The 288,358-nt window shown below is 39.5% G+C and overlaps 1 protein-coding gene across 50 annotated transcripts; it reads left to right on the top strand.

Moving 5' to 3' along the window:
- Positions 1-114,828: 114,828 nt before the first annotated feature.
- MEF2C (myocyte enhancer factor 2C) lies at positions 114,829-271,334 on the top strand. Of its 50 annotated transcripts, none has more exons than XM_065599168.1 (14): positions 114,829-115,036; positions 129,138-129,236; positions 132,285-132,322; positions 187,919-188,112; positions 200,566-200,769; positions 229,268-229,405; positions 236,401-236,587; positions 237,837-237,884; positions 253,978-254,150; positions 255,356-255,379; positions 256,265-256,394; positions 257,173-257,308; positions 261,808-261,840; positions 266,647-271,334. In XM_065599168.1, the coding sequence occupies exons 4-14, from the start codon at positions 188,059-188,061 to the stop codon at positions 266,966-266,968; spliced, it is 1,449 nt and encodes a 482-aa protein (XP_065455240.1). In that variant the 5' UTR covers positions 114,829-115,036; positions 129,138-129,236; positions 132,285-132,322; positions 187,919-188,058; the 3' UTR covers positions 266,969-271,334. The 50 variants fall into 50 exon arrangements, with proteins under 50 accessions (XP_065455240.1, XP_065455228.1, XP_065455239.1 ...); XM_065599156.1 differs by lacking the exon at positions 229,268-229,405 and adding an exon at positions 229,062-229,205; XM_065599167.1 differs by having other exon boundaries at positions 187,916-188,112.
- Positions 271,335-288,358: the final 17,024 nt, after the last annotated feature.

The following is a 288,358-nucleotide window of genomic DNA, read 5'->3' as shown; positions in this document are numbered from 1 at the left end:
AGTTCTGCATGATGATTATGGACCAAAATACGTTCTCAAATGGGATTCATCGATCCGAGGTTTATTTGATAGTCTAAGACATCATAATAAGTTTGTTAGCAAGCTCCAATAGTGGCATCTGCATGATGCTGAATTATAGTATTGCTATAATGCCTATAAAAGTTGGTAAATTTTAGGAGTGAATGAGAGTTGTTCTGAGCAGAGCACTAGTTGATTCAAAAATCATTCCAAAAAGTCTGTACAACACTGCACTATCACATCATATGGAAAACGGATGCTTCTCCTTGCCCATACTTTGCACATAGGTTTTGCTATTATTTTTTAACAAATGATATCATACACCCATTGCAAAAAGAATTTTTTGTATGACAAACAGCTGCATATGTGCTATTCCATCTCATCTTTATGAACCTATTTCCTGTTGTTTCAAACCCATTTCTCTTTTTTAAAAACCTTTTTCTGAAGCTCAGTTTTCATGAACTTAGATTTCTAATATTTTATAATTTTGTGCACATCGCTCATGGCTTTATACAAATTACAGAGGAACCTCTTGGTTCAATTTCAACCTCCCCTGCGCAAACCTTGGGTCTTGGTGCACGGAATCGTTGGGGTTTGTAGTGAATAGAATTCGTCTCCACCCTCAACTTGCAGGGAGCAACAGTTTCATCCTCAAGAGGGTAGTGGGCTATATAATTTTGTCTACCAAAGTTCAGGTTTTCAAAGGAATCTTAGGCACACAAATCCCACTGAAATTCACTCATAGGTAGTGCTTTTTCCTCAGTAAATCTCAAAGCACTTTACAAAGGAGGTATCATTCTCATTTTACAGAATGGAAACTGAGGTACATAGGTGAAGTGACTTACCCAGGGTTACCCAGGAGGCTAATAGCAAGCCAGGTATAAAACCCAGGTCTTCAGAATCCCAGTCCAGTGCTTCATCCACTAGGCAAATACTGTCCCATTTACAATGTATTAATTTCTTGCATGAGACTCATGCTGGGTATGAGGCCTCTGATTTGGAGAAATTAAAATCATCTAACGTCCTTAACTCTATTTATTATATTTTAGCCAGGAGAATTGTTGAAGATGAGCAAGTCCCCCACAGCCCCTGGTTCTGACACTGATAGCTATGTCTGCATGAAGGACATACTTTTCAATTGATTTAAAATATAGCATATATATTTTAAAGTTTGTGAATGTCAATCAGGGATAACAACTGATCAGTTAGAAAAGCAGCCTGAGCCTTCATCAAAAGTTCCATCTAACCGCAAACCTTTTCAGGGATTTGAAAGGGATATATCCCCCCACCATTTTTTCACTTTGTGTGCATTGGCATGTTGGCACCCATTCTGAAATGCTCTAATGCAGGAGTTCTCAGAGTACTTCTAGCATGACCAGAAGCAGAATGTACCAAAAATGTAGCCAGAAAGCTTGTTCTTATTTCGAGAGATTCACAATCAAATTTTCAGACCTAAAGAGGTTCTGAGAATTTGAGTAAGCAGAACAAATTGTGCAGGCTTATCCAAATGAAGCCTTTTGAGTTTCAATCATCACTAATGAGAAGAAGGAATGAACGCATGTTTATATTTTCCTGCAATAGTTAATGACCCTGTTTTGGTCAGTATCACTGTTCTTTAAAAAACGACTTGCTGACTCTCTTCCATGCAACTAATGTTAATTGGGAAAATTTTCAGTTTCAAATGTTGAGTACCACTGGGTCAAAACTTAGATTTTCTTTTAAATGGACTGGTTGCAAGATGGAATTTGTATCCATTGGGCACTTAAAGCAAATGTACAGTCTAAGGATATAATACTGTGAATGACTCAGTCGCTCATCCATGATCACAAGCCTTTCTCAAAGCAAAGTCTATGAACTTGATCCATAATCATAGTACCAAGCACACTGCTAGTTCTCCATAAACAAGAATTGAAATAATCATAAATCAATGTCCTCTATATTGCAAAATTCATAAGTATTAGGGTGCATCTAAAATACACAATCATTTAACCTTCTTATAAGGTCATATAATTGATTAAGTTATAATAAGAACCAACCCAAACCTTATTTAAGGTTCACTAGAGTATAGATAATCTACTCCCCCACTTCTCCCTGGTGCTAAAGTGAATAACTTTACCAAAGCTTTTCCCAAAAGTGATCAGGTAAATTAAATTGTCTTTTCCCATGCCCGTGGAAAACACTCATTTTTAGGTGGCACTGAAGTAATACAACTGCTGAATAACAGTGACATACATTTTGCTGATGAGCTGTGACAATGCATTAAACCCAAAAGGAACTCCACTCTGTTGTTGTTCTCTTTTTATAAGCTCTACTATGTTGCCATTTAGAAGTTGGAGGATCATCCAGAGATGGAGAGCAAAATATTTGATTTGGCTGATGACTAGGATGACATCTCACCATAGTTATAATGCCTGAATTGCCAGTTTCCTCCTTTGTTTTTCAGTGAGTACATAAGGTATGGTATAGATCAGGGCTCTCACTAATGAGGAATAATATGTACTAGAGAAGATGTTGACTTTTTGTGGCACTGCTAGTAGGATCAGTATTATGAGAAGTTTAAGATAGTGAAGGGATTCAACTAAGGAAGAGAAAACAAGTAATCTGATCTAAAACTTGGGTAAGAGGTAGGGTTGCCAGGCGTCCGGTTTTCAATTGGAACGCCTAGTCAAAAAGGGACCCTCATGGCTCGCGTCAGCACCACTGACCGAGCCACTAAAAGTCCAGTCAGCGGTGCAGTGGGACTAAGGCAGGCTCCCTGCCTGCCCTGACTCCACGCAGCTCCCGGAAGCAGCCAGCTCCTAGGCATCCTAGGCACAGGGGCGGCCACAGAGACTCCACATGCTAACCCCACCCTGAGGGCCAGCTCCAGAGCTCCCATTGGCCGGGAACAATGGCTAATGGGAGTTGTGGGGGTGGTGCCTGTAGGCATTGGCAGTGCACAGAGACCCCTGGCCCCTCTGCCTAGGAGCTGGACATGCTGGTTGCTTCCGGGAGCCACCTGAGGTAAGCGCCCCCACAGACCCCACACCACCTCCTGCATCCCAACCTGCTGCCCCAGCCCTGAGCCCCCTTCTGCACTCTGAACACCTTGGCCACCGCTCAGAGTCCCCTCCCACACCCTTAACCCCTCATTTATGGCCCCACCCTGCAGCCTGCACCTCCAGACAGAGCCCTCAACCCTTCCTGCACCCCAACCCCCTGACCCAGCCTGGTGAAAGTGAGTGAGGGTGGGGGAGAGTGAGCGACAGAGGGAGGGGGGATGGAGTTAGTGGGGGGCAAGGTAGGGGCAGGGCCTCAGGGAATGGGGTCAGGCAAGGGTGTTCAGTTTTGTGCAATTAGAACGTTGGCAACCGTAGTAAGAGGTACGTTTGCTGCAATCTGGTTATATTGGAGAGAAGTGATACAATTTATAAGAGAGGTTAGAAGAAGAGCTTTCAGTAATCAATGCAGAAGATGATCAGAGCAGAACAAGTGACTTAGCCACTGGGATAGACTGGAAAGGCCATACTTTCAACATTTTGTGGAGGAAGAAGACCTAGGATTTGTTCAAGGCTTGGATATGAGAGGAGGAGAGAGAGGAGTCAAATGTGAGCCTGGATGATGGAGGGATGGTGGTATTATCAACAGAAATGGAATAAGGCAGAAGTGGAGAGAAGTTAGCTTAAGCATAAGATGAGTTTTAGTTGTTGGTGAGCCAGAAACAGGTGTGACAGAGAGGAGAATCAGGCCTTATGAAAACTGGCTAGAATCTTCACCAGTACTTTACCAGTGAAACATTATATAAATAAACAGTAGATAGATGATAGAAACATAGTTAATATTTTTTCTTACATGTGTAGGAAAATATTCTAAGAATTCTGGTACTTGTTTTCCTCCCTCATTTTATCTGTATGTAGAGGAAATGAAGAGACAATTCAGCATCAGGATCAATATCTGCAGAAGCTTTCAACTGCAGTAGCCATAATCACCCTAGTTCAATATATTTAATCAAGATCGCCTTTGCTCTACCTTGGTGGCTACACCAAGTAGACACTGACTTCTAGAGCTAAATCTCGTCTGTGTTTGAATTCATTGCTGTTAAAAGCAAAGTCAACTAACTCTTTAATCACTTAAACCATGCATTCCCAGTGACCTTTTCTATCAGAGATCCTTTAAGATTTCATGGCCCTAATGTGATCACTGCACTCTATTAATGCTGGCTAATGAGTTTATTTGACAGTCAATTAAAATTAATTTGGCAAACATTGATTTCCCCTCCTCCCCTGTGTTTTCAATGGAACTAAAATTAATATGCTCATTTTTGTTTAACAGCTCCCATTTGCCAGTAGAAAGCACTTTATCATTATCAAAACAGTTTTATTTTTACATTTGAATTTATGATGATGTCATTGCAGCTGTGGGATTGTTCATAAATTGGTTATTCCTGCAAAGACAGCAGAAGGAGCACCAATTGTTGTTTCTTGTAGGTAGATATTTACACTACACAGGACTTTCTGCATCTGGTAATAAAAATAGTACGTCAATTTTTGGGCCTAAACATTGACTAATTTTTTTAGGATTCTCAATGTTGCAGCGCATTGCAATGTAATAATAATAAAAAAAACCACTGAAATACCTTGTTGGTTTCCCAAGTCTGAAAATGGAACACATCGTTCCCAAAGACCAGCATTTGAACTCTGAACTATTTGACTCACATAAATCTTTAAAATATTAAATCCAAAGAGAAAAAAAGTGTTTTGTTCTGTCTCTTCGGTAATTTCCAACTATAGAATTATTTCATCTAGTACTCACCAACTTTTAGCCAAAGATCTAAATTCCTGTCCCAGGCACCACATTCTTTGAGAATGGCATCTTGGCATGTTATGTCAACTCCTTCTCACATTCTTCTCTCTAAGAGCATGTCTGTGGTGCAATCGGTGGTGTAACTGCAGCACGTGTAGACATACCTGAGCTAGTTTAGATCTAGCTAACTTGAATAACTATAACAATGAAGCCATAACAGCATGGACATTGGTGTGGGCTAGTTGACCATGTAAGTACTCTGGGTCCCAGAAGGACTTGTACAGCCCATGCTGAAGCCTATGCTGCCATGGCTTTACTGCTACTGGCACCTGTGCTACTAGATAAAGCTAGCTCAAGTACATTTACACATGCTGCTGTCATACTTTTGATTGCAGCATAGATATACTCTAAGTTACCACACATACACCACAGTTTGCTTGAGTCATTACTTTCTTGTAGGTAGGCCCAAACATATCCCACCGGGGGAAAGGTTTTGAAAACACACGCTTTTTGGTGCAGTCTAATGCACCACTAAACATGTTTGCTCTTTACAACCAGGCCCAAGATTTTCTAAAGTGACTAGTCATCTTGATTGCCTCCGTTTTTGGATGTCCAACTAGAGGCACCTTAAAGGTGAGCCTTTAAAGTGTCTCAAATCAAACATCCAAAAAATGAGGCATCTGAAATCATAAGTCCCTTTAAAAAAAATTGTTCTAAGTTATACGCGAGCAGGGAAGTATTAGTTGTCTTCTACAAGGCAGAAACAGGAGAATAATCCTCCCTCTAGCCTTGATCACCTGTAACCTCCAGTTGGAAAACTGCTTTGCTCCCTTTTCCTCCCCCTACTCTGCCTCTTTTTCTCTCTACCCTGACAGGAGCTAGAAGCATTTTTGCCTGTATCCCCCTGAGACACTAAAAGGGTTTCTTCTCCCTAGTCCAGTTGCTGGGAGGGAGGTGGGAATTTGGAATGCTGGGAATATGGAGCTCTTCCACCATCCCTGCAGGGTGCTAGGAGGAGCTCTTCACTCCTGCCCCATCTCTCTCCCTGTACTGGGAAAATGTGGGGGTTCTTCCATCTTCCAGCCACACAAAGAAGCATCGTAGGGGAAGGCAACACATGGCTTATTTTATTGCATTTGTCAAAATGGAAAATGACTATAGTAATTGGAATCAAATTGAAAGAGAAAGCTGCCTCTGGGATGAGTCCTGGTAGTCTAAGTTTTTTTAGTAGGATATGAAGTAAATGATTGACTTTTCCCTGAAAAATGGCATTAGTAGTATAAAGGAATATATATGTCAACAGATCCTTAACTGTAGCAACACTAAAAAAACATCATTATACTAACACCAGAGGTACAGCTCAAATACTTGTTAAAAACTATTTTTGTTCTTTCCAATACTATTTGAAATACTGAAAAAGTTGAAATAATTTAATAAATGAATTTAGACAATTCTCCCTCACCGCCAAAATAAAACACCTGTCTTGATTCTCATATCCTTAATCTGGTTTAATAGCGTCTCACTAACCAAGCAGCTGCAATTACTTCAGTGGTACAACTCATGATGTAAAGTACTGTTCAGCATCTGGCCCAGTGATATTTGCATTCCAAATAATTCTGGCACTTCTATGTTACTGGCAACAATCCTGGCTAGTATGGTGCTTAACAGTTTAGGGCTGCTGATACTGAGCACCGGAGTTTGATCTCAGTGCTATAGGCTGAGTGGGAAGAGCACATTTCATGAATGTCAAGTTTCTTGACCTCAATGCATTTGGCCTGAAGGTTGTTCTTTTTAATACTCAAGCCTGGAAAGGAAAAGAAAATCCAGAGAGAAGGTATTGGAGCTGCTTTGCTTTGTTAGCTGGCATGAAAGTTGGCAAGGACTGAAAAGATTCTAGTGTGAAGAGAAAATAAGGGAAGTTATAAATACATTTTTTTAAAATAAGGAAGAAAATCTTAAGCATGGAAATGAAAGGTCTGAATTTTGAAGGCTGCACACTGAGTTCAAACAATTATTTTTTTTTCCAGAGATGTAGTTACTGTACTTTGATACTCTAGGCAAGGACCAAAGGGTCTTTCTATAAAATAGAAAAGCTGAAGTTACTTTTGTATTGAAGATTTAATGAGTCAAGATCTTTCCATAACAAACAAGTGTCTATTTGCAGTACCTGCTGGAATCCAAAGGACTAATGCAGGTGATGTCTTTGAAACTGAAATGTGCTTATTAACATGGCTGCAAAAAGCCACTGAATGTTGTTAGTATGAAATGACAGTATATGGCTCAAGTGTACATATTCCATTGCTGTCAATTACCCAGGATAAATATATCAGGTAAAATAGGCATTCTTCTAAGGAAATTCTTTGCAACATATTCTCATTGTTGTGGTTATAGTCTTACAGCGTGATCCAAAACCCATTAACATCAATGAAAACACTCTCTTGATTTGGATTAAGCCCTATCAGCCAATGGAAATTGAAAGGACCCAGCATCTCTCAGGATTGGGCCCTTAGTATAGTATACTGTAATACCCTATTTGGATTTCACAGCCTTTGAATTCTCCTACTTAATATGGTATTATTGGATTATTTTCCCTCTAAAAGAGGCAGATGATTTGATGACTCATGTACTTACAAGGTGAATCTTCAATACAGCTGGTCGGGCATTTTGTTAACAAAATGTTTTTTGTCAGAAAATGCCAATATGTAAAAACCAAAACTTTTCAAGGAAAATACATTGGTTTCAATGAAAATTTCTTCAGGAAAGCTTCTCTGATAAAGAATAGGATTCCTGGCCAGAACTAAAATAGCCTGTGTTTCGGACACTCACATGGGATATAGAAGACCCAAGTTCAAGTCCCTGATCCAAATTAGGCACAGCAGGGCTCTCCCACATTTCTGGTAAGTGCCCTAATCACTTGGTTATTCTTATGGGGGACAGAGGTGGCGGGGGAAATCTCTTTTATTCAATTTTTTTGAAAGCTCTAGTGTTTGTTCCAATGCAGAATGAAAGCAAATATTAAAACCTCAAATTTAGTGAAATTGTATTCACCAGCCCTAATTGCCATCACTGGATCCAGTCCTACTCCCACTAATTAGTTTTGCCACTGACTAATGAGAGCAGGAATACAGCCATTTTTGGGAAGGGGCTACTGAATCATTTTATTGACTTTAAGAACTTTTGCTACTACTACAATGGCTACCATTCAGCTGAATTACAGAGCAGAAAAAGCTTGAAAGAACAATAAAAGAACAATTTGTAAGTGTTGTTTTGAAACATGTAAATAGTGCTGCCAGTCGGTGGTTTTGGGGTTTATTTGTTTTTTCAATTTTGTAAATTTACATTTTCTGACTGCAGTTTAAGAACATTTCACTGCATGCTACTATCAATCATCCTTAACCTAGAAATGTACTGTACATTAGTAACGCTTAATTGGCATATTTAAAGTAAATAGCTACTTAGTTTTGCTGTAAATTCTTTGAGAACAAGTCTATGATACCACATGGCATTGTTTGTTCCAAGAGCAAGTATTCAAGTCTGGAATACTATCTCTGATAGGAGGCAATTAGAGGTGTATTAAAATACCTGGCTTGCCATGATAGCGTCAAAATAAATATACAGTTCATCAGGCGATTACATGGCAACTGAAAAAATAAAGTGTCTGGTGTCCTATACCTAAAAAAATGATCTGGAAAATGACATCAAATGGAAAATGGATCAAAAATTGTTTTGTCAGTCTTCAACATGACCACCACAGCATAAGAGATAAAATCAGAAAAGACAAGAAAAGTAAAAGAGACAAAAAGGAAGGCGTGAGAATAACATGCTGAAGGGAGGAGGAGAAACATGCCATGAGGCCAGACCCTGTGTTCAGTTCCACCTAAGCAGCCTCACAGACAGGGATTGCATAGAAATAACTGAGAGCAGGATTTGGCTCATGGCCTGCTGCATGTTAATACCAACTTTCTTCCAGAGATCTATTTTCGCATTAGGTGTCAGCATTGATCTATGCAGATATACTTTCAGTATTTCTGCATATCTTTTGTGCAGACACTGGTGAGTGAGTTTATGATAAACAAGTACGGTGGAATGTATTTTTAGGGTGCACAGTCAGCCCACCATTTTCTACTAGAGAGATATTGGCCTCCTTCTCCAAAAAGATGTTTTGGAACTGAGTTATGGACTTTCTGTCTCTAACAGATTTTCCCACAACGTTCTGCACCCATTCTAAAATATGGAAGCAGACATAAAGCACATGCTACAGTGTGCACTGGCAGTCACACCACTGTACAAGTGGTGCAATGTGGACTGGCACTTACAGTACTGTGTAAGTGGTACATGGTGTTTCATTTATTTTTTGCCAGCTGGCTAATAGTAGCCAAAATGTTTGTTGCAAAGAGAGAGTGAGAAAGGAAAATGGCCATATCCTTTGGCACACTTAATAATAATAATCCTCCTCCAGAACAGGCTGGTGGTGCTCGAGCCAGAGCCACTGTTCCTTCTATCTTTTCGACTTTGAGGCATTATTAGCTTCTCCACCCTTTTTCTCAAAATTCTGTAGCAGATTGTTTGGGCTAGAGATAGATGGAGACAAGAGGTCCCATCTGGTGCCAGTTCTTTATAGCTTTGTAGCTCTATAGTAGTTCTAGGTCTTTTTGCAGCTCATTCAGTGAAGTGAAAGTGGGCCTGGGGACAGTGTCCCGTCATGCTGTTCAGCCCCATCATCTCTTTTTTAATTTTACAGATTGACAGCCACTAACAGACAGCTGCTCTGCTTGCCTGCATGGTTCTTTAATGCCGATCTGTCAGTAGTTTCTAGGCTTGTTGAGGTTAGTTTATTGCAGACACTAAATGGTGCTGGAGATAGCTAGCATGATAAAATAAATCCACAGGTTGATGCAAACTTTTAAGTAATTTTCCATGATGAAATGCAAACGATTTTTTTTCCCATAAGACCAAGCACAAACTTTACTATTCTGATACCATTTTAAAGTCTCATTTTTCAACTGCTTTCTTCCACAAAGGGCTAAGCAACATTTTTCTAGCATCTCATTTTCAGACTCAGGTTCTTGGACATGTTATGTGGATTTGCACTGTGACAAAGGACTTCGGCCTCTCTACTGCATGAAATACACTTTCCATTCTTTGGCAATGGTGATGCAGTAGATCCCATAAGATGCTGATTTAAATAAGACTAAGGTAAGTTTGGGTAAGTTTACTTAACCATAAACAAGCCCTTTGGATCCTTGTCTGTTCTACCATTGAAAATTGGAGCCTCTCTTGTTCTTGAGCTATGGAGTGTCAATAACATGGAAGTTCCAGAGTGACAACTGCCCCACATACCAACCAGGTGCCACTAAAGGAAGAGAATCTTCCCAAAGAGGACCCTACATAAATGGAATAAGGCTATAAGCTTCCAGCCTCTCCTTGAAGGAGATGCTTACCAAATCAAAAAGGTATGAGAGCCAACACCTGTTGGGGAAGTGGTGACAGGAAGAATGAAATGAGGAGCTTGTTGTGGAAGACATGGGGTTGTCTTTGAAAGCTGGCAACTTTCATTAACATCTTGGACAAACTTTTGCCCTCTGGTAAACATTTTTCCAGATTTTGCAATGTGTCAGCACTGCCCTGTAGACCACATGGGTCACCACACAGCAATGCAAATCATTCCCTCCCAGGAGGAGCTGAGCACCTGACAATTGCACAGTCCCAGCTAGGTCAGAGAGTGAGCAATTGAACTCAGCCATACAAGGGGGGAATAGCTCAGTGGTTTGAGCATTGACCTGCTAAACCCAGGGTTGTGAGTTTAATCCTTGAGGGGGCTATTTAGGGATCTGGGGCAAAAATCTATCTGGGGATTGGTCCTGCTTTGAGCAGGGGGTTGGGCTAGATGACCTCCTGAGGTCCCTTCCAACCCTAATATTCTATAGTGTATTACCTTGACTACAGGGCCACAATGTCCAGATGAGAAGGGGAAATGCTTGAAAGAAGTTTTATTTAAAAACAAAATATAAAGAAGCCATGAGGATTCCTTCTTAGAGAATCCAGAATGGCAGCTCTCATATGACTGATCAAGTGGTAGCAGCAAAATGCTGTAGTTGATCATTTGCATCCATTATACTTTTAAACATACAGCACTATATACAAAAGTAAATCACCAGCTCAGTGACAGAGAAGGAAGGAAAGGCAGAGGAGGCAGTAAGCTTCCAGAGCTGCTATTGGCACAGTTTAATATGGTATTACTATGTTTCTCTGACTATGTGCCAGAACTGGCATTATGCAGTTGTTAATGGTCTCCTGATCAGGGATGGACATAGGACAATATCAGGGCAGAGGCGGCAGTGAAACCTCTCTATTTCAGGTTTAGTGTCTGAACCTGACAAACCTTTTATTTATACACCCATAACTGTGCCAAACTTTCTCTTGTCTTTTCCATGATTTCTGACAGTCTGGAGACTGAGGTTAGACTATTGACCTATAGGCATGAGCAGGGAAATCAGACTCACTGAGATACAGGGCACACATGCACACCTCACAAAATATTTGAAAAATAGAAGTGATATAAGCTAGGATCATCTCTCTGTGATCCAGGCATGGAAGGGACCATCTGTGGGTGAAACTCAACCTTCCCACTCAGAAGTGTGTGTGGGAGGAGTGGTCATCTGTCTCTGTGCCACCATTTTCCCCATTCCCCCCCACTCCCAACTGCCAGGAAGACACTACGCAGATCCTAGGAGAGCAGGTAGATACTGGGCAGGCCAGAGGCAGTAGGCAAGGTTGGGAAAGGTGGGGGTGGGGGGTAAGGTATGAACAAGGCAGCCCAAAATCTGGTTTAACTGACCAGCAGAGGATCCATTTCCCCCATGTAAAGAAATCGCTGGGTGGAGTAGAGTCATTGTAGCAGATCTTATGCCACCCCACTTTGGCCCCTGGAGCAGTGGGTGTGGATAGATAAAAAGGATGAAGGGTTGCAGTGCCCCTATGCTCTGGCTCTCCCCAGATGCTGGAGCAGAAAGAAATACTAGCAAACCTGGTTTGCCCAGTATAAAAGTCTAGTCAGAGCCTATTTAGTGGTACAGCCACTGTTGAAGTTTTTAGCTTCATTTAATTACAGCAAAGTAAAGTTTCATCCGTAGTTCCTTTGTCAATTAACTACAGTGCACTAATTATTCATAAAAGGCCTAAGACATCATTTACACATAAAGATGAAAGACTGAAGACATGAAACTTGAACATGCAACTTGAACATGACATCTAAAACTTTATTTTTTCTCTTGCAACTTTATCCTTTAGAACACAGCAGGCGCAATTCTTTACAGCATATATACCCAACTGTTTGAAAACTACAGCCGTTGCTGCAGTCAGAAAGGAAGCAAAGTAAACTGAATATGATTATAAATCTCAGTTACAGCTGGAAGGACTATTCCTAATAGGTGCTCTGTGCATCCTGACAAAGGCTGAGTTCCCTAAACGTTCACTGGTTTCAGTGGGATGCAAGGTTGTTCAGCACGTTGAAAGATTGTTACATTTTTGGAGCCCAAGTACTGAATTTTCCTGATCCTGACTTGGCAAAGGTTATTCATAAAACCCACAACAGCTTCCTTTAGTCAAGTGTCCGACCACATTTGTGATTTATATAAGATTACCTGGAAGGGGAAACAAAGTGGGGATGGCTCAAAATTCTAATATGTTTTCCATTTCCATGCATTACTGTTTTCTTGGACACTAATGATGTGTGAGAAATGAGCCTTTTATTGTGCTGTTAAATTGCAACATGCAGGGGATTATGCCTTATCAAAACCTCAGTGGGAAAAATAATGAATCTACTGACAAATTTGGGACAATTTTTATGCCTTTTGATTCACAGCTAGACTCTTTGCTTGGTGATTAACATTGACTTGTCGGTGGAGTAAGTGTAAATTTAATTCTGAATTTTAGCTTCAATTTAAATATCACTGCCAATCTTCTGGGGATATTTTGATCATTAAAGTGAAAAAACAAGATAAATACTGAAAAGTCAGACTGCGTGTGGAATGTGTAAACCAAAAAGAGGAATGAAATTCAATTTGTCTCCTACAATTTAAAATCCAAAGCAATTCCTTTCTGATTTTTAGACACTTTTTCAATATGCCTAATATTCCATCAAACAACCCAATATATCACAGGAGATTTTAGAAGTGAGAAAGCTAGCTATTGATTATTATGCTGCTGTAACCCATTGAGACAAAACATTGATGGGAAGAAATAAGACCTGGAGGGCATCTAGTTTTTGAAAGAAGAGGCAAGCACGGTGAAGCAGTGTGATTTCAGTTGACCGTTTAAAAGCCATATTTTGCAGTTGTTTTATTGGGAGGGACGTGTACAAGAGCTCCCAGGAAAATCAGTAAGGCCCAGAAAGAGAAATATGTCTTGCAGTGTCCAGAGGGAGTAATAAGAGAATGAGATTAATCAAAAGTGTGTTCACATAAATGGTACTACAAAAAGATTCTTTGGCTAACAATTACCAATTGGAACACTGTTATTCAAATAGCTTAAAGAATTTGGACACCACTTTTTGGAAAAGAAATCCTTCATGTAATGGTATGTTCAATGGACTGTTTCATTGTCCTTGTTGGGAGGAGCTCCTTTTCTATATATTTAAAAATATATATATTTATATAAATATATAAATATACATATGTTTTATAATATATATTCAGATTCCAGGGCTTTGTCTTTCTGGTGTTATAGAGTGTTTCCACTCAGTGAGTCATGTGCTCCTCTGTGTGGGGGGAGGAGGCGAACAAATCTTGCTATAGGGACCACTGAGATGTATACTTGGTTTCCTCCAAATCCTTTAATCCAGGAGTTCACTGACATAGGGTCAACACCCTAGACCAATGTGTCCATTGGAATATTCACCCCTGTGTTGAACTGACATGGATCTTGGACCACCCACCATCAGAGAGCAGGAGACTTGGCAAAACTCCTCCAGCTTTTCCCTTTCCAATAGTAGCATTATTCCTCCCAGGAAGCAAGTGGTCCTAGCTCTGAGTCTGCATTTGGGGTGAGATGTTGTAGCCACAGAAAGGGAGTTACAGATAGATTAACTAATATTAAATTGGATGCAAATTTCCGGTAAGAAATCTGTCCAGACTCGAGTGGAAGATGACTCAGACAGTAGCTACTCCCTAGTTTCTTATCCCTCTATGGCTTTATCAGCCCCTCAAGTCACATGGAAAGGCTTCCAGTGTTTAGAGGAAGAAGGCAACAGAACCTTTGTCCTACCACAATACCCCACTGGTTTCAGGCCTCTTAGCAGAGGTTACTGTGTGATCCAGTATTTACAAGATACCAAGAAATGCTTAACTCTGGATTATCAGGTAGAGTCCATACAATTCTCAAGGTACCGGCAAGAGACATAAGAACATAGTGAGTCAGACCAAAGGTCCATCTAGCCCAGTATCCTGTCTTCTGACAGTGGCCAATGCCAGGTGCTTCAGTAGGAATGAACAGAAAAGGTAATCACCAAGTGATCCATCCCCTGTCACCCATTCCCAGCTTCTGGCAAACAGAGGCTAGGGACACCATCCCTGCCCATCCAGGCTAATAGCCATTGATGGACCTATCCTCCATGAATCTATCCTTTTTATAACCCTGTTATAGTTATAAACAAGTTAGAGTACTCCTCTAACTATGTAATATAGCTCTTCTAAATATAGAACATATTTCTCCAGAAAAAATTACTGTGGAACCAAATACTGCATAATTAAAACATATTTGGACAAGAATCATGTATAAAATGTATATAAAAAATCATAATAAAATAGATTCAACTGGGGCTTCAGGAGTAAACACATATCTCAAAAATATGGAGAAAAGATTAGAAAATATTTGATATTACTTGTTTTCTTTATGCAACACTTTTTCTATTCCACATTACACATCTTATATTCTGGACTCAAGTGTTCATTTTTGGTGTATATATACACACACACACACGTAATCTAAAGATAACAAAACACTTCCACAATCTCTGAAATGAAACATTTTGAAGTGGCTGTTTAAAGTTTTCTAGAACTATTAGCTTAGTACAAGTGGCGGGATGTTCAGCTGAAAAAGCAGTATATATAACACTGGTTCTACCATCAGAGCCATGTTGTCATGGAGCAGCTGCTGTAAACAATACTGGAAACTGCAATCATTACTGCATTTTTTTTCGCCTTCTCATACAGGTCCCAGAAACACAAGGCACTGAGTAGGCTCAACTCCCACTGAAGTCATTGAGAAAAATCCCATTGATTAAACTGTGCAGGATCAGGCCAAATAGAAGCAGAGAGCACTCACAGGAGGTACAGAACACCCCAATACATTTTTAAACTACATGTATTCTTAATTATTCAGCAGATAGGTGGAAACTATCTTTATGCATATGCAAAAATTTTAGCTCTGAAGAATCTGATTTCTTCATGCCTCCAGCCTCTGTCAGGAAGGCTTGCTAACTATACCCCATGGGAAAAGTCACATGGTTTGATAGCCTCCAGCACTGACAATTGGGAATCTCTGCAATCACAATTGCTGTACAGTCCAGCGCTGGAGCCCTGTGTTCTCCTCTGGAAAAATTCACATCTTGCAGAAGACATATGAAATGTGCTGACTGATTAGGTCTGAACCTTAAATGGTATCAGGAGAGCCTGTTAGCAATGCAAAGTGAGTGATAATGCATACATCAAATGCACCTGCATTTGCCCTATTGTATGAGACCCATGCCTAATAATAGAGCAGGTTCAAAGCTATTCAACAATTAAGAGCCAATACCCATGGATCATAATTACCTTTTCTGAACATTATTCAATACATTTATTTATTTTGAAATATAAAATGTGCATATTGACAATTTCCTGTCAAGTTACATTAGAGGTAAATGTGGCTTTTTGTCAGGAGGTGATGCACTGTTAAATGAAAACATAATACTATTTGAAGTGTTGTTATTTAGCTGTGACCTTCTGGTCCTTTACCAGACCTGAAGAAGAACTGTGTGAAGCTTGAAAGCTTGTCTTTTCCATCAAAAGAGGCTGGTCCAATAAAAGGTATTACCCACCTTGTCTCTAACATACTATGTGATTTTACCCAGATACACAAAGGTATTAAGGGGGCTGTGACTCTAGGCACCCTTGTATTCACACCCTAGACACGACTGCAATAATATTTGTAGAATATGCCTTGTGAAGTATAATATGAATGCTAACAACACTGGTTATTAATACCACTATTAAATGCATGAGTTAACATTATAAGTGAAGTTATGAATTCCCTCTGTAGGATATTACTAGAAGACGTTTAAGACCAGACAGCCTAGCCCAGGTAAAGATCTGTCCTAATCAAAAGCATGTGTTTACCACAATTTACATATTAGCAGTAAAAAATGCCATTGAACTAAACTGGCGGGGGTTATCCTGCGCCTGAACTTAAGAGACAGAATTAACACTGCTCCCATGCCCCAGAGGGATACAGGAGACTGAATCCCAGTAAGCCTTGTTACCAGATTTGCCCATTACTTTGGGGTACACTTATGTATTAGGGTTACTCTTCTGGGTGGGGGGGTTCTGAAATTCTATCAAAGTACTGCTTGTGTCACTTATGTTTTCATATGGAGCTCTACTTCTCCCTTCTGCAAGTTCCCTCCCAGTGGCACTATCCTGCAGGACCTAGGTTCTCTAGCGCTGGGTTCCTCCAGCCCCAGAATCTGATGAACACACACACACACATTAACAGAGCATGTCTGAATAGACGGGGTCAATCAGCACTCCCAAGCCGATCCCTTATATGCCCCTGGACTCAGCAAGTTGGGTCAAGCAGCACTTTCAAGCTGCCACCCTCCTATGCCACAGGTTCAGCACCTCCCTATCCCCAATTTCACATTACAGTTATTTGGGTAGTAACCCACTGGATGAGCAAACCCCACAGGATTTTTGGGTACTACTGGGATCTTTAGCTTAGGTAAGAGGAGTGTTGCTGCAGAGCAAATGGGTAAGCCAAAAACACAAAAGAGAGAGAAAGAGGGAGGGAAGCAACCAACTTAACCATAAAAGTTAATTATGGCCAGGTAATAACCATGTAAGGAGAGCCAAACAAAACAAAACAGTTACAATATTAAATCTAGCTTAAATTTGATTACAAAAGTCAGGTTTAGAAAACTATACCTGATCACACAAGTCAGGGTTAGAAACTATACCTAGAAAAGAAATTAAAAAACAGAGAGAGAGAGGAAGTTGGGTTCTCACCACTCCATGAAGGTTGAACCAGGCAGGGTTCCCAGGTGGTGGTGGTAGCTGCGGGTCTGGAGTGCTGGAGACAGGCAGAGCCCCCAGATCAGTCAGGAGAACATGAAGTCCTGATGCAACTGATGCAGATTTTGGATCCCGGCATCAGAACACTTACTTGAGCGTAGATAGGGGTTTTTGTATGGAAACAACAATGGTTCAAGGGAGAACACTAGATTTGTTTATGGGTAAACTGATGGCTCTAGGGAGTATACCAAAGTTGTTTTGTTCAGGCTAGACAATAGGATCTGATCATTCCTGGCTCTGGGTGGTGTTCCTTTGAGGAAGCTCACAATGCAATTAGGCAGCTTCAGTATTTTGGATGCCAATAAAGGATTTATTACTAGAATTGGTCTGATAACTACTGAGCTAGGTATGTGCAGCCCTGGGTTTATTAACATCTGGAGCAGAGATCCCCCGTCATGCAGTGCTTCCCTGCTTTTCTGGTCCAAGAGTTCAGTGTGGTTTTTGCCTTGTAATCTCTGTTCTCCATTCCGTATTCTAATGGAGATGCCTCCTTGTCCCATCTTTGATGCAAATGAGGCTCGGGGAGTTGCCTTAATCCTGTCACCCTTGGCCGGAGGGGTTTAGGTGTGCCTCCCACTGCCTTTTCTTGCTTTTTGTAAGTCTTTCTTCTGATCAGTTTTGGTTCAATCAGAGGCTGGGGTGGGGGTCCTTCGTGAGTCAGACAGGCTGGATTCTGCACCCTGGTTCCCCAAGAACACAGAGCTGACAGGTAACAGCTTTCCTGACTAGTAAGACAAAGACATCCTGGTGGGGAACAAAGAGAGACTCCATCTTTAGCCTTTAAATTAGGAATCAAAGGAACCAAGGGATTTGATCCCTGTGATGGGTCCTGACCAGCTCTACTTTCTATCTTTTACTTAGTATCAGTTAATCCATGTTCTTTTGTTAATAAGCTTGTCTTGCTTTCATTATAAATCATCAGTGCTGTGTAAATTCAGGGAAGTGTGTGCTTATAGAAAGCTAACAAGTTGGAGTGTTTTACGGTCTCTGTAAAGGTAGCAAACCTAACACTATTTCTTGGAGAGTCCAGTGAGAGGGACTGCTCCCTGCGGTAGGATGATTTGGGGGTGAATTTGGGACTGGAAGGTACTAAGGTCAGCCTGCAAGGGGTAACCGACCTGGGCAAAACAAGGCTGAGGCTTGTGGACTGGTGGCAAACTGTTGGGGTCAGAGCTCTGGACCTAAGCTGCACAGCCACAAGATACCCAGGGTTACAAGGCAAACAGTGATTAAACCTCTTACTGGCCAGGGTGAACCCCAAAACATCACAGTGCCTAAACCCCAGATTTAGGCACCACTACACTCCACAATACTGCCACTCGGCATCTGCCTAACCCTCCAGATGCTTAACATTTCAAAGTAAACGTTCCCTACTTGCCTACGGTTCTGCCTCTGGCCACTCCCACTGCTACCTCACTCTAAGCATCCAGATGCCTATGTCCCATCTAAGCCCCAGGGAAATCCACAAACCAAGGGAAGACACATTCTTCCATCTAACTCATCTTTGAGGCCTCATCAGGTAAGTGTGCTTGGAGGCTACCTACTGAATCAGAGCCCAGGAAAGGTAGTTTCCAGCTGGGTCAGGAGTTGTGGTTTCTTTTATTTCAAGTCTCTTCAACAAACAAGATTAAAACTTGCCCAGGTCTGTCCCTCGCCTTCCATAAATTCCTCAATGCAAAGTTCCTGGCTCTTACCTCAGAGCCTTTTGATATAGGACTTCCCCACAGCCTCCCTTCCATCCATTTTTGTTTCTGGGAGCAACACCTCCCACCTGTAGCTGCAGCCTCTGGCAGATATTGAAACTCCTCCCCTCCATGTTATGAGGATCAGCCAGTTAAGTTGCAGGTCTTTCCCCAGGTGCAACAGTCAGGGCTAATCAGCCAGCCAGCTGCTAAACTCTGACGTCAGTCAAATGGTATCCCTTAGACCTTCACAGGAAGATACAGGTTCAATTCCTTCCTCTGCCTTAGGGGCAAAAAGATTTGAACAAGGGTCTCCTACTGCTCTAACCTCTGACCTATGGGATATTCTGATACAGGGCTCCCTGTTCCACTTTAAATAAATACTTAAAAGTCATTGGAATAGAGAAAGAAAATGAGAATGACTCAATAGCCTGGCGGTTAGGGTACTGATGTGGGAGACCCAGAATCCAGTTAGGTGCCTAATTTACGCTTCTTGGATCCCTGTATTGTTCCAGTGACTTTCTAGGCATTTAAAAGCTAGGTGTTGTGACACTGAGTGCTGCAACAGCTCAGTTCCTTTGTAGATCTGTGTCTTTGTTCTTTTGGGGTGAAATTAACTTCACTTGTAGAAATCCAGAGGCTTTGGGCTTTAGGCAGGTAGTGGAGAGGTGAAATCCATCCTGGGATCAGAGAGCATGGCTGTAATCCAGCACTCATGTGGCCCCTATTGCAGATCTTGGGATAGTATAGCAGCCCTCCACAGCTCTTGTACAGTCTCCTGGCCCCTTTGCAGGCCTACTCCCATGATTGCCCTTTATGCTGCCCTACGTGGAGCTGGCACAGAGACCTGTGTGGCACAAAAGGGGGTGCAGAAGCAGTCTATTGATGGCCTTCCTTGGCAGCCTTGGACTGAGCTTAAGTGATACAGAAAGCTTTGTTCTGACCTTCATAGGAGGGTGAATTTCATCCCCTGCATTTCTCTCTTCCTCTCAGACTGCCATAAGTTGCCTTGTAATTTCATATTTTCATTGCTTGTTCTAATAATCTTTTTGTAAAATAAATAGCACTTTTTTAGTTCCTTCAAATGCACCTTTCATTGTATACATTTTTTTTTACTTAACTAAACTAAACTACAGAGCTTCTGCAAGAGTATAATAGTTGGTATTATACTTTCCTTGGCTAAAACTCGACCCTTCCATTTCTACAGTGCTTCAACTCCTGATCTTGTTTTATACATAGTCTTTTCAATCATTTGTGGCTGTGCAGCATCACTCCAAAAGTGACACCATTGTAGTGCATCTGAAGCAGCTGCTAGGATGATTGGGATTTCAAATATCCTGCCATATTAAGGTGTGTGTGTTGGCTGGGGGAGGTTTAGAAAAAAAAAACTGGCCTAATTAAGAAGAGTGAACTAAATTTAATGATGAGCAATTTATTGGCAGTTAATAGAGCTCATACACGGTAGCCAGGAGCTAGAAAATTTATCATTGAAAAGAATCTCTATTACATGCAAAATCCCTTTTCTCTTGATATGGTTAGCAACTGCACTTCACAATTACCATTTTTATAAGCTTGATTTACTGGCAAAGGGAGCTGTATTTTATAGAGTCTCAATGCAACTTGTAGAGGCAGTAACTATTTAAATATGCAGAATGTAAGTTCTTTCTCAAAGTTTGTATACTCGTCTACATTTGATCTTACTGTGTAATCATGACTTTGATTCTACTTAGCTTCAAGCTTGATTCAGCATTAGCCTCCAGTAACTTTTAGATCCACCTGAAAAATCTTCTTAAAATGCTTTTGGTTAACACTGTCAATAGAGCTCACACTAGGAAAGAGCCAAGTGGCCACATAAGTGTACCAAAACTGTTCCAATGTGAGTTGTTTGCACAAGAGGCCAAATTCTGCTCCCATAAACACAGAAGAATTGTCTTTGAAGGTAGTGGGAATTGTGTATATAATATCAAGGGCAGGTTTGGCCAGAATTATTTTACTTTTGTAAGAAATAATTTTAGGGGCCTGTTCCTAGCAAGTTGAATGCTATCAAAGTGTACAAACAACTCTGCCAATGCACCTAAATCCCATCCTGGAAGTGAGTCTGTAACAACTTTGCATATCCAGATGTGAGGCTTACTTTTGGCAGCCAAGACTTGGGGTTGTGATTTCAGTCCACTACAGAAAACTGAGGGTGTTGCATGAATAGGGTGACCAGATGAGAGATGTGAAATATCAGGGGGGGAGGGGGAAACTGCTGGCAGAGCAAAAAAATAAAAACCCCAAAAGCCAGCAGTGGAGGGGGGGAAAAAAACCCAAGAGCCAGCAGCGGAGGGGGAAATAAAGAAAAGAAAGAAAAGCTGGAGCATAGGAAAAATTGGTGGGGGCTGAGCACCCACCGGCAGCTCCACGCCCCGCCCCCCCCAGCTCACCTCCGCTCCATCTCCTGACCTGGCTGCCGCATCCTGCTTCTCCCCCCTCCTCCAGAGCTTGCGCCGCCATACAGCTGATTAGCGCAAGCCTGGGAGGGAGGGGTGAGGAGGAGGAATGCGGCGTGCTTGGGGAAGAGGCGGGGCCAGGGCAGGGATTTGGGGAGGGATCCAATGGGGCAGTGAGGGGGCGGGGCTGGGGCAGGGCAAGGGCGGGAATTTGGGGAGGGTTCCAATGAGGGAGAGAGGGGGTGGAGTTGGGGCGGAGGGGTGCGAGGCCCCTCTGCCTGTGCACTGGAGCATTGGTCGGGATGGGGGACAAACAAGTAAATATTGGGACAGTCCCGATAAAATCGGGACGTCTGGTCACCCTATGCATGAAGTTGTTTTGGTGATTCATCAGATGGCACTCTTCCCAATGAATCAGTACTGAGCTAATGCCTGAGCAGGGTATTCCACGTAGTATACTTAAATTCGGCATGCGGTTCAGCCTTCACTTTGTTATTATGCAATGCTGTTTGCTGAATTTAACAGCTGCTCTGTTCCACATCAGAGGTGGCTGCATTGCAATGGTTTTTGAAAGAATTCTTGTTTTTTGTGTAAGGTTTATGAAGAGTGTTGGGATCTTTCAACTCCTCTTGAGGTCTGGAAAAGGTAATCAGAGTTTCATAGCTAAATACAAGGTGGAACCGATTGTCTCACATAAGGAATTAACACATGTTGCAAGAAACCATTCAAAATGAAGTGGGCAATTAACACCTCATCAGTCATAGGACAAAGGAGAGTTAGTGGGCTAACAGTTGTTGTAATTAGACACAAAACTAGTTATTTTATTTTTTAAAACTATCAGTTGTGTTGATTTTTGACAAGCTGTATGGTAGTTTTGTGATGGTGGGAGTAGGACAGGTCCTTAGTCTGTGATTACCAAACTCCTTTTCATTTCTGACTTAAGAGGATTGCAGGCCTAGTTCAGAACGGCATTAATTCAGTTGTCCCATTTATCACCCCATGAATGGTAGTAAAAAACATGAAGGGCAATTTTCCTCCAAGGAAAGGAAGGGGCAGTTTTCCTCTAAGGAAAACAGGATGAAAACAATTCCTGCTACTGAAGAAAGTAGTTCGCTTTCCTCCTTGGACAAGAGGAGCCAAGTGAAGCTATTCATTGGGTCCCTGTATATTGTCCCTGTCAAACAGTGACAATTGGAGGGATAAGGAATAATGGACAAGTCATCCCTTATCTAGGAAACACCTCACAGGGGACAAGAACTGACATGAGTTCCAATTTAGAGAGTTTCTGATACTTTATTCTGTTGGGCGATGGACCAGGGTGAGTCCCCGCACAGAAATAACATGAGACTTAACTTCCTAAACCTGCAAGATCAGGTGAGATCAGATGAGGCCAGAGAAACCCACATGAAATCCCGATACCGCCACTCTGCTTCCCAACAGGGCTTCTCCAGCTGCCCGTTCTCCATGCCACAACCCCTCCCCTACATTGGGAAGAGAACAGGGAGTTTGCATTGTGTGGGACAATGCTGAGGAAAGCAGCTGACCCCCATGACCCCACTTCCTCCCTACCTATGGAATTTTGCCCTACTCAGGGAAGGGCTTCTATGGGGTTGGGAGAAGGTGGGGAAGATGATGTGTTCCTTCCAGATCTGCCTATATTAATAACACAAAATAATAAAAACTGCTCACAAAATAACTTCTGCTGGCCTTTCTTCAGAGATGTATTTCTATAACTTCTTGAGAGGTCCTTTCACCATGCTCTCTCCATGAAAGTTTGACCATAGATTTCACGCTCTAGTAAGCAGCAGTATGTAGGCCATTCTAGGGCAGTGAACTGCAAGAAATGACACCTTGGGGTCTATTGACCACCTCTGCACTGACTTGTTGTGTTATTCTGAGCAAGTCACTTTGCTACGCTGTGCCTCAGTTTCCCCATTTTATGTCTATAATGATATTTGCACACCTATGTAAAGCTCTTTGAGACCTTAGAATGAAAACGCCCCATTTGGCATGATTACCCCATGCGGTGAGGGATATCAAAAGACCTTACATTATAAAATCTAGAATCATATCTTAGTAGCAGATTATGTGACTAATTTGAAGAGAAGAAATAAAACTTTAAAGGGTCCAGAAAAACATTTAAAATCCCTTTGCTGCCAGAAGCCTTTCTGTTTGACCAGAGAGGACTGCATCCAGTAGCTCCAGTCAGGAAGGAACTTCCTTTGACAAAGTCAACATTTAGTAAAACAATGGCATATGGCAACTTGCAAAGCATTACATCAAGAAGTCTTCCAGATGATAGAAAAAAAGTGTCCTGTACAGAGAGAAAGAGCTAGCTAAAGGTGACTTTAGCAAATCCCTTTCAGTCCCTGTGGAAGAAAGAGTGAAACACCCTCTCAGGGCAGCTTTCTGAGCCCAGATATAACTGGAGAGGCAAAGGATCAGACATGTCCTCTTTGTGTGGTTCTCATGGTTAGGAATGTCTGCACTGTTCTCTCTTTCCAGAGAACAAGATACAAGAAGATTTAACAATCCTATGGATTTCCCTCACAAAATAAAATGGGCCACGTTAGCATATCGAGAAACTCACTAAATGACATTCTCTTGACTTGTTTTCTAACCCAGGTTTGCTGTTTACAAAATGAACACTGTTACTGGCAGAGGTCTGTGGGACCCACACTCTCAGATGGAATATCTCTGATCCAAGTAAAATCACACTATCACCTTAGGAATGTACTCCCTCCAGTTACGATATTTCTTTATGCTCATAGACATAATTTGTGCTATTTGCTACTTCAGCTATATCAGTATGCTAAACTTCTATACCACTAGTAGTTTACCAATAGTAATAATAATTACCAGCACTTATATCGTACTATTACTAGTACATCTTCAATCAACTTTCAGATCCACTAACTCCTCCTTCTCACATCCCATGAATTATTATCATTCTTATTTCACAAAAGAGGTAATGAAGGCATATAGGTAAAAATTATTTGCTCTTGGATGAGAAGTTGTTGTGAGACCATAGGAGTTCCAGGCTCCATGTCCTGTGCTCAGCCTTGTAAATCACACATTTCTGTCAACTCTGACAATTGTAAATGATTAAAAATGTGTTTCTAATTGTGACAAATGCTGTATGGAGACAAATGCTGTTGTAGTAAAAGGAGGCCCTGAAACATAAACTCTTGTGTCAGAGGCCTAGTCTGAGGCCTGAAGCCTGAACCAAAGTACTTCCAGGCATTGCTAAGCAAAAGCTGGACTGTGAGCCAGAGGCAGGCCCTGCTCACAGAAGTTGGCAAGAAGAGGGCTGCTAGAAGCAGGTGCATCTTAAAGACAGGGTCAAAAGGACAGCATGATGGATAGAAACAACATGATCAAAGGGGAGACAGCACCCTAATGAGCCAAGAGGCTGTACCTCAATACGTCAGTAGGGATGAGTAATCTGTCCTGTAACTGTATAAAAGTAGGTCCCGGAGTGCGCATCTTTGTCTGGCCTAGGGGGCAGTGGAAAGTCCCGCCACTGACTGAGTCCATTGCCAAGGGGCACAAATTCGTAGTATGTCTTGTAGAGTCTACGGGAAACTATTACTGTGCTTCGTTTGACAATAAACCTGGCTCAGGTTCCTTCGTACCTTACTAGAGTCTGTGATCATTGGGGGTTCTCTCTGGGTCTGCTGTGTCAGCTATCTGCGCAGAGCTGGAGCAGCACACAGAGGGAACACGCACGCAGCCAACTGTTATCATCATCGAACAAGAGCAAAGCACCACACCGGTAGCTACTGACAACAGCTGTCATTTTTCAATTACAAACTTAGCTGTTCTTCATCATACAATGGTTACTTTTAAAAGTCAATGTTTGACAACACTTCCCAAGGTTCATTCTTTAAATGGCAATCATTATGCTCTCTACTTCTTATAATTCCCCTTTGTCATTCTACAGTGGTGGGGAAACAGCAAGTTTTTACTACACAGTGATGAGCAAAAATTAATCTTATCATGGAAATAATGAGACAAGTGGTTCTATTGATCCAATGGAGAGACAACTGATGCAATTAACTAGGTGATCATTGGTTCACCACAAAAAATGTTCATTGAGAGCTCTTCAGTAGACTGTTAAAATCCAGCTCCAATTACTGGAAACCTTAACTGAATCCAAACTTCCAAACCAACTGTATTTTCCATTCCCCCTGCATTTAAGGATCTTTGTCTTAGTATATGACTTTACAAGCTTTTATGACAATAAAAAACAATGCAAAGCGCAATCATTCATACTTCTGAATGGAAACCTAGAAATAGCAATGATGTTCTGCTACTCCCTGAAGAACTGCAGCCACCATTGTGTTTGTCCCGCCATCCTGATGAACTTTTTGCCTCATTAGCAATGAAAATGAGCTTTTTATCATAATATCTTTAATTGCAGGTTTCACCCGTGATAGAAGGACAAATATATTATCTGTAAATACTGTATGTAAGTTATCAGAGGGGTAGCCGTGTTAGTCTGAATCTGTAAAAAGCAACAGAGGGTCCTGTGGCATCTTTAAGGCTAACAGAAGTACTGGAGAATAAGCTTTCGTGGGTGAATGCCCACTTCATCAGACGCTTGTGCTCCAATACTTCTGTTAGTCTTAAAGGTGCCACAGGACCCTCTGTTGCTGTATGTAAGTTATTTTTTCCCCTTTTGTGATAATGAGACATGGCACTACCTGGTCACCATCAAGTAATGGGTTAACTTCAGCTCAGCACTCCACTCCCTCAGCCCCAGGGGCAGATAAGAGGGCAGGACTGAAGGCAGAAAACCAATCAAATTCCATAGGAGGAAAGCCAGAAACTCCATTAAAGTATTTAGGCCAGAAGAAAGGGTTGAAGAGAATCCTTCATTTGCAGGGAGAGATTCAACCATGGGAATGATGACCTTGGGAAATGTCAAGACCATGTTAATGGAGAAGGAACGTGTCAACACTGAAAGCAGCCCGTATTGTTTAACTGGTGATTGTATGGGATGATATGGAAGAGACACAGCTAACAAATTAAGCTTTGCCTCTAAAACTGAGCAGATCAGATTCTGGCCCTTTCATTGGTGTGCAATGTAGAGGAGCGTAAGAGCAGAGTCACAGTCTGTGTGACTTGAGGTATACAGGGGCTGTTGCCTCTTTACTTTCCTGCAGTTGCATGATATCTCAAAGGGGTCAGGGATAGGTGGAGACGAGGCAGGACCATGGCTTTTCTCCTTATGCATCACCTATGGGGCAGGATAACTCCTATAAAGGGATGTAGGTGCTGGATGTGCCCAGGAGCTGTGGGAGCGAAGTGGCTCTGTACTGTCTCTTATTATGTGCCGTGGGCCTGATCCAAAGCCCATTGAAGCCAGTGGAAAGACTGTAATGGATTTTGGATCAGGACCTGTATGTAAAAGGCAAAATTAAGCCCTTAGTTGTTACAAAGGAAAAAGCACTCTGTCTAAATAGCAGTGCATTACCATTTTGAGAAATGCTTTAAATTCTTGTCAAATTTACTGAGATTCAATCTAATACATTTCACTTTCGAAAACCTACAGTCAGATAAATGGCAAGATTTTAAGACATGGTTTTTGTTTTCTATCCCTCCATATTGCTATTGATCCTTTTCATTCATAATTTTCAAATCTTTTTTTTCCAAGTAGATTGCTTTGAACAGACTAAATTTTCTGATATTTCTTTTATTCTACAGAGATTTGTCAGATCAATTCTTCATAAGAATGGTATCTTGCCCTAACTGATTTCTACCTCTCTATTAAATTAGTGAATGCCTAAAAAGAAACATTCACAAAGCCATGTTTTGTTGATGGTCCCGGTTTAGAAGGTGAATGGGATGAAGTGGATGTAATGTAGACTCCAATCTGCCCAATATATCAAAGTAAGGAATCACATCAATGCTTTTTGTGAATGTTACGATGGTGATATAGTCAGACAATGTGATTACTTTGCCACAGTCATTACATAGTTTCTTGCCTTGTTAGTGAATGGGGAAAAATTAATGTTGTGTGAATGCAAATACTGTAAATATTAGCCCACAGTTACCTCACAGTGGTATATGAGATACCAAGTGTAGGGATATTACTAGAAGTGGCTGAAAATTTTCCATTAAAACTTTTTTCTTTGGAAATTAGGTCTTCAACAAATTGAACGGTTTTACAAAAAGGGTCTGCTTTCCTCTACAATTTTCAAGTTTTCATGAGAAAAACAAAAACCTCCAAAATGAAAAATCTCATCAAAAACTAAATTATTTTACAATTTTTAGCAGTTTTGTCCAAAAAGCTTTGGATTTTTATCAGTTTTTTTCTAATTTTTTTTTTTTTTTTTAGTTTTCAGTTAAAATTTTGAGTTTTCAGTTTTATGGCAAGTTAAAATTTTCCACAACAACAATTATCAGCTATTTATTGAACAGTGACTACCACTGTTCACAAAAGAAAACCCAAATTTTATATAAAAAAGAGGAACATTTTTGTGATATTTTGGGGGGGGGAGTGTCCCTTTTATTTTGTCGAATAATTTCAGGATTCAACATTTTCAACCAACTTTATTCAGGTCCTTTGCTCATGGGCCAGAGAAGATGTCTTTAGCCCCTGTTCTTAGCCATGTGTTGCTCTTTAGCAGCCCCCTTAAACATACACACTAATTGGCTCTAGGGCAAGAGGCATTTTGGAATGATCATCATGCTGACTTTGAGAAGGTGATGGTGTAAAATGGCACAGGATAAAGAGTGTATTCTGAGGATCTAAGTGAGGCTTGGAGGCCCTTTCCCTCCCCCCCCCCCCCACAAGATTTGATGTGATAGCTTACTGCATGAGGATATAGTCCACTTCCTTGTAGCCATTTGTGAAAGCAATGAACTCCAACATGTTTCAGAGACAATGCAAACCACCTATTCTCTGAGCTAGTCCATGGAGAGCTGAAATCTTTCAGCAAATGTAAGAATAATGGACAGAGCAAAGACTGAACTGCTGGACAAATGATTCAAATACTTGATGCACATCACACAAATGAAGTTTCATTATATGCATTTTCATTTTACTTCACTACTGCTGATCTTTGGTCTACTGCATAGCAAGAGTTATAGAAAAAGCTTCTGATCTGAATCATTTATTCTTTTTAGAAGTTTGTCTAAACAGCCATTTGCTACTTTAAAAGGGATTTACCAAGATGCTAGTGCCTTTAGATGAGTAAAGTGAATTGACATTAATGATAAATTACAAAGCTATCAGATGCAACATCTATTGTTGTAGTGTTTAAAACATATGCAATATTATTCAGGTGTACTGAAAGTCATATTGACTTTTTATTCAGCAACAGCTAGTTTTTTATAGAAGGAAAATGTTTTAATAAATGTACATACTGTGATCAATTTTGATGACAACATTTATCAGATTGTTTGTGTTCAGCACATTTTTTTATTTGTAAAGGGTTAAAATAAACTGGGAGTTGAAGCTATTAAAAACTGCACACTTGAGGTGTGCAAAATCTGAGGTTTGATCCAGGTTGGGATGTGGGCATTTCCACTAGGAAACAAAGCTTTACAGGAGGAAGATAAAAAACATTTTTCTAAATGAGAAAAAATCTTAGATTTCCACAGGCAACAAAGTCAAATTTTTTTTTAAAGTTGCAATTTTCACAGCTGAGTGGTTTGTTGATGTGGGAAGTCACCAGTCTGAGGCAAACCCTGAAATGTTTCACTTTTTTGAGACACCACAAAATAAAGGTTTCTTCCAATAGGGAGAATTTTTTTTGACAGTTTTAGAAAATATTTCTCATTATCAGTCATTATGGCATCCCATAACAAAGCTTCTTTTCACAATGCACCAAGGGCAGATTTTTTAGAGAAGGAAAATGGTGATAGACTTGGTACTTCTACTAGCATGTTTCAAGGTGAATTGCTAGCACATTGTTATTGACTTGACAGTGAAGCATTGTACACATCTACACCTTTAAGTTTTGTACAAATCCACTTTCCAACACCAGGAAAAATAAATGACCCCGACCTTGCAAATGATCCAATTCCCTTGCAATCACATAGCAAACATTTAAAAAGAACACCACCCAAAACAAAACCTTCTAAAACAAAACACTACAGTGCACCCAGTGCTTCCGTTGGGGAGAGGAGGAAGAAAATGAACCACTGTAACAGGCATTAGTCACGTAACTTAATGAACTGTTGGAAGGTGCTCAGATACTACAGTGATGAGGGCAATATAAGGACCTATACAGAAAGGAAAGGAGCCTTCAAAAGAGCTTAAGAACACTAAGGCTTTTTGAGATAACATTTTAGATCTCCTTTATAGGTTGTTCTTCATTGTACTTTATTATTAAGTACTGTAGACAAATGTACTAAATATGGAAAAGACTGATGAGTTGATTAACCCATGCATTATGTTCTAGCTAAGTCACAGAAAAAATGTACATTTACTGTATTTTGTATTTTATGGGTGAAGTTCTTTCAACAGGAGGTTTTCACAACTGTATATGTTCACTGATGTTTGCACATATTTTAATTGCATGTGTAAAGCAGTTGATTGTGAGCATAAATGTTTAGTGAATTGCCTAATTAACTATTTGTGTGAATAATTATAATAACTGTGCATTCAAATGCAAGTGCACAATTACATACAAAATCTTGTGTAGGCAAGATGGCTTCCCTTTTAAAATAATTTGGTCCTATATTTTCAAAATGTATAGACATTAACAGATTACTTACAACACTCCTGTGACATCTAGAAGCATAAATATCCTCATTTAAAAGATTTGACCGCTAAGGGAGAAAACACAAATTATTTGCCCAAGGCCTCAGACTGAGTCAGAGAGGGAATTAGATAGAATGGAGATATAGAACTGAGTGACTACAAGCATACAGAAAACTCTGCAACCCATCCTGACTCTCTCAAGGGTATCATATACAGCCTGAACAGGAAGAATGACAGTAGGGACCCATGTGGAACTCCACACTGGAGCCCCCATGGCCAAATAACCAACTGTCCCACACTACTTTCTGGAATGGTGCCATTCAACTCAAGATAATCCTGCAAGGATCTGCAGATTTGTCAACGGTATCAAAGACAGATCTAAAAGAATCTTCATGAATGCTATATCATTATCCATCACCAGAATGAGGTGATCAACAAATAAAACCAGTGCAATCACTGTCCCACACCCAGGCCTATGCTAAAATAGCTGAGGTGGGGCAGAGGGGTCTCAAAAAGTCCTGAGGAACATGGCTGTTACTGAAGCTGCCTTGCCACAAGCTCCTTAGTAATCTTTCTTAAATAACAGTAATTCAAAACAATAACTGGAGGATTTTTCAGTGTCAAGAGATAATTTCTAGAGCAAGGTACCAATAATTGCTTCCTTAAGGAAAGCCAACCTCAAGCTCTCCCTAGGGAAGGCATTAACAGTCAATTCCAATAATGGCCTCAGCAATCCCCTGTTGGATGTAACTCATTAGTGGTAAATCACAGCTCCACCAGCATCTCTACAACCTCAGCAGGCAACACCGCGTAGAATTCAAGCTGAGAAATCTGTATTTGTCACAAGCAGACAGTTCCCAAGGACATGGAGCTCAGTCTGAATTTTGACTCCTGGATCCAAATTTGAGAGAGCTTGTCCTCAAAGTATTTCAACAACTCACAGAGACCATTATTAACTTTTGTTTACCAATTTGACAAGCTGGTCACTTTATAATATGTTTACAACAATATTTTCTCAGAATTGTGGTCACTTTATTTTTATCCTTCCAGTTAGAGGAGAATGCTCTGGAGTAATACCCTCCCTTTATGAAGCAGTCCATTTTTATGGGCCATTTGTCACCATCAGACTCCATTCCAACTTAATCTAGTCCTTTTAGTGTTTGACTCTCATATTGTTAGTTGTGAGTCAACCCCATGATTGGAGAAGCCTATCTTTCAGTATTTGTACAGTACAAGTTCAGCATTTCACCATCTCTTTATGTGAACACTGTCAATTTCCTGCAGATCCCAAGAAAATGTTCATACTTCTCATTCATTATAAGTGCCAGATAACCAACACAGATTACATGGGTTTTGTCTTCCTTTCAATCTTGCAGAAACTGTAACTCTTCAGAACAAGGCTGAAGCATCTAATATTCTTTCAATACAATTCAGTAAGCCCCAGTTCCCACAGAGATGAAAGCTATGTCACATAGCTATGACTTTTCTGTTCAGCCTGATAGCCATTTAACAGTATTCTGATTGTCATTTTAATACACCTACTGTATCAGAAGACTGTGGAGAGACAATGCAGACAATTCCTGAACTAGTCTGTCATTTGGTTTGCAGTTTAGATCTCTAACTACTGTCTGTTTCACTGTATCTGAAATTATACATATAAGCATGCAAAACAACCCTAACTCTGACACTATATTTCACATCTGCTTCTGTTAGAATAAAAATCTCTCTAGGAATCTAAGAAGTTCATGTAGAGGGTCTAATTAAATCCCTATGCCATTTCCTTTAAAACTGCCAAACTGCAATTGTTATGTTGCATTCATTCACCCCCAGTGGTGGTGTGGTAATTTTAGAAGTGGGTGTAGTTAAGCAATAAGACAGGACAGCATGCTGGGATCATGCCACACCTTGGGTTGTGAGGTTGGAAACTGAAGGCCAAGTACCACGGTCACTCAAGAAGATGTTGTAAATGTTTGAGATACACTGAGATGTCTTACTGAGATTTTAAAATGCCCTGCTGCTATATTATTGAGGGGGAGAATAACACTGAATAACCTGTGGGTTAACATATTTTACATCAATAAAATACTTGGAAATTAAAGTGATGTAAACAAAAGTGTAGTGAAATATTTTAGGTTTATTAACAGTAATTACTTTAATTTGTTTTCTCTACTTTTCCAAGTTCCCTCCTATATGACTTCTTCATACCCTTCCCAAGCTTCTCCTTTTCCATCACCTACCAGTTCCTATCCTCCACTGCCTTCTCTCAGTTGTCTTCCCCTCCTTCCTGGGAAACTTTTTGGTCTCAAATCCATTCTGCATCCCATCGATCTAACACGTATGACCCTAAACATTTCCTCAGAGCGTAAAAAAAAAGCAAATCCAAAATTGTAAGATAATTCAGAATTTTTTTTAACTTAGAAAAGGAGCAGAGCATTTCTTTACTCCAATCGAACACTATTGGGAGCTGCTCTGAGCGACTGAGAATCACTATGCTGAGTGTCATTCACTGCATTTCCTGCTACAATAAAAAAATCTTGTTCCACTACCATGTCATTTTTTTAAACAAGGCTACAGCTAGTCTTGGTAATATTTTGGTTTTTTTCCCCCCTTTTCAGTAGATTAGCATCTTCACTAGCTAGCTGAAGATCCAGAATATGTCTCTACTTGTATTTTACAAGAGCATGCATTAGTTCCAGAAGCAGAGAATATGGAGCTGACTAGTTTTTTGCAGCATTAGGAGCATCAGCCATGAGCCCATTGTGCTGAGGCAGTTTTTCTCTCATGAATCCAGGCAGTTCTTATGCATTCTACACTAGTGGTAGCTGCCTCATTGGTGGAGGGAAAGGGGAACTCACCTCTGCAAAATAAATAATATACATAACACTGTGAACTATTTCTTTATCTGATCAAAATAAGGGGAATGCCAATGAACTGTATATACCAGTTAACCAAACCTCATTTTGAATGCTCTTTGAGTAGCATATTATAAACCCAATAACCTATCCAATCATATATGTAGTCTGTAAATAAAATAAAGTAGAAGAGGGAACTGTACATTTTATTTTGACAATGAAAACTTGGTTGTTATCTAGATTTTAGAGTTAACACATTCTACAGATTAATCATGGAACAGGGAGTAAGGAATCTTAATTCTATTGCTTGTTTGCTATGTGGCCTTGTGTTGATCACTTAACTTTTAGAACTTCAGTTTTCCCATCCGTAAAATACAGATAACATTATTTTACCAACCTGATAGGAATGTTGTATGGATTTTTTTTAATATATATATACCTGCTTTGAAATGTGAAGTGCTATATACAGTTAAACAAATATTTATTTGCTTTAATGCAATTTTGGTGGAAAATATGAATAGACATGAGTGCAAATGCTGCCATAACCCAGGAAACTCTCTCATGAATTCTAATAGCAAGATGTCCTATGTATTACCTTGAAAAACATTTTACACATGCAGGGTGGGATTTTCAAACATGCTTCGTGTTGCTTCTATTCTACTTCTACTGAAGTTAATGGCTGATTTTATTAACAGCCGGTAGGCCAATGGTGTGTACTTTTGAAAATTCTATCTAAAGAGGAATCTAATGGAAACCCATGCTTGTAGGAAATAATACTGTACAGTTGTACAATAATCCTGCATAGGAATCCACCACTGTGGTTCGCTGTGCCATGTGGACTCCCACTGAAGTTAATGGGACTCCAACATAGCTGCAGAGGACTTTATAAATAGATTCCAATGTAGGATTGGGCATATGTGATTTAGTTTTTCTTACATATATTTTCATATTAGAGAAGATTCATTTATAAATGCAGCAACAGACAAACTGGTACACTTGGACTGCTTTGAACCACTCCAGTGATAGCAAAGATCCAGATTGCATCAGTTTCTCTGGCCAACAGTATTATTAACATCTTAAAAACAAATGAGCCAGCTACAGTGTTAGGAGGTTAATTATGAAAAATAATTAGTTACGCAATTAGTCTCTGTCCAGATGAGATGCATGAAGACTAAATGCAAGTCTAGGCATTTTAGATTAGGGAACACCTAACTTACCTAAAGAGAGAAAAATAATGCAAATGTGTTAAGAGCTCTGTTCTTTTAATTAGAGTCCTGTGCAGTACTGAGAGATTCTTGGTTTGTTATTTTACTTCTGGTTGAAAATCACATGGTTCTTACTGATTTCTTGGCCTGCTAAATTCCCAAATACTAGATTAGCAAACACTTCACATTAATATCATTGTGTGTGACTGAATCCAATTTCAGCAAAATATAAAACAATTCAGTGATAATTATTTTCAGATTTGGAATATTAACAAAGTAATAGCATTCCTGGGTATATATCAGAGCATACTTCTAGAAGCTGTGAGAGTATCTATATTTATAGAAATCTGAACCCTAGATCAATAATATTCAAAACTGATGAAATGCCAGTTTCAATAAATAATTTTAGTAATTGTCAATTGAACTACTTGGCACAATTTCAGAACCCCAATTATTATATGTGCACAGCTCCCTCTGACTCTAGTGTGAGCTGTGAGACTCTGAACGAAGATTTTTATCTAAAGGATAATGATAAGAATTCCAGATAGTCATTCAGTTAAACATAAATAAAATAAATAATTTTAAAAAGAAAGATAACCCACTGTAAGTTTGATTAGCTTCTCCCAATTTAAACCTCACCCCTAACAAAATATCTCCCCATCCCTTAATTTTGAGTAATTGTATTAAGCAGTAAAAAGCCCTGTTGTTATTTCAGACATTTTGCGAAGTACCATGTTCAAAAAAAGGTAAGGCCATGCCAGGTAGGAACCCTGAGTTTGGTTCCAAATACAGGAGATATCAATCTCTGCTCTTCCCAGCCCCATTCTCAGGGCTGGCCTTACCATGAGGTGAACTGAGGCGGCCGCCTCAGGTGCCAGACTGGAGGTGGGGGGGAGGAGGGGGGGCGCGCTACTAGGACCCAGAGTGTAGAAAATTGTGTCTGCTGCTGGTGTATATGTATTCTTTCTGCTATAGATGCACAGAGATGGTGGAGTGCTGTGCTGGGCACACGAGACATAACAGGCAGGCAGGAGAAAAGGTGAGAGGGAATATCAGAAAGCAGCAGGAGCTGCAGGGAGAGAGAGGAGGAGGAGCCTCTTATGTACCTCTCTAGTACCTCCAGGAGCCTGGACTGATTAACACCAGCTTCTCAGGGAGCTTCCTGTTTCCTGCTGCTTCCCTGAACCCACTTGAGGAGAACAGGCAGTCAACTGAAGTTGTAGGAGCCAGTTAGGCCCTTAAGATGCTGATATCTTCCCTCACTCAGGCCCTGCTACCAGCCTGCTTATTTGTCCCCTACAATTGAGTGTTGAGAGCCACTATAGCTGGCACAGAACAGCAGTCATGAGTGAAAGAAGAAAACACTCCTCTGGGGCAGCATTCAGAAAAAGAAAGAAAGCAAAGGAAGCTTTTCTATCTAAGCAGGAAGGAGCTCTCCTGAGATACAGAGACACAAATGTTCACGGTGAGCCTTCCGGCCCCAGTGAGGATGTGAGTGGTGAGGAGATGCCTAATCTTCCAGTTAGTCAGAGTGCAGGTGACCTAGCAGCTACTGCCGCATCCATATCGCCATCTCAAATGGATGTAACCATGCACATTCCTGAAGAAAAGTGTAGATCAGAGAAGAGTGTGGTGGAGGCGCAAGAAACAGCTGCTGCTGAGTTTAGTTCCTTAAGTCTAGATGATCCCGGACTGTGGAACCACTTGAACAGTAGCCTGATGGACTTCCTTGTACTGCATGGGTCACAGCAAGTGAAAAACTGCCATGAGAAAGCAGCAAATCACCAGAGAGCATTCCATAGGTGGAAAGAGCTTGAGATGAGACTAAGATTAAGATTGCATCCGAAGAAGTGGGCTGTAGTCCACGAAAGCTTATGCTCTAATAAATTTGTTAATTTGTTAAATGTGGCTAAGGTGCCACAAGTACTCCTGTTCTTCTTTTTGCGGATACAGACTAACACGGCTGCTACTCTGAAAACTAAGATTAAAGGCCACCATAAATGATCAGCATCAAGAGAAGATTGCATCAGAGTCTCTTTACTGGCAAAATGTTCTGAAAAGGCTCATTGCCATTGTGAGAATGCTTGCTACCCAAAACCTAGCACTGCAAGGCACCTCAGATCAGCTGTATGTGCCAAACAATGGAAACTGTCTTAAAATTGTGGTGCTGATGGCTGAGTTTGATGCTGTACTCCAGGAGCATCTAAGAGGAGTAACCACCCAAGAAATGTTCACACACCACTACCTTGGAAAAGCAATTCAAAATGAGATCATACAGTTATCTACAACAAAAGTCAAAGAGAAGATTGTGGTAGATCTGAAGTCAGCAAGATATTACTCTGTTATTCTGGACTGCACACCTGACATCAGCCTTACGGAACAAATGACTTTAATGGTGTGTTTTGTAACAACAACAGAACCTAGTGAAAATGTCCCTGCAATGGTGACTGTCAGAGAGCATTTTCTAGAATTTATTGACATTGATGATATTACAGGAGCTGGTATGACAAATGTGCTTTTAAAAAAGCTGGAAGATACGGGAATTACGATAGCTGACATAAGAGGTCAGGGCTACAATAATGGTGCCAACATGAGAGGAAAGAACAGAGGAGTGCAGACACGGATCTGAGAGTTAAACCCTTGAGCTTTTTTTGTCCCATTAAGTTCTCATTCATTGAACTTGGTGGTCAGTGATGCAGCATCAGCTTCTAGTGAGGCTGCTGAATATTTTAATGTAATTCAAAGCATCTATGTATTTTTCTCTGCATCAACTCATCAATGGCAAATTTTGAACATCTGGGAACATCTGGGAACATCCTGACACTGAAACCACGGCGTGACACATGATGGGAAAGTCGAGTGGAGGTGATAAAGCCTATCAAACACCAAATTGGGAAGATAAATGATGACATAATTGCCATTATGGAGGATAATGCTATGACAGGAACTGTTCGTGGGAGAACAGTGGCAGAGGGAAATGGAATCACCAGAAACATACATAGCTTCCAATTTCTGTGTGGCTTAGTGTTGTGGCATGACATGCTGTTTGAAATAAATGTTGTAAGCAAGAGACTCCAAGGTGTTGACCTTGATATATCTGGAGCAATGGAACAACTGGGACAAAGCAAAGTCATACTTACAATCTTACCGGTCAGATGAAGGATCTCAAAATGTTCTGAAGAGTGCACAGAAGTTGTCAGAAGAATTTCACACTGAAGCTGTTTCCCCACCCATTCAAGAATACAAGAGTCACCGAAGAAGAAGACATTTTGATTACGAGGCACAGGATAATCCCATAAGGGACTCCAAACAACAATTCAAAGTTGAATTCTTTAACTAGGTGCTAGATTGTACAATACAGTCAGTCGAAGAACGTTTCGTGCAGCTCAAGGAACACAGCAGTATATTTTGGATGTTGTATGATATTCCAAACTCCTCACTATACCTGAAGAACACCTACACCAGCAATGCAGGGCACTAGAGACAGTGTTGACACATGATGACATTCTTGATTTTGATGCGAGTGATTTAGGAGATGAACTGAAAGCCCTTTCAAGATACATGTCAGCAGGATCAACTCCAAAGGCTGTTCTGAAATATATGTGCACAAATAAGATGACCACCCTCTTTCTAAATGCTTTTGTTGCTCTGCGCATACTTCTAACACTTCCTGTAACAGTTGCCAGTGGAGAACGCAGCTTCTCCAAACTGAAGTTAATAAAAACACATCTACACTCCACAATGACACAGAAGAGGCTGAGTCTTGCAACCATCTCAATAGACCATGAACTTGTCCAGACTGTGGACCTTCAGGAAGCAGTTCAAATCTTTGCAACCAAGAAGGCACGGAAAGCACCACTTTGATTATTCAAGCACATAAAAATGCCAGTGCTTACTATGCAGACAAGAAAAGTTACATTTGCTATTCAGGCATTTGAAAGTTAAGTGTTACTTAAAATTTTTGAACAAGGCATTTTAAGTTGTTAGTTCTCCTTTATTGGGGTAGGTAGCAGAGCAGTACCATGAGAGGAGTAGAACAGGAAGAAGGCACAATTGAGATCTTTCAAAGTTTTGGCCCAAGCGAGGGGGCATGGGGGCTTCATTTGAGCTCCCCGCCTCAGGTGCCAAATGTTGTGGGCTGGCCCTGCCCATTCTGGTGTCATACGGAGAAGCTGGGACTGCTGTGAAGGCAGGCTGCTCAAGACCTGGAAGTTAGGAAGTACTTTATGACATTCAACAGCAACCTCTTGGGACAAATAAGCAATATTTTTTAAATGTCCCTTTATTGGAAGGACTGTCATAGTGAGGTAGGACCATGAAGACAGTTGGGTAAAAGTGAGGACAAATGTTGAGTGGGATCCTTTAGGATCCATCAGGAATATGGGCAACCTGGATTGGATAGATGTGTGAAATAGTTTCTCAGATTACTAGCCATCAAGTTTTTTAATGCAAGACTTCACATTGAAATCAATGGTGAGTCAGACTTAAAAACCGATGGCACAATATGGACATATTTGCGTACCGACTTTTGTAGGGAACTTTAGTACTTCAGTATGGGTTAGCTCCTACAAGACAAACAACTCCCATTGATGACAGTGGGAAATGAAAGTGTTCATCACCTCAAAACAGTACCCAGAACCCTAAGCCCTATCTTTTCATGGCAATTGTATGCTGGATCACTGTAAACTATTCAAACCTCTGTGAGCTGTGAATCGTAAACATATATACGCAGGAAAGAATACTTTCCAAGATTTTACTCAACAACAACACAGAGAACATGGGAGTGGCTCTGCTTTTTGTTACACTGATTTTACACTTTAGTAACTCTGCTGACTTTACCCTGGGTTAAATGACATCAGAGGCAATATATTCAATATGTGGCTGTGAGTATTCAAACTATCGATACCTTTCCCCTCATAGGACAACAACTATTTTTCCTAGTTATATTACACAAGAAACACACCTCTCTGTTATTTTATGAAATCAATATGAAATAATACCTTTCAAACCAAAGCAATTTCTAAGTCCTGTAGCTGTCTTTAGTGAGTTACAATTCTAACCTCATGTCCCAACATTCTACACACACACTCTCATTTTCACTTCAAATAGCAACAGCTCTAAAGAATTAGTACATGCTCTGTTCATAAGACATGTGTATATATATGCCTTTCTAAGGTGGGATATTTATCTTAATTTTCAAAGCGTTGAGTAACTGCTTCACTCACTCTGTCATTTGTCAATAATGCTATAATGCTATAATTTGGGGAAAGAAAGCATGCACTTTCTTCAAATATATATATGTTTATTTGATTAATAAGACTATAAATGAAGTGTAGGTAACCAGACTTGATGACCTGGAGTCCATGGCAAATGATGAACATCTACCCCATGTCATGTAATCCAATTGTCCAAATGTAAAGTTTGACTTTTACTGCTTCATATACCTTTTCACCCTAATGCAGAATGATCTTTGTACATTTTCCTTTGCTTCAAAAACAGATTGAATGAACAATGGTGCTGGATTTTAGATGTCTGGAGTAAATATTGCATGCATGGCATCTGTTCCCTCTGGGGATTTGACACATACATTTGCATAACTGTTAATGGAATGTTCCTCATTACCTTAGACGCTACACACTGAAAGCAAGAACATGTTCCAACTTTCAGGGAAAACATAAAACTTACATCTCCACAGAATATTATCAATTTAAGAGATTAACTTTAAGGGAGGAAAAAACAACCCAAATGGTAGAATTGTTAAGGAGGCAAACATACTCTAGTGAAAACAGATTTTGTTACATATCCTCCATACACAGAAGCACAGAGAGCCACAACTGAAAAAAAAATAAGACTTACACCTTTGTAAAACAACATAAGAAAGAAAGAACGTAAACAAACAACACTGCATTTTTTCCCCCTAGAAATGTTCAAACTGTCACTCTGAAATTTTTGAGGTGTTTATCCATTGGAGAAAAAAAACAACTTATATTTCGAACAGCAGTTTGTTGTCAGACATCCTTGGTTGGAGGGCTGGAGTTTTGCCACAAGCTGACACACAAAGTTCCGTGCAAAACACAAAAGCCACTGCTGCGCACTGCAACAGCTGGGCTGCAACATCCGCCTCCCATTGTAATAACACTTCATTAAAAAACATAGAAAATGCTCACAATATTTCCATGCCTCACATTCTGTATCTGGTAAACTGATTAGAAAATTAAATGATCTGTTTTCTTCAGGTTTTTGGATTAAATATCTATCATAAAGTGTGCAAGAATCACTTGAGTGACATTCACATCTCTAATTCAGCACATGAAGCATAATTAAGTGTGATAGTTATAAGCAGTGATACTACTTTATGTTAGAGTTTGCATATGAACAGATAAATAAAAAGAAAAATATGGCTTTTGTATTTTCTCTTTTAAAGATAAGTGACAACACACCACACAACAACAGAAGCTGTGTGATGATATTGAGCATCACAGTCATCTTCCGTGCCCACAAGATGATCATTCACTCCTCATGAAGTGTAAAAATCATCTCATGACCAGCTGGATAAAATGGACTGCAGCAGTGGATCTCAAACTTTTTTTTTCACAGACCACTTGAAAATTGCCGAGGGTCTCTTGCGGACCACTTAATGATCTTTCCAAATGTTGTTTGTACCATTAGTTAACTATTGTAAAGCACTTTGAATAAAAATTCTATATACAAAAAACTTAATAACAATTAACTTTTTTTGTTCTACAAATAAAAGCACACAACTCAGATTTTAATATCAGTAGTCTTACCTTTCTAATGCGATGGATGTGCCCTCTCTCCCTCGCCGCAGCAGTCCCGGAGCTGGGGCTGGGAAGGAGAGGGGTTTCTCCCTTTCTCCCCCGCCACAGCAGCCACAGAGCAGAGGCTGGGAAGGAGGGTCATCTCTCCCCAGCATCCACAGCCCTGGATCTGGGGAAAGTCTCCTCTTTCTCTGGCGCCACAGCCCTGCACATCTCAAATTCCCCCCACTCCCTTCTTCTCATCCCACTGCCCCCTCCCACCAACCCCCCCCCCCCCCCAAGGCCACCACCTCATCTTATATGTGCACCTTCCCCAGGGTACAGGCAACTAATTTGTGGAGCCATGCCTGCGCACACCTTAGAGGGAACTATCTGCATACCACCTGAATGGAGCTCGCGGACCACTGGTGGTCCACGGACCACAGTTTGAGAACCTCTTGACTACAGGGTTAAAGTCTAAAGATCAACTCGTACCAATATATTGGGTGAAATCCTGGCCCTGTTGAAGTCAATGGCAAAACTTCCATTGACTTCGGTGGGGCCAGGTTTTCACCCATTCTTTCTAATAACCAGCTTGCTGTGGACCGGGAATTTGCCCCACTTTCCTCCAAGGTAACGGTTCGTAGAATTGTTTATTTTAAGTTTTTCTTTACTGCAAAGGATTGGAGTGCATAAATGTATTCTCTTGGCTAATTTCCCCAAACCCTTTAAAATATCGTTTCTACAATGGTGTTCTCAAAACTATTTAATTTATTTAAAATTTTATCTAAATAGCATATTAAAACAACTGCATTTTTAACTTACTCTCATGGAGTGAGCAAAATATTGCGAGGGAGATGGGTCTCCTAAATGTGACTTCAATGTGCAGTTCAGTTTGCCCAGTTCAGCTAGCTGATCTTTCTAATTTAAACCAGAAAGACTTTTCTTGGTTATTGCTGAGGTCTGCATATAAAAGACATACAGTATTCTGAAGGAATAGAGACGTGTATCTAAAGGTTGAAATAGTGACAGCCTTGCAAATCCTCTGTTTATCCAAAGGCTAGGTACAGGGCAGACAGCTACCGTACAAGCATAGGGTACCTCCGTTACCCTGCCAATGACAATATTTCGGGCTGACTGGTAATGCAGTTCCCATGTCAGCTCGACACACAAATACAGCCTGCTGACTGAGTCAAACTAGGTGAGACAGATAACCATCAGTGAGGAACCGTCTCTCTCTAATAAATCAATTCCCTAGAGGATTGCAAATTTTATACCTCCAATCCTTTTTTTACACAGAGAGCTGTGTAAACTATCCAAAATAAAATAAAGTTTCTGTCAGGGTTATGAGTTTGATTTCTTTTACTTAGATGAAAACAGAGGGTCCAATGGGGCTTTTCCCCTGTAAAATGTTGCTACTTTGATACAGAGTCTGGGGGAAGAAGAGCATCTTCAAGGAATCTTGGAGCAGATTCTCTGCCCCTGTTTCAGTGGGAAGAAGCCGGAATCTGGCTGCAGCTGCCAGTCTGAGGGAAACTCTCCAATGGCATAAAGCCAGCAAAGCTGGCTCTTCTCCAGTTGTACACCCTGACAAAGGGGTGTTCCAGGAGAGGGAAGAAGTCGATTGGTATATTGTCCCTCTCAGCCATTTTACCTCATGTTGGGGCCAAAGCAGCTTCAGAATCATGGAGCCAAAACTGGGTCCCAGACAGCCCTCTTCCCTGAGCCAAGAATCTGGCCCTGTGTAGTCTGAGATATCTGTACTACTCCTTTCCAGCTATCAGGGGATTTCACATGCAGGGCTGGAAGGTATTAATAGATACCTCCCTAATTTGAAGAGGTCCTAAAAAAGGATTTCAGACAGTTGTATATTTGAGTCTCACAAGTCTACAGAGACACAGCCCATAGCTTTAGATCACAACTATCTCTGAAAAACAACTTCTTCCAAAACAACTCTTATTTTAAGTATCATACGCAACACATGACCAAAATACTCTGAGCCTGATTCTGATCTCACTTGCATAACTTTTACACTGGTGTAAAATAACTTACTATAGTGGAGTTACACCTGATTGACACTGGTGTGAGTGCAGAATTAGATCTTCCATTATATCTGTGCTATTTATGCTATATTTGGATTACATGCAAATTGGCACATGTACAGGGAAATCTGAATATCTCAGCATCCTTCAATGCTGTCTACAAAAATGATGCAATATAGTCATTTTCCCAATGCAACATAACATCTAATATGACATACCCCATCATACTATAGTAACTGAAATATACTTCAGCCCAATGGAAAATATTCCTAAAAATAGCTCTGCCGTTTCTGGGCAAAAGGAGTAGTATTCGACATTTCCTTGCAAATGTTCCCACCTGACTCTGCTTGAACAGCAGCACAAGGGTTCAGTGCCAGGAAGTTCTCTGGTAAGGAGCTTTCTCTTCAATATTACCCTGCTTTCCCAAAACCACTGCAAACAGGGCTCACAGCGATTCTTTAAAATACTGGACATGAAAGTTATATTAAATTGTTTAAGTGCTCCACTGTGTAGCACTATATTAGGAGCTTTCTGCTGCTCAAGCAACTTTATATCGTAAAGTATTATAATAGTGTGCTATTCTAGTAGTGATCATTTTGGAAATACAACACAAAAGATTGTCACATGAGAGTCACCTAAATCACATCAGTGAAAACAAACACCACTGCAGCAGGACTTTCTGATTTTGCTAAGACATTTTATAGCATATTAGCATAGAAATACTACCGCTGCCTTTCAGGTTCACCCATAGCACTGCTTTTGAGCTTAAGAGCACTGGAGGTGTTACAGTTACAAATGACTTTGGCAGCACGCTAATTTGTAAATGCGTATTTGCAAACTTCAAGTGCTCTTAGTTGGCCCTGACATACACCCTCAGTAACTCATAGAATTTTGCATAATTGAAAGAGAGAAGGGTGGGGGGAGGCCTAGTTAGCTCTTCCCTTGAATGTGTGTGGAAATACCACTGAGGCCTTGGCTACACTCGCGGATTCACAGCGCTGCTGCGTGGCAGCGCTGTGAAGCATGAGTATAGTCGCGCCACCAGCGCTGCGAGAGCTCTCTCGCAGCGCTGCAAGTACTCCACCTCTCCAAGGGGAATAGCTTGCAGCGCTGCGAGCGAGCGTGCAGCACTGCAGGCGCTGATTACACTGGCGCTTTACAGCGCTGCACTCGCTGCGCCCAGGGGGGTGTTTTTTCACACCCCTGAGCGCAGCAAGTGCAGCGCTGTGAATTGCCAGTGTAGCCAAGGCCTCAGCCACCTGTCACATCAGATAGGGGCAAATCCTGCCTGCCCATCCACCCAGTGGCTTCAGAAGGTCCTGAACTTAGAAAAAACAATGTGGCCCTGCTTGCAGGGGGCCCCTGGCAGGTAAACCGTGGAAAAGATAATACCGCTGAGGCTGTTTGATCTTTTCTGACTGACTTCCACAGGCCTGGAAAGAATATAATATGCAGGTTCTACTCTCCCTTCCCCTGCTGTGCCCATTATCTACATATGGTCCCCATTACCACAATATCCGAGCACCTCAAAATTTTCAGTGCATCCATTCACACAATAGACCTGTGAGGTAGGGTCTCAGTCTGTTACTCCTTCATGGAAATGGAGCCCTTCAGCCCACCTACTTACCCCCAGCACCATGCTGATTCCCAAGACACCCCAATAACATAAACAACCCTCTCCCAGAATCCCACTGAAGGTGTGAGACTTCTGCATTACTCTCTCGGGGGTTACATGGCAAGAGTGGTATATAGCTAGGTCCCTACCAAATTCACGGTCCATTTTGGTAAATTTCATGGTCAGGATTTTAAAAATCTGAAATTTCATGGTTTCAGATATTTAAATCTGAAATTTTACGCTGTTGTAACTGTGAGGGTGCAGACTCGGGAATTGTGGGGGCGCTGCTGCTGGCGGTGGCACTGCCTTCAGAGCTGGGCTCCCAGCCAGCAGTCACAGAACTTCCTGCAGCAAGGAGAGGTTCACTGAGATGGGTCTGACCCGGTTCTGAGAGCAGCCCATATTGGAAAGAGGAAGTCCCTTACCTGCCTGGCCAGGACTAGTTGCTGGAACCTGGTGCACGATAGGAATCACCGGCCAGGGTGACCCCAGCCCTGCCCCTCCCTGGTTGTGGGCCAGCACTCAGGGTTAAAGGGGCCTTGGGATGGCTGTGTGTATGTGGGGGGATGACCATGGCACCCCCCTGACCATGCCGCCCTGGGCAGTCACCCACAGCGCCCATCCATAAGGTCAGCCCTGCTTCCCCGAAAAGTGACAACCTCCCCCCTCACCCCATACCATGCCATTCTCACTTCTACTTTGCTGCTGGTAGTGGTGCTACCTTCAAAGCTGGGCACCCGCACAGTAGCCGCCACTCTCTGGCCATCTAGCTCTGAAGGCCGTGCAGAAGTAAGGGTGGCAATACCGGGACCCCCCTACAAGAGCCAGATTTCATGTGGGAGACTAGATTTCACAGTCCATGATGCATTTTTCCTGGCTATGAATTTGGTAGGGCCCTATATATAACACAAAAACACTTTGCACAGGATTTGCACTTTGCTCTTTTTCTTAACAGATAAAGAACAAGAAAGTACAGTGTCACGCTATCTGGAGGCTCATGTGAGTGCCTGCCTCAGGGCAGATTGTCAGAAAACAGGGCAGACACCCTAAACTGATGGTGCGTTCTATAATTAGATTTCACCAAGCCAGTAACAAATGTGAACTCCTGGATCACTGCATTAGTCTTATCATGGAGTCACAGACAGTCCCCTTAGACTCTCCAGTCTGTCTTACCACCCAGACAAACTGGATTTTGTGATAAAAAAATCACTTAAACCAAAAATCACAACAACATCAGATTCCTCCCAGTCCCAAGAGACCAGTCACTTACTCCAGATCAATTGACACTTTAGATCTTAAAAAGACAACGCTGGCAGCCAATTCTACAGTAAAACTAAAGGTTTATTAGCTAAAAAAAGGAAGCGAGAGTTATTTGAGAGGTTAAAGCAGGTAAAATATATGTACAGGTGAGTCACAGTTTGAAGTTCCAAATGGTGGCAGTGATTTAATAAACTGCCAGTTTCCCAAAAGTATTTTCAGAGTTCCCAGATTGTCTGTCTCCGTTTTGCATCCGGTCCACTTCCATGTAAGAGTCCAAACAGTCCAGAGATGAAGGATCCTTCCTTGAATCCATACTTATAGCTTCTTGTGACAGAAAACAAGCTGCCAGTGTCACTACTCGCATGGGCTTTTCCTTTGATGACGGAGAGTGAGGAATGCACTTTGAGTCTTTGACTTCAATGACCACGTGCTTTGAAAGTAGCACTTTTCCATTAAAGTTTTTCATTTGCATTCTACAAGGCTTCTTTCTCATTTTATGGCTTTTTGATGGGTTATTTAGTTATAGGGATATATACACAATGTAAATGTTTGCTATTATATTATAACGGATTACAGATAAGTGAAAACAATGCAAGTTGCATCCCACTAGTTTTCATGAAGTTTAAACACCGAATACACTCTTAATACATTTAACAGACACTTTGCTCTATACTAATACACAAGTGAATTGGCCTGCAGCTTCGGCATGAGCTAGCACCATGAACTGCCAAGTGTCACATACAGCCCATTTGGAAAACAACAAACATCGTAAATGCAATGCTCCTCACTATCTCACCATTCCCTTGGGAACCCACTTGTGTTCAGAAAGGAGAGCTCTGATTGTCTCATCAGGCTTCTATATGCAGCTTCTTTCAGCCTGAGCTAGTGAAAAATGACCAGGGAAGCCCTGAATGGGGCATCTCCTGCACTTTTATTATTTTCCAGTCCCCTCTGTCTGGTGACTGAGTTCAGTGTCATCAGGCAACCAAAGTCCCTCACCAGGTGATTTATTGCTTAGTTACCTCACCTCCGGAGTTCAGATCTGAAAACCTGGTGTACCCTGAACAGCAACCATCTCTTTGTCCAAGGTGCTCCATTTGAATGGATGGTCGTTAAAGTTTAACGACCATCTACTGTCAGCCCTGTACCCTTTGGAATTTCAGTCTAACGTGAAGGTAAAAAGACACCAGGAAGTAGGGTTACCAAATGTCCCGATTTTATAGGGACAGCCCCAATATTTGGGGCTTTGTCTTATATAGGCACCTGTTACCGCCTCCACCCCCTTGATTTTTCACACTTGCTATCTGGTCACTCTAACAGGAAGGCAAAAGCAGATTTACAATCAAAATGGGATTTGCAGTCTGACGCATACTGAGAGTTCATAATCTCACACAGAATTTATAAATTGTACAGATAGATTCTCCAAATCACACTTTTATCACCATGTTACAGACAGGGAACCGAGACTCAGAAAGACTATGTGACATGCCCAAGTTTACAAAAGAAGTCGGGGGCAAATTAGCGAATGGAACTCAGATCTCCTAAATCCCAGACTAGTGCCCTTACCCCTGGACCATTCTTCCCTTCACTGGCCAAGTCATCCCACTGGATTGCCCTGCTTCTGCTCTTTCCTCCAACACAGGGGCGGCTCTATGTTTTTTGCCGCCCCAAGCACAGACAGGTGGCTTTCGGCGACACACCTGCAGGCAGTCTGCTGGTCATGTGGATTCGGCGGCATGCCTGCGGGAGGTCCGCCGGGTGCTGTGCCATCGGTGTCCCCACCACCGAATTGCCACCGAAGCTGTGGGACTGGTGGACCTCCGGCAGGCAGGCCGCCGAAAGCCGCCTGCCTGCCGCCCTCACAGCGACCAGCAGGCTGCCTCCTGTGGCTTGCCGCCCCAAGCACATGCTTGCTGCGCTGGTGCCTGGAGCCGCCCCTGCTCCAACAGGGACCTCAGTCTGTGAGGCAAGACCTCTGAAGGGCCTGATGGACAGAGACATCCTCAGAAGGGTTAAGGTCTGTGCTCATAAAGTCCTATCCATGCATTGATCTAAGGGGCATAATCTGGCTCACTGAGAGGAGCTGAGGACCAGGAAAGGTCCCACTACCTGCAAAGTCTCGATGTTCAATTTGACTTGTGTTGATTCCTTGTCCATTTCTGATAGTTGGAATATAAGATATGAAATGACTTGCATGAGATTAAAGCTACAAGTCTCAATCTTTATGATACACAATATTTTTAGATTATATTCCATTTCCAGCTCACAATGCTGCAGACACAAGAAGAATTACAAAATGTGACAAATCTTAAAATATGTTTCTTGTTGTATATAAGTCCGCAGTATTGTACATTAATAAAGGGACAACTGGAAACAAAACATTATACATTTATACAGAATTTCACTTTATTCTTTAAAAACAAGTTTGTCTGCTTGGTTCTAGACAATAAGCACCAAAGAAACTTTATGACTATAGAATGCATAGCTGGGCCCAATGGAAAACTGCAGACCCATATAAATCAAAGATCTACTACACCACTTAGCTGAAAAACTATTACACAAAAGTGTGAGGTACTCCTCCACTTTATGCCTTGCATATAGCCCACCATGGAGGGACAACTCCCCTTTATAGAGCCTAACCCATTATTTACCTGGAAAACTTGAAAATATTAATGGAAAATCTTTGTTTTAAGTCGGTTTTCCATGCTGTTTTCTTACAACCACATCTTTCCCAAGTCCCTATGTATTCAAAATCTTTTAATAAGAAATTGGATCAAGAACTAGAAATCACACTTTTTCTTATTGCAAAACCAGCCATTTCTGTTTAACAGACAGAAGCATAACTAGGCAGGAAGGACTACATATAAAACATTTAGTGAAAGGCAAAAGAGACCAGGTACTCACTTCTTCAGCACTGCACTTGGAATTTTTGTGGAATTCTCTTTAAAACATGGATATGAAATCAGATAATTAGCTGAGACTGCTGTTAACCCTTCATGACCATTCATGAATTTGAAAAACTAAAATACTGTATAGATTTGCTGAATCATAATGAAAAAGTTGGTTAAGGAATTCTGACATTACAGTACCATGTGTTTCCCACTGTTATGCATTTGTGGGCCATGTTTCACTAAATTATTACTTACAGTACATTAGTGGCCACTGGCCCCCGTCATGCTCAGACCCACTTTATGCTAGGTGCTGTACAAAGAGTGTTAGACACATTCCCTGCCCAGAAGCGCTCAATAGGGCAACAGTTCTGCACAGTCTTGGGGGGCATAATTCTGCAACTGCTTCCACATGGGCAGAGAGAACCCCACTTCAGTGGGGATCCATACAGATGCCAGGGTCCATCTTTATAGAACACTTTGAAAATCTGAGCCTAAATCTCCTAAATCATGCAACTGATGTCAAAGTTAAACATCACTTTGCACTAAATATATGATTGTTTTTATCCATCTTTTGTCCATAGTATTACACTTAGATTGTGAGCTCTCTGAGCAGGGACTCTTTATATTTGTACAGTACTTAGGGCCCATAATGGGTTCCTTGCCTCTAGGTGCTAGGTAATATAAATAATTAAAATAATAATAATAATACCCCTTCTGTATTTCACCCTCCAAACATATGTAGGTTCTTCTACAAAACACCAATAAAACGAAGTCAAACAAAAACTGTCTGGATTCCAAGAACAGAAATAATTCATGAAAAAAATTGCTTTAGCAGGCAAAATTCAAATGATAACATGTTGGATGATTATAATTTCTATTAACCGGGCAAGGAACTGAACTAGTAAAAGCCCATAATAGTGAATTAAGTAAAATTTTTATGTGATTATTTTAAAACTTCCTTGCTTCAAAGATAAGGAAAATTCATGCCGATTTGGAATGGTCCACAAGCATAATTTCCACATTATTACTATTTGCAAAATCAAGAACGTAGGTTGGTTTTACATTTTTTAATGAAGGGTTTATAATTAGGTGGAAGATGGTACATTTTCCCAAGTGGATTGACCCCCTTCTTTCCATCAAAAGGCATTTCCTGTTGAGGAAATTATTTAAGCAGCAATATCTGGTTTCTTGGTGAACATGACAGAACAGTGTTCGCAACTTTGGAGTTACCTTGGTTTGTTCTGTGGTTAAGCTGTTGATGGACTGTCTGGGCTTAGGTTGGCCACCCATCTAGTTTTGGACCTGAATACCCAGTTTTGTGGGTGCCTTTCTGCCCTAGTGTTTTTGAAGTTATGCTTGATTTTCACTGCCCTCCTGTCATACTGATCTCTGAAGTTAAAAAGTCAGCTCCACCTCTCATGTGCAGTTTGTGATGGTATAAAAGCAAATAAAGTACAGGGAAGAAAAGGGAAAGCGTTTAGATTTTTAGAGGACAGTGGAAACTGGCTGTCAAGAAAAAAGAAAGTGTACAAATGCATCAGAAACCTCACTAGGACGCAAAATATAAAAACACCAAGGCAGGCAGTCGACCCCCTTCATGATTTTTGGCTTCTAAGAAACACCCTTTAAGTGTTCGTTTTGAAATGAAACCCAAACACTGCTCCTACATACATGACAACATCAATTTGTACAACAGGATCAGTCTGTATAGTTGGTTAATTTTTTTTTTAATTCTAGAAAATAAAATGACTTTAATCACTTTATTTTGTGGATACTCACAGATTGTATTCTTTAAATAGGGATATTTGTCTCGGTATTAACTTTTTCTTACAGAATTTCTTACAGTACAAGTACTTCTATTTCCTTAACTCAGATTTAGGAGAAATCTAACTACAGTAGAATCTCAGAGTTACGAACACCAGAGTTTCAGACTGATCAGTCAACCACATACCTCATTTGGAACTGGAAGTATGCAATCAAGCAGCAGCAGAGACGGAAAAAAAAAAAAAAAGCAAATACAGTACAGTACTGTGTTAAACGTAAACTACTAAAAAATAAAGGAAAAGCAGCCTTTTTCTTCTTCATAGTAAAGTTTTAAAGCTGTATTCAGTCAATGTTCATTTGTAAACTTTTGAAAGAACAACTATAACATTTTGTTTAGTGTTACAAACATTTCAGAGTTACGAACAACTTCCATTCCCGGGGAGGTGTTTTAACTCTGATGATCTACTGTAAACACCAGCTGTGAATCTGTTTACACTGGGGGTGTGCAGACTTTACAAAGCCTGCCAATAGCAGTAAGGCCCCAATCCTGCAAATTTATGCACATGTTTTATTTTACACACTCTGAGTAATCCCCACTGAGGGCAATGGAACTATTCACAGGGGCACTCTCCACTCGTCTGGAAGCAGCTTTGATGAAGTGGAAAGAGGGGCTGCAGAGAGTCCATTACAGCTCCCTGATTCAAGGCTGCTGGCTTTAACACAAGCAGAGGATCAGGTATACCTGACCATGTCTCACCATACCCTGTGGACATCCTTTCACACTGCTTCTCTCCTTTACCCCAAGGTTGCGGAGGGTTGACGGGGGCAGTAGTTGGTAGGAATGTCTCTGCCATCTTTACACCAGTGGAAAATTCTCCTGCACAGAGGGAAATATCCACTGGGCTTACCTGGATGCTTTAAAGCCATTTTCTGCTGTTTATGTGGCATAAAACAGCCTCAGTGGACCAGAGAATCCAGCCAATAGTGGTAAAATCAACTTAGCATGTGCCTAAATCCTTAAAAGACTGGTGAATTGGTTTGAACTGTTTCTTTAATCTGTTTAGGGCCAGATTCTGGTATACTCAGATAGGTGTAATCTATCTGACCCCCAGTGGGTTGCTCCTAGAATAAGGTACCCTTCATCATGAGTAACAATATCAGAATCTGGTTATTGTACAGGCTAGTGAAACAGAGAGTCCAGCTGGTAGGCAGAAGCGGCCAAAACAGGGACTTCTGCATTGGAAGAGAGAGTAAAATGGGGCCCAGCCAGGCTACCTCTCCCCCCCAAACACCCACATTCGGGGAGGGAGGGAGCTAGGATCCCTTCCTCACCCTGCCACCGGTCATATGGCCTTAGGGGTAAACTTCAGAGAGGAATCAGCCAGAGACTTCAGCTGGTAGGAGCAGAAGCAGCCAAAGCAGGGGCCTTTGGACATTCAGACAACTTTCTACAGTTTTGGCTGGACTTTCTCTGCCCTGTGAGTGGCCATTTACTCCAACCCTCCCCTCTCTCTCTCTTCAGAGTCTCTTCATCTCAGTTTCACTCCACACTTGCCCCTCTTTTCCCCTGCCCTGATCCCCCCTCATCCCACATTTGTTTTCCATGTAGCTTATCTCCTCCTAATTAAACCCACCCTCGCCCTCCCACAAAAAACTGTGGCGCTAACATGCCCTTTGCTGCCATCACATTGTTCACTCTGCTCATGTGCTCTACCCCTTCCCCCCACCCTGGTCTTGGCTATTTAGACTGTAAGGTCTTCAGGGCAGGGATCATCAACTACCGTGTTTGTACAGTGCCTAGCACAATGGAACCCTATTTTTGGTTGGCTTGTAGGCACCAGCATAATAAACATGATTATTACCATTAATAATAAATACATGAACTGATTTGGAGAGATTTCTTCATGAGAAAAAAAGTTGCTTCTGCTTGCTAGCCAGCTTTCTATTACAGAACTGTCAGACTGTTCCCAAATCCAAACAATTTCCTGTGAACTATAGGATTTTTATAAATAACCACTGTATGTGTAAAAGTACTGAATAATGGAATAAGTTACTTTGCACTGGTAAGCATTACCCTAGAACCCGCTGACACCACCTCATGATTTATATAGCACCTACAGTCCTTAGCAAACAGGCACTGATTTACAAAATTCAAACAAGAACAAACACAAAAAACAACCCTGCACTGACAACCCAAAAAGAGTGACCCATAAAATGACCAATGTGGCTGCCAAAGATATGTTAAATATCCTAATTAAGGGAATTGAGTTAACCAACCCAAAACAAGTAAAACAAAATCAACCATACGTTAAACTAAATAGCTATACTTTCCATTCACCTTCCAGGCCACTGAGCTCTAACTTTAACAATCCCCAAAACAGGGGCCTGTATCTGCCAATGGTTCTGCTGAGTTCTGTCCCAGGAACCATCCCAGCAACAGTATTCCAGTTATCCCTGTGTGGTGTACATTTTGCTCTGGAAGCCAAATCGTAGTAATAGAGTATTACAGATTTGCATTAGCAGTGCATGTGACCAGTTGGTAAATAGCAAAAAATGAAACAAAACATTTTTTATCGCTTCATTTTTGGTGCTGATGTTTAGGGAGTTGACAATGCCCCTTTAAGAAATATAATATAGTTGATCAAACCAATTTTAATTTTGAAACTGACAAAATTCAATCTCTTCACTTATTTTCACTTTTGAATATTGTTTGCACTCCAGCTTTGTTGAGGCTGTATTGATTTTAATCACAGAGATTACCAGTGACATCCTGTGTAAGCATATGTCTATACTTAAACCGCTACAGCAGCACAGCTGCAGTACTGCACCTGCACCGCTGTAGTCCTTCAGTGTAGACACTACCTATGCCAACAAGAGGAGTTCTCCTGTGAGCGTAGGTAATCCTCCTCCCCATCACGGAAGAATTCTTCTGTTGACCTAGTGCTGTTTACACTGGGGGTTGTTATAGCTACATTTCTAAGGGGTTATAGCTACATTTCTAATCTCTCACAACCCTGAGAGATTTAGCTATGCTGACATAATTTCTCAGTGTAGACCAGTCCTCAGTCCTAGTCTGGCTTTCCCCTTTCCTCTGATGTTGTGACCACATTTATCAGTGTCCTGAATGAGCTCCTGCTAGATCAGCTAACCATTTTGATCATGCTGGATCCCTCAGTTGCTTCTCATATGATTGACTTTAGGGATGTCATTGGTGTGAAGGTGATATTCAGTGGTTCAAGTCATCCCTAGGAGATATGGTTCAGTCCATAATAATGGGCAATTGTGTGTCATCACTAAGGGAATTGAACAAAGCCAATCCCTTCCCACCCGCCTCATTTGTTTAAATGTCTGCATTCTTATTGTTTTATAGTATTCACTTGTTTTACAGTTTTTTACTCTGTTGTGGTGCATGCTGAGTGCCTTGGCAGGGGGTGGAAGCTGTGGGGGATTGGGGCATAGGTCTTACTGAGCAAAGGTAAAGCCCAGGTCTGACACCCTTACTCATGGTGATTTTAAAGGGACTTCTGATAGGGTAAATTGCTACTCAATATAAGACTGGCAGAATAGGGCCCTAAATTGCCACTATTGTAGAATTTCAAGCTGACAAGCTGAAGTTCTCATCAGTTTTTCAGATTTTAAAATTCCAGAATTAAGTTTATACTAACCAGGAGAAAAATTGTCTACTCACACTATCCTGAGAGTTGCTTGTAGGGTAGACTGATAATAAACAGGAAGAGGCAAATAGCAGCACTACCACAAAAATACCATTCATGTTATATAGGAACATTGTAATGATAGATTCTGTTATTTGTACCTAAATATTGGCCTGGAATTCCTTTTTCCTTGCAAACTAAGAAGGAGGCAAACTTGGTAAACTACTGAATTGTTGTTTGAGAACTTTAATACAGTCCCATGATCTCAGTAGTCTCTTGCTATATCCTTTGCATCTCACATAATGCTGTATCACCATCAGTCTTCCAGCCTCGGTAACTGTGCTGAGAAGACACTGATTCTTGTGTGGTCTTATCCCACCTATCACATGGTATCTAGACATTATTCAAAGTGACAGCAGACTATGATTACAGATCCTTCTAATGTCATGGATCACATCACCTTGAAAGTAGGGGAGGTTCAAGATGACAGACTAAATGTAGCTTGCCACTATCAACTCTCTGGGATCAAATATCAACCTTTTTACTAAAGAAAAACAAACAGCATCTGTTCTGACAAACAAGGAAAGAAGGAGAAAAACCACAGGCTGGAGGATCAACTTAGAGAGATAAAAGCCCTACCTATCACCTCTACTATCTACATTACTGTTACTTTACTAGAGTACTTTGCATGTATATCACACTTCTTTCCAGGAGATCTCAAAGCACTTAACAAACTTTAATTAATTAAGCTTTGCAACACCTCCGTGAAATATTATTATGCCCATTTTACAAATGGGTAAATCACAGAATCAGTGGCAGAACCCAGAATGAAATCTGGGCATTCTGACTGCTTTAACCACTAGACACATGCTACGACAGTTACATCAGCAAAATGACTTGAGCTGCTGACAGAAAGTGTCAAAAAGTTGGAGCTAAAATAACTAAGCAAAAAGCTTTGGTAGGCCAGGTGTTACAAGTATTCTGAGTCATACAGAACTTCTTAATATTGGCAACAAAGTCTGGGATACCGTGGCCTCATGGCTAGCCATATAAGGTGACTTTAATTGGAAAAAGTTGCAGATGAGAAGGTCTAGAACTAGTTTTCAAATAACTGACACATTTTATTAAAATTGTGTTTGTGAAAATTGAAATAAATGCTTTTCTTTTATCAATTCCAACCTGCATAAATGATTTACACACTACATCTGCTCTAACAATCTTTGTTTCCATATTACACGTGTGATCACTCGTGACTGCTATTGCCGACTGTTAATCAAGACCAGTGGATTTAGCTTTCACAATACAAAAAGTTACTTGTTCTCAACTTCTTAAAGTTCATAATTCAGTCTTACTGTCATTTCTTTCCTCCTCGTCCCTGTGCTTTCATGAAAGGTAAACCTGAATAGAAAGAAACCAGAGTTATTAGCTATTGGAAACTTAAATATGCTACTAAACCAGAATTAAAAGCGATAATGAAATTTCCACTGCTGAAAGCACACTTTGCTAACTGATGTATGTAGTGAGAAAGATGGTCACATAACCAATGAAAATAAAAAACATGCTCATTTTTAATATGCCTCATTCATTTTTGTTTGACTTGGCAGCACACCAAATTAGTCTTTACATTAAGATGTTATTTTTAATTTTTGATAATTAAAATTAATAGACATTTAACAATTTCTTTTAGAGTCTTCTAAAATCTGTATTTCTGATCGAGAGGTCTGTTGACAAATCATCTCAGTTGTTTTAAAACAATGCTTACCAAAATAGATATGCATTATTAAAACACCTTAGAAGAATAAAATTAATCATACATTGAAATCCAGGCTCTGATCCTACCAAAAAATTAAAAAAAAGAAATTCACAGTGATGAGTAACCTTACTCCAGAGAATAATACAGATTTTAATAGATGAGATTTAGAAATGTTCCTCAGTGACCGAAGAGCACAACTCACACTGAAAGACATTTTGAAAAGCCCGCCCAGTGGGCCTAATACTGCAGCCACTGAATCAATAGTAGTTTTGTAATGGACTTCAGTGGAAGCAGGATTTGACTCAATGAGACTTTCACACAGATGAACTTACATCAAGCATCTAAATAATCTGATTAAGCAGTACAGCTTGTCCAAATTCCTGTCACAACTTTTTTCTGACTGAAAACTCCTTTTGTACCAAAATGAAAAAAATTCATTTTCATTGACGTTTTTCTTTCAGCAATATAAAAAAAAAATCAAAACAAAAATTGGTTCATTTTAGTGGGGAAAAGAGTGTGTTTTTCTTTCTACCAAAACAAAATGAAAATTTTCATGCAATCCCCCCCTCACCCTAAATTAACTTAAAATTTCAAATGAAACTAAAATATATATGTAAACAATATTTTTGTTTGAAATTTGAAATTTTAAGTTAATTGTGGGAGGAGGGTTGCATGAATATATATAAATATATAATATTTAGGCCGAATGGTACACGAAGCAGTAGTTTCTTTCTGAGCTTTGATTTTTCTGCAAGATTTTATCTGACAATATTGTGTTCTATTTTGCTTATTTATTTTGTAAAAAGCTGTAAGCTATATCTCTTAACTTAAAAAAAATTGTAGGGTCAATTTCAGAGGGAAAAAATTAGGATTGTCAATCGCAGTTAATGCATGTGATTAATGCAAAACAAATTAACTAGATTAAAAACTAATGCTCATATATTTATATTATTTTTCTTACAAATATTTGCACTGTACACTGTGTATTGTGTGTTGTAATTGAAATGAATATATTTGAAAATGCATAAAAACATTCAAAAATATTTATAATACATTTAAATTGGTATTCTATTATTGTTTAACAGTGTGATTAAGACTGTGATTATTTTTTTAATTTGGCAATTAATTGCAATTTTTTAAATACTTTGACAGCCCTAAAATAAATGTTTTAGTTTAAAAAAGCTCTGAAGTATTTTTCACAATAGAGATATACTAAGGAGAATGGATATCCTGTGACTCAGTATCCAAAATGTTAACAAAGTTCTATAGTTGGTGTTTTGTCTTCCAGGATCTGACCATGCTCTTCTTTTCATAGCTGCCAGCTTCAACAAAATGTTGGACATGTTCATTTTACCTCTATAATTAAAAAAAACCCTCCCGTAATTTTCACACAGTTCCTGCACAAACACAGGCAGTATATGATCTAAGTTTAAGCGTACAGTAAGGTTGGCTAGTTCAGCTGTGAGCTGTGTAGAATTTAGACTGAATGGTACACGAAGCAGCAGCTTCTTTCTGAGCTTTGACTTTTCTGCAAGATTTTATCTTGCAATATTTTCTCTCACCCGCGCCTTCCTCTATAGCCTCAAAGTAAAAAGAGGAAGCGGTAGGTATTACACCAAATAAATTTCATATAATCTAAGCAAATTTTTGGCAGGTCACAGAATCTGTATGTAAGTACTTTAAGATGAAACCTTGTTAAAGTTTTCAGAGCAATCAGCCTCTCTCTCATTTTTTAATGTTGACTAGGCTTTGGCTGGCCAAGCTATTTTAAACTGCCACAAGGTGTTTTCTTGTGTCTTTATTTTGGCTACTCAAAATTCTGAATCCATTATCCCAGTTAATCCATGTTTATCTCACAGAATAATTCCATTGGCATAGCAAAACCCTTAATTTGAGGTGGCTGTAAAATTTCTGACAGCAAGAGATACAATGCACATCTATTATTTTGCCTCTTATTCCAGTGGCAACCCCACTTTCCTATTGCTACACAGCACACAGGTGACCTTTAGCTTTAAATCATTCCATACAACTTCAACACAGTGCACAGAGTTAATTATGTCTAGATGAATGCTAAAGTGCAATTAGATTCTTTCAACTATCTACCTATATTACCGATGTTGCAAAACTGTACCAAAAACCTCCTGGTCATAAATAGAGTTCTGTCAAAGTATGTGAATTAACTGTGATTAATGCACCATCTTTAGGCCACCATCTTCAGACACAAAAACAAACAAACAAAAAGCAAAACACCAAACCAACACTGGCTACAACCAAAGTGCTGCTTTAGATTGTTCCCCCCCCACACACACACACACATCTCTTGTGCTGGGACAGAAGGTCCAAACAGAGCTGAACCACTATAGTTTCTCTGAACTCAGGATAGGAGGTCATGAAGAGCCTGTTCAGGGAAGCTCTGAACCCCTGCTTGCTCTTCTTTCCACAGCAGAAGGGCTGGTCTTGGGGAACGGTTAATATGGTATGGTGTAGCTAGTGGTTCTGTGACTATGTGGGTTCTCAAACCTCACACCAACACTCCCAGAAAACTGTGTGTGCAGTGTGTCCTAATAAATCTTTTTTGTAGGAAGCCTGTTTACTTGTGCACTGAATGTGGGAAGCAGCATTTGCGCCATAAAAAAATGCTAGCCTTTTAATGGTAGTTAAATATCTGTACTGGCCTGAAAGTAGAAAGTTCAACTGTACTCATGCAATACCAGCCAGCTGACTGACTGAGTGGGGTTTCCTAAGTCTCAAAGGCAACACTCAGATGAATGTCCTGATACTTTTGGGTTTTTACCACTTCCCCTCCAAAAATCAGAATAGATACTTACCATCTTAAAAGTCACAATAGCACAATGAGTGAAGGGGAAACCAGCTAAAGGATATGAACATATCTCATGACTATTGGCAACCTCTCCATATATGTAATATACATGTCTGAGATAACATACACAAACAGGAAAAGCTTGTTCAGGTGTAAGATGGAAGAGTTGGGGAACAATCTGTTCCCCATTCAGAACCGTGTAACTTATTCCTAAGAGAGAAATGTAAATGAACGTACATGTAAATTAATGCTACTCGGAACACTCATGGGGTGCCAGGGAGTCAATGGCCAAGAAACATGTGTGCTATCATTGCTTTAGAGAGAGAGAGAGAGGCTGGGAAGTGTGCATTCGGGGTACTTACTCCATGCAATTGGACAGATATCTGACAGATATGAGGTATCTATCCCCAGGGATATCTGGCCTGGGCAGTGGTTAGAATCTTCCCTTCCTGCCTGTTCCAGACTCCTGTGAGTCCCACCCCAGAGGAAATCATGTTGCAGTGCACCATTAGCACCCCAGTCATAGATTTATTCAGGTAAAATCTCCTCTTCCTCAAAATTTTACCTGCAGCATATAAAATATGGTGAAGGTGAGAAAAGACACAGTATTAGGAAATCTAGTCCATTCACATACTAGTACAGGATTGCTCCTTAATCTTTGCCTAAAGAACAGGTATTCTCTTTTAACCCCAGTTGATAAATTGCATTAAACTACATGACAGCAAGTAATTCTTCTCACAATGGCAAGTTAGAGACACAGTAAGACTAGGGCACAATATGATTTTACATAACCTGTGTTTTCTGTGGAACACGTAAGGGAAAAACATAGTTATAGCCTCTCCTGAGATCTGCTAAGGGGGTGGAAGATATGTGGGAGATAACTCACCGTACCTTATTGCAATAAGGAATGTGGCTTTACCAAGCATTCCCATTAATAGATTTCTGCAGTCTTTGCAAAACACATCCTCTTTTCATCCAAGGAGGGTTTGTGATGAATATGTGGTGCTCAGTAATGAATATTGACCTGTACCCCAAAATGAGTTTTATGCATAATATTTATGAGGTGATGTGTTAAAATGTCTGGGGAGCAGTTTCATCACACTCCTCCACAGCTACAAGGCCTGTGATTGCAAGCCAGTGAGGCTGAATGGGTCTACCTGTCAAACAATGGAGCAACCATCATGGGGTATTCTCTTAAATGGCTGACTGGCAAACTAGGGAAAAAACCCCTGTGGCAAAAGGAAAACTTCACTCTTAGACCTTGTAATCATAGAATCAGAGAATATCAGGGTTGGAAGGGACCTCAGGAGGTCATCTAGTCCAGTGGTCTCCAAAGTGGGGTGCGCGCACCCCAGGGGGTGTGCAAGAGGATCCTTTGGGAGGAGGAACACTGCTTTTCCCCCCCCTCCCTCGGCAGTTTGGCCGGGAGTCCGAGAGGCTTTTTTTTTTTTTGCTTCGACAGTTCGGCCGGGAGCAGGGGGTGCATGCTCAAAAAATGTTTACTGAAGGGGTGCGTGATCAAAAAGTTTGGAGACTACTGATCTAGTCCAACCCCCTGCTCAAAGCAGGACCAATTCCCAACTAAATCATCCAATTCCCAACTAAAACATCCGTGAACCACTGTGAGCAATATGATAATTGGGCTCAGGCATACAGAGGCAGGGTGGGGCTTAGAGAAGAGGCAATTTCCCTGAGAGAGGGGGAGCAGACTGGGGGACACACTCTTTGAAAGGAAAACTGAGACCAAGCTGGGTTCCAGGTGCCACATAGCTTTCTAAAAAAATGATAGTTGAGTCTGTTCTTTTCCTGTAACCCAAGAGGGAAGCCAATCTCATTTAGCTTGTAGTAAAGCCTAAGATTAGATGAGATTAACTATGTATGTGGGTTGTTTATTGTTTTGAAATAATTTTCTCTAATGCTCTGTTCCATATGCTAATAATGTTTAAAGAAGGCTGTTCATCACTCTTTAGCACTGGTCACTGACACCCAGTCAGATCTGGACAGTAACAAGTGGCTGGTACAGAAGCCTATTGAACTCAGGTTCTGGTCTAAAAGTGGGAGAATTGCAAAATTCCATCCCAGAAAGGTAAAGGCAAAAGGCCTAGCACCTGAGGTGGGGCAATTGGAGACACCTAAAAGGGGACAGATGTGCAAGCAGCCCTGTAACCATGACATGAGTTCTCTTCAGCTTGCTGCAAACAATGTGAGACCAGAGTGAAAAGTGAATTAGGTCCCTTGAAATATATGAAAACAAAGGTCATAAAGGCTCCTCCTCAACCTAAAAAGCTCTAACTGTTGCTCAGCAGCCTCTGAAGAGCCTCTATATAGAATCAAAAATCTCTACTAATATTAAAGTCACAAAAACAACCTTAGGAAACAAGAACACCAAGCAGGGCCGGCTCCAAGTTTTTTGCCGCCCCAAGCAAAAACATTTTCCCATGCCCACCGCGGCCCCGCCCCAACTCCGCCCCTTCCCCGCCCCATTCCAACCCCTTCCCCAAATCCCCGGCCCCGCCTCCTCCCCCGGGCGCGCCACATTTCCCCTCTTACCCCTCCCTCCCAGGCTTGCGGAGCGAAGCGGCGGCGCGCATGGGGGAACAGGCGGCAGTGGAGCAGAGGTGAGCTGGGGGGGGAGTGGTTCCTCTGCCCCCCCCCCCCCGGGTTACTTCCTGCGGCCCTCCCCGCGTCCCCCACCGCTGCAGCGCAGCTCACCTCCCCTCTGGGTCAGTTCCCGGCTTTTTGCGCCCCAAGCAAAAAAAAAAGGAGCCAGAGTGCTGCCCCTTGGAAAGTGCCACCCCAAGCACATGCTTGGAGCACTGGTGCCTAGAGCCAGCCCTGACACCAAGTAGATTGTGGATGGAAGCAGGAGATACATGCAAAATTGCTCTGAGGATAAAGGAGCCTCTACATATCTGATTATAAAAGTCATCGGGAAATTTGCCTATGCTCTTCACAACAGTACTCAGAAATGTCCAAAGACTCATTTCTTCCAGCATGATGAAACATAGATGAAACACCAGTGAGAACTGACTATGCATCACCACTGAAATATTCACAGCTCATTGAGGAGCTAAATGGGGACAGTAGGCTGACTACTGTAACAATGTAGAACATAGTTTGTGAGGGAAATATCAAATACACTAACAATACAGGTCTTTTGCTTCAATCGGGGTGTGTGACAAACTTCATCTGTGTCCTCTCCCACATGTATGTATTCAGTCACATACCTGAAAAGCTTTTTGTAGCTTGAAAGCTTTTCTCTTTTACCAACAGAAGTTGGTCCGTTAAAAGATATTACCTCCCCAACCTTGACTCTATAGAGTCATAGACATTTTTCTTCTGCAGTGCTTGATGTTATGCCAAGTGGACATAGTGTTCCTTTATTTAGAAGATGTGTGGTATATTGTGCCCCATTTCTGTGTATCTCAATTTTGTTCTAGTAAAGCTGACACATGCTACATGGTCATTACAGATTCATTGCATGACTCTGGGAAGTCTCTTACTGTCACTGAACCTTATTTAGTTTGCAAAAATATACTTCTGCAAAATATATATTACAATAGTTCTTAATTACGTTACTAGGCTGCTGTGAGGAAATGCAGTTTAGTTGAGAGGAATAAATGGGAGATTCTAAGCTAGGAACTCCTGAGTTCTCATACTGACTCTGCTACTGAGTTGTGTGACCTGAGCTAGAATTCAGCTCTTATATTTCATTTTCCCCATCTGCAAAGTAAACATAACATTTACTGTACTTATGTGAGTATTTTGAGACTTCATTCATTCATAAAGTTAATAAAGTGCTTTGAGATCCTCAGATACAAGATATTATAGAAGTGCAAAGCATTATTATATAAGTGTAAAGTATCACTAATATTTTGTGTTATTTTGTGTCCTGTACTGGGTTTATACTGTTGGTGTTGATTATCCATACCACATGGATAATCCTATACTGTTGTTACATTCCCTATATTGAGATCTTATTGGGTTATGACTTTTTCTTAACAATACCTTGCACTTATAGAGATCAATACATCTGAGGATCTCAAAGTGCTGTACAAAAATTGATATATATTATCATCTCCCTACAGGACATTTCACAGAGTGTAAGTGGCAGAGTTAGGAACAAATTTCAGCTCTCCTTCCTCTCAATGTCTTTGTCTAACCACCAGACTACATGTGCAGTAACATGGTTGTCAGGTGGTTGGCCTCCTCTTCTCTCTCTACAGCTTATCCCTAGCTGATCTCATACACTCTCATGGTTTCAACTCTACACTAATAACTCTCAAATTTGTCTCTTGACCCATGACCTCTCCTACTCTGTTCTATTTTATATCTCATATTATTTCTTACATAACACTTCCTGGCTGTTCCTCCATTAGCAAATTCAACATAGCAAAACCAAACTCCCTATTTTCCTCTCTTACGTTCTCTCCTCTTCTCTTTTTTTATCATGGTAGATAATTTAATTATTCTACCTTTGATCTGCAACATCAGCATCATCCCTGGCATCTCTCACTTTTTAGCCCTAAATCCTGCAGAGAGAGAGAGAGAGAGAGAGGAGGAGGAGCCTCTTATGTACCTAAATCCTGCAGGGAGAGAGAGGAGGAGGAGGAGCCTCTTATGTATCTCTTTAGCACCCCAGGAGATTGGACTGATTAACACCAGCTTCTCAGGGGGCTTCCTGTTTCCTGCTGCTTCCCTGAACCCACTTGAGGAGAACAGGCAGTCAACTGAAGTAGTAGGAGCCAGTTAGGCCCTTAAGACGCTGATATCTTCCCTTACACAGGCCCTGCTACCAGCCTGCTTATTTGTCCCCTTCAATTGAGTGTTGAGAGCCACTATAGCTGGCACAGAACAGAAGTCATGAGTGATAGAAGACTGTTTTTTTGAGTACATAAGCCATGCCTCTCTTTGTTACCATTGGGGATTTCACACCAGTAATGTGAGTGATAGAAGAAAATGCCCCTCTGGGGCAGCATTCAGAAAAAGAAAGAAAGCAAAGGAAGCTTTTCTATCTGAGCAGGAAGGAGCTCTCCTGAGATAAATAGACACAAATGTTCACGGTGAGCCTTCCAGCCCCAGTGAGGATGTGAGTGGTGAGGAGATGCCTGACATTCCAGTTAGTCAGAGTGCAGGTGACCTAGCAGCTACTGCCGCATCCATATCGCCATCTCAAATGAATGTAACCATGCACATTCCTGAAGAAAAGTGTAGATCAGAGAAGAGTGTGGTGGAGGCGCAAGAACCAGCTGCTGCTCAGTTTAGTTCCTTAAGTCTAGATGATCCCAGACTGTGGACCCGCTTCAGCAGTAGCCTGAGGGACTTTCTTGTACTGCATGGGCATAGGCCATGGCAAGTGAAAAACTTCATGTTCCCCAAAGACAATGAAAATAGAAATTTCCATCCAACACATTACTGGCGTGAAATCCCCAATGGTAACAAAGAGAAGCATGGCTTATGTACTCAAAAAAACAGAATGTTGCATACTGTTTTTGTTGCAAACTCTTCCAGTCTAATGTTCCAGCCACATTGGGTTCTACAGGAACAAAGGACTGGAAAAATCTGGCTAGAAATCTGCCATGAGACGGCAGCAAATCACCAGAGAGCATTCCATAGGTGGAAAGAGCTTGAGATGATACTAAGGTTAAAGGTCACCGTAGATGATCAGCATCAAGAGAAGATTTAATCAGAGTCTCTTTACTGGCAAAATGTTCTGAAAAGGCTCATTGCCATTGTGAGAATGCTTGCTACCCAAAACCTAGCACTGCAAGGCACCTCAGATCAGCTGTATGTGCCAAACAATGGAAACTGTCTTAAAATTGTGGTGCTGATGGCTGAGTTTGATGCTGTACTCCAGGAGCATCTAAGAAGAGTCACCACCCAAGAAATGTTCACACACCACTACCTTAGAAAAGCAATTCAAAATGAGATCATACAGTTATCTACAACAAAAGTCAAACAGAAGATTGTGGCAGATCTGAAGTCAGCAAGATATTACACTGTTATTCTGGCCTGCACACCTGACATCAGCCTTACGGAACAAATGACTTTAATGGTGTGTTTTTAACAACAACAGAACCTAGTGAAAATGTCCCTGCAATGGTGATTGTCAGAGAGCATTTTCTAGAATTTACTGACATTGATGATATTACAGGAGCTGGTATGATAAATGTGCTTCTTAAAAAGCTGGAAGATACGGGAATTGCGATAGCTGACATGAGAGGTCAGGTCTACGATAATGGTGCCAACATGAGAGGAAAGAACAGAGGAGTGCAGACATGGATCTGAGAGTTAAACCCTCGAGCTTTTTTTGTCCTATGCAGTTCTTATTCATTAAACTTGGTGGTCAGTGATGCAGCATCAGCTTCTAGTGAGGCTGCTGAATTTTTTAATGTAATTCAAAGCATCTATGTATTTTTCTCTGCATCAACTCATCGATGGCAAATTTTGAAGCAACATCTGGGAACATTCTCTCTGACACTGAAACCACTGAGTGCCACATGATGGGAAAGTTGAGTGGAGGCAATAAAGCCTATCAAACACCAAATTGGGAAGATAGATGATGCCATAGTTGCCATTATGGAGGATAATGCTATGACAGGAACTGTTCGCGGGAGAACAGTGGCAGAGGGAAATGGAATCACCAGAAACATACATAACTTCCAATTTCTGTGTGGCTTAGTGTTGTGGCATGACATGCTGTTTGAAATAAATGCTGTAAGCAAGAGACTCCAAGGTGTTGACCTTGATATATCTGGGGCAGTGGAACAACTGGACAAAGCAAAGTCATACCTACAATCTTACCGGTCAGATGAGGGATCTCAAAATGTTCTGAAGAGTGCAGTTGGCAGAGGAACTTCACACTGAAGCTATTTCCCCACCCATTCAAGAATACAAAAGTCACTGAAGAAGACGACATTTTGATTATGAGGCATGGGATAATCCCATAGGAGACCCCAAACAACAATTCGAAGTTGAATTCTTTAACCAGGTGCTAGATTGTGTAATAGAGTCAGCTGAAGAACGTGTCATGCAGCTCAAGGAACACAGCAGTATATTTTGGATGTTGTATGATATTCTAAAACTCCTCACTGTACCTGAAGAAGGTCTACACCAATAATGCAGGGCACTAGAGACAGTGTTGACACATGATGACATTCGTAATATTGATGCAAGTGATTTAGGAGATGAACTGAAATCCCTTTCAAGATACATTTCAGCAGGATCAACTCCAAAGGCTGTTCTGGAATATACGTGCTCAAATAAGATGACCACCCTCTTTCTAAATGCTTTTGTTGCTCTGCGCATACTTCTAACATTTCCTGTAACAGTTGCCAGTGGAGAATGCAGCTTCTCCAAGCTGAAGTTAATAAAAACACATCTATGTTCCACAATGACACAGGAGAGGCTGGTCGGCCTTGCAACCATCTCAATAGACCATGAGCTGGCCCAGACAGTGGACCTTCAGGAAGCAGTTCAAATCTTTGCAAACAAGAAAGCACGGAAAGCACCACTTTGATTATTCAAACAGATAAAATTCCAGTGTTTACTATGCAGACAAGAAAAGTTACATTTGCTGTTCAGGCATTTGAAAGTTAAGTGTTACTTAAAATTTTTGTACAAGGCATTTTAAGTTGTTCTTCTTTATTGGGGTAGGTAGCAGAGCAGTACCATGAGAGGAGTAGAACAGGAGGAAGGTAGAATTGAGACCTTTCAAAGTTTTGGTCCAAGTGAGGGAGCATGGGGGCATCATTTGAGCTTCCTGCCTCAGGTGTCAAAATGTTGTGGGCCGGCTCTGCCAATCCAACACACCTCCACCCACAACTCCTTCAAGCCCTTTATTAATTAAAACACACTTCTTCTAGGAGATTATAAACTCTAATTTTCCTTTCAAATAAGAGTCAACAAGATTGGAAAAGGTCAAGCAGAGAAAAACCATGGAACTAATAAAATAAGTGCTCAGTCACTTACCTTTTCCTTTCTGCCCACTTGCTATCATTTATATCTATGTTGACTGTTTAGTTTGCATGCTCTTGGTGGCGGAAGCCTTGTTTTAGCACACTATATGTACTATATGTTTTTAAAATAGAGACCCCATAAGAAAAAAATATGTGATCTGAGGTATAGGAAATCATTGTTAAACACACATGCAGCACTTTACTGTTCACAGGTCTAGTTAGTAATCCCTTTAGCATAAACTTCAAGCTTATCCTCATGATAAGATGAAAAAGTACATCTGAAAGTCATGAAAGATTATGAGTTAACATTTTATTTGCATAAAATACGTTTTCAGCACAAGCTCACTCAGGTGTAGCACTGTTCACCACCAGAAATGCAATTCAGTGTGAGCTGTTTCCTAAAGGAAAAGTACATGTGAGAATTTAGATTATTTTGTCTAGCACAGCTGCTGCCTGTACTGCAAAATGAGAGCTGCAGCTGATGACAAGGTAGTATGGAACTTGACACCTCTGTTGGCATTCATCCAAGAACACAGAATGTTTTAGCCAGTCTGCGGCATGTGATACATTTCTTAATTGTTGATAACATATAATTAGGACAATCTAAGCCTAGTTTAATGAATGCAATAAGTTAAACTGAAGCGCTTGACTATACTTGGATAGACTTTGTTAGTCTTGGAGCATGAATCTGCAGAATCACATTTTATAAACAGTACAAAATGGAATCTTCCCTTTACAAACTATCAGCCTAGAATTATGGCTGACACCCTAAGCCACAGGATAAATTCTGTGCACAGTATAAACCGTCAGCTGACCTTCATGGCGAAGGTACCTAAAATAAACTTCTCTCCTTAAAGATTATAAATACAAATTTTATATGAAGATTTCTGGCACATAAAAGGATGATTGTCTAATACTTCAGTTAAATGTGCTCTATTTATTTTCATAACCTCCAGTCATTTATCCAGAAGGTAGATAATCCATTCTACTGTACCTCAGCAATGGGCAGTTGGACGGGGGAGAATGCAAATCACAGGGGGTTATAAAAATCATAAAATGATTAATAACATTTTATTAATTTTTTCATTCCTGAGCTTTTCACATTCCATAACTGTCAATTTTGTAAACACTTAATGCATTCATTAACTTAAATACCTGTGTATCATCTCTACCTCTACCATGAATCATTTCAGCATGAGTTTTACAAAAGCTTTTGGAAGAAGAATAAAAAGCTGGTAGATAATCCAGCCTGAGAAGTAAAGTACTGGTATTTCAGTTAAATAAAAAATTACACAGGGAGTAAAGATCTCCCCATTTATTCATCACATGCTTTCTGAGGCTTTTTGCTCTTTAAATTTGGTCTAATGTTATCAGAATTGATTTTTAGTCTCTGTGATCCCAGAGGAAATGTCTTCAGCGACGCTCTCAATGGGTAACTGTAATGAAGAATCAGCTTGTAGAGCTGTTACTATAGTGCTCTCAATTCTAGAGCTTCTGAAAATTTTTATTTAGCTGACAAAAAAAGCTCTGAATGCCAAAGCTCTAAATTTAGAAGTATTTCCTTTCCCAATTTTTGGCATAAAATGAATTTAATTATGTATTTTTTTTTAATATTCCACCAACGATATCTTTAAAATTAACTTTCACAGGCTTTTAAATAAATACTGAACCTAACTAAAAGCATGGATACAAAACTCACAATGATACTAGAAACAAAATCTATCCACATTTTCACTTTTTCTGACATTGTGGAACAAAAATCTATTAGGCTTTACTAGAAAATATCTATGTACAAAGAGCTCTGCTTGAATGTTTACTTCTACCATGTATTTAAGAAAGGCATTTTAACAGGGGTACTACTTTCTGGCTCTCTTGGGCAAAGAGCCCAGCTCTATTTTTAGATGTCAACGTCCTAAATTGTATACTATATCACACAGGGCAATGAAAGCAAAAATGGCAATTCAGCTTCCTATTATTTTTGAGAGAGAGCCAACTCTGCCCCATTTCTGCTGAAAAGCTCGGCTTTAAGCTGTACATAATCTCCAATAAAATCACTATAAAGAATATAGGCTTCATACACACACACAATTTAATTTTACATATACAGTACATATTAGGTGGAGAAGAGTGAAGCCATAGTAGCTGAAAATATCAACATATACATATTTTTATTTTCTATATTGTTGTTATGAATACATTTATAACAACTTTCATTTGCATCATTTTTATTAAAAATAAAATCCTTCTTCATGGTATTCAGAACTGAATCGCTCACCAGTGCACAATTAATTTCCTCAAAATCTGTTCCACTATGCACTTAATTATGAATCCCTTATTTCTGTGAGTAGTCCTTACAGTAGTAGTCCCACTTTGTGGGAGTAACACTTGTAGTACTGGGTCCTATAATAGTTCTCTTGTACCACTTATAAATAAGGCAAATGCTTGATAATGACACTTTTTTAGGTGTTGGCCACCTGCACTTGTCTACAATCACTTGAAACTCTACCCACACCTCTGACAATCAAATTCCATCCTACAGATGTTTCCTAGATAGCCAACACACAGACACAGAAATGGACTGCATGCAGTGGGAGGAAGTGAACAAAAACTTAACCGCTTCTGATAATTAGACAAAGATAACATTGAAAAATGCTGTAGCATAAGCACTATGCAATGCAATGTGTGGCAGTAATTTTACCCTCACTGGTTCCAAAGCAAGAGGAAAGATTATAATGAGATGACAATAAAATAATAATAACATTTTGCACTTACAAGAGCACTTTATGTTTTCAAAGATCTGTGGAAACAAAAACTAATTCAGACTTTTAGCACTCAAGTGAGGTAAGCAAGTATTAACTGTGAGGCAGGAATGTATTGTATATAACTCCCAAGAGGTTCCTGAGGGAGGTATGTATCATAGTCCCTTCACCAACTTGTCAGTGGGTGGCGATGATAATATTGCAGTATCATCTTTAACAGCATATTCTCTGGGGTGAAATTTCCCCTTTCCCCCGAAAGCAGCATTACTGAGGCTGAGGAATGGAATTCACCACATACATACTATTTACAGGCAGGACTCAGGGCTGCAACACAACACCTGTGTGTCCTCTGTTTCATCCTACTGGTTAGAATGGTACTCCTCCACTACTGGAAGCCCCTTGATATGACCCCTCTGCCCCAGCAAATATGAATAAAGTGGTACTCCTGTGGTGTGGAGTCTTGCATGGGGGCAGAGGGACTAGTGCAGTCCATCTATGGGTGAGCTTCCCACTCACTCTGCAGAGAAGCCTGCTAGCTCTAAAGGCTGTAGACCGCTTATACTGCTTTGTTCTACTCTCACATTATGAATACATTCAGGATAATAAGCACTATGCCCATTTATAAGAGTTTGCAGGATCAAGCCTTTTGAAAGCATTGTTTGTTTACTAGCTGACTTTGTGTATCCAAATTCTATTTGCTTTACTCATGTGAGTAGTCCCATTGAAGTTAACGGAATTACTCACTTGAGTAGGGGCAGCAAAATGTAGCCCCAGATGCAATTAGGTTTATGAAGAGCTTTAAAAAACAATGTTTCTTGCCTATTATATTTGTGTAATTTAATAATTTTACAACATACTGTTTGCATTTATTTTCATATAACATGAGAGTACGGAAAGGTGCCTGATCTAGGTCTCAATCTCATGAAGACTTACAACACATACTTAACTTTACTCAGTGTGAGTAGTGCCACTGACTTAATTGGAATTACTCACAATGCATAATGTTAAGCATGAGTGGATGTCTTTACATCCTTTAGAATCAGGGCCCTTGCAGTTAATGCACAGGACTGGGAATCAGAAATCCTGAAATCTATTGTTGGCTCTGCCTCTTAATCGCTGTGTGACTTTGGATAAATTATTTCACCTCTCTGTGTCTCTATTTCCACATCTGTAAAATAGGATAACAACACTATCTCACAGGGATGTCTGAAAATTAAAGTTTTTAAGCACTTTGAGATCCCCAAATGAAAGGCAGCACATACTTGCAAAGTGTTTTTGTGGCTGTTATTATTATTATAATCTGTCAGACACTCAACAATTCAATCTGTTTAATTAAGAAACATTTTCCTCTTGCTATTTTTGCACAATGTTTAGTTATTGTAGGGTTGCTCATCATTGCTGAGGTGCAGGCATCAGGAGCTGCTCTTAAAATAAGCTTTGAAATGGTGCTTTAAAGGAAAAATCCAGAAGCAATGACGTGTCTACGGAGTAAGTCTACCAGGAAGTTTAGACATGTACACAGTAGATGCAGTCTTTTGTTTCCTGGGACATACTTCTTGCTGGGGCAGAAAAAATAAAGAAGCAAGACAGGTAGTGGCAGACTGCAGCTACACTGAGGCATAGAAAATTTTGTTACTTCATTGCTGTACATAGTCCTGTTCACAATAAAGGGTTTAGCTTGATACCAGTCTGCTTGTCAGTAACATATAACAACATGGGCTTTGAAAAGAGATGGAGAAAATTTATTAGGTCAAATTTAGGCTCGATCAACCTTAACTTCTTTCCTTTAGAGGAAAGAGCTCTTTCTGACAGGTGTATCTATGTCCATATTGCCATACATTCTTCTGATAGCTATGGAGTACAAGACAGTGGATTGCTGGAAATAAATGTTCAGCATTTTTATGAAGAGATTTTCCATCCATTCACCCATTCAGCCAAATAAGTCTTTCCACCATGACTAGGAAGGCTGACAATTCGGCCATGTGTAAAAAGCTCCAATTGAGATGTGGAAGATGATTTCTTCCCCAGCTGGGTTTGAGGGATCAGACTTCTTTTTTTTAAAAGACATCTTTAGAGTAGGCCTAATGTCAGTGGTTGAATAGGAGTCGGTTTCTTGTTTTGTTTTTCTCTCTCTCTGCCGTGTGCACCTGATTTGTGAGAGGTCTGGTAAGGGATGGAATATTCCATACAATTTGAAAGGATTGCCACTACCAATGGAGCATGGCAATTTTAAAAATGTTATTTAAAATGCATCCTATCTCAGCAATGTGCTGTATTTGCATGAAGCTTGAAGACAGTGCATGTTATCAAAGCTGTTTGATCAACTACTATTGTATAAATACGTATGTATACAGTCTACTCAGTACAGTTGATTCTCTCATCAACAATGTGCAGAACTCGCATTTATGTTAATGGAAGTTATGTATACTTAGAGAAAGGAGAATAGACTCCCACGTGTATAAATTCATTGTCTGCCTCCTTCTCTTTGAAATATTACATTTTTAGAATCCTGGTTTTAAAAATGCACTATAAATCTGACAGTGAGTGTTACTGAAGTCTCAACTCTAAATAAATAGTTTAAAATAAAAGTTGTATAAATATCCATCTGTGCCAATGATGCGATTTGAAAGGGAGTGCTGTAAACACAAAGTAAATTAAATGGGATCGACTTTTGTGGGGTAAATGGCTACTTAGACTAGTTATTATAGAGGAGATGTTGTTGTGTGGTGCGACAGCACGTACCCATGTGGTTAACCTACAACTGGTAGAAGAAACAAGCCCCACCCATACCTAGGAGCAGTGCCATAGCCAGACCACAATTCCTGTGAGGCAGAAACTTTATTTGCTGAAAATGAAGCACAGGCACTGTCACAGCTCATTAGCTGGTTACAGACATATTGCAAGGGAAGAAAGTGGAATTTGGTGGATGGTCCAACTTCCACATGTGCTGTGAATAAAACAGACTATTGTTTTTTGATAAAGAAGTATTGTTTTGAATATGCCGAGTAACTAAGTCAAGCCAGCGGAATTTTTTTGCCAAATATAGTCTCTTGCTCACTGCTAAAAATCCTAGCTTTTAAATTAGGAGCTGAAGTCATTGAAAAAAAGAGTTTACATTCCTGCAGCCTGCTGCAGCAAAGCCAAACAAATGTTTGGCTTAATAGTCATCTCTTTCATGAGTCTCACTTAAACATCTAAGTGAGAAAATGCTATTTCTATTATCAAGTAATTTAATGCTGAAAGCATTTTTTGTTCACATGTTCAGAAAGATGCAATAGGGACACTGCTGTGGTATTAGCCTATGAAACATTTTTTAACAGAAAACTATGGGTTCAGCTTCTGGCCTTAATTATAACTGTAGGTCACCAACACTAGCAGTGTTTGGTTTTTTTACACACCCGAACCACAGAAATAGAGGAAAAGTGTCACAGTAGTCAGCTTCAGTGATATGTGCCCAAAGAGCTGGTGATATAGCTAGGATTCAGAGCTCACCTAGGAAAACCAACTTTTAAATTCCATTGCCTTAAGTCAATTCTGTCTGGACACCCTGTCACAATCTATAAAAGGAGATACTGTAGATGCTGGCAGACTGAGGCATGTATTTTGTGCTTTCTGCATTTATGCTCTCCACTAGGAGAAGCAGCTTTTCCAGGACCATTCATGACTTAGGATTGGACTCCTGTGACAGAAGGCCAGATTCAATATCACATCTGCACAAGCTCCAATGCAGAGACAGAGGGGAAGTGGCTTGTGCCTACCTATTCAGGAGCTGCTGGGGCCTACTGGCTCCTGGAGCATGCTGGGGCAGCCATGAGATTTTTAATCACACTGGAAACCAGCCACAAGTTGAGATGAATTAACAACTTAACCAGTTAGGTACTTAAAGCATTCCTACTTAACCCTCTGTGGCTTGAAGGTGGTGTGAGGAAGGCAAAAATCTCCCTGGCCCTCTGCTAATTGGTCCCTGGGAGAAAAAAATGTCTTCCTGACCCCAAAACAGGCGATCAGCCAGACCTGCAGCCCTGAGATCAGGACTGCCCCAGCCACTGTCTTTCTTACTATTTCCCCCCTTCTATTCCTATGTCAGGGATATTCCCCAGTGGAAAGGGAGTTGCAGTGCATGTGTGAATTCTCTTTTTATAACCTAATAAACATTGCTGACATCTGTAAACACATATCAAATGATCAGTAGTAAAATGGCATTCTCATGTGTAAGCATCCTTTGTTGTGGGGTGCATGCTCTACCCACTTGGGTTCATACATGAAATAGTGAGGGGGAGGAACTCAAAATATTCAGAGGTCAGTTCAAACACTTGGATGTTTAAGGGAAATTCACCCACATTAGCTAAACCTTTGCCCTAAAGTAGAGAAAGCAGCCTTGCTATATATCAATTCATTAGCAACTCTTTTCTTTTTCAGAACTCAGAAGTGTGGGAAGTGCTCTTGAGGCAATGCGCAGACTGCCATATTGACCCCCAACAAAGTACATTATGTGGGTGGAAGTGTGTCTGTGTCTGTTGACCACATTTTTCTTTGTGCTTTCTCTGTTTTAATGCTGCTAACCAAGTTTTATTTTGCATGTTCTCAGTCCCTTTCTCGCAGCACTACAAGCTGTGTTCTGGACCTATTTGATGGAGCAGAGCTAGACACTGAAGGATAGATAGGAGCACAGTGGGATTGTGCTGGGAGAACTAATTGCACCACTGCAGCAGCAACGTTTGCATTTCCTGTGCACTGCAAATAGCCAGAGTGAGCAGCTGTAGGATGCAGGAGAGTGCTTAAGCCTTGACACACCAACTGCAGTCACAGGGTGGTGTTAACACCTGTGCATGGTGGTAAGATATTTTGTGAGGACATGAGATATTTTACAGGCATGCTGAGGGGTTGCCATGGTGGCTACAACATCAAAATATTCTACTGCAGCCAGGGCTCCGAACACACCACTTCACCTCACTTTCTCTGATTCCCCATCTGTAAAATGGAGATAATGTCAAGATCACATGATTATTATTAATTAGTGTTGGTATAGAGCTTTAAAATCCTTGAATGAAAGGTGCTATAGAAGGGCAAAGTGTTATTATGGTGGTAATAAAAATGCTATAATTCAAGAAGGATACTGACAAATTGGAGAGGGTTCAGAGGAGAGCCACAAGAATGATTAAAGGATTACAAAACATAAAGCAATAGAGTCAGGGCACTCAATCTATGTAGCTTAACACAAAGGAGGTTAAGAGGCGAATTGATCCCAGTCTATAAGTACCTACATGAGGAACAAATGTTTGATAATGGACTCTTCAATCTAGCAGAAAAAAGGTATAACAAAGCCCAATGGCTACAAGATGAAGCTAGACAAATTAAGACTGGAAATAAGGCACACATTTTCAATAGTGAGGGTGATTAACCATTGGAACAATTTACCAAGGATTTTGGTAGCTTCTCCACCACTAGTAATTTATAAAACAAGATTGGATGTGTTTTAAAAGATATGATCTACTTCAAAAGGAATTATTTGAGGGAAGTTCTATGGCTTATTATATAGGAGGTCAGACTAGATGATCAGAATGGTTTCTTCTGCCCTATGAATCTATCAATAATAAATATTTTTGTAACATAAGTTTTTACATTCATGATTGCTGTGGGTTTGCTTAACCAGCCAGCTGATTCCTATCACACAGGGAAATCCCTGTATGGTGTAAAGCTAGGGTAGACAGTATTGGGGATCAGGCTTTACCTATACCTGCACTCAAGAAGTGTGCACTCAAGTTAATTTCATTCCCCCCATCTTATTTTCCCCTTTTAAAATGTAGGAAGTTAAATACAAAATTATGATTTTATATATACAAATCATAATATATATATATATATATATATATATATATATATATATATATATATATATATATGCTGTCAATTAATCGCAGTTAATTCACGCAACTAACTCAAAAAAATTAATCACGTTTAAAAAAATTAATCGCGATTAATTGCAGTTTTTACTGCACTGTTAAACAATAGAATACCAATTGAAATTTATTAAATATTTTGGATGTTTTTCTACATAGTCATATATATTGTATTCTGTGTTGTAATGAAAATCAAAGTGTATATTATTTTTATTACAAATATTTGCATTGTAGAAATGATAAACAAAAGAAAGTATTTTTCAATTCACCTCATACAAGTACTACAGTACAATCTCTTTGTCGTGAAAGTGACTTCAATGGTACTACTCAGAGTGTGTAAGGTTAAGCACATGTATAAGTCTTTGCAGAACCAGGGACTATGTTTTAAATAGACGCCACAGTATAGAAATCACTCAATGTGGCTAAGTTAATGTTATTGGACTTTAGGAAACAGCTTTTACATCTTTTGCCTTTATTCATTAAATTTCTGCAACTTTAACATTGCATTAACATAATTTTATTCACTATTTGTTTCTTTTTTATGACAGAAGACTGTCAGCTTTCATTACAAAAAACATTTCTAGACTGCCTAATTATAGAGAAAATCTTGAAAATTTGACATCAAAATGCTCAAAAGTCAGAAAGAGAATAAAAAGAACTAAAAATATATTGGGTGAAATCCTGCAAATCCTGGCATGTCTCAATGGCATAGATTTCAACAGGGTCAGGATGTAACTAATTTTTTTAAATCTCAAAGTTTTAAAAACTTTTAAATCTCACTTTTGGCGGCCTGACTTATGAGTTTTGAAAACCTGGGGTTTGCAACACTGCTAATACCCTAACACCATTTGCTGTGAAACTACTGGGTCTCTTCCCCCCACCCTAAGTTCCAGGAGCAGTACTGGATGATCCATGCTATTCTTGAAATGCATGACAAAGCCCAAATGAAAGGCATCAGCATCTTAAAGGCTAAAGTTTCTCAGATTTCAAGTAACACTAGGGTACCATGAAATGCTGGCTATACCACCCATGACCACTATATTGAGTATCAGACTTTTGCTCACAGCAGCTGATCTCTAATAGAGAATGAAAACTCTGGTGGAAGCAGATGATTAAAAGACTTGCAAAAAGAAACCAAATTGAAAGTGACAGCTCACTCATGTTGAGTTAATAGCCTGTAGTTCTTCGGGGTGGGTTAATTTAACATGAGAACATAAGAATGGGCATACTGGGTCAGACCCAGTACAGACCCAGTTCATCTAACCCAGTATCCTGTCTTCTGACAGGGGCTGGTGCCAGATGCTTCAGAGGGAATGAAGAGAAAAGTGTAATTTATTGAGTGATCCATCATCTGTTGTCCAGTCCCAGCTTCTGGCAGTCAGACACCCAGACCACGAAGTTGCATCCGTGACCATCTTGCCTAATAGCCATTGAGGGACCTGTCCTCCCTGAAGTTATCTAATTCTCTTTTGAACCCAATTATACTTTTGACCTTCACAACATCCCCTGGCAATGAGTTCCACAGGTTGACTGTGCATTGAGTGAAAAAGTACTTTTTGTTGACTTTTAATTTTATTACATGACCTCTGATTCCTGTGTTATGTGAAAGGGTAAATAACACTTCTTTATTCATTCGACACCATTCACAATTTTATAGACCGCTATTATATTCCCCCCTTAGTCTTTTCCAACCTGAACAGTCCCAGTCTTTTTAATCTTTCCTCATATGGAAGCTGTTCCATAACCCTATCCACCTGAGTTCTGGTACAGAAGCTAATTTATGCAATAGGTTACATGCCACAGTTAGTAGTTCTGCAGTTTCATAGTTGAGTTTTTTTAGAACTCTTAGTGAATAACATCTGGTCCTGGTGACTTATTACTATTTATCAATTTGTTCTCAATTTGGGAGAGCTCCTCAACTTTGCCTAAAAAGTATGGCTCATGGATAAGAATCTCCCTCACATCCTCTGCAGTGAAGACCTAAGCAAAGAATTAATTTAGCTTCTCTGCAACAGCTTGGCCTTCCTTGAATGCTCCCTTAGCACCTTGAGCGTCCAGGGGGCCCACTGATTGTTTGGCAGTCTTCCTGCATCTGATGTACTTAAAAAAAAATGGCCATTCTTTTGCCAGCATAACTATTACTGATCATGCTGCCATGCCAGCACCGATGTTTTGAGCAAAGTAGTAGTTCAGAAGGAAGTGTGGTGGAAATTTCCAAAATATAGACAGTCTCTTTGTATAAAGACAGGCTTTTATATTTAATTGCTAGGCCTGGACCGCTTCGCTACTATGATTACTGGCTCTGTATGAGTATACTTTGGTGAATTTATGTCGGTGCAATCCCTCATTGAATGAAGCATTCCCTTCCCCCACTGCCATTTACTCTTGGCATATTGCTATGGGGAGGGGTAATTAAACAGGAAGGAAATTGTCAACAACTTTGTAGTTAACATATTACACTGACTGGGAGTGTGCTTAGTTTAGGGCATAGAATGGTTGTATTGTCTCCTGTCCTAGTTAGAGCAAGGGGAGAAGGTAGGGATAAAATTGTTCTTCAAATGATGCTACTGTTAGGAGGGGAGTTTTCTCTAACACAGTGGTTCTCAACCAGGGGTACGTGTACCCCTGGGGGTACAACAGAGGTCTTCCAGGGAGTACATCAACTCATTTAGATATTTGCCTAATTTTATAACAGGCTACATAAAAAGCATTAGCAAAGTCACTACAAACTAAAATTTCATACAGACAAAATGAGAAAGTAAGCAATTTGTCAGTAATAGTGTGCTGTGACATTTTTGTATTTCTATGTCTGATTTTTAAGCAAGTAGTTTTTAAGTGAGGTGAAACTTGGGTATATACAAGACAAATCAGACTCCTGAAAGGGATACAGTAGTCTGGAAAGATTGAGAACCACTGCTCTTGCACACAGAACTCTGTGCCAAGCAACAGCACATAGTAAAGTATGAATTTGAGGCTTGACACAAAGACCACTGAAGTCAATGGAAAGCCTCCCACTAATTTTAATGGATCCAGGACATGGCCCTCATATCAGACATCTACATCCTTTATGTATGCATGTAAAGTATGATACGGGAGTCAAAGCTATCCCAACTACCCACAAATACAAAGTATTTTGCAGATGTCTCATTGATTATTTAACATGAGGATGTTACATTTTAAAATTTAAATAACAAAGTTCTTTTAAATGTATCCTGCTTGAAAACAGAAAAACAGATCCATGTTTTAAAAAAGGTTAAGCTTAAATGTTCTTCAGAAAGAGGGAAAGGAACCTTCACCCCTATCAGTTCCGATGGAAGCCAACAGTCAGACTCTTAAAATCTATGGCATGTTCACATTTAAAGAAAGTTTTAAAAATGTCTTAAAATAAAACTTAGAGCATACTTGTTTATGCTTTTTCCATGAATGCAAGTTTATCAGGGTGGGTAATGTGGCTTATAAATCACCAACCTGTATAATTCCAGGAGATCCACGCACTTAGAGCCAGATTCTGATTTCAGTTACACTGATGTAAATCAGGAGTAACTCCACTAATTACAGTGTAGTTGCTCTGGATTTATATGTGTGTCACAGATTAAAACTGGCCAACAGTTTATACTAAATAAAAATCTCTTAGTCTGTAAAAACAAAACTTCTAATAATACGTACGATTGTAAATGTCCACAACTATTTCACTGTAACTGTTACCTAGTTAGAGTCCTAAGGTTCTCTGGTACAAAAAGCCTGTCAGTTCTTTTTACTACCAGTCTGCTTTAATACCAGTCTGTGGATTGGGACAGCTGAAATAGCAGTCATTGAGAACATTTTCAAGCCATGATTATGGAACTCACCTCACTTATCACCATGTCAGAATATTTTCCTCAGCACATTAGAAACTGACTTTTCCTTGATGTTCTTTTCAAAGATTCCAAAGGTTCATTCACAATGTCAAGGTACTATAAAATTCAGCATAATGTGAACCACTCTCTGATATTGCCTTTCCCTACTGCCTTTCAGTTGCAGAGTTCTAAATGCAATAAAAAAAGAAGTTATTTTGAATGGAAGTGATACAGAAATTGGTAACATTCCCTGAGTTTAAGTCACATAATGTTGCTAATAGATAAGGAAAGTATTTCCCAAGTTGGATGTTGGCTACATATGTTTGAATATCTGAGCAATTATTTTTAAATAAGATGATTTCAAATGCTGAAAAGGGATACATAATGGATAATATTCTCTTTTTAGCACACTTAATATAGCATATATTAATCCATCCCCTATTTTGTCTAACACTAATGCCGAAAAGAATATAGTTCTGAACAGCAAACCCAAGCAGCAATGTGGTCATGGGAAACTGGAACAAATGACCACTTTCTCGGGAAAGCAGCACACTGTAAGTTTGAAGTCGTTCTTGTTTACATAGTGGCTTGACTCTCAGCAACAGGTCATACCCACGGAAACAAGAGCTGCCTGAAATATCATGTAGGGCCAATAAACCCAGGAATGCTCTCTGAGCTGCCAAGAGTGCCCCAAATGATCTCAAGCAGTTTGCCTTCTTGAGATTTTGGTGAATTTCAGACTTTGCTGACTGGCCCAAGGTGAGCTTTAACAGAAGATAACAGAGCTGGCACACAATGTAGCCTGTTGTTTCTTCTTTCAACTGCTAAGCATCATAGTGGCTCTATAACACAGATTCTGATTACTACTAGGAATTAATAGTATTGCCAATGTAAGAGTCCATTAAAAAATTTAGCTAATATAAATGTTACTTTGATGTCTTTTTCAAGAGGCAAAAGAATCCACTTAAAAAAAAAAACAACCTAAGCTGGTCTGTAGATAACTAAAGAAACAAATCTGTGTTTTCTCCCTAAATGAAAGTAAACGTAAAAAGCCAAGATTTTGTTTAATGAGTTATTGTGTTCACATTTGAACCAAAGATAAAGGTTTCCTGTCACTGGCTCACACTTCAGGATAGATTCTCCATACTTTGCGTCGGGAGTTACACAGAGTTTTCCAACTAACAACTCCCTGTGCATCAGGCTTAAAATGAACCCCTTCATTCCTGCTCTGAGAAACAAAACAACAAAAAGCTACTGTATTCTGCAGCAGTAAAATTATCCCCTGTGATAAACCGCCGCCTCTCCAGACTACTGCAAAGTTTTTTACCACTGTGATGAGTGCCTCAGCTCATTAGTTTGTAAGTCCATGCTGCTGCTCCCACATCTCCCCACCTCAACCCTTGCCACTGAAATCTTAACCAAGTCTGTGGGGCCTAATGTGACTTGCAAAGCAGCATCCCTTTTAGCTTTATGATTTTCATTGTCACCTCACTACATCGAGTTTACTTTGGGTAAATGTTCCCACGTCCATATCTCAAACACTACATCTGTGCCTTGTTATGATTTTCTGTCCAGTGGCATTTCCAAAAACACCGTTCCCATAATCAGTAGTCCAGGATGGAAGGAAACCTATTCTGTAAGGCAATCTAGTCAAACTGTTCTAATAGTGAGAAATACAGAGCTGGCATCGACTAGTAGTAAAGAACTATTCAGAAGCACTATATCTTACACATTTCTAAGAACGTTTAGTCTCTACGTTCTCAGACTGGCTGCAGAGGCTAATTTGGGATGTAACTGAACAACAAGGCTGTTGTTTAAATTATAATGAGCCTTTTGAGGATTTTGTTTAAAAGGATGGATGTGGTGGCTTTTAAACAACTTAACTGGCAATAGTTTGCATGGTTTCATTTTAAAACTCTGTTTTTACATGAGTAGAGATTGGAGGAAACAAGGAACATTGTCACTATTTTTCTGCTAGGTGAAGACCTTCCAATCTCATTTTTATTATAAAATCTTTAAAAGAGACAAACAAACTAAATTGATTTGCAAGACCCAATACCAAAAATGCTTACACAGTTCAGTAAATTTAGTCAACCAAGTAGTGCCCTTGAGCAAATGAAGAATTTATTCACATGCACATTTGCAGGATTGGGCCAGTAGGTTGTCATTTTCTGACCTTTCAAAAGTGTGCCTGATATATACAGAGTAAAAGATTTAACAAAAGTACATTCACCTGGTTCTTCCTATAACACTGCTCTACAGCCAAAATGCTTCTGAAATTAATGTAGTCAAACTTTACTAATTCTGGATCACTGAGAACGAAAATGATGCTTAAAATTGTTGATTGGCTCTAGTTTTCAAGATATGCTATTGGGTATACGACCCTTGACTTGGGAATGGCGGAGGATAAGTGAGTTATAAAGGGAAGGGATCTCAATTTAAACCAGAAAATACATCTTTGACTGGGTTTGGACAGTACTTGATTTTTAGGCAAAACAATGAATAATGCAATCTGAAGCTGGTATTGCGTCATACATTATATGAATTGCACCGTGTTATTCCTAGAAGTCATGGATGATGCAATCATAAGGAAACCTACATCACTCTGCTGAACAAATTGCCCTATATCTGCTCTAGAAATCATACAGTGTTGTGCTCTCTTGTCAGTGTTTGATTTTGCAAAGGGACACATTTCTGTTTAGCCAAAGTGAGCAGAGATGCGTCGTACTTGTGTGAACAGTGCAGATAACTTCTGCTATGTTTGTGGTGAAGTGACTTTTGCATCACAAAAGCGCAGTATAACCACTATGGTTAAGAAAGCCTATCACCTTTATTTGGCTGCAAAATTGGAGATCAGGACAAGAGGTGGGCCCCACACATATGCTGCAACACTTGTGCAACAAATCTTCACCAGTAGTTGAACAGGAAAAGGAAATCTATGCCTTTTGCAGTGCCAATGATTTGGAGAGAGCCAACAGATCATACCAGCAATTATTACTTCTGCATGGTGCCTCCAGTTGGGAAAGGTGTGTCAAAGAAGAAAAAGTGGACTGTGCATTATCCAAACATTCCATCAGCTATACGCCTAGTACGCCACGGAGAAGGACTGCCGGTTCCTGATGCACCAGAATCATTCTCACTTGAGTCAGACGAGGAAGAGGAAGAGGATGAAACTTCTAGTCCTGAACTATCAATGTCACAGGACCCACATTTTCTCCCATCCTCCTCCTCTGAACCACACCTCATGAACTGAATGACCTTGTCAGGGATTTGGAACTACCCAAGAGTAAGGCAGAGCTGTTGGGCTCCAGACCACAGCAGTGGAATCTCCTGGCAGGTGATGTTAGGGTTTCCATGTTCCGTGACCGTCAAAAGGATCTTGTCCCATTCTTCTTCATGGAAGGTGATCTTGTAGCCTGCAACAACATCGATGGTGTGATGGCAGCCCTCAACATCGTTCACGATCCAGATGAGTGGAGACTGTTCATTGATTCATCGAAGACGAGTCTTAAAGCTGTTTTACTGCATAATGGCAATGTTTTGCCATCAATTCCAGTTGGTCATGCAGTCCATATGAAGGAAACCTATGACAAAATGAAACAACTTTTGAGGTGCATAAACTATGACCAACATCAGTGGCAGCTTTGTGGCGATTTGAAGGTTGTTGCTCTCTTGCTTGGTCTGCAGACTGGATACACAAAGTACTGCTGTTTTCTCTGTGAATGGGATAGTCGTGCAAGAGATTCCCACTACATCAAGAAAGATTAGCCACTCTGACACTCATTGGAGCCTGGGAGGAAAAGTGTTCAGCATCCACCACTTGTTGAATCAAGGAAGATTTTGTTACCACCCTTCACATCAAGCTGGGTCTGATGAAGAACTTTGTCAAGGCCATTGACAAAACACAAGCAGCTTTCAAGTACCTCTGGAAAATTTTCAAGGTTAAGTGAAGCTAAGATAAAGGAAGGTGTCTTTGTTGGTCCTCAGATTTGTGAACTTCTTCGAGATGATGCATTTGATCATGCACTGCGTGGCAAGGAAAAGACGGCATGGAAAGCCTTCCAGTTAGTGGCAATAAATTTTCTCGGAAACAACAAGGCAGACAACTACAGGTTGTTGGTGGAAAACCTCCTCAAGACATACAAAAGCCTTGGTTGCAACATAACACTAAAGATACATTTTTTGCACTCTCATCTAGATTTTTTTCCACTGAACTGCGGAGCAGTGAGCGACGAGCACGGCGAGCGATTTCACCAGGACATTGCAACAATGGAGAAACGCTATCAGGGCAAATGGAGCCCATCAATGCTTGCAGACTATTGCTGGACAGTGACAAGAGATGCTCCATTTAATGAATACAAGAGACAAGCCAAGAAGCGCCGAGTAGACACTGAATAGGACTAAACTATGTACATAATAGTTTTTTGCCTTTTGTTTCATAATACATTTTATTTATATAACCCTTTTGCTGATTTTTAAAGTGTTACATAAACAGGACAGGTGAAATATTATCATGTAAAGCAACCATAAACACATGAAAAGACCTAGGTTTACAATTTATGATTAAAACTCTACTCTCTACACAATATACATAGACATAAAATGTAAAAACCTAAATATCTTAGAAACAGTAACCAATCAGTTGTTTTAATTGTCATATTTGAATTCAGCACATCAAAATACATAATAAATAGCACATTTTGTCTCTGAAGCAGACGACTTCTCAAAAATTGTAGACCAGTGTAATCAGCCCTGTGTCACAGATTTATCTAATTTAAATGAAATGTACCCTTATATGTAAAATGTACACAAGGTTTGTTGGTGTTGCTTTTTTTTAATCAGGTCTTTACCATTGCATATCTATATGAATATTTATCTTAACAATAGGCATTTTAATTTGCACAGTGATCAATAGAATACATTAGAACATGCTAATAAAACACAATACTGCATGCTTATAAAGCTTCTATTAAAGCTAAGGGATAGGTTTCACTGTGGAGCTGTAATATATCCTCTCTGCACAGGATTCTTACTAACCAAAACCCAGTGCAGTCAATGGAAGTCCTTCCATGTTAAGACAGTAAATATATTTATTACTCTTAAAAGTTACCTGCAAAGGAAATAATAGATTTATGATGTATACAGATCCCCTGAAAGGCGTTTTCTAAGTTTAAAAAAAAATAGTGAGGGGCAATGGGTTCTTCTGTTTGTTTATTTATTTATTTATTTATCTTACACATATTGGGAATGTCATGTCTAGTTTTCCCTAATGTTGCTAGAGGACTTATTGGAGGTTTCAGACATGTGGGCTAAGAGCTCTTTCAGACCTTAATTGAAGGGTAAGGGTCTTGAAATCTCTAAAAAAGACACTGTTTTCACATGAGTTTGTAGGGTGCTAATGCTAGCAAAAAATAACTAACAATCACGCATTTTAAGCAGTCCAAACACAAATCCCGTCCCATCTGAATCAGATTTTATTTCTTTGGTATATGTGATATAGTAATCCTACCAGTTCCCTAGCAGTTCATAGAGTCTTCCAGGGCACACAAGAAATTTTACTGAGTTCCACCAAGTTTTGGGGCAGGTTTTAACTAACCTCAAAGTGAAGCTTTGGTCCAGCTCATCAGGATCAAAACAAAAACAATAATCACAGCAAAGCAAAACAATCACATTTTACAGAATGCTTATCCTAAACAGCAAAACACATCCAAAACCATAAATAAGTGTTTGCTACTATCTGCTAGTTCTAGAACAAAAAATGAGTTAAATACCGTATGTATGCAATCTCTCTTTCAGAGATCACAGTCAGATGGTTAAGTATAGCGTAGTGTTCTACAATAATCCTTATAATACCTATTACCCACACATCTATTAACTCATAAAAAAGCACACACATTATTATTAATATTTCAGGCATTTATAATGCAGCTAACCCTTTTGTGTTGAAGCTCACTTTACATAGATTAAGAAAGTACCAAACAACTTTGCATGAGTGGGGAGAACATATGCTCCATGACTATGTGCAGCCGCTGGCTCAACTTCCTTTAGAGGACCAGAGAGAGTTGATAGCATCCAATAGACTTAATGTCAAGGGATTCAGTATCAGAGCATTCCAGAACCTGCTATTAGCTAGTAGCCTGAATGAAGTGATGTTCTTGCCTCCTGTCCTAAATATGGCTAGGTTCAGGCATGGATGTATTTCCAGCAAGGCTGATCTCCAGAGGTGAAAGACTGCCACTAAGAATGTCCTACCCCAGACAACCATGAATACTGTCCTTGTGGCAGACTGGTGAAACATTCCTTCCTAGCCCAACAGATGCAGCAGGGCGCAGACAGAGAGAAGGTTTCTGAAATAAAAAAAATGGTGTCAGACCATGGCTGACTTGTGGAACATGCAAGAGGCATTCCATCACCTCCAGGGCCTACTCAGAAGCCAGCCACAACCTCAGTACAGGGACTGCTCAAGGCTAGCATCACAGAGGGAGCCTGCAGGGAAGGACAAGACCAAAGCTGGGCTGGTGCTGGAGGAATACACAGTGTACCTCCCAAAGGATGGAGGACCTACCCCACAAGCTAGTGCATCCCTAAATCCCCAGAAGGTGGCGGTCAGAATTCCTACTTGGGCCCCCATTTCAGCATAAACCTGCCTCTCACACACAAACACCATAGAACAGACAATAAGGCATGTAGGACAGTATTTTATAGTTATTGCCCACAGAAGCAACCTCATTTTACTCTCTCAAGGTATGAAGTACTCTGCTTATCACAAATACAGCGGCCTCTCACAGTCTGAAATGTAGCTGTCTTTTCACCCCTTCCAGGAGATATTTTGCTGGGTAAACACACAGTTAGTTTCAGCTCCAGCATTCTCTGTCATTCTTTAATTGGAGCAAAGCAGTGTCTTCTCCTTAATAATGCCTGAGTGCAAACACAATATATGAACCTGGCACCAGCAAGTTCAAGCTTATCCATTGTATTATATTATGTAATTGTTTTGGAATTGTATTATAAATTTGGAGAGAAGTACAAGAGGGATATCTGAGGGGGAAAAAAACTTGTAAAGACATTCTTGTGAGTAACCTCACTATTTCAAGCATAATTAGGTCTTGAGGCAGCACAGAGCCAAAGAAATCATGCATCCATTAAGCTAAAACAAATACATTCACACACAATTTAGTGAATTCAGTTTGCTCTGGAATACTTAAAATTCCCAGTTTTTAATCCTAGCCTTGTTTTCAAATTATTCCATTCTTGCTTCAAGAACTTAATCCTTCACTGCAGCTGTAAACATCTCCATGTGGCCTGTACATACATTTTCAAGACCAGCAACAGTGCTTTTACAGAGCATAAAATTTTCAGATACTAACCGCAATTATCTCTCTTAAGTAGTTAATAAAGTTGTAAGTAGGGACACACGAACCAATACAGAAAGAGCAAGACAAACCCTGGAACATGGCCCAAAGCTCAAACTCAAAACAAACCTCTTTTAAGATTCTGAAAAATTTGTGAGAGTGACCCTTACCTCCACCTCTCACTAAAGAAAACTGAGGAGATTTCAAACGGTCTCCACATCTCCTTATTTCCACCAGCAACAAAAACACACATGCTGTTTATTTGGAGACAGATATTGGGAGAAAATATTCTGCTACATCTTTGCAGCTGACAGGGAGTCCTTGGGCAGCTTCTTCTGGTCCTCTAAGAACACCCTATAAGCCTGCTGCCTTTTCCTTAATTTAATGGATGATTGGTTCATTGCTGCTCAAATTCACATGGTAGTGAGCCAGTGGCCAGTCGTTCTTCATGGCAGTGATCTACCAGGCAATCGTCAGGAGGACATGTAAATGCTTTGTACAATGTTGATGCTTACCAGTGAGCAGGTCCTTCAATATTTAAAGCGTTCAGCCATGAAACACCACAGCATGCTGTGGGCCAGTCTCAAATTTCCTTTCTTGTGTTGGAAAATCCTACTATTAAATATCTAACCCTAAAACTCCTGTCTTCTACATTTTCCAGTTTTAAAAATTATTTTCAACAACATCCATCAATATCCCACTCCCATTATGAAATCTCTTGAAAAACCTGTTCCAGCCCTCTTGCTCCTTTAAAAAGCCTATATTATGCAAATATATATGTATATATGGATCCACTCATTAGGAGGTGCTCGTTCTGGCTGCATTTTCTTTAAACACACTTTTTTTTCCATGAATGGATGCTGTTGAATGGCAACATTTCAAGAACAATTTATCCTGGGAATACATTTACCAATGTACTCAGAATAACTTGTATAAGATATCTGACAGATATTCTGTCTGATAGAATATCAGAGAGGCTGGTTGTCTTACATATTTGTAATAGTTAAAACACTGATACTACAGAAGAGAGGGCCTTCCTTAACCTCATCATTAGCAGCCGGCTGGAATGTCTGCAGCTCTTGGAAGAGTGGTTTATTTAAAATTTTGCTCACTGGGATAGAAACACACATTTTGCTTATCTGAGGAAATAATAATAAAATGTACCCCCAACAATCTGTCTGGTTTGGCAGATTTTGGGTGCTTGCAAGTAGGTATGGCAATAAAGATGTGCACTGAAGGCAAAGTGCAACCCATTGCAGAAGGCACACACAAGGCCTTGTGTGACATAGTGCACTCACTGCCTGACAGCTGTAGTGGTGGCCTCCACACCAGCTCCAAATAGGTGGAACAGAGAGGGAAGTACTGGGGACAGGCTGGGGGAGAGATCACTATTTCAGTTGATAGAGTGACTCTGCAGCCCTAAGGAACTATGTGGCAGCCCTAGGTCTGGGGGTGGATTATCCTCTTCAACCCTTCCTCCCGACCCTGCTTACTCCTCTGCATAACATTCCTTAGGGAGACGAGCCATTAAACAGAACCCAGATGAATCAATCACAGAATCAAATAAGTAAAGAGTAAATTACACCAACTAATCCAGATTCCTGCCAATGCAAGATTATTCTGGTTTTAAATGTCCCAACAAAGGATTTCCCTTTGAGTGACTATGATCAAGGCTTCCCTCTTACTGGCCCCTAAGCATTGTCTACACTAGGTTTTGTTCTGGAAAATTCTCCACTGTTGCTATTACAGGTGCAGGTCCACTGGTGATGGCAGTGTTTAGACAAGGTGACGCTGGTCATCAGCATATTTTCTGCTACTTGTGGAAAGTTTAGACAACATAGTGCTTAGCATGGCAGCAGTTGTCTGGAATCATTTCTACTCTAGAAATCCCACTCTTGCTATCACCAATGGTCCTGTATCTGTGTTAGCAGTAGTGGAACTTTTCTCATAAAACAAGCCTCGTGCAGACACATTCCAGGACTCTGCTTTTGACTGTTTTATGTTGCAGAGTAATGATCCTATCCAGGACTAAGAGATTTGTCCTGAGGATGAGACAAACCCAGACCAACCAACAGATAGTATGTATAAAATTAAAGAGGAGTTTGGGTCTTTTGGTTATCAATTGTGGATGCGTATTCTTGAATGTTTTGTCTTCAGTACCATCACCCAAGTTAAGAAAATAAGATCATTTCCCTCTTTTTATCACAATATTTCCCTGTAGGAAGTGTTATCAATATTATGTCTGTTAGCTACAGCCTGTTAGTTATAGCCATGCCTGTTAGCCTTGAATATTTAGAAAGTTAAACCAATGCCAATATGTTATTACTACAAAGAGGCTCTGCAAGAGTAGAGAACTACCTGTGCAAAGCAGCTTGCAAAATCAGGGCCTTTTATATATCTATAATTACTATATTTTGTTCTTCCATATTCACACTTCCTTATGCTTTCTAGGCACCATGTTGTGAATGAGGTACTTGATCAGAAAGCAAATCTAGGGTCTGATCTATAGCCCATTGAAGTCACTGGAAGGATGCCAATTCAGCTGTGTGGACTTGATGTCAAATGTTTTGAAACTAGTTTTCTCTCTTCTGGAAAATATTCTGGTTTGGCAAGAATTTTTGAACAGAACTTCAGTTCCTTAACATGCTTAATTGACAATAGAAGGGAGACAAAGCATTTAAAGGTTATTGTAATTACATCTACTTACATTTTCTTTCCATTAGCAACATTTTGTTAGCTTTCCAAATTATGCAGTGTTGCTTTGACCTATTTTTTTAGATGCCTGAAAGGATAATAAAGGATCTGAAAGGCAGTAATTTTGGACTTAAAGTTCGAACTTTGAATGCTTGTATTTTTAGTACATAATCTAAAAGATGCTCTTAGAAGGAAAAAAGTAGATCTAGGTCAGAAAAGTAAGAGAATTGTTTGGGAAAGGCAACAGCTCTTTATGGGTTTTGGGGTTTTGTTTTCCATTCATCTTTTATTTTTCCAAGTACACTATTCCTTTTTAAATGAATAAGTATGCAATATCACTTACAGACCAAGAAAAGCTATTATTAGCACAAGCATCAGTAGGGTTTTATAATCTGTTCAGATCTTGTGAATATTTCAAATGTAACAATGAAAATACATGTACAGCAAAGGCACCAAACTAACATAAAATGATATAATGACTTGTTCAGAGGTGGATTCTAATTTGCTTCTTGGAGATTCCCAATCCAAAGTCTATCTGGCTATACGTTAGTCTCTTAAGAAATATTTGGGATTCAGAAATCACAAGACATGCTAAAGTTCTTGGAAACTATGCATCAGCATTAGTGGCTGATGGCTTCTCTAAATGGAAGAAAGGGCCATAATGATATCTGACCAACATGAAGCATCTGTTCTAAAGAATGCGGCTTAAGATTTTCAAAGTAATGCACACAGCTGTATTAAGAGAACAGAGAAAGCAGAGAATAGAACAGTGGAGTAACAAATACTCCCATTTTATCAATTCTGCATGAATGATTTGCTCTGATAACACATCCTGATTGAAAATGTTCTTGAGTTAATTGGCCTTAAAAAATAATCACTGATATAAAGATTTACTAGCTGATAATCACAACTCTCAGGCTTGTCCTTATGAGATTTAGCGTTTCAAACAGGGAGAATGTGAGTTTCAAAGAATGTGAATGAGAGGACAATTCTCTGAATTCAAGAGCATCTTGAATGAGAGCTCTTATGTTTGCTTCTTAGCATGAAGAAGTTTATTTCACAAGGTGTTATGTAAATGAACATATCTTCTTTCTTGAATTTATTTTGCATTGTAGGGCCTGATTTACTCCATCAAAGCCCAATGGAAAACTAATATTGGCTTCTGTAGGGCCAGGAGAGGGTCCTACTTGTAACACATGACATGGCTTGTAGGTACCACCTATAGTTAAGGTTGTCTGACACTTCCCTGCATAATATCCTGTTTTCAGTTGCTTAAAACCCAGAGGTCAAAGATGTAGTTTTTAGTATCTTCATGAAATAATGCCCAAATTTGGCTAAGTTATGAGCCTTTGAAAAATTGCAGTTCATACATGCTCAGTAGAGATTTGTTAGAGTTGATCAGCTAAATTCTCAGAAAAGTCCATCTGTGCTGAGCAGGTTTATCCTCTCATACCCATCAGTGCTACCCAGACTGTGCATGTGCCATCCCCACAGAGCAACTGAGCATGCTCCATGCCACAGCTTTATGGGCTGAGCAGGACTTTCTCTGCTGTGGACTTCTGTGGAACCGGGCATGGGAACTGAAAGCAGGGAGATTGTATTTCCTTGGTTCTCAGTGCTTCCCCTGCTGGTGCCCAGGCATTAAGGAGAAGGAAGCAGATGACTCAAATGCAGAGGGTACATGAACCAGATCAGGGGGTATGGCAAAGGTGTGAATAGATTGGACTAGGAGTCAGGGGGATGCGGAGGAGGGAAAGCACTGATGAGGAGCCTGGGAATGGGCAGACTGGGACAAGGAGCATAGCGGGAGACAGGAACTCAAATTGGAAGTCTGGGGGTGCAGAATGGCACTGGGTTGAGGATCCCTTAGGGTGGAAAATTGGACTGGCTGGGCAAGGAGACTGGGGTTGAGATGAGAAACTGGGGAGGGATAGAGCCAGGACTGAGACAGGGACAAACTGGAGGGGACAGGGATAGAAGGGTATGTGACCATTTGAGCACACTCCCCTCCAGAACCTGAACTGGAACCCAAGATTCCTGAGCCTCAATATTTCTTTGCTGTCCAAAGATATCTATGAAACACACTGGCAGAGTGTGTGTCTCATCCCTTTCCAGTCCCTAATCCGCATATAAGATGACTGCTTTCATTTGCTCTATTAATTTCAGTGGCAGAAGTCTGCACTTTGGATCTAAAGGCTCTGATCTGGCTGATGATCCATTGACACATGGGTGTCAATATGATTTCACAGGATGAAATATCTGTTTTTTATGACTGTATTTAAAAAACAACTAGGAAAATCCACACAAAAAAACTATCTTAAGAGAACACTAAGGCTGCAAAGTCTAGCACCCAAAAGTAAAAAAAACACCATTATTTAGTTTGCTTGTGCAACCAGAATCTGCCCTCTCTCCATTTGTATGCATTCTGATGCACTCCTTACAATTTTTTCCACAGGTCCTCTGCCTTATTCAGTGCACAAGGATGGATCATGCTCTGGGGATGAATCAAGACTGGGTAGTGAAGGAGGCTGTCTGTAGGATCCGTCTCATTTGTTGCAGAAGTTGGAAGATATGTAGTGAGAGTGGCAGGGGATTGCAGGAAGAGAAAGGGGGGGGCTCCTAGTTAAGACAGTTGAATGCTGTCCTGGAGAACTGGATTTTATTCCTGCCTCTGCCACAGAGTTCCTATGTGATGCTGAATAAGTCAATTCAACCAGACTTTTCAAAGGTGGTCATTAATTGTGTGGCCAACTTGAGATCAAGTCTGACTTGCAGAAGCTACGTATTCTCAACTGCAACTGAAGTAAATGAGAGCTGTGTTTTGAAGATATAAAATGTTATATAATGCTAAGTACTCTGAAAAATCAGGCCCAGGGCATCTCAAGGCATTCAAAATGAGTGGAGACTTTTGTCCTTCATTGCTCTATGCTTCAGTTGTTCATCTGTAAAATGGAGATAATGCTACCCCTTCATCTCACAGGGGTGTTGTGAAAATAATTTTATAAATTTTTGAAGCACTTGGATACTATAGGAGCGCAATAGGCAAGCCCATGAGGAAATTAATAGTTATTCAGAGCAGGGTTTAAATGGTGTACAGTATATAAAGCATAGGGCCCACACATTGAACAATATGGATAAATCAAAATACAGATAGGACACATTCAGCATGCACTGCTCATCTTGTGTACTGAATGAGACTAGGATCCAGTGGCAAAAATACATTATTTTAAAGTAATTTTTGTGTGTAGTATTTAATTACACAGATAGTTTATTAGTTTCTCAGATTAATTTATAGAATCCAAGCAGGCAGTGTTAAAGTGTGCTATTAAAAGTGCACGTCCTTCAAGCATATAATTCTTCTGACTCATCAAAATCCCAGTGGGCCAAATCATGCCCACCTGACACGCTAGTCACCTGTGTTCTGTGGGCAAAAAATGCACAGATGGATTACAGCGAGCAATGGGAAACCGTTGACTTTAATCGGAGCAGAGTTAGGATGGCATTGAGCACGTCTGAAAGCCCAACCTACAGTGAATTTCAATCAACAGTTTCTTCCAAGTCATGATGTCCTGAGACCTGCAGTACCATGCCCAGGACTCAGGACATTTGTGGTATGTCAATATAAATGCCTCATTACTCCAAGTTACTTCCCAGGCCTTGTCCCTCATTCATTCCCCGGTGGCTGAGACAACTCAAAAATCACCCTCACAGACCCCAAAAGCCTTCCAGTAGAGTTTAAGAGACACAGAGTGGAAGTCTGTGTAAATTGGTACTGACAGAGATTGTATTAACTTACATAAGAAAATCCCTGTGGGTTTGTTAGGAGATGATGCTGTGGAAATTGGCTTGCTCTCTCTCCTTTCACACCCAGCCATGACAGTGAAACTGCTGAGCCCCATAGGCTCATCATACATTGACATCATACACAGGGTCATAGGGATGGAGGATGTTGCTGCGTTAGCTCAGCCCCTTTTCCTCTGACAAAATTCTGGCTAAAGAAGCAGGTTTTCCACTCCTTTCATCTGCTCTGTGAGGGAAAAAATGGAAGGGATAATCAGTGCCCTAAGTAGAAACAGATGCAGGAGAAATTTCCTTAGCATTGTTTTTCAAGCATCCACATGAAATATTCTCAGGTTAAAAGACTACATAAATTGTTTGTGGAAATTAAATTCAACATATGGTGGGCAGAAATTACAAGGACAGGCTGGGGCTGGAGGAATCGTGAGAACACATGTACAAGTATATAATATGTTTAGTCTCATCCAGATAAATCTCCTTTTACAAAGACACCTCACTTTTCCCCTAGGAAATGTGTCATCTATATTGACCAATACCAATGAGAACGGCAAATATGAACTGTTCTTATCCAGAACGTTAGAGTCAGCAGCAGATGTAGGTAAATTCCTACAGAATGCATGTCCAGAGCGAAAGATATTTTTAAAAAATGGCAGAAATCTACTATCTATTCTTGCCTTATCTGCAACAGCTGAGCAATCTTTCGGTGCCACAAGGAGATTGAAAACTTGGCTCATATCTAGCATGGACAAGCTTGCCTTAATCACATTGCTCTTTTACATGTGCACAAGGACATCAACATTGACAGTACTACAGTGAAGCAACCATTTGCTGAAAACAACTGTCAACGTTGTCAAGTTTTTGGAACCTTTAATAATGTGATTTGTGTGGCAAAGCTGGTATCGTTCTGTTTATCAGCTGTAGTAACAAATTTCCATAAAGGGGGAAATATGCAGAAATGTGCTGGAGCTGCATTTTATGTTACCTGCTTCTGCCTCACATACAAAAGAAAAATGAATGAATTACAAAAAATACATACATTAATGAATTACAGCAGTGTGGGTTTCAAACACTCAGCTGGAGTCATTTCAAGAGTTCTAGCAGATTTGTTACAAAAAATAGAAGTCCAAAGATTTTCCCTTTCCCTGAAAACCCATGATTTTTAGAAAATTCTTTACCTTTTCCTTTTACATTAACCCTGCCATGGTACCTGTGAGGAAATAATGATTCAGAAAACCTTTCAGAATTCAACCTCCGTGTAGTGGTAATTAGAAGGTTGGATTTCCAAATGCCAACACTAAGGGCTCAGTTCTGCTATCTGATATCCTAGCAAATCAGCTACAGCACTTGTACAGTAAGCACACGTCTTCCAAATACATGGGGATGTGTATCAGAGGGTAGGACTGAATCCTTGCTATGGATTAGTAGCTCACACCTAATCTACAGCTCCCCCTGCAAGTCCTGAGCCCCACACAGTTCTGCCAATGCACCTCAAATCCGATCTCTTAGCTCCTCCTACTATTCAAATTGTAGGATCTCTCTCACAGGTCTGCCAATGCCCCTCAGTCCTGAAATACAATACTCCCAGCAATTCCCCTTCTCACCCTTTCCTGGGTACTTAGATTAAAAACAAATAAACAAACAAGCAAAAAACCCTTTTGTCATATCCCCACTGCTATTTGGGCTGTTTATTGATTCGATATACATGAAGTATAGACATTTTCTTTTTGTTTTGTCTGTCTGCCTATCTATCCTACTTTTTTATACCATGCCCATCAACGCTGTATCTGGTCACATAATATCTCATCGCACCCCCCTTTATCCTTGGCTTTCAAAAAAAATTTCTTCCTCTTCCTTACTCCTCCATTCTTTCAATGGTGATCTGTAAAAGAATTTGTGATGCTGAAGCAAAATGTTAAGCCACCTCTCTCTAAGGGTATCCCATCTCACACACTGGATGCATTAGCAAGAGATCTTTGAATTTGCTCCAGCCATTCACTTCAATCTGTAAATTAATACTGCAGACCCTTTAGGAGTCACTGGACACGTAACTTCTGTACTGTTCCGGCGGAATACTAATAAGTTACGATCAGTGCACTAAAGAGGTATTTAAGAAGGAACTTTCTCTATATCATCTTAATCACAAATTCTAAAGATTCCTTCTACATATCAGCTGCAGCCCTGCTATCTCAGCTATTCTGATTGATTTTTCTAACACATATTTGCAATGTCTGTGAGATATCTCAGTACACGATGTACAATTATTGGTATTTATCTTGAGCTAAAGAGAGAGAAAGAACTATGTGTATTACACACATCTGGTTCAGAGAGTTTCATAACTCCCAAGAGAATCTTGCACTCACTGTCAAACTGAATGGTGTCTTTCAGTTAATTTGTTTAGTGGCCAGGGGCTACAAATAATTCTCTTGTCCATAGCCAAGGTTACTCAGCTGTATAATAAGGACTAAAGCTTTTGCTTCTACATAGAGTCAGGATACATGGACATAATTTTGCTACAGATAATAGGAAAAGTATACTTTATAGAAGCTTGAATAGGCATTCACTCTCAGCTTACAATACAATGAATTTCTAATTGTTTCTAAAGTTTAGGAAGGATAAAATGGTTAATCTTTGTGATGACAAAAGGAAGCAGAAAATAAAGTGACACACTTGAATGAACTGTGAGGAAATAAAGTGCACAACATGTGATAATGCCATGACTCTGTGTTATTGCGCATTTCTGGGCTGAAAAGATATGGCTTGATGGGTAATTTGTCATGCTGTGCAATAGAGAACAACAGTAAAGAGACTTCAGACAGAAGAAAATTACACAAATAGTAGGGTGGAAAGGTATAATTGAAGATGGCAAAAGATTGAAAGAAAGACATTTAAAATTACTGTACTGACCTACTAAATGCACTTGGGCGTGGAATCCTGGCCTCAGAAGAAGTGGCATTAAACGACTGCAGGCTGTGACACTACTACAGGATAATGCCAATCTTATGGAGCTTGTAGAGGAGAAAAATACAATACACGTTGTAACTGAACAAAATCAGACCTGGTTTTTTGCATGCATACATATGTGTAGGAGCTGAAGCTCTTGATGAATTTTCAGTAAGTGAAAGTTTACTCAGGGCTAGACTCTGATACTTTTACTCATACTGTGCCCCATGAACTCCAGTGGAATAAAGTATAATCCAGCATGAGGGCATGAGAATCTGGTTTAGAAACTGTAAATCAATTGATTTCTTTTTAATTTTTCTCTACTGTCCCAAATATTTTTTATCTCTAAAACTCAGTAATGGTATTTAGTAATGATATGGAACCAAAATCTTACCTCCTTTTTTGTACATTACATAGGGCCCCATCTTCTCCTATTTGGGTTTCACCTGCATTATAAGTGTGGGAAACTGTAGCTTCCTCTTCATTTTTTTGCTGGAGAAATGGAATGCACCCTCCTGCCAGGGAAGAGGCAGACATTCTAAACCTAATGATATCACAAAATCCATATTGATCTCTTGGGCCTATAGCAGCAAGGCTGCCAAACAGAAACCCCCTTCCCATGCACTTCTAATTTCTTAGACTGTTGGCTCCTTCTGCATAGCTCCTTATCAGCTAGCTGTGACTGCCCTCAGACTTTCCCTTTAGGATGGGGTGGGGTTTCATGACATAGTGGGGGAACCTGCAGTGAATTGCTTGAGTTTCTCCTTCAGGGTTGTGGGGATGGAAGAATCCAGTGAGGTGAAGCCATCTCTCAGCCCTGCCCCATTACATGGATCCAGATCCCCACAGACCACCTCCACTCCTGAGGGGCTTCCCAGCTCTTTCCCCTACCGTGCCTCCCACTGCCAGATCTCTCTTCTGGTCTCCCAACCCATGCTGATGGAAGCAGAAGGGAGACCTTAAGACAATCATTTAATCTTGCTATGCTTCAGTTTATCATCTTTGAGGATAATAATATCCATGAGGATAAGGATGATAGCACCTACCCTATGTTACAAGGGTGCTGTGGGATAAATGCATTAATAACTGAGCCCCACATAAATATTACAGTGATGACGGCCACTATATAAGTAGCTAAACAGATGTTCAACGTGTACTGAAATGAATGTAAATGCTTTTTATCGTTTGCTATTTTTTTTAGCCTATTCATTGATATATTGCTGAATTACACATAAAAGAAATCCACTGTCTGCACACTGATGGAGGAGATAGGTTTCCCTTTCAATTTAAAGAGGTTTTAATTAGACCTAGGCAGCTTTTCACTATCACTGTCAACAAAGATTACTGTGCACTCCCCCCTCAGACCCATTTGGCGGTTGTTCCCAAAATGAGCTTTCACAGGTTGTTGCTGCGGGTACAGTACATTGGAACAATCAAGAAACCACTTCTGGCTAGCAGAAGAGTGGTTTTAAAGTTTGCCAGTTTCCTAAAGCAACCCACCCTGCATGGAGCCTAAACTAAAGAAAGCCAAAGCAGCTGCAACATGAGGCACTGTTCTATTGCAGAGATATGCTAAACTATTTTGCTACTGTACAAACATTTAAACCATAAAAATAAATGATCTAAACTGTGAAGCTGTAGCTACCCTATTGTCAAGTTAAATAAATATTGAAGAATAGCAGAGATCCAAACAGTAATTGCTGTATCATGACCTATGCTTTCCAAAAGGCCACTTCCAGTGCATTTAAGCACTAACTGAAGAAAGTATGTTAATAAAACAAGTTTCTGTGTTTATCAACCAATTTGGCAATGGCCAGGGACCTGTAGCAACAGAATTTGCTAAGGAATCCGCCCAGAATTGTGCTGCAGGATCTCAGCCTTATGGTTGCAAAGAAAACAACTGAATGTAAACTCATGAGGTGATGTGTGCCTGAGTTTGCAGGCAAACTAAAAAAAAAATAGCTCTTGTAGGTGTGAACTGCCCCACTGATTTCACCTGTTGAATTATCTCTGGAACATAATAATGATAATGTAAATGGTCAATGCTGTCAACTATTTCACAGCTGCTTATTTTTGCAGAAACATCCAGTTTATCCTGCCTCAGCTGCCTATGATACATTCCCAGGTATTAAAAGCCCCAGCTTTCCTTTACCTCGCTGCCAAAACCTCTATCTTTTCCTCCAAGTTTCAATACCAAAGTCTGCAGCATAATCAACAATGAAAATGTATGGGTAGTGTAAAATCAGTGGAATGCAATATTAAAATAAGCAGCACAGGGATTCTGTACTGCTCATATTATTTGTTTTCCGTAATTAATTTAGTAAAAACCTCCATTTTTAATTTGCCTGAAGCTGTTGCAGAACTTCCAGCCTGCTGCAACAAAAAACTGGGAATGTTGCAGCATAATTTAGGTCAAGCTAGCCACAGAGTACACAGGGCCTTGAAGAGACCAGCCACAGATAACATTTTTTATTCAAGTCCCTGGGCAAAATTATTCCACATTATAGTGTGCTTATATGATCTTATCTATTTCAAAAACAGTGATCTTGATTGAAGTTTCAAAGACTATTGTATAGGTGTATGAAGGTAACAGAGTATAAAATCCAGTTCCTCAGCTGGTGTAAATTGGTGTCACTCCATTGTGGAGTAATGTCAATTTACAGTTGCTAAGGCTCTGAGAGTAGAGGAAAACTAGGAAAATTTACAGGGAATCATATAATATATTTCCTACACGTAACCTCACACACAAATAGAGCTGAGGAAGTGATGGGTGTCTTCTGTAGCCCTGAGAATTGATCCTCTTCCATCAGCCACAGGAGTCACTATTGACTAATTGGCAGGCAGTCATAACCACAGCACTTCTCCCCCCTGCAGCAAATTACTACCCCACTCCACCCACTGAGCAATCAGAGAAGGAATTGTGCCTCACCAGGATTTCTCTCAGGTGCATACAGGTACACTCTAGTCCTAATTTATATAACCATATCTTTAGAAATAAGCCATAAATTGAAGTGATGCATTATTATCAAATGAAAGAGTTTGGCCTTCAACATTTTTTCCTCAATGTTTAAGTGTGAAAAATCTGCTACACATTAGAGAAGATTGTTTCATGTGCAAGGGTGGGAGGAAGCTGAACTGAAGTTAACCCTTTGGTCACTGAGTACCAAGTATCATGCCAATCATAGTTGGTACCCTGTAATATGAATAGGGAGTGAATATGGAGTTTACTCAGACATGGTGAACAACTGTGACTGAAGGCCTTTGGAGACTTAGTCTATTTGGACTGAGGAGACATCTCTAAGGGTATGTCTACAATATGAGAGTAGTTTAACTGTACTTAAATTGAATATGTGGAATCGATATTACAAAGTCGAACGTGTGTATCCACACTAAGGACAGTAATTCGACTTTGTGAGTCCACACTAACGGGGCAAGCATCGACACTGGAAGCGGTGCACTGTGGGCAGCTATCCCACAGTTCCTGCTGTCCCCGCTGACCATTGGAATTCTGGGTCGAGCCCCCAATGCCTGCTGGGGAAAAAAAGTGTGTCGAGAGTGGGTTTGGGTAACTGTCGTCATCCAACCGTCACTCCCGCCCTCCCTCCCTGAAAGCGTCGGCGGGCAATCAGTTCGCGCACTTTTCTGGTGACTGACAGTGCGGACGCCACAGCACTGCGAGCATGGAGCCCGCTGCGACCATCGCTGCAGTTATGGCCGTTGTCAACACCTTGCACCTTATCAGCCACCTTTTTCAGAGGCAGATGCTGAGAAATCGGGCAAGGAAGCTATGGCAGTGCAGTGAGGACATGAAGTCTGAGAGTGGCATAGACCTCTCACAAAGCACGGGACCCCGCGCCGTGAACATCATGGTGGCAATGGGTCATGTTGATGCTGTGGAACGGCGATTCTGGGCCCGGGAAACAAGCACGGACTGGTGGGACCACATAGTGCTGCAGGTCTGGGATGAATCACAGTGGCTGCGAAACTTTCGTATGCGGAAGGGAACTTTCCTGGAACTTTGTGAGTTGCTGTCCCCTGCCCTGAAGCACAAGGACACCCGGATGCAAGCAGCCCTGACTGTCCAGAAGCGAGTGGCCATAGCCCTCTGGAAGCTTGCAACACCAGACAGCTACCGGTCAGTCGCGAATCACTTTGGCGTCGGCAAATCTACCGTGGGGGTTGCTGTGATTCAAGTAGCCAACGCAATCATTGAGCTACTGCTGTCAAAGGTAGTGACCCTTGGAAATGTCCAGGTCATCATAGATGGCATCGCCGCGATGGGATTCCCAAACTGCGGTGGGGCTATCGATGGAACTCACATTCCTATCCTGGGACCGGACCACCAGCCCAGCCAGTACATTAACCGAAAGGGCTACTTTTCAATGGTGCTGCAAGCACTGGTGGACCATAGGGGACGTTTTACAAACATCAACATAGGATGTTCATGACGCTTGTGTTTTCAGGAACTCTGGTCTGTTTAGATGGCTGCAGGAAGGTATTTACTTCCCGGACCAGAAAATAACTCTTGGGGATGTGGAGATGCCTATAGTGATCCTCGGGGACCCAGCCTACCCGCTAATGCCCTGGCTCATGAAGCCCTATACAGGCTCCCTGGACACTGAAAAAGAACTCTTCAACTACCGGCTGAGCAAGTGCAGAATGGTGGTGGAGTGTGCTTTTGGACGTCTCAAGGGAAGATGGAGAAGCTTACTGACTCGCTCTGATCTCAGCAAAACCAATATCCCCATTGTTATTGCAGCTTGCTGTGTGCTCCACAATCTCTGTGAGAGCAAGGGGGAGACCTTTATGGCGGGTGGGAGGTTGAGGCGAATAGCCTGGCTGCTGATTACACCCAGCCAGACAGCCGTGCGATTAGAAGAGCCCAGCGGGACGCGCTGTGCATCCAGGAGGCTTTGAAAGCTAGGTTCCTCAGTGAGCAGGGTAACCTGTGACTATTAAGTTTGTTTAAAGAGAAGCTGAACCTGCCCCCGTTTCTTTACCCACTTACTGTTGACTATCCTCTCCAGCTACATACCCCATTCACCCTGTCCCCCCCCCCCCGCTTCCAACACACGTTTAAAAGAAAATAAATGGAACTTTGTTAATGAACACCGTTTTCTTTATTACGGATTTCGCGGCAAAGTGTTGAAACTGGGACGCAGACTGTGGTGGGGAGCGGGCGTAGTGATGGAAAGAACGCTTCTAAACTCGAGGAATGACAGGCTCCTGCTCCTAGAGAGGTCCGCAGTGGTGGACTGGTTGTTTCAACGGAGCCTACCACCTCTCCTTTTCGGGACTCTGTGTGGGGGGGCTATGTGACTTTGTGGCAGGGGGAGGACGGTTACAGATCCCCTGCTGCGTGGCTCTGTGATCCAGGATAAGGACCACAGCATAAGATCTCTATCCGCCCTCCCCCGCCACAAAGTCACATGCCCCCCCAACACAGAACATGAAAACCACCTCCCAGACTGACCAGGGTGCTTAGTGACTGCAATGTGTGTGTGACCTTCTGCTGAACCTGCCCCCGTGTCTGTACCCTGGTAAAGGTGACTGTCCTCTCCAATTACCAACTCCCTTCCCACACTTCAAACACACTCTCCCCTAAAAGAACATGATGGAAACAGTAACTAACAGAAACATATCTTTTATTAGCAACTACATAGTTAGGGGATCAAACTGGGACGGGGGCTTGAGTGTGGCGGGAAGGAAAGGACTTATCAAATTTTTGGGAATGAGAGCCTTCTGGTACTTGAGCAGTCTGCAGGGGTGGAGTGACAGTTTTCACGGCCCCTGCCACCCTTCCTTCTTGGGACTTTGGGTGAGGGGGGTATGGGAGTTTGTGGCGGGGGAGGGCGGTTAGAGATAGACTGCAGCGGAGCTCTGTCCTCCTGCCTCCTGTCCTGCAGAACATCCACAAGGCGCCGGAGCGTGTCCGTTTGCTCCCTCATTAGTCCAAGCAGCGTTTGAGTCACCTGCTGGTCTTCCTGCCACCACCTCTCCTCCCGTTTGCTGTGTGCTCGCTGGTATTGCGACATGTTCTCCCTCCACTGGGTCTGCTGGGCCGCATCGGCTCGGGAGCAGCCCATAAGTTCTGAGAACATGTCGTCCCGTGTCCTTTTCTTTCTCCGCCTAATCTGCACCAGCCTCTGCGAGGGGGATGCCAGGGTAGATCAGGAGACAGTCGCAGCTGTGGGATGGGAAAAAGGGAGTGAATTCCTCACAAAGATAATTTTTTGTGAACAATGAACATAGTCTTTCTCTGTGAACAAGACCATGCACAGCACCTATCACATGCGCACTCAGGACAAGGTCGAATTTTCGGCCTTCGCATTCAGTGCCTGGGGTCTTGCAGTGGAGATCAGACAAGCGGGGCAGGACAGCGGATAGCAGGCTGACATGGTAAGCCGTAGACTTTTGGCTGCTTAAAACTTAAATTGGAGCAGTGCCCTCCTTTCACGTTCAAAGCAATGCTCCTATCGTTGGGCAGTTCCTGCTGCCGGCAATCCGGCAAGCATGAACTCTGCCCCTGTCCCACCCCCTTGCGGCTGTCCCCGGGAAAGATCCCTGTATGCTGCCCCTCTCCTGCCTCCACCGCGTGGCGGTAAACCGCCGGTGACAGTTCTGTAAAGGAACAGGCAAGCAGTCCCAATAGTAACATTCCCCTAATTCTAAGCAGGTCACCATGAGCGACATCACTCTGCTGAGAATTTCTGAGACCGAGAAAGAACGCATGCTGCGTGAAAGCATCCCGTCTGTATCCTCTCTCTGTCATGGCTTTTGAGATCTTCTCACAGATCTTTGCATTCCGTCTTTTCGATCGCAGCTCCGAAAGCACGGACTCATCGCCCCACACAGCAATCAGATCCAAGACTTCCCGATCAGTCCATGCTGGGGCCCTCTTTCTATTCTGAGATTGCATGGTCACCTCTGCTGGAGAACTCTGCATCGTTGCCAGTGCTGCTGAGCTCGCCACGATGTCCAAACAGGAAATGAGATTCAAACTGCCCAGACAGGAAAAGGAATTCAAATTTTCCCGGGGCTGTTCCTGTGTGGCTGGTCAGAGCATCCGAGCTCGGACTGCTGTCCAGAGCGTCAACAGAGTGGTGCACTGTGGGATAGCTCCCGGAGCTATTAGCGTCGATTTCCATCCACACCTACCCTAATTCGAATTTAGCACTACTCCCCTCGTTGGGGAGGAGTACAGAAATTGAATTTAAGAGACCTCTATGTCGAACTAAATAGCTTCGTTGTGTGGACGGGTGCAGGGTTAATTCGATTTAACACTGCTAGATTTGACATAACCTCTTAGTGTAGACCAGGCCTAAGTTTATTTGTCTGTATTTGCAAAGAAGGATCACTTACTCGGGGTTTGAAATGACATAGTTCTGGCCTTTCTAACAACTAGTTTAGGAAGGACAGTGAGCAGTAGAGAGCTGAGAGTGAAGGACATACTTCCCAGACGAAAATGGAGTGTCTGTGCCCACCTGCTGTTTTCAGGTGCTGGTTTGGCAGCAGTAGTGAAAAAACCTTTGTTAGTGACCGCAGAAGAGCTGCCTCAAAAATGTCTGTATTTTTATACCACAGTCATTACCATGGTATCTGATTGTGGACTTTGGCCCAGATCCACAAAGGGACTTAGGCACCTAAAGCCTAGATTCAGAATCCTACAGCCCAGATTTGCTCAGCATTACAATGCCTAAAATCCCTTTGTGGATCTGGGCCTTTGTGACTCTGAAGAGTCCAGACATAAAGAATGTCTAAAGCCATCATGAAGAATAACTCTATAAGGCATATGAAGCTAGCAGGAAATGCAGTAATGCAAGCCACAGTGCTAGTTAGCCAGCCTAGCAGACACTGGATGAATAAAATCATAGAAGATGGGGGCAGGGCCTATTTATGGGGCATTGTTATGACTTTTATATGAAAAATTAGGTCTCCTTACTTAATATAGATTTAAAAGATGTGCCACAAGTGACAACTAAAGAGCGGGTAGGGTACACAAACAGGGTTACAAAATAATCTGAAGACCTTCACCAAAACATGTCAGAATAAGCAAGAAAGACAGAGAGGTGCTTACAAGACCACACTAGTGAAAAATAAATGTAGCTTTATTTCTCATGTTATAAACTAGATTTTCCTATAATGAATAAAACAAACAATATTAATAATACTTTTCACAAGTATAGCATCCTTTACCTGAGGATTGCTGTGCACTTAACTAACATTACTTAATCACACCATTATACTTGTTAGTCAAGATATGAAAACTGTTCATTGGGACATTTGGAGGGGAGGGGCAAGATAGTTCTGTCATAATCAGGCAGCTCATCACACTTCTCAGTGGAACTGCTTAGAGCAGTGGTTCTCAACCAGGGGTACACGTACCACTGGGGGTATGCAGAGATCTTTCGTGGGGTACATCAACTCATCTAGATTTTTGCCTAGTTTTACAACAGACTACATAAAAAGCACTAGCTAAGTCAGTACAAACTAAAATTTCATACAGACAATTACTTGTTTATACTGCTGTATATACCACTGAAATATAAGTACAATATTTATATTCCAATTGATTTTTTTAAATAATTATATGGCAAAAATGAGAAAGTAAGTATTTTTTCAGTAATAGTATGCTGTGACACTTTTGTATTTTTGCCTGATTTTGTAAGCAATTAGTTTTTAAGTGAGGTGAAATTTCGGGGCATGCAAGACAAATCAGGCTCCTGAAAAGGGTACAGTAGTCTGGAAAGGTTGAGAACCACTGCCTTAGACGGCCCCAGTGTATTCTCAAGCATTTCGGTATGCAGTCAGCCCCCAATGCATTATGCAAGGAAGGAATGTGCACTTTAGCAGGTTTCCATTAATATAGAAGATTTTTTAGAATCAGATTCCTGTCTGAATTTTGCTCACACTTTTTCATGTAACAACATTAATGCTACAATAAACACAGGCTAAATAAAAAGGAAGAAACAATACCGTCATCCAATGGACAATGCTGCGTTGGCGGAAAAAGAAGTTCTCACTTTATTATATAGTGTTCTTCCTACTGGGATGTCTGATTTTCTCTGAAAGGCTAACCAGGGCAGATCAATGTATATTTACCTCTTCAGAAGGCTAAAAGGTGTGTAGTGCCTGGGTATCATTAAAAATTTACTTGACCACAGGCATCAAATGGCCATGATTAGATGACCCTGGTAAGCACTATATCTTTCCATTTTACACATGTCATATTTAATATATATAAACTGTTGTATATACTGTTACAATCACTCCAGCTTCATGGCAGCTGATGTCTTATACATGTTTGGGAGGGAGGTATCAATTAACTACGTTATCTATAAAGCTATGCCTGCAATTACTAGTACTTCACAACTTATCATTAGTGCATCTGACAGGATTTTCCCAAAGTAACATTTATTTAGAGGTTAATCAAAATTCTTAAGGCTGTCATTTATTATAATCTGATTTTGGATAATTGTCCAAATCAGAGGCTCTTAAAGGAAACACTCTTGTCTCAATCTCAATGAATATGTGCATTAATGAAAAAAACACCACACAACCCTCAGAAAAATGGAATTACATGCTATAAATAAATGGTCATTGAACATCTCAATATTTCAAAATATACCAATTCAATCTGAGATTTTTCTGAGATGTCATTTAGGGGCACATTGTCCCTGGGGCCTGCAGGGGTGTAAGGAGGTATATGGGGGACAGTAAGATGAAATACACCTTCCTACTCATAGGAAGGTCCAGGGAAAATGTACAGGGACTGCTTCCTCATACCAGCCCCAGAGATACATCTAGTGGGGGGAAATGGAGGCAAAGACAGTGCAGCCTGTGTACAGTATTCATTCCTTTGCACTGGGAATCTGGAACCATGTAGAGTGGGAGTAGGCTGGCTGCTGAAGCACAATCCTTCTACCAGATCCCACTTGGAGCAGCCAGCTCAACCCCACTCCCAAAACCACTACAGTAAAGGAATGCTAAGGTTGCAAAGTAAAACACTCAAATGTTAGAAAATGCCAGACTTAAGGAACCCATGCCACCTTAATTTGGCCCCCTTGTGCATATGAATTCCAATACAGTCTTTAATCACTTCCTCTTCTTAGCTGCCTGGGTGTCAAACCAGTCTCTACTGAGCATGTGCGACAGCTACTTTTCAGAGGCTTATTGCTTGGCCAAATTTGGGCAAATTTTCACAGAGACAATAAAAGGCACAATCCTGACACAAGGGTGACACTCTCACTCCTGACAAACGACAAGTCCCTGCTCCAAACCATGGAGGTGCTGGGCCTTCTCAGTGAAACAACTGTAAGAATTTTTTTTAACTTGGGCAAAATATAGTTTTTTTTTCTAATCTCGACCTTGGGAATGGCTAGACCATTTTAGCTGAAGCTTTCAAAAAAAAAAAAATCAGCCTGATGCAGACACCCAGCATGGAAAATTTCAGCCTGAACAGTTAAAGTTAGGCATACAGGATCTTATAATGGGAAGTGTCAAGCAACCTTAAGTACAGGCTGTGCTACCAGCTCCATCTATAATTATATTTTTCAACTCAGCTATTCATATAGCATGAAAAATCATATATTAAGACAAGCAGGAGGTCCATTTACTAGTTCATTAGTAAGCACCATTAGTTCAAGTAACAGGGCAGACCCAAAACAAGTCCCCAGTACTCTGAACAGGACATATTTAGAAAACTGGACCTTGCAACAATTTAGGAGAAAACAAATAAATATGGGTGACTTTTAGCAAGTACAGGAAGTAATTAACTCTGCCTGTAAATGGGACTTTTAGTGGAATCCTTTATTCCCCACTTACATGAAAATGGAGCCGCTACAATGTTTGTTCTAAATATTCCTATTTCAAATACTGAAGTAAACCTAAATAATGAATCTGTCAATACACCAAGTTATTAACTTCACAGTAAAATTCTTTAGTTTTTGAAGCACCTAAGTGTGTGTGTGTATATATATATATATATATATATAATTTCTTTTTAAAATACGTCCCAATTAGCAATCACTTACTTTCACATCTATGTTTTATCTCTTGGTCAGTTAGACAATTCATAAATGAAACAAACAATATAACCCAGCAAAAGAACTTTGCAGATCACAGTGTTTTGAAAGAGAGGGTTAATACTAAATTATTGTAAAATGTCTTATATTCAACTTATTTTGGGGGGCTTGAATAAAATTAGTTCTCAGGCATTCCAACAGAAGTTTCCTCTTTTCTCTCCAACCACAGTATAGTGGAGATTTTCAAACTAGCCTACAGGATTTTGACACATTAATTTAAATTACTGGAAGATATGCATCCCATACACCATTTTGGAAATCTCTATCTTTAGCCCTAACAATGTTTTCATTTCTTCAACGCTGTGGTACACGGGTATTAGCCAATCCACGAAAATCTTTGTCTTTTTACCCATAAAGAGTCTAATCCTGCATGGGGGTTTGCAGAGCTAGGTCTTTTGTTTCCTCTTGAGCAGATCACTTGTGTACCACGTACTGAGACAGATCTTCAGCTGGTGTAAAATGGTGTCCCTTCATCAGGTCCGCTAGGCGGACCCACTGTAACTGAAGCTACTCTGACTGCTGTGCTGGATTGTGCAGACCCTGCTGAGCCATAAAAGTATGCATGTTGGGGCTTGCCATGTCATCTCTCCTCAAGGTCATATACTTTGCATGCTGCACATTTACAATGACTGTCCAGTATTCCCATATGTGTCTGAAGTTACTTCCATACAGTTTCTTATAATGATGGTCTAAAGTTGGGGAATGTAATGTACTTGTACAGATATATTACTGCTGCAGATTTGGCAACCTGTCCCAATTCCCTCTATAATATATAGTCAAATTCCACTCTCAGATATGTACATCCTCTTCTCCTATTTTTGGTGTCCCAGAGGGTTCTGTTCCTCCCCTTTTCTTTCTATTCTAACTCTCTCCTAGATCTTATATCCTTCCATGCATTCAACTTCCACTGCTTTTATGCCAGTGGTTTGCAAGTCTATCTTGCAAGTCTATCTCTTTACCTTTGACCATTGCTTATCCAGTATTGCATTGCTAGCCACATCTCCTCTTGGCTATGCAGCCACCATCTCAAACTGAAGCCCTCCTACTTAAATTTCTTATCTTTCTTCCTAAGACTTTTCCTCTACCTCCCACCTTACTCTGCACTGACAATTCCACTCTCCTTCCTGTCTCAGGTTTGTAATCTTTGTGTAGCTTTGACTGTTCTCTGTCCTTCCTCCTTCACATCCAGTCTCCTTCGAAGTCCTGTCTCTTCTTTCTTTTTGAATGTCTAAAATCCACCATTTCCTCTCTGTGCCATTGCTGAAATTCTTGTTGATTAACTGGCCATCTCACCTTAACTACTGTAACTTTCCCTTATCTGGCCATACCGATACTCAACACTTCCTCCTCAAGACTGTTCAAAATGCTGCTACTAATGTAATTTTCCACTCTGACCACATCCCCTCCTGATACTTTTATATCTCTCTTTTGATCTTATCTTGCTGCATAAAATTCACGTTCCTCATCTGTACCTATGAGGCCCTACATAATCTTGTCTCCACCTACATATCTACTCTCATTTCCTCTTACTCGTCTTCTCTTTGCTTACACTCTTCCCAGTCCTCTGCTTTAGACCCCAATTTGGGAAAGCACTTCAGCCTGTGCATAACTTTAAGCATATATATAGTCTCATTGGTTTATGGGACCCACTAACGTGCTTAAAGTCAGTCAGATGCTAAAGTGCTTTGCTCAGCAGGTTGCTTTTCCCAATATTTTGTCTTCTGTCTTTCTGTTTCCTACACCTGTGTAGCCTGCTTCTGGAGAACTCCTCATCTCCAAGAGTGGAAGAGCCAGATCCTTTCTCTCACCTCAGTGGCTCTCCTTAGGAACCATGGACTCTGAGCTCTCTGTACACCTTCCCTTCAAGAGCAAGAGAAGGATTGTGTCTCCTCCTATTGATGGCAGTGGACTCCATGCGGTCAACACCTTTTCCCCAAACATTATGTGTCTCCAGGCACAATTCACTCTGGGCAGTCCCAGGGTCTACAGTTGATTGCCTGGCATGTCAGTTTGGCTTCTTGTCTAGCCCCCTGTTCCAAGTTTCAGGCACCTGAATAGGCAGACCTTTGGGGCCTGCTCCTTTCCGGAGCCTCCAAAATATCAAATTCAGGAGGCTCTGCTTGCAACACTCTCCCTGCTCTCATCCGTCTGCACCCTCCTTATGTCTATCCTCCTTAAAAACTACCTCTTCAACTACCCTCCTGCTTGCCTCTTCTCCTGAATGATCCCCAGACTCTCTCCATCTCCTGAACTGCTGTTCTGTTTTTCTTTTCATGTTAGTGTGACCCTTCTGCCAGGTGGAGCCAGCAACAACAAGGGCTGGGTTCAGTATCAAGGGGTTCCTTTTCAACAATACAACACAAAATCAGCTCGAGCCACCACCCAGTGACCTGGGACAATTACACACCACTCCCTGGGTGCCTATAAGAGGCAATACTTCCCCTCTTGCAAGCACAGAGTCTGAGTGTAGCAAAAACTTTTAATAAAAGGAGGGAAGTTACTCAGCATTAATTTGGAAAAACACCATAATTAGGGTTCATAAACATAAACCATGAGTAAAAGACCCACCCCCCAAGTAAGTTGGGCAGTGTCCTTTTCCCCTCAGGGTCTTAAGTCCAGCAACCCAAAAGTCCCTTTAACGTGCCCGTCCCTTCTCTGCACCTCACTCACAGTTGCTGTCCTTAGCCAATGCAGCCCCAGAGTTCAGAGGTTCATCCGCAGAGTTCACCTTCCATCCTGTGTGAAAGGGGGGGCAAGGAGGCACCTTACACGCTCTGCAGCTTGGGCACTCGCTTATCGCCCCAACAGCTGATTGCCATGCCTCTCTGTGGGGCTCTGCTCTGGCCCTCTCCACCAGTCGCCCTACTGTCTGCTTGCTGCGCCTCTCTGGCAGCCACCCTCTGGCCATGCCTCTCCACCAGCTGCCCTGCTGTTCGCTTGCCAAGATGTCTTCCAGGCCCCCCACTTAGTGAGGCTCCCCCACTCAGTGATTTCAGCTGTTAGTGGGGGAGCCTCACTGCTGGTGCACACTGGGTAGTCTCTTGCAACAGAGACAGTATTTAGACCTAGGTATCAGTGATTTCAGCTCTGCAGCATGTAACAAGACTCTCAATTGAGTCTAAATTAGCTCTTTTATTATACTGTGGAGAGAAGTATCAGAGAGGTAGCCATGTTAGTCTGAATCTGTAAAAAGCAACAGAGGGTCTTGTGGCACCTTTAAGACTAACAGAAGCATTGGAGCGTAAGCTTTCATAGGTGAATGCCCACTTCATCAGACACAAGACTGTGGAGAGAGGAAGGGTCAAATGTTGCCTAGGACCCTTAAACAGAGCCCACAACACCAGGTACAAGTATCTCTCCCCACCCTCTTTCAACTCATTGGGCTTTGGAACCCATGTCCCCTGCCTAGTGAGTGCCGTTCAATTGAGGGTGAGACCCTCCATTGGGGTATGCCAGGTACAGTTCCGCTGCCCTCGGTTCACACAATAAGGATAACAACCCTTTATTACTCCTGCCTCAATAACAAGGAGACTGGGGATTCAACACCAGCCACAAGTGATCACTTGGGCAAGCAATCCCATCATATTGAGCACTTAGGCAGGGTGGGTGCGTCTACGCAAATGAGATCAGCCCCTGAAGTCTTTTTCCACAGCTCACAGTGAGATGTCAGGGGAGAGCTCATTCAGACTTTGCTTATATCCTCCTCCCAGCTGAGAATTTGTTGTCCAGACAAATCACACTCCATATTATACCAAATTCATTAGTTCCTCTCAAAGAGCCTCAGGAAACCCACTATGGCTTCCACAAGCCTGTGAACTAAGGCTGTGTATTGGTTCTTCACTAACCAGCCCAGATGCATCATAAGTTAACTGGCTTACTGGCATTATAACCCTGTCCCGCCTATTTAGAGTGGGCATTGCAGGGGCAGGGGGGACATCTTCTTGGCTTTGAAGATCCCTCAGCTACTGGCATAGGCCCCTGCATCTCTGATTCTAATAGTGGAAGGCCCAAGGCATTCAGGACACCTTCCACCTATATGTCTCCACTGTCCATTAACCTTGATGTGTCATCACAGGGTGGTCTCATTGGTGGCATGGGTGTGGCAGCAATGGGCCTAAATGCTTCCGCCATGGGGTTTAGGGCTGAAGAAGTGGTGCTCTCCTTTGGTTCAGCTGGATACATCATGGTAGTGTCTTCCTCCTCAGACTCACTCTCAGATGTGCTGAGTAGGGGTAGGTTAGCCGCAGGGGGCCCACTGTCCATGTTGGATGGTGGCTTTGGTCTAGCACATTTGTTCTGCCCAGTTGCCATGTTGTGGTCCACTTAAAGCCTACCACTCCCCCACAAGGATTTGTCTTATGTGCACTGTAAAGTGTTCAGGGCTTTATCTGTGGTTGTAAAGTGTCAGATAAACTGATGGTGCTATCAAAATGATTTAGAAAAAACAATAAAATTGTAATAATTGGACATGTGCTGATGATCCAGCCATCCAGAGTTTTATACTGTACCCATTATCATGCTCTCTGAGCACTTTTGCTGTAGTTTCTGAGCATCTGAAAGCTGAAATTTGGTCCAAAAGTTTTATCTCTATTTTGCAGGATAAAGAGGGACTGCAATATGCTTCAAGGTGCCTTTCTAGCATTTGGAAACAATTCTCTATCAAATGCTAGATAAAAGGTATCCTGGAATGAATGACTAAAAATCAAAAATCTGAAAACTATACCATTAAGATAAAGCTTTATGTGTCCAAACGATCCCCTTACCCACCCAAGATCTGTGACTGAGGAGATTCAGACTTTACTCTGTTAAATAGTGATAAAAGAACTGATTTTGCTCTTATTAAGTCAATGGCAAAATTCCCATTGATTTCAAATTCACAGGATCAAGCCCGATATGTATCACATGCACATCTTGGTCTACCTGGAAAACCTTCCCACATCCAGTTATTCAAATACACATATGGCATTTTCATAGTTCAAGATGGGGAGTAAGGTTAAGGTTTCGTGTATATGTAGGCTGAATTCACTAAGTTTTGGAGTGGCGCTACTATCTCATTCCACTTCCCGGTCGTACCCCAACAACCTTGACCTTTGGACAGGGACAGGCACATGATGGAGAAGAAAGGTACAAAATTGTTGTATGTCCTGCATCCTTCCTAGAGGCTGAGAGTTTCACCTCTCTGATATGCCTAGCTGGCTCAAAGAGTGAGAGTTCCTGAGAGCAATCACAATCCTAAATGTCATGTGGCAGTCCACAGAACTATCTGCTAAGTGAATGGGCCAGCCCACATACAGATTTCCTACCAAGGCTCTAATAGAAAGTCAAACAAGCTCATAAAGTCTATGTTAGAATCATAATATTTAAATAAAACTGTCACACTTCTGTAAAGTACATGTACATATATAGATGTACAGACTGATACAGAGATCTTGTTTTAGGTATGTGATAAAGTAACAATTTTCATTATAGTTAGTGGAGTTTAACATGGAGTGTCTGCAAATGTCGTTCTGGCTTAATCAGCAGAGAGATCATTTGTGCCATCTGCACTCAGCAGGGACTTGGTTGCTGAGACAAGGTAGCAAATAAAAAAAATAATGGGAGTAAATGAAAATAATATGAAGAGCTATAAAACTAAGAAAAACTGGGCTCTAAACCAGTTCGCTTTCAATGACAACTACTGGATCTTTCTAGATAAAAATGTGTTTTCTGATAATTGTTGTAATTAACAGAACATTTTAGAACTACAGGCTGGCTCAGGTGGGGGAAATACACTTTTTATTTACATGACTGAGTTAGCACTTTTAAAAATACTTATCAAATGTTAATTATACCCAATGGATGACAATCAAATTATACTTGAGTTAAATCAAACTGTACTGAGAAATGTGTTTATCTTAAGTCAGATATATGACTTGCTAAACAATTCTGAGACTGGACTGAGGCAACTTTGAAGTAATCTGTTCCCTTAATTTTGGATCTAGGTCTTCTGCAGGATAATAGGTTTGGAAATAAATTTAGTTAATGTCTACAATATTTTCTCTGTATGGAAATATGAATATGTAACATTACTTTTCTTATACTGTGCTTTAGCTTGGTACTTTTGGCTGAGTACTGCAGCAAGCACACGTTAATAGAAAAATCATTCTTTTACTCTGACTTACTTCTAAACTAAATCATCTTTTTTATTACTTTGTTGCTAAGATGCTAACTTCAGTGACCTAACAAACAGCCATATAAATGGTTATAACTATTTACAAAAACAAAAAAGTCTATTTTTATTAATGATTTTCCCCTGTATTAAGTTGGAAAAACAACTTGGGTTACTGCAATTAGAGCAGTACTTAAACACGAGAGGAACAAGAACTATGATCATTATTTTTCAGACACTAATGGGTCTTCAAAAAGTTCTGAATTCCCGTTCATTAGGACATTGAGAAGGTTGTTTTGTATTTAAGAACGAGATCTGATGGAGGGCTTGAAATGAAACACGTGATTTTATTAAATATGGTGAAAACATAAGGGCTTTATTATGACACACACAAAAAACAAGAATCTGTTTCTCGTTAGCAAGCTTCTAAAAAGTACCTCCTGTATAATTATTAAATAAAACATTCACTTATTCAGTACTCAGCTTTTAAACCCTGAATAAGAGGAGTGCACACTGAGAGAGGTACTTACCAGGGTTTCCATGGATACTGGATGATGCCAATCAGGTCCATGTTTTTATCTGAAAGTGGTGCCCCTGCAGAGAAATACAGTTTGGTGAGTGGCTGTTTATACATAGCAAGTAAACAGGGACTTGTTTATTTTACAAAAAGCTCCTGACCCAGGACTTTTGCTCATCACCCCCTTTATTTTGCCCCTTTTAAATGGCAATACTGTAAAACAGATATTTTGGCAATTTTCTTTATATTTGTTTAAGTGCTTTACATAATTTTTCAAGTGGAAGCTGCATACCTAGGTATACGACTGCTACTGCCGTTATACCTATGTTGACAACTTTTTAAAACTCTGCGATAGGCATATTAATGTAAATTACCTCTTTCTATTTCATTCTCCAAAAGCCATCTCGGGTGGGGAAGGGGGGGGGAGGAGAAGAAGAGAAAAAAAGTAAAGAATGCATATAAATAAGGAATACTCTTACCATAATCCAATAAGAACAAGACTGCCAAATTCTCCAAAAGCCATCTCCAGGAGGAGGAAGAAGAAGAAGAAGAAAGTAAAGGGTACATATAAATGATGAATACCCTTACCATAATCCAATAAGAACAAGACTGCCAAATTTAGAATGCTTCAAAATCTAATGGCTTTCCATATATATTAGCTACCATTTTAAAAGTCATTGGTTCCTAGATTCTCAAAGCATAAGTGTTATGAACATGTAATTTTGACATCCAGTCTCTCAACACTACATGCTTTCTAATTTTGGGAGTGAGATTAATACCTCCTATTTGAGAAGTTTTAGCCGTCTAATATTTCTTTGGATAAAAAAGCACAATGAGTTAGTGAAAAGAAAAGGCAATCAACTTTAATACTTGACACAGTTTAATAGCCTGAATTGAAATATATGTGTGCTGTATTTCCATTAAAAAAGTTTCCTTCCAGCCACAATTAATAGAACAAAAACTTGTCTTGTTCTGAGATTATTCTTGGAAATGTAATTTTAACGTCTATGTAAAAGAGGAAACTTCTTTGCCATATGAAAGCAATTTCATTTTTTCCTCAAAGGAGTGATTTTTGGATGAAATGACTGATTTTGATATTTTCCATTTGAACTTGCAGCATACTTTGGGGGGACAGTAATTCTGTGTTCTTTTGCCAGCGCTGACAAAGGTCTGGTTGTCAGTGATACCTTTAACAGCTAAATTTACTCTAGAGTGACAGGAGCAGGTGCACCTAGGCCTGCCAGACACTTGTGCACAGGGATCACGCATCTTACAGGTCAACAACTAAAAGGGAAAAAGCTTCTGTCTTCATAGTAGAGGGTGAGTGAGGCAAACACAACCCAAACTGGGGGGTTTCTCTTCAAAGCCAGCTGGTCTGGCTTTATTCTACAGGAATTTTTTTACCTGTCAGTTTGGTCAACGAAGCCCTCAGCAGGTGCTGACGGGTACAACTTCCTGGAGAAGCAGAAGAAGGGCACTGGTGAGTTTTAATAGACAAAACAATGAAAAAATAATTTAAGTCTTTAAAGCTGATCTGTTCTCTACAAAGAGCTAATACCTGACCTCCAGAATCATAGCTCAGACTTTAAAACTTTTTTGACTGAAAATAGATAAGCTCTGTAGTATGTTTCTCACTCTGTTTCATGTAGTACTTTACTGTAATTTCTTTGTCCAGGAAAGGTTTCTTGAAAGTAAAGATTTAGTTGATTTCTTTTAAGCTGTTTCTTTTAAATCTGAATGCAAAGGACCTTTAGGATTACATAAAGAACTACCTAGGAACATTCTCAGCCAGCAAACATGGCTGTTCATACTCTTTTCTCTAAATGCAAATTGTTTCTTAACAAATCATTACCTTTTTCATTTCTAATGAGATAGCATAGTTTTTGTTTGTAGAAGTCTCTCTGTATTAGTAGCTTAATTTGACATTCAAATACCTTAAAAACTCCGTATGAACACCAAGATGGATTAACTATACAATAAAAAGAGAGTGAATTAAAAAAACTTGAAATAATTTTAAAAAATAGTTTACATTCAAAGGGTAACCATATGAAACAGTTGTTGATTTCATTGGAGTAAGAAGTCAGATCATGAAACAAACACTTTGTGGATGTATTTTCTTTGCACAGTGCTTTTAAAATTTACAGTTAGTTTGCACAATGTTTAGATTAATGACAGCACAAACTGAGTGTATGTGTGGGGCAATGGGGAAGGGGACTAGGAGGAAAGGGGATGTAATAGGGATATTTTTCGACGACAATAAGCTTTTAATTATTGTGAAAACATGGGGGAAATGAGCCCACACGTTAAAACATTTTGTAAATGTTTTTATTATGAATTTCTATTTCAAGAACTCATCCTTTTAACTTTGCTTCACAGCAGTTCTTACAAACTGTTGTATTAAATGGAAAACATTTATTTTAAGAAGTAAGCAAACAGAAAACTTGAAGATGAAGATTATACATAGTGAACATACGAAACCATTTAAACAACCAAATTCCATATTCACAAGTCACATGCACATAAAAGGCACAAAAGTAAAACAAAAGCACGGGGGCATGCTTAAATAAAAAAATATATAACTTCTACACTGGAGATTACTTGAGTGTGAAAATATGAATGATTTACTGGGGCGGGGGAGCTGAAGCTGGGATGGAACACTAAAATTTAAAGATTCCACATTAGTGAATTTCCTCAGACACAAAGCCTGATTCTGAACTGTTAAACTCAATGAGAGTTTTGATCCAAATGGAGCTAGATCAGGCCCTTAATCTTTGTCTGTCTTGTTCATTTTGGAACACAAGAAGGGTACAGCACAGCCAGTGCAACTTTCTGGACCATGCTGTGTTAAAACCAATTAATTTTTATTATGCAAGAATATTCTGTGGTTTGTTAGATGGACACAGAAGGGCTGTAGAATGTACAATACTTATTTAAAAATAATTAGTAACACCATAAATGTAAATAATATCTTTTTCCAAATCAATATTAATCTGAAACAACTTATGAGAAGCAAAAGAAACTTTTGCTGAATACCAAAGCTCCGGGGTTCCTCTGAAATAAGAATAAATCTGTAGAGCATTGCTTTTTCATATACTATATTTTTAAAATACAGAAATCTCACTATCAAATGCCTTATACATCCATTAAATCCCAGTACTGTTACATTCGTTACATATATTTACCTTTTTATAATTTAATTCCTAGAGTAAATCTGAAATAAGTATATATTATATTAGCTAAGTACTGTGCACAACCTTTGGTTTAAAACTTATTTTGATAGGCTATCATTTCCTCAGTACTGCACTGTATTGATCCTAGAGCCCTGGTAATAGCAATTAATGTGACTAAATCCTAGATAATTTCATTAGACTCATAACATAGTTTAATAGAGTTGGTCTGTTTCTCAATTCATTTCAAAAAATCTTTTAATTAGTCTCTTTTGTTAAATATAACTTCAATAGAGAACAGTTCGCTTTTTGGAATGATGATTAGGCTGTACACGATGCAAAGTAGAGATTTCAGATTAGATACAATTCATATAATCAAATTCAGGATAATTAATTATCCTTTTTTGGTCATTGTGCTTGTAATTTCTCCGATTAACAAATTTAATCACAGTTACAATACTAAATGAAATTCTGAAATATTTCTATTAAATGTAATTTGGTGATTAAATGCTGGGTGATAAAAATCCTGTTCTCATTAAAGTCAATAAAAGTTTTTCTATTGTCTTCAAAGGAACAGAATCAGGCCCTGCCATCTGGAATATTGAATACATTCATTTATTACTGCCCCAACTATTTCTTAAGAACTAAGAAACCAACATTCACCTCGACCTGAGTTATTTATTTTGTAAAATATTGTTGCTTATTCTGCAGCTATTTTTTAAAATCTTTCTACAAACTACAAACTAGTTCAGCTTTCAACCATATGTTTGTCTTTTCCAATAAATCCAAAACTTTAGTGTCAGGAAGACAATTATATTAGTTATTCCATAGTGCGTGTAAATATAAATGTGTTCTAACCACAAAGCTTTGGCAAAAAGTACAACAGAGCTTTTCAAATCAGAGCTGGATGGTATTTTGTGCCTTGTTCTCCTCTCATTTGAATGAATGTAAATCAGAAGTCCACTGAAGTTAATGGAATTATATTGGTCTAAAACTGGTGCAAGTGAAAAAAAAATTAAACCCAGTAGCTTTATATTTTGTCTAATTGGCTTTTTTATTGATGAACATTTAACTTATCCACATGTAAAATTTCAATGATCTCTGAAATAATGCATTTACAAAGCATTTTTTCTTTATATAGTGAAAAACTACCTTCTTAGCCCCCTAAATGGATAATAAAATGTTTTCTATGTAAACCTATAGAGCCCAATCCTCCAGTTTTTTCTTAATAAAAATTCCCACTGAGTTAATAGGACACTGGACCAAATCCTGCTCCTCTACTTAAAGCTGCAGTAAAAGAGTTTTACCCATAGGGATATATGGATGTTAAAGGGTGGTGGAGTATGGAATTCTCCTGCCTGTTAGTCTGTTGGCTGCACATGGAGCAGCTGCTTAGTTTGGGTGCTTCTACTCCAGGACTAGAGTAGTGGCTATGGACTACTGTGCAATTGAAGACACACTGACCATGCCCCTACTCTCCCCTGACCTGCCCACAATTTCCTGATGCAATCCCATCACAAAGCTGCCATAGTGCTTGGCTCCACTGTGCACAATGGGACACTAGAGCCCCCTGGGTAACCTCTCTGCTGCCTGCCCGTCCCCTGAGCTGAAATACAGCATTTCTGTTGTTCACTGGGTCCTCTTCTCCTGAATATATACTGCAAAATGCAATCCTTGTATACTAATATTCATTCCTAGAGAAGCAGCTAGCATGACGATACCAATATCAAAAATTCCATTTATGATAAGACAAACAACAGAAACTTTTAGAAAAGAAAACACTTTCTAAAAAGTCTAATGTGCTCAATGTTTAAATCTAAAAGCGGCAGATTCTAAACTCAAGTTCAATATATACAGGAAAGGATAAGTGCATATATTCAAAGGTGAGTATACAGTTGCAGTTCACTGGAATCACCCTAAGTAACTTTACAGATTGAATAAAATAGTCAATGGCCATTTTGTTCAGGCATACATAGATACAATCTTTCTCTATTTATACATATACAAGGTGTGCATATTGTACAGTTGATATCTGAAACTGACCCCAGCATTAATATTGTTGATATATTGTACTGTATGACAGCATCTGCCAATGAAAAAAAAAATTCAACCAAGATGTCTAACAACAGATAAACAACAGGTTCAACAAAACAAACCTTTATGAATCTTTGCTCTCTCAAAAACTCAGTTCTTTCCCTCATTAATTCTTCTCTTTAAGTCCTTATTGACTGAAGAAAAAAGGCATTAAAGAATACAAATGTCTAGCTTTATTATGTCTGTACTATTTGTTCTTTCTGCTTGATTCTATCAAGTGATGGCAGGACATTGTAATACTCAATATCCACATCCATCGTCAGCTCTTTCTCTAATAGCCATATACCTGTCCCAAGATGAAATCATTAGAGAAAATATTACCCATAGATGTTATATCCTTGAAAAAAGTCTAGTACTAGCAAACCAGTATCATCCAGTAATAATACTAAAAATCAAGAAAGAATCCACAAATCATAGCAAAACCCTTGAGTATTAAAATAATCAACCAACCAGCCTTCAGTCCTTCCAGTGCTTCCAATCTTCAGGAGGCTCCTGAATCTTTTGAAAGTTAGTAGTAGTATCAGGCCTGATCCTGCAGTCTCACTCAGACGAAACTTGTGTTCAGTTCATTGGGGAATTTTGCCTGAGTAAGGACTGCAATAGTATGTCCATCACTAATTCAATGTTTATTATATGTCCTTTGCATTCTATCTCAACCAGTTAATAATTTGGAACTCTACCATTACACTTTTGGTAACATTTTAGGGCCCAGTCCTGTGGTCCACATAGATGCATAACTCTCACCAAAGTCAGTGGTTGTTTTGTAATCTTTGCTGTGGAACACATGCAAGTTATAACAGGTGCGCATCCTGCTTAAGGCAAAGAGCCTCTTCCTACCTCTAGTGTGGCAATGACAAAAGAGCTCCCAAACCCCCAATTCTGTGAAGAGAAAACCTGGTCCTTAACCAAAACCCCTTTAATCCAGAAATACTCTTCACAAATCCCTTCACCGAGTCAGGGCCCCTTCTCAATCTACCGTCAATCCAAACATGAATATCCAGTACCCAATCGGTCCTCCACGTACAACCACAACCACCAAATCATACAGCTTCCTTCCACTCCAGTCGCTGTTCTCCATTCCTCACTCTTCCATCCCACTCATGGCTAAGAAGGTCAGCCACGTGTCCCCAGAGATATTGAAGGACAAGGGACTGGCAAGCCATTGCTCGCTCAACCCTTTGAAGATATTTAAAGGTAAAGCTGGAGCTTGGCTTGTTAGGCAGAGGGGAATCCCAGAGAGTGAGGCATAAAACTCGTCCAGAGCTCATACTGTTTGGAGAATCATGATAAGTTTGAAGTTCATAATGAAACCCAAACTTTTGGGGCCAGCTCTTTAGCTGATGTAACTCAGTATAGCTCCGTCAAAGTCAATGGTGCTACTCTGAGTTACACAAGCTAAGAATCTGACCTGTGATTATTATTATTATTATTTTATAGCACCCAAAAGGCTTCTAGATGTTTCACACAAGAAACAGAAAAACATGGCCCCTGCCCCAAAGAGCTTCTAACCTACATTTTAGAGGAGACATGAGTTTGGGTGATTCATAGAGACAGAGGCAAGGAGGGAAAGTCTTACAGCAGTAATCATGTAGTTGTTACTCAGTTATGAACAATAATAAGCTTCTCCAAAATTTGAAGAGGCCTATTTTCAAATTCCAGTTTTGATGCAACCAGATTCTCACAGGACAACTTGTTCCCATGAGATTTCCACTATTTGAGATGGAAAATATCTTCCATGACTATCTGATCTCATGATATTTCCACCACTATGGATCTCATGAGAACAAATTGTGAATTTTGGAACAAAGAACTGAATCTGTTCTTGCCATAGCTTATACAACAGCCACAGTCCAGCTTCAGGTGCAAAAAAATTAACCAAAACCCATATCCAAACACAATCTCTTCCCTTGTAATCTCAATAAGTACAACCTTTAAAAGGGCCTCCACAGAAGAGTTATAATGAATGCCAGCACAGCAGAGGTCTCATGAACGTTTTAACATATGTTAGCATAAGTAGCATGAGCACAACATCTGAAAGTTGTGAAGTTGAATGTTGTGCTTATAGGGGTTACAGGCTCCTACTAACATATCCAACAGAGTTTTCAACTTTCAGAAGCCCTCTATAAAAAGACTAAGGAAATGTTCATATCCCCCCCAAAATGTTATCATATTAACTATGATTATTAGTAGTATTGTGGTAGTGCCTGGAGGCTAGATCCACAAAGGGGACTAAGACTCAGCATTGCAGCACCTACATTTAGTTGCCACATCACCCAATGGAATCCTAAGCCATGAATTAGATATCCAGGCTCCCTATACAAAGCATAGGGAGAGTTAGGAGCCTAAGAAAAGGATTCAGAAAACTCAGCACATTAAGTAGGAAGCCATACAATCTAGCCAATAAGAAATACTGAAGAGAGGGATGGGGCCTAAACCTTCAAAGGGACTAAGATGCTTAAGCCAGGTCAGCCCTTTCTCAAGAGAAAGGAGGATGGTGGTAGTGCTCTTTTCCCCAATAGCCCAGTGGTAAGAGTACTCTAACCCATGGGCTCCTGGGTAAAAGAGCATCACCACCACCTCCTCCATTGTTTTGTGGAGGGCTTGATCCTATAGGTTTGTTCTCAGGCAGTCTCTGAGCACCTCTACCAGATTAGGCCCTGCCAACAAGATAGGTAAGGGAACACCTAGTTTGTGAATCCCATTGGGGCTTATGCATCAGCTGGGCAATGGGTGTCTTAAGTGTCTTTGCACATGCCCACTGGCAGAATGTCAGACATCTAGGGGCCCTCTCACACCAGTCCAGTTCCTCCATACCCTGTGTACACACTCAGTATATATACAAGACACCATATTATACACCCTGTTTATAACCTGGTGAGCCTACACACCCTTCTAAAATAGCATTTCATTTACTCCAAATTTGATTCAAGCAAGTGGTGAGCAAATTGCAACAGATGCAAAGGGTCAGAGAAACATCCAAAAGTCTGGATGCTTATCTAAAACGTATCCTAAAGTTTGGTCTGGAAAACTCATGAGAACTGGGTTTCTCACAAAACCTCTGGTATTTCCTTTCTAGCTAGAAATACAGCAGCAGCAGCCTGTCTTGTGATACTTGGAATTTTCACTTGTAGCCAAAGCCAGGAAATATAATGGCCTTCAGAAATGGGGGAATAAGTTAACCAAGGTTTTTCTCACCTTAAAATAAGTTCCATTTCTGTTTGAAATTTTGTTTGAATTGTGGCTAAGGTCTACCCAACACAATCCCCTACATTTCTTGGCCCTCAGAAATTTCATGGACCTCATTGTCTCCAGAGTTGCAGAAGCTGCTCCTATCTGTAGTAGCTACAGAATGATTCATTAGGCATTTTCTGGCCACCTCAGGCTACCTACTTCCCTAGAAATGGCGATGAAGTGCTCAGAGTATCAAGGTATTAACAAGGAGATGCTATCAGTTGGTTTTCCACCAAAAAACTCTTGAGTGTGAAGACAGTCAAACCATGGCCAACAACTCCATTTCAGGAAAAGAGAAGAGATGCATAGCCTGATGAATAACCAAACCTTCCCAAAAAGAAATGAAGATCAAGGAGAAGGAAAAGGAGGGAGGAGGCTTCTGCCTCCTATACAGTAGCCAATCGCACGGACTGCAGGAACCAAATGTGAGGGGTCATGTGGATCTGGAGCAGGATGATGTAGAGGGCAAGTTATTTTATATGAGAGTTCCTCCCCCTGTCAGCTGTGCAGCTGACTTCACAGGAGGCTGTTCTGCTGTTTAGCTCTCTTTGAGCCTTCTGCAGCAAACTGAACTTTCTCCTGGAAAGGCCAACCTGCTGTGAAGAAGCCTTGTCCTTCTGGAATTGGCATGATCCAGAAAGCTAGTTATTCTCTGCTGGGTGAGGCCTACAGGTTATCAAAGACACTGAAAAATAAATATGACAATCATTTATAGGACAGACATTCTGCAAATAGGCTCTAAGCTATCTTCATACTCCCTGTATTCTGGGGCAGTCAGGAGTCTAGCTGGCCTAGAGCAGCCTCACTGCTCTAGTTTATGCTGTTTTTATGGCCCATAGAAAGCAGAAATAGCCAGAGCACAGCACACACTGGCCACATCCCCTCTGACCTCTTGCAAACGCCCTTGCCAGTATGCTCCTTCCAGTCCCCAACATGCCATCTGCACCGGTGTCTAGGAGAAAGGGGCCAGTGAAGACATTTTATGCCAGATATATGACACCTTCCAATGGAAGTATTCTCCAGGGGCTGTCTCTGAGAGCTCTCCATAGCATGCAGGGGTCAGATCACAAGAGAGTACAGGGCTGCCTCCTTTTCTTAGTTAAAAAAAACAGAACACAATAGCATGAGTTAAGGGCAGAATGCCAGACTTAGGTCTGAATCTCCTGCCTCTTGTTAATTTGTAAAATGAAACAAATTATTTACAGGGAGAACATAATGTATGTAGGTGGGTTGTTGCTGTTTTTTAAAATCTATTTATAAAATGCACTACTTACTTGAGAGACTGAAATTGTTGATTACTACACTACATATATTTTGTTAAAACTCTTGTTATTTAATAATAAGTTCATTGTATTTCTGATGTTCACTTATCCAGGTAGATTTTAGCAGTCATGAAATTGACAGACAGATCACAGTGTATCATGGATTTATTCCATGCCAAATTTTTTGCTTTAAAAAATTGAATTATTTTTTAATTATATGAAGACAAAAATAATTGGACTGGTGAATAATTTTTTCACTAATTCAAATGAAGAAATCAGCTTTTAAAAAAATATTTTGAAATATATAGATCTTGTCCTGAGACATTAGTGACGTGTAAACAAATTGATTTCAAGTTTCTATTCTAGGCCCAGTTTTAATCTGCTTCTTTATCTTTTGCTAAAGAAAATCTATGCAACCTGAAATTTCATGTATTTATACTTTTATGTCACAGGAGATTTTTGGTGGGAATTTAAGATTAACTACAGAACCTGTCTGAGTTATGTTTCTGACACAAAACTAGCAGATGTTTGCTTAAAGATTTTTGTTTAAAGCCTAGGATCTTCAAAACTGTTCATACATTTCTCCTCCTTATAAAATTAGCATAGAGGCACAGATGTACATTTTTGGAGTCCATAAATCTTAAGGAATTATTTCGTGATTTTAGGTTACATTTTGCCCTCAGTTACTCCCATGTAAACTCAGTGACTTCAGTGGTTGCCCCCTTTCTAAAAACAGACATAATAAACATTATAATGGGTGCAAAGGATAATGTGGATATTTAAATATGGTAGGGAGAGAAAGGGTCTGGTACAGGAGATGGGGTCCTAGTGCTGGGAGAGCAGGGTTGGATGATCTTTGATGTAGGTATTATAAAAGTCTGAGCTTTCATTTTAGGGCCTGATTTAAAACCCACTGAAGTCAATGTAAAGACTCCAACTGATTTGAATGGGCTTTGAATCAGGTCCAAGAGCTCAACAAAAGTCCATGAAGATTTTGTATGGATGGTACATCAACTCTGCAGCTTTCACAGATGATAATTCATACAATGGCCGCAATTCAGCAAGGTATTAAAACACATGCCCCATTGAAGTTAATGGGATTACACAAATGCTTAAAATAAGGAAATTAAGTGTCTTCCTGAATTGGGTCCATAGACAAAAATGTTTTCTAACATTACACCTATAAAAGATCACAACAGGTTTAAAAGCTTTCTTGATCTCTGGTTTGTAAACTCCATTAGTGGAACCACTCCTAGGATAGGAAGCTTCAGAACAAAATATTAGAATCAAATACTATTTCACTGAACAACAAATATTGTTTTTTACATTTTATAATGATTTTAGCAAAGTCTAGGCTCTTTGTCAAAAGAAAACATTTATCTACAAATGTTTTCACATTTCACTGGTTTATTTATAAATACTCTTTGGGGGGGGAACTTAAGGAAATTCCCAGACCCTCCCCCCCAAAAAAAGGTTAGGAAATATTTAAAGGGGGACAGCATCAACTTGGAGATCAGTTTCTGAACATTTTCTGCTATAACAATGTAACAACTAAGATTACTATAAATGAAAGAAGTTAGCAAAAAAAAATCCTTTTTTTCAGTTTGTTCACTTTGTTTGTTTGATGGCACTTTGTGTATAGACATTTTCATTGTTTTGCCTGTACAGTCAGTTAGTCTATATCTTCCTTATTGCAAAGACCCTTGAAAACATCAATAAGGGAGCAGTAAAACCCATCTGGGGGCAGGGGAGGACTTTTGAAAGTCTGGAAAATAAGAGATACACCACAAACAACCCTACCACTGCTCCCTCTCTCTATCCTATATACCTTAGAGACACATACTTAATATATCTTTACATACATTTCTAAATGTGAGCTACATACCCCTGCTACAATAACCCATACAAATTACATTCTTACAACACAGGAACCACACACCTATAGTCAAATTCCCCTTCCCAGAATAAGCCATCTACCACATTATATCTCATACACACTAGCTACATCAAACAACTTTACCAACTGTCTTCCCCATTAACAATATAGTTTTCTTTTACAAATTTACATATTTCCCTCAACCACTCATGACTATCTCGCATTCCATTACATGTGCTATATAGAGAACTATACTTATTCTTCCTCCCAATGTGGTCTAAGACATAAACACTCACATGCAAATAGATTTCCACTATAAACCTATTTATACTGTGCAAATACTAGCTGTAGCAACCAAGGCCAGAGAGGCAGACAAAAAATGTTAAGTGCTTGACAGGTTTAGCACGGGAGCCATATCTCTGTCACGTGGGTTCATGCACAGCTCAGCTCACTAGGTAGTGGCGTCCGGAGCAGAGTTAAGGTTGCTGAGGGATTTTCAAGACTTTCACAGACGCAACCCTGAGTTAGAATTTCCTGTCATTCGCATCTCGCTCTCTGTTATTTTAAATAACAACAAAGTTGTAATAAAAGTTTGTTAGCCCAAATAATTGACGCAGCTCTACAATCACCAGTGTTGAGGGGGGTTTGAGGCGGGGTGGGAGGTCTCTGGGATTATTTCAGTAGCCAGTGAATTTGCCCACCTGAGTTATAATAAACTCCTGAAACAAGTGACGTCTAATGTAAATGCCGAGAAACTCCCGCAGCAAAAAAGGGGTGTTATCACATTTATCCTTCTGAGTTTGCACCTAGCAAACAATGCAAATATAATTCCACGAAGATTCAAGATATTGCCAAAAAAAGCACCCTTATCAGTCTGAATCCACTACCACAGCCAACCAGACCAGTATTCTGTTTTTAAAGCATATGTGTGCTTTAAAACCCCCCAAATCCTGCTCGTTTGCATTGAGCGCTGCAGCTGCTCTGCAAACAGAAAGAGAGATGGATCTCTGCCTTGGGCAGGACTCACCGGCTGCAGCAAACCTCTTTGCACGGTGAGATGTAAGTGGATATGTGGGATCCATGCTGGTATGTTTTAATAGCGCGTTTTAAAAATGCACTGCTTATTCCCCCGCCCCATCCAACTTTCCATATCATCCCCTTGCAGAAATAGCAGGGGACTTAGCTGCACTCCCTTGCCAGCAGCCCCTGCTGAGCCTGCCTTAGCCGAGGCGCACACGGCGCGTGCAGATGGGGCTGGGGGAAGCGGCAGTAGAGGACCTGGGAGCGCTGATGGCTCCGCTGTGATGACAGCAAGGCAGGCAGCCCCCACGTGTTCCTGCTTCTTCACCCCACCCCACCCCCAAAGCCCTGTGGGCTCCTGAGTCCAGACAGGCAAACAACGGGCAGTGGCGGGGGGGAGCAAGGGGTGAGGAAGACTGGGCAGTGGAGCCTAGTCTGGCTGAGTGACTGATACGCAGGGCATAAAGCGCACTGTGTGACTCTTGGGCATCCAGACTGTGTCCAGCATGTAAGTGGATTTCTGCTTTATTTTGGGGTTTGGTCCTCCTTAATACGCGCCTCCTCTGCCTCCTCTGGGCTTTTCTAGTCGGAGAGGGGCAGGGGAAGAGGTCATGGTTACTATGCTGTCCCAGAGCAAACAGATTCTGCAGCCCACTCCCACCCCGCCACTGTGAGTGACAAATCCCCCAGCCCCCCATTTCAGTGTGCACACACGAAGCCAAAGCACTCTCCCTCCAGTGCGCGTGCACACACACGGCACCCGTCCCTGCTACAGTGGGCGCACACACGTGGCATTCTCACCTCCTTCCTAAAGCACACATCCGTAAAGCAGGGCTCGCCTCTACAGCGCACGCACGCGTGTCCCCCACATGGTGCACACACCGCATCGCTCCCCTATTGCGCGCGCGAGCACACTCACACATCCCCGGCTCTCCACAAGCTATCCATTACACAGATGATGCTCTTTCACTCAGCTCAAAGGCACACACCGCGTAGGACCCTTCCCCCCCCCCACTACCCACTTCTTCCACTCCAAACGCGTAGGTCACACTCCTTGTACTCCTCCCGCTTCCATCATGCCTTCCCCGGGCACACCCAACACAACAGCACTCTCTCCCAACATCCAGAACACATTACCCCCCCCCCCCCACACACACACATCGGGGCCATGCACCCGAAATCTGCCTCTAGCCTCCTAATATGTGTATATGCACACACACACACACACACACACACACACACACACACACACACACACACTATCTTCCATGTTCACAGATGACACTTGCTGCTCTGTCTTCAGTGCGCACGCACATTTGTCCCTCTCTTCCCAATCCATGTCCATGAATGACATCCCCCGTGCACACACACAACTGTCGCTTCCCTTTCCCCAATGCACACACAAGACGTACGCCCTAGTGCACACAAACGGCATTTGCCCCTCCCCTCTCTTTCTCCTAAGCACACACTGTACACCCACACAGGCTCGTTGCAACTGTGAGTTACAAATCCGAGAGGAGGGAGAGAGCTTGGATCTGAACCCCGATGCCTGGTGTAGTATCAAAAGCCGCTACGGACACATTTTGCTACTAGTACCAACACTAGTTGGCTGTTCTTTTTCTGACACTACACCGGCAGCAGCCTGAAGCGGGAGGAGAGGAGGGGAAATCCGACTGGTACCGCGCGGCTTTTGCTTTACTGTACTTTTGATTGGTCTGTAATCTGCGCAGTGTCAGTGGATTGAGTGGCCATAAAAATCATCTGCTGGGGTTTGGGCTGTTTGGACTCAAAAGCAGCCCTTGGCTGTGGGCTTGTGGATGTTTGGTAAAGGCTGGCCAGAGTCCCAAGTTCCGGGAGGCTCAGAAATATCCCCTCTTTTCTTCCCCTCTCCTTACTGCCCCTCTTTGGAATCGAACCCACTCCTAGTGTAAAGAGTTTAAAGAAAGGGACCCACACTGTAGCTACAAGGCGAAACCAGGCATACTGTGCCTGTGAGGGGGTTTTGCAGGACCCATCCTGTGTATATCCCAGTGTTTTGTGAATGACCTCAAGAGACTGGAATATACTAACTTCCTAGTTATGAACAATAATAAGCTTCTCCTAAAACTCAAACACTGTCTTGTGCAGTAATTCTCAAGCCATTTCAAATATGCAAATAAAAATGAAACTTTTTTTAAAGTATTAATAGAAAGGCAAGATATTATCAGGAAACTATCAGATAAGAAATGGTCCAAATGATCATTCAAATAGTCTACAGATATAAACCTGGCCATTTACTCGATTACTTTGCTGGGAGGCACATTACAATTTGGGTGAAAACACCATTTTCACAAGCAACTAGTGTACAGAAGGCCGGACAAACAATACAAGAAGAAAAGTGTTCTGATTACAGGCCGTTTTGCAATCTAAAAGGTAGGCCTTTATGGAACCTTCCTCAGATGGTTGTTGGTATGTAAAAACCAGTAGTTTTTTAAAAAAGAACATAAATTGATTAATACACTTTGCCATAAAATTACAGCTTTTGACACAATAATGTTAATTGTTACCTCTGTACAGTACACCTCTTCATTAAGCAGTGAAGGAACTGTTTAAAAAAACAGTGAAGACAACCATAAATATTTTATATAATACCTACTCGGAAGATTATTACACTCTCAGATCAATAGTTTTATTACAATTCACAATTTTATTGATATTTCAGCATCCCCAAAGTAGGATTCAGATGGATTTTACTGCAGCTGTTTAATACATAAAGGTATTTGATCATACATAGTTAAAAGTGATATGATGGTGAGATGTAAGTTCAGAACAATAAAGACTCCGTTTTTTTCAGAAGCTGTTTCTTTCAGACATCTCTTTAAATGAATTTGCCTCACTACCACAGACCTACATTTTAATAATATGCTACTTTTGTGCTTTTAAATATCTAAGGTGCCGAATAAGAATTGTAAACTGTGAAGTAACTACTATGGAACAGATTAAGTAAAGCATTGGAGGCGGATGATTTTGACAATAAAGAGGGTGTATGTGGTGAGTGTTTAATATTTATTGCATTTAATATTATTAAGTAGTTTTTATAATTTCAAATTTTAGGCTCAAATTCTGCTGTATTGTGTACTTACAGGTATACCATTGACAAAGGCTTTCTGTAATCATTGCTTGCTGTGCATTACACCATTTTAGTAATGGCATACCATTTTATTTAAAGTTCATGTCTCAGCCATGCCTTGTGAATATCTTTTATAATTAATTCATTTGACAAGAAATTATATACATTCCAGTTCTTTCCTATGGTTTATAAAATATTTAAATTCTGCTCCTGGAATCCATATCCTATTATCTTTGAGATTTTTCGAATGTATACATTATGTTCAATTATAAAGACATATGGATTGAAGGAATATTCTGAATGACTGTAGAACAAATACAGTACTGCTGAATAATCTTGTGGGGTAGATTAATCTATAGCCTTGATTCCTCTCAGGGTGGGTTGCTGTGGCAACCGCCCCAGCTCACTTTAAAATAATTTTTTAAAGCTCACTTCAAGAGCTACACCCAGCATGGGCCAAGTTAAAAAGCAGACAGACATAGGAAGAAGTGCTTTAGTACACCGCTGTTATAAGATAGAGAGGTGGTTTTAAGAGCAAGGGGTGGAGTGGGGTGGGGCAGAACTCTGCACAGAAAATAGAAACTAAACCACCCCAGGGTTAGAATGCAAAGTAAGTGGATCATTTTGTCCTAATCTCAGTTATCTTCTGTTGAAATGTCACTTAATGATGTAAATTGGTAGCCTCATTTCTTTTAAGAAAATTTTTGTCACCAGGTACAGAAAATTAAAAATTGACTTTAATAAGACCCTTTATGGAGTTGCTCGCTAAGCTAACCATGAGATAATCACACTCTAAGGAAAAGAGACACTTTGCTATATCTCATTCTGATAAGGCTTTGGGGATCTGAGTTTCTAATGATCCCACCTCATATTATGCGTTATTGTTTAATTCAGATATGTCAGGTGATGCATTGGAAAAAGGTGCAACATTGTTCATAGTACAGGTTGCCAACAGGCCTATGAATGACCAATTTACAACAGGAACCATAGCTCAGATTAGACCATTTTGGAAGAAATCCAAACGGGATTCTCCCCCAAAATATTTGCTATTTATGATGCATGTTTTTAAAACTTGGTACAGATAACAAAGTAAAGATTTTTCGTTGTTTAAAATTATTCCAGATTCTAAAATTAACCCTACCAGGTATCATAGAATCATAGAATCATAGAATATCAGGGTTGGAAGGGACCTCAAGAGGTCATCTAGTCCAACCCCCTGCTCAAAGCAGGACCAATTCCCAACTAGAAAGATTCTACACATATTTCAAAAGATATTGCATATTTGTGTACTAATATATGCTTTATTGAATCCTGGAATTGATGAGGAAACATGCCCTCTACTGTAGATCTGTCCATCTGTCTGTTTTTCCACTTAATGTTTGAACTCTGTTTTAAGATGGAGGTGTCCTCTACATTGCTTTGATGAATTGTGCTCTGACAAAAACCTGGCACAGTTTACAGATACTCTAATATATGAAGGTCACAACTATTTAAAGATTAGGCCCTCAGAGCCTAAAAATGTGGAAGGCATAGTAGACATATTAAGCAGCTGTACATATTACTTTGTTGTGGTAATTGCTATCTGATTTCTTGATGTTGAATTGAAGTACCATCCAAGCTTTATCCTGCCAACTAAAGGGTCTACTTGAGCCACTAGACAAAAGCCTGAAAGATGCATTTAGCTTGCACAAAATGCACCAGATTACAGCCATTTTCATCTACAGCACAAAGGTGTGAGCCTGGAAACTAGATGTCCCATTGGAGCATAATGCTCCATTTTTTTAAAAACTAAGAAAATATTAATGTTATTGCTGTTGGAAAGACTGGTGCTATATTGATAGCTGGGAAAATGAAACTCTAGCTACAGAATAGGCACAGCAAGGATAGGATCAGTGCAAACTTTCCCATATTTCTTTACCAGAGTGCCTCACTCCAAACCTGGTGAGACCACTAGGGCTGAAAGGGTAGTTCAAACTTCATGTTCTCCCAGATTTTGGTCCCTCTGCTGAGACTACTCACGTGTGTGCGAACTACTGTCATTTATTATATGTCTGTACAGTGTCTACCTGGCTGAGGCCTCTAGAGGCTACTGCAATATAAATGTTTATATTTATTTATTATTAATTATGATTATTGTTGTTGTTGTGTTTTACGGGATGTGGTCCGTGGATATCTGTCCAGTAAGAATTGTCCGCCCATTATTATCAAATCGGATCATAATGCAGTAGATGGTTATGGGACTTGTAGTCAGTTAAGGCACCACCTAAGTATCAAAACTGAGAACAGTCTTGGGCAATATTTTATAACTCCATCAGTTTCATTCAGATCTGACCATGCTTTGAGCATTCCTGCTTTAGAATATACAGTAAAGTAAATAGACATTTATTAATTACCTAAACTGAAATTTTAGAAGTCAGTCAATGGCCCAATGGGATATTTACATGCAAAAAAAAATTGTAGGGTTAGGCCCTTGAAATAAAAATAAAGTAAACCAAAATAAGTCTTACTGTTGTTTTATTCACTGCTTTGATGTTATTATATATATTCTTCAGGTTTCCTTCAGGTCTGTTATGGCTTATACCTTTATAAAGTTTCCTGTTGCTTTCAAAGCGTTATAGAACTTGGCTATCTACATAAAAGTTAAAACAAGAATCTGCAAAGTAGTTTTACTCACAAAGTTTTACATATGCTTAATTTTGACTTTTATTTGTGTACAGAAGAGTCCTTTCAGTACTGGTCGTAAAGGTAAACGAGCATATTAAGAAGGTTCTGTCATATTATATAGTGTGTTGGAAATACTACATTTCAGTGGGAAAGTCTGCAGAAAGACCATCTCATGCAGTAGGGTCTGATTTGGACTTGTGCAATGAGGCAAACAGTACTTTATCTAACCAGCAACCCTGTTTGCTGAGGGAATCTGTTTATTTGCATTCCCTCAAACGTTAGCATCACGATTGTTTCTCTCCTAGCCCCGTGCCTGCTTCCTGTGCAGCTGAAGCAGCCCAGGGTAAGTGAAGTCACCAGCAATTGGATACGGAAGTCTAATGCGTTTGGGAAGTTGGGTTGGTTTACAGACTGAAGGCTCCGAAGAAAGAGGCCAATAAAGGTGCAAGGAGACGGGGTAGGAAATGTCATGCGGGCTAAAAATACACACGCCTGCTGCATAGATATGTTTGGATATGTTTCGAAACTGATTAAAAAGTTGTTGGCCTGACAGCCTCCAGTTGCTTGGATGATGATGATAGGATCTTCTCTGCCGCTTGCACAGACTTTGCGTTTCAGCGCCCCTTTCAGTTTATTCTCCTTTAATAATTGCCGGCATCCTCTATTTCAATTGGGTACCTGTCTCCGCTTTCTTGTACATAGACATTGGAATGTATTGATGCCCAGATATTTTCCTGTTGACCACATATGGGAACGATCACGGGCATATTAGGATAGGAGCATTTATTTTTAAATCCCTTTCCCCCATAACTCCTCGCATTCAAGCAGCGATTGTTTTGTGTAAGTGTTGCCACTGGAGGACATTGGGCGCCCTTTATTAGCAGCAATTCCAGTGTGCGCAGCATTTGCCGTGGCTGTTTCTGAGCTGGCCCAGAGTGTCTCTCTCCCAGATCCTGCAGTGGTCTTGTGTCCTATTGCTGCTGAACCTCACCAGAAGGGGGGGAAGATGCACCAGCTCGCCGTATTTTCTTAATTTTGTATAATAAAGGATTGTCATTAGGTTTGCGTGTGGCATATGCCATTACCCCCACCGCAAAACTAAAATTAGCAAAATGTCAGGAATGGAGAGATTGATTCACCCAAGATGCAATTATCATTTAAAAAGTGCTTGATTGAGGTGCTGATGTTCGGTGATTTATTCTGCATACCATATACATAATTAAAGTAGTGTAGTGGAGTAATTTATCAATCTAGTTTAGACTAGAGGGGCAAGGAAAGGCGCTGCTGCCGCTGCTGCTGCTCTATGTTTGTTTTATTAAAACGCTTTCGGGATCTGATCCCGCCCCCTTTTTGCAAGAGTGAAACTGATTATTTCTCCAGCTCGGGAGGAGAGAGTCATTCGTTTGGGATTGTGGGAGAGAGAGAGAGAGAGAGAGAGAGAGAGAGAAGTAGAGAGAGACAGAGAGAAGGGAGGAAGGGAGAGAAGCAGAAAAGGACACCTCATCAAGCGTGTAGTTTTGAATCCCTTCCTTGCCTCTTCCTTCCCCCCTCCGCGATGTTACAAAGGCTGTGAGCTGCTCTCTTTTTCCCATTCGCCTTCTGTCACTTCCTTCCTGGACGCTTTCAGGACGAGTCCGGTTACTTTTAATCCAGCCAGCAGCACAGCCACTTTCTCCTCCTCCACGCTGTGCACTCACACACACACACACACACACACACACAGATACACACACACACATCAGACATCTTCTGGCTGCTATTGGATTGACTTTGAGGCTTGTGTGTGGTTCAAGGAGGCTGCATGTTGAACCAGGTGGTGAACACTTAAAAGGCTGGAAGAAGTAAAGGGTTTTTTTGTTTTTTTATTTTTTTTCCTAAGAAAGGAAAATATCTCAAGGACTAGTCTGCTCATCTAAATGTTTGTAATGTAAGTACATATGAAATTCAGAATGGAAATAAAATAGAGTGGGGATTGTATATGAGCCCCATATACATATCCTATTGCATTTTTAAGAATGTTATCCGTCTATGTATGTGTACTGGGATTGAGGTTAGTTGTATACTTTTTAAATATATGAATCCACTAGCAATTGCCTTAAAGTAACTTTTTAGTCAAGCAACTTAGTTAAATCACCAGCTATTCAAATTACTCATCCCCATCAGTCTCTTAAGTGTTTAAAGTTTCATGAAGTTAGTTCACGTCATTAGTGTGCTTGATATCATAAAGTGTGTGCAGTTTGTTTGGTTTTAATATTTCACCAAATGCTATGACCTTGTAGTACTTGCCCCCTGATTTATCAAACAGTTAACTGAAGAAACAGTCTGGCAGGGGAGCAAAACACTCTTAAACGTCATATGCCACTGCTCTTTTCAGTTCTTGCATTTAGTTTTAGATAAAGCATGCCTGTAAGTGTATACCTTTTTGCATCTCCTTTTTTCACACTTAAGTTTGAGATGCAGAGGCAGCTTGCATTATGGCATATGGTGTATTCTTCTGTTAGAATGAAAGTTCTGGTATTCGCATAATACTTGAACTAATCTTTATATTAAGAGTGAGTAAGGTTAGATCTCCTTTACAAAACTGGCTATTTTTTACTTTTGATTAAAATTACTTAAGGTCTAAGATAAAGTTTGGTGTAAAGGGGGAATTTAGAAAACTGTTGGTGGATTATGGAACTGGAATACTTACATTTTCTAGATAATGTAGTATGGTGTTCTGTCATCTTGGAAAACCAAACAAGAATAAAACTATATTACTAATTCTTTTACTCCAAAAGTACATGAAAAGGGTAAATAGCATAGGGCAAAGCTTTATATCTGAATAATTTCTGTCACTTCAGGGCCCTGCGGTTATATGTTTTTAAAGAAAGTTTTTATTCTCATTGGTTGTACATGGTGGTTATGATTAGCAAATACCTGTCTTTTAAAATAAAATATCTTAATATATACCTTAATATTAGGATGTAAGAATTAAGCAGAGAAAGGCACTTTGCCAATATTTTACTGGAGGTCTATGGAGAATTGCCTAGACACAAAATGCACTTTCCTACCACATATCTGATGATAAGTTTAATGGCAATTGCCTTAAATTATATTCTCATTTCATAGATTTATTTTAAAAGGGGTATAAAGGTGGCCAGCAGACCAATTATGTTAGACAAAAAAATGTGACTAGCTTTCTTTTTACTGGCACTTTGCAGGGTATTGTGGTTGCAGAGGAAAGATGTTTATATGGAGTATAATAACTCTAATCCCTAGAGGCTTGGCAGGGCATGGAAATATAACCACCTGTGAACCAGTTTGAACCTCTGTAGTACTGGCTGATTTCAGTTTCGAACACTCATGCAGTTGGCCACTTTGGAAATTTGTCATTTTCTAAATTATTATTGTTAGAAGATGCTTAGAACATTGTTCTGAGACAAAAACCAACCAACAACCAGAAATCCCACAGTGTTTCTTATTTTAGCCAATTTATTTAAATAAATATAGAACTATGACATCATATATGTATTTTCTCTGTATTTTGATGAAATACGTAATTCATATTGGGTCAAATATTAACTCTTGTTGAAGACACTGAAAGACTTGACTGAGTAAGAACTTCAGGTTTGGGTCCTAAATCCAGAGTGTCTGTATTCCTGCAATACACATCCTTTGGTTTTAAAAATCGGACATACATTTTTTACTGTTTATCTTATGGACAGCATCTGAAGGACAAATCTAGGGCCTGATCATGCAAACCTTCATTCATGCAAGTAGTCCTTAAATAAGTCCCACTGATGATGGTGGAACTACCTGTATGAGGATAGACAACTCATGTGAGTAATAATTTTCAGGAACAGGCCCACAGACAGAAGATCCTAAATCAGATGTCTATCTGGCAGTTGGCATAAGATGTGAAAGAGTAGAGTGCCACATTAAATTTCCTTATAAAAGAATACAGTTGTAACATACTATCCCATTTTCTCGGAGTTTTTCTCTTATGCCTGTTTGACCAAGAAAAAGCCAATTTAAGTTTAAACATGCCTTTCAGTGTTGATGCAACAATAAATGATGAACAATATGTGAGATTAAAATCTTTCAAAATGATGTGTCTGGATTGCCAATTTAGGAATACCTTACAGTGATCAGACAAGCGTTTTTTACTTTTTAAGCTTCTTCCAATTTCATGGTAGTCTGAAGATTCTTCTTAAAGCTTTTTTTGTTTTAGTGCATATATAACTTTGCTTGATAAAGTCCTTTTATTTGTGTGTATGTAAATTACCCACAGAAAAGAGAGAGGGAGAGAGAGAGATGATCATGTAAACAGTTTTATCTTGTGAGTTTAAAACATTTAGTGCCTTGTGGACAAACAGAAATTAACCTTTCCAGACTTTTTCCAGAAGTTTATCTTTAAAAGTTTTTGATTGTAAATGTTTTTAACTTCTTTGTGTACCTCTGTAATAGGAAGGAATGGTTAAATAACTACGTAGAAACTTAACAGTTGCGTAGAAGTTTCAAATTAAATATTTTTTTGCCATTTTAAGTTTTTCTTTCTTTTCCTCTTTTTTGTAACAGGTTAATTTTTCAGCTGATCAGTAAAGTAGTACAGTGCATCCATAAGAGTATTTCTGTATCTTGTTGAGCAAAAAGTCATGCCCTCATATTGAATGCATAAAAGAATGTTTTATGATTCTTAACTACGTTTTCACCTGTTGGACCAAACTTCTAAATTACACATTAATTTACCAAAAATTCAGAAAAGATGGTTTGGTGTTGTTTTAAGTACACTGATTGTGGAAATAACATAAATAAGATACTCTATAATAAAATAAAAGTTTTATTGTATTAATTGATGCAATATTTTGGAGTATAATTTGTGTATCTATTTGTGTAATGCACTTCAGGCATCTTAAATCCCATAGTATAATATAAACAGACATTTTTCTACATCTACATTTTAGTCTATTTGATGATTTAGAGACAAACCTCTAAAATTAAAAACAGGTTTATTTGTAACTCAAGAGGTAGAAAACTTTAGCACTAAGATTAATGATATCAGGTTAGTGTATGAAAGGGTTAACAGTATACCTTTGCAGCTTATTTCAAAAATAAAACATGTACAGAAGAACTCCGGTCAGCATGCACTATTTAAGTTGTAAGTGAAAAATTGAAATATTTTAAATATGCTTTCTTCATTTTATGAATATAGTAATTGCCTGGCTGCTCTGAAAGGATTTAAGCTAATCTTCTGAGAGCTGATGGTCAGTATGTTACATGTGGATAGGTGATTAAAAGCTAGTGTCTTCAGTACTGTACTTTAATCTCACAGTCGCATTGACTGCAGTGCAGTAGAGCTTGGCTGTTCACCGGGATCTGTCATCTTTAGGAAATCAGACCAGCTTATAGAGGCGATTCACAAAACCAACAGTGACAACAAAGTCTTATGTGCCTTACAAAAGAAGGATTAGGCAGTTCTCATGTCATTTTGATCAGACAGAGATAAAAGCTGATTGCTGCAGCATGGCAAGGCACACGTCAATTTCAATTGATTATTATATAAGGATACTATAACCCTGTTGCTTAGTCATTGTTAAATGCAATTCAAAGCAGGGAAAATTCAATTTTGAAATGATTGGTTTTATATGACGTGATAAAAATGATTCACATGGAGCATTGTTGCATGTCTTTCAAAAAATCACTGTTTATTCAACACTTGTTGAAAATAGACTTAACATTTAGAGTATGTAAGTGTTTTGGGGGCTTTTTTAAAAAATAAATATTGGTTAGGTGATACATCCTTCAACAGCAATTAGATCATTCTTGAAACTGCCTGAGACTATACTAAATTCATAGCACTTATCCTACTAGGAACATATGCAAAAGGCATCTGCATTTTACAATTTAGCAAAAGTGTGGCATTAAGCATCAAGTACATTATCTTAGTTCCAGGTAGTATTCCATTATATTTTAAAATATAATATTCAGCTGTACTTTGTGTTACATCTGTAGACATCACAGTATGTTTTAAAAATTAATTAGCAAATCAAATGTGGACCTTTTTTCTTTTACTACAATCTAATTTGGCAATATAATATAAAGTGTTGGCTGTTTTTGCAGGGAATAAAGTTATGACATATATGCTATACTAACATTTGGAAGTATCAAACTTTCATAGATGACTAGTTCTGGTAATGTTTTACCTTTTTTTAAACAGAACTCCTTTTTTTACCCAACTGATGCCTCCTAGTGTTTCACATAATAAAACACTAATGAGACACCCATAAATGTAAACATTGCTTTTTCATTGCCTGCATCTGATGTGATACATACTTTTTCATTGCCTACATCTGATGCAATACATAAAATTAATATTTATGTGTTTAATTTTGTGTGTTATTAAAATCAGACAGGAAATTCCTGTAAATGAGATGTTTCATCTCAATGGATACTATGCACACATTTACAGTTTTTCTTTAACATTGCGTAACTGTATTTTGGAAATTTTGTATCTCAGATAGAGAGCATTTTCTGTCTCTTTTACTTCCCATGTACATTATATGAACTTTTGAAAGTATTATAGGGCTCAAATGGGATTTAAAAAAGATGCTGATAGTTTAGCATTTCCATTTTTAGGCCCTGAAAATATAGGTGCAGAAGAGTTTGAAATATCCTGGAGTGCCTCATAGCCAAATAAAATTAAAAAAGAGAAAGAATGTTGTGAGACATGCTGTCTCACTTCAAACCCTAAAGCAGCATAAAATAATTGTTAAGTTTTGTCACATTCTGTAATTATTCCTGTGTATTTTATATCTGAATAAGTAAGAGAACTGTATTAATCTAATTTTTAAATGTTTGGAGCACCCACAGCACACTGACTTCAATGAAAGCTGCAGGTGACCAGCACCTTTGAAAATCAAGTCTTTTATATATAGATGAATAGAGTATATAGTGGTGAAAACTGAAATACAGCATTAGATTTCCACAAGTTTGCTATGGTTATAACATGACTCACCAGTACTTGAACAAAAATATGATTTTATTAGATTAATACCATGTGACAGTAGAGGGTTTTTTTTGAAGGTGGAGGGGCCTGATTTTCAAAAAAGTTGTATAGCACCAGGGCTTTTGTGGATCCTGCAAGTTACTGTGATGAGGTATAACTTACTGGACTCCATTTGAACTGTCAGGTGCAATTTTATAAGGAGAAAGAAGAAAATAGGATTTGCAGCAGTTTTGCAAATTTGAATGTCACAAGATTTTCAGTAGGGTATGAGAATAGCATAACTGTGACATCAGAAATATAACATGTTATTCTAACACTTTGAGGAAAAACATTGGATTTCATAAATTTTTGGCCTACCATGTAAATTACAAATAGATATAAAGAGAGTGAGATTCCTTACACTTTCACAAATCTGAACTTTATCAGCTAAAAAACCTGATAAAAGTTAATGGCTTTTTCACAATGCGTATATAACACGTGTGGGTGTATATTTACATATAAATATATATTTTCATATATTAAATAGTTATGGTCATATCCATGTATGCAGCTCTCACTGAAATAAATTGGAGTTTGGCTTTAGATCAAGTGCAGCGTCTGGTCTTTAGGTTGTATTCTGCCTCACTCACATATGAATAATTTAAATTAGGGCTCAACAGTACTGGGATCTGCCATTTATTTAAGCCACTTGTAATCGGACAGTATCCCAGATCTTTAAACTTGTTTGAATCTTGGAAACACTTTAAAGTATGAGAGAGAGTTCATCCTTCAACCAGGAAAACAAATTGCAAAAAGGGATGGAAGTCTCCCACAAGAACTAGTTGCACTGCTTCTTCCCTTGAAAAGAGAAAGTAAATTTGAAAGACCGAAGAAGAGAGTTGCACGGATAGGAATTTTTTAGGGCAGCTCAAGTGTGGGGAGTGTATATCTAGGAGTATTAGGCTGAAATTAAGCTAAACTGGGAGTCAATAAATATTTCCTTACAGTGACACATAGTTAGGTTGTGGAATAATGTCGTCAGAGAAATGATAGAAGTCCTATTGTCTTGAGTTATTTGGATTGGTTGAAGTACTTGAGAATTGACTCTGCTGTAGGGAATAGTCCTGTAATGGCAGGAGGTAGACTAGATGACCCAATGGGCTAGATCCTTGGCACTTTGTGCCATTGCAGTGTCATACAGGGGACTTAAAGCTGTGCTAGGGCTCAGCAAGTTGGCTAGGGGGGCATACCAGCATTGGGGCTAGAGATCCTGACCAGTGGAACAGCTCTTTGGGAGCCACTGTCTATCTGCTGGCTCAAGTTGAGGCAGCACTGAGGCAGCCCCCAGGACCAGGGGTGGTGTTGTCTTGGTGGCATAAAGTCCTCCTCCCCCTTCCCCCCCCCCCCTCTCCCGCCCACCCGTGCCTCTTGTTTCCTGGTGCATCTCGAGTTGCTTGAGTGAAACTGGAGCTCTAGCCTAACAGGTCTTTTCTGATTCTAATTTCTTTGATTGTATGATTTAGAAGGCAAAGTTAACTATAAGCATGATTATTAAAATATATGCTGTTTCTGGAACCCAGCCATGTTAATCATGTATCTCTAATGCCATGATCCAGAGATGTACAGTTAGGCAAATCAAATTAGAGATAACACTATTTGTGTTGTTTCTATAAACATAGAAAGGATATATGTCATTTGTGGAACCATTACATAGTATTTGCAGTATTTGCTTTTAAACAGTCAGCTAATACCAGTTAGCAAAATCTGTACAGTACATGGCAGAGGATTGTGAAATTGCTTGGAAAAGACATCTACAGAGTAAACTTAATGCAGTGTGTTGTCCATGGGAAACATTACTGTATAATGACAGAAAAATGCAAATACTAAGGAAGCTTTATTGATTTTAATTTGTAATAAATTATATTATTCTTAATAACAAATTAATTGTAATAAGCTATTGTCTATATGTAAAATAATAGTGCATTAGTCTAATCTAAATAACATTAAGAAATTTCAAAGTTCAGCATAAAAATTAAAATGGTCCAGATTGTCTCTAGAGTAAAAAGCCACAGGAGGGCACTTTTCGCTGGGGAGTCTGTAAAAAAAGTGAATAAAGCCTGGGTATGTTCTGAAAGGGTAGAGGGAGACAATGTGTCTGGTTCACACCTTCACAGGCCTGCTACGGCTCCATGTCCATCTTTTGTATGTCACATCCAAGTGAGGGTGAAATATGTGGAGTGGGGAGGATCCCCATGAAGATCTTAAGGGTGTGACATGATCTGGATCAACATGTGGGACAGTAAATAAGCACCCCGACTTTCACAATAAGCCAAAAATCAAGCTAATCCCATTTCAAACAAGGCCAAAACAAGCCAATCCCTAAAAACCCCAACACTCTATGTGATTAGATCCCCCCGGCGCGAAATCTGGGACTGTGGTGGGCCCGCTGTGCACCCCGACTCTCTCCCGCCTTTGACGGTGCTTGCCCCTGCTTATCACCCCTTTCCTCCGCTTGCCGGGAGCTAATCAAAAAAAAGAAGCAACAAGCTACAAGCCAAAAACTAGCCAACAAGCAACTCACAAGTCACTTAAGCCAATAACAAACCCAATTTCTGCGTGTTTTTTTTTTTTTTTTTTGCGGGTTTCGTATGTCTGATAGTGGGACACAGCCTTTAGTCCTTATGTAAAGCCTTATCCCACAGTCCTTACCGGAACAAAATTTCCACAGGATCTGGCCTGCTATGAACAGTCAATAATCATGTAGAATAAATAGGGCAACAGTTTCAACAGTATCTTTAACCACAATAATTTAAAAGTGTTTTCATAGATATGAGGAACTGATCTTTGAAGCAGTTCTTCATGAGATCCTGCATTACCTACAGACTGTTCTGAGACAGTGGTCTGATTTTCTTCTTTTATCTTGTTCTTATGTATAAGATGCAGATGAAGAATTGATATAAATTATGCACATGGGTTTGATTAAAAAATAGGTTTATTGCCTCTCCACTACACATGAAATAAGTGTTAAATTGCACACATACCCAAACTTCTATACAACGCATTTTATATGTTGGAATACTGGGCCGGAGAATACATCCTTGCAGCGGCATACAAGATGTATAGCCTCATCCAAAATATACATGCATAAATGCCAGAGATCAGAAATATAACCCTTACTGTTAATGAGGTACTACAGAGTGGTAGACTCATTTAAAACTAAATAGAATGAAGCAGTATATTATTAAATTACTTAAGAGTAAACATTTTAAACATTCTGTAACCTGGGGCTGTTGGATCACGGGTAGTATTATTAATTGGAACTAATTTGAAATTATATTTTTAAAGAAAATGCATTAATTAGAAAGTAGGATTCAGGGATTTTTCAAAAAGAAAGTATAATTTCAACAAAGCTGCTTCGTGTTATATCTATATATATTGAAACTGTAGGGCTAGATCCTCAGGTGGTGAAAATCTGCATAGCCCCGCTGAGATAACAATGCAGCTGAGGATCTGGGCCTGAGTTTTTATCCTGATTTTAGCAGTAATGATGTGTAGTATAGAATCAGAAGAATAAACCTTTTTAATTTCTGATAACATCCTTGGTGAATATCGTGGTGTATTTTTGTGCTTTTGAATACTAGGGTTTTGGTGCAGCAAAATGAGAGCTTTGTCCTGTCTGTTCATCCAGATATAGTACTGGATATCCCATCATAGATGTCATTTTCTACTTCCAACAGTTCCTTCAGCACTGAGCTCAGATATTACACTCTTTGGTGATCAGTAGCACAGTTCATTTTCCACTCTAGCTTACTCACTGATATCTTTGTGGAAGTTTACTTCTTTAAAAAAATGTATTTAGAGGAAGGATACCATGTGAATGGGTGTGATAGAAATCCCTAAGATAGATAAGAGAGATAGAGATAGAAGTAAATTTATTATTTTAGCATGGTGTTTTTAATGCCTGTGATTTTATGCTCTGCTTCTGTACCTATGGGAAAGAACATCACTGATACCATCTCACTGTATCAGAGGGGTAGCCGTGTTAGTCTGGATCTGTAAAAAGCAACAGAGAGTCCTGTGGCACCTTTAAGACTAACAGATGTATTGGAGCATAAGCTTTCGTGGATGAATGCCCACTTCGTCGGATGCATGTCATCTCACTGGACACTCAAAGTGCATTCCTTACTTAGCATCATTCTACGTTACTTAACAATGTAAAGTGATACGTGATATGGCAGTTAGGTGTGACACAGAGGAAATATTCTGTGGTCTGTTTCAGAAGAGCAGCACTTTTCATTATTCTGGCCTTGTCTTGACAGATCCTATCCACGGTATTTGAGACAAGTGGTGTTTTTATTATTCTGACTATTGCTACAAGTCACTGTATTCTGTTCTGTAAAGAATTAGTGCTCTGTTCTACCACATTTTTTAACACAGACTGTTCACTGAGGACTAAGTTTAGGTCAATAGTGAGACCATTCAAGTCTATGACTATCATAGATAGTGACCTGAAATAATGCCGTTCCAGATTGCTGAGGAAACGTAATTGTGTGGGCATTGGGGGAGAAAGTGTTGTCCTTCTCCTTTCCTGCTGACTGTAAGCCATATGGGCTTTTGATCATCATCTTTCCTTTGCTGGATCAGAAAATTGGCCTGTAATTTAAATGTTATCCTAAAAAATGGCACTTCCATATTTGATTGGTATCACTTGAAAATTAAATGTAAATATTTCAAATAGGAACTCAACCATGCTTCTCCTAGGTAAGTTCAGATTTGTGAAGATCTCCCTACTGACACATTTACAAAGCAAGAAAATGTGGCATTCTATTTTCATATATAGGTCCAAACCTTAATCTTAGGTATAAGATACAGTTAAACGAATAGCCGATATTGTGCATATACCCAGAGTTGCAGATATTTTGAGCTATGCGTCAATTCAAGCTAGATATCTCAGATTAGAATCTGGCTCTTCCACTGAAAATGTGAACCAACCTATATTAATTTCAATTCTGAAACACAATGCATATTTAATACTTGTTTCTTTTATTTGGCAAAATCATCCATATCTAGAAGACAGAGTCTCTGAGGGTCACATGCAACTCATTCTCATTTATTTCAATAGCAGTTGAGAACAGGTCCTGAAACTATCATCCCTAATTAGAATTTCTGACACTTCATACTTTGGGGGACAATACTACTTTATAATACAGACATCTTCTAAACTTTCTTTTACATATTAAATTTAATAACCATAATTCCTAAAAAAGTGCATATACAATTGATTTCTTTTGAGGTAATAAAAGGTATTATTTAGAAGATATACTGCCTATAAGGTAAGAAGGATGGTCGAGTGGAGAGGATGTTGGACTAGGAGTCAAAAGACCAACGTTTAATTCCAACTCAGCTACAGACCCACTTTGGCCAATTCTCCAAATCTGTTCTGTGGCTCACTACCGCATCTGTAAAATGGGTATAAAAATTCTGTATCTCAGAAGGAATGTGGGGAGGCTAATCCATTAATGATGGTGTGAAATTCAGATACTATGGTAATGGTGGCCATATATGTTCTTATCTAGATTAGACATATAGAGCTGCTAGATTCAACATAGTCTACAAATTTAATTTCCCAAACACAATTTCCCTTCTACTTATATTATCTGAAAAGTGTGTTTCTTGTTTCATTTGTCTGTCAAGTACAATGGACAAGAAAGAAAATGCCTTTGGTTTTGTTTTTCAGACTTCACTTAGGAACCCTCCCATCTATATGCAACTGCTTATTTTACCAGTAGTCAATGGGAGTTGATGGTGCCCAACACCTTGTGGGATCAGGCCCTACAGAAATCTGTTGTATCATTCTAATTTTTTTTCTTGACTTGAGAATTTCAAGTGCCATAGCTCGCAGAACTCGAAGCTCTAGGTATAGGAATTACAGATTCACATAGGTGATTAGATACCATGACAACGAGTGTGCTATAAATGACTAATAGATAGATTATATATTCTTTGAGACAGGAAGTGCCACTTCAAGGGAGGAAAAAATTGCTTAAAGACAATTTCCTTGTGTAAGAATGTTAAATAAACCGTCTGATGAACAAAATGTGAGAACAAATAACTCAAAACTAGTCATTACATGTCTGATTTCAATCCTCTTAAATGGAGACCTGGGTGGTCCGTTAGGAAAGATGTTGTGGCCTTGCAAGCATGCCTCCTCAGCCAGTTTTTGAGACAGTTAACATTACTGTGCTGCATACATAGGTGTAAATCCAAACCTGACTTCCTGAATGGATTATTATGCTTGAATAAATGAAGAAGAATAACAAATCTGGTTAAAAAATTGTGCAGATACTCATTCTTAACCAGTATTTATCTAACAACTGTTTAAAATTGAAACAGATTATGGGGGAGGAATATTGTGTTGCCATGGTGAGTTTTTTCACTTTTTTTTACAGTTGAGAAATTCTGACCCATTTCACAAATATGGAGAGGACCAGCATTCATAGATATTTATATATGTATTTAAAAAAGTATACAGAATGTAATTGAATGTAAATTGGTGTAGCTCCATTGACTTGAGCTCCAGCTGAGGATCTGTCCCATCATATCCTGCTAAGAAACTCTTGTGTATACAGAATCGTCATTTAATTCTGTTAATTAACATCCTCCTGCTTTCCCCACCTCCACCCTGACTCTACGTCCAAATTTGGTAGAAACAACAGTACCACTGGAATGCAACATTTCAGAACAGGATGACCCTTGCTTTCTCTGCCAGATCCTGCTTCTGGTATGAAACACTGTGGGAGCATGTGTTGATATCTGTTGTGACTGCCAGTCAGTGGTCAAACATTCCAAACAGACTTTTAGACAATTAGCAGAGTCCCTATCCTGTGATTGCACTTGCTATGTGTGCGTCATTCATATCCCTTGAGGTGGGATGAATCCTTATGGTGCCCAGTCAGTGTGAGCTATAGTAGAGCATCTTGCTAGCTGAGGCAGTAGGAGTATGTATATGCTCATCTCAGCTGAATGTTAATGGTCCTATGTGATGATACACATACATTTTCCATTTTTGTCTATTAATTTCCTTGTATAACTTGTCTATCTGTGACCTTATCTTTGTATCATACTTCAGAGAATGACAGTTGAATGAATTAACTTCATTACTTTCACCCAGAATGAGAGACTTTCATTTTAGAAGACTCAGCAAGATTCCTAAATCCATTCCTGAACATGGAGTACAACAACCCTGTTGCCATGATGGGCCATTCTCTGGGATTGCTATTTAAACAGCATTGGAGGGCCAGATAATACCTTTGTATGTGGACACGCTGTCATAAACTTTAGTGCAAGCCCTGGCTGCAACCACTCCAATGCAGAATTTAATCCTTGGAGGAAATATTGTGTCATACTGTGAAGTAGGGCAACAAGTATCCCCATGACAAATGACCTACAAAACTGGACATTGTTACCATTGCTGTCAAGGTGGATTGCTTGCCATTTCTTGGAAGGCAAATATATAAAATATTCCATTAAAAAACTACATGAAGAGAACATTAAGGTTGCATTGTTAAACATTTAACTCCCGCAGTTAGGGTTGCAAACCAATGAGCCCTCCAGAGCAATCCCGATAGTAATGCTGGAATCTCTGCAGGCTTGGATACACACCCTCAACCCTAGAACATCAGAGGTAATGAGGCTGTAAGAAAATCAATGTACACACCAGTTTTGAATGTAAAGATATGTCAGTTCAAACTGTCAATCTAAACCTTCGCTACTTTACTATTGTTAGATTGATAGCAGGGTATTTGCTTAATGTCAGTTTAATATTACAAGAAAGTTTTTGACTGAGAGCATACCACAGCAGAAGAAGGATGGTGGTGTTTAGGGTGTTAGCCTGGGACTTGGATGAAGTGGGATTAATTCTCTGCTCCTCCCACAAAATTTCTTTGTGACTTTGGCAAGTCACTTTGTTTTTGTCCATTAGTTCCCCATCTGTAAATTGTGATAATAGTACTTCCCTACCTCTTAAGTGTGTTTTGAGCTTTTCAGAGCTAGGGTAAAGGAAATCATGTACATACAATAGAGAGCAGACATGACAATATTTAGCATACAGTTTCTGTTAGGAAATTATTTTATGAAGTAAGGCATTCAGTCTGCAATTGTATAACTCTAGTCTTTTAATTAAAGTTGAGAACTTTCTGTTTCTTCAAGTCTATTTTTTTCTATTTCTTCTTTAGTTGTTGTGCCAAGGTATCCATGTGTGTTTCTTCCACTGTCATCTGGCTCATTCCCAGCAGATGCACACAATCTGTTTTGCTGTCACTAACAGGGTTCAGTTTATGGAGAGAATGTGTCAGAACATGCCGCCATAGTCATTTATACAGGATTCTTTTTTCTAAAGAGTAACTGAGAGTATATACTTACCTTATTTTTATTGTACTGTCATAGGGCTTTATCACGCATGTTAAATACTAGCCTATGCTGGGAGCAAAGCAGAGCCACCTTATCCCAGTGGGAGATGAGGGAAGCAGACTGAATCCCTGAGATCCCTAAATGTACATGCTCATTGCCTCACCTCTTCATGGAGTTCACATACTCACTCTGCTTTTGCATGGGTTGGTACAGAGGGAGTGTGGCCATGGTCCTCGCTACTTTGGGGTTACCTGCACTGTCAAGGCTGCACAGAGGGGGTCATCACTGCACTCCCTGGAATACAGCAACTGCAATCCTGACAGGCCCTCAGGGGGCAAAGTGGGGGGGGGGAGGAACGAGTCCTTGAACACCTCTCCATCCTGCACACCCACATGAGGCATCAAAATCTGGCCCATATACAGATTTCTAAGAAAGTTCAGGAGACCAAAAATATGCCCCATTTGTTAGTTTATTTCCTTATTTCTTACATGGAAGTATTGGGAAAAATCCTTAGAAGTATGTTGAAGTTGATGTAAGAGAACCTAAACCTACATATCTGGATAAATTTTAGGCACATCTTCTTCTTATAGTTTCTAATATCTCTGTCAAAAATATATCATTTAGTATATGTGCTTTACCAGGTAGACGGTCACAACTCCTTTGTTATGACATTCTCAGGCATTGTTTTAAAGGACGTATTTTTTAGAAAATGTTAGACACTATACACTTATCTTGTACAAATCCTTCTTAGTTTGTGGATTATGGACCTTATACTAACTAGTAAAGAAATTCATCACCATTTTATACAACAGCGAATATTTAAAGAAACCTCTTGGATTTTAGTCATGCTGGCTTCCATAGGCTATTCTTGAATAAATGTCACAATATTCCCAGGACAAGGACATTTTTATTCACATGTGATTGTACTATCATTTTTTTTCTATTTACCAATTTAGGAATGTCATCTATAACCTAAAAACTGGGTTCTTTACATTAAATAAATTATAAACATAAAATTTACGAAATATTGGTCTAAAAGGGCGCTGTGTATAAAAATATGCATGTCTTCCCCCTAAAATAGACTATAGGTCCGATAAAAGACTGACCAGCTATACATAGCAGCCTGAACTTTGGCATATTCAGGCTCAGATGACTACTAGAAAAATCTTTTTTTTTCAATTATTATTATTATTGCATTTGTTTTCTGATAGTGCTAGAAGTCCCAATTTAGATAAAGGCCCCATTGTGCACTGCACTGTACAGACACATGGTAACATTTAGTCCCTGCTCCAAAGAGTTGACAGCTAAAGAGTGAGAGGAAAGAGAAGCATAGGTAGGTTCTAAAAGTGAAGGAACTTCATTAAGAATGCCTTGCCATTGATCCCACTGTTCAACTCCAACAACAGAGCATCGTTATGTCAACAGGTCATAAAGAGAGATGGCAGTCCCTGAGGCCCTGATTCAGCAGGGTACTTAAGCAGGTATGTAACTTTAAGCACAAGTTGTTCCATACTGATACAGCTTTATAGACTGTCACTGATGAACACCTTGCAAATAGGTAGCCAGAGCAGAACAGGAAGCACTAACATAATGCCTTGCCCGATTTGGAATTGATCAACAGCTAAAACTGACAGGTGTTTTGCAGGCATAACTGTGCGTTGAGCTCTACCTTTGCAATTACAAAGGGGCAAATTACTTTGGTGGAGTCCATATTGGACAGGAAGGGTCACAGCCTCCAGCTGTTAAAAAAAGTTAACATTAAAAAATGTATGGACACAATAGATGTTTATTAAAGAATCAAATTTGTTTTACAAAGTTAATGTTCCCCAGAATCCTATTATTCTCATTCTTAATCATCTAACTTCAATCTTTGAATTGCCCTTTGTTCAGAGGAGTTGATTTCTCTGGGCTTTTTTGATAGCTAAAAAATTAATTCTTCAACAGTGGAAATCTCCATTAATTCCCAAAATCAAAGACTGACTTAATGAGCTTAGTGACTTGGCTGCATTTGAAGTAGCTTGCATATATATATATTTACATAAATTAAATAAATTTAAAGAAATTTGATCTCTATTTTTAGAGAAATTTAAAAAATATTATTTTACTTTGAGTGGTGGGTCTTTATAAATTTTAAACTCAAAATTACTCATGCTCTAAAGATAAACATCACTGTGTAGTTCCTCATACAAGTTCAGATTTTATATTCATGACAGGGTGTATATGTTAAAAAAAGCTATTAGATAATATTAGAATGCCAAATTAGTAAGACTTGCTCTGGCCTCTCTGTAAAATCAGTTGCTGTGCTCATGCGTACATTCATAGGAATGATTTTATGAGATATGCGGAGATAAATGCTTGCATACCTCAATTCATGGTAGAGCCTTTGTAAATATAACTTTCTACATGTTGTCTCGCCACAATTAAACAGTGTAAAATATAATTAATCCATAAACACTGTAATGCTGTTTATACATGTACACTGAGATGCTATATGAGAGTGCTGTGCTGGTGATTTGGACCTGTCATCCTAATATATCATGCAGTACAAATATAATTAATGATTTGTAGATTCTCTGCATTTTCAGTATATGTACTTGTCTGTTTGTATGCGTGGACACCATATAAATAAGCATCCCAACATATAATTTTGCTTTATTCTAGATCTTCAGGTTGGGTAACTTGCTCTGTTGTCTGTTGCTGTGGGCTTTATAGATAAGTTGGACTAGAGAACAGTAGAAACTAGTTCCCGTATGATTTTGTTGACAATAGTTTTTATTGTTTTTGTCTACCGGGTAGAATTCTGCACGAAGATTTAGTCATTTCTGAACTTTCATGCGAATGATTTTGACCTTATTGAATTAGTCCAGAAATTAATTATTGGGAGTTATGAACATGATTTCCCCTTATAAAGGTTAAATAGTTGCAGTGTGCACACTCATTAGTACACATATAGTAAAAAGGGAATTGTTAGGAAATTGCTGGTTCAGAGGATTTGTGATGGTACTGTTCTCCCTTTATTGCTAGGTAGTCAGTTCAAATCCTACAAGGTTGGTAGTGATCAAAAACTATTTTATCTGGTCTTTATATATGCACTTATAAGATCCTCATTGCTGTAGTATGAGAGCTCCTACTGCTATCTGTTAGCGGTTTGACCTATGTGAAATAAGTCAGAGATCTTAATTCATTCTCAATGGACAGTGTCTACATCATAAAAAAATGCCACCATGGCTGGGTACTAATTGGCACTCTTTTTGACAGTCTAAAGAGGCAAAAGTATGAAACTCCTTCCTCATCTGGCCATATTTTTATTTTGATGTTTTTCAGCCTCTCTCCTTAGTTATACCATGCAAAATTAAAACCCACGAATTGACCTGCTGCAGAACAAAGCAATATCACATTTCAATCACAATAACAAAAAGCACAGGAACCTTACATCTGCCTCTGTCTCTCACCCCACTCCTTTCTCAAATGTCTGAGAACAAAGATAACCTTTACAGCATGTGCAGAAGCTTAGTCGATTCAGAGGGACCAAAGCGGGTAACAGAGTCCAAGCTGAAGATACCTAATGGAGAATATCCTGCTAGCAGCTTCCTAACCCAGAGAGTCTCTATCTCAAGCACCTCAAAGATATAGTGACATGACAGTGTGGAGAGATTTGTGCTCAGGCTTCCCATGGTATACTTGTTTTGTAGATAAACTGAGGACCTCAGTCTCAATTGCTATCTGTAGAAGAAGGATTGGCCAGTGGTTAGGACATTTGCATAGGCCTCCAGGTCAATTCCTGGCTCTGCCATGGTCTCCCTGTGCGATCTTGGGCCAACTCCCTTAGTACCTTGCCTGCAATATTAGCACTATCTTACCTGATAGGAATACTGTGCGGATAAGTATATTAAAAATTGTGAGGTGCTCAGCTACCATGATGTTAGGGGTCCTATAAGTACCTGAAACAGATAGACAGAAGTTGCATCTTTATAACTGACAATATCTAATGATTACTTAGGTCAGTGCAAAGCTTTTGTAAACTTTAAAAAAAAATGAGACAAAATAGAACTATTATTTTTCTTTCATGCTTTCTGTGCAGTTAACTGTAACTTCATAAAATCTGAAGAAATTTGTGAAAGAGATTAGCTTTTTCTATGATTAGGCTTTGGAAACTTAAGGGAAAGACAACACTGAAAAATACAGTTTTCTTGGTGTCCACAGGATATGAACAGTGTGGGCATTTTCATTTAAAAATACTTTTCAATGGCTTGCCAGAAGCCTCAATTTCCGATGTGGAGGGACCACCCTCCTTAGTGGTAAGAGGCAATTCTTTCACTGTGTTAGCTTAGTCATGGGCCTTTCTTGGGCAGAGACAGTTTATTTTTGTGAAACTGTCCCAAAATATGTATTATCCATGGACTAGGACCCATCAAAGAGACTTGTTACACTTGTAATGATAGGTTGGACCTTTACAGCCAGTACAGGATCTACTAAGGGCTCTATTTGGGTTTCTTTTTTTAAAATTAAATATGCACATATCATTTTTTTCTCTTTCTGCATCGACATGTGTTAGCTGTACAGTATTTGCCAAGAAGAACCTATGAAATGCACACCCATGTTCTTTCCGTGGGTAGTGGTGGCTAGTTGGAGATATGCTTACAGGGATTTCTGCTTTGCTGCCCTAGGTCCTTCTCTGTCATCAATGGAAGTCGTATGCATTAGTATAATGTAATACTTGGCCACGAAGGAGTTGATTTTGGTCCTGATCTAATGCTATACTCAGTATTCAATAAAGTCAGAGTGGTACCCTTCCTTATTAGTACTGTTGGAATTTCATTTTCTGTGACTTTTTTTTCCAAGTAAAAATACAGATGGCATTTTAATGATTATGTTTGAGGGGGATGGCCTTTTGAAAAAAATATGAATTTTATTTTTTGAAAATATTTGCAATGTTAGTGGTAGAAATATAGTTGCTCAGAAAAGATACCGTATATACTCGTTCATTAGCCTGTTCACTTATAAGCCGACCCCCCAAGATGGTTACATAAAAATAGCAAAAACTGTATGACCCTTTCATAAGCCGACCCTATATTTCAGGGGTTGGCAAACTTTGGCTCCCGACCATCAGGGTAAGCTGCTGGCAGGTTGGGAAGTTTTGTTTACTTGGAGCGTCTGCAGGCATGGAGTCCCTCAGCTCCCTGTGGCCGTGGTTCGCCGTTCCCAGCCAATGGGAGCTGCGGGAAATGACGCTCCAGGTAAACAAAACGACAATGTATTAGATATTCAATTCAATGATTCCATAGAGTTTAAAATCATCAAATTTTGGTGTAGACACGTTTATAAGCCGACCCCCGCTCTTTGATACATCACTTTTTTACCAAAAATATTCAGCTTGTGAACCAGTATATATGGTAATTCTTTAGTAGTAGCAGTTCTAGGCTTCTTAAAAACTGAGCTGACCTGATACGATAGATTTCCTAAGTTACTGAATGTCATTTTAATATTTTAGAAATTAAAGTATTTTTAAGCTTTGAAATACACTGTCTGAGTAGCTGTTCCCATTCCCCACTTCTGCTGTCTAAAAAATGTGTAACATGGTAACAGGTAGGTATGTTTGGTGTCTCCAAAGTCATAGCAATCCAGTTTTGATAATGAAAAAAGTTAACTGTTAAAATGGATCATGAAATATAAGCAGTAAAAAACATTATACAATACATTCAATAAATACAACTCCCTCTATACACAGAAGACTTCTATTGAATAGAAAAGGCACCTTTGGGTATGTCTACACTATGGGATTAATCTGAATTTATATAATTCGAATTTTGGAAACAGATCGTATAAAGTCGAATGTATGCGGCCACACTAAGCACATTAATTCGGTGGTGTGCGTCCATGTACCGGGGCTAGCGTCGATTTCTGGAGCACTGCACTGTGGGTAGCTATCCCATAGCTATCCTATAGTTCCCGCAGTCTCCTCCACCCATTGGAATTCTGGGTTGAGATCCCAATGCCTGATGGGGCCAAAAACATTGTCACGGGTGGTTCTGGGTATATCCTTCCCCCTCTCCAGGGAAGCAACGGCAGACAACTGTTTCGCGTCTTTTTCCTGGGTGAATAGTGCAGACGCCATACCACGGCAAGCATGGAGCCTGCTCAGCTCAAGACAGCCGTCATGAACATTGTAAACACCTCGCACGTTATCGTGCAGTTTATGCTGAACCAGAACCTGCAAAACCAGGCGGCGAGGAGTAGGCTACGGCAGCGCGGCAGCGAGAGTGATGAGGATATGGACATGGAATTCTGTCAAACCACGGGACCCGGTGCTTTGGAGATCATGCTGTTAATGGGGCAGGTTATAGCCGTGGAACGCCGATTCTGGGCCCGGGAAACAAGCACAGACTGGTGGGACTGCATAGTGTTGCAGGTGTGGGACGATTCCCAGTGGCTGCGAAACTTTTGCATGCGTAAGGGCACTTTCTTGGAACTTTGTGACTTGCTTTCCCCTGCCCTGAAGCGCCAGAATACCAAGATGAGAGCAGCCCTCACAGTTGAGAAGCGAGTGGCGATAGCCCTGTGGAAGCTTGCACCGCCAGACAGCTACCGGTCAGTCGGGAATCAATTTGGAATGGGCAGATCTACTGTGGGGGATGCTGTGATGCAAGTAGCCAAAGCAATCACTGAGGTGCTGCTACGAAAGGTAGTGACTTTGGGAAATGTGCAGGTCATAGTGGATGGCTTTGCTGCAATGGGATTCCCTAACTGTGGTGGGGCGATAGATGGAACTCATATCCCTATCTTGGCACCGGAGCACCAGGGTACCCAGTAACATAAACCGGAAGGGGTACTTTTCAATGGTGCTGCAAGCACTTGTGGATCACAAGGGACATTTCACCAACATCAACGTGGGCTGGCTGGGAAGGGTTCATGACGCTTGCGTCTTCAGGAACACTAATCTGTTTAAACGGCTGCAGTAAGGGACTTACTTCCCGGAACAGAAAATAACCGTTGGGGATGTTGAAATGCCAATAGTTATTCTTGGGGACCCAGCCTACCCCTTAATGCCATGGCTCATGAAGCCATACACAGGCAGCCTGGACAGGAGTCAGGAGCTGTTCAACTACAGGCTGGGCAAGTGCAGAATGGTGGTAGAATGTGCATTTGGCCGTTTAAAAGGTCGCTGGCGATCATTACTGACTCGCTCAGACCTCAGCCAAACCAATATCCCCCTTGTTATTTCTGCTTGCTGTGTGCTCCACAATCTCTGTGAAAGTAAGGGGGCGGGGTGGGAGGCTGAGGCAAATCGCCTGGCTGCTGATTACATGCAGTCAGACAGCAGGGCGATTAGAAGAGCACACCAGGAAGCGCTGTGCATCAGAGGAGCTTTGAAAACCAGTTTCATAACTGGCCAGGCTACAGTGTGAAATTTCTGTTTGTTTCTCCTTCATGAAAACCCACCCCCTTTATTGACTCATTCTCTGTAAGGAACCCACCCTCCACCCTCCCCCAGCTTGCTTTCAAAGGAAATAAAGTCACTATCGTTTAAAAATCATGTATTCTTTATTAATTGATTTTAAACATAGGGAGAGAACTGACAAGGTAATCTGGGTGAGGTTTGGGAGGAGGATAGGAGGGAAGTAAAAGGCCACTGAAAAAATTCAATATAATGACAGCCTTTTGGTTGGGCTGTCCACTGGGGTGGAGTGGGAGGGTGCACGGAGCCTCTCCCCCCCCCTTGTTCCTACACGTCTGGGTGAGGAGGATATGGAACATGGTGGGGGAGAGGGAGGTTCTACAGCGGCTGCAGTGGCAGTCTGTTATCCTGCTGCTGTTCCTGAAGCTCCACCAGACGCCGGAGCATGTCCGTTTGATCACGCAGCAGCCCAAGCTTTGCAGCCTGCCACCTTCATCTCGAACGTCCCTCATGACCTCACGTTCACTGGCATCTTTCCTAAATTTAGATACCGTGTCCTTCCACTCATTCAAATGAGCTCTTTCATTGCGGGTGCATTCCATTATTTCTGTGAACATCTCGTCTCGCGTCCTCTTTCTCTGCCGCCTTATCTGAGATAGCATTCGGGACGGAGGAGGGAGGCTTGAAAAATTTGCAGCTGCTGAAGGGAAGGTTGACAAAAAGGAGAGAAGGTTTTAAAATGATACATTTTACAGAACAATGCTTATACTCTTTCATGGTGAACAACACTATTCACATTACATAGCACATGTGATTTCAGTACAAGGTCGCATTTTCCATCTTAATATTGAGTGCCTGTGGCTTTGGTGTTAGAGATCACAGATGCAGGTCCGGGCAACAGAATTCAGCTTGCATGCGGCCATGGTAAGCCATTGTCTTTTGGCTTCTGCGCCCTCCTTTCCCACATACCAACCAAAGCCCATTGACTGCTGCAGTTTTCCTGTTAACCTTCAGCAGCAGAAAACAAACTAACCACCCCCCATCCAATTCTCTGGGATGATCGCTTTATCCCTCCCCCCACCGCGTGGCTGGTATCAGGGAAGATCCCTGCAGAAACCAAACTAATCCCCGCTCCCCCCACCCCCCATCATTAAGTATCTGGGATGATCGCTGTACCCCTCCCCCCCACCGAGTGGCTGGTAACAGGGAAGATCCCTGCTAGCCAAACGCAAAAAGCTCAGGGCCAATTCCCTCCCCCCCCCCACCCCGCGCTTGGCTAACTGCAGGGAAGGATTTCTTTTCAGCCACAGGCAAACAGCCCAGTAGGAACGGCCACCTCTGTCCCTTTAATTAAATTCCTGTATTTCAACCAGGTTACCATGAGCGATATCACTCTCCTGAGGATTACACAGCGAGATAAAGAACAGATGTTGCTTGAATGCCAGCAAACACCGGGACCATACGCTGCCAGGCTTTGTAATGCAATGATACCAGATTACTTGCTGCAAGCATGGCGTGGTCAAGTGTCCTACCATGGAGGACGGAATAAGGCTGCACTGCCCAGAAACCTTGTGGCAAGGCTTTTGGAGTACCTCCAGGAGAGCTTCATGGAGATGTCCCTGGAGGATTTCCGCTCCATCTCCAGACACGATAACAGACTTTTCCAGTAGCTGTACTGGCCGTGAATGCATCCCAAGTCCTCAGGGCAAAGTAATCATTAAAAAACGCTTGTTTTAAAAGCAAGTTTTATATTTTAAAAGGTAAACTCACCTGAGGTCCCTTCCATGGGGTCATGGTCTTGGATACTGGCTTGGGAGGGTTGGGAGGGTACTTCAGTCAGGCTGAGAAAAAGATCCTGGCTGTTGGGGAGAACGGAGTGCTGGGTGCTCTCCGCAAGCTCGTCCTCTTCCTCTTCCCCGTCCGCAGAATCCTCAGGTGTAGCTGATGAGATTATCCCCGCCTTGGAATCCACGGTCAGAGGTGGTGGCGGCCCCCCCTAGAACTGCATGCAGCTCGGTGTAGAAGCGGCATGTCAGCGGCTCTGACCCGGAGCGACCGTTTGCCTCCTTTGTTTTTTGATAGGCTTGTCTGAGCTCCTTGACTTTCACGCGGCACTGATCTGAGTCCCTATTGTGGCCTCTCTCCATCGTGCCCTTGGAGATTTTTTCAAAAGTTTTGGCATTTCGTCTTTTCGAACAAAGTTCTGCTAGCACTGAATCCTCTCCCCATATAGTGATCAGATCCAGTACCTCCTGTACGGTCCATGCTGGTGCTCTTTTTCGATTATCGGCCTGCATGGTTACCTGTGCTGATGAGCTGAGCTATCTGTGGTCACCTCTCCACGCTGGGCAAACAGGAAATGAAATTCAAATGTTCGCGGGGCTTTTCCTGTCTACCTGGCCAGTGCATCTGAGTTCAGATTGCTGTCCAAAGCGATCACAATGGTGCACTGTGGGACAGCTCCCGGAGGCCAATACTATCAAATTGCGGCCACACTAACCCTAATTCGAAATGACAGTATCGATTTTGGCACTACTCCGCTCGTCGGGGTGGAATACAGAAATTGATTTAAAGAGCCCTTTATTTCAAAATAAATGGCTTCGTTGTGTGGACGGGTGCAGGGTTAATTCGATTTAACGCTGCTAAATCCGAATTAAAGTCATAGTGTAGACCAGGCCTTTGACAGAGTAACATAAATATTTTAGCATTTTGTTAACCGTATGAATTGTAGGTCCCCCGACAATCTGCTTTCTGTATGTTTCCACACACCATTGGGTAACAAATCAGGTACTCAATCCTACAATAGTTATGCACATAAGTAACTTTTCTCAGATGAGTCATTCACTTGAAGTATTAGCTCCCAAAGATATATTCCAACTAAAAACATGGTTAGACGAGACCTAATGGGCATCTCAAGTATTGGTGGAGTATGACATCAAGATAAATAGAGAGTTTGGGCATTCCTGTCCAAATAATGGAATTGATTATAGATACAGTTCACCACAAAGTATTCATCTGCAAGGAGAAAAAAACAGATGGAGTCTTATCACTTGGCTGTAAAAAGGAAAAGGTCTTCATATCTTCCATATCTGCTTGGATCACTTGGCATATATCCAAGGTACACAAGGCAAAGAGCTTGTTTCCTTCTTCTGGGCTCAGGCCACACTTCCTTCTGAAGCAGGAAGCAGCCTCATGGGCAGAGAGATTACGATGGTCTTTATAGAGATTTGCAAGGCAGCAAGCTGATCCTTGATGTTTTCTGTCACAAAAGACATGCAAGCTTCATCCAATGCCGCATTCAGCCAAAGGTGTTGCACACAGTAGTCCCTTAGTAAATCAGGAAACAGCGTACGTGCATCATTATTTCAGTTTCAGTTGTAGATTAGACTAATGTTTTTCCTCCTCAGCTATCCACTATAATATAATGCCATTGAAGGATCTCTGGCATTACTATGCTAAAGAATAAGGTAACTATATATCCATGCTGACCCAAAATTCCCTCTCTTGAAGCAATAACGTCCACTGGCTGTGGAAGTTATCTCAACTGCCAGCCTCTTCATCAGAAGAGGTTTCTCTCTGAACCAATGACCAATGACCAATAGGTTTGAGTTTTGCCCCCGAACTGAAGACCTACTTTGAGATCTTTTGATCTCTTCTACATGACATAAAGGAAAATTTGAGTAAGCATATATACATTTTCCTGTTCCAATATGTTCAAGTCTGAGAAGGCCATGTCTTCTGCTCAACTGGATTATTTACCAAGGCTTCTGAAGAACTATCACTGTTGTAGTTTAAGAATTAATCAGCTCTTAATCTACTGAGACCTGGAGGGTTTGGGGCACACTTTCAACATGTTAAATTACTCATGCAGTTTCTGCCACAGTTAACAGAAGTTCATTATCTAATTCACTCTACTCCATCCTGAACTTTTTCTCCAGTTGGTATTACCACTCCAGTCGGGCCACAGATATACAAGGAGTTGCTTTTAGTACTTACGATACTCAATATTGCCAAACAATTTGTTTGTCACATACAGTTGCTTTTTAAGTAATTTACTTTTCATTATGGAGACAATAAATGTTAAAATTCAAATACTGTACGTCACTGATAAAGTGAATAATTAAAATGTTTTCAGGATCAAACTCTGATTTTATATGATGAAACCTCAAATAATATATGTTTTATTTACCTTAATTCAATTTGCTGAATTGTAAACCCATTTTTAGTCATCAAGAGAAATGCAAGGCCTTAATGTTATGCATGACCACAACTAGTTTTTGTGTATGTCATGTAAGTACTACTTGCAGTACATTTTGCAGTTTATAGTCCAGCTAAATACATACAAATGCATGGAAATCTCTGTTTGCACATGTGTGGGGAAATCAAATGGTTTATATTACCAAATGCCAAGCTTTATGCCTGAATTAGCCAACTATTTTGTTGTGCTGACTATCAAATTAATGATAATAGGACTTTATTGAGCTTCAGAGTGGTGCTGAAGTTCAAGGTTAGCTTGGCAGACAGCAGAGTCACGTCACATAGTTTATGTGCTTACAGTGGGGTAATGTAAGAACGCTAAGTAGCAAAGCTATTGGCAGAACACTGATGATACACAACTGTATATCTCTTGCCCATGGATTCTGCAAGTACAATCTTCATGCTGAAGGAATGCTTGGATGATATTGTCAGTTGCCTCTTCCTCAATCCAGAGAAAGCAAAAGTTTTGCCAGTGGCTACATATCATCTTTATAAGGATGTTTTTCTTCATGCATGTCCCTGCTTATTGAAGGGATTTCAACACAAGTAGCCAGGTTAAGAATCTTGGTATCCCATTCATCCACATCTTCTTTGTGGAAATCTATGTGCTGAATGAGATAGAAAAGTGTCTTTTTTAGTTGTAAAAAGAACAGGAGTACTTGTGGCACCTTAGAGACTAACAAATTTAGTAGAGCATAAGCTTTCGTGGACTACAGCCCACTTCTTCGGATGCATACAGCATAAATTTGTTAGTCTCTAAGGTGCCACAAGTACTCCTGTTCTTTTTGCGGATACAGACTAACACGGCTGCTACTCTGAAACCTTTTTTTAGTTGTATAGTTCATGGAGATTGCACCCTTATTTATCCTTTGATGACCTTATAACAGCAACACATGCCCTCCTGATGGGAGAGGATTATTGTAATTCCCTCCTAGAAAGGCTTTCAGCTCTGTCATTTGCAGCCTCTTCAGAATGCAGCAGCACATTCACTTCTTGTATTGAGCAAATGTGATAGTATTAGCTCCACGTTGACTCATTTACATTGTCTGCTAGGAAGAAGAGGTTTGATATTAAGTTGGCCCTGCTGGTTTTTAAAGGACTTAATGGTGAAGATAATGACTGTTTTCAAGACTTCTTTCTTGTGCATCATCTTGACAGATATCACCACTCAGATGCTACACAACTTTTAGGAATCTCATCATCCCATCTTGTTTGGCAAGTTATGTCTTTTGCTGTAGTGGGCTTTAGGCTATCAGGCTCCCTCACAAAGTCTGTTTTACATTTATTCCCGCAAAGATGATTTTCAGATCCTTATAATCTCCATAGGTATTACCTTCATCCTCAATAGTTTCTTTTGGGTTGTAAGAAGAAGTATTTGATTACTTTTTATTATTGTACCTCAGAATTGTTTTTATGATGCTGTGCCACACTCCAAGGATCTTGGGGGCAGAAAGTAGGAGGATTTTAAAAGTAACATGATTATTATAGACAACTGTAATGGCATATTAATTAATTAATTGATATATAATTAATTGTGTAGTAGTTTTAGAAGCCAGATGCTGTTTACCTTTCTCATGTGAGCACACCCAGTAAAGTAAATGGGACTACTGACTGAAGCAGGGGCATGCAGGATTTAGGCCTCCCTGTGTAAATTTAGTATAATAATACCTAGGAAAGACAACTTGTAAAATCACTCTAATTGAGGCTTTATTCCTTTCTTTATCAGGATAAATCTTGTCCCCAGTGCACAGCCCAAGTCACTAAGATTTGTGCTAAGGTGAATTTAAAATGGGAATGGATCCTCTTCTTAGGTTACTCTGCTGCTGCTACTACAGATCTTGTAGCTCCTATGCCTTTGATTGGAGAATGGTCATAACAGATCCACCAATCCTTCACTACAGATCTCACTAGCACCTAAATTAGCTGTAGCTAGGTCCCATCGGATCTCACAAGCTAAGCAAAGTGGGCTGGATAATGCACGGAAGCAAGATTTTTCAGAGACATATAGCTGCTGCAGAAATTCACCTTTTGGTGATTCAGGAGGCAGAATTCTGTACTGGATTGGTGTTCCAGTTTGGTTCGAAGGCCACCAGTGCTGACTTTTTAAAGAGACTTACAAGTTAAGTCCTTACCACTTAAAGGTTCCTTGGCACTTTGTGCAGTAGTAGGGGTGTTTATTCCAATGTTCTGGCTAATTTTTTTATCTAGTATTTACATTTTGCCTACCTACATCCCCCCTGCACTTTCAGCTGGAACATTCTTCACCATTTCCTGCCCTAAACAATTATATAGTGTGCACTGATAAACAGCAGTCATTTTTCATCCCAGAGGGACCTACATTTCAAATGTGTATATCTTGAGGCCTACCAGTAGTTTGTAAAACATGTTAAGTGTCTGGTACTGCATTTCTTATGTAACCATTGATTTCAAATTTTCAGTGCACAAAGAGTGCAGGAAAAGCATCTATGATCCCTGAACTACAAACCCTTATGCGTGTGCTTAATTTTAAGTACAAGAGTAGTCCCACTGCCTTCAGTGAACACTTAAGTGCTTAAAGTTAAGTATGTGCTTATGTGTTTTTATGTTTGGAGCCTATCCTGCAAAGACTTACCAGTGTGCTTAACTTTACGCACTGTGAGAAGTTCCTTGACATGAATAGAATAGGGAAAGCTAAGGACATGCATACGTTTTTGCAGGTTTGAGGCCTATGTTTATAAGTGTTTTGGAATGCTTTGAGATGAAAGGTACTACGTAAATGGGACTTACCTTAATAACATGATAATGGCATTCAAACTTCCGATCACATTTTCTGACCTGTATGTATTATTACATGGTACTCTACTTTGCAGAGATAAAACACCCTTGTTTTTATCAGGTTTTACAAATGCGCTATTTAAAGCAAGAAGAAGGAACTGGAGGAAGCTGACATGATGCCTGAAGCTGTACTCCACAATATTTAGCTCTTTCTAAATGTAGGTTTAATATATTCTTCTTGTCTGGCCAGATCAGATGGTATAGATTATAGTTACTTTTTCACATGTCTTTAATTATATTATTTTCAGTAATGTTTTGATGGATTAAAATACATTTAAAAAACCAGAGAATATCATGTCTGTTATAACTCCACTGAAGCAATGGTGTTATACCAGGGATGGATTTGATCCATTATTTTAATATTAAATTGGGAATTTGTAAAGTCTTATTCCCTGGAGAGTCTTCAGTGTGCTATATTCTTAATCTTTAGATGGTAAACTGGCATCCAAACAGAATATGGTAAATTTTTAATAGCAATGACTCCTATGAGTAAGTTTTATTGTAGCATCCTGGAATATCATTTATTCTTTTGCTTTATGATTTATTCGTTCAAGATACAAAACTGTAAAGGAGGTATGTTAATCTGTTTTTATTCAAAAGAACAAACAATAGCTCTGCTACAGTTTAGGGGCTGAATAACCAATATGGACATGCTACTCATTATTACTTATGCTATATCTTATGTTAACAATGAAGGATATTGATAAATTAAAGTAACAGATCTTCTGCAGAACTTAAAGCATTGATGAGCAGTAAATTATTCCATCCCATATGATATGTTCCCCCAGATTGCTGTAAATAAAAAGCATAAGATTCCTGGGTTTTTTTATTAAAAAAGATGATGTGCTTTAATGCATTATATGCTAATATACTTGAAAAAATGTTCATGATGAACTGTCTCAGAATTATCCATAAGAATTACAATACTGTATACGATTTTTTCCCCTTGATTGAATACTTAGGACACAGTTCTGCAGGGATTTGTGCCCTACATATGTCTGAATTTATACAATTAAAATAGAAGTGTGTCAGAATGCAACTCTCCTCTCTAAATTGTGGGAAATGGTTATTCACCCACCTGGATTTTTCAGCATGCAATTAGGAATGGGCCATTATGCAGTGGGGGAAGGGAATCGTAGGCAGCTTTAACTTGGGTGTCTGGCACTTTCGGTACATGGCTGATAACCCAGGCAGACCCTGACCTTGGCAACATTACATGAGCAATCTTTGTTTAAGGATGAACTGTTCTTGAACAATTTCTCTAATATATTTGACACAAAAAGGTTTTCCTTTTAACAGGCATGCATGTTTTCCTGTTCCCCTTTCTTTTTTATCTTGAACAAATGTATTCAAAGAAGCCACTGCAAGGAACCTCCTGTTTTCTATTTCTCCTTTCAGTCTCCCTAGATCCCTTTCATAGTACACTGGTGTTTGGTGGAGGGTTGTTTCCACAGTTACTGGGTTTTATTTTTTTGGGATCACATTCATGTGTTATCATTAATCTGGAATACTTAAACTTGGATGGAGTAGAAGGAATTGATGGTTATTTTCCATGTTCTAGTATATGCAAAGCTAAAATGTGAACTTTACCTCATCACTAGAGGCTGTACTGTACTGCAAACAGAGAAGGTGGAGGTAAAGGTAGTGACATCATGACCACTGTCATGAGTTCAGATACCAAAGTAATAGGCACCTTATAAATTCATAAGTAAGCTGACTGAATCAAGGCTCATCCTGTATTATCAGAACAACTAATGCCTATTAGTTTTTAGGTTCTAATAGAGGCTGTACCTGTTGTAGGACACTGTGTATAACATTTGTGTCTACATCAGGATTTGCTCTGATCCTCCATATGCATAAATTGGAGCATGGTAGCACATTTTCCAATATGGTGTTTTATGGAGGCAGGGGTTTTTTTCTTTTTCTTATTTTCCCCTTGTTGTTGTTTGGTTTTGTGGTTTTTTTGTTTTTGGTTTTTTACTGCTGAATATAGTGTAGCTAATGCATTTATGTGACTACATAGAACTGCAGGGGGGAAACAAGATACACATGTCTGGATGCAAAAAGTCAGAACACAGCCTTAAGGCTATAATCCAATCAAGGGAATCTGCTGCTATCATAATCTCAGGCTGAGTGGTTGATAATCAGTATCTGAGCCTGAGAATGCACTGCAGTTCTAGCACATATTTACTGAAGGGTTATGCTGAAGAAGATATTTAAAATGTATGTTAGATTTAGTGAAGAAGACAGTGGCAGGATGTATGCTGTTTTGGTACTGTGTTACTTATTCAGCATGTTGCAAGTAACCCTGCAAAAACTCCTATACCTCCAACAAAGGTGGTATTCACTCACCCTTGAGTAAAGTAGATCCTTTTTTACTATTCCAGGGTTAGGGGGAGTTAATGTGGAACTATATTTCTTGTCATTATTCCCAGAACAGGTGGGAGTTCTCGGGAATCATATCACAACATAGCAAGTACATGGCATTGTTGAGGGGAGCTTGTGTTAAAGCCACCGTTTCTATATGGTATGCACATGTCTCCTGCCCATCTTTTGATTTCACAGTGTGAGTGAGGTGTAATCGTGTTGTAGAAGACACAGAGCAGTAACAGTGGGCTCATTTTCTGTAACAAACAACACAAAGGTACATAATTAGTAGACAGCTGTTTGATTGTTTAAAGTTAATATTAATTCAGTAGAATGTAAAGGATGAACATTTATACTGCTTTTAGAAAAACAGAACAAAGTTCAGAATACAAGTGTGAGAAAAGTAAAGTACTCCTAATTAACTGACCAATAATCTTAATGTACAAAATTCAGAATATTACATTTACCTGTCTCTCAACTAAAGATAAAATTACACCATTGCAGAGGGCCCCATCAGGCCTAATAGTAAGATGTTAATTGTGCACTGAAGTGATTTTCTCACTAAGGGCTTAGTGATCTTCCATTGACATCAAGGGAAACATGATTGGGTTCTGTTAAAAAAAACCCTAAAATCACTGCAGCATAGCAAATATTTCTACTATATTGTCATATTCATCTGGATTTAACACCATTGCAAACTTTAGAATCCAAAGTACCCTTCTACAAGGTCATGCTAGCAGATTTCTTATCAGTGAAGATTGCAGTCTATTATTGTATTATATCTCGGAATTCTTAAGATGAAGTTGTTTAATTATAAGTTTATGGTGTCAGGTTAAAAAGAAGTTATCAATGGCAGTAAACTTTAAATGATTGAGTTCAAGTCAAGTTGGCAATTGGCAATAGTTGTTTGAAATTCAGCCTTAAAAAAGTGGATTTGCTCTTGAAATTGAAGAGTACTAAGAAATGCAAGCTTGTGATCAAGTCCCCTCTTTATCTTGTTTAACCCCTTTTTTTCTGTCACTTGCAATTAGAAGCCAAATAAGAGTCTGACCAATTTTCAGAAGTTAAAGTGAAAAACAAGCTACCAAAATACAGTCTGATTCAGACTTTGAAGTTTATTTTGTGCAGCTATCAGGAAACTAAACTGACCGAGTGTGCTTTAATGTGCAAAATTTACCCTTCAGATTATTTTCAACTTCTTTTTGTATGATTCTTTTACTCAACAGTTAAATATTTCTGACTTTTCTGCTGGTCCGAGAATCAGGAAGCTGCAATTGCGGCATAAAGCCAGTTTTGCACTTCTTCCACTCCTTGGGTCCTGTGCCAAACAAACACAGCTCAAGAGTCAGACCCCATAGATGGTACTATTGCGTGACAGATTGTGATATTTAAACTTCAGGGAAGCTTTTGGACATTTTGTAAAATGTGATCAGAGTACTTCAGTAAATTCAAGATGCACATTGCTACATTATGGAATGGTCCTTTGACCTGACTTGCAGATAAAGGATTGTCTAGACAGATATTTGGGGAAGTGTTGGGAAATGTGGACAGCTGTAGTTCTGATTTATTTCCTCTCAATTTCTGCTCTTTTTATCTCATATCTGTGGCACTCAGATATTATCTTTTCAGCATCTCTGGTGTGGGATTCTACATTGCGAACTGTAATAAGAATGAGCAATAATCCTTCCATTGCTGTATCTTAATCCAGGATGCCCTAATTCGGCAAAACTAGAAAGTATCATCTTGGACACTGCTTGTATTGGACCTCTCCAGGCAGGTTTTCATCTAGTGTATTGTGTTGGTTTTGAACCTTATATTTACTTTTATTTACTTTTGCTCATAACTCTTGTGTGCTCTAGAGTTTACTCCGTTGACTCTGAAGAAGCAGTTAATTCTGATTAAATGGAAAATTCCATGGGAGGAAGCAAAGGAGGAGGAAAATTCCATCAACTCTCCTCCCCATATCTCCCTCTGATGGAATAGTCTGGAGCCCACCAGCAATAGTCTGGAGCCCACCACCACAGATCTCTAGCAAACTGCTGTCTTTATCTACAGTCAGACTTTGTGGGCCACCTCCCTCCTCAGTGGCAATAGATTAACATCCCTGTGGCAACTATAGCTATGTAGCATACATGACAAATTACTATTAGGAAATATTACTAATTAATAATAACTAATTATGCATTTAGCTGTCTTTCAGTGTAGCAGATGGAAACAAGGAAGAACATAATGTGACTAGCCTGCTCTTTACTGACCACTAACAATAGCTCTGGGGATCATTAATGGTTCATAGACTACAGTTTGAGAACCTCTGTTCTAAGAGGTTGCGAACAGTGGCCGGTAAGGGTATTTTCTCACCTGTGTATATGGTTTCTCCATGTCCTACAGAAATTGGATTTCATGTACCAAACGTACATGTGGTTGTGTTACTGAGAAATTACAGCTTCTAGCATTCATCTTTCTCAGAATGCCCATGCAAGATGTGGGGAGACACCCAAGGAAGGGGAGGCTTCCCCTCCACTGCTGCATATCTTGAATGGAGACGTTTCTGATCTGCCCTGTGTATGGTGTCAAAACCAACTGGGTAGAGTGAATTTTCACTTCCACTTCTTTAGCAGGCTGTGTATGTCTCTTGTTAATGCATTCCTGTGCCAATGAGAATTTTTGCTCTTTGGAGACTGTCTTCTCTTGCTTGTGACTTCTGAACAGAACAAATAATTGATCTGACCTTCTGGTCAAAAATGTTATTTTCTGATAAATCCCACTAGTCCTGCTTAACAGTCACACAATAGAGTCTCTCTTTCTTCCTGCTGTTAGAATGTTGACACAAAGTGGGCAGTCATGCCTCCTGGTTCAAATGAAATTGGAATCCTAATTTGGGTTAAAAGTAAGTAACATGTTTGAAGTGAAACATGTTTGGATGGAAAACTAGATAAGAAAACACTGCGCAAAAGGGGTTTTCAACTTTTCTACTTGTCTGGCTGAAAACACTGAACCAGGAACGCCATTGTTAAGGAACCTTTTTGAGATGCCCATAAAAGACTTTGAAGGAGATTTCTAAAAATGCCAAGTATTAAAATAAAATCTCAAGGAGGAAATGGTGACCTGACATGAAAAATACCATTTGCTGAAAGTTATCAGGCAGCTGACTACCTCAGGGACCAACGTCACAGTTTATCTCTCATGTTATTGAGAGTTTTAGCCTCTACTTTCAGAGTAATAACATTGAGACCCTATCTAGCACATTCTGAATAATAAAACATCTGACATTTCTTGAATGTTGAGACTTTCCACAAGGTCCAGTTTGTGGATACATTTTATTGAAAGAAACAATATGAACACAAAGGAGAATATAAAAGGGCAGTAATAACATTGGGCATTTCAGATGTGCCTTTTCAATAGCCATGTTATGAGACACAGATAATTGGGATTGCTATGCAACATTAGTCCATGATATAGTAGTAAACCATCTCACAGGAGCAGTCAGCAGGGAAGAAGAGGTATGGAACTCACAATGAACTTGGGCTACCATATCCTCCTAGGCCAGTCAGGAACTATTAGACTCATGGTCACCTGTTTGTTGGACAGCTGCCATACACTGTCTAAACTATATATATAGGGCTGACTGTCCAGACAATAAAGACATAATCTTCTCTTAGGCACTTAGGCTGTTTACACTTTCAGAAACACATGTCTGCCTTCTAGTTCATACTCACGGTCATGAAATGCCCCTGCTGCGATCCTCTCTCCCCCAACTTAATAACAGAAATTATATAGGACACAACTCCCCTTGCCTCAGATTTGTGCAAATGAGTTTGTTGGCGTGGCAACTCAACACTTCAGATACGGGAATGGATTGCCATAATCCCTAGGAGATTGATATTTTCCTGGATCAGGATCCTCTGCCATTCTCTGATTGGTGGAGGCATTGTCTGTCTATCTCAGGACTACTCGCCTGACCAGGAATGGACTGAAATGGGAAAGGGCATTCATCCTTCCCTTGGTCTGCAAGGAGTGGATTTATAACCTCTTTTGAGTGGACAGTGGTAATTTTACTCATGTGTGAGCCCACCTGAGACACCCACAGAACTCTGAGAATATATAAAAAGATTGTTGCCTGTGCACCAATGTGAATGCTAAGAAAAATTCTGAGAGAGAATGTCCAGGATCCATAGGTCTGTGATAGTATGTGTGAAGCCCAAAAGCTCAGATAGAAGTGTATGCCATGACACCTTCATACAGGAACATTTCTTGGTCTGCAATTGATCTCTGTTTTGACCAAAACCACTGGACTGAGTGAAATGAGATTGTATCTTTTCCGGCCTATAGGACTTGTCTTTTCAGAATATAACATTGTTAGATCATTCGATGTTAGAATTATGAGTTAGTTTAGACTTATATTTTGGAATTGCAACTGACAGATTAACTGTGAGGGATAGGCCAGGGTACTTTTATTATGCTTTTCCCAAAATTTATCCAAAGAGGTAGTTCTAGGACATCATAAGTGGTGTCACAATGAAAAATAAGCTCTCATTTCTAAAAGAGAAACTGAAGTAGGCATGACCCCTTTGTCTTTTTGTGGAATCTTGGTTCTGTATTGTAACTGAAGCAGCGCTGAAACGGAGTAGAACATTGTATACATTGTATACACTCTCAAAGGCTTTTTTTCATAGTGTTTGATGGCATCATGGGGTCTATGGCTCCCTCCACCAATATGACGGTACTACAAAAAACTCCCAAAGTTACAGCCAGTAAGTTGGGGGAGGAAGAGGAGGAAATGTGAATGTTTTTCTTTGAGTTAAGCATTCATTTCTGGAATACACTTGAAAAAGAGTCCTATCAGTATTTGCTCTTTCTATGTTCTTTTCCTGAAAAGAGTGATGAAAGAGAAAGACCTTGCTGACCTTAGAAATTGCTAATCTGCTATTAATAGAAATGCTTTCTAATTGTATAGTACCTACTGAGCTCAAAACACTTTATTAATATTAATTAATTAAGCCTCCAAGCTACCAGTGAGATAAGCAATGGGTATATAATGATCAGTGCCCCTGGCACTAAAAATGCAACCACCTTTAGGGTGGAACATTGCAGTTGCTTAATAGCACACAGAGACACTACATTTGTCAAAGTCAGGAAGCAAAGAGAGTCTTATTCAATTGCATGAGAATTTAGGTGAGCAGAATATAGTAACTCAAGTTGGAATTTAGCCAGGACACCAGAGTTAACATCCTTAACCTTTTGGTTTTAGGTTTCATTTGAAGCATTGTCTCCTATATCAGTATAGTGTCCTTTAATACCATTGATTCAAGATTGTCTCAGATGGGAATGCAACTCACCACTTCCTATATTACCTACTTGTTTTTTGGAGGTCTCTCATTCAAATACAATTAATTAATTAAATTGAGTAATGGCCAGTTGTCATGGGGGCCAATTGTGCTAGGTGCTATATAAATACATAGAAAGAAACAGTCCCACCTTTGAAGAACTTACATTCTTCAAAATTTGACTCAGCCTAACTCTGATTGGCTTGTGAGAACTGACACGATCATAACATATGGTATGGCTGCAGGGAGTCAGGAAAGTGTCTCTTGCATTAGCCAGGGCTGCCCATATATCACTCAGATTAAGAGTAATTGACACCTGCTTAATTGAGGCTGACAGGTCATGAAAAAGATGAGCATCTAATCTTGTGGTTTTACCTGGGAGAGGAGTTCCTTACTAAAATAAGGCTGAAGAAACAGAGGCAAATATACTATCCTTCTATATCTAATTCTGTCTTGACATGGAGCGTGATTTGTTTCTGGCAGGTTGAAAGTCTGTTTCCTTTTGACAGAATCCAACCCTTTTTCCAGACACAGTAGGAGCAGCAATATTGGAACTCCTAGGGCATTGGCTAAACACCCTTATTTAAATCTTTTGCTTCTGCTCTGGAATGACAAAGGGGAGGTTGGGCTGCACCTTCCAAACTAAAATAGCTTCAGAATCTGCTCTTTTTTTTTTTCTATTTTGTGGGATCAGTCAGCTTCTACGCATCTGAAGCAGAAAGAGACCTCCGGCACATTAGCTTGCAGACATATTTCTCCATATTCCATGACATCTAAACTGAAATTCCATCTTCTCTAACTTGTCTGCTATGGGTGGGATGTTGCATTTCCTCTCCACCATATTATCAGTCAGGCAGCTGAAATACCATATTGGCTAGGACCATCAAAGGACAGGTCACTGCTCTTCTACCTCCAGTGCTTCTTACCTGCAGAACAGAATGTCATGAGGCTGCAAGAATCAATTTATGTGGGCTTGCATCCAGACCACCAATCTTTAGCTCCCTTTTTTCTTATTGAGAGGTATCTCTGCAGGATCAGACTGCATTGAGGCTGCCAAAAACAAACTACTATGGGCATGCGACCAGGCTATCCACCCTCTTAACTTCTTGTGCTAAATGTGAGAGGTTTCAGCAGGAGTCACTGACTTACTGGTGAGTTTCTCTCTTCTGAAGAAGCTGCTACATGAACTGGAACAAATTATTTAGGAATCTAACATCATAGGCAAAACAGGCAATAAATATAAAAATAAAGATTCTGGCCTATAAATGGTCCCAAAACCACACTAAACAGGAAAAAACAGCAAGAGAATTGCTTTCATCTACTGGAGCCAAAAAACAACTGACGAGTGAGCTCCTAATAAAAGGAGAGTGATATCATTATAAATCAGATTATGCTTCTCTCCAGCAGCTGGTGTGGAAAAGTAAATCTCTGGGCTGGTATAGAATGATGCTGGATAATTCAAAATGACTTAAAAGTATCCTTGTAGGCTTTCAAGGACCTGGGATTTCTACCTGAGAAAGTGCAAAGTAGCTCTAGTTAGTCATTATAGAACATTTGCAGCCTATTCTGTACCTGTTCCATGGAATGGCTATGGAATTGAGCCCTTCATTTCTAACTGTCCATCCTGAGTAGATATAATATATTTTGTTTTTACTGGTGTTAACATTTGTATGTTGGGCTATTGAAGAATCAGTATTTTTTAATCATAAAAGGACAATAGTAGTCCACTCCTTTCATCATTGTAATCCCTTGTTACCATACAGGCTTTATTCAGATGCGATGATCTGTGGCTTTCCATGCCATGGTTAGTCAGGATCCTGGCTCCAGAGCTGCCCAACCTATTTTTCAGAAAGGCTGGCCAGCAACAGACGCTAAGGGAATAATAAGCTCTGCTCCCTCTTGTCTGCTTTTCTCCTGCAAAACTCCAAAACTCCAAAACCACCTCTTCCATGAAAAAAAATATCAACTTTATAAACCCTCAGGACTCTGGAGAAACTACAAGAATCTACATAAGGGTGCTTTTGGACATTCAAATTGGCCCTTCAGCACCCAGATGTCTATTTAGTTTCAACATCCAAGACCTTGCGCCTACTCCCATTGAAGTCACTGGTAAAATTGTCATTGACTTGCATAGGTACATCATTAGGCAAATGGCACAGAATTGGATACCCTAACTTAGGGTCCCTGTTTTCAAACTTGAGAAACTAGTTATTAAAATAATTGGAGAAAGAGCTATAAACTTCTTCCTGAATTAGGTTACAATGTGCCATAAGTGGCACTCATTAGCAGAGGTCATCACTGAATTATCTGAATTGTCACTGAATTATGCCCTAATATAAGGCCTAAAACAAGAATAGATAGGAAAATGAACATGTTTATAGTACTTGATTTTATAGAATTTGTTACTCTGAAGTAAAAAGACCATGGTGTAGATTTCTCATCTTGAGATATTATGATAACTAAACAACACCTCAAATCTGATTTTCTGCATGCTTGGAAAACATGTGCCTTAAAGGCAATGGATTGAAATTTACTTTTACTTGTTCTTGGTCTAATTGTAAATGTCTCTGATTATAGCTACACAGAAAGAAAAGTTAACTTTACAAAATAGGAAATCACTCTGTCAGACAGTTTTTTCTTGGTATGTGTAACACTTGCTTTTTGATACTCTGTTCTTAGGGTTGGCAGCAATTTTATTAAGCAATTTTATTTTCAAGAATAAAGAGCAAATTTGAAGCTGGGTTCTCTAAACCTTGTAGTGTGGTTGCACAAGAAATTGTCAGAGGAAATATAATGGGGAAAAAAAACATAGTATTTGTCTGACTTTTGTTTATTTTACCATTTATAAAGCACTACTTGAATTGCACCTTGAATTTTATTATTTCTGTTTAAAAAAAACTCTAGGGGCAGAATTGTGTTTTCGTTATTAGCTGTAACAATGCTGTTAGTATTCACGTGTTCTGTCCGGTCTTTTTGTCTATTCATTCCAGACTGGAAATTAATCTATTTAGCTAGAGGCTACATAGTTTACTGTCATTAGTTCGGGACAGTCAAAGATATGTGACTGTTTCAACTGCAGAGTAGCTTTGGGATTTTCATCTATTGCTGAGATCTTAATCAAAAATGTTACTGAGAGTCTGTGAACACACCCTTGAGGGGGAAAAAACAGCATAACCCAAAGATTATTCAAAATATTTTAATAAAAAGTATATGTGTAATGTTTCATTTCTGCCTAAGTTTAATGTAATAAAGCACTGTAGAGGATGTTAGTAAATTTTACACCATATAAATGGGATTAGAACTTGGCCAGTGCAAGAAAAGGCAGAAATGTTGAGCAATTTTAGGTTCTGCTCTCAAAAAAACTTACACATATGCTTTGCTTTAAACACTGTGACTTCTCAGTGTGTAAAGTTAAGCATGTACAGAAGTCTCTCTAATCGGGACCTAAGAAGCCAGGGCTTAGTTGTAACAGATGGTTGAGCCCCAGCGCAGTAAGCAATGTTTTAAGAGTCTGATCTTCCCATGATGAGTGAAGAACACATGGACACACACTACACGCTCTAGCATTAATGGATGCTACATTGATGAATCTTCAGTGTTTCAGTGGGAAAATAGACCACTTTCAAGCCCATTCTATTTTTGTGGACAGCACTGTATTTCCATTCTATCAATTTTACTGTTTGTTTTACTGAAAATTAAAACCACATTTTAAAATGAATTAACTAAAAACTTTGTCTTTATTGGATTTCTTCCAGAAAGAAAGCGAGGAAACATTTCCTTTTACAATACTATGTCTTCACACACACACACACACACACACGCACACACATACAAACAAACTAGGTAAAATAGATTACTTTAAAATTACTGAGGCTACTGATTGGTACATAGTGATCTAAACATTATAAAAGAAAAAATAACTGACTTTTTAAAAAAAATAACATGCTAATCACTCATCTGGACACCTACAGGGGTCAGGCAGGATTCCCCACCCCATCTCTCCAGTGTCTTCTGGTGGGTTTTTTTTCCCCACATCTGCTTCCGCTGGAGCATCAGGGATGGACATGGCTGGAGATGGGACATTGGATGGAGAGGGCCAGGGCTCTGGAGAGGTGGCACCAAGCATTCTCACTCTGAGGTGCTTTGCTGGCTAGTCCTTGCTCACATGCTCAGGGTCTGACTGATTGCCAAATATGGAGTCAGGAAGGAGTATTCCCCCAGGTCAAATTGGCAGTGACCTGGGGGGAGGGGTTGCCTTCCTCCGCAGCATTGGGTGTAGATCACTTGCCAGGATTATCTAGGTATTTCTCATTTAATCATATCCCTGTCACTGGGGGGGTTTCAGGCACTTGTCCACATCAGTCCCTCCTATTCTGTGCCCGTGGCCCAGAATAGTCTAGTCTACAGTGGGCTGTAATATTTTAGCCTAATTTCGGTTGTTGGGTTTAGTGTGTGGGTGCTGGGTGGTGCTGGTGCCTGTGATATGCAGGAGGTCAGACTGGATGATCTGGTGGTCCCTTCTGGCCATAAAATCTGTGACTTTAAAGGTTTATCCATGCAAAGGACCTAGAATGGAGATTTATCAAGAAGCGGTTTAGAAAACATAGGGGTCAGTTACATCACAGTCAGTGTAAAAAGTGTTAGCAAAGCACTAAGCTCCACTTCCCACACATATACACACATTCAAAACACACATTTTGTTTTATGTTGTGCATATCTTTATTTTAACGATAGCTGAGGGCCAGATTCTTATCTCATTTTCATCAGTGTAACTACAGAATAACTTAATCTGTTGAGTAGAGTTACCCTGGAGTTGCTGCGGTGTAACTGAGATCACAATCCTGGCCCTGAGGCAGCAGTGCAGTTTCACAGAACTGTATTTTTGTAAAGATAAAGGACAGGCTGTGTTTTCAGAGGAATGTCTTGACAACAAAGTGCATCACTGAAGGCCACCTCACTCACAATGAAGGTCTGTATTTTAAAATAGCACTAAAACAAAATAACTGCTGTGTTTTGGCAAAGGTCTTAACTATTTACAGCAATACGTAAGAATAGTAAATAGTGCTTCAGTACCCAGAGTGCCCTAGCTGTAACCCCAAACCTGGAAGAAATACTATAATTATGTTTTTCATATTTTTTAAACATAGTAGCCATTATCAGTTTAAATATTGTGAGGCCCGGCCTGATACTGCTTTTTAAAAATGCAGAATTTTGATTTCCGACAGCTGCATTGGGTCTTAAATCATATTTTATCTTTATGGAGCTTTTTGCTAACATATGTTAATTGGCTGTTTTCTGTGACAAATTATGAACTCTTACTTTGATGAGGTTCAATTGCAATCATGTTGAAGTCGAGTACGTAGAGTTTCCAGCCCCCGCTGGCTCCTCAAACCACTACAAACATCTGCACGTCACTGCAGTGCTGAGTAATGGCAGGATTTGGGTTGGTCTGATTTCTCTACAGATTTTTTTCCACAGGATATTTTCAGCTCTTTGCACTAAATCTGTTTCTGGGTTTGCCCTTTTTAGCAGAAGTATGTTCTAAAATTAACATCATGTCTTATATAAGATTATCAGAATACAATGAGAAATCATTTACAGCACAATACATTCAGAATCTGTTTTGATTTTACTGAAACTTGAGTGCAGTTGGTTGAAATGAAGAAGCAATCATTATTCATGCTCTATGTTACAGTTAACATTTGTTGGGGTCATGTAGAATTTGTGGGAGCATAAGTGGTACCTGTGTTTTAAAGTCAGTATGTTTTATTTTCTGATCAATTACATTTACTAGATCAAGGGTTGAGATTTGTTTTATTTTTAGAAAACTGGGAAGTACTGTATCTATTTTGTGATTTTTCACTAAGAAAATAGTGTTTCCCTTCTGGAGAGGAAACATATGTCTGATTATGTTTTGCATAACCTTGCACATCTTTCTACCGGTAAATGAAAGATTGCATTGCAATTTCAATATCTTTGTATCTCCTTCAAGTCTAAGTACTATTGTGATTACATTTGTTAAGCATGTAATGAAAAGAATAGCAAATAGAAAACACATTTTCCAGCATGGTTAATGAGTTAAAAGATATGGAACCAGTCTTGCGCCGAGCTTTTTTTAGTTTTTGCATACTACTGTGATGGCACAATGTGACAATACAGTACTATTAGTTTTTTATAACTCATTCATTACAAGCATTGCAACATACAGCATTTGTTGCATGTTGATAAGTTATCATCCACAGTACGTTACATGTAGAGAAATACAAGAATACATGTATTTAAATAGAGGGAAAGAAATCTAGTCATTAAGTGATTTGAACATCATCCTTTTAAAAACTGTGTCAAACAATGTCAATTGCACTGCAATTAATTTAACAGAACATCACATGGTTCAGCCTTGACCTAAAGCAAATGGCTATAGATAAATCTGTCCTATTTCTTCTTCAAAGCAAAAGATGGGGGTTAAATTTCGAGGCAGGTGTTAGAGTTTAGAATAAGGAGAGCCAGATGTGAATAGAAGCTACTTCAGTCTCATGAGGCTGGTTATAATTCAGCCCTTTCCCTGGGGTGGCACACAATCAATGAGTTCCAAATCCTGGGGCTACCTGCATTTATGTGAAGGCATGGGAACATTGCTTCACAACTTACTACTGAACATATGTGAAAAAATTAGAGCAGAAATTAAGGGTAAAAAAGGTTAATTTCAGAAGTTACTCATGAGCACCATGTTCCTTTGAAGCTGTGAAATTAAGATGATTTCTGAGGGGAAAATATTGAAATGAGGAAAGTGTTCTTGTAATAGCATTGTAAACAATCTAAAAATTATGCTATGGCTATTAAATAGTTTCCTCTCATCACTGTTGTTTAAATATATACAGTGTTTTAAAGGAAGTGCTATGTAGGTCATATGCAGCACAAGTGAATACATTTAAGGATTTCTCTTTGCTAGAATCTAAGTGAATTGAAACAGGGAAGACTTAGAAGGATATGACTTCAGAATTCTTGTCAATACTTTAGTGTGTCTGCACTGTAAATTGATACATTGTGTCTTGAGTTAGTCTACACAATAGCATTCAGTTCCACTTGATAAGACTAGCTTAATTGGCTTTAAGAAAATAAGGCAAGGTAAAGAAAGATGTACAAGTGAAAGAGAGGACATGGCATTTTATTGGATTTTGAGGCCTGTGAGCCATGTGTCTTAATTGGGGCCAGTTGGGATCAGTTAATAATTGCTGTCAGAAGATCAAATTTAATTCTCTTTATAAAAAGACCACAGTGGGATAGAGTTAAACAAATTGTCATCTGAGGTTTCAAATGAACAAAGCTTTAATTAGGTTGATAAGGATGCTGTAAGAGAGAGAGAGAGAGAGAAACAGGAAATTGATGAATGTGCTATGTACCATATTGGGCCATGTATGACAGTACTGTCAAATATCTTTATTTTGAGAGGATACATATTAACATGTAGGGTTATTTTGCTAGAATAGTATATGTATCTAAATGCTTTTGACAAATAATATAATTAGAAACTTTTTGATCTTAAATGATTGGGACTAGAGATTATGACTATTAAACTTTTGCTATCTGCTTTAGCTTAGGGAGCAACTTCATATATTTGTGCACTTTCTCATTATCTATGCCAGAGGAAAATTGCAGAACCTATTTATTAATAATATTAAGTATATCTGTAGCTTATGACAAATATTCAAATTAACTAATTATTCCTCAGAACACTTGTATAAGGTAGGTGGGTATTATCCCCATTTTATGGATGGGAAACTGAAAGCAAATTCCCAGATGACCTAATTTATTAGTGGCAGATGCAAGATTAGAAGTCAGGAGTGACTGCCTTTCAGCCTTGGGCATGCTCCTCTATACTGTGCTGCCTTTCAGCTTTACTGCAGTTTTCTGTTTCTAAGACTATTTTGTCAGAAATTACTTTGTATATCAATATGGTTATAAAAGTGCTTTTTCTGAGTAAACATAATGTACATTCAAGGCCACAAAAAAGATTAGCTAATGTATCTTTTTATTGATTTTGTTTTGTTTTTGTTCAGCTTACTCCTATGATGATAATAAAATGAGCAATGTTGACGATGATCCATTAAGAAAAAAATTCTCTTTCCAGATGGAATGGAGATTGGCAAACAAAGTACACTTGGTTACTAAGGATTAAATCCACAAAGGTACTTAGGCACCTATATCCCATTTTTAGGCACCTCTGTAATCCACAAAACTGCTTGGATGCAACCTAACCCCATAGGCCCCTAACTTTGCTTGGCACCCAAGTTTTTGCCTCTCAGTATGCATGCTGCAGCTTCATACAAGGCTCCTGGGTGCCTATTTCCCCCCTGAGCCTGTGCAGTGCTGCCTTATGCTAGGTGTCCATGAAAGCCCCAGAGCAATTCTCAAACCGGGAATAGGTGTTCAGCTGCCTTAATTTCATATGGGGACCTGATCCGTTAGGTGAGCTTAGAGGCTGCCTACTGGATCAGGTCCCTCAAATGAGTTTACACAAAGTGGGAGGGGATGATCTCCCATATAATCTTTTGCACAGTGGTTATTGTACTCACCTAGGATCCGGCTCAAGTCCCCTGCTGGAAGGGGAGAATGAATTTAAACAAGGATTAGCTGGCTCTCAAGTGTGTGCTTTACCCACCAGGCTTTGGGCTATTCTGATGTTGGGTTTCCCTCAATCTTTCCACTATAATTAAATATTAATTGGGCAAGTGAAGGAATTAGAATGGCTCTGAGAGGCAGTGGATCTCTCTTCAAATCCATTTTTCCCCTTGGGAGGAAGGGGGACTTCAACTGAATTTCTCACACATCCTAGGTGAGTACTAAGCTACAGGTTATAAGGAAGGTTCTCCTTCACTCTCTGGCCTTTTGTTTTTTGGGTGGGAGGGCCCTAAACATGACTTAGGTGTCTGAACACCTATCTTCCTCCAATTAATGGATCATGAGCAGAGATAGGTGCCTCCCCGTACCCTGGATTTAGGCATCTATCTCCGAGAGGGGGTAGGGCTTAGCACAGACATCCCTCATTGATGGGAGCTTAGGTGGCTCCCTGTCTAGTGTGCTGGCTTTGTGGATTGCGGTTTAAGGTGCCTCTCTCCCCTTTTGTTGTATAGAAGCCTAGGCACCTAAATCAGGCTTTGTGGTTCACAGTATTGTTCCTGTGATTTTCTAGGTGTTGCAATGCCTAAGTCTCTTTGTAGTCTGGGCCTAAAAGCAGTAACAACACAGCAGCCTTGTACAAATGAAGTGTATTTTGTATATCCGTCTTCAGATGATATTTGTCAGGGATGCTGACTTTTTATATTAGATGTTGCCAAAAATGCTTTTTGGGGGGGGGGGGAGAGGGTAGGGCGGGTGAGGGGGTGGAGGTTTAAAAAAAGTAACCAGCTACATGTGCAATGGAGTGGTTACAGCTGGGGATCTGTAGACAGGCTGTGATGCTAGATAGTGGCTTTTATTCTCGCAGACAATGTTAGGTTTACCTTTGTGGTAAACACCTTCTGAACCAGTAGAAATTTGCTTCTTCAAGCCTTCAGGTGAAAACTGCTAGACATCAGTTCTATGAAGAATTAGAAGAACAAATCCTTGTATGGAAAGTATGAATTAGTTACCTAATGTAATTCTCAAAACTAAATAAGAACTATGATGTGCTTGAGCAGCATGCTGAATTAGGTGTTAGTTTGATGCCTTTTTAACTGATTCAAGATGGATCTTAGGTATCTCGAGTGTATCTCTTTTAACCCTTTAGAGTACTGAAGTGTAATAATCAATGTTCTGGATTGAGTTACTGAAGACAAGTACATATGTCTTAAGCTTCTCCACCTCTGCCTCTCACCCACACAGCTGCTGCTTGCTCCCTTCCTCCCCCCCATAATACACATAGCCACACTCCCAATGCAAAGCACCAGAAGATGTCCCCACCCCAAAGCAGGCCAACATTCTCAGGCTCCTTACCCACTGCTTCTTAGTCACTGGATCCATGTCTCTGTTTTCCCCCACTGCCAACACCAGGCTGTTTTCCCCCTCTCCTGGCAAGATCTTTTCATGCATCTCCTCTTTGCTGATGCACACACAGAGGGAGATATCAGAAGCTGCTGAAGGGGGAGGTGAGTCATGTCAGGAGGCCAGTCATGCGGAGGAGCTAGATAGCTTTGGAAGGTAAGGGATGGTGCAGGACTCACTCCACCAAGTATATCTATTTATCCTGCCTCTCAGCAGCCAAAACCCTTCCTCCTTCTGGAACTGTACCCTGCTGCAACCCAGAAACCCAGGAGTGGAGAAAGATTCTGAATAACATACCCATGGAGAATAGTCCATATCCTAAGGCTTAAATGGGATATCAAAAAATCCTTTATTATCAAATGGTTATATCGGTGTCCCTGCATGAATTTGGCTTTTTGTTTTTTAAAGGAACAGACACCTTCTGACTTCAGGTGTTATTACAATTGTATATACTTCACCTGTTTAAAAGAGGTGTTCTATCCTAATTTCTGAGCTGCAAAGTAAAAAGAACCTGTTTCACAGACAAAAGCAGATTTCTCACCCCTATTTAACTAAGAGCTGGTGTTTTCAGAGCAGTATTTTCTATTAGCTTTATTAAATACCTGACATACCTTTCATCTCCTTTTGTCCTCGGGAATGGAAGTCTTAATGTAGAATTTTCAGCTGTTGTGTCACTGGGAAGAGAGGGATAGTTGCCTTGTCATAATTGAGTTTTGGAAGCTTCATAGTTTTTATACCCCTGCTACGTTTGTCAAATTAACACTTCTGTAGAATAAACTAGCAGGGCCGCGCAAGATCTGCAATTTGTGATTTTCCTTGTTAATGACGATGATAGAATAAATGAACAGTTAGCATCTCAACACACTATCCACCGTATTGTGCAGACTAATTTATATTTCAGGAAGACCACTGTTTAATACCTGACATTACTAGTGGGGTCAGGTACTATGGTCACCTCACCTTTGTCCGGCTTGTCCTCGTCTCTTTCTCCACGAATGAAAGTCAACGGCACCCCAAGGTACTATGGTAAAAGACAAGTTTCTGGAGTTGGATACAAAGAAGGAATGGGACAGTCTTGTTTGATTGTTCTCTGATAAGAAAGGAAGTGCCATGTATAAGATATGCCAGCTATCTTAGGTTGTTGGAACAAAGTAACAAAAATATCTGGATAAGAGTTATGTCTTTTAGGCCTGTGATGTAGGAAAACATTCCTTTTTCTGTGAACAATCATAGTTCTGGGTCTGATTCTTCTCTCACTTACATTAGTATAAATGAGAAGTAACTCCACAGAAATTAGTGGCGTTATGTTGATGTAAAACTACAGTTAGTGAAGAATCAGGTCCTGGGAGATGAGTCAGAGGTATAGAAGATTCTATGTCTCTGTGGGTGGGTGGAGGAGCCATCTAAAAAAGATGTGTATTTGGTGCAAAAATGATCTAATATAGCACCAAAATATGTTCCTTAAGAATCAGACTTTTCAAGTTGAATGAGATAACTACAAGTTATTATATATATATATATATAATGTACAGGAACCATATTGTGCCCCTATGGAGAAATACCAATGGAGGGGGAAGGGAACTGTGCAGTGACACCTTGTGGACCCCATTGTGGGTGCAGGATTTGCCCTTCCATGGAAGAAAGCAGGGGTTCTTGCTCATGAACCCTTGGATCTCCCAAGATTTGCTCAGATTTTGAGGATCCTCTGGGGTACCAGGTCTCTGCCATCTGCCCCATTTCCCTAGCAGCACAGTTTCAGTGCAGCCACTGTGATAGAAACTCCCCAGATAGTGCCCACCCTGGGACACCTCTTTAGGTGGTTCACCAGTACAGTGCATGTGCGTCAGTAATGTTAATACAGTCCTAGACTGTCTCATCTCTATCCTATCATTCAGCCAAATGTCCTGTTCATTCCACCTCCCTCCCGTTGCAGATTATTGGATTCACACAGAGCCCCTGCACAGGATCCAGGGGAAAGGAATATAATTGCTACAGAGATAGCTGAACCCCCTGATCCCTTTCTGCAGAGAGAAGGGAGATCCACAATTTGAGGGTCCCATTCTCATGCCAATCCTTAGAACACAATCTGTCCCTACATTTAGAAACTTGCTGTGCTACCTGGTAGGCTGGCTCAGTAGGCAGTGTATCAACATGGATTAAGTTTAGGCCAGACTCCAGATTTAATATTACCTGCAACCTATTTTCACATGTTTTCGGCCCCAAATGGCAGCAGTTTCACAGTACTAGTTCCTCTCATGCAGTTTCCACCATCTTGGGCTCAAATCCTATCAGAATGGGATGAAAATGAACATCTAATCTCATATGATTTCATCAACACCCAACTGGAACCTGAAAATAGACCCCTTCCAGTTTGGCATCTGACTTGGAACGAAACCAAGGGGAGCAGTTTAGATCGAAGGATCAAAAATCACCCCAAACATTTGAAAGGGTCAGAGTCAAGGTTCTGGCTTGGCCCTTCTCTAGTTCCGAGGTAGCTTAGTGGTGATGTGTTCCATCGTTTTCAGAACTTGGGAAGTGCGACTGTATTATGAACTCTTGACTAGGCAAGCTCTAAAACAGTATTGATCAGGAAGAAAGCAGCTCAGCTTCCCTCTCAGCTAGAGGAATAATGCAGCAAAAATATAAGAGATAAGGAGTCCAAAGTAAAATGGAGGGATTTTCCAGGCAACATGGCTATATTCAGGAACACATCAGATGTACAGTCAGACATCAATAAGAATAATAACTAGGCTATTTCTTTTGAAGTGGAGACTAACTACTGAAAATAAAGTAGATATGTTCTGCTCCCCCTTAAAATAAATAAAGAAAGAAAATATTAATTAGGTAAGAAAACCTTATAAATTCAGCAGGTGCCTTCAAAGTCAGTAGTAAAATTACTAAAATCAGCATATCTAGATAAATTATTAAAGTTTTCTCTTAAAATGATAATGAATCGTCTAAATATGAGAGAGAATTGATTTTGCAGCTAGTGAGCTTGTGGCTATTTTGCCATTTACTGAATTCACAGCTAGCATTCTGTAGTTTACTTTTTTTAAAAATTGTTTTGCAAAAAGCTGGCATAATGTGTAAAGAATATGTTGAAACTGGTTAAGTTTTACTTTACAAAAGACATTTTACCTCAGATAAAATAAACAAATGAAAGGATCAATAAAATTGTTGCACTCACTAGTCCATGCATCATGTTTAATGTTTTTTCAGTATTACATATGCTAGCTTCAGTAGTCTATATTCATATGTTATGACTCTGTTATGATTTAAATGTTTGTCTTACGCTTCCTGTAGAAAAATGCATGCTCTCCTGAGATAAGTTTAGCAGATTAGAATGAATTCCCTCCCACATCTTTTAATGTGGTATTCTGACCATAAGATCAAAACACATAAATGTAGGTTATATTCAATTTCTAAATCAGAGTGTTGTGGACAGATGTTTGAAATCTTAAAATGACTCATTCATTTGTTGCATGGCTTCTTGCCCAAACGAACCATACAGTAGAGTGCACTATTTCTGTATCACAGATATATTGCAACGATGATGACATGAAATATGTAAATCTGTTATAAAAAGTTGCTTTAATAAGCCAAATTCTGCCCTCAGTTACACTCATGCAATCACATACAATCTTAAGGGCCAAATTTACCATTAGTGATATCTCTGTTGACCTTGGTAGAATTATATCAGAGACAAATATGCTCAGTGCAGAATTTGGCCCAGTGACTGTTGCCCTGGTTCTATATTTATTGCAATACTAAACAGTACAAGGTGTGGGATTCAAAAGCATCTTTGTTTGATCCAATGTATCTCTTTTTTAAATGGTATAGCTCTTTTTATCTGTACATTGTGCCTGATCATCCAGTCCTTGTACAGGTAAAATTTCAGTGGGAGTTTTGTTTGAATAAGGACTGCTGGGGATTAACTGCTGGGGTTGTTTTTTTTTGGGGGGGGGGTTGTTTTTTAGGGGGGGGTGTCATTATTTTAATTAAAGAAAACAAAATTTTCTCTGATACATCATCTGTTGAGCATTATAGGTATATTTAGCTCTTCCTGTAGGGCCTGATGCAAAGCTTATAAATTATGTCAATGTAAAGACTCCAATTGATTGCAGTGGACTTTTGGATCAGGCCTTTATCTGTCAAGGTAAAGGATTTTTTTACAGCATTTCTCTTTTTTTTTTTACATTTTTTGATAATATACAAGCTGTTCTGTTGGTTTTTTGTTTGTTTGTTTGTTTTTAAATCTAATAAGCCTACTCAAGAAACATGCTGCCTAAGAAAAGAGAAAAATCTTTATGGCAAGTCTGTTTCTTTTGTAATGAAACCATGAAAACTTTAATCAGCTAAGTTTTTCTGGGGTCACCTTCTTGTTTATAAAATAACGATTTTGATTCTCCTATTTAGATACTCCTTACTACCCTTTCTGTGACTTGTTCAAATAAAGCTGTCTGGGGTGTTGCAGCCGTACAGATTCAGACAGTACTGTTCGGAGAAGGAAGTGGAGAGTTTTGGTTCCCATTTTGCACTTCTGGAACAGTTTAGGGAAGGAAGCACCTTTACACCTTTTATTGTTCGTGGTTGCTGACATCATATCCTTCCCTGACCACTCTGTGCGTGTTTCCTGCCATTCTATCAAGATTTTTCTCTGTTGCAGGGAGGGAAGGGGAGAATTTGTGTGTGTGTGTGAGTGTGTGTGAGAGAGAGAGAGAGACAGAATGAGAGGGGGGAGTGGTTGATCTGCAGTATTTGTCCTTTACAACTTTTTCCTTTTTTTGAGGCTCAAATCACTCTTCCATCAGCTATCTCTGCCTGTGCCAAATCATAAAGTGAACAGAAGCCCGCCAAAATGAAGTTCCTCTTTTTAGTAAGCAGTCTGATTTTTTTATGTTTGGGTTTGCAAAAAAGAGAGAGAAAATGCTGAAGACTGTAACTCCACAGCATGTAACTATGACATTTAAAAAAAATGCAGATTGTTTACATGTAACTATGTCATTATGTTGGAAGGTTTCTTTTATGTGGAAAGTTATTTCAGCGAGGCTTCTGGAATTATTTTAAGTCCCTTTGGATAATGAAAGCCTGCAGGACAGCTTCAGTTTTGTACTGTTTGCAAGTTTTCTACTTAGTGTGCTTTATTTGCATTTGGAAAATATAATTTGATCAGTTAACAGGAACTTTAAAAATGTAATACCATAAACTGTATTCCTGCAGGAATATCCAAAAAGATCATGAGCATTACTGAAATTCCTAGAGCAGGTGGAGGGCAAATGATAATATCCATAATTCTTTGTATTCTGGTTGACACAAAAGTTGTCAGTCCTTTGAAGGATATGACCCATGAATCAGATGTACTGATTTACTCATCTCAAGATACATTATACTTCATTGATATAGTTGCTTTTATATATGTTTGTAGGTTGTGTGTGTGTGTACAGACACTCACATGTGAAATATACAGTTTAGAACTATATATGTGTATGTGGGCATATATTTATATGTATGTATATAAATAGAGAGACAGATGCACAAAATACCATATATCACAATTTATTTGTATTTGCAATAAAAATAGCAAATTATAGAAAGGCAAGAAATTCACTAAACAAGTTCAATAATTTTCATTTGTTATTAGGTTACTAAACAAAAAGCATTCAGGAGAATAAACAAAAAGCACCTCCAGGTGAATTCAGTAAAAGGTAACCTGTTGCCTTTGGGTAACACTTCTTGCATTTCTGTGTAATTTTGAGATAGATATCTATGTATGGGATATCATAATTTCTTCTCCCTCCGACATCCTGTAAATAATGTGCTATCTTCCGCGTTTGTTTTTTCTTCCTAATAGATTGTTTCTTCAAACAATGGGACAAATTTTGCTCTCAGTTACACTGATGTAAATTTGGTGTAGTCAGTGGATTTGACATCCATGTAACTGAGGGCAGAATTTGGCCCAAAAAGTATTGTGTGACTATTTTAAGAATAGTTTGTTGTGCCATTGAGTATTAAGAGTTCTGTACTCTGAGCTGTCTATAAAAGTTTTTGTTATTTGAAAGATTGGTCTGAAAATGTGGAACTGATAACTGTGTAGGAGAGGGGCTCACCATATTGTTATTTCACCAGGAGCTGGCTGTGCCCTTCCTAGTAGATTTTCAACATTCACTGATTTTTCTGCGCTCATTCAGCTTCAGAGTCTTGATCTGTAAAGCAGCTCTCATCCTTGCTAACCCTGTCACCACTTCTGTAATCTGTCCACCCTGACCTTCCACCTTGAAGTGAAAAGAGCTTAGGCAGGCGTAGTGCTGTAAGCCGATAGTGCCACCAGCTTCAGTTGAATGAAAGGAAAGGAAATTGTTCCATATGCATTTGCTGTGGATTAGTGTATTGGCTTACTGTTACAGAGAAAGCCTGTTAGACTCCTTTGGGTCCTGCATGTGCATGGGAAACACCACTTTAACTTGCTCTTTGTATTGGAGGTAAGACTATAGGAAAAACAGGAAAGAGACCCAGTCCAAGGAAATTTAAGACTGTTTCTAAAAATAGCCTGGGTTTGTTTGTCAACAGTGAATATCAGATGGGACTATGGCTCCTAGACTTGTTTAGAAAAAAGTTTGTATAAATACACTGTTTGGCACATCTAGTTTTTTATGGTTAATATGGTCCGGTGACTGTCATTTTAAGTAGTAAAAAGATTGCTTAACTGTTTCAAATGGGCAAAAAAGCTGCAGAAATACTTGTGCACTTTATTTTGATGGCATCACAAATTACTCCATCTTGCATGCCATATACTGTAAAATAATATTGATTAACGATATACAAGGGCATTCTGGTATAGACAATATTAGGATCTAAACCTTGTTTAATCCAGCAGAATTGATTATATCATAATAGCTAGTTAAAAAATTATAATCAGCTGATTATCTTTTAGCTATGATCTCAACTCTTCTTAAGCTGATAAAATACTGAACAGCTTCAAGTTAAATAAATACAAAGAAAATAAAGAGAGAATTGAAGATCAGACAGAGTGATGTACAGCTTTTCTACCTCAGTAGCTTTGAATCAGAGCCAAATAATGGATTAAATGGCCAGGACATCGGCTTAGTGTTACATAACATATTGTGGAAATTTATCAAGTTGGCTGTGAGAGCACCAGCTTACAATAAACAAGAAAACTCCAATTTGTTGTAAATTTGGACAAATGAAGAAATAATGTTAGTATAACAGAACTGAGGTAAAAGTGGTAATGCACTGATCATTTTTAATTGAATCCTTTTTAGATTGCGGGATTTTTTTTTAAGTGTTTACAAATACTCTGTGCTGTCATATTCAGCTGATAATTATGGTAAATCTTAAGGGTGATAAGAGACAAAAGGAATATTTATATTATATTAATTTTATTGCCATAATATGTGTATGAACTTTTCGAAAAGTTTTTCTTGTCTTTTGTTTTGTTTGGTTAAATAATGTTTTGCAAGCTTTTAGAATTACTCTTGAAGTTTATGGCATTTTATGGAATGTTTTCTGTGTGTTGTAATGTATTTATATATTTACTGTAACAGTTTTTAATTGTATAATACAACTAGTTTTTGTAAAGTGCAGAGGACTAATATGTGGGCTTATCAGAAAAGTGAAAATACTAATTCAAAACATTCTTTATTTAGCAACTGTTCCTATTATTCCGTTCTGAATAGATGAAATACCTTATGCAAATATTCTCAAATGGAAAAATTCACGTTAGCTAGTTACGTACCTGCGATATAGATAGTTTAGAACATACTTTGAAATGTAGTGGGATAAAGAAGTACTACTTTTCTCTTAAAGTATTTTAAGTAGTACTTGAATTAACTGTAGGTTTTTTAAAGAATGAGATTAAAGGATTTAGATTTAAACTAGCTGACATTTCTCATATATCAAATAGCACTTTAATAATGGTCCATCCTATTTGCATAATGAGGGGCGTTATCACCTCTGCTATCAAAACACAAGATTGTTTTCCCTTCAGGAATGAATTATCTGGCCTACTTAGCATACACAGGTACAGAAAGGTTCGTTAACTCTCTTATTTAGGTAATTTTTCATGTTAGCACAATGAATGATATTTTAAAATAGAGATACCTAAATCCATGAAAATTATGGAGACATGCATTTCAATCATCTTAATCATTTCTTGAAAGATTTGTCGGGTCATTTATAACTATGAAAATAAACTTTCAGGTTACTACTATTAATATTGTCTTATTTACTTTATAACTGCAGAATAATTTGCTTGTACACTAGATTATAATTAGGGCACTTGGTAAACTCCCTGTAGTAACTTTTATCTATTTAGCTGGCAATTTTTATCAGTTTTATAGTAAGAGTTGATTTCTTTTGTGTGCTTAGCAGGAACGGATGCAGGGGTCTGTGAACTGAGTAGTGCAAGTGCTGAAGAGGGAGATTTGTTTTGAGGAAACGGGAAAGAGGAAGAAAAGAGAAGGAAAAAATACATAATTTCAGGAACGAGAGAGAGAAGAAAAACGGGGACTATGGGGAGAAAAAAGATTCAGATCACAAGGATTATGGATGAACGTAACAGACAGGTGAGTAGCAAAAATAACTGTTTGTATTGGAGCTTCATGTTATAGTATATTGCTGGTGTGGCTTACACAAGGCATTGGTAATAAAGAAGATAAAGATTTTTTAAAATATTTTAACCTTGTGTTACACAATATATGAATAAATGGATCTCTAAGGTTCTTTTGGAAATATCAAGATGTCTGACTTGTATATTTTTGAAGTTTATTAATATGTTATAATTAGGGGTTTGGTGACATAGGCCCTGATCCGCAAAAACTTATGTGTGTGCTTAACTGTACACACACTGGGAGCAGTCCCATTGACTCATGCACAATGCATAAAGTTAAGCATGACTGCAAGTCTTTGCAGGATCCGGGCCATAGCATCTAATCCTGCAAACCCTTATACACATGAACAACTTTATTTGCGTGAGGAGTCGCACTGAACTCAGTGAAACGCCTCACATGTGTAAAATGATTCATGTATGTGCATTTTGGCACAACTGAGTTCTTATCTATGGTACAGGAAAGTACTTGTTCATAATATGTTGAAGTCTTTGCTACTTGTGTGTTGGACATGGATTTTGAAAGGGATCTGCACAGCATAATGTGGCTTAATAATCAAGACCTAATAATGCTAGTATGTTGCATGCACCATGAAACAAAGAGTCTATACTGATATTGGCAGGAAATAGGTCTGCCAGGGTCAGTCACCTAATTTTTTTTAAAATGTGCTGGACAGTCTGATATCAAATATTAACAGCAGTACATCCACTGGTTAAATGTGATCATAAGCCAAAATTAATGTTTCTCTATTTTAAGAAAAATAAAAGTCTCACTATTCAATGTCCTGAATTAAAATCTGTCAATGTATACTTAATTTGTACCTGAGATATTGTACTAAGATTTAAGGCCCACAAATACAGAAATAAGATGCATAACATTATTGAACAGTATGACTAATTGCCCATTAAGAGTGTGGCTACAATTTAGGATTACCCTACTGTAATTATTTTCTATACATCTAAAATTATTTAGTACTCAGTTAATGTTAATATACTAATTACATGTATTTGATTTATTATTTTCTTTGTATATGCAAATTTGTATTATAGGAAATTATTATGTTGTCTTTAGAGCTTAAAGTCTCATAATACCATCCAGAAGCAACCCAGTGGAGGAATGATCTAAAATTTTAGTTTTCAAGCGTGTCTTCCATTGAATTTGTAAGCGCTGTAGTATAAGCATGCCTTGTACTCTTTGTGGCAGAAAATCGAGTTTAAAAAGCAAACAATGCTAGGATTTATGATGGATACAGTCTGTATTTTCCCTACAGGTTGCTTATTGCTGTGGGCCAAGCCAGAAAGCAATAATTCTGTCAATATAAAACCACCATATTTGTTTTAATTGCTCTGTAGCTTGAAATTGAAATTAAAGTTGAAATATTGAACTGGATGTGTCATTAACCATTTAGACACTGGTGTTCTGGCCAATACCATATTACCACAATTTCTTCCAAAGCATGTCTGAATTAACATGTTGTAAATAAAACTACATAATTTTGCCATTAGTAACATTCATTTATATTGTAGCTTTAGTATCCACTTTCATGTGTTAATAGAAGCCAATAGAGGACTTCATTCTCCAGTGCTGTGAATCTGGCACCTTTCATAAGGAGTAAATTTACTTTTAAAAATAAATAATACAGATCTTTAAATCATTTACTCCAAGATTTTTAACACCAGTTCTCAGAATTAGTAATATCTAAAAGCCTTTCTTTGATTCATATATATTTCATCAGCAATCTTGCAGCCACTCTTAGTCATAACATTGGAAGACTAACAGCTATAGCATTACTATAGAAAGGGTTTATTTTTCCATTATTGGTTATTTTCATAATTTTGGTAAACCAAACTTAATAACAAATCTGGAAGGATAATTATACCATCCTTTAGGTGCCACACAGTATAAGTGGCTTGATGCTGTTGTCTCATTTCTAATAACATTTTGAAAACTCCAGTAGTAAACTCTTTCTATTGGTTTTTCTCCTTTGTACATTTAGGGCCTGATCCAGAGCCCGATCAGGCCGTAAAGATTTCTGTTGACTTCAGTGGGCTTTGAATCAAGCAGTTGAGGTCCAGCTGTACTATTAGCAATTCAATATGACTGGATTTTCACTGGCTTTGCTGATTGTTCTTTTAAAAATTTGAACAGGAAGTACTACTTCACAAACATGGGTATTTGTTAAAATATTTCACATCCTGTCAGCTGTTGCAGCTTCTGAGCACAGTTTCATCACTGAATTTGTTTTCTAATGTATACATTTGTGCATTATGTTTTTTTTAAATTCTTCTATATATTGATTTCTACTACTCCATTATATTTGTGAAAACAGAGGAACCAAATTAATTTGGATGCACAGAACAGGGAATTCATAAACTGTAAGAAGTGTTTTTAATATTATTTTTTTTAAAGTCCCAATTACAGCCCATTTCTGCAAACCTTACTCATGCAAGTAGTCCCATATTCTAGTCTAATGAAACTACTACTGAATGAGTGAGGACTGTTCACCTAGTTTATGGGTTTGGGTTCTTAGCCTGTTCCCATCATAAGGAAAGGTTTTCACAAGGGACACAGAACGAAACCAAATCTGTTTATCTGAACCTGTCATATAGTCATTCGTATTGCAATTTTCAGTGTAGTTCTGAGCAAGGAAGGTTGGATGCAGAGGGTGGGGGAGTGTGCTGCATGTGGAGTGTTCATCCCATGTGCAGATCGTGCTGTGCCTGAATTCTCTGCAGGGCAGCACATAATGCATGGGAAGGCATGAGGCATGTATCAGGGCCAGCGGACCCAGTGATATATAGATCTTCCGATCCTCTCCCCACAGCGGGGATGCCCCATAAGGGCTCACTGAGTCTTCTTTAGACATTTGGCTGGAATATCTTCAGCAGAAGGACTCTGCAGTTGCTCCATGGCCTGGAGAAAGTGATTCCTCTCCACTGTCCCCCACACATTTACCCTGCCTGACTAATCAGGTGGGACATTGAGCAGTGGATTTGCCCCATTGGGATAGAGATGGCAATTGTTTGTTTAACAGATTACTACTTGCTGTAGTAGGGTCCTGTGGCACCTTTAAGACTAACAGAAGTATTGGGAGCATAAGCTTTTGTGGGTAAGAACCTCACTTATTCAGATGCAAGTAATGGAAATTTCCAGAGGCAGGTATAAATCAGTATGGAGATAACGAGTTTAGTTCTATCAGGGAGGGTGAGGTGCTCTGCTAGCAGTTGAGGTGTGAACACCAAGGGAGGAGAAACTGCTTCTGTAGTTGGATAGCCATTCACAGTTTTTGTTTAATCCTGATCTGATGGTGTCAAATTTGCAAATGAACTGGAACTCAGCAGTTTCTCTTTGGAGTCTGGTCCTGAAGTTTTTTTGCTGTAAGATGGCTACCTTTACATCTGCTAATAGCAAAAAAAAACTATTTTTTTTTTGAGGGAGTAAAACAGTCTCCTTCCCTGGACGGCCCCAGATTCACCCAGTTAGGGAACCCATTGCATTTGGCCAAGGCCATTTCTCACAAGCCTTTTCACTGTGCTTTAGACCAGAGAGGAAGAATAAAAATGCCTCGCAGCCTTATGTTAATGGCAGATGGTTGGAACTCTGCTGTGGGCTTGCTGCTATAGCAATCCTAACAACTGGGAGGCCAGTAAGAGTTATCTGCATGCTCAGATTCTGTGGCACCATCAATTGAGGTGGTAGCCAACAATATCAGCCTTGTACTCTGACTTTGGACCATAAGTTCCAACAGAGACTAGCCAGCAAATCAGATTGTTGAGGGTTGTCAAGATGAGGGCTAGAAGGGTGGGGGGGAGAGATTTGCAAAACAGAGATATTTTTTCTGTTTTTATGTTTGTTTATTTCAAAGGCCAAAAAAAAAAAAATCAACCAGCTCTACAGTTGATTGTAATATGGGAGGCAAGGGGTATTTTCCAAATATTTTGTTTAAATTTCCTCCCATTTATTTTTCAAATTTGAATTTTGAAACATTTCAACCAGTCGTAGCGAGGGCCATTTGCAGTTGCACTGGTGTCCCCATAGAGAAAGGTGAAATGGTGGGGGCGGGGAGGGGAAGAGCTCCAGAAATTCCCTTTACACTACCCAGAAAAGGCAGGCAGGCTTAAAGGGCTAGATAGGGGACCATCAAATAGTATAGGAAATACGTACTCAGATATTAGACTTTCTCCCCAAAGTAGCATGGCTCTGTAGCTGGTTTGAAAATGATATTATAGGCACTTGGAAAACACGTGCAGAGCAACTTTTGCATGTGTACGACTTTTGATAATTCTTAGCTCCCAGCACACGTGTGAAACTAGGTAAAACAAGACTTGCTACAGTTACCAGCTGAACAGAGAACAAATTAAAGCAGATAAGCAAAGTGAGGTTACAGGGCAGGGAAGAGTATCCTGGAGGGAAATGTCCGTTTGCAGGAAGACCTAGATTTGTTCTACTGACTCCAATACCTCATGCGGCTAGTTTCAAAACTAGTTTCAGATTTACGGGCATCTATTTTTATCTACATTAGCTCTGTTGAAAAGAACAGACTACAAAATTGTCATCTCAATCAGAACGTCATCTGTAGAAGCAGAAAAGGGAGCCTGATGATTTAGTGCAAAGATCAGCTCAAATTTAGGAGGACATTTTGTGAGATTCCCCCCTCCCACCACCACCACCACCACAAAAAACATTCAGTCTGCTCTCACAAGTTAACTTGGTTTTAGTCTAGTTTTGAGATTTTATGAGGTTGGTGGGTTGCCCCCCGATTACAGTGCTTTATGAAGGGAATATCTCAATAACATTGAATAGTGCAGCTCTATACCACTCTTTTCAATGAGATGTACCTTAAAACCATAATGTAGCCCTTAATTTCTGCAAGCCTGATTTGCCATCCTTACTCACATTAAGTAGTAATTTACATCATGAGTAATGGCACTGGAATAGATTTTCCTTGTTAGGCACAACTCCTAGTTTTATCAGAGAGGCTACCTCAACATTTCTCTCTCTTTAAGTAACAGAAGATGTACACTGAATTTTAGTGGCCAGGTTACTAATTTTAATGGCCCAATTGGCTCTGATTCCATTTTAATCTGAAATTCTTTCATGTTGTACTAATCTAATTGAGATTCCATACATGGTAGAGAAAATGTTTTACAAGAGATGCAGACCTAATAATGAATTTCATGGCTGTATTATATTTAAGATTAGGTATGTTTGTATTTCCAAAATATGCCAGAGTATAATTTAAAGTTAATTACCTTTGGGTAAATATTTAGGCCAAATTACTTTTAATTTGAAATATGAATGAGCAGCCTAAGTAAGGATAGTCCAATAGTAATTATGGTATCATTAAACATAGGTGTGTTGAAAACTAGAGCAGATATGGCCACTGCCTTTCTGTCTTGTAAGGATTGATTTGGAAGGCCCTGAGGGAGAAAGAGCTGGAGGTGGGAAGCAGAACTGAAGCCATTGTGGAGAGGAAGAAGTTACACTCTTCCTGTTATGACAGGAAATGCAGACAAATGTGCTTCCTGACCATTTGCTCAGCAGGGAATGAAATATTCTTTGACCTTTACCTTACGAACATTTTAGTTTTGTTGAACTAGTAAACATGTTTTTTACCCTAAACATTTATTTGTACCTGCCAGACCTAGTGAATGTGGTATAGATAAAAAGTCAGTTTTATTGTACTTTATATTATCTAGAGTATGTATACATGGATAGAAAGGATATATTTTCTCACTAATAAGATGCCCATGTCTATATATCTAGGTACAGTATAAGTGAGTTAATTCAATCTGTCCTAATGAGTGAAGAGGAGTGGGATAACTGAGATTAACCATCATTATGCATATCATTCAATAGAGAAAAAAATAATATCCAACCATTCTTCAAGTCTGAATATGATATAGGTTACGTTTTGGAGAATTAGAACTGTTTAGAATATATGGGAATAAAAGACTCTGAATATTGCCTACCCTAATAATTTGTGAGTTGTATACCATCCATTAATTAACGTACCTCTGAGTTATCCCTCTCCTCTTTTTTCATGAAGACAAATGTCATAACAGAGATCAGCCATTATGTACTAAAAAAATTAGGACTTGTGAAAGAGTGAACAATCTCACAGTTTCTGCTTCATTATTTGTGTGCTGATACACTAACAATACAGTGTAATGAAAAAGTACAGCACCTTCATTTTTGTGAAGCTTAATCATGAGATGCTAAAAGAACCCTGTTTTATAAGATAGGGCCATTTAATATATTACAGTCATAATTTTAGGTCATTCTACTTAGAGCTCCTCTTTAGTACTGCTGTTCAGCAAGTCAAGGCTCAGTTTGCTTGAGGCTGTCAAGCACAATAGTTCTTTTTGCAGCATAACTTGCTGTTATGTTATCCCTATAAGTTATGCTGGAGAGTTACAAGAACATAGAGCTGGCTGCTGAAGGGTCCCTTACTGCTCTTTAAAGGACCTTTCATTTAATATGGTATGCCTAGTCGTTGTCGCATAAAGGAGGGTTTGTCTAGAGGGAATCCTGCAGTGGTGCTGCTTCCCACTGCCACCACCACTGAACATAGCCATAAGGTTTGTTGCAGGAGAGCCTTTTAAAATGACAAAGTGAGCTAAGCAGAATAAAATAGTCAGGAGAGTCGGGAGTGGGAATAGAAAGGGGGTTGCAGCTTTTGAAGAGCTGTCGGGGTTTGGCTATATGATAAGTAGAGATAAGTGTCTGCTCCTGGCACTTTAGTCAAAAGTCACATGGCTCATACATGGCCATCTTGATTTTATGATGATGAGGGTACTTCATTTGATGCTTCCTGTTTGCCAGATAACCCATATCAGCTGACCCCACTCTGACTGAGGAGGGACAACCAGCACAACACTCCCCCATAGCCAGGTAGAAGGCATACATCAAATATTGAATGCATGAGCTGCCTCCGGTTTCCACAGGCCCTCACTTTAACATATACATAATATCAGGAAATGTATGGGGGGGGCGGGTTCAGACTCCCGTCTCTTCTCCTCCTTTCAGTGGCAGCAACTGCACAGCCTTATGTGCAACTGCACAGCCTCATGTCAGGACAGAAAGAGGGGAGGGAAGACCTGACATACTGTCCATGGATTGAATTGCTGCTGGAGGGCAGGGTAGAGCACAGGCTGCTGTTTGGAAAACAGAATAAGTAAGCCATAGACTCTGTGTCCCCCAGTGACAGATACTGAGTACCAACGATGGCACTGCTATTACAGGCCAGTCACTCTAAATCAGCAGAATAAAAGCTTCTACCTCTCAGCAATGATTTCTGCTCTTACACTGTTCCATTCACATCTACAAGCAGCACAACAATTTTGGCATAATTTTACATAAATAAAAACAATTGCAAGTAGATTGCTGTTTCTTTCTGTTATCACAGTCTGTTGGTATAAGTGTCTGAGTGGAAAAAGCATACATACACGTTGTATTATTCATTCCAGTATGTGAAAGGACCTATATACAAAACCAACTAACCTATCTCCTAATGTATTTAATTTAAACAAACATTACTCACTATAAATAGAATGCCAAATTCTGGCACTGTGCCAAATTACCTTCCTAGTGAGAGCATATTGCAGCTATGAAGTAGTGTGAATGTGCACTTGCATTCTAGCTGGCTACAGCTCCATTCACAGATATCACAGTCCCTGATCCCAAAACCATGCCTCAGAAAGCCCATTCACAGCTTTGACCATAGAAAGCCTGAAGAATTGTCTTTCTGTAGTTTTGGAGGAGAACCAGAATTGGAGATGGAAAATGTCTCCCCAAATCGCCTTTGGTCCATTCTTTCCTTCTTGTGCATACAGTAAGTTTAACCTCTAGCCAGAATTTGGTCCAAAATTCACAAAGAACTAGCCTTGATTTATGGGAGGGAAGCTAGGAACTGGCTTTTTCACTCTTCCTTTTGTTTTTGTAATATTTAAAACAAGTGTAGTTTGCTCAAAGCCTGGACAATCATCTTTGCATTTAAACTTCCTTACTTCACGTACCCAAGTACTTTCAGGGCCTGATCTTCTGAGGTGCTGGGCGTTGCCATTGTGTTCAGTGAAAGTTCAGGGGCTCATCAGCTCTGAAAAGCAGGCTCTAAATGAATAAAGCAAGCTGTATTCAGAGCTTATGTAGAACACATGCAACATGATTAATTTTCAGCATGCTGCACAAGTACATGCTCCATTCCCTGCACACTCCACTGGAAATGTTGTCTGTGAAACACTGCTTGGCAACACTAGTTACACAGTACTTCTAGAATTGTACTTTTGAAAACTTAAAAATACTGACAATTGCTTTTCTATTGTATGGCTTATGTATTTTGTGTGAGAGGCTTCAAGGTTTTAAACGGGTAAATGCTAACCTCCTCTTTCTAGGCAGCCATTTTATATTTCTTGACACTTAATTCCCCGGTTATATCACTATCATCATAGACTAGTCCAAGAGGCTAGGACTTCACAAATTGCCCAGTCAGGGCTTGATAAACCTCCTGAATACAAAAAAAATATGGAAACTTGAGGACAGTACTAGACATCCACTGATCCAGAAAGCAGAAGGGATAAAGCATGTTCCAAATCTGATTTGGACAGCAGGCTCAATTGTTAATTAATTAATTAACTAGTCCTTGGTACAGTCAGCAGGGGTAAGAATATGAAATTATTCAATCTGTGCTACTGAAAAATACATTTAATATTAATCAGATATCATCAAAATCCATGCAAATAGGTCAGTTTTATTTTTAAATATGTCAGTAAATTAGCAACACATAGTTAGATTTTACATTATAAGAGTCTTCCTTCCTGAGAAATTGTTCCTGTAGTCTGACAGATTATCTAGCTGCTTATATGGTTTACAATGTCTGTAGTATCTGAGTTCCTGATCAGTTATCAGAATTATTCCTTTTAGAGATTTTTTTAGCCCTAGTAAAGTAAAGTGATCATATTTGGATTGTGAAATGTTACAGTAAACCCCTTCTCCTCAATACGACCAGGTACAATTTTTTAATATAATCATTAAGCTACTCTGTAGTTTGTGTGCATGCAACTGTGTTTAAGAAATGTCTGTATTTACTTCATGTTGTTCTTAACTTAGCACAAGTAAAAATTATTTAAGTACAGAATTATAGACTTCCAACTGTAGGTTTCAGTTGGTTTGCACCTAGACATAAAGAGACAACATATTTTTAATAAATTATTGCAATCTTTAATATTTAGTAAAATCACTGTAGTGCTAAAATATTGTATCCATCATCTTAGTCAGTATTTATTAGCTAATTTTGATTTAGGTGGATATAGCTAACAACATATTGGACACAAAATACAAAGTCAAATAATATTTTTGTTGTTTGTTCATATTACTCACCTAAATATTTTAGAGGATAAATGAGTACATTCCTCTTCTTGATGTGGCTACATAAAGGAAATTATATGAAAGAAGAATGTATTTTTAAATACCTTTAAAAGTACTCTTAATCTCTCCTGAAGGTCTTGACCCTACAGCACATTTATTAAATAAATAAGCTCATCCCTATTACAAACTATTGTAAAAGTATGAGAAATTACATTATTACAATACATTAGTATAAGTGCAAAAGCTCTGAATTGCAATCAGTCAATGAGTGGAATATTTTAAAAGAATATTCTAGATCATTTTAGAAACAGTAATTGATACAATTGTTTTTATGTCTATGAACAATGGCAAAAAGCATTATATAATACGTTTGAAGACTGTTAAAAAGAACATGGAGATAATAGTGAATTAAATTCAGAGCAATTAAGATTACATTTTAAAGAAAAGTTAATAAAACCTCTAGCTTATCTGTTGTCCTTTTTATTTTCAGTGTTCGTGAAAAGGCACTATAAGTAGTATCTTTTTTGTCATAAGTGTTATGAAATAAGTATGTGCTATGCAGCACATCTGTGTGGTTACCCAAAATGTTCAGGAGCACCTAACAGTAAACACAAACAGTGGCTTTAAAGATATTTCTGTGCTGAAGTATACTTTGATGGTGAGGAGCTGTAACATGCTAAATACTGAGGTTTCTGTGCAACAGAAACCATATTGTATAGATACACTCCTCCTACAGTACTGTGGTCAACTGGTCTGATTGAAAATAGTTTTACATGCAGAAAAATGTGTCGGGTTAGTACATTCTCCCCTCTGCATGTGATCCATAGCTTGTGTAGCCTTTTCTAAAAAATTATATAGATTTTCATATTACTGTGTATAACATTGCATCAAAAGACATGTCTGGCTTCAAGACTAAGCTTGATAAGTTTATGGAGGGGATGGTATGATGGGATAGTCTAATTTCGGCGATTAATTGATCTTTGACTATTAACGGTAAATATGCCCAATGGCCTGTGATGGGATGTTAGATAGGGTGGGATCTGAGTTACTACAGAGAATTCTTTCCTGGGTGTCTGGCTGGTGAGTCTTGCCCACATGCTCAGGGTTTAGCTGATCGCCATATTTGGGGTCGGGAAGGAATTTTCCTCCAGGGCAGATTGGCAGAGGCCGTGGGGGGGGGGGGGTTCGCCTTCTTCTGCAGCATGGGGCATGGGTCACTTGCTGGAGGATTCTCTGCACCTTGAAGTCTTTAAACCACGATTTGAGAACTTCAATAGCTCGGACATAGGTTAGGGGTTTGATACGGGAGTGGGTGGGTTAGATTCTGTGGCCTGCAAGAGGTCAGACGATCATAATGGTCCCTTCTGACCTTAAAGTCTATGATTCTATGATCACAATTTTCTGCAAGCAGATAAAGTGTTTAAAAGGCATTTGAAAGACTGATCAGTTTTTCAATGGTAAGATGAGTTTTTGACTGCGTATTTGATCAATCATGCCAAATAGCAAAAGCCAGTTGGACTTTACCCATTTAAATATGTCTTAATATCAGCCCGTGACAAAAATATAGACTCAAGTCTAATGCTGTGCAAACTGTTTTTTTAAACGATTGAATAATCAGATTTAATACTAATCTATCTGTTGTTAATAGATTTTATAAAGGTGTTACAATGATCGAGAGGGCAATAAAAGTGACTTCATTCATGATACATTGTGGAGAATAAATGTACAGAGTATTGGCATACAGCCACATCTCTTTGAGATAGACTAGCTGGTAGGGATTAGAAGGTACTTAAATGTCACGTTTTCCATGGCATGACCAGCTGGGATTCCAAGGTAGACTAGGGTTGCAGTTAGCATTAGCTTGCATTAGGAGTGTAACAAGATAAAGCAACTGCCTTATGAACCATGCACAATGGAATCTTTTTTGCCTCAGTGATGAACCATGTGCATAGGTACTTTTACTGATGGTATTAAAGAATTGGTAGCACTGAGTGTCAGATTAAGCAAGTCTACACTACCTGGTTAGTGCTTGTCCTCAAAGTGTCAAATACCCTCACTGCATATTTGATTTGAACTGATAATTATTTTAGTACCGTACGTTTATTCACTTTCAAAATCCATCACAGAAAATTACTATAGAGGAAAATAGCTATTAAAAATAAAATATCTATTTATGTGTTTAATGCAAATGGAACATAGGAAAAAACAGAAACAAGTCAGTTCTTACTATTAGATTAGATTTCTCATGGTAAGAAGCTCATATACTACTTTGAGATTACATAAAATGTGTTGACAGGTATGTATGGATAAGAGCTCACCTCAATAATGCATATATATATTACTGGCTAGTCAGTACTTATATAACTTGTTCTTCACTCCCGATTTATATTCTTCATTGTACTGACACTTGAGAACTTGAAAGTGAAACAAAAAGGATTTTTTAATATATTTGGTAATTTTTCAAAACTGTTATAGATCTGAGCATCTCTACTTCAAATCTTTTTTGACTAATTAAATGTGATAGAACTTTTCTTACTGGTAGACAAATTGTGGGGAGGGAATTCAATTGGAATTAATATCTGTTAAATAAGAATAGGCTGAATCTTTTGTTAAAAGTTTTCTAGAACTGAGGTGTTATGTTTAAAATGTTGTGGGGGTGGGAGGCAAAGATATCTACTATGCAGAATAAACGTAATAGCTTAGGTGTGGGCAAAAGATTAAGTGTACTGAATTAAAATATTTTGGGAAGAACCCAGTGCCAATGTTTTAAATTGGTTAATGAGACAGGAAAAATTCACAGCTCAACTAATGGAAATGCCCCATATTTTTTTACTTTCTGTAGCTTGAATTGTGCATTGAAGATTGTATGCATTTCCCTCAGTTACTTAGCACTCAGATATTTATATTCTGTATTGGAACTATGTTTCAATTTATTTGCTTTCTGGATGAACTTATTAAAGATCAAAGACTATAATTTCATAAAAGAGAAGGGACTCTAGAAAAGAGACTTAGGGATTTTTGACAGACCTGTTTTCCTTTTTCCAGGTGACATTTACAAAGAGGAAATTTGGGTTAATGAAGAAGGCTTATGAGTTGAGTGTTCTATGTGACTGTGAGATTGCTCTAATCATCTTCAACAGCACCAACAAACTGTTCCAGTATGCCAGCACTGATATGGACAAAGTGTTGCTGAAATATACAGAGTACAATGAGCCACATGAGAGTCGAACGAATTCAGATATTGTTGAGGTAAGAATTTATGTCCTGTGAGGACTAATTTTTGTCAATACTCATCTAAGACATCTGATCTTAATGAATGATTTCTGAAGTTGTGTAGTTTATTTTTAAGAATACCGTAATTTAAAAGAATTCAAGGAAAATTGACTTAAAAGTTATATAACAAATGTTGGCACTTTCTCTGCCACACAAAAATGGTTGAACATTGGAAAAAAATCTAACTTTGCTTAGAATGCTTTTACCAAATATGTAAAATTAGAACACGGAAATAACATTTATCAGAATGTTATTGACACCTTATAACATTATTATAGTAATATTATTTAATGTAGACTCTTAAATGTAGTAGTCTGTATTTTAACTGTTCAAGAATATTAATTCAAACTTAAAACATTCATTTTCAGCATCCATTAATTCCATTACTATCATAGCAAGTTAAACATAGTTTAAGACTCAAACCAAAGTAAATGTGACTTTTATGGATTTTGTTAATATAATAAAACAGAGTAAAATTTCCAAAAGTGCCTAAGAGACTTAGGGGCCTACAGGTAACATTTTCAAAAGCACTTCAGTGACTAGGCACTTAAGTCACTGAGGTGCTTTAGAAAAGTTTACCCTTAAACTCTTAAATCACTTAGGTGCTTTTGCAAATGAGACTTAGATGCTTCTGAAAATGTTACCGTTGATGTACACTAGTCAAGAATTTTGAGCGCTGCAATAGAAGAGATTAAATTTAATGTGTACCTTTTTAGATACTTTTGATGAAGAAATAGTTCATGAGCCTATAGATTGTATTGTACTTGCTGCTAGAGGTTCACAATGCAGTCACATGAAACTATATTAGCAAATATTGTAACCAAGAATATAACCCTTTTTGCAATCTAGTTTCATGTTGATGTACAGGGCCCTACTGTTTAGCTACCTCCCAGATCCACCTGCACATCTCCTTGCCCCCATTGGGAAGAGGAGTGAGTTCTCATCAAAGGGTGCACCATGGGTGCTGGAATCCATGTGAGGTGGAACCATGAAGGGTATGGGATGAACAACATTCCCCCCACCTCTCCAAGCCCCCCTTGGAGCCTCCACATAGATGGTCAAAGTCTCCTGCTGATCTCTGGGGATTCAGCCCTGGGACTGGTGGCCAGTCCCATGTTCCGTTCTGCATGGGACAAACCCTGACCCCCAAATTATCCTCCTTCCTCTCCTGACAGAACAAAAAGAGTGCATTCTTAGGGAGGAAAACCTTGTTGTGATATTTTCCCTTTAAGCTCCCTCTTTCAGGTTTTCCTATGGAAATGGGTGATTAGGCCAATAGGTCGGGATTTAGCTGAGTAATTTGCTGTGCTTCACAATGAGTGTATATGTCCTTTGATCAACAAGTCCTTTGGTTTCCAAGAAATTTCAATGTAAAAGTGAAATTTAAGCTATGCTTATGTTGCTGTAACTTTAAGGGGTAGATTTTCAAAGGGAATGATATGCACACCTGCAAAACCCTTTTTATTTTATTTATTTATTTATTGCACAAAAAAATTGTCTGATTTACTCACTGATGGCCAGTTTGCATTCGAATATGTAATTCTGTGGGGGACACAAATTTCTGTGGATAACCCAATTGTTTTCAACCCTTAGAAAATTTAAGGGTTAATTATATTTACCCGAAAAATGGGTAAATATAATTATTTAAATAGAATGATGTTAGCAATAAAGAGAACAAGTGATAGTAGTTTAATCAGTGGGCAGTTTGAGTGATATGGTTTCTAGCATTGAGAAGTGCTTAGGCCTCTCCAGTGACAGTATTGTTACAAGGTCGGAAGAAACAGTTAAGCATCATGTTAGTGTTGAAAAAGATTTCTTATATTACCACAAAAAAAAAAATCTGTGCAAGTATGTCTTTACTTGATCATTAACTTTACTGTTACCAGTGCAATGGGGCAAAAAACCCACAAAAGAGCAGACAGATGGCTTTGCACTCAGTGTAGTTTTGATATATGTTAAGGTGCAGAATACAAAACTGCCACATTTTAAATATTTAAATTGATCATTTAAAATTTTACTGCATTATGAGTATTTCCTTGTGGGGAGTCCGCTGCATTTGGCTGTGTGACATCTAGACTTCATATAGCTTTTAATTTTGTTCTGCCTAGGCAATCAAAAGCAGCCTAAGGATTGGATGGTATTATTAAGTTTGTTCATTTTCATCTTAATGATTGTTCAATAACTATACTTCAGCAAAAGTACAGAGCATAGCTCTGCTTGCAGCTTTCTACAGAACTAGAGAAGAAAATATTTTAAAACATTGTTTTTGAAATACATGCAAGGTATGTCCATGTAACGTTCTCTGTAATTAATTTAGAATCCCAATTTCTCTTCACATGATGCATAGTAACATCTGTTTAGTTACTTGTTTCGATTCTGCTGTTGGTCATTAGCACATACACCTCTACCCCAATATAACGCTGTCCTGGGGAGCCAAAAAATCTTACTGCGTTATAGGTGAAACTGCGTTCTATCGAACTTGCTTTGATCCGCCGGAGCGCACAGCCCCCGCCCCCCCCGGAGCACTGCTTTACTGCGTTATATCTGAATTCGTCTGTCTAGCCCAGCATCATGTCTTCCAACAGTGGCCAGTGCCAGGTGCTTCAGAGGGAACTAACAGAACAGGGCAATTATCAAGTGATCCATCTGCTGTCGTCCAGACTCAGCTTCTGGAAATCAGAGGTTTAGGGATACCTGGAGCAGGGGGCTGCATCCCTGACTATCTTGGCTAAAACCATTGGTGGACGTATCTTCTGGGAATTTATCTAGTTCTTTTTTGAACCCCGTTATAATTTTAATCCTTGATATACTTTCAGTACTTTCAAATGAAACTATTGCTATTCAGTTTTATGCCTAAATTATTTTTATATAGCTCCAATTAAAGTTGATAGTTTTATTATCAGCCATTTTAAATGCATTTTACTGGAATTAATTATGTCTAGTATTTATGAAGATACCACTCTTCAGATAACAATTTATTATTTGAAGTAACAGAAGGCACAGGACTTTGCATTTCTAATAAGTGTTATGCTGTTTTTCAAGGAAGAAATGACTTGGAATGAAGTTAATGGGTGTTCTAATAGTTGGCAATGTTATTGCAAATCACACCAAACTATCTCAGTGCTGCCCAATTTGTACATATAGAATTCAGAGTACAGCCATGACACGAAGTAGATTAGCTAATATTAAGAGAATTTATAAACCTTTTAAACCCCATTGCGTTTGTCTTATTTTCAGACTTTCTAATTTATCATATTAAAAACAATTATTCCTATAATGTTCTTTATACATAACAATTGCAGTCCCATATGATACCTATCTCTGAATTTGTCTATACAACTTCATTTCACTCAGTATGCAACAGATCCAATGTTACCTTAGTTATAAAAATGTATTCTGAAACACAGGAGTGCGAGTTTAGAGTTCTTCAAGTTTGAAAAAGTTATCTGTTAATTGGGTTGGTTTCATGCATTACAGTGTATATGTCCTCTTACCACCTACTGTTGACCTAAACTCTAACATGGAGGTATATCACTTTTGAGAGAGAAAAGTGCATTCACCCTCCATGTTTGCTCATGTTTGAATCTCTTCTAAGCAGTGAATGACAACTATTCCAAATCCTTTTGAATTATGTGTGGCAGTTTTGTGATGTGTATTGGTTCTGCAAACAAAGGTTCACTTTGAGGCCTCGGTTTGGAGTTGAACTGTGTTCCTAAAACTGAAGCCTCAGTGTCTTTAACCACTAAACCACCCATCCCACAGTCTTTCATTAAATCTTATTTCTGTTAATAAAGCACATCAGTTATTGGGATTTGACGATTTATTTTAAGGAATAGTATGAGCTATGTAAGATTTGGTTCTTGCTAAACCTTTTGGTTTTGATGGCAAAGATGAACTTCTACATTATGTAAACTTCCTAATGCTGTATGATAGGTACCAAAAACAATACACTTACTACAGTTGTTGGTCTAAAAATAGAATTCTCTTGTGCGATAAAAAATTTTAGATTACTAGAAGTCTTGTTATTCTTTACTTTAAAGTGGGATGGGTCTTTCTCAGAATAAAAACTCCTTTTGCACTTACTACACATTTTTGTTTAATCTATAAAATAGCATTGTTACAACTATGGGTTTCATTCCATCTTTAGTTGTATACAAAATGCCTTAGATTCTCCCTTTCTTTAATTGAATGGGATCTGTAATAGTTATCTCTTACTTAACATGCACAAAATCATAGTCCTCCAGTTTTGGTTACTGAGGTCATAATCCTGAGGCTGTATTGGTATTTCTGCTTGGGGATGAGGAAAAAATGGGATTAAGATAAAAGTGGGGTGGGCTGATTTACTTAAGTGAGCAAATTACACTTTTCTGCAGTAGAACAGAGATCTCAATGTTTGTTCAAAATCCTGGGATCTGATTCTCCTCATTTGTATAAGTTTTACACAATTGTAACATTATGGACTTCAGTGGAGTTTCTCTTGCTGTACACCAGTCTGAGTGAGAGGAGAATCAGGCCCATGGCTTGTGAATTTGAGCTGCTTGTATACACTGGCTCTGGGCCCCATTTGCTGTCCACGTCCCTAAAAAGTAAGTGGGTCATATGTCATAAATAAAGGATGCATGCATCTCATAAAGATACCTCTAATGAACTAGTCTTTACACACCTTGAAAACATGGCCTTAGTTAAAATAGTTTAGTCTGTTAGTATATGTCTGATTAAAATTCATGGAAAACACCAGTTTTTATTATTTTGACACACAAAGTCAATGGGTCTTAATTTGTTAGACATAATACACATATTACAATTATAATAGGCAAATCTTGTCTGCAACTGCCAGTTGTACCAAACCTTAAGGTCTATGAGAGCTACAGAGCCATGCCTAAACAGCCCTTTGTCTGCAGGAAGAACTCATCTTTTTTGCCTCTTTTTTTGTACCTGATCATGCTTTTCCCTATGGTTTATTCTGTTCCTCATATCAGAGACCACTTTCCAACATTACCACCGGGTTTTTGGCTAATGGACCCACCTCTGTTACCCAGCCTTATGAGCATCACATAGCTTTCCCTCCCACATCACCCCCTTTTTACTTTTACCACAACTGCAATATTTGCCTACTGCCATCCGAACAAGGGAGAAGGTGGGCAGCATCTCACCATTGATAAGGAAGCATGTATGAAGGACTGCTCCATGACACATGGCTATTTATCATCCTCTGTTTGCTCTAATTTATCCAGTCTAGTGCATTTGTTCTCCATTCTCCATTTGGGCAGAACTCCATTGACTTGAAATGGAAATCTTGCCTGAGTAAGGGATACAAGACCTAGCACATTCAGCTCAGCCAATAGTGCCAAAGCACAGTGTCATTCCTCCAGGAGACTGGAAAGGCCATTGTCCTTTGTTTGCATGGGGACTATTTTTAGAGTTATCTTGGTTGAAACATAATTACAATCATAAGTGTATTAGAAATCCAGTGTGTTTGTTTAGCTAAGCCATTAGACTTTTTGCAGATTTAAAGTGAAGTCTCCTGCCTGCCTTCCCCCATGCCATTACAGCCTCAACTACCGTCTCATCTTCATCAGGTCTCTCATGAATCCTTGCCAAGCCCTGTTCTTTTTCAGTCTCTCAACCTCCTAGTCCCCTCTCTTTGATTCCTACTCTGTCCCCAGGCCCATAAATCACTCCCTCTCCTTGCCCGCCAATTCATCACTCAGCTCTTTTGTGATCTCCAGTCCATCAATCTCTCTGACCCTTTGCTGCCCATACTCCCCCCTTTCTCAAGTTGACCTCCACCTCTCTGTTGATTCCTTGGTCACTACCTTTAATTCAAATTCTCCTGCTCAGTTCCTCTTTCAGATTTGTCCCACTGACCCTCTGTTCTGGCTCCACACTCCTCCACCTCTTCTCTTTCTCATACCACTGAGCAGTTTTGTGGAGGAAAAACAGAATTCCGCCACTATAATTTGTTTTTCTGCTCATTCAACTTTGCCATATTCTTTATAGAAACAGATCTGCTTCTCCACACTAATCATCCAGCTGCTCTTCTCTAAATTTCTACCTCACACACATACACATCTGTGTCCACGATCTTAGCAGTTTTTAAAACAGTTTTGATGTTATCTAGCAAGAACTTCTTTTCCCTACTCCCAACATCTTCTTCTTTCCCCACAATCTCATAACTTTGAACTGTCTCTCCTGCTATCAACTCCCTACACTTTGACTCTCTCTCTTCCTAACTCCTCCCCTTCCCTCTTTTTTCTAAATCTTTGTTACACACTGACCCCTGCTTCTTTCATTCAGCCTTCAAACACACGTTGGTAGCCCCCATCTCCCAAAAAATCCCTCCTTTAACCTCACTTGCCTGCCTTGTTACCACACTGGCTCCCTCCTCCGCTTCACCTCAAAGTTTCTCAAGCATGCCATATCCTCCCACCCATATTTCCTCTTTCCCTGTTCTCTTACTGGATTATGGTCACTATTTCTACAGCAGACAAAAGCATGATAGACACTTTACTGGATAAGTAAAAGACAGGTCCCTGCCCCAGAGAACTTACACGAGTGAGAGCAACAAAGAAAAACATTAGGGTAAAAGATTAAAAAAAAGGAAGGATTACAATGATACAGTCACATGATTACCCAAGTAAGACACATCTGAATCCTCTGCAAGCTCATTTCCATTTCATGACACTTAAACCACCCTTACTAAGGGCCATCTTCTGACCAGTTCTAAGGGTCTTTTCAGCTTGACCTCCTTCATGGTCCATCATGTCCAATCTTATCTTTCTTAATCTGTCTGCCACTTTCAAAACAATTGATAACTTCCTCCTTTTCTGCTGTCTTCCTTCCTCAGGGGTTTTCCTCATCCTGTTCTCTCCTTCTCCTACATTTCCAGCTGCTCCCGTAGTGTCACTCTCAGTGACCTTCTCCTTCCATCACTGCTGATGCCCCTTTGTCCTCAATCCCCTCCTCTTTATCTCTGGATGACCTTACTCTCATGGCAATATAAGTGACATCATCAAGAGGTAGCTTCATTCAGAGTTCAGTCTAGCAGGAAGATTGTGCTATTACTTGGCTTTTGAGGGTAGAAGGGTATTGTTGCAGGATGGCCAGTGGAAGAGATGATCATTCTATTTTGAAAGCATAAATCATAATTTCAAAAAGCTACACACACTTTACTTACAAGGTCTTTTTAAAAAGTGAATCAAAACTCTGCATGGTTTTTAAAATGTGTTTTGCCCAGGGCCCTGTGGGCTTGTGGCATTGGACAGGGACAATAAAGTGAGCATAGCCAGAGAGAGATGTGTGCCAACTGCGGCAGCATTTTCCACTCAATCAGAGAGAACTGAGATTGTGAACACATGGAGCTCTTCTTGCAGCCTTCATGTCCAGTGCATTTTACAACACTCAGAGCCCTGGTTATATGATACAGTGTTAAAATTGTAGGGATGAAAGATAATTTCTGAAAGGGAAGAAATTCATAATAATACGAGACTTTATAAATGGCAGGCTTGGTGCAAAAAAAAAAGCGCACTTTGTTCAGCTAAAGTGAATGAGCCCAAATTTTGTATAAGAAAAATATGCAACAAATGATAGTCCATCATATACAATATTTTCTTAAATATAAGAGGACTAGCTACAGTTGAAAATCTAATTGGCTTTTAATAGAACCAGCAACATAGTGTAGTGAAATGCTACTAAATCTGCTGTGGGATAATGCAGGGACTTGAGAATTAAGACTTAGTGTGGCTTCAATGCATTGAAAAACTGGAGATCATTAGGCTAGCGTTCAAGTGACAAAACCTATATGCATGTGACAAGCTGTATGGGCAGTATATTGTGTCACAGAGAAATGCCACAACTCCATTTTCCTAATTGACTTATTACATATTATCCCATCAAATCTTACAGACGTGCAGTGGGTCCTTTAGCACACCTAAGATTAGTCACCTGGCGAATGAGCTGAAGGGGAAAAAATCGCCTCTGTCAATTATTTCTAAAGGTCACAGAGCTAATGACTAGCTGGGAGGTTAACTAGATTTTGAAAGCCTCTTGATATCAATTAAGACTCTGGTCTGTATATTTGTGGTAAATAAGCCCCGTAACTATTTAAATCTACTGTTTTCAGAAAAGAAACAGGACAACTGTTGTAGTGTATGTAATAAGAGTATTTTCTTCTCTTAACATCGTAACAGAATACTGTATACAAACAAACTGTGAAATCTAGGTTGGGCCAGATTCAGAGCTGGTGTAAATCACCATAGCACCATTGGAATCAGTGAAGCACCCGGCTGAGGATCGGGCCCATTACATGTAGAGTAAGCTTGTTAGGCAACAAAAAGAGTTAAAGTGGTCTACGGAAGCAGTGCTTTAATGGAAAGAGCATTGGCTTGGGACTTATGAAACCTGAATTCTGTTCCCAGTTTTGTAGACAGAGTTCTGGGTGACCTTGGACAAGTTACTTAACTTCCCTGTGCCTCAGTTTTTTCATCTGTAAAATGGAGACAGTGAGACTGACTTCCTTTGTGAAATGGTTTGAGATCTAGGCATGAAAAGTGTTATTTATACATGTAGTAGTATGAGTGATCCATATTTAGTAGCTTCTGCAGGAAAACGCTGCCCTTAGATGCACATGTGGCTCGCACTGAGTTCAACAGCTACATTGTGTGCATATCTGAAGACAGAATTTGGCCAAAGCACTTTGTTATTATGGTGACTTTAGGAACTTTTTGAATGTTTGGTTCTTGGTTTACGATTATTAACTGTGGGCCAGATGCTGGGAACTAGTATTGCCAGCCCTAAGTGTTAAAAAATCGTAAGTCAGTCACCCTCCCACCCCCCACCCCCAAATAATTTTAATTCAAAGGTTTTTGACCAAATAAGTTAGAAACATACTTTTTAAAATGAAAGACGATATTCTTATGTAATCATGGGACTCCAGGAGCTCAGGCTTTAAGAAAAACATTAGCTGTCTCAAGACTCATGATAAAAGCATGAGCGTTAGCAACACTAATGATGGATTGAGAAGGCTTTCGAAAAGTCTGCCATGATGTCACCAGTATTCAGACATGAATAAATGGACTTCACTTACTTGGCAACACTGATTTCTGCTCTGTGCAAAATGGTTGCTGAACTGAAGGATCAAATCCAGCTGATAATGGCCTTCTGTTCCACCTTCCCTTTCCACACGCACATACGGGATTTTGGCCAGTGAATCTGTGCACTGCATGGACACATTAATCAAGTCTAAAGCTCACCCACAATCTTCCCCTCCACATTAAACTATTTAGACTCACTATAAAGATCTTTGCAGCAGGCAAGGGGTGTACAGCCAATCTGTGCCAGGATCTCCACTGTTGCTCTGCAGCCAAATGAAGGCTTTTTAAGATGCTTTGAGGCCTGCCACAAGGAACAAAGTAGCCCAGAATTTGGCCTTATACTTTTTTACTTTGAATATATTTCAGATTAATCCAATATGGGGAATAATACAGCTAAGGGAAAGTTGCATAATGAGTTGTTTTTCTTAGAAGTTACCAATTCATTACTATGATTTCTCCACAAGTGTTTGGTTTTCATGCAGCACATTTCATAATCTTCAAGGGTCCCAAATGATAGTGAAATACTTCACCTGGTAGATTATTTTTGCATAAAACAGAGAAAGAGCGAGAGAGAGCGAAATGCAAGTGCTATGGATTTGTTAGTGATTCTAAACAGCTTTTTGGTGCAGACTTAGTGCAACATCTGGAAAGTTGTCTTTAGCCTTTTCTTGGAAGCAGATAGTAACTTGCAGATTAATCCAAATCTGTTGACAGAGATCATCATGTGACAAACAGTGCAAGGCTGACATTGGAGAACACTGTTTAAAACATTTTAAAGAGTCCCCTTTTCCTGAAGGTGTTTTTGGTGGGTCTGAAGCAATGACAGCTGCAAGACATGGGCCTGATCCTAAGTTGGTGTAAATTGGAGGTGCTTTCTTGACATCGACTGAGCTATGTTGATTTACACCGAATAAGGATTTGGCCCTATAATGTTGGCAGATCCCCCTTTTATTTTATTTTTATTTTTCCACACTCACTAATTGCTTTCAAAATCTTTGAGTTAAGTGTCTCTGTAAATGTTTGGATGTTATTGTTGTAAAAATGCTACGAGAATAAATGTGGAAAATATATTTGCAATATAAATGTGCTTCAGACTTGATTCATGATGCTCTTCTTATGTAAAACTGGGCCTTTAAATCTGTATTGCAGAGTATTAGTTCTACTTCACAAATGCCTGTTTCTTTCTCCAAAACACGATATATCTGGCTGAGAAGCTGGAAAAATCTTACATGTCTGTGTAACATTCTTATAGTCTAATAGCTCAAGAGTTTTTCTCCCAATCTAGTCACTGGAGAATGTTCTTTGTTTTTGAAGTCACTGTTTCACATAGTAACAGCTTGTTGCATTTTGGTCTGTTTGCCAGAGGGTAGGTTTATTTTTAAATCCCTGAACTCTGAATTTTCTTTATTTTTCCAAGATTGGAAGCAGCTGAAATGCCTGAAGTTACAGGTTGAAGGGCCTGCTTTACAATATGAGAAAGGGAAGTTCCATCTTCTCCCACTTTTGTGTTTTTTCTTTCTTTTTTTTTTTTTTTTTAATTTTTCCTAACCAGTGTCTCTTAACCGATAGTTGTCTAAAAATAGAAAACTGCCTAACTAAAAATAGCTTGGCTCTCAGCCTTGCCAAGGAAAATGGAGAGGAATAGGCGTGGAATAGAAGGCTGAGTAATCCAGCTCTATTCATTCAGAGATCCCTTTGAGAATGCAGGGAATGATAAAGTGCCCTCAAAAAACCACAGGCCTGACTTGCTCTCTTCAGACTCCTAGGTGCCAATAAACATTTTAGCCCAAGGATATATTTTTTCTCATAGATCGTAAACACTTTCTGAAAGACAGGACTTTGTTTCACATGAGCTGACTTACTGTCGAAAATAGCTGCCTTTCCTAGGGTCCTTTTTTTCCCCTTTCTATGGTGTTTTTAAATATATTTTCAGATGAGCAGTGAGTGTGGTGTCCTGTTAAGAAATACCATGAAACTTTACATGTCTAGTAGCCATCAATGAAAAAAATTTTGATATGTATCACCAGTTGCAGACTTGTTGTGATTGTATCCTCAAAACTTTGCAGATGTCCCTGAGGAGAGAAAATTTCTCCTCTGTGTACAGTAAAAGTAAATGAGTTAGGTAGCTGCTTTATTTAAATAAACAATTAGACTAATTTAGCTGATATATCTGTGTATTATTTAGGCCTTTATCTTGTAGTACTTCATTCATCCAGTGCTCACAAATTTGGGGTTTTTTAACTAACTGAAAAATGTATTGAGAGCTTTGGCAAGGGTTTAGAGAAATTCTATTCTATTTTATTCTGTAGAGGTTCTTATAGCATCACTGCAGGATTAGAGTACATGAGGCAGCAGTGAACAAATTAGTTATACTGGGAGAGAGGATTTAAGGGAGGGATTGGGGTAGGTAACTTAAAACAGTTGGGAATTTTATTTTTGTTGTGTGGGGCTGGGTTTTTTTGGTTTGTGTTTTTGTTTGTTTTTTAAGGAATCTGAATACCCTGCACAAACACAGTAACAGGGTGTGGAAATGTCAGCACAGTTCACAGGGTTATTTGGGCCTGAGTATTGTTCTGCTCAGTTCCTGTAATGCTGCTGGTGATAAGGCTCTGGAGACAAAGGACGATAATTGATGGAAGGGGACTTAAATCACTGCAAGAAGAATCAAGGTCCTTGTATCTGTGTACATTGACTCTTCTGGTCTCCTTCCTTCTTGTAAAGCATTTTGTCTTCTTGCATGTTGGCCCCCAACTGCTCTTTGTAATGGAGGCAGACCACAAGTGATTCCTTTATGCAGTATACAGGGTATAATTGTGTCTGTGTGGTGTATTAGTAATTACCAAGGCTGAATTCCCATATTGTATCTTTACTGCAAGCATGGAAAAATAGGACACACGACACAGCACAGCCATTTTCAACCTAGATAGTGAGCTACTTATAGCTACATTCCAGAGACAAAGGCTTTTGTGAGCAAACCCATTTTTCATTTTCATCATTAAGACATCCCTGTTTTGTAAAATGTAGTTATTTACCTGAACTCTTACCCAGAACTATTAATCAGAAGCCTAGAAATACCATATCTTCTGCTAAGTCACAACCGTTCTTAATTCAAACTGCTAAACATTCCCCTCCCTCCCAAGACATTTTGTTGTATTTAGATCCTGCACGATGCTTTGTGCTCTCAGTCAATGTGGAGGTGAGTAGTTTGACACTGAGTTCCTTGCATAAGCAGCCTCTTCAGACACTTACACATGAGAGTAAAGTTAATGAGTGTGTAAGTCTTTGCAAACACAGGCCCTTCACCACTACCATGTAGTTTTATTAGGTAACCTAACAGATTATTAATTGCTAAATAGTTCTGATATGTGAAATTCACCACTCAGAATTAATTAAGGGCCTCATTCAGTGCCCACTGAAGTCAACAGGGGTCTTTCCATTCAAAAGATTGTGGCTCAAGCTTAAGGGCAGCCATGTCCATTTTTAAGGAGCCATTTCTGCAATTTTTTCACACAGTGAGTAGCACCCTTAGGCCTCAATCCTGCTAATACTTACAAATGGTGCTTAGCGTTAGATAGGTGAATAGCCCTAGTGGAGTCAGTGGGACGACTCACATGCGTAAAATTAAGTGTTTGTCTAGGTGTTTGTTTATAGAAGTAAGGCCTTACTCCTCAAGTGTGTGTGATGGTGACAGAACAGGCTCTAAATAGTTTAGAACATGGCTCGCCCTTACATGTCTGCACAGGGAAGTAAGGATTTCCACCTCCCTTGCATGGCCATGTAGGGTTGACCACAGTTGCAGTCCCAACTCTTCAGGCAGATGGGTGCTGCATACGAGATTCATCCCCTGGCAACGATGGGGCAGAGAGTGTGTGTGAAGAGGAATAGAGAGTAAGTGGAGCCATAGCTTGGCTGTCTACTTATCCTCCACATGGGAGCTACCCCTTCAGGACACATCTACACCTCAATAAAAGACCCGCGGCACAGCAGTGGCTGGCCTCAGTCAGCTGACTCAGACTTGTGGGGCTTGGGTAGTGGGGCTGAAATCGCAGTGTAGGTGTTCGGGTTTGGGCTCAGGCTGGAGCCCAGGCTCTGGAACCCTGTGAAGGGCTTGGATTTCAGAGCCCAAGCCCTAATGTCTACACTGAAATTTTTAGCCCCGCATCCCAAGTCCGGCCACTAGTCTGAATCAGTTGATCTGGGCTCTGAGCTGGGTGCTGCGGGGCAATGTACAAGTTTTTATTACAGTGTAGACATACCCTTAAATGCTCAGTCTGAAACACAGTGCCTCCCATGCTCCCCTGCACCAATGCACCTTTCCTTGCTCTGGACTGCATGCAGATAACAGTCTCCCCCTGAGGCTCCTTCCCACAGTTTTTATGATTGTGGCAAAAGTTCTGCTAAACTTCAAAGAATGCTGACATTTCTTCTCTGTTACAGTAAATAGATTTCAATTAATTATTTATTTCTGTGCTATAAAATGTGCATCCATCCTTTATGTATTATGTAGCTGATATTGATTGGACTCCATTTGCCTCACATTCAGAGAGGCCTCCAGATGCTTGTGATACGGCGTACATAAAACAAAAACGAAACTAATGTAAGTTTATCAAATTTACAGCCGTGTAAAACCTCAAACATGTTTGCTTTGTTATGCCACATTTTTAATAATCATAAGCTCAGTGACCAATTGTGAATTAATGTTTGTGGTAAACAATTAACTATAACTGATGTTTATGTATAAAATATTCATTTTTCTTTGAATAAAAACCACCTTTTGTTAAAAGGGGGGGCGCAGTTGAATCAACATTTGCTAGATGTTCTATTTTAGAAACCCACCCTGATGGGGTCATGTTGTTATCCATCATTAGTTTCCATATGATTGTTTTTATACATAGTCAGCAATTAATGAAGAAGTAAATATACTAGTAAAAGAGGTTGTACCATCTTTATTCTAAATGGTTTGTTAATGTCTTTGCACTATAGGGACTGGCGATAAGGAGAAAAATCTTTGATGTATTGGATATGCTTGCATTAAAAAAAACTCAAACCCATTTATTTATATCATCCTGTGTGATCTATAGACAACTATAATTACGTTTTATAGTGCACTGTTATAAAAATGTGCATGCACTTTACTTTGGGTTGTTAAAGTATACGTTTATTTCTTTGATCCAACATTATAGCATACAGACTGTTCAAAGGAAGCAAATTATAGAAGAGTCAATATGAGTATTTTAAACAACACACAGCTGCTATAGATTGACTCAAAAGAGATCAAAATCTTGACAGACAAGCCATTACTAATGGAGTGTGCTGAGTGTAAAATATGTATAGTTTACTACAATAGGATTATGGATATAACGTGATAAAACGTAAAAACGCTCAATTTATACTTTAACTGTTGTAATCTAAGGTTTGGTTATTACATAGTTCTTGCATGTTCAAACTGATGTAATAAAATAGCATCTTTATGATTTTGTCTCCAATGGCTATAATAAATATATGCCTTAGCATTTGAATTATATTTTTGCAGCATATATGAAAAGAGATTTGCTCTCTAAATTTCCACTTATCCCACATATATTAATATTAACTTTTGAATAATAATTCTCTCAATTACATAGTCAGACTTAGTGCTTTTTATTGATAGAATTGAAAGCATTTTACAAAGGTAGGTAAACATTATTTTGTAGATGAAGCAAGTGAGGTGATTTAACCAAAGGCAAGCACAGAACCCAGGTTTTATAAAAGCCAAGGTTTAATCCCCTGGACCATGCTGTTCCATTTTAGGGGCTAGTACTTCTTTCCTGGCATAAGTCACTTCCCTTCAGCAAGGGACTTGGGAAGAGGAGGGGGCATACAGCTCTTTATAGCTGTTAGTTGTTAGCTTAAGCTCTTGGGTGTGTGTCAGACAGACTAAATGCCAATTTAGGAAAGACAGTCCTTGTTTTTTCAGCAAACCATTGATTCTTTTCCCATGCTATCCTTCTAAAAATCTCTCCTATTCCAGTGTAGTTCAAAAGAGTTAAAAGGTGTGTTCCTATTTTTCTCTCTCCAGATGTCTCCATTAATAGCTTTCAAATGTTGGCAGGTATCGGGGGTTCCACCTAATTGGCTTCATTAGCAGAACCCTTGAACTGTCAGGCCCCCTGCAGATAACAAGATTTGACAGTTCTGATTTGAAGTGCATCAGTGGTAAGGAGTTTGCTTTCTGGAAGTAAATCAGGCTGACAGCGGTACTTGTAAAGGATTTGCTACTGGGGCTATGCTAACTTTTTGCACTGTAACGCAAATGGGGGTAAGATGCACCTGGCTTTGGACTTTAAGGAAACACAACCAACCTCTCTGCCCCTCCCATAGAATTCATTTCCATCCAACAAGTCTAGGATCTGCCCCTCCACCTCTATTTACAGTCTTCACTTCCCCTCCTCCTACAGTGGAGATGAGGCAAATTCTAATGAAAAGTTCCACTGGGAAATGGGCTGCCTGACTTTCAGTTTGGGGAGGAGCAGCGTTAAATAGTTCTCTGTCCTGCTCCCTGTGACTAGATCCCAGGTCTGCCGCTGCTGCTGTCCTTCCCAAGTAGGAGTAATAGCATGAAGTTGACCAGGTTCTTGACAGTTTATTTGCTGCCTACAGGCTTCTGCATAACCATAGTGAACACAACCAATGTCTTGTTAATTTTAGCCAGCTTCTGCTTAACAAAGCCATGAGCATCAGCAGCATTGGAGCTGTCTTGCTGCAGATTTAGCAAGTCACTATTGCATTGGCCTATGCCCAGCTTGTGTTGAGAATCTGTCCATCTGAGATACTTATACGGCCCACATTGCCATAGTATCTTCCCAACTTACAATCTTTTAAATGTATTCATCCTCACAGCACACCTGTGCAGTAGGGAAGTGCTATTATCTACATTTTTAAGAGATGGGGGTTGGGGGGAGGGGTGACCCAGAGGCTAGGGGCTGGGTTCACTAAAGAATATAGGCATGGTAATGCTGAGCGTCGCCATGCCTAACTTTTAGACACATAGAACATCACTGGGATTCACAAAACCCGAGTTAGGCATCTAGGCTCCTTATACAATGAGTGGGGAGAGATAGGCACTTTAGAATGGGATTCACAAAAGCCAGCACCTAGGCAGCTCCTTGCCTAAAATAGCCAATGGAAGATGCCAAGGCAAGGGGAGATCAACACCTAAATCCAGGCTCTGGATTCTCAGCTTCAAACCTTCTCGGAGTTAGGCACCTACTGTGTTTTTTCAAGAAGCTGGAGGGGAGAGGTCGTAACGCCCTCCTAACTTTTAGTCCAGTGATTCAGGTATTCACCTGGGATGTGGAAGATTCTTTGTTCAAGTCCCTTCTTCGGGGAGAAGAGGAAAGTGATTGAACAGGGCTCTGCCCTCTCTTACATTAAAACCCTAACCACTGAGCTACGGAATATTCTGAGATAGGGGCTCCCTCAGTCGCTTCTGTTGAGGTTTTGCACTGTGGGTTAAATAAGAGTCGTTGGGCCAGAGTGAGAGAGCAAAAATAAGCAGAAGAATGACTCTGTAGACTGGTGAGTAGGACATCCACCTGGGAGACCCAGGATTCAGTCCCACCTCTGCAATGACTTTTTTAATTATTTAGCCAGCGCGGAACAGGTTCAGCAAGAGAGACTGAGGGTCTACCCTGCCCTCAGTCAGAATGTTCCATAGCCCAGTGGGTACTGTACTCACCTGAGAGATGGTAAAACCTGTTCAAATCCTTTATTGCCAACAGGCAGAGGAGGGACTTGAACTAGGATCTTCTACAACCTGTGTGAGTGCACAAAGCATTGGGGTGAAAGTTATGAGGGGAGGGAGTTTTGCTTAAGTACTAGCTCAGGCACCACAGGAGAGGCAGGCAGAGGAATGCCTATCTTCCACCAGTTCATGCATCGCACTGGGGCTGAGAGAAGCAGTAGTGTGTAAACGTAGGCAACAAGGGAACTTTTACTGCAAAAACTTACTACCAAGTGAGCTTAGGCACAGACAGGATTCAGCAGCAATTAAATGGGGATTTTGTGAACCCCAATGGGGCCTGATTCTGGGATTGAGGCACCTAAGTCCTTTTGTGAATCTAGCTCTAAGTGACTCGGCCAAGTTCACAAACAAAATTGATAGCAGGTAGAACCCAGGGTTTCTGAGAGCTAGATTAGCCCCTTAACCACTGGACCACCCATCCTTACAGCTTAGAAATTTATCTTTGTATGCATACGAGATAGAAACAAACAGATTCTGCAGCAGATGGCTCTTGTATGTGAAAGCTTCTAGCCAAAAGGATTTTTCAAAATCTAGCCATGGGTTCTTTCTCTTTGCTGACACATCCCCTTGGAGAGTGGTTATGACCTAGGTGAGAGCAGAGTGGCAGTAGCAGTACTTCTTCTGAAGGAGTCATGCTGCAGGAGTGGAGTAGTGGGAAGGGGACTGCATCTCTAGGATAACCATATAGTCGGAGAACTGTACCCCATCTCCCTAGATAGGCCAACAACCCCTACTCCCTCTCCACTTAATGAACGTTTAGTTAAGAATCTTTCAAGTTTCAACTTGCAGTTTCCAGGTGTGTTGTATGTCTCCTGTGGGATTTTCCATGAGAGTGTATGATCTGGCTCATTGGTTGTAACGGAAGCAGTGCTAGTGAGCAGATGAATGCATGTCATGGTCTAGAGACTTTAATAGCTGTTTAAGGATAAGTTCTATTATGTACTAGAAACATTTGTGTGAAGTGTATTTAATGTACATTATTAAATTAACTGAAAAATCTTAATAGATAATAGGTCTTAAAACAGCTATGAAAGTCTGTGTCTTTTCTCAGCCATCTGCTAAATCTTCCATAGTCAAAAACTGTGGACCAAATTCTCCCCGCAGGTATGTACATGCACACACTGAAATGAATGGGATATACTTGTGTATATCCTGAGGTCAGAACTTGACTCTATCAGCAAACTGGCAAGTTGGTGGCTTAGTATTTCTTTGGTAACTGAGGCCTGGATTCTGCAGAGACCTCCTATATGGATTTTTTTTAAGGGATTAAACCTTTCATTTGTAACAAATCATTGTTTTAAAAAAATATTGATTTGTACATTTTACAGCTGGATGAAACAATTATACAATTATAAAAATAAATGGCAGTTTTCCTTTGCATTTGAAAGACACAGCTATTCAGAGGTGTTTGCTGCTTGTCATATTGATAACATCATTATTTAATACTCTGTAATTTGATCCACTGTAACATAAATTTGCAAATTCTTCAAAAGAGAAGTCTGTTCTAACATTCATTATTTTCATGCAAGACCTCCAAGGAAAACCGAGGTGCTGCAGGAAGTGGTGTTGGTGTCTCAGTGGGTGGCATTTTCATGGCTGAGTCAGTACTGCACCAGTTCCCCAGCACACTGCTACTGGAGGTACTGTCTTTCAGGTGAAATGCGTAACCAAAATGTTGTAGTCATCAAAAATTCCATGGTACTTTTGTCTGCCCCACAGTCTAAGGAAAATTTAATCTCCAGTGATTATAGTCTATCCTACAATTTCAATTATACATCATTTCCTGTCCTGAAAATAGTTGGCTGGTGCTTTCTTACACAGGATTACCATGATATTTCCACCCCAGGGGTGGTTGCATTTTGATGGATGGTGATGCAATACAATTCTTAGAAGCACTGTAGGATCCTTTGGAATGATAGGTAATATATACATGCAAAATACAATTCATAGCATCTATAATTCTTGATGCAAATAAGCTATCATTGACAAATGTTCTTTTATGAAATATGTGGTTTGTTTTTTCAGATTTTCCCAGTATCTTTCATATGGAATTGCGTATTAAAGGTTCCAGTTTAGGTCATGAAAAACCAGCAGCTGTCTTTGAATGAAATAGTTAACTTTTCTATGGTCATTTATAGTTAGGACTACAAATTTAAGGTATTATACATATGAAGAGTTAGTAATACAGATGTAATAGACTTTCTGTTATACTTATGTAAATTTGGAGTAACTGCACTGATCTCAATACAGTTGCTCCAGATATACCCCTTGTAAATGAGATCAAAATCCAGCCTCATGTTTCTCTCTTCTCCTAATTTACACAGATGAAAATGTTGCGAGTGCTGCTCCAGCTTGAGGTTGGAGAAGGATTATAGACAGAGAAACAGAAAAAGGGGGAGAGGCAGATTAACAATCAGTGTTTATTTTGTAATGGCCTCATATTCCCTAACAAAGCTGAGCTGATTCTGCTGAACAACTGTAATTTTTGCTTTCCATTCTTGCTGTCATTGCAGTAAAACTTAACAAAAATCTCAATATCCTTCTATTTCAAATAGGGCTAACCATGGAGAATTCTCCATACAGCACTCTGCTCCCTATTATAACCACATAACTAGATTAAGTTTACATAAAATCAGGCATTTTCAGTGAATTTTTACTTGGAGACCTTTGACAGCTGCTGTATAACTGTGGGTATTATTTAGAATAAGGTATTATTTAGAAGGCTGAGATGCACTGAGTGCAGGAATAAGTGCAGTGAGGGGGCAAAGATAACTTAAAGCCACCTTCGTGCCTCCCAGTATTCTGAACCTGGCCAGGGGTTTCCCTGGACCCTGGGGTAAAGGGCTATGAGCAATCAAGAATAGCCAGAGAGCATAGCTGTTCTCCTGGCACACCCACTATGTCTGGGGGTCTCTGGGAGGCCACAGAGAGCCGTTTGCAAGCTCTGTGCTAACTAGGGAGCCAGCTTATGTTGGGGGTATTCTCCAGGAAAATGGAGATCTGCTGCCTTTTAAGCCCACCTTAGGGCAGTAGAGAATTGGAAACTAAGTATTTATCACTACTTTGTTGTGTTATTTTTTGTCACTGAACTGAAGCACATGAAACATAGATCTATGGGCCAAATTCTGGCTGGATATTGTACATGAGGACATGCCCAAAAAAAGTGGGGAGGGAGAGCTGGGGCAGACTTGGAATGTGGATGTAGAGGTTTTCCTCCCTTATTCTGTTTTCCCCCCAAAACTTGCAGAGATGCTCCTCTACAAACCCTGTCACAGTAGCTGTGAAGAGCTTTCCAAAGTGAAGCTTAGCATTTGGTTGTGTGTGTGTCTCCAGATGGACATATTGCTTGCAGTGGTCACTATTCAGTCCTTAACACACAAATGCACTCTGATTACTCTTTCTCTGTCCACTATTCTTGGCATTATATTTTCATGGTGGCTTTGAAAGTGCACTTCATTTTTAGGCAGTGTTTTTAAAATTATGTTTATTTCACTGAAAAAAATTGGTTACTAACATCTAAAAATTAATTTTGTTTGTCCAAGATTAAATTGTCAAAGAATACAAATATAAAAAAACTGAAATATCATTTACATTGGCTGTTGTCAGATTGGTAGCAGTTCAATGAAATGCTGTGATCCCAGTTAAAACAATAGCATAATGATAGCAATAAATCTTTACAGCATAGATTTAATTGCTCCATAGCCTGAATATATACATTTCTTTTTAAAGAATATCCATATTGTATGAAAATATACATAGTAGTTTTTATTGCCCCAATATAGCATACTTTGGAAATAGTAAGTTTGGATCTAGTGCTGTATTAGAGTAACTGTTTTTTTGTTTGTTTGTTTGTTTTGAGAGTGGAGACTTAAAAAAAAGTCTTGTCCTATGTGGATCTAGATTTGGACAAAAAATTAAAATGTATTGAGAGCTGATATACTAGGGGAGCATATACACAAAGTGTAACAGTTATATTTTTATACCCTTTACCCAGATAAGAGCTGAAAATCGTGACAATATTACAAGTACAAAAAGCAGACCACTGAAATACACAGAGATTAGCAGCCCCAATCAGCAGAGACACGACAGAAAAAGCCATCTATGGCCATGTTGCAGCACAGGCAGTTACGATTGGCTGTTGTCATTTGGCCTTTGCCAAATTAGACAACAGGTGCAGAGTCGCTGACAGGTGTGGATATCTAGGATGAGTAAAATTGCTGATGGCTAGTGATGTAGCCTCGTGTCAGATTGTAAACTGCTGAGCTCTGACAGAATGAGAAGCCAACTCGCATGTTTTCAGATCACTTGATGTGTTCTCAGTCTCCCTCCCTCCCTCTCACATTCTCTCTCTCCAGTTTCAGTGGCCCCAGATGAATTCCTGGGTGACTAAACTCAGACCCTAGCAGAACCCAAGGTTGTTGTTATCTGTGTGTTCTGTCAAAGCCTGGGAAATGTGATCTTGTCAATTGAGAGTTAGTGTAAGAATTCTGAGCCAATTGCCTGGTAAATTTTTTTTACAATCTTTTATTGTATGGCAAGAACTCAGCTTGAAAGCTCAAATTAAGCTTGAAGGATAAGGAAATATGTTCCTTAAGATCTCAGGAATAATTCAGATTTAAAATGTATATAAAAATAATTTACAAATATAATAATTGAGAATAGAAACATTTTGGATGCATTATGAAATAAACATGAACTTTGTTTATCTATGCATAGTGTATATGGACATGATTTAACAGAAATAATATAAAAGTTTATGACAATCTCCTCATGTGGTCTGTTTTTGTTTGCTTGTTGGATAATCCAGAAAGATACATGGTTGAGTTTTGTTAAGATGAGATCCGTGAATCTGATATATCTGTTTTCTATTTTTTTCATGAGCCCAAAATTGCTCTGCTTAATTTAAACCAATACCAAATTTAAAAATTTTACGAGTGGATAAAACTGAACAATGAGGAGTGGATTGTGTCTGGCCCCTGCTCAAGTGTACAGGGCACAAGGAGCCTTCCCTATCATGCATCCCCCATAGAAAAGCCACACACAATAGCAGTCCCTGCATGCAGGATGGAGAGCAAAGACTGCTCCCTCTGAGGGCTGCCAGAGGCACAAATCGCCTGTAAGAGAGCAAGGAGGAGGCAGTCTTCTATGACAGACAGACCTTTCTGACTCAAAGTGGGGCAGACACACTGGAAGCAGTGGTGGAGCTAATAAGAGGAGCAGGGTGGGCAACTTCTCCCCCCCTCCAGCAGCCTTCAGATGTATGTGTGGCATCGGTACAAGCATATTATGCAATTGGCCAGAGGAGATGTATGACATGAATTTTCACACAGGGCTGGAGAGCGAGTCAATCCCTTAAGCAATCCATGCTCCATGTCGCAACACCACTCTCTCAAGTTTGATACCATTTCCCTGATTCATAACAGAAGGATGGCCAAGCCAGATCTGATTGGCTCTTCATCCCCATGCAGCAGGTCACAATGCCCAGAGAGGGAAGCCAGGCCCATGCCTGCAGGACAGGAACTGCCACTGCTGGGGAAATGCGGGGCAGGCTTGCTCTCCAGTCCACCACCCCTGGTTACAAAATGTAGCTCTACCAACAACTGGAATGCGCAAGCTGCACCATTCTAAGGGTGTAGATTCCCCTGCACTCCATGGACCTGGACCAGGAATTGTCTCCTAGAACGCAGGCCCTTCCGGAGTTTCCCTAGGGCTTTGTGATGCTTCATCACCCACAACATGGGCCAGTGCCTAAATGATATAGCCTGGCCCCAGGAAAACAAAATAATTCTGCCTTGCCTGTGATATGTCAAAACACCATGCTTCATTTTGGTTGGATAGCCCTTATTTATTCGATTGGCACATTCCTGTGGACTCTGTTCTATTCTATTCAGGTTCTAGTAAATTACAAGTATGTAAAACCCCCTGCCCCGAGGAGTTAATAATCCAGTGTGCATGTAGACCTGACAGCAGTTGGTAGTTCAAAAGCCAAGAAGAACAGATACTATTGGCAAGGTTCACCATATTATTTGGTTCCAGAAAAAGTGTGATTAGAATAGGTATGCGGAGGAGGAGAGGGTAATCACTTGGCACACAAAAGTGGGAGGCAGTTCCAAGCGTAGGTGGTTGGCGTATTGCTATGAAAAGAATGCTCGTATGCATTAGTTTAAAAGAAGAGGACAGAGGATGTACGTAAAAGACTAGACAATGGTTTGTCTTTGGCACGTAGGTGAAAATAACATAGTAAGAGTTTAATGTGTGGTTATTGAAATACAGCTATATTTGCATAGCTCTGTAGCTTGTTTCAAAGAGACCTTAAACCACACAAGCATTTTATAATTTATACCACAAAGGTGAGAAATTTTCCATTTTGGGTGTTTGTATAAAGTTGTTTGTCTGGAGCAGATTAGGTGACAGTAAGAGTAACAATGTGCTATTTGATGCTCCGAAACATACAATTAAAATACATTAGTGCCAGCATACTAGTTTCTGTTCACTATTAAATGCAAAAAACCCCAAATCCTACATAAATGGAACATAAAATTTGAGATTTTAGTTGCACAGAAGTTGGGGAATTCAGATGGACAGTTCCCTTAACCCTTTCTCTTTGTGCTGGTCATTTCACTAATGTCTTTCATTACATGATTGCACCACAAATCGTATGGTATCAAAAATTTCATCATAATGTATATGAGAAAGGGGACTGAGTGAAGGTTGACTTCACTTTACATTTCCTGACGTTAATGCTTCTGTTGCAATAGATATTCAGATGAATCTAGCACATGGTTTAAATACGTGTGTCCTGTTCTTTCCAGGGCCTCCATAAATGTAATTGGCCTTTTTGAAATGGCTGTTTCAATAGGGCAGTTCAAAATATGAAAGCATTACAACTGATTACTGTCTACCTCTCCAGGTAGAGTACATAGCCATCAGGAGCAAAAGGGGGTTCAAACCATTTGTCGCTGATAGCTTGAAGGTTTCCCATGGCTACATACAGGAAAGGGAGGGAAAATGGAGAGCACTCAGGTTGTTGTTTTTTCTGACAGCTCAATATAATTTACCAGAATTACAACTGGATGGGTAGTCCTGGTTGGTAATGGGAGTATCAGATAAGGAACACTGTGGGGGGCTTCTTCCAGAATCTATCACAGGAGTGGGAATTAGTGGGTTCTAAGTTTGGCCATTCAGGAAGTCTTGCTTGTATGAAGGTTTAAGTCCTTACACAGGAAGAGTCCATCATGGGAGCTCAGTACTCAATATCTCTCAAAGGAAAGTGGCTGCTGGTCCAGTAGTAGATTAGTAGGTCATTGGTACCAGAGCAAAGAAATCAGCTGAATCTATGTGGAAAAGCTGAATTGTTAGTTGCATAAAGACAGGCCCTGTTACTGTACTCCCTATCTTTCATGTCACGTGTTTTCTCTGCAATTTGCATAGTTGACATAACAAGTGGAGCTTGGCTCTCTCCAGAATGAATGTATCTGCAGCATCTCAAGCCCTAGAAGGCTGTGGATACTGGCTCCCCAGCACACTGTATTAAGAAGAAAAGTCAGTCCACTGCAGAAGGGTAAAAGAAAACAAAAAGCAATGCAAAAGAGAATTAAGGAGCTGGCTGAAGGAGGGGAGCTCATGCACATAAATCCACAACTCACTATTCTGGCCTTCTCCTCTTCCCCTTCCAGCTAAATTAATGCTATTGCAGAATTACGAGAATCTTCCCTACTAGCACGTTGCTTTATAAGCTTTTAGGTTGTAGTAACTATACGCTGCCCTGGTAGAGTAAGAACTGGCTGATAGTACAGTATTTTTTGAAACAGCTGTAAACTTGTAATGTAATGAAGGTAAAACTGTTTGTGCCACATTCACAGCATGGTAGTTAGCACAATGTCAGCACTTCCCTTTTCAGAAGTTTATAGTGCAGGGTTTAGACTAAATTGTTGGCATATGAGATTTCAGCCAAGGAAGTTTTCCTTTAACAGTTTTGTTGTTAAAATGTCTTGGTTGTTTTTTGGATTATTGGAATGCAAACTAAAAGAGATGTTAATTGCTTGGGAAAAGTGGTGCTTCCATAGCACAAAATGACTTGTATTCTTTTTTTAAATAACTTATAATTTAGTTTGGGATTCTCCGTAATATAATCCAATCTACAATTGTTTAATTTCATCCTATAAAAATTCCCTAAATGGACATTAAACTTGTGCAAACTAGCTAATCTCCAGGATGATGTCAGAGGACTGGCCAATTTCCAGGGTTTGGGGAAGGATACTAGGGTTTACCATGGTAAGAAAGAGGGAAGGTACCTGGCCACTGAAAGTCTGTGTCATGTCATGCCTCTGGCCTGCTGTGAGTCCCAAATGGCCCCAATTATCCCATGTTGAGAACCATCCTCCCATTTTTAGTCTGTCCTTTTGGTATGTCTTTTCTCCCCCAGCTGCTGGGTTCAGCCCCCATACTCAGGTCAAACAATAGCAGAGAACAGGTGACAGAGTGGAGACTGGGGAAGAGAGATTTGCATGGAATCTAGAGCAGCTCTGCACTAGGGAGATGCAGGAATTGGAATAAGATAAGTGGGTCCCCTTCCAGAGATCATGAGAGGTGTGGGCCGGTAGGTGTACAGAGATGGTATATTTTTGGAGATGAGAAGAGAAAGAATGAATCAGAGCAGGAAGGAGAGTATGTCTTGTGTTGGGGAGCTTGAGACAGTGGGAGAGATAGTCAGGACCATTATGTTTGTCTGGAGTACCACGGTGCAGAATGCTAAGGATGAGCATACTCATTCCTGATATATGTGCCTGTAGCTGCAGCTGTTGCCTCACCACACTGCAAGCCATCAGAAGCAGCTTTCTTGTGGCTATGGGCCTCTGGTGGCCCTGTTAGCCAGAGCTCCAGCCTAGTGGGCTAGGTTGCAATCCTGTCTAGTTCTTTCACATCACAGGGTAGGATTTAGCCCTTACTTTATAAAAGACTAAAGTTTAATTTGTGGGGACTAGAGGCAAGAAGAGTTTGATGATCTTTGTCCAACCCATTATAGAAAAACTTGTGCTTCAAGTGAGCGTTAGTGAAAATTTGTGGCCACCACTTTTCAGTCAGTTGTGATGGCTACTGTAACCCTCATGCACTGTGCCTCCTTTCAAATGTTAATGTTTTTTCTAAATGTTTTTTATTTTATATTATGAAAAAATTGAAATTACGATATTAAGCTGGAATCCACTCCCTTGACAAAGACTGGTGCAAGGCCCTTTATGCCAGTGACCTCACTCGTCCCTAACCTGCTGTATTTTTGCATTTGGAAAAGGCGATGGGAAGGAAGCAGAATATTTCTGCTCACCATAGACATGAGCACCATGCCAGCTTTGAGTAAGCCAGCATGCAGAGGGTATTGGGGTTGAGTTGGGGAGGGGACACTAGTCTGAGCACATATCCGATCACATGAAACCCCACAATAGGGGCACAGAGAGGTAGTGAACATTTTTTTAGCTGGGGAGGGCTGGATTATAGTCCCAAAGCCTGCTCGTCTGTTAAGGGTGGAATCTTGTCCCACCATTGCCACTTGCACAAAGAGCCTGATCCCAAGTCCCTTGAATCAATGGGAATATTTTCATGACTTATATGGGCTTTGAATCAGGCCCGAAATCTGTTCACTTAGGCTTTGTGCAATGTGCACAGAGAGTTGAATTTCACACTTGGTGCAAAAAATTCTATCCTAAGATCCTTATAGTGGATCTCGTCACCAGTACATTGCACATGTATAGAGAATTCCTGTTTTATATGAAGAGCAGAGTCAAGATTCACACTGTTCACTCTTAATGTCTCTAGTTATTTATAGTAAACACATTAAACATTTCAGTTTTTAGTCAGTCCTTTGCCTTCCCATTAGCATGGCTCAGCTTCTTGTCAATGATAAGTTGCTGGTTTGATGGAGCTGGAAATGGCTGTAGATCTCTGCTAAAATGCAATAAAAGAACTCTGACCTTCTAAGACTGGGGTATAATTATTATGAGAACCAAAATATAAAATAATTATCAATTCTAAAAGCAGAGGGTAATACAAAAGGTAACAGTGCACCAGGTCACTGCCATAGTCAAAAAGACCGAGGGGATTCTGACTGTTCCAGCTGGAGTAGAGAGGTCAAGTAAGATGAAGGCACCCTGAGAAACCAAAGAAAACAGTTGTTCCTGCAGTGAGCTTCCTCTCCTGATCACATGGGTCAAGCTCAGCCAATTAGCGACATGAGAATACCAGGTGCCTCTCTCTCTCCCCCAAGGAACAGGGTTTAAATGCAAAATGCACCACAAGTAGCTGCCTGATAATGTTTGTGGGTATCCAAATGGAAGACTTTTGTAAACCTTTTGCTCTAGGGACTGTTGAAGCAAAATCTGAGCAAACCTATGAAGGCTGGTTTTGTGTATTCTTGCTTTTGCAGTTCACATGGATCTGGTTCTGGCATATTTTCAATTTAATCTGGCAAGAGACTCTTCCCTGATGATCCATCCAGGTCAACCAATTAACAAAAGATATTTGAGGCAAGGCGTTCATGCTAAATTGTTAGTTGCTGACTTGGTTGTGTAATTTTTTATGTTTTTTGTCTCTGTTACTTAGCTCGGTGATGATGTTCAGAGTTATGAAGGTTGCCTGAAGCTGCTGAACCTTAAACTCATATGTTTTGACTTTTCAGTCAGCATCTGTTTTAACAGCGTATTTCCCTGTATATTAAATTTCAACACTTCATATCAGTGGCACTGTAATTAGAGTCAACAAAAAGCAAACACGATGCCTAGAAGCTCTTAATCAGAGCAGCATAAGCAATGTCCTCTTCCCCTTTGTCCTATCAAGAGTAAGGAATGGCAGGGCACCATTAGTGTCATCCTTTATGTCAAATTCAAGTCAAGGATTTAATTTAAATGCTCTTCCTTCTTCTGTCAAGATCATAGATTCTTAAATCCATGTGCAATGTTTGCATTTCTTTCTTCTGTGCCTTTTTTTTTGAGGGGTGGGGGGAACATTGCAATACTCCAATTTAAATGTACTCTTGTTTTGATGTCTTTAGTCATACATTTGAAATGCATAAATATGTTATGTGTTGAAACTAATTGCACATTGAACATCTTAAACATGATCAGTTACAGTGGGAAGTATTTATTATAGCACAAGACACTTTATCAGATTGCTTACTCCCACAGTTTATTGACTGATTCTGATTTCAGAAGGAAGAGGTCAGAATGGTCACCCGTTTGCCACTGGCAAGGGAAGCGTTGACCTGGCGGATCTGTATTCACTTTCTTTGCCTAATGTCAAATGTAGCAGCCTCCAACTATGGGGCAGTTTGCAGCAATGTAACACCCCTGAATCTCTCTTGCAGCCTGTGTCAAGGTTTGAACTTTCCAAATTATGTATTTCAGACATTGAGAAAGAAAGGACTTAATGGCTGTGACAGTCCAGACCCCGATGCAGACGATTCAGTAGGTCACAGCCCTGAGTCTGAGGACAAGTACAGGAAACTTAATGAAGATATTGATCTAATGATCAGCAGGCAAAGATTGTGTGTAAGTACTCTGAGCTCCTTTCATTTTTTTTTTACTTTTTGATATTTCTCTGAACCTGGCAGGCATTGAACAAGAAAGAAAACAAAGGCTGTGAAAGCCCCGATCCTGACTCCTCTTACGCTCTCACCCCACGCACTGAAGAAAAATACAAAAAAATTAATGAAGAATTTGATAATATGATCAAGAGCCATAAAATACCTGTAAGTACCAAAGGTTAGATGGCTGTCTGCTGATAACTGCTGCAGTAACATACCTTAACCCTTTCAGTTCTGAATTCTTTTTGAGAGCATTTAAGCTGGAAACAGGCTTTAATGGCCCTCCCATAGAATCAAATAGAAAAAAATCACAAACATATTTTTTTCTCTTGAATTCTCTGCATTTGACACATAGTCAAAACCTCCTATAGGTGAAACCTACGGAAGGAAGTGAAATATACATATATACATTATATTCACTTGATTTACAGAACTGTTTACCACACCACTTGCCCAAATTATATCTAGAAAATAACGATGGAAATCTTTCTTTGTGGATAGGCTAACAAACCCACAGAATACTTTCTGTGGTGATATAGAAAAAATGATGTAGAACTGAAATTCTTATATATATAGTAGCTAATGTATTTTGTACATGTCACTTCAGTTCTTAAGCCTCAATGCTAAATTCAGTTACAGCACTGAAGGGTTACAGCTAATTGCTCGCTGCAGAGAAACAGCCTGCATGAGAGCCTAATGGTAGGATTCAGACATGTTTGTGTGCTGGGGTGATTTTACAGCTTTATCAGAGGATTTGCTTTGACCTCATCAGCATTTCTTTTAATGCTTTAACATGAGCTAAATTTTGTTTTAACCAAGTCAAAATTTCTAACAGTCAGTCATATGCCTTGCCAGATACATAAGAGAAATAACTCTGCATGTGCTATTTTGTTTGTACACACATACAGAAAAAAAGTAAGTATTGTAACTGTTTAATAACATTACTCTGGTGATACAAACTGACAAAAGTTCAGAAATTCATGATTAAATCAAATACACCTTGTATAAGAAAGAGAAGGAAGCTGTATAAACAGAATAAAAGAGTATATAACTTCATGTACAGCCACATTTTTAGCCAGTTTCAAGCAAGCATCTGAATTTTCACATCAGTGTTTGCACATACTGTTGATTGCACCTCCAAAAGTGAGCATGCAGCCATCTTGCATGTGCAAAACCTAAATGTGTACATGCATATTGGAAGGCTGGATACCAATAGCTTTTTATGTCCCCCAAAGCATATGCCTCTTTTGCAGTCACAATCCATTGGACATGCAAAAGCTGATGTCCAAACTGGGGAGACATTTGTCCTTAAGAATTTTCTGATTCTTCTTTTACAACTTAAATATTGTTTCAACTAATTCTTGGATAAAGAATTTTTCATATGAGTTAAGGAAAACTTGAATGAGCTGTTCTGGTGTCTCTGGTAAAATCATGTTTTGGCAATCTTTGGAAAATAAATATTTATCCAAGAGACCAGAGTAGCTTTAAATTGAACAAATATTCATTTAGAACACATTGTTAAAAATGCTTAACATGTGTATGAAACATTTAATTGAATACATATACACTTATATTTCCTTCCCTCCTTCCCCACCTTCCCACTTCCTCTCCTCTGTCTAATTCTATTTGTCAGCAAGAGAGCTTTGAAACTGCCACCATGATTTTGCTAAAAGACTTGACACAGATCTTTTTGGTAAAGTGATGGCTGCAACTTTATTGAGTCAGTTATTAACTCAGATCTCTAGTCCTTTACCTGGTAAAAATCCTGCCCATTGCAGTCCCTTTCCACTTTCAGATGATGGATACTGGTTGATCAAACCCCCAGGTGACAGAAGCCTTGATCAAATGGGATTTGATTCCAGAAACCAAAATCCCTCAAGTAATTCATTCCTCATGTACAGAACTGAGTTTCACACGCTCCTCGAGAGGCTGTGATCTCATGTGCCACTTGGTTTTGTTATTCCAAAGCACTATATCTCTAACTGCTAAAAGTTTTGAAATCCTACAAAATTCACTCTTGACTGGGCGTCGATCCTGGCAGCTTTTTAACTCTCTACAAGAGTAGGCAACAGTGACCAAGAGAGATCCTCACTAGAGCAGGTAAAAACACAGGATAAAATTTTCTTACAAAAGAGTCACAAAAATTTTGTCTATTTTTTTCATCAAAATTCAAAATTTTGAAGAAAAATTTTACCACCAGCTCTCCTCCTGCATTATAGTCCCAGCTTAGCCATTGACTACTTCTTTGGCTTAACTTCTTTCTGCTGCAGTTTCCTAAACTGCATGTTGGATATAATATTACTTACCTACCTCCCAAAGATGTTGTGAGGTTCAGTTTATTAGTTTTTGTGATATGGCTTTGAGATGGTTTGAGGAAAGGAGCTATAGAAGCGCAGGTGTTACCATGATTATGTACATGCCCTGATGTGGATGCTCAGGAGGAAGACCCTCAAGGAGTCTCACTCCTCCAGTGCACGCACTACACAAAGATCTGACACAGTTGCAGTCCTACAAGTCCAAGGATGGCTCCCTCTATGCACACGAGGGACATCCCCTCTCCATAAATGGTTCAATTCTCACCCTCCACACTGGTCTGCAGAGCAGGACTAGCATGCAGGAGATACATCCTCTGAAACAAAATAGCAGCAGACAGTCTCCCTTTGTGCAGTGGGAAGCGCCATCCCTCCCAGTGAAAGCCAATGTCTAATAGGCCTGATGGAGTTCATAGCTAATCCATAACAGAGATTTGTAAATATAAGGCCAGATCTTCAGCTGGTGTAAATCAGCATAGTTCCAGTGAATTCAGCGGAGCTCCAGAAATGTCTATCAGCTGAGGAAGTGGCCTACAAAAGGCAGGCAGGAAGGTGGGAAAAGGAGCAAAACTAGGGGAGAATGGGTGGAAGGGGAGTGAAAACAAGTAAACCATTTAATCATGGCTTAGAAAAATGTGTGGTAAAGGTTAGACCTGCTCCTGGACTTGTAATTAAATAAAAATACTGCAGATGAAAAGAAACTTGGCTTTTCCTCTTAATGAAAAAGGCCAATAATATTTCCACAGAATATTTCGGGGGCGTGTATTTATATGATTCTAAAACATCTGATGATAATTATATATTTATTTGTAGTTATTAGAAGAGTGCTGAAAGCATATGGGACAGAAATAGTCCACTACAAAGCAGCTATGAATCTCTCTCTCTGAATGTATGTAGTGGTAAGTCCTGGTTGAAATTGGCAAAAAACATTAGCAAAATTTGGCACAAGAAATTGTGACCATAATTTCTAGCTCAATGTGTGATTTCACCCATTTGAAATTTCACATCAGATTAACACACAATTTGATTATGGAAAGAAGACCAGGCAAAGTAGAGCAATATGCAAAAAGTCACCCACATGTTTGCAATATATCATATGCACAGATGCACATCAGTTCAGGCTGAAATAATGAAACCTCGCAATGTTCACCTCCAGAAGTGGTGTGGGGATCTGTACCAGGTCCTGCACACCCCAGCCGAGAAAATTTGTGACTGTAAACAGAAGTTTTAGGCAGCAGAACCAGAGAAACAAATTTGCAGCTGGTTGTTATTGGTTCTGCAGTGTAGTATTATACAGCCAGCCTTGATGCCTAGGAGGACCCCACAGTTTATCCAATTCATTACTGATTTTTATGTCCCATATATTTTGACTGTAGAAGGAATAAAACAAAATTCCAGTATTAACATAGCCAAACTGCATATAAAAGCACCAAGTAAACAACCTAACCATAGCCAAACTGCATGCAAAGTGTGCTGTAAACTAGTCCTACAGTATTCAAACTATATAAAAGCATGCTAAGCCAGCCACAACATGTACATCCAGTAATGAGGGATATGAATTCTGCAGCTCATCTAAGAATGCCTTTAGAGAATGACAAAGGAGGACCTAATAATTGCTTTGGCAATGCTCATATGTTTCAGTGATAATTAGTCTGTACAGTAGTATAGTAGCCATAGTAATAGCAGCAGTCAGGATTGGGGACCCATTATGCAGAACAAAGACAATCCCTGCCTTGAGGGGCTTGCAGTCTAAAAACACAAATGGACAAAGTGCAGGAGTTGAGGATACAAGCAAATGAATCTGGGGAAGAATTGGCACAGTGTTGTTAGTCATATTTCTAGTTGGGTGTTTATTTTAATTGGGAGGAGGGGTAGGGATTAAGGGGATAGGAAAGGAAAAAAGGGGAAGCAGAATGGACACTGCTCGTTAGCTGTGTAGCCATGATCAGCAGTCTGGGCTTTGTCTGCATCATGGCAAAGATGAAGCAGACAGGATCATTCTGCATACTCAGTGGAAAAATTCTGAATTGAGGGAGGGCACATGCAAGTCCATATGTGTTGCTTAGCCCCTACAGAGCTGGAAAAGTGGGCAGATTGAGCCTGTAGGGGAATTGCCACACCTCCTAAACATGCTGCCAGGGTAGGGGGCTCCTAGTCAACTCATTAGGACTAGGCTGGAAGTGTAGCTAGTGGATCCACCTTGACATGGATTCAGTAGGCCAAAAACTTTTGGAAAGACAGGAGCCATCAATGCAACACATAGGCTGAGATAGATGTTGAAGAAAGGCTGATCTTGCAGTCTAATGGCTTGCCTCTGTGCTGTGGAGGGTGGCTTCCATTTTAGGGAGTTCCCCACGCAAATTGCTGTTATTTTGGCTTTGTGCTAGGAGGGATGAATTTCACCCATTGTGTTTCTAAACATATCTACCAACTTATATACTGTTTTGAATTACCTACTATGTATGTGTTTCCAAGAAATTGGACCTATAGTCATAACACACTCTGAGATGCTAATCTGTGTTGTGTGTGTTAGAAACTTCCTTTTGCAGAAAAATTCTACATGTAGGCAAAGTTTTGGTTATTAACATAACAATTCAGGTTAGGGTGCTGCACAGAGAAAGCACCTTGTCCCTAAAAGTGATGCAAAGCACTCTAATGGTATTTATCCGTTATAGTTTTCAGTATATATTTATTTATTTTATCTCTTTTTTATTTATGGAATACAAGCTATCTAATACAATTCAGGGGCCAGATACAGAATGTGGCACAACATACAGTTTTGCTTCTTGTCCACTAAACAGAAGGAGAAGGATATTCCTCAAAATTGTTCTCTCTTCCCCACAGACTTAAACCACCTCATTGAACAAACTCTTCAGAAAATTGACCGTTAGGGACAACAGACTTCAGCTCTGTTGTAGCAAAGGGCAAGTTAGTTCCAGAGTCAAGGGCTCTCCGCTGAGAATGCCCTGCCAGCTGGCCCTAGACACTTAATCTGGGGTCAGTTAGCTCGAGTATCCTAGCTGCCCTCAGCTGTCATGGCAGCATGAGGGGAGAGAGGCAGCCTTTTTAAAGCCAGGACCCTAGCCACAGACAATGTTAGAGAACAAAATTAACACCTTGAATTATACCTGGAGTCTGGAGGTACTCATGTAACATGTCCTTTGCATCCTGCCCTGAATCGAAATCTTGCTGTGCACTATTATTCACTTGCTGCATTTCAGTGGTAAGTGAAATGATTCCTGTATATTTAGGCCTGAATTATACTTCCCCTGAGAGGTGAGACACGGGCAAAGGGAGCGTAAAGCAGCCATAATTTGACTGCTGCTCTAGTACACAAAGCAAGGCATTTAGCTAGCACTGCCTGCAGAACTGAATAGCCAGCCCCAGAGGATGCATTTATGGGTGGGACATGGGCAAGGCAATGTATCCCCTGTCCAGCACAACTGGATTGTTGCACTATGGACAACTCTCATCACAGTGCCTCCGGGTCCCAGGTTTGTATTACCAGCCCCAAGCATTCTAAGATCTTGAGTCAGACCCACCCCCAAATTCATGATATTGGCTTGTAACCCATGAGATTTTTAAAAAACCAATACATTTGGGGTTCCTTTTAGTTGCTTCTGGTTTTTGAACCTTTAGGGTGCACTCAGGTCACATTTTCAAGTTTTTCTCTGCAACCAAGAGGACTGAAAACTCGTTATTTTTTTAAGAAACAAAAGCTGGAATTCTCACACATTCACATAATTCTAGAACCTTAGGCTCCAAGAAAACAAGCAAGACTCATGAGAAAATCATGAGAATTGGCAACACTAGTTTGTGCCTTTTAAATGTCTAATAAATGCCTCTTGGCACTGCCACTCGGGCACTGCACCTTGTCTCCTTCTTCCATGCTGTTTAGAGTCATAAGAGGCATAATTTGGCCCAATTTGCTTCATTTAAAGGGATCTTTCAGGATGAAAATAACTGTGCGCGTGCGCGCGCGTGTGTGTGTGTGTGTATATATATATATATATATATACACACACACACGCGCGCGCACGCGCACAGTTATTTTCATCCTGAAAGATCCCTTTAAATGAAGCAAATTGGGCCAAATTATGCCTCTTATGACTCTCTCTCTCTCTCTCTCTCTCTCTCTCTCTATATATATATATATATATATGGATGTTACTTTTAAATGAAGATAAAAGCATAATGAAAAGGCACTACAAAAAAAGAACTGTCAGTTAAGGATCCTGGATATGTATATTTTACACTATGCTTTGATATGTCCTTGGGGAGCACTTTGTTTCTTTAAAGCCCATTCCAGACTAAGGAAAAACTTTAAAAAAAAAGTAATTCGGTTGTTTGTGCCTTTAACATGATTCTGGTTGCTAAAGCAACGCATGCTGAAACTAAAGCTTTCTCCCTTGCATTCCATCCCTTCTCATTTTTCTCCATGCAATGAAGTCATCATAATCATGTACCTTTGATCTTACAGTCATCTGTGACACCAGATTAAGATATCACAAATGAACAATTATGACTTCACTGAATGGAAGAGAAGGAAAATGAAGCCTAATGAAGTGGGGTTTTGTTTTAAACAAAGTGGGAGGAAAAAAACCTTCCAATACTCACAAAGAAGATGTACAAGCTGCAGGAAAGGAATATTGAATCATGATTTGTAAAGCCATTTGTAAAAGCCTTTCTTAGTGCTTTAAATTCTTCTCTTGATTGTTAAGGTGGTTTTTTTTTAATGTTTTAACCACCAGTTACAAAATATTTGAACTAAATATAGAGTAACTGTACTTGAAGACTGTTGTGCTTCTGTACTATTCTTGTCTTTGTTTCCCTTTTTTGCTTGTACAGGCTGTTCCGCCACCCAACTTTGAGATGCCAGTTTCTATCCCAGTGTCCAACCACAACAGTTTGGTATACAGTAACCCAGTCAGCTCACTGGGTAACCCCAACCTTTTGCCACTGGCCCACCCTTCTTTGCAGAGAAATAGCATGTCTCCTGGTGTGACACATCGGCCTCCGAGTGCAGGAAACACAGGTAGGCTCTGTTAAATCCCATTTCTTTCAATGTTCTTTATTATCAGAATACCAGTGCATCTTCTGTCACTTTAAAGTGTACTCAGAAGGCAGGATTTTCTTTTACCAGTCATAACAGTTTGCCCAAAATTGCTGTGTTAAAAAAGCAAAGAACAAGCCTAAGAGGTTTCTAACCCAGATATATAAAATAAAATAAAGCTCTGAAAATAATGTTCTGGAAACATCTGAGTATTGTTTAAGAATGAAGGAAATCAATAAAGGATGAAAGGCAGACAATTTGCTGTTACATAAAAAGGCAGCTCATCTACTTGTGTCATGCAAAAAGCCACTGCACTGTTTTTCATAAGCTTGAAAAATTAAGTGTGATCAGGGCAACCTTATCTTCGAAAGTAAAATAGGCCTCTAATACTTAAGCAGCAGTTAAGAGGCTAAATACAACATTTGTGATTCTGTATGTATTCATAAGCTCATTGATTGGTAAATGGTAAGCCACCTCCAAGCTGAAGTGTATAAACAAAAGGTTGCTTTCCATGCTGGTGATGATTCAGGGTCACCTCTGAGCAGGATAAATGGGGATTAGGATCATTCACTCAGTCTGGCTGAAGCAACGTCAGCCTTAAGCATTCAGAGTTCAAAGAACCATACAAGGTCTCCAGCCCGAGGAAAAAAGTAAATATATAAATCTACAGAACGAATGTCTGCAAAAGGAACAAGAATATTATAATCAACAATTACACAAATGTGTTACAATCATTCTTTACCATTAATGTATTCATAGAGCTACTTGCAATATGTCATTGCCTGGCACCAACCCGATGCAGAATTATCACCTTTGGCTTTTCTAATGCAATTAACAATGAAATAATTATTTTTTCAAATAATCCAGTATCATCAGACCAAATCTGATTTTTTTTAAAATAAAAGGATGCTTCTTAGACTATGTCAGCTTGAAAAAAATTCTGGAAAATGTCAGCTTCTATAAAGTGTCAGCTACTCCACATATATTTGTGTTTGCATGACATCATGACACAAATATTGTTAGCCGTAAAACCATACAAAGGGCATTTTGCAGTTTGAAGATTATGGGCTTGATCCGATGCCCGCTGAAGTCAATTAAAAGATCTCCAGGAACTTCAGTGGACATTGGAACGGGTCATCTGAGAGAAAACATGGTAATATTATTTAAAATGTTTGACCTTTGTGGTTTATTTTAGCCATTGTCCTTTTGACTATTTTATTTGAACCCCTAGGTGGTCTGATGGGTGGGGACCTCACAACCGGTGCAGGCACCAGTGCAGGTAAAGAGAAGAGCATGTTATGTTGCGTAATATTATTTTGTATTATGCACCACAACAGATCATTAACATGGGCTTGGTCTCAAAATAACTGTATGCTTAGAAGAGGATTTTCAAAAGAGCTCAGCTCTGCCAAGTCAATGGGAGTTCTACCATCAACTTCAATGGGAACAAAATTAGGCCACCATTGAGCACCTTAGAAAACCACACCCTTAATAGATTTCCATGTACAAAGTGTCCTCAAGCTTTTCCTTTTAACCTAAAGCCTTCCTGTAAAAATCTTTAGGCCCAATCACACAGCCCTTATTCTGCCAAATCTCCCTTTGAAGTCAAGGGGTGAAATCCCAATCCTATTGAAATCAATGGGAGTTTTGCCATTCACTTCAATGGGCCAGGATTTTGCCCAGTGAGTATAAACTTGCGTAAAGACGGTAGGACTGGGTCTCTTATCGGGACCTTGATTCAGCAAAGCACTTAAGCACATGTTTCATTTTAATCATATGCTTAACTCCACCCCTATTCAGCAAAGTACTTCAGCATGTACTGAGTTAAGCACTTGCCATTTGTATTGATTTTGAGCTACAAAAATTGCAATGAAACAGCAGTAGAATTTAACTTTAAACATTTACTTAATTGCTTTATAGAATCAAAGATTAACAGACAAGGAATTTTCAAAAGACTTTAGGAGATCCAGGCATAGAAAAATATTGGATCCAATTGATTTAAATTGGAGCTATTCCTGGTAAGGACTGCAATATCAGAGTGATGTTGCTTTTATGTTGTAGGAACTGCTCCCGGGCTCAATAAATGCTGCAGTATACTACCAGGACAGTGATGCTGCATTATCATGTGTACCATACACCAGTGGTAGCAATAATTGGTGATACATATTCTGAAATTCTACTCTCTTACAGTATATCCTTAGGGTACTTACCCAGGGTACTAGATATAATATTTCTTTTTTTTCCCCCTGACTTCTCCCAACTTGCCTCAGACCACTCCTTTTTCTTTTTTTTCTTTTTCATTTTGTTACATGCAAATAAATCACAGATTTTGCATGCTGGATATGTTCTGAAATTGAAACAGCACAGCAGTGGACCAAGTAGGCATTTTCAACTGGCACTGCAGCTTGGAGAGGTCATTTTGTATTACCGTATGACTACAGAATGCAGAATACATGAACATATGGCTCTTAACCATTAGTCTCTCCTATTCTCACAAAACCCATGCTAGAAAATTACAATTTGTTTATTATCTGTTGGTATTTTGCATAAATGCAGCTAAAAAAGATTCATTTTGGTGATGTTTGATGGTTTCATGTCATACCTTTTTTTGACCATATACATGATTGAAGCTTCAGGCACCACAGCCATGAAACTAAAAGAGGAAGTTTGATTGCCCTATTAATGAGCTCCCTCTACTGGCCTATTAAGACATGTCATGGTAGCACCATCATTGGTTTGCCTGTTCTTTTCATTCTTACAAAGGTGCTGGGAAGCAGTAAGGAGGGCAGTGTTTCACTCTAAAAATGTTTGTGTCTCCTAAAATGATTGCTGTTCTAAATGTCTAGTTGGCTTTGTCATTCTTGGTGCTCATTAAAATCTATACACATTTTACTGTCTAAAGAAGACACACTCAACACACTAAGTATAGGGACCATGCTTTTTTAATGTGTATTTTTCTTTTAAGTTAGGTATAATAAAGAGGACAGAATGACCCTTTGAGAATATAGATTGCTTATTCTATTATTACACACTTGGCTTTCAAGCAGTGTATCTTTGGGCTGGTCAATTGATTTAATGCTGTGTAAGAGGGACATTACCAGGAATGCCTCATAAATATTTAATTATACGAATAGTCTTTGTTCTTTATCTGGCAATAAGAGCCAAAAACACCAGTACAGATATGTGTTCCTCATGTCTTAAATGCAAAACAGTAGAGGGGATTTGATATAGGGCCGAAAGACGATGAGAGGTCATATATGGTTGAATCGTCTGCCTCAGTAACTTCATTCAACAATGCCACTATTTGGGAGAGCCTTCTCTCTCTTAAGGGTACAGAAGAATAAACATCAAAAGTTCTCTTTGTTAACCATTTTTCAGAAAAAACAGAGACCCCAGTGTTCTTTCCATTTGGCATCTTAGATGGTGGCACGATCATGTGGTTTACTTTAGGGTTCCTATTTCTTGCCAAATTAGAACTTTATGAATTTGCATTTTTTCTGCACCATCCAAAAATAGCATATATTCAAAATAATGCACTCCAAGAAGAAGAGCTAAGTTGTTCAAAAGTTTAATTTCAATCACTACAAAATGAAACTATTTTTGATTGCCAACAAAAGGGCACAAGTTTCTGGCATGACTCTAACAAATTACATGATAACTAGAAAATGGGAAACGGAAAAAGCTACTTAAGTTAGTTACATCCATGTTTTGAAAACTATGTTATTTTGTTGGTTTGGATCGTTATGTGTAATAACCCTAAAACCATCCATAGTTTTACCTTGTGAGTCAACCCAAGACATAAACTTAAGAAGGCTGACTACATTTTTATTATTCTACACAATTAAATACCAATAGTGGTATTTTTAAACTAAAATCAAGATTACCTTAGGTTTGTTAGAATAAATTTGTTCTTAGTCAAACTCTAGTGGGACAGTTTATGTTATGTCAATGGAGGTGGTGGAATCTCCATCCTTAGAGGTTTTTAAAGCCCGGCTTGACAAAGCTCTGGCTGGGATGATTTAGTTGGGATTGATCCTGCTTTTAGCAGGGGGTTGGACTAGATGACCTCCTGAGGTCTCTTCCAACCCTAATCTTCTATGATTCTTTTATGATTCTTTGTGAGAGTAGCAACTGCCAGCAAAATTAGAGTGAACTTCCCATTTAGTATTGCTGCTAAATTATAAATATATCAATGTCATTGGTGCCATTCTCTTAAACCAGAGATTTTTGAGTGAAAGAAAAGAACAAGAACTCTTGGGACCTAAACCAGTATGTTGTAAAACGTCTTTAGAGTTACACCTTTCATCGTAACCGCTTAATCAATTGACATGCTACCTGTTTACATAGTAAAGTATGCAATGTTGTTTTAATTTTTAGGGAGCACATTTACCCTTAAACATAAACCAGTTAAGTTGCAGGGAACTTGACAAGAAACTAATAATGAGACCTAAGTGTTTTTATTGCTATACGTTATCTGAGCTATAATTTTGTGTAGTGGTTTAAAATTGTTGAAAGCCTGACAGAGGATGAAGATTTCAAATAATTGTTGACTGCTCCTTAAAAACTTAATGCTACAATTGATTTTGGAGGCCTTTCTTTGCCCATATGTTTTGATCTCCTGGTTTTCACTACCTCTAAAGTTGGATTATATTTTGCATTTCACACCAGTATTGAGTCTTCATATAAGGAGCACATAGTTTTATGTTGTTTTTAATTTTTCCATTGAACATAACTAGAAAAATATTGTGGGACAAGTTCTGCTCTGTTACATAGATTGAATCTGGAATCAGTCTACAGATTCCAACAGAGTTATTTCATGTTTACAGCACTGTAAATAATAATGAAATAGGAGCAGAATTTGACCCTGAACCTTTAAATCTAACCTGAGATTTTCCAAAGGGGTAAGGTTAGCAGTATTTTCAACAAAAATGCCATTTTAACTGTTTCTTTTCTTCTGTTTCTTTTTTTGTAATTTGTTTTTCTCATTCCTGTTTCCTCACTTTCTCCCTCTTAAAGCCAATCTCAAAAGAAAAGGGATACACAATTCAAAAGTAACTAGCAATTTGGGGTGTCAAAAACACTTTAATGGGGACTGATTTTCAGATAGTACTGAGCTCTCCTCCTCCATAAATCCAGCCTCTTTATGGTCACTCAAGTTGGGCACCCAGAAATCACTAGTCATTTCTGAAAAACTTTTCCTGGTACTTTTTAAAACACCAATCCCATATTAATCCCTGAATCAGCAGACAGGCAAGCAGGGAGTACTTAAGGAGGAATGTGGTAAAATCCACTCTTCCAAAAATTAAGTACAGCATACCAGAGGCCATCTCAGTTTTTGCCAGATTGGGTCTTGGATCTCTCTCTCAGCCAGTATCACAACTCACTAGTGCTACACTACTGATTTTACTTCACCTAGTCATGTTTTTACTTCACCCAGTCCTACTGTGTACAAATGGATTATATATTCTATTACTATTTCATATCAAATAGAAACGTGTGTAATAGTTATTTTTAATTTCTGAGCCCTCAGGCTGGAAGATTTCTGGGCAACACCTTTTTTAAAAAAATGTAATGAAAACAAAGATTTATTTAAAAAAAATAAATAAATAAAAAAGAAGCAGCAGCAATGTACCCAAATAAGCCTGTGAGCAGGAGAAAAAACAATCAGGTTGGAATTTCTGAAGGCGCCTACCTCCCTTAGGCTCTGGTGAAAATCCAAACTGAAACAACCAACCTAATGCTAAAGGAAACTGATTAAAAGGATTACACATGAATTCTTATCCTTGCTCTACAGATGTGCTTTGGTGAATGTCAATGGGAAAATATTTCTTGGGCCATAAGTATGGAATATGTTAAATAAAGAAATGCATTAAAAACTATTATTATTAACATAACCATTTATACTGTAGTATATCTAGAAGCTCCCATCAGATGTAGTACATGCTGTACAAATGTATTGTAAACAACAGTACCTGCCCCATAGAGTTTACTGTCTAAAAGAAAAAACATAAGAACTGCCATACTGGTTCATACCAATAGTCCATCTAGTCCAGTATCCTATCTCCAACAACGGCCAGTACCAGAGTTTCAGGGAGACAATGTAGAGCAGGGCAATTTTGGAGAGAAACTTCTCTGTCTTCCTCTGGCAGAGATTTAGGGTTGTCCCAAACATGGGGTTCCATCCCTGACCATTTTGGCTAATAGCCATTGGTAGACTTGTCCTCCATGAACTAATCTAGTTCTTTTTTTAACCCAGCTATACTTTTGGCCATCACAACATCTCATGGCAATGAGTTCCACAGGTTGCTTGTGTGTTGTGAAAAAAAAGTACTTCCTCTTGTTTGTATTAAACCTGTTGCCTATTAATTTCATTGGGTGACCCTTGGTTTTTTGTATTGTGGGGAAAGACGAATACCACTTCTCTATTCACTTTTTCCATTCCATTCCAGTCACTATTTTATAGAGCTTTCTCATGTCCCTCCCCATTAATAGTCTCTTTTCTAAAATGAACAGCTCTAGATTTTTTAATCTTTCCTTTCTGGAAGTCATTTCATACCTTTTGATCATCTTTGTTGCCCTTCTCTGAATCATTTCCAGTTCCTTTTTTAGATGGGGCAACCAGAACTGAACATAGTATTTCATGTGCGGGTGCACCATGTATTTATGTAACGGCATTATGGTATTTTTCTGTCTTGTTTTCTGTCCCTTTCCATATAGTTCCTAGCATTCTGTTAGCCTTTTTGACTGCTCCTTTGCATTGAGTTGAAGTTTTCAGAGCACTATCCACAATGACTCTAAGATCTCTTTCTTGAGTGGTAACAGCTAATTTAGAATCTATCTATCTATAGTTGGGATTATTTTTTTCAAAGTGCATTGCTTTGTACTTATCAGTGTTGAATTTCATCTGCTATTTTGTTGCTCAGTCACCGAGTTCTTAGTTTAGTCCAAAGCAGACTGCAATCTTGAAAAATTTTGTATCATCTGGAAACTTTGCCACCTCACTGTTCACTCCCTTTTCCAAATCATTAAGGAATATGTTCAGCAGTACAGGTCCCAGTACAGATCCATGGGGACCTCACTGTTTACCTCTCTCCATTGTGAAAAATGGCCATTTATTATTTCTTATATTTTAATCAGTTACTGATCCATGAGAGGACATTCCCTCTTATCCCATGACTACTACTTAATTTGCTTAAGATCCTTTTGCGAGGGACCTTGTCAAAGGCTTTTTGAAAATCCACCTACACTGTATCAACTGAATCACCCTTATCCACATGCTTGTTGACAGCCTCAAAAAATTCTGATAGATTGGTGAGGCATGATTACAAAGCCACATGGACTCTTCCCCCAACAAATTGCGTATATCTGTTTCAAGTTTACAATCATTCCGTATACAGTCCATCCACTTACCGAGATGCATGGTGGATCTTTGGTTAATCTCAAGACCTTTTTACACCATAATTCATTAATTTTTCAATATTGCCAACTTAAAGCATTCAATAATCATGAGATTGTCTTAAAAAACATGAGATTTTAAAATAAATAAAATAATTGTTAGATTTTTTTATTTGCCTTCTGGGGCTTCAACTTTTATTTGTCACATTTTCAAGCTTTTCTCCACAACCAGGAAAACAGGATAGAAACTTCTTTTAAAAAATATTTTTAATGACACCTGACTCCAGGAGCTGGGGCTTTAAGAAAAACACCAAAGAATGAGAGAGACTTAATAAAATCATGACAGTTGGCAGCACTGGATCTTGCCAGCAAATATAATATATAGTATACTGAAAAACGTGTTTCTCTCAATGGCTGAAATGCACACCTTTGCAGAGGGCTGGCAGAAGGCCTGTGTACCATTTAAGTCCCACTTGTGCTCTGGGTGACTGAAGTGGTATGTCGACCTGTTGCTGAGGTGAACTGAACCCAGTCAAACCTTTGGAGAACAGATTTTCAAGAGTGAAGGCTGCGGTCCATACACAAAAAACAGAATCACATGCTAACCGGTAATTGCACACAAAAGTGTTAACTGATGTACACTCACGTAAACAGGTGCCTGAAAGCAACTCCATTTTTCTGTGTAGACCTCAGCCTGAACCTTGCAAAAATGTGGCCCTTTACTGGGTTTCCAACAGTTGTGGAAGTGTTAACAGAATGATCTTTGAGTTATTCTCTGTCTTATCTTGTCTCTAATTTATAGTGTCTCAATATTTGTATTTATAAAAAGATAGATTGAAAGGATAAATGACTGAGTCAATAATGAGAACACCCTCACATCTCTCCTAAGGAGAAAGCCCTTAGATCACAAGTAGTGAACAATTAAGTGAGTCATACAAGCTGCAGTTCTCTATAAGTAGGATTTTAAAGACAAGCATGATCAATTTCATTTTTATTTTTATGACAAGCAATTAAAAATATTCCTTTAGAAAATCCATGCTCAAATGGTAACATGGAGGAGGGAGGGATAGCTCAGTGGTTTGAGCATTGGCCTACTAAACCCAGGGTTATGAATTCAATCCTTGAGGGGGCCATTTAGGGATCTGGGGCAAAATCAGTACTTGGTCCTGCTAGTGAAGGCAAGGGGCTGGACTTGATGACCTTTCAAGGTCCCTTCCACTTCTAGGAGATAGGATATCTCCATTAATTTATTTATGAATAAAATCCTGGCCCCACTGAAGTCAACGGGAGTTTTGCAATTCACTTAGTGAGGCTAGGATTTTACCCTTTATATTTTGGTTACATATCTTCTTAGGAGGTATCCTACTGTCTTTTTCCACTGTGCAATCTGCATCTTTGTTCAGAGAAAGAGAGAATATAAGGAAGTGTTGCAAATCAGCAAACATCTGGATTTCATGCTTACCCTTGAGTACTGAAAGAGATAGTTGATGCCTCCTAGATCTTGGAATGCAGCTATGGGTTTGCTCCAGGAAGAAAGGCATTTAACCCTTGGAGCTGGGAATACAGATTTTGCAGCAAAGCAGCACTCAGAAGCTCCTGGCAATATTGAGTTAATGTGCTCCTTGCCCATTAACTTTCAGCATGATTCCCCAATTAAAGTATTTAAGCCATGGACTCCAGTTGTTGTCCACATCTTTTGCAAACTGATTTGTCCCCTGATAATAGCAGAAACTGTTGCTCAAAGTATCAAAGCAAAATAAGAGGAGATAGGGCAGGGTCAGTAACTCTGTTTTTGTCTTGTATTTACAACTGCTTGCACAGAACTGATCTTAAAAAGTTTTATTTTATCTTTATATAATATATGCAAATTTGCCTCACATGCTGCCCTTTTCTGAGAAGATCTAATTTAATAACATAGAAAGGATGGAGATTTAGGAATGTGTGATTTGTGTTCTGAATATGCAGTCACCAGTCTTTCTGAACATGAATTTGAAACCATGTGTTCTTCATTTCTGCAGCAGTTGTGTGTAAGAAGAAATATGTAATTTAACAAATATACCACTTATCACTGTTTATGAAAAAGAAATAGTAACCAATATTTCTAAAATTTCCTTGAGGGAAGCTAAAAAATAAGTTTTGTTTTTTTTATTCTATAGTCATTTATATTTGGAGTTAATTATTATCTGGAAATATTTTCTCTAACATATATAGTGATATTTTCCTCAAAAGGTCATTGATTTAGAACAGCTGAAGAAGTAAATGAATTGCCCCATGTTTTAAAAAGGTTTTCAAGGAGTAAAGTGGGGATAAATACCAAAATATTGTCTCCAGATTCAAAACATTTTTCCCTTAATATCTTCAAAAAGGGTTATATTTTCCAATAATGTGTTTTCCCTATTATATAAGCTTCTTTGCTCTTTCTCATGATTTAACACTCAAGGGCAGTTCATACAAAAAGAAAATGTAGTTTATTTGCATACAAAGGGCTAGATTGTAGTTGTCCATCTGTGAATGCCCAAGATGGGGGGATGAACTAATCACATGCTTTAAAGTATGCATGTGCTTAATTGCTTCCCTGGGACTAGGCATTAATTTCTAGTGGGCATTGGGCAATCCAAATCCATGAAAATCTGAATCCTAAAACCAGATTTTGAACAGAGCTCTGGGCCATATTTTCAAGTGCTCAGCAACCACAATTGGGGCCACCTTTTCAAAAGAGCTCATCTCCCTTTTAAGCACTTAGATAAGCGACAGATTTTCAGAAGAGCTAAGCACCCAGCAGCTCCCTGTCGATATATGTATACTGCAAAGAAAAAAACACGGCAGCGAGTCTCAGAGACTGGGTCAACTGACTTCGGCTCATGGGGCTAAACCTAGCAATGTAGAAGTTCTCACTCAGGCTGTAGCCTGAACTCTGAGACCCACCCGCTCCCTTGGTTTCAGAGCCCAGGCTCCAGTCTGAGCAGGAACATCTACATTGCTGTGTTTAGCCCTAGCAGCCTGAGCCCAAGTTTAAATTGACCTGGGCTGTGAGATTTGCTGCCTCAGGTCTTTTTTTTTGCAATGTAGACACTGAAGGCCCAATTTTCAGAAGAGCTGGCATGCTGGCTGAATGGGAGCTGAACTTGTCTGAAAATCCAGCCCTGATTTTGTGTGCTGAGCTCCTTTGAAGTTCTGGCCTCTAGTGTACAAGAATTAGATGTTCACTAGCGCTGACTGTGGCACTAAACTCCACAAAGGGGAGAATGACCAGTGAAAAGGGAGCAACATATGCTGCACTATGTCTAACTCTCACTTTGTCTCTCACAACCCAAAGGCATGCTGGCTATCTCAGCCACGGCCAGTCACCTCACCATGACCATCTGACCCCTGTTACCTAACAAGGGCTATGGCTTTAAACACTTGAAGAGCCCATAGCGTAAAGCTACAGGTCTCTTATTCCCTGAACTGTCCCAGACTTCTTAAGCTACAAAGTACTATAAATTAGTGCAAATATGAAGATCAGCATGTAATAGTCTTAAGTGGTTTTGCTTGTTAATTAAAATGTAGTTGCTGAGTTGATCAGGTGAAACTCCAGGCCAAATAAGATAATGTGATATATAAACCAAAGAGCAAAACAGTTTTGCGGAAGTGGAAACATGTAAGTCAATACAATTAGAGGTAACAAAATAGGAAACATAATGTTTTCCTGCATTAGAGGAATATATTCCTAAATTCCCTAAATCAGATGGTAAGGAATTATCAAACAATGCAAATTGTATGGACCGATGAACAGTCATTATGAGAACTGATAATAATATTGACAATAGCAGCTATGTTGGGGCGGAAATCCGCACATAGTTGCAAATCTGTGAAAAGAAGAACAGGAGGACTTGTGGCACCTTAGAGACTAACAAATTTATTAGAGCATAAGCTTTCGTGGACTACAGCCCACTTCTTCGGATGCATATAGGCTGCTACTCTGAAGCAAATCTGTGTGTTGCTCCATTTCTGCATTTAGCTGGGTGGAGAGGGCAAAACTGGATTGAAATAACTAGTGTGCTCCCAGTATTCTTATTATTTATTATTTGTATTGCTCTATCATAGACTAGGGCCATATTTTGCTCAGTGCTGTACAAACAGAACAAAAAGATGGTCCCTGCCTCATGGGTCTTACAAACTACGTATAAGACAAGAGACAACAGATGGATACAGACAGACAGGGGAGTGCAAGAAAAGGGTCATTCAGACCTTGGTGTAACCTTGGCTGCAAAGTTCCCCAAAGGTCTGCCCACCCACCTAGAATAGCCAAAAGCATGCTTCTCTCTCATTCCCTGGTACACCCCTATTCCAGGGGCTGGAAGAGGGCTGACATATGATTTTCTCCTCATAGAAATCATCGTATTCCCTGAGGAGCAGATCCTCCCCACCCACTTCCCTATTCCCGAGCCATTGTCGGTCTTACCAATATTGTGTGTTACTGGGCTGGTTTATCAAATGAATTCACACATTTCTTGTTAGTTATGTTTAAAATTATACTTATTTTCATTGGGACATGGTTGGTAGGTTCTTTGTCTATCCAAAGATTTGATCATAGCTCTGCAACGGCAGCAATGGGAAATTGCACAGCCCCAGGGGAGCTCCACTAAGCATTTGCCCTTTAGAGTGTAGGAGGGTAATTGCACCCTCCCATTTTGCACAACCTCAGCCACAGCCTGTTGCTAAATTGTTTCCCACCACTCTCATCATATTTACACAGCCCCTAAATCCTTCCCTCTCCCTTATACAGCAGAACTGCACTGCGACTAGGACCCTATATAGCTATAGAGGAAAGGGTAACAATTTCTCATTAATGATCTTTAAGCTACTTCACCGGGATATAATATAATATCACATCACATCATACAGGCTTTTTTATCTCTAAATTTACATAGTCACTTTTTAAGGAATAATTATTTTTAAAAAATCTTTAAAAGAACAGAATTGTTGAGCTATTTTTCTCTACTTTCCTAAAAATATTTGTTTAGCCCCGTACCCTTCTCCACTTCAGCACAAAAGCAGCTGATATTTCATGATATGCCAGAAATATTTTTTCATTCAAAGTCAGTAGATTTTATACACCACATCTATCTTGGTCTGCTCCCTGTAATTCAGTAGAGATGGTCCATTAGTGTAATAGTGTGGGAATGGGCAGGTACTTTAATGTAAAGATTTTCTTCTTCTCAGATAACATATTTCCACTTCAGTTTTCTTCTATTGCTTGCAGTTAGCCAAGGTAATGTACTGTGAAATGATTAGCAGATGCAACATGTGAGTAAAAACCTTCAGTCATTAGCTCCTTCCAAAATTATGTTGTAGGTGAGCATGATTTCCTGGGCTTTTATGCATTAGGGTGAGTATCCATTTTGTTTCGGTGGTAAACTATAAGTTCTGTTCTGCCATCAGTGCACATGAATTAAAGGAAATAAGAACTATATATATGGACTAAGAGGAAAAGAGACACCTGAGTCCTTAGAGGCCTATATATCAGCATTTAATTACTCCTTATTCAGGCAAAATTCCTTTTGTAGTCAATGGGAGATTAGACTGAGTAAAGAATGTAGAATTGGGTGTAAAATTAGCAAGATTTCTGTTGCTCTCTGCATTCTCTTCTCACTTATTCTGTGTGTATTATAAATTTCAAGGTAAAATTCAGCATAGGTGGCTCTCTCTTTTATATAGTGTCATTCTGAATTTCACATATATTTTCAGAGGTTTGTTGGTCACACGAAGCAAGGTTATGCAAATGAATATACATGTCCAAAAGTAACCCTGTAGGTGAATAGTAATGCTGGCAATTTGAAAATATCACTGATATTTTCAAACTCGCCTTAAGAATTTGGACACACCATTACGATTAAAATGAATGGGAACTGGGCATCAAAAGCTCCTAGACAGCTTTGAAAATCTCGGCCTACGTGACAAGTATTTCTCCTTCTTTGTCTTCTTCTTTTGTTGTTGTTCATTTATTATTTTTATTTCCTTGCATTTTTAATGATGAAATGAAACTAATCAAAACTTTCAGAAATCTAAACAGGAATCACTGTCCAAATTGATTAACTTTGAGCCTAAAATTCTTGACGGTGCCATTTTAGAATAAAAAAATATGCGCCAAATCCTGCTGTCCTTACTGATATGGCCTTAATCTGAGTGAGGGATACAGCATCCTGTCTTAAATGCTGTTTACTGGCTATTAAAGATGAAATTTTCCAAAGTACTTAGCATTGGCCTCACTTTGCTTGCTGGGCACTTTTGAAAATTCATCTTAAAGTTCTTACAGCATAGAAGTGAACAATTAAAAATAATTAATTTGAAATAACTGAGAAAATATATCTCATATAGTTCAAGTTATATCTTTCCTTTAATGGACTAACATTTTGTATTAATTATTATTGATTAACTAGCTCCTGCTACATAGAAATTTCTTTCTTGGATCTGACAGAGTTTAAAAGGTGATATATAAGGCTCAATCCTGCAATCTTTACTTAAGCAATATGTTCTCAGAAATCAGTGGGAGTTTTCCCTGGTTGATGGGCACAGGAACATGCCCAAGAAAAGGAGTCTATACTCAGAAAGAATTTTTCTTTATATTGTGCAGCTAATCCAAATACAAAGTGCACTACATTTAGTGGTGTTGCGCTACTTCACTATAAGCAATTTCTTTTTATGTGCAAAATCTTTTCTCTCTTTAAAGTCAACAAAACAAAAACAAACAAAACACAGGAAAAAACAATTTGTGCTTAAAGTTTCTTGAATTGAAACTGCTGTGAATTTGAACGTTCTGACATATGCCCTTTAAAATTTGTACATCTACTGTTTTTATTTTCACTTTGCATTATAAATTATATCCATAATGTTTAAAAATGTTCTATTCCAGGGAAATATGGCTTTTAACCAAATAAAAATGTAAAGCAAACTTGCTCTAAAATCCATCTGTTCTTCATTTTCTTATAATCTATAATCAGGAAATCCATTCATACATGACATATAATTTTTGTGCTTTCTAGTGGGTAGTGGAATGTGATGTTCTGCATACAGTCACATCTAAATTGATAATTCTCCAGGCGGAGTGTAATTTTAAAGTATAGGATGAAGAAAGGTTTAATCTGTATATTAGAAGGCTTATACAGTTTTTTTGCCTCTGAATGTAAATTAGACCATTCTCTTTGGTGGATTTATCTGAAGGTGGGACAGCTGCCTCAGAGCAGGCCACAGCTTTGTGAGTAAGAAGGAGGATGCGGTTTAGAGAGCTGGTTTAAATGCAGGCTCTTCTTCGCTGTAAACCGCATGCACGTATTCATCATTGATTTTTAAATGATGGGTTCCAATATCATTGGTTTAGAGTCCACAGTCTTACATTCCTGATTCCACATTATGCCAAAAGAAAAACAATTTGGTGGCTGGAAAGAGAAATGGTCATTATATGGCTCCAAAATGCTAGCTGGCATAATATGCCAAGAACAGCAGAAATCCACTGGTAAAGAGAAGATTGCAGTAGTTCTTAAAAATAATTTGATGTTCTAAAAATATAAACCTAAAAAATATCATCACTGTTCAAAATATTTTATATCAGTAGGTAAATATATATAAAAAACCTGATGTTTTTGAATAGCATAATTTCTAAATGATGGAAAGATATTCCTGATGTTAAATTCTTTTCATTAAATAAATTAAATTCTTTCATTGGGTCGATAAAAATATTTTGTGGAAAATTGTACTGTTTTTGTTTTAAACATTTCTTTTCTCCAAAAATCAGAAGCAGAAAAAATCCGCTATGGTACATGGCCTTTGCTGGATTATCTCAGAAAGTTTATTATAGAATATTAAAAAAAAAAAACAAGCATACAGTTTTTATAAAACAGCTTCATTTTCACACATGGAACAAATGCTTGTCATATCATATTACAACACATTTCACAGGGCGGTTTTACTTCCTTTTAACAAAATAGCTCCTATATGAAAACCAGTATCAGAGAAAACCTTGCCTATGCTTCAGCTTCTTCTGTAGATCACTTCACCACACTTCTTAACAGTTTTTTTTAATGCTGCTGCTGCTTCTTTTTTTTGCAATTACCAAGATAATTTTCCATTTGATTGTTTGTTTAAACCAGATCTCACATGAGTAAAGCATATGTTGTGTTTGTCAAACTGAACTTCATCTTAAGAAAAAAGCACTGCATAGCTTCTAGAAAAATACCATCCTTAAAATGTCCTCCTTTCAATCACCATCTCTCTAATAACCCATAGCATTAATTAAGGCTAAAAATATAGCAAATACACATTCAAAATAATTGTTCATTAAAAAAACCTGTATGATACTAAATGAAAAATTCTTGCAAGTGCTCTGTTACTTCAATTTTGATGAGTGTAAAATCCACTTTTTAATTAATACATATTTTATCTTGCTACCTGTAGGATGCTGTTGAGAAAAGAAACCGCCAACTTAACTATGAACAAGACTTTTTAAAATTTTAAATATATCCGAAGTCATTTTGATGTTTTAAAGTCTTTATCTTAATTTTTCCAAGTATCCGGAAGAGCGTTATACTTGATATAGTGAATACATTTAGCCTTATGTGTTTGCAGATTAAAATTATGATTTAATATTCTTCTTACTCAGACACATTTTAATTACACAAATCAACATGCTACATTACACCAAGTGGATGCATTCTTTTATTTATCGGTATTCCTATGGTGTACCCTACAAATTTAGCCTCAAACACACCCCTGCGAGGTATGGCAATCATCCCCATTTTAAAGATGGAAAAACTGAGGCCTATAGAGGTTAGATTACTTGTCCATGATCACGCAGGAAGTTGGTGTCAGTACTAAGAACAGAACCCAAGTTTTCCAATTTCTAGGTCAGTGCCTTGCTTACAAGCCCATATTCCCTTGTTACTTTTTGAATGCATATCTCAGTCTGCTAATTCTGAACTAAACATTCCAGAATGGAATATTTTGATTAATATTTGTTTTCTTGATATTCATATGTGAGAGTTCCCTCTCTGTCTGCATTAAAGATTTAATATTATTTACTTCAGTGGGGTTGTACATTGTCTCTACCTCCCTTGGTCCCACAGAGCCAGAATTTGGAGAGCCATTACAAAGCCATCTCTTTTCCCAGGCTTTCTCTGCGGGGAAGGTTCATGGGTGAGAGGGGAAAGGTCTTGTTTTTGGTGGGCTGGGAAGACATTAATTGCATTGCTATTCAAGCACTAGTATTATTGCAGTTATAGAGGAGAAACTGCTTCCAAATTAGCACAATACGAAGCATTTGCCTGTCAGGATTGTTTCAAGGATTTGCGGAAGGCAGGAGGAAAGATATCAGGGGCATTTTCCAAATAAGGACATGCTCCTTCTCCCATTGAATTTATTGTTGACAAGATCAGGTCCTAAAAGTCAGGGGAAGAGAGTAGAAAAGCATTTAAGAGTCTTCCTATTCCTCCCCCGGCTTTTTCTGGAAATTATAGCCTTGCTATACTTGTTCTTTGTCTAAAAACAAAACAAAACCATGAACTGGAAAGGAGTGAGTCAGCCAAGTCACAATCCTCTTGTATTTGTCCATGAAAGCACAGCACAGTTTTCTGCATTTTTTTCAACCGTAAGATTGTCTGACTTTTCCTGACTCTTCTTTGTAACGAAAGTTAGGTTTTGGCTGGTCTGAGTGCACAATACTCTACAGTATATCAATAGTGTCAGATAACCACATTTTACTTCACTGCATCATTGAAAGGTCAACTGTCATGAGGGAAAGTGTCTCAAAACCAATTGTTCCAAATACCAGATGGATTATATTTTCACACATGGGCACTTACATTGCACCCATAGTAAGCTTTGTCAGTCTATATGCTGGTTTTGGTAATATCAAGCTTTAATTTTCATGTACAACCTTAGGAAATGTGTTTGAATCTCTACTCCTCTTCTTAACATTTTGTTCTGTTTTTCCAAAAAAACAGGGAATGGGTATGGCAACCCCCGAAATTCACCAGGTCTGCTGGTCTCACCTGGCAACTTGAACAAGAATATGCAAGCAAAATCTCCGCCCCCAATGAATTTGGGAATGAACAACCGTAAACCAGATCTCCGAGTGCTTATTCCACCAGGCAGCAAAAATACAATGCCATCAGTGGTAATGCATTCCTTAGGCATTTCTTCTTTCCCTTCAAACTACGTCTATTTCTCTGTGTAGACTCCCATTCACTTCCATGGCTTTGGATCAGGCCCTATATTCTGACATTGTCCAGTCGGCTCTCGTTGTAGACCGGTTCCACGTCTGTTTATATTTTTTATGAAGTCATTTTTACTTCCTCCTGTTTTCTGCACACTCTCAATTTCCTAGCACTCTTTCCTAGTGACTGGAGAATCCTTTCCTAGATTTGTTACAAGATTGAACTTAGTCCTATACATGATCTGCAATTAACAACTTTGGTTTAGTTTCCACACAATCAGAGCCTCAGCAAATGACAGACTAACCAGAAACAAATGAGTTGGAAATCTGTCGTGCTGGGAAAAGGGTCACATTTTATAATGATGAAAAGCAGTAATTATTCCTTAGATGTAGTAAGAAAAAGTGAAAGCATCTAACCTGGGAGCTATGCATCTCCTGTCTGTGTTAACAAAGCTGAAGCAGAGGACTTATGATATAAGGTTGAGTCATCAAGCGTTTCATGTTAGTGTCTTTCTATTCCCTACAAAAGAGTAAATCTTTCATGAGCGATGTAACATTAAAAGTGAGGATGATTAAAAAAGGATCCTAATAGTGCTGTAAACACATTTTTCCATTATGTAACAGACAAGCTATTAAAACAACTTGCAAGTTGGCTACTTTAGCCTGATGCATTATAAATTAACTTTGAATATCAAACTAAAACCCCAGAAATGTGACGCTCTCTTCTTAAAAGATGAGGAGTAATAAATACAGTCTCCTATGAAGCTACACTCAAGTAGACCAAGGCTGTGACAAGCTGTCTCCATCAAATGATTTATTCCAAAGACCTTAAAACTGATACTTTCCAAGGGATTCTTTGACTGGTCAGGTCTCTGGCAACAAGGTGCTACTATACAATCTCTGCAGCCACTGGGGCTGGAGAGAAATAATGAATAGTGAGACAAGGACCTGTGCTGAAAACTGGATAGATTGTCTTCACAATTGAGACAAATATCTCATTAGGAGGACAAAGAATGTCTTTATGAAATGTTATTTTTGTAGACAGTGTTCAAAAATTATTTAACCTGTTATGCCTATCAGATGAAGCTATTTATTGTGCTTGAAAGCTGTCTGCTGATAAATATTTACGTTTACTAATTATTAACACTCCTTTCCTATGCTCTCAGTCTGAGGATGTTGATCTGCTTTTGGTAAGTGGTAGTGATGCTCATCCTACTAATACAAAAACAATTGTTTTGTCTGCTTTTTATATGGAGTTAGTGGTTGAAATAAAATTAAGCATTCCCAGTATTATCGATTTGGTATATAACATAGGTGACAAGAATGAAATTGTTACCTATATTGTTCAACCTCTGCATGTTTTAAAAAAAAACACCTTTGAGAAGGAAGCTTAGCCACTATTAGTATTTTACTAGCATGCTAAAAGTAGACTACTTTTTTTGCAAGTGGCAAACCTTATTAGGGGTTTTTTTAAGTGGTTCTCTGGACATTTTATCCTTTTACTCCTAGAATCTGAATTCCTTGGTGCAATTTGTGCATTGAAATATCCAGTGCCAAAGAATTAAAGACAAATGTATAACTGCTTTGCTAGGTAATATTTTTGAAGTTTGTTTTACTGTGAGAAAGAATGAAGTAGCCAGAGCACCATCTGCTGGAGAGAGTTTATTATGCAGCACTGCCGCAATATTGCTTACTGAATTAAACATAAAATCCATTATTGCTGATTTTAATAAAATTTTTGCATTTGAATGAAAAGCAAAACAATGGAAGTTGAGTTTACATATTTCATCAGTTTTTCACGTGGTCTCTTTTCTACCCACAATAAAGCAATCTTACTTGTTACAAGTTTGGTTTCCTAGGAGATACTGATGTAATGGGTTACTATGGTGACAACTAATCTCTTGAAGGATTGTAAATGATAGGGTTGACAGAGTTCATAAAAGCGACATGTTAAATGATTAATTTCATGAAACCTGTATTAAGTTGTATCTCATGCACAAAACGTACCCTGAAATCCAATACATTTAACTGATTTAAACCTGTCAATAATTTGTTTATTTTACTTACTTTAAAAGAATCAGAGGATAAATAACTCCCAGTCTGCTCAGTCATTGGCTACCCCAGTGGTTTCCGTAGCAACTCCTACTTTGCCAGGGCAAGGGATGGGAGGATACCCATCAGCCATTTCCACAACATATGGTACCGGTAAGTATCAATGTAAGATGTGAATAGTAGGGGAGAGCAAGATACTGACCTATGCAGTGGCTCAATAGTAATGAAATTCCTTTATGTATGCTGCACCAAAGAGAGGAATTTGTATTCTGTATTACTTTAGGTGATTGAAAGCCTCATTAGCTTACTCTGAGTCTATAAATGACTTGAGACATACAGGGATTCAAGAAGCAACTGCATTGTTATAATAGAAAACTGCTCTATAAAGCCTTTTCCGAAAGACTTTTGCTAAACAGTATAACTTAAAAGAGGCACTTCTTTGGTTCACACAGCTAAATATTACAGAAAATTACATCACACCAGTACTGCATAGATTAGATGGATATATAGACTAGATGCCTTTCTGGAAGATACACTGTACTCAAATGCAAGCTCTTGGACTCAATACAGTACAATGGGTTGCACTATACAGACTAGATGAGCTAATGCTCCCTTCTGACCTCAAAGACTGTGAAACTATGACTATTTATGCATGGCAATGATGACTCTATGGTTCAAGACCATTTCTGGATCTTTATGTCCAGAAATGCCTCCATAAATTAGAGGATGTTATTAGTGCATTATTTGTTCCCAAACTGATTAGTTGACTTAAGAAAAGGCTCCCGTTTTGTTAGTGCAATTTAATACCACTGGCATAATGAAGATAAAAAAGCTTATTATATTATGTATGTAAATTTAAATTATGGTGCTACTTATTGTTTAATTGTTTTCCACTTAATTTAGCTATTGTCTGTTCTGTTTTCATATCTAGAATACTCACTGAGTAGTGCAGACTTATCATCTCTCTCTGGGTTTAACACAGCCAGTGCTCTTCATCTTGGTTCAGTAACTGGCTGGCAACAGCAGCACCTACATAACATGCCACCATCTGCCCTCAGTCAACTGGGGTAAGCAATATTCCTTAGATTATCCTATCATTTTACGTTACTTAATGCTGGTTTGCATGAAAAACAATGGCTTCTATAATCCAATTAATCCCAAATCATAAATGAGATAACATATCAACAAAAGTCTACTATATGTAACAGCTCCACTTTCAAAATCCAAAACTTGAAAATTGGTATCACATCGGAAGCTTGGCAGGTAGCTAAACTACAGTCTTCTATTTCCTAGCACTATCTCAGTGTTGTAGGAAAGCATATTGTTGTTTATCTAATCCTTCATTTGTCTAAGTGATATTTAACTTCCAACACAGAAGGACAAAACAGTACACTCATAATTGTGCTTCTTTTGCTTTTGTTTCCCTTAAGCTTTTTGATTCCCTGTAGTTCAGTGCACACTTTTAAAGTAAAATTTGCAAATTTTACTTTAAATTTTAAAATCACTGATAAATAAGAATGGCATAATGATTTGACCTGAGATGAATCCATAATCTTGTCTGATAATCACATAATTCCATCTGCTCAGCTGTGACTTGCAAGTTTCATTTATTTGGAACTGCTTTATAGAAGTATAACATAATTGTGACTAAGAATCTGGCAGCAGATAAACCTAATTTTGGTTTGCCTGTGTCTAAGAGAATATGTATTCGTGCCCTCTAGTGGCATTTTCAAGACATTTCTCCAGTAGATGTGAAGCCTAGAAGAAAACAGGTTTCAGAGTAGCAGCCGTGTTAGTCTGTATCCGCAAAAAGAAGAACAGGAGTACTTGTGGCACCTTAGAGACTAACAAATTTATTAGAGCATAAGCTTTCGTGGACTACAGCCCACTTATGCATCCGAAGAAGTGGGCTGTAGTCCACGAAAGCTTATGCTCTAATAAATTTGTTAGTCTCTAAGGTGCCACAAGTACTCCTGTTCTTCTTTTTTTTAGAAGAAAACAGTCCTGTATGGTTTAAATATTTTATAAAATGTGAAATTCATATGTGAAAAACAACCTAATTCATTTAACAAACAAACAAAACTATTGGCTAATTGAAATAAATTTTAAGGGCCTGATTTTCAGAGATGCTGAACTCCTACAAATCCTAGTGAGCCAGGTCCTAGGTGTATGCTGGCACTGCAAACATTATAGCTGAAGATATGGCCAGACATGCTTGAATTGAAAATTGTTCATTGAGAAGAGTACAAATTAAAATTGACTGAATATATCAACTAGTAAAGTTTTAGTTCACTGGCATTTGAAAGCATCAAGTCAACCTTTTTCAAAAAGACAAATGTTACACATAAGCTTTAAATTTTTTTTTTTTTTTGCAAGACTGCTGCCATAATCTGAAAGTATTTAATGTTGTAAATGTGATTTAAACTGCAAAATTCTCTTTGTAATTTATTCGACCTCTTGTTTGCCATTGGCTTGGGTTTTTAGAGGAATAGCTAAACAAAGGTGTAGAAGAAACATATACTTTTTGAATACCACTTCTGTAAAAAAAAAAAGCTACATAGTTACAGATATTAACTGCATAAACACATACAACCCAAAATGTGCTGATTTAGAAAAAATAGTCTTAATAAGTCTTCATTATCCCTTCCTTATTGCTTTTCTTTTTGCGGCATGTACTGTTTTGGGGCAAACATGCTAACTGTACATCTAGGGATATAAAATCCCAAAGAAATTGAAAACTCACATGTTAGCTATCAATGTATAACTTACTGTAAAGCTGATTGTTTTCAATGGTTTACCATAATAAGACTATTTGGTTAACCAAACAAAGTATAAATTAAATCCTAAACTAACAGCATGCCTTTTTAGATATGTCACACATCATCATATGTTTCTAATTCATATCACAAAAAAGTTGAAAATTAATGTCTGTGCCTAGTGGAACGTGTTTTGGGCTTCTGGTTTTAAAATTTATTTTCAATGATTTTCAAGTGAAGTTAGTACTGTGAAAACTGCTTCATTGACAGCCCCAGAGGAGTCTTCCACTTATGCAGAAAATAAGCATGATTTCTTTGTTTTATTTTGTATATTGAGATTTATATACAAAAGCACCTATCCTAAACTTTGGGTGATTTAACAATTTCTTTAAAATGCACAATTCAAACACAAATTTATAAGAAAAAAACCAGCCCACATGAGCAGAAGATCAGCTAACTAGAACTTCCAAAAACATAAAGAAATGCCCCACTCTCTGTAAGACCCCTAGGTACCCAAACCCCTCAACCATTCTCAGAAATTTGAGCAAACAGACTGAACGTGTAGTTGACCTGCCTCCAAATTCCTATACTATACTAGCTGAGGGAGGTGAGTTCCAGGGGATGCAAAGGTAGGGGAAATAGGTTAATATGTTCAGAACTAATATGTTTATTTGGAAGTACTTAAGTGAACAATGAATGTGTGGTTTCTGTTAAACAAGCTTTGGAAAAGACTTATGATGTGCCTCAGACAGGGCAGTTAATAGGGGAGGCATGCAGATTCTCCAGGGGGCTCTATCACCAATGCCTAACAGCAGTACACTGCAGTTCATGTTCCACTCCACATGGCACAGGAGCATAGGTAGTATTACAGCTTGTCCCAGATGGCCTGGGTCCCCATGAATCTGTGCTCCGCAACAGCTGCTGATTTGGCAGCATTGTCTGAACAGGCTCTAAGACGAGTGCAAAAGAACCACTGCTCTTCATCTTGGTCCAGTCACTGACTAGCAACAATACTAGTGCCCATGTTCCTGAGCAGTCTTGGAGGGATAATTTCTAAGGACATCACAGTTGTACAGACCCCATGTCTGTTCAGTTTTTGGCTTTTTTTTTCTTTTCTTTTTTTACCAGCTCTTTAGCTGATCGAAAAAAATTACATTTTACATGAAAAGGTGTTCCTCTTTTTGACACCTCTCCTCTATGAACTACCTATTTTAGATTGATCAACAAAAGCCATGAGTTGTTGGTCACTACTGACCTGAAGTGGGTTTGAGCTCTAATCTACAAGTGAAAGGTTCTGTATCCAGTTGCCAATTTCTTGATCCACATGACTCCCCTACGTGGCATATATTCTTCCTTGTCCATAATTATCAATCTAAGACAACACATTTTCTGCTTTGAGTGTTAGCTACGGGCAAAAGAATGGGTTTCATAAATAAAAATGCAGACTTAAATACTCAACCACAATATTTATTCAAAATAATTTTTTATATAGACAGTAATTTATATAACAGTGGAAGTGTCTCCAATCCTTTCTCAACCCTATGGAACAAAGAATTGGCTCAGATCCATAAGCTTGCTCCAGAATTCTTGACTAACAGACCAAGTAGTTAGTAGTTATAACTGTAAATTCTCAAGGTCTTGGTTAATATCCAGTGCTAAGTCCTAGGTACCCTCACCCACACACATGTACAAATAAATGTATTCTGTGGCAAGGAGGAAAGCAAAACCAGAAACAAAGCCCTGGGGGGGAGGGGCGGGGCATGCCATCTTTCCCACTCCATGAAAATCTGTGTTGTCAAGGGCCATGTGGTCATAGATTCACCACTAATACCCATGCCTCTTCCCAAACCCACCCTGACTCAAATTCCAACTGGAGGTTAGAACAGATGGAGACCTATACAGAATATACGTCACTGGCATACAAAGTCAAAGCTCCTTTGCAGATTCCTTTCATCCTGACATTTCCTAGTCTCTGCACAGAAGAGCCATGCTAACTCTACTTCCTAATGGACCATCCATACCCAAAGAGGGAATAGTATTTGCCCCAGCTGATGTACATCAAATAATTTCTGTGTGCCACTCATATTGATTTGAATGTGAAATGAGGTTTAATATTTGACGTATATTTCCTTTATTATTCCTATGAAATTAAATGTTTTCTGTGCAATGTATGAAAAAAGATGACCACATTAATGTCAGTGTGAGTGGATTATAAGAACATAAGAACGGCCATACTGGGTCAAACCAATGATCCATCTAGCCCAGTATCCTGTCCTCTGACAGCAGCCAGTGCCAGATACTTCAGAGGGAATGAACAGAACAGGACAATTATCAAGTGACCCATCCCCTGTCATCTTGTCCCAGAGGTTTAGGGACATCCAGAGCATGGGGCTGCATCCTTGACCATCTTGGCTAATAACCTTTGATGGATCGATCCTCAATAAACTTAGTTAATTCTTTTTGAACCTGGTTAGACTTTAGGCCTTCACAGCATTCCCTGTCAATGAGTTCCACGAATTGACTGCATGTTCTGTGAAGAAGTACTTCTTTGTGGTTGTTTTAAACCTGCTGCCTATTAATTTTATTGGGTGACCACTGGATCTTGTGTTATGTGAGGGGGTGAACAACACTTCCTTTTCTCACTTTCTCCATGGCAGTCACAATTTTATAGATTCTGTTCTATGCTCCCTTCGTCTCTTTTCTAAACTAAACAGTCCCAGTTTTTTTAATCTCTCCTCATATGGAAGCTGTTCCATTCATTTGTGTTACCCTTCTCTATATTATTGACAATTTTAATATGTCTTTTTTAGATGGGTCGACCAGAACTGCATGCAGTATTCAAGGTACTATGAATTTATATAGTGGCATTTTATTTTCTGCCTTATTATCTGTCCCTTTCGTAATGGTTTCTAACATTGTTAGCTTTTTTGACTGCCACTAGACACTGAGCAGATGTTTTCAGAGAACTATCCACAATGACTCCAAGATCTTTGTCTTGAGTGATAACAGCTAACTGAAACCCTATCATTTTGTGTGTATATTTGGGGTTATGTTTTTCCATGTGCATTACTTTGCATTTATCAACACAGAAATTCATCTGCAATTGTTTTGACCAGTCACCCAGTTTTGTGAGATCCCTTTGTAATGCTTTGCAGTCAGCTTTGGACTTAACTATCATGAGTAGTTTTGTGTTGTCTGCAAACTTTGCCACCTCACTGTTCACTCCTTTTTCCGGATCATTTATGACTACATTCCAATACAGATCCTTGGGGGACCTTACTATTTATCTCTCTCCACTGTGAAAACTGACCACTTATTCCTACCCTTTATTTCGTATCTTTTAACCAGTTACTAATCCATGAGAGGACCTTCCCTCTTATCCCATGACTGCTTATGAGCCATTGGTGAGGGACCTTGTCAAAGGTTTTCTGAAAGTCCAAGTACACTATATTGACTGATTTCAGCGTGGTAGCCGTGTTAGTCTGTATCAGGAAAAACAATGAGGAGTACTTGTGGCACCTTATAGACTAACAAATTTAACTCACCCAGGTCCACTTGTTTGTTGAAACCCTCAAAGAATTCTAATAGATTGGTGAGGCATGATTTCCCTTTACAAAAGCCTTATTGACTCTTTGTCAACATACCGTGTTTATCTGTGTGCCTGATAATTTGATGCTTTACTATAGTTTTAACCCATTTTCTGGTGTTATCTGACAAATAATTGATGTTTAGTAATTGTATAGAATTCTTTAAAATTAAATCATTTTCTTTTGCCCCTTGGATTTTCTACATTAAACCCCATTTATGTTTCAGGGAGGTTGCTGTGTTGTTCAAAAGGCAAAGATAATATTAGCCTGGGTCTATGTAATGCATTTTATATGAAGGTAAAATAAGCATTTGTGTAAAATAGACATTGATATTTGCTCCATTAACATGTAAAGGCAAAACCAGGTATTTATCCCATGCAGAATTTGGATTTAATAGTGAAAAGCACCTGTGTCCTACCCTTTTATAACGAAGAAAAGAGATCAGTTCTTCATATAGCTGCAGTCTCCCACCTTGCATTCTAAGTCTTACTCACACTTGCAATGTATACCCGTGCATAGTGGGCTATCATCACTTATAATGAACCACATCAGCTTATGACTCACAAAGTTTTGGCTAATGAAGACTAAAGAGACAAGTTTTCACACTGGTTCCTGAACCTCTGTACCAAGAATAATGTACATTAGATTGCAATAATGCCAGCTATATTTCTCAAGAGTTGCACTCATCCTACCTGTCTTTCAGAAATAGGGTGACCAGATGTCCAGATTTTATAGGGACAATCCCAATATTTGGAGCTTTTTCTTATATAGGCTCCTATTATCCCCCATCCCCGTCCCAGTTTTTCACACTTTCTGTCTGGTCACCCTGTTCAGAAACTTGCTGCCTATAGAGACTGTAATATATAATATAGTACAGTGTATATAAAGAGATACTGATCAGTGTGTTTCATCAAATCATGTGAGAAAATTTCACTGATATACTTGCCTTACCCTGGATTGAAGAATTATATTCCTGTGTTTTAAAAGTGTCCCAATCTCTACAGAGCTATATATCAAGGGTCTATATCACAGGCAGTCCCAAATCAAATCTCCAGGTCCCCAACACCCCATATGTTGAGGAATTTCAGATTCAGAGCCAAGTTTTGTATCTACACCCACCTCTAGTCTAAAATATTTATTAAACTGCCAACCTACTATCCCAGGCAAAGCCCGAACCTCTCCTAAGGGGATACAAGATTAAATCCATAGGAAAATGAAAAAAATCAGGAGTATATTTTTATTTATTGTTGGATTTTTTTCATCAAGGTCTCAGCAAAAGTAGAATATTTCACTGAGTAAGTAGAAATGATCATGTCTAATATTAACAAACAGTTCTCTCCACACATTTAAAATGTACTTCCAAAATGCAACAGAGAGTACCCCGTTTGCCTTCAGAATGTATTTGGGAGTGCATGAGGGAAGGAATTGTACACCTCACTGCACTTTTTAAAACATTTGCATCAATGAGCTCTGCAATATGCTAGGGGGAGAGTACAGTAGCAAATTTTGACAAACTGTTCTAAATGAATGCAGGGTAGATGAAAGCAATCATTGTTGGAGCACTTTGTTCTGTCTTTGTTGTCTAACAATAGCCATCCATTATTAAACATTGTGACAATTAGTGATAAAAGCGTTTGATATAGTTTCAGTAGAGAAGCCAAATTGTTTCAAGTATAAATCTGCCAAAATGAGACAAAATACTGTTTTGCCTTTCACTGGAGTTACAGTAGATGTTGCATAAGTAAAATCCCCCCAAATATTCCCTCACTCTTAAAACCCTTGAAATTATGTGTCTGGGAACTCTAACTTCAGCCTGATTTATGGTTCTTAATTGGAACCATGCCTCAGAATATAATAAGAATTACACACTAAGAAAGATACTTTTGAGATATGTATAATAAAAAAGGGAAATTCAATTTTGGCCAGTAGGTGGTGCTTTTGTACAAAACATTCTTCAAAGGGAAGTGGTATCGTTTCTCCCTTATTTTAGAATAATGAACATTTTTCATATTTTCTCTCGCTCCCACACATTAAAGCTTCCCGCTGCCTCTAACGTGCACACACAAATATACAAACAAAAAATCAAATTAGAATAAGCATTTAGCATTCTTTCTTTCTTTCTTCTCTTAACAATAACACAGTAAGAACTATAACTTTTGTTGGTATTTATGACACTCTTTGTTTGAGTTGGGTGTGCCCACATGCAAAGCAATATATTCCCCTGATGTCCTCAACTACATTTCAACTAAAAGTCTCTGGTAGCTTATTGATTAAAAGACACAAATAATATTTTGAATTTAGGATTCTTAAATCTGTAGCATAGATTAATACATCAAATCCTAACCTGCCTAGGGTATATTTTTTTAATATTAATCCCTTTCAAGGTTCAGCTAATTTGAAGTCTTCATTTTTGAAGTTAAAAAACATACACAGTCTGCATTATCTAGTACATTGCTACTCATCAGTGTGAATGATGGTAACAATGCTTTTGTGCATCTGAACTAATCTGATTGAGCTCAACAGAAACTCCATGCTTCCCCTGTCACCACCTGTGCATGAATGCGTACACATATGCATATGGATCAGTAACTGGTTAAGACAGGAAACAAATGGTAGGAATAAATGGTCAGTTTTCACAGTGGAGAGAGGTAAATAGTGAGGTCCCCCAAGGATCTGTACTGAGTCCAGTGATGTTCAACATATTCATAAATGATCTAGAAAAAGGGGTACACAGTGAGGTGGCAAAATTTGCAGATGATACAAAACTACTCAAGACACTTAAGTCCAAAGCTGACTGCAAAGAGTTACAAAGAGATCACACAAAACAGTGACTGGGCAACAAAATGGCAGATGAAATTCAGTGTTGATGAATGCAGAAGAAATTCACACTGGAAAACATAATCCTAACTATACATGCAAAATGATGGTGTTTAAATTAGCTGTTACCACTCAGAAAGAGATCTTGGAATCATCATGAATAGTTCTCTGAAAACATCCGCTCCATGTGCAGCAGCAGTCATAAAAGCTAACAGAATAGGAACCATTAAGAAAGGGATAGATAATAAGACAGAAAATATCATAATGCCTCTATATAAATCCATTTTATTCCCACACCTTCAATACTGCATGCAGTTCTGGTCGACCCATCTCAAAAAAGATATATTTTAATTGGAAAAAGTACAGAGAAGGGCACCAAAAATTAGCTTCCACATGAGGAGAGATTAAAAAAACTGGGACTGTGCATCTTAGAAAAGAGACGAGTAAGGGGGATATGATAGACATCTATAAAATCATGACTGGTGTGGAGAAAGTGAATAGGAAAGTCTTATTTACCCCTTCATATTACAAGAACCTGGGATCATCCAATGAAATTAATAGGCAACAGGTTTAAAACAAACATAAAGAAGTACTTCTTTACACAATGCACAGTGAATCTGTGGAACTTGTTAACAGGGGATGTTGTGAAGGCCAGAAGTATAATTGTGTTAAAAAAAGGATTAGCTAAATTCATGGAGGATAGTCCATCAATGGTGATTAGCCAAGATGGGCAGAGATGCAACCCCACGTTCTGGGTATCCCTAAACCTCTGACTACCAGACACTGCGACTGGATGACAAGATGGATCACTCGATAATTTCCCTGTTCTGTTCATTCCCTCTGAAGCATCTGGCACTGGCCACTGCCATAAGACAGGACACTTGGTTAGATGGACCATTAATCTGACCCAATAATGCCATTCTTATGTTCTAATGTTCATCAGTTATAAAGAAAACTCTAGTGGTTTCAGCAGTGCAAAGGCTCAGCATCCAAACTGTATCATAGCACTTACAAAAATAATAGAATTTCTTGATAGGGAATACCATAGAGCCATTCAAGAGGGTCATGTCTGTTGTGATGCCTCTTTCATTGGGTCTCAATATTCCTGAGAGAATATTCCTCACATTCCTGGCATGCACTGTTATCCATAAGAGTCTTTAAACTGATGTTTTGGGCAAGTGTTTGTACGTTTCTGGGGGCTCCATGCCTCCTCAGTCTGTAACTGGGTTTCCTTTCCTCCTACAGAGCTTGCACTAGCACTCATTTATCTCAGAGTACAAATCTCTCCCTGCCTTCTACTCAAAGCCTCAACATCAAGTCAGAACCTGTTTCTCCTCCTAGAGACCGTACCACCACACCCTCGAGATACCCACAGCACACGCGCCACGAGGCGGGGAGATCTCCTGTTGACAGCTTGAGCAGCTGTAGCAGCTCATATGATGGAAGCGACCGAGAGGATCATCGGAACGAATTCCACTCCCCCATTGGACTCACCAGACCTTCGCCGGACGAAAGGGAAAGCCCCTCTGTCAAGCGCATGCGGCTCTCTGAAGGATGGGCAACATGATAACGTTATTACCTATTAGTTTTTTTCTTGCAGTGTGTGTGTGCTATACCTTAATGGGGGTGGGGGTGGGGGTCGATATGCATTATATGTGCCGTGTGTGGAAAAAAAAAAGTCAGGTACTCTGTTTTGTAAAAGTACTTTTAAATTGCCTCAGTGATACAGTATAAAGATAAACAGAAATGCTGAGATAAGCTTAGCACTTGAGTTGTACAACAGAACACTTGTACAAAATAGATTTTAAGGCTAACTTCTTTTCACTGTTGTGCTCCCTTGCAAAATGTATGTTACAATAGATAGTGTCATGTTGCAGGTTCAACGTTATTTACATGTAAATAGACAAAAGGAAACATTTGCCAGAAAGTGGCAGACTTTACTGAGAGAGAAAGCAGCTGTTATGCAACATATAGAAAATGTACAGATGTTTTGACAGACCCAGCAATGGGTGGCCATGAAGAAATGTTAGAAAGAGTCTGGGTCACCTACCATACCTAAAATGCTCACAAACATGCAGGCATATCATTAGAGTATGGCACTCAGTTAAAAGGATCAAAGACATGTAAAAGAGGACCATACTTGTAAAAATGTTGTGTTTGAGGGCTAACATATTTAATTTTTAAAATTCTGGGTCTGCATTACTTATTAAATAAAAAATAGAAAAATATGTACATTACATTTTGCTTATTTTCATATTAAAAAGTAAGACAGAGTTTGCAAAGCATTTGTGGCTTTTTGTAGTTTCCTTAAGCCAAAATGTGTGTTTTTTTCCTTGATAGCTTCGCTAATATTTTAAACAGTCCTGAAGAACACAAACAGAGGACTTTTTGTATAGAACGCACTACCCTAAGCCATGAAGAACTCCATGCTTTGCTAACCAAGATAACTGTTTTCTCTTTGCAGAAGTTTTGTTTTTGAAATGTGTATTTCTAATTATATAAAATATTAAGAATCTTTTAAAAAAATCTGTGAAATTAACATGCTTGTGTATAGCTTTCTAATATATATAATTATGGTAATAGCAAAAGTTTTTGTTATCTTAATAGTGGGGGGATTATATTTGTGCAGTTGCACATTTAAGTAACTATTTTCTTTTGGTTTTCTTTTACTCTGCATACATTTTACAGATTCAAAGTCAGCTGTCAAAAAACTAATCTGTAAAAGGTTAGAATTTACCCAAGATGTAACAACCTAAATCATTTTAATACAACATTTACAAATCATTGGGTGAACTGAGATCGATTGTATATACTGATTAGTTCTTTCATGCTGTTTTGTGCATTGTAACAAGTTCAGGACCCTGATATTACTTATGTCCTGTGTATCTTGTAGTTTTCCACAATTAAATGACAAAGTGGCATAACTTGGCCCTTTCTCATAAATTAAATGGAGCTGATATTCTGTCTGCTAGAATTGGATGTGCATCTCTTAAGGCTGCCAGGTAATTAAGTGGAGGTGAAGAGCTCCACAAGTAGTGGAGAAAGAAGTCAAAAGTGAGGAGTTGGCACAGAAACACAAGTTATAGAATTTTAGAAATCTTAGAGAGATTTGGGTGGTCAATAAAAGAAGCATTCAAAAGCAGATTTATCTTGTACAACCAATACTTAGCCAACAGGTCACCATCATTCTCGTAGCCCTTATTGGTCACATTATCAGACAGAGGGAATGTTGTTGAACAATGTCTCCTGTGTATTTCACCCAAACAGGTTTTGCATGGAGCAGCCACCATTTTCTCCTACCATATATTTTTCTTTAATTAAAATCGTGTAGACAGAAAGAATATCCCATTCATTTTAGTTCCTCTTTGTCCCTCATGTACTATTACAGGAAAATGGTGGAATACCGGATTTTTAGTTCAGCATTTATGTTGGTGGGATTTGTTGGCTTTTTTTTTTTTGATGCAATTCCCCATTAAGATTTTAGTGCCATTGTACAACTGATAATGTTTCTTCTTTTCAAGAGTAGGTCTGTCTCCCACTTAGATGCATTGACACAGTAAGGAATCTAGCAGCAATAGCTGTCTAAGTATCAATACAGAGAGGTTATGTTATGGGAAACATGCCCTCCATTTCCCATCTATACATGCAGTTGCTGTGCACTGCTCATTGATAAAGTCTACCTCTCTGTGGTAGCAAATGGTGTATAGTGTACATTGTGCATTATGACTTGGGCTCTTCCTTTATATGCAACCTGACTACAAGTGCACACTTGGTCATGCAGAGGCTAGTGCATTGCTACGTGTTTTGGATGTTTTCTAAGCAGAACAACATATTGCTACTGCATCCATCCTCTCTCGTAGAGCAACCTGTGGGATCAGAAAAAAGATACGTGTGCATAACAAAAAGTGAGACTAGCGCCCATAATCAGTTTTTTAAAACACAAAACTCTTTTTCAAAATACATTTCTTCACCTTAAAATGAATCTATTCTCATATTCTCAGTCTGAGATTTTTAAAGTTTAATATGTCTAAAATATGCAAATATATCACAAATGTACCTTGCCATTTCAAAAAACTTAGGTTTATGAGTATTGTTAGTAGTAACTTGTCAATGGGGGCAGGGGAGTCAGTCTATTGAAATATGAAGAATAGCCATATTAATAGTTTACCTTACAATTTGCCTCAGCAACACAAGAAAAAGGAAATTTGAGATTCTAAGACAGTAGTGGTATAACATACATTACCTTAAGTATCTAGCAGAAAGTAGCATGAAAGGTATTGCCGTGGCAATTTTTAGTAATTCTAACCATGGTTTTATACAAACGCAAATTGAATCACATGAAGACGGATGCCAGTCGTCCCTTTTGTTCCTGCTACTGAGCTCAATGAAAGTATAGTGGCAAGATAGTGGGGGATAATACATATTTGTAAACTGATCTAATTAAAAGAAGCACAACTTTGATTGTGAAGTAACTTTCTGTAAACTATGACTGTCTACTTTTACTTGTTCCTTTATCGTAACTTACCACATATTGTGTTGCAAAGGTAATTTGGGTTTATCGTGTGAGTCCTTTGTATTTAAGGAGTTTGGGGCAGAGCCCTAAAAGAGTATTAACATTTACTTTACATTAATCCATGCTATATAATGTTTTAGGCAACATTCTTAATTGCAAGTTCAAATACCTTAAGTGGCATTTTGTACATCTCCAAATATTGTTGTAGCTAAATTAATCCTTCTTTAAAAAGGTGTTTTCAGTTAGCCCAGTTGCTGGCAACAATGATATGATGTACACAGTTGCACAATCTGTATATTGTATGCATTGTTGCCTTTCACAATGGAGCTTTTATCATTTCACTGTTTTTCAAAAGTTGTGTTTTATAACAAAATGGCTTATATTTTTCCCAAAAGTGGAATTTAATGGTTTTTAATGAATAATATAAAAATATTTGTTCTCAGATCTTTTTCAGGTAAAGCTAAAGTAAGAATAAAACAACTCAATATACTGTTTTCGAGAATGTCAATCCTTTTGTATTGTATGTATTATCCTATATACCCATCTTTTAACTATAGACGTACCAATGCTGTTTTGTTTTCTTTTTCCTCTTCTTCTCTTAGAAAGTAAACGCTTTGTAATTTTTTAAAAGCCACTTGAAACCTCAATAAAGGCTGTTGCCTAAACATGGCATACTTCATCTGTTCCTGTTTATGCCATCTGCTGTGATGTCGTCACTTATATGGCATTAATTTCCTGCCACTACAGATCTCTTGAAGGACTGATGGAACATTGGTGTCTGTTAGAATGCTTCAGACTGTAGATGTAATCAAAGGCTTTTGTTAATATATTTTAACCAAAGATGTGGAGCAATCCAAGCTTTGAGCCACACCTTCTGCTCAAAATTCTCCATTTGATTATTTTCGTAATCAGGTGTTGCATTTTCCCTTCCCTGCTCATACCTCAGACTGATCCATACCTCAGTTTGATTCAAAGAGGTCAGTTCAACGACAAATAAAAAATGCAGTACCTGTGTCCTTTGTGGAGTAAATAATGTAAAACCTGAGTTACCTTAGGCATTATGCTTGGATTGCTTCAGATGGTTTGTTGTATCCTTTTTGTTTCCTGCTTCTTCTTTTTCTGGGGATTTGTTTCCATTAAACAATGGTAATTAAAAAGTAAGCTTGTAAATGGGGGGCATATACAAGCATTTGCAACAAGTATTAAAATAGAGGCTCACAGCGGCATAAGCTGGACTTTGTCGCCACTAGATGACAAGATGTTATAACTAAGTTAAACCACATCTGTGTATCTCAAGGGACTTAATTCAGCTGTCTGTAGTGAACAAAAATGGGAAAAATTCACAAGTTTCTCCTGCTGGAAATAAGGTATAATTTGTATTTTGCAGACAAATCAGTAAAGTTACTGGCTTTCTTAGTGATACCGTGTCTGTGGTGCATTTTTTATTAATTACATAATGTTTTGTTATTTAATTATATGCCATTGTAGTACTTTTGAAAGCAACACTGCAACAAACAATTGCAACTATTGTCAGTGGTTTCTATATTTGATTCCTAAATGGGGTAAAATGTTAATTACAAATCTATATGCTTATAGGGGCCTCTTCACCACAGTATCTCAGGGCCTCACGAATGTTAACGAATTTACCTTCACATCATCCCTGTGAGGCAGGGAGATTATCACCCCCCCTCCCCCACCTCCTTTACAGACAGGAATCTGAATCAGAGAGAGATTACAAGCCAGACTCTGATACCTGTACTCATCTGGGGAGAAATCCTGTCCCATTGAAGTCAGCGTGACCTGGATTTCACCCACTGAGTATAGTTCCTTACTCTGCATTGGTCCTTTTGATTTCAATGGGACCACTCATGGAGTTGGTGCTATTTAATGTGTATAAGCTTATCTGAATTTGGCCCCCTAAATGACTTGCCCAAAATCAAATCACTCAGATCTCTTGAGTGCTAGCCCAGTGTTTTAGCGACAAGACTATCCTCTATATGAAGTGTCGTCCCCCCCCCCCTTTTTTTTTTTTTGCATTCTTTTAACAGTTGTGGCAGGCGGAAGGAAGAGTAACCTATTTATTGCTGCAGGCCCCTTTTCACGTTACACTTTTGATTTTGGAGTCTGTGAATAGAAACCTCAGTTTCTTTCAGCAAGATATACTTTAGTGTTAGAGATAGACAAATTATTAATAGTTTAAGGTGCTTGGTGAATGTGACAATTTCAAAAATAACATTAGAAGACCTAGATTCTAAATATATTGGTGAAAGAAAACAGCCATGCCGTTAATTACTGTTACATGTAGTCAGCTGCCCCCGCACTCCTACGCACAGTGTGTAGGACTTGCTCAGTGACTGCCTCAAGGAGCTGCACTGGGGAGCCAGCCAGGATAGGAGCAGCAGCGAGCCCTGGGGTGTACCATGTGAAAAATTCTGGGGCTGCTCATGCATTAAGTGACACAATTGCTTTTTTAACAGAAATGTTTCTTGTATTGGTGTGTTTGGCCCCAACATAAACATTTAGGTGCTAAAGTTAAAGGGCATTATTTGTGTTGTATCATGTGTATGTGTGTTGCTCATACTCAACTAAAGCACTACTTTACCTGCAGGGCTAACAAGACTTCTGCAAAGTTCCTCTGGGCATGTAACAATATGTGTAATATTTTTGTAATCATTGTACAGAGAGGTCAGATTTATGACCTCTTTCTCCTGTAATCAGATTCCTATACATTTGATTGATAGTGAAATATTATCAATGGGTAGAGAAGAAAGAAGGCTGTTATTTAAAAAACAGAATTCTTTTTTTTCACCCCAAGAGTACAAAAACTGTGATTCGCTTGCTTTAAATTTCAGGGATTAAAAAAATAAGATTATAAAATCTGCATCTTGAGAAGGAATTAGAAAAATCACTTTACTCCTCTCACTAAGCCCCCTCATCTTAAATTCATAGTGGAACCGTGCCTTTGCATTACAACTGCGAAGTAAAGGGTACGGAATAACTCAACCACTCACCTTTAACATCCAAGCCCTCATTCACTCAGTTTTTTTCAGTAGCACCCATCATCATAGCTCTAAGTGCAGTTCTGACTAGCACTATTTGCCTCACAATACATACCTAGAAAAGTTAAATCATATCCAGTTCATATAAACTGCAGAAAATAATCTCTGTACCGTTCCTGGCAATATTTTGTATTTACATATTGTTTTTCATCCTTAAGAATCTTAAAGCATACTACAAAAAAAAATTAGCCCAGTGCTAAAGTTCTAGTCCCATTGGCTCTCCAAGAAGCAGAGTGGACACCACTAAAATTTACCTCTAGGGATGAACATGGCAGCTGTTTAATAGTGCATAGAACTGTACACTGGAGTAAGGCCAGGACACCAGAACTAATTAATTTTATGGAATTAGGGTTCTGGAATCTCTAATGACCACAAGTGATTTAAGTTCCCGGGAGCTTGGTTTTACATCTGTCACAAAACTCTCCCTGCTCAACACTCACCAGACCACAGTGTTTGGGTCCAATCATGCTAGACCTTGTGCTTTTAGGGTATGTCTACACTTCAGTTAGATACCCTCAGCTGGCCTGTGCCAGTTGAATTGGTCTCACATGGCTTGGCTCACTGCCTGCTTAACTGCAGTGTAGACCGGACTTGGGCTGGAGCGTTGATTCTAGGACCCTGCAAAGTGGGAGGGTTCCAGAACTTGGGCTGCAGCCCGAGCCTGGATGGCTACAAGGCAAACCGCCAAGCATGGCCCACCCATGCTCTGCCCCCAGGCTACTCCCCCCCCACTTCCCACTCTGGGTGCGGCAGCTCCAGTCCCCCTGTGTGGTGGCCATGCGCTGCCTGCTCTCCTGGCGCTCTGGGGCTGGAGGGGCTGCAACTGTGCTACTGGCCCTTCTAGTGCTCTGGGGCTGGGGCTGTGATGCTGGCCCTCCCGGCACTGGGGAAATTGCGGCCGTACACCGTCAGCCCTCCCAGTGCTCTGGGAACTAGCCTGGGGTGGGAGCCAGTGGACACTGTGGGGGAGGGCTCTGGGCTTCAACGGGGGGTGCAGAAGGGGCAGGGCCTCGGGCAGAAGGGGTGGGGTGGGGTGGGACAAGGCTGGGGACTCGCCTCCCCCAGCCAGCGGTTCACGTGCCACCCATGCCAATGAGCTCAAGTCAGGTGATACAGGCCAGCTACAGGTTTTTAACTGCAATGTAGACATATCCTTAGATGTCCAGGATTCCCCTCTGGCACATGTAGGGTTGCCAACTGTCTAATTCCACAAACCCAAACACCCTTGCCCAAGGTCACGCCCCTGTCCCGCTCCTTCTCCTAGGCCCTGCCCCCATTTACTCCATCCCCCCCCCCCCTCCTTCACTTCACTGGGCTGAGGCAGGGGGTAGGCTGGGAGGTGGGGTTGAGAGGTTCAGAGTATGGGAGCGAACTCCAGGCTAATTTGTGAATATTCAGAAATCCTCCGCCTTTGACCTGCTTGTCCGAGTGCTTTGGTGACACTTCTGTTCACTGCCTGAGATTGTGAAAGTTGTCTCATATTTATAAGTGTGGACCTCAACTATGTAGAAGCAGCTAACTAGCAGTAGCTGCAAAAGGAAACATACGGAAATACAGGAAAGGCCTGCTGATGAGACAGGCGGTAGAGTGAGTCAATACCGGAGGGACAAAACTGAAGAGATTTCAGACACTGCTGGTAAACTTCCTGAAACAAGTAATAAGATTTCAGAGTAGCAGCCGTGTTAGTCTGTAGCCGCAAAAAGAACAGGAGTACTTGTGGCACCTTAGAGACTAGCAAATTTATTAGAGCATAAGCTTTCGTGGACTACAGCCCACTTCTTCGGACGCATAGTAATAAGATTGTTATTGTTAGACGGTATGATCCCACCAAAGATTGTTAGAAGGTATGATCCCACCCAGCTCCTTATCATTTGGATTTACGTTAAGTGGTGAAGAAAGTGAACCAGTGGGTCATTTGCTATGAACAGTTATTCAGTCATTCAATTAAACCTTCCCAACTTCCATGTCACTTTGGTATAAAGCACAGGAGTTTAAAAGACAAACCTCTCGAATTTTTCAAGAGAAAGTTAAGTGTTTTAAAAACAGCTAAAAAAATCTCTCAGTGGCATTAATGTGAAGGCCCTAGAAGCGTCACACCATGTAAGCTTGAGCATTGCTCAAACTGGGAAACCTCAAGTGAGACTCTCATATTACCTGTTGTTGATTCTTGGGGATAAAGCTACAAAACAGCTTGATGTCATTTCCTTAATGGTGGATCAAGAAGAATTCAAGCCATGTCTTCTCAAGAACAGAAAGAATTCATAGACCATATAAAACAGAGTAAATTATTTTCATTACAATTAGACAAAAGTACTAATATCATTAATTTTGCTCAGTTTCTTACATATGCAAGGTTTGAATCAGGAATGACAATTAAAGGAGATTTTTCTTTTTGTGAAGCTCTATCAAGAAATACAATGGCAGTAGAAATCTTTAACAAACTGAATGCGTTCATCACCACAAATGGTGTAGAGTGGAAAAACTGCATTAGTACATGCTCTGATGGCACACTGGCAGTGACTGGGAAATTTGGTGGTGTTTGGCAAAAATTAAATAAATGGTGCCTAATATTAAGTTCACTCACTGCAGTATTCACTGTGAGGCACCAGTTATGCCCCCCTCTCCCTTCCCACCTCAAAAAAGGCACGTCAATCTGTAAGTAATTCTGGATCAGGCCATAATGGTGGTCAATTTTATGAAAGCATGGTTGTTTTCAGTTTTATGCAATGAAATGGGAAGTAATCATTAAATTCTTCTCTATACAGAAGTGAGATAGCTATCACATCGGAAGGTGTTGACTCATCTCTGAACTCCATTCTGAGGTACAAATTTTCTTTAGTGATTTTAGTTTTGAATATACTGATTGCTTTGCAGCTGAGGTATGGCTGTCAAGATTAGCCTACTGAGCTGACTTGTTCACATGTCTTAGGGCAGGTCTTCCCTGGGGGGGGGGTCGATTTAATATACGCAAATTCAGCTACACTAATAGCGTAGCTGAATTCGACCTATCGGAGCCGACTTATCCCGCTGTGAGGACGGCGGCAAAATCGACCTCCGCGGCTCCCCATCGACGGCGCTTACTCCCACCTCCGCTGGTGGAGTAAGAGCATCGATTCAGGGATTGATTGTCGCGTCCCGACGAGACGCGATAATTCGATCCCCGAGAGATCGATTTCTACCCGCCAATTCAGGTGGGTAGTGTGGACCTAGCCTTAATGAACTGAATGCCAGTTTACAGGGACTAAACACTACGCTTTCTCATGACGAAACAAGGGCAGTGATAAAGAAACTGAAGTTCATAGCATGAGAAGGAGGAAAGGGAAATTGCAAATCATTCCCAGTCTTGGAAAAAATTCCTTATTGAAAATTAATTGAAAATTCTTCCTGACCTCATTGCTAACATAAGAGAACATTGCCTGAATTTGGTCACTGAGTTTAATGAATACTTTCCCGCCAGTGTGACAAATGAGAATTGGATCAAGAACCCATTTTCAATAGAAGAAGACACCCTGCCAGATGGCTTCTTGGCAAAGGAAAGGGAAGAGTTGATTGAACTGTCATGTGATGGAGGACTCAAGCTTGAATTCAGCAAAGTGCAGCTCAGTGACATTAGCTGAGAAAGAGAGGAATTTAGTCTGATATCAGACAGAGCTTTGAAATGTTGTACATCCTTCAGTACTACATGTCTCTGTTAGACATTTTTTTCTAACCTGATAGCCATTAAAAAACAAGTATTGGATGAATCTCAATGCATAACCAGACCTTTTGCTGAAGTTCACCAATATCTCACCTGACATAAAGCAACTATTGTCCTGTAAAACTAGATTAATGATATTCTTCTCATTAATGGCACCTTTTTTGTTTTCTCTGAGAGCTACTCAAAATGTTTTGCATTTTTCTTTATTTCAATTTTGTAAAAAGGTAAGCAAAGTGAACTTTGGTATGCATTCAACACTAATCCAGATAAAAATTAACAGGAAATTCAGAATTCAATTAGACAAGTTAAAAAGTCAAACCATTGATGTAGTTTGGCAACATGTCAAAATATATCAAGACATTATTTATGATGTATTTAATTGTTTCTTGTAACACCAAAGACATAAATAATAATGGATACTTCGTTGTGTAACTTTTTGATTCACTGCCTAAAAACCTGAGGTGTTTAAAAAGGATGTTAGAATCAAACGTTTTAGGCTTTATTTTACTGTCAAGCATAGAAAAACTTAAGCCTATTGAAACCTAAAATAAATGTACACAAAAAGGAGAAATTTGCATGTGATACTTCAAACATCAATTTTTTAAGAAGATGGTATGTGAACCAATACAGTTTGAGAACATAAAAACATAAGAATGGCCATACTGAGTCAGACCAAAGATTCATCTAGCCCAGTATCCTGTCTTCCAACAGTGGCCAATGCCAGGTGCCCCGGAGGGAATGAACAGAACAGGTAATCATCAAGTGATCCATCCCGTCACCCATTCCCAGCTTCTGGCAAACAGAGGCTTGGAACACCATCCCTTCCCATCCTGGCTAATAACCATTGATGGACCTATCCTCCATGAATTTATCTAGTTCTTTTTTTAACCCAGTTGTATTCTTGGCCTTCACAACATCCTCTGGTAAGGAGTTCCACAGGTTGACTGTGTGATGTGTGAAAAAAATACTTCCTTTTGTTTGTTTTAAATCTGCTGCTTATTAATTTCATTTTGTGACCCCTAGTTCTTGTGTCACGAGGCGTAAATAACACTTCCTTATTTACTTTCGTCACACTAGTCATGATTTTATAGACCTCTATCATATGCCCCCTTAGTCATTTCTTTTCCAAGATGAAAAGTCCTAGCCTCTTTAATCTCTTCTCATACGGCAGCTATTCCTTACCCCACATCATTTTGTTGCCCTTTTTTTAACCTTTTCCAATTCCGATATATCTTTTTTGAGATGGGATGACATATGCACGCAGTATTCAAGATGTGGGCATACCATGGATTTATGTAGAGGCAATATGATATTTTCTGTCTTATTATTTATCTCTTTCTTAATGATTCCCAACACTCTGTTAGTTTTTTTGACTGCCGGTGCACATTGACTGGATGTTTTCAGAGAACTATCCACAATAACTCCAAGATCTCTTTCTTGAGAGTTAATTTAGTCCAAATCATTTTATATGTATAGTTGGGATTATGTTTTCCAATGTGCATTACTTTGCATTTATCCACATTAAATTTTACCTGTCATTTTGTTACCCAGCCAGCCAGTTTTGTGAGTTCCCTTTGTAACTCTTCGCAGTCTGCTTTGACTTAATAATCGTGAGTAGTTTTGTATCATCTGCAAATTTTGCCACCTCACTGTTTACCCCTTTTTCCAGATCATTTATGAATATGTTGAACAGTACTGGTCCAAGTACAGATCCCTGAGGGACCCCACTATATACCTCTCTCCATTTTGAAAACTGACCATTTATTCCTACCCTTTGTTTCCTATCTTTTAACCGGTTACTGATCCATGTGAGGACCTTCCCTCTCATCCCATGACACCTTTCTTTGCTTAAGAGCCTTTGGTGGGGGGCCTTGTTAAAGGCTTTCTGGAAATTTAAGTACATTATATCCACTGGATCACCCTTGTTCACATGCTTGTTGACCCCCTCAAACCACTGCCAGCTACCAGAAAGCATGCTAGGAAAATGTTATATAAAAGGGTGAACCTGTGATGAGAAGTTTAGTGATGATGAGGCAATCACAAAGGAAGCAGCATCTGGGAAAAAGCCTAATTCCCAACTTTATGTGGCTAGACATTTGGATACAAGATATAACAAGGTTTTCCAAGCTGGGCCTGGTGTATTTGAAATAGAACTATTTTGTTTTCCTTTGACATTTTCTACCTATAATAAAAACTGAGATGCTTATTGGACAAGAGCTGCTTCCTGTGCTTATAATTTACTACTTTATATACAAGTGTATATGGCAAAGCTACAAAGGATTTCCAGCTCAGAGCCCGAGGCCAAAATATGCAAGCTAGGGTGCTTAAATTAGGCAGTTAAAATCATATTTAGGCACATAAATAAAAGTAGCCTGGTTTTCAGAGGTACCAAACACTCACAATCCCACTGAACTAAAAGGGAGTTGAGGAGGCTCAGCACATCTGAAAATCAGGCCTCTTTTATTTAGATCTTTTATTATGGATTTTAGCCATTTAACTTTAGGCACCCAAGCTTGTACATTCCTATCATATCATTTCTATCCAAGCTGCCACTCATACCAAGTATGCCTCTCTTCACATATTTTTTTTCTAATATTGTCTGAGGAGAGAAGCAGGCCTTCAAATGGAGAGCATATTCTCAAGTAGGTGCTTCAGTCATGAATCTCTCATTAATATTGGGAGAGAGGCAGCAATTAACTAGCATGTGTCACATACAGACAGACACATTACTGAAAAGAGGTACCCCAATATTTATAGCCTTTCCGCAAATCTCACCACTTTACATGACTCACCGCACTTGTCCAGCAATCACATAGCGCATCCATCACTTTTTTTCTTTTAATCCTGTTTTTTAAAATTGCATTTATTGGTTGTTCAGCATCGCTACAATAGGTGTGTATCCAATACACATGAGGAAGTTCATATGCATACTAAAGGTAATAAGCCAGGAACTAAGAATGTCAAGCTTTTCTGTTTAGCATACCACTGCTCTGCCAGAAGTTTAATATTTTGAGGCACACCCAGTCGACTTAAGTATAAACATGCACCTGCTTAAACATTCTGAAAGAGCAAGTAAAAATGAATAACTGCATAAATTATAGATGCATGAGTGCATTTAAGGACGAGTGATTGATAGAATTAATGTGCACGTAGGAGAATGAGACAATATCAATGTGTGAGTAAGTGTGGGGGTGGGAGCGGTAACAGAAGGGTGACAGATCTAGACCCAGGGACATAATATTACATACTGCTGCCCTACTAAACCACCAGGGCAGAGTACAAAGGCCAAATTAGGGGTATTAGCAAAGTGCCCACTGATTCATTGAGACTGCATACATCATGAGTAAAATTACTCACATATGTAAATATATGAAGGATTGGTCCCTAAAATGTCAAATTTTAAAACAGACACTATGACATAAAAGGAGACTTTGATTAGTGGCCAAGTGAGAGGCCCCAAAAATATCTTTATAAATAAACCACATTAAATATGTTCAGGTCTGGGGTCATTTGATTACTTTTACCAACATTCCATTGGAATAGTTTACAAAGGGATGTAGTTAGATTCTCGATCCCTTGGAGTTTTTATATCAAAATTGGATGTTTTATTAAAAGATACATTCTAGTTCAACCACAAGAATTACTGACTGAGGTAGTATGGCTTGTGTTATGCAGATCAGACTAGATGATCATAGATTCCAAGGGCAGAAGGGACCATTGTGTTATGATCATTTAGTCTTACCATAGGGTTGCCAACTTTCTAATTGCAGAAAATTGAACACCCTTGTCCCGCCCCTTGCCCCTTCCACAATCACTCCATTCCCGCTCCCTCCATCACTCGCTCTCCCCCACCCTCGCTCACTTGCTCATTTTCACTGGGCTGGGGCAGGGAGTTGGGGTGCAGGAGGGGATGAGGGCTCTGGCTGGGGGTGCGGGCTCTGGGATGAAGGCTGTGGGCTGCACAAGGGGTCTCCAGGCTGGGGGGTGGGGCTGAGATGTTGGGATTGTGGGAGGGGGCTGGGGTGTGGGAAGGGCGAGGGCTCTGGCTGGGGATGCAGTCTCTGGGGTGGGGCCGGGCATAAGGGACTTGGGGTGGAGGAGGGGGCTCCAGGCGTGGGGGTGGAGCTGAGTGGTTCAGAATGTGGGAGGGGGCTCTGGGCTGGGGTAGGGAGTTGGGGGCAGGAGGGGTACAGGCTCTGGGCTGGGGGTGCAGGCTCTGGGATGGGGCCAGAAATGAGGGGTTCAGGGTCTGGAAGGGAGCTCTGGGCTGGGGCAAGGGGTTGGGGTGCAGGAGGGTGCTCTGGGCTGAGGAGGAGAGGTTTGAGTGTGGGAGGGGGCTCAAGGCTGGGGCAGGGGGTTAGGGTGCGGGAGAGTGTGGGGCCCTGGTGGCACTGACCTCAAGCAGCTCCTGGGAAGTGGCAACATGTCCCTCCGGCTCCTAGGCTGAGAGGCAGCCAGGGGGCTTCATGCGCTGCCCCCACCCGCAGGTGCCACCCCCACAACTCCCATTGGCCGCAGTTCCTGGCCAAGGGGAGCTGTGGAGCTGGTGCTTGGGGTGGCGCCTGCGGGCGGGGGCTGCTCTCCGAGAACCCATCCCGTCCCTCCACCTAGGAGCTGGAGGGACATGGTGCCACTTCCCAGGAGCCACATGGAGCTGGGCACAGAGCCTTCCTGCCCCGCTGTGGCCAACCAGACCTTTAGCAGCTGGTCAGCCACCAGGGTCCCTTTTCGACCTGGCATTCTGGTCAAAAAGTGGACTCCTGGCAAACTTATCTGAACCCCTGTTTAACACAGGCCACAGAACTGCCCTAAAATAATTCCTAGAGCAGATCTTTTAGAAAAACATCCAATCTAGATTTAAAAATTGTCAGTGATGAAGAACCCACCACAACCCTGGGTAAATTGTTCCAGTGGTTAATTACTCTCATTGTTAAAAATTTACGCCTTCTTTCCTGTCTGAATTTGTCTTGTTTCAGCTTCTAGTCATGATGGTCCCTTCTGGCTTTATGATCTATGAATATTTGCTGTGGTATGTTATGATTTTCTCAGAAACTGTTATCATGCTCAGTTCACAGTAATGAGTAATGATACTCATATCACTAATTTTCTAACCATGAAATCAGTGATAATTTATAAACTGAAGACAACTTAGAAACACATGAAATAAATAAAAGAATAAAACGGCAATCTGAATTTGTACTACCATAGTGCCTAGAGGTTAGCTGAGACTGAGGCCCTATTGTGCTCAACATTGTACAAACAGAGGCCTTGATCCTGCAAAGGCTTATGCATCTGCTTCATTTTACACACTGTGTGAGTAGTCCATTGACTTTGGTGGAACTAGTCGCAGTAAGTAAAATTAAGCAGGTTCATGAGTCTGCAGGACCAGGACCATAGAGAAAGAGACACTCCCAAGAGCTTACAGTTTCAACAGACAAAACAGACACCGTGAAGGGGAAGGGAAATAGCTCATAAGAGTGAATAGTGTGCAAACATCATTTCAGTTACATGGATTTTTTAAAAATCTATTATATACCTAAACAGTTCTAAATCTAAATTGTGAAAATTGAACAAACCTGAACAATTATAAAGCACTGTCGGTCTGTCTAACTAGATACTTAATAAATCTATAGCCTGCATCACCACAGTATCAGAGTGGCTCACAAGTCTAAATGGCTGACAATTATTCAGAACTGTCAGTAACTGTAATTAGTCTCTGGTTTATGAGCTTTACATAATCATACCTTACATACCCTTTTACAGAATAGGAAATTGGAAAGATGGAGCATGGCTTCATAGTTTCCAATTTCTCAAAACAACAAAGATGGCGTGGGTTGATCAGGACAAGCAGAAGTCTAATAATGACAGAGGGATGAAAGCATCAGGCCCCTACTATTTACTTTTAATTTTAATATTGGGAGCTAACACTGCCCCTCCCCTCCAAAAAAATTACCAGTCATTTACTTGAGACCAGTACGGTATTAAATTGCCTCCATCCCATAGAACCAATATTCATTGCAGACTCCCTTCAGACTAATCCCTAGGATTTGGCCAATCCTGAAGTTTCTACACCCTCCCCCTGCAAGGGGAAATGTGGGTACATGTGAGTGGGTACATACCTCAGTCTGTGAAGATTTACAGTTTCCCCTTCTCCCTCCTGGCTAACAGGATCCACCAGTTAACTCCTAGGTCTCTCTCTTTTGTTTACCTCTGGGAGCTGGTCCCTTTGAGACTCACCTGCTCTGAACACTGGCTGCACATTGCCACAAAATTGCAAACTCCACCTATTAAATGCTCAGCTTTTAAATTTCTGTCCTTTCTCCTTGTTAACCTAAAACCAGTCCTCCAATATGCAGTAAGGAAGGTATAAAAACCTGCCAGACACCTTGTCAATCTTGCCCAGAGAGAAAAATTCCTTCCTGATACCAAATGCTGCTGATCGGTCAGACCCACAGCATCTTGGAAATGCAGGGCAAACTATACCTCTCTTACAGGGCAAGAAAGGTGGAACATCAACCATAGCAGAATGGTTACTGCAGGCCCTGAGAACTTCAAATACAGCAAGGGGAACACCATGAGATATAGTTAACTTTCCCCATCTCCCACAGCTTGGTTGATAGACAGCAGCGGATGGAAGGAAAACCTCTACCCTTCCATACTCCTCTTCCTTCCTCACACAGGTATGTGTCCACATGCATGCTGCATTAGGAAAGGGTAGGCTCAGGAGCAGCCAAGCATAACTCTTCCTTCTGCTTCTTTTTCAGGACCTCAGCAGTTGCCTCTCCACTGCCAGTCTGATCACACATTCCTTCACACACACACTAAAACATGGGGACATTTCATTGTACTGGCATATTTTTATTAAGTTTTCACATGCTTTCCATATGCAAAATTATGTCTGAAAATTTTACCTAACTTGTCATTATTTTTCTTTTTTTAATATCCCATGTATATGAGAAGCTACCTTTTCCTTTTTTAATTTTTCTGATGATATTTTTACATAACCTAGACTGTGGAGCATAAGGCAGATGCTATTACGTTAGCGTGAGAGTGAGATTAATAGATTTCCAGTGCAAAATCATTTTAATTAAAAAAAAATTAAACTGAGAATTAGTGGGGGCATTCTACAGAGTGCTGCTCAAATGTCACTTTACATGTTTAAGAAAGCTTCACCATGGAGAAATGGGTTTGTGAGCATGTGCAGAATACTATATACCAGTAAAAGGGGAATTCCACATAACTAAAGGCCCAATCCATCTCCTATTGAATTGCTCAATGGAAATTGGATTGGATTTATTAACGTTCTTTGCTCAGTGCTCATAGTTTTTGGTTTGTGTATTGTAGAGAGATTTATATTGATTGGGGAAATAATATTTTGTCATGTCTCTAGGTATTGACAGAGTAAAATTATGCAATGTCTCAGGAGTTCTTCAAATACATATAAAATTCATTAACATGTTAACTCTAAACAAGACTCAGCAGTAGCATATATGACCAATAGAGAATACTCAATCCAGCAAGCACATAATATTTTCCTCCATGCTTAATACCAACTAGAATGCCTCTCCGGTATCACAGTGATTATCGCCAAAGGGCCAAGTCCTCAGTTCCTCGCTTAGAGCTTAACTTCAATTTTACAGTGTGTACTGGGTTAGGTGTGGTGTGCAGCAGTATTAGTCCAAGAGCTGATCAGAAAACAAATTGAGACTCAAATCACAATTCCTCCCCTGCTTCCCCTTTGCTCTAGGAATGAATAAATTAATTCACCCCTTTTGGTGGAACAATTTACCCGGCACTGTGCTCCCAGCCAGATACTCTAACTTGCAAGTAGGGGAGGCAGATCCAGTACTCCTCCCATCCCCAACCCTCTCTGCCCCTTTCTTTCCCACTTGCTCATAGTGGGGAGTATGAGTGAGTAGGCTCTGCTTTCCCCACAAAACACAGAGCCACAGTCTGAGCCTGGGAGCAGGGGAAGACTTACCCCCACTAAGCAAAGTAAAGGCTGTAATAATCTGTTTTTTTTCACTTATGCTATATATAGGAGAACGCCCATTGAAAATCAGGGGTTGACTTAAAACGAAGTGAGAACTTGAGGATTTTTCCCACCTCAGTAGAAATATGCATCAGAAAGAGAAAGAAAGATCACTGAAATTGTGATTTACTGGTTCGCTTATAACTCTAGAGACTTTATAACTTTTCATTGGATGAAACCTCTCTGCTGAATAAGATCAATGATTACTTATTGATTGGATTTCACACTGGGCTCTCAACTTAGCTACTATAACTAGAGTCAGAAGCTTTGGGATCATTTGTTGTCACCATGTGAGTGATTGCAAAAGCACCAATCAAACTGTACCAAAAGCTTTTGTATCAAGGACTCTACATCTCTCTCAAAGTCCTTAGTCTCTCACTGCCTTAATATTCAGTAATTTATAGAAACACATTCTTATTCTTTTGTAACTGAAAGATTACTCACCATGAATCAAGAGGAAGATAAAATGGGATAAAGAGACAAAAAACGGTTAACCTCTGGAGAGCCACTTCACTTCATACCTGCTTGGTTTATTTGCCTCCCTAGTTGCACCTGGGCCATCCACCGTCAACAGTTTTGACTAACCTTTTTCAGCTGAACTGAAGTCTATGGAAGAGGCAGTAAACCTTTGTTAGTCTAGGTCTACTTGCTCAGTTGCCAATGTAACCCTCCCTCCATCTTTCCTCCCTGACCTAGCCTTTAATCATGAAGGCTTTTGTAGATACGCGAGTATGAGTATGAGCTCACATCGATTTCCTCTACCTAAGATAAACAGACCAACTACTGTTTCTAAGAAAACTTCTATAGTTATTCTGCCACCTGAGGTCAGGCCATGTACCTGAGCTCAATTTCTGAGAGTGCTAACGTCAATCATCCTCAGGAGAGCTATGAATAGCTGCTGAAGAGAGAGTGTTAGCCAGATCCTTTCTCTTCCCATCCTCTAAGGAGGTTGCAGATCTCTCTCCAACCTGGTAGAGGACGAGGAAGCTAATTTTGCCAAATAGGGAAGAATTGCTAGACTCTCCTGGATGTTTTTTCTGCCCTGTTTTGCAGAAATATTGCCAAATTACTTAAAATAAGCTTTGTACTTTATCATTACCAAATGCACAAGTTAGGCCAGGATAAATTTAACCAATCAAAATGCAGGATTAATTTACAGTGTAAAACCTTCTCTATTGCTTGTTGTTGCAATATGTGGGCCAAAGTCTCTCTTCCCATATATACACCCTCTTTTCCATTGGGCCCCAAAAAGTAGGAGGACAACGTGGTTCTGGTCTACAGGGGAGTACACAAGGGAGTGGTCATGCAGAATGACTCCCCACACTTGCCTGCTCTGGAGCAGTGCCCCAGGGTGGCATGCTCCACATCAGCTCACATGTGGACAGGGAACAGGGAAGAGAAATGGTGGAGATACGGCCTGTGTCCACACAGGTCCAGTGACACAGTGCCCAATGCAATGGTAAGGAAAGCAAGTGCAGACACTCTTGTCACCCAGGGCCTGTAATATCATGCACAAAGTATATGTACTGGTGCTCTCCAGGCTGCTATTGGGCAGAGTAGAGTATTCTTTCAAACCAAATCCCCACTTAACACCCCTGTGCAAAGCTTATTTATTTAGGCTTTGCACAAGGGAATAGTATAGGATGACCAGATGTCCCAATTTTATAGGGACAGTCCTGATATTTGGGGCTTTTTCTTATATAGGCCCCTATTACCCCCAACCTCCGTCCCGATTTTTCACACTTGCTGTCTGGTCACCCTAGAATAGTATGGGGGCATTTATTGGCATTCTTTGAAGGGCTGGAATTTGAAATGATGGCAATTCAAAGAAGACATACCAAAAGTGTGTCACAGTGCTATAGTTTGCAGTGTCATTGTAGCTGTGCTGGTCCCAGGATGAGAGATGAGGTGGGTGAGGTAATATCTTTTATTGGACCAAGTTCTGTTGGTGAAAGAGACAAGCTTTTCGAGCTTCACAGAGCTCTTTCTCAGGTCTGTAGATGAGTTTGGCATCAGACACCTGGTATGTGTGATTCAGAAGAGAATCAATTAATTTGAATCTTGACTTTTGTCCCATCTCCTCTGTTGTCTGCAGCAATACCTGCATGTGCCTCACATTACAGTCATGAGAGCTTTACCATATTTTTAACATATAAATTCACTTCCTCACCACCCATAAATCTCATTTCTAATGACCTATTTTCTTTTAATGCTGAGGTAGTTCAAATTGATGTAAATATTGAGGAATTATACCATTAATTGTCATAATATTGTGAGTGGGTAGATAGATAGAGCCAATACTTGGGGAAAAAATCTACATTAAAAGAATGTTAAGGTTGCAAAGTGAAGCATGCAAAGTCAGGAAATGCTGAAAGATATGATGAAGTTGGAGAGGGCTTCCCAGAATGATGGAGGGATGGAAAGGAGTTTTTTATAATGCTGGCTGGTGGAGTTCCTGTTTGAATTGATGACTTTCATTTCTGGGATTTTCTTGTATTATGAATTATGTGCTCGGGTGCCTAGAACCTTGTATAAGCACCTTTATTTTCTTAATTATTATTTAAATCCATATAACTAAATACACCACAAATACATCCAGACAAGCAATTCAGAGTATCTATGTCTCAACTTTTCCGTCTGTGAAATGTATCGAATAATACAGTTGGGCACCATTTGTAGATCCCAAAATTGGCAACGGTGGGTACAAATGAGCATCCCCATTTATGTGTGGGGAAAATCAGTGACTTGGCCGAGGTTACATGCTGGGAAGGGGAACCCTCATGATCTGAGGGTGGGCCATGTCTGCATTTGGACTCAATTCCTTTCTCTCCACAAGAGCCACATCTTGTGGAACTAATCCAGCCTCGATTTTCAGGCAGAGGGGTAGAAGACATAGTGCCAATAAAAGCTTTTAAAACATTTCTAAAATAGCTTGTCTGTCATGGTATGAGACATACATAGAATACATGACTGTGGCTTGGGCCACTCGGATACTATCAAGGTGATGGGTGGATGTATGAGTGTGAGAAATCCCTGTGGTGTGTAAAGATTTTATCAGCACCTGTTTGGGATGACTGCATCTCCCCCTCATGGTTTTGACTCTCATAGGTAATGCAGCCTTTCCCACTGAGTCCTTTCTACCACACCATGTATCGTACCTGATACTTTATTGAAAACATTTCCAGCCACAGTACTCATCCCATTATCAAATGTGTTCATTGTGCTGAGAGACACGGTGGGTGAGGTAATATCTTTTACTGGATGAATGTCTGTCGGTGAATGAGACAAGCTTTCGAGCTACACCCAGCTCTTCTTCAGTCAGTATTTCCCAGAATAGGTATCTTCCCTTAGAGACAGGCTCTGCACGGCCATCACATGGGTGCAGAGTAGGGAGGAGAATACAAGGAGTGTGGCCCTCCTTCCATGCACACATCATATGTATCAAGTGAGGTGAAACCGCAGCATATGAGCCTGAACCAAAGCTCATTGAAGATTCCCATCAACTTCAGTGGGCTTTGGATCAGGGCTTGTGTGGTCAAGGGAATGCATGGACTGCTCCCTCTCTCATCCCCTGCAGATGTATTGGCCCCTAAAATGGTTGGGGAGAAGTCAGAGCCATGTTCTTGTTCCCCTCTCCACTGGTTCAGGGAGCTGGC

The sequence above is a fragment of the Chrysemys picta genome, chromosome 6 (assembly GCF_011386835.1).
Source record: "Chrysemys picta bellii isolate R12L10 chromosome 6, ASM1138683v2, whole genome shotgun sequence".
Taxonomy (NCBI): Eukaryota; Metazoa; Chordata; order Testudines; family Emydidae; genus Chrysemys; species Chrysemys picta.
Note: the sequence above shows the minus strand (reverse complement) of the source record. Positions and strands in the feature narration are given on the sequence as shown.

What these genes read in the sequence shown, in the direction of transcription:
- MEF2C (XM_065599184.1), top strand. Translation starts at nt 188,059, where the DNA reads ATGGGGAGAAAAAAGATTCAGATCACAAGGATTATGGATGAACGTAAC. An exon ending in TCAAGAGCCATAAAATACCT is followed by an intron (nt 229,406 to 236,400) that starts GTAAGTACCAAA and finishes TTGCTTGTACAG; the next exon opens with GCTGTTCCGCCACCCAACTT. An exon ending in TCCGAGTGCAGGAAACACAG is followed by an intron (nt 236,588 to 237,836) that starts GTAGGCTCTGTT and finishes TTGAACCCCTAG; the next exon opens with GTGGTCTGATGGGTGGGGAC.